The sequence below is a fragment of the Cynocephalus volans genome, chromosome 5 (assembly GCF_027409185.1).
Source record: "Cynocephalus volans isolate mCynVol1 chromosome 5, mCynVol1.pri, whole genome shotgun sequence".
Classification (NCBI taxonomy): Eukaryota; Metazoa; Chordata; class Mammalia; order Dermoptera; family Cynocephalidae; genus Cynocephalus; species Cynocephalus volans.
The window spans coordinates 82,558,378-82,846,735 of NC_084464.1; the positions used below are offsets into that span (position 1 = coordinate 82,558,378).

Here is a 288,358-nt window from a genome sequence, read left to right on the forward strand (position 1 = left end):
GTCTGGGCAAAAATTTTATGGAGAAGACTTCTAAAGCTGAGGCAACAAAAGCAAAAATAGACATGTGGGATTGTCCAAACTAAAAAGCTTCTGCACAGGAAAGTAAACAAGCAACAGAATGAAGAGGCAACTAACAAAATGGGAGAAAATACCTGCAATCTATTCATACAACAAGGGATTAATATCCAGAATATAAAAGGAACTTAAACATCTCAATAGCTAAAAAACAAATAATCCAATTAAAAAATGGGCAAATGAGCTGAATAGACATTTCTCAAAAGAAAACATACACATGGCCAAAATGTATGAATAAATGCTCAATATCACTAATCATCAGGGAAATGCAAATCAAAACCACAATGAGATATCACCTCACCCCAGTTAGAATGGCTATCATCAAAAAACAAAAAATACCAAATGATGGCAAGGATGGGGAGAAAAGGGAACACTTACACACTGTTTTTGGGAATGTAATTTAGCACAGCCATTACAAAAAACAGTATGGAGGTTCCTCAAAAAAATTGAAAGTAGAATTACTATGTGATCCAGTGATCCCACTGCTGGGTATTTATCCAGAGGAAAGGAAGTTAGTGTACTTGAAGAGATATCTGCAACCCTATGTTTATTGCAGCACTATTCACAATAGCTGAGATGTGGAATCAATGTAGATGTCCATGAACATATGAATGGATAAAGAAAATATTGTGTATATATACAGTGGAATACTACACAGCCATGAAGGAATGAAATCTTGTCATTTGCAGCAGCATGAATGAGCCTGGAAGACATTATATTAAGTGAAATAAGTCAGGCACAAAAAGATAAATACTGCGTGTTTTCACTCATATGTGGGAACTTAAAAAAAAAAAGTTGAACTTTTAGACGTAGAGAGTAGAATTGTGGTTGCTAGTGATTGGGAAGGGGAAGGGGGTCTGAAGGATAGGGAAAGGTTTATTAAGTGACACAAAATTACAGTTAGATCACAAAAATAAGTTTTATTGGTATACAGTAGTGCTAGGCATCTATAATTAACGGTAATTTATTTTATGTTAAAAATGGCTAGAAGATAGGAAATCAAATGTTCTCATCACAAAGAAATGATAAAGTTTTACAGTGATGAATATGCTAATTACCCTGATTTGATCATCACATGTTATATAGTTGTATTTAAATATAACTCTGTACCCCATAAATATGTACAATCAATACATTTCAATTAAAAAATAAATTACTTTAACAAAAAGAGGTAGAATCAGTGGTTCAGGTGATGTTGAGAAAAGGGAAAATCACCATGGGCTGAAATGGTTAGGGACGACGTCCTGGAAGAGGTGGACTTTGAGTTATGCAATCCATAAGGGTTGAGTAAACTTGTTGACACAACAATTTGTATCCTTTAATGTTTAGGTTTTGATAATAATTTTTAAAATAGGGCTTTATTTATATTTTAAGGAGTTTTGGGATACTTAAAAAAATAGTTCAAATATGTGTACACTTTTGATATTGTATTTCACTTCTGAAAACATATAATTTGTTGCGTATTCCTTTAAAAATGTGGAAGCAGATAATATTAAATATTAACTTATTAGCAATGTTTTCTGTATATACGTAGAAGAAACAGAGTTCTGAGGGCTGACTGGTTATCTCAGTTGATTAGAGCTTGGTGTAACACCAAGGTCAAGCATTTGGTTCCCCTTACTTGCCTACCATTTGCCAAAAACAAAACAAACAAAAAAATTCTGTGTGCTTGAAAAAAAAATTTGTATTCTGCATTCGCATGTATTATAAAGAAATTAATTGGGAAAAAATTTAAAATATAAATAATATTTTTAAAAAATGAAACAGTTCTGAGAACTATTTTAGGTAAAACTGAACGTAGTGTTCTGCTACAAGAGATAGAGCAATGTTTTAAAAAGATAACTTTCAGCATTTTTTGCTAACACAGTAAATGCTTGCTTTCTTTAGCAGTTGGTTTGGGCTTGACTATATTAATTACATGAATTCTTTATTTAAATTCCATATTTTGGTCCTTGTTTTTAAATCACACCTAAGATAATTCAATCATTCCAACATAAGTAAAGTATTTAAAATCCATCTATAATAAAATTTTAAGATATGCAAAAGAGCATAAAGAAATAATAGGACAAATATTGTGTACCCACTTCCCAGCTTAAAAAAAATAGATCTTTTTACGAGGCAGAAGAAACCTCTCCTCTTTCTGATTGTTACTCTTCCTTCCTCTGGAGGAAGAGGAATTAATTAATTAATCACAGTGCTGAATTTGAGATATATCACCCCATGCATATTTTCATACTTTTTCTACATATGAATATATTTCTAAGCAATATATAGTATTCTTTATATTAATTACATAAAATATACATTGTTAATAGCTTCCTTTTTCTTTTAACTATGAAATTCATTCATTTTGATGTGTGTAAGTCTAGTTAGGTCATTTTTCATTGCTTAATAGTAATTGTTTGCATAAATATGTTAAAATTTATCTGTTATTCTATTAGCAAATACTTAGATTATTTGTAATTTTTATTATAATGGAATTGTGAACAGTTTTGAACATGTCACTTTGTGTGTATTTGACAGTCTTTTCATACTTATGTACTACTTATCTTTTCTGTGAATTTCTTATTCATGTATGTTCCCCATTTTTAATGGATTATCTTTTCTTTATTGATTTACAGACATTCTGTAGATATTATGAATATTCACTTTTTATTGAATATATGTGTTGAAAATATCTTTGCTTAGGCTGTGGCTTACCTTTTTACTTTTTCAGGGTGTTTTATGATGAACAGAAGTTTTAAATTTTTAATGTAGTAAAATTTATCATTTTTCCCCTTTATCATCTAAATGTGTCTAATGTGCCATATGTGTCTAATTTAAGAAGTCTTCTATATTGCGAGATAAAATTTAATTTTAAAATGTTCATTAATGTATTCCAGATGCTAGAGATGACAATATCAAGCATGACTGTTCTTTTAAAAATTAAGTTAAAATTGGCTCACAGTTAAAATATCTTTTATCAATACCAGTTTACTCAAAGCAGAGCCGACTATCATACCACAACTACTGTAAATATACATTTTTTGCTCAAATTCAATACTTTCATTTATAAAGATGAGAGTTTAGGGAGGGGAAGCTGTTGATAAAATGCCAGTTTTCACAGAATTCTGATTATCTGTGGATTTATTAACAAAAAAATTTATAGAAAAGCATTCATTCATACGTGGACATTCCTTCCTGTGCAGAAGGCTCATGGTAACCATAAATAATTCAGATGGGCCATTGCTAACTATAAATGAAGGAAGAAGCAGAGGCTTTGGATACAATTTTAGCAAAGTGACCCTGAGGTGTTTCATCTTATGGCTGTTCTCATGGGCTTTTCAAGCTTCTCTGCTTACTCATCAGCATCTTTTTTGATAAGTTTGATCTTAGTTGCACAATGATTTTATAGTCTCAGTTACACAATCATGCTCTAGCCAGGCCAGAGAGGTTATCAACTGTGCAGCTTAGAAGCTGAACTGCCTTTGACAGCTTGGATGGCCAATGTCCAGAATTCTTGAAATCTTGTTCTACTTCCTACAACCATTTGTAAGGACTCATAAAAACCATTGGTTTATATCTTGGTGTCTCTTAATTTATCCATCATTATGGCTTCAATTATTTGTTTAATTTCCATTTTTATAATCAGTATTCATAAATTATAGTTACACTTTACTATCAAATTGTTGTAATTACTTACTATTAACAGTAAAAGTTAAATTACCACTGGATTTCAGAAGAGGATGGAAAACCCCAAGGATGTCTTCAGTAAGATTCCCAAGTGGAGTTTGCGTGCTTTGTACAGAAGCGGTGATGTGGATGGATGCTGGCTTCAAGCGTTCCAGACATTTTCTTTCTTAGAGACCCATTGAGCATGAGTGTAAGAGCCTCCCCCTCATAGGGGGCCTAGAGGTTAGGACAGTCCCATGAGTGTCATTCTTTGTACTCTGACTTTGATTTTTCTCTTATCAGATTGAATTACACTTACATTTTTTTTTTTTTTATCTCTTCTTGACATCTCCCCTCCTTGACTATAAACTTTAAAAAAAAAAAAAAAAAAGCAAGGAATATGCCTGATTCATCTTTTTTTCTGGTGAGATTCTAGTACAGTTTTGACCTCGAGTGTGGTATACTCTACCAAAATGTTTGTAGAATTAAACTGCTGTCATGGAGTCGCCCTACATCGCACAGAATGATTATTAGAATAATGAAGATAGGCTTAGTCTTTGTGGGTAAAAATATAAGGTTAATGGCCTATAGAGTGGCAAATTGATTGGGTTTATGATTAAGACGTTTACATTACTTCAGTCCTTTTACCTACCCTAGAAAAGTTCTATGAAAAATGTTATGAGTTTTATAATTACCTTTGATTTAAGATAACAATTGATGAACACCAGATTGTTTTAAAATATTTATCTTGACATTTTTCCTATTGAAGAAGTAAATTTATATTATTTTGTTTCAGTCTCTCTCATGACTTCAATCTCCACCTGCCTGTTTTCTTAATATTCATCTCTTTTCTGAGCTCCAGTACCATTTTCCCAACTGCCCATTATGTCTGTACCTTGCTGTAACACAGTTATTTCAAAAACATGCAGCATAAGAGGCTCTTCTGTTATGTCTCTTATATTTGTGCCTTCCTTTCCCCAGTTTATGTTATCACATCTAGAGAGTGTGTGAGCTAGAAGAACATCAGGGGTCATTTTTGATGTCTTCTATCCTCTAATCTAATGTGTATAATGGATCACAGAGTTCTTTTGATTCTACTCAAGTTATGCCTTTCTTGTGAATTTTTGTATGAGTTTGGTGATGTTTTTAGTTTTTAATAGATGTAAAATTCCTCAGAATTTTTGTTTTTTTTTTTTTATCAGTGTTGGTCAGTATATTTTTTCGAGAAACTTACTCATTTCATCTTATGTTGTCAAATTTATTTTCATGTTGTTCATAATTTTGGCTTGTTTTTTAATGGCTTTTTAAAGGACGTATAGTAAAATCCCTTCTATTATTCTTGATCTTAGTGTGACTTATGTTATTTGTCTTTTTACTTGATAAATCTTTCTAGACATTTATTAATTTTATTAATCTTTTTAAAGAATAATTTAAAAATTTTTCTATATTAGTTGTTTCCTTTTTAATTGCTTTCTGGTTTATCTTTATGATATCCATTCCCTATGATTTGAATGTACAATGCATTTTTTTAGTTTTCTGAAGTGGAAATTTGATTATTGAGTTTAAACTTCTCTCTTTTTTTTATAATAAACATTTAAAGCTATGAATTTTCTTTTACAAACTATTTTAGTTTCCTTCCTCAGATTTTGATATGTTTTCATTATCCTTTAGGTTGAAATATCTTCTAATTATACTTATGAGTTTTTCTCTGTCCCCAATTTTATTTAGAAATGTGTTGTTTACTTTGAGTCTCTTGAGTTTCTTCCTTCCCTTTCTTTTCTCAGTTTATGTTATTACATGCACAGAGTGCAAGCTAGAAGCTTAGGGGTCATTTTTATGTCTTCCCTCCCTAATATAATGTATTTAGATATTTATGATATTTCCTAGACATTTCTCGTTATTTTTCTTGTGGTTAGAAAACATTTTATAAGATTTCAGTTTTTGAAATTTATTGAGAATTATTTTGTCTCAGCATTTCATTTATCTTTTCAAAAGTCCCATGTGAACTTGATAAAAGTATATATATGCATTCTGCACTTATAATGTTTGGTGGTGTTTTTCAAATTTTCTGTATCAATGTCGTCATCGTCATCATCATCATCATTACTGTTTGAGGTCTAGATTTTCTATAAATTACTGAAAGAAGTATGTTAAAATCTTCACATATGATTGTGGATTTGTCTGTCTCTTCCTTAAGTTCTTTCAATTTTTGTTTCATGTATTTTGAAGTTCTTTTATTGCTGTTATGTGCATACATATTTAGGATTGTAGTTCTTCCTGATGATTTGATCTTTTTTATCATTATGGAATGTTTCTTTACACCTCTGGTAATATTTCCCTGTCATGAAGTTTTTTGTCTAATCTTAATATAGCCATTCCAGATTTCTTATGTTTTCTGCTTGCATTTTCAGTTTCTTTCAACTCAACTTTGTCTAAAAATAATCACCTTAGTCTCCATGTTTGCAATTTAGCCCGTTAGGTACAAATCCAATAATTCAAGTTGAACATCTTGGTAATAGTTTTCTTTTGAAATAACTTGCCATATATATGTGTAAATTAATGATTTTCCTCTATTTTCTCTATTAATGGGGTGAAATCCAACGCTTACAATTTTCTTGTAGTAATTGAAAGGACAAATAAATTTAGATGCAGCAGCCATAATGAGTTAAAGATCTGAGTTTCTATTACAGAATGAACTACTCTGAGAAATTCCTATGGTTTTAAACACATGACTTTAATTGATTACCCTGGAATTGAACTGAATCACTGATGTACCCAAGGCTAGTTCCTGTTGTTCAAGTATTCGATTGATTAGATGAAATAGCTAGATACTATTATCAATAAAAGACCTCTTTCATCATCACCAGATAGTATGACAAAAAAGATTCTAGAAATGCTTAATATGAATGACATTTCTTAAAAAAAGGTGCTCATACTGCTTCTGTTCTGCCTATACTTTCCATGGGAATCAAGGCTTAGTCTTGGCTGTGGTGTCACCATGAAGCCAATTCTTGACTGTCATGAATTTGTTTGGGTTGGTAATATCATATTGATCAGATCTAAATTTTAAGAAGGAAGGCAATATCTTATGGGTAGGTGAAGCATGGAATTTGGAAATTTTGGTATACTTCCCTGGGAAGAGGAGACAATAGTTGTTAGGCTGCAGGATTGCTGACTCTTTTGATCTTGAGTAGTTCCTGCTACAAGTACGTAGTGGTTACAGTGGTGAGGGGAAAGCCAGGGATTGATTCCTGTTCTGGATGCCATCTTCTGTTGCACATGGACATATACCTTAAGCTGCTTTGTGTTACCCTAGCGGACACTGTATTTTTGGAATGGCCTGTATAGTTTCTTCTGGTAATCCTTAGCTGGTTAGGGGTTGTAATGGTACTCAGTGGAGCAGGGGCATAGGTAGCATGGATCCTCTCAATTAATGGGTCCTTGGTGGAGAAAAGCAACTTCTACGATGTAAAAGTGGGTTGAATTTGTCACTGTCTGGTTTTGGAGGACACACAGCCACTGAACCAGGATAAGAGGCTGGGCAAGAGCAGGTGGGACATTTGCAGAGAGAAGATTGAGGACCAGTCCTTAGTGATGGTTTACCCACAACAAGAGCTATATTATCTCTGTGCGTTTGTTGTTGGAGCAATTTGAGGGTCTGAATTTTTTTTAAAAAGGCAAAGGACATCATTATAGATGTATAGAATCGAAGGGCTTGATATTTGTGAAACAATCCTTCTCTCTTAGTAGGCCCTTTTATGCTAGTGAAAGTAGAACTCTAATCTATTTTGTTTTTTAAAATGCAAATCCAAGTAGAAAATAAGAGAAGTATTAGATTTATTAGTAAGAAAAAGCCCTGGTGGAAGCTATGAAGCATTATCAGTTGCTGTCTGAAATTTGTGGTTTTCTCTTTGAGGAGATTTAAGTGAGTAAACCAGCAACCACAGTTTTACTCTCTGCTTCTATGAGTTTGACCTTTTTAGATTCTACATGTAAGTGAGATCATGAAGTATTTATCTTTCTGTGCCTGGCTTATTTCACTTAACATAACATCCTCCAGGTTTATCCATTTATTGCAAATGACAGGACTTTCTTCTTTTTAAAGGATGAATAGTATTCCATTGGTATCAAAACTTCTTTATCTATTCATCTGTTGATGAGCACTTAGGTTCATTCCATCTCTTGGCTATTGTGAATAATGCTACATTGAACATGGAAGTGCATGTTATCTCTTAGAGATATTGAGTTTGATTCCTTTGGAGATACATGCAGTACTGGGATTCCTAGATTATATAGTAGTTCTACTTTTAGTTTTTTAAGAACCCCCATACTATTTTCCATAATGGCTGTACTAATTTACATTCCTACCAACAGTGTAGAAGGGCTCCCTTTTACCCACATCCTTGCCAACACTTGTTATCTTTTATCTTTTTGATACTGTCCATTTTAACAGGTGTGAGGTAACATTCCATGTGGTTTTAATTGACATTTCCCTGATGATTAGTAATGTGGAGCATTTTTTCATGTATCTGTTGGCCATTTGTATGTTTCTTTTGAGAAATGTCTATTCAGGTCCTTTGCCCATTTTTTTTTTTTTTTTTTGGACTGGTAAGGGTATGGCAACCCTTGGCATGGTGTGGTCTGCACCATGCTCAGCCAGTGAGCGCACTGGCCAGTGAGCCCACTGGTCATCTCCATATAGGATCCGAACCCATGGCGTCGGTGCTCTCAGTGCTGCACTCACCTGAATGAGCCACAGGGCCGGCCCTTCTTTGCCCATTTTTAATTGGGTTATTTACTTTATTGCTATTGAGTTGAGTTCCGTATATATTTTGGATATTAATCTATTATCATATGTATGGTTTGCAAATACTTTCTCCCATTCTGTAGGTTATCCCTTCACTCTGTTGATTGTTTCCTTTGCTGTGAAGAAGCTTTTTAGTTTGAAGCAATCCCATTTGTTTATTTTTTTACTTTTGTTGCCCGTGCTTCTGGAGTCATATTCAAACAATCTTTACCAAGACCAGTGTCGAGCAACTTTTTCCCTTTGTTTTCTTCTACTAGTTTTGCAGTTTCAGGTCTTACATTTAAATACTTAATACATTTTGAGTTGATTTTTGTGTATAGGAAAAAATAAGGGTCTAGTTTTGTCCTTCTGCATGTATATAATTTCTATTTTGAAACTATAGGATAGGGTCTATTTATTAGTACTAAGATATGGGAACTTATAGAAAAGTATAAGAAAGAAAATATCATTCAAACTTCTTCAATTCATAGTCAGTGGTGGTTTTTATTTTGGTGAAATAAGTCTTCCTTTCTCCTCATTCTTTCTTTCACTCCTTTTCTTCTTTTTTTGCTCTGTCCTCTCTTTTCCTCTCCCCTTTTTATCTCTAAATCTCTCAATGTATCTATCAATGTCTATCTATCCATGTATTTTTTTTTCATATTTGCAACTTTACTCCATTTGCTATTTTATGTTTAACTCTGCACTTAATGTCACGTAGGAAATATTTTCCCATAATTTTAAGTATTTTTGAAAACATTTTCAATTCAATTGTATGCTACATCACAATTCAGTCTCTATTATTAGATGCTCAGTCTGGTGACAGAATTTTCTTTTCTAGTTATGAATAACTCTGTATATCATATATGTGTGTAAAATTTTGTATGCAGTTCCTATCATTTTTTTAATGATAAAATCTTAAAATTGCTATTGCTGGGACAAAGGGGAATAAATATTTTGAAGGTGATTGATACATATTAGGAAAAGATTTTTCTGAATGGTTATCTAATTCAAAATCCTGTTAGTCTTGTGTAGGAGTGATCTGGGGCTCTTTCCTTCAGAGAAGTTTGATCAGTGTCTTGGAGATGAATTAACTTTAGAGTTTCGGATTATAATTCAAAATACTTTTGACAGTTCGAAGAATTGGCTAGTTTGATAGGAAATTAAACTTCAATAGCAGAAAATAAGGGCAGGAAAATTAGGACAGGTAAAAATTGCCAAAATAATGTTTGCAGAGTAGCTGTTTTTGCATGCTTTGCCTGAAGGAGAATCTAGGAGTCATAGGGAATGTGAGTAGATTTTTCTGTAGCCCTGTGGGGGACTTATTATGGTAAGGACTGCTCCAACATGCAAAGAAAAACAAAGCCCATTTAAATTCTCTGTTCTAAAAAGACAGTTAAAATTTTATATTTTAAACTATTAAAAATTAAAAGATGCTAAATACCTTCTTGGAGAATATTGTATGCTCATTTTAATTATTTACTGTCATTATTTGAGCATAAATTGTATTTTAAAAGGCATTCTGGAAGGTACTACTTTCCTCATTTAAACAGAGAATATATTTAGGAAGCTGGGGTGTTTTCCAAAAGCAACAACCAATTCTCTGATTCTCTGGATACCGACTGGGTGTTGAACAATTCAGTTCAAATCTGACATTAACTACCTGAAGGTATCATTAGGATCCATATATTTAATGGATTAATTCCACAAGACTACCCTCAATTCATATGCCAGTTGCAAGTATGGGGTCCCCAGGTAATCTGCACTCTGTTTGACTTGCCTGCAAAGTCAGATGTTTCCACATTCCCCCTTCTCAGGTGTAAGAATTGGCTAGACCAACTAAGGAAAGTGGTCTACTTTTCACCAGTTTATTATAAAACACACAACTCAGGAAGAGCCAAATGGAAGAGATGTATAGGGCTATGTATGGGGCAGGGGAGTGGTGCACAGAGCTTCCAGGCCCTCACTGGGTGCCCTATCGTCATTGAACCTTGATGTGTTCACCAACCTGGCAGCTCTCTGAACCCTGTTGTTTAGGGGTTTTAAATAGAGGTTTCATTAGATAGGCATAATCCATTTTGAATTTAATTTCCAGTCCCTCTTCCCTTTCCTGAGGTTGGAGGGTGAGGTTGACAGTTCCAAACTTCTAATTATGGTTTGGTCTTTCTGGTACCCAACTCACATCCTGAAGTTGTCTAGGGGCCTGCAAAGAATTACATTATTAGACCAAAAGAATCTCCTACCACTCAGGAAGTTTTAAGGGATTTAGGAGTTTTGTATCAGGAACTGGGGACAGAGGCCAAATAAATATTTCTTGTTATGTACAGAAGCTCATTTTTTCTTCCATGAAATTTTAGGGGAAAAAGAATTATTTTTATCTTGAAAATGGCACTTTGAGGATAGGAATGCTATCCTAAAATTAAAAAGGCATATATTTATAAACACACACGAGGAAGGAGTTTAAGAAGCCTGGTTCTGGTTGGTTGTAAGTTGTAGTTTTGTGTGTGTTTTGAGTATAATTTGTACTCTACATGCCTGTGCTAAACATCTCTATTAGCAATCTTTTCTGTTCATTTTCAGGACAATTTTAATTAGTGTTCAGATAAGTGACTCTGAGATAGTTACAATCCAGAAGGACTTTATGATATGAATTTTTTCTGATGAGTGATATTCAGCATGGTTTTAAGACCATTCATAAATCACATACAATGGCTTAAAAATCAGAACCTTGAATTAATCAGATTGTTTAAATCATTTAATTAAATATCTCTGCAGGATTATATGGAGTGTGTTTATTTTCCAGAAAACTTTGTTCTCTTGTGCTAATATACTGCTTTTCTAGTTTTCCTTTTTAGCTTACATTCCTACCATTCATATTTGAATGTAAGATTCTTTTCTAACTGAAACACCTTGAAATATGAGACAATTTTATTTTATGTTTTGCTCAGCACTGTTATGTATAATAGCAGGCTTACTTTTCAAAGTAGAGTTCTCCATGAGTCTGTGCTCTGCACACAGGATGCTTCTCTGAGAGCACTGAGTGTCAGAGTCCACTGCTGCCATCACTGACAGGACAGATGGAGGATGAACTAGCAAGTGAAATTGTTGCTGCAAAAGCTAAAATAAGTGAAGCTATAATTCTAATTAGTTTGTCCATCCTAACAGTATGTCATACTTGGTATAGTCAACAACAGTGAATGATTAAAAAAATGGCAGCTGTTCTTTGATTTTGGAAATTTATTTTATTTATAATTTTTGAAATTATAATTTGAAGTATGTTAATTGCAGAAAATTAGAAAAATATAGCAAAACGAAAATAAGATAAATATCATCAATAATTCCACAGTTAGAGATAAATCGTATTTATATTTCTGTGTATTTTCTATTTTTATATAATTGGGATCCTTTTGTACATACAATTTCATGTCCTCATTTGTTTCATTCAGCATAACATTAATACTCTTTTGATGCTAATTAAAAATGTATGAAAATCTAGTTTTAACTTCTAAGTAATATTCATTTGTACAGTCATATCATTATTTACTTAATTACTTTTCAGTCCCAGTTTTCAATGATGAACACATTTTTGTGTTCATCACTGATTATAATAAAATAGCATTATGCTACCTGTTAGATTGTATATTTTCGGTGCTAAATTATAGGATATTAGATAGATGCACATTGTTATGAGTGGGAATAACCTGAGAAGATTTTATATGATTGACTATGAATTGTTCTTTAAAGGGTTTGCAGCCAGGGTTTGGCTGGGTCAAAACTTAGGAAAATTCATGAGCAGAGATGTGAACAGGAATGAGCCTGGGCTGTGTGTATCTGTTTGACTGATCCAACTAGACTGGAAGGATAGGTTGAAGAAAATAAAGTTTGAAATTTGGGGTGAGGAATTTGAAACTTTGTTACTAGGATAGGTATGGCAACCAAAAGACCTGAATCTTCGGGCAATTGTACTTTTAGCGATTCATTGCAAATTTTTATTTAGCACATTTTATGTGCAAAACCCCCATGACAGTCCAATAAAACATGGTAGAGGCTACAAGAGGCTTATACTTCAGTAGAGATGATAATATTAAACTAGTGAATTCAGTGGTCCATCATGTTGTCCCCACTCATATTGTAAGATGGTAACAGTGTTGGTTTGGAAAGGTATGCTCACGGTGGCAATTTGAAATCTTTGGAAGTGCAGAATCAGAACAGAGTCACAACTTAAATTGTGCAAATATTTAAAATATTGTTTTCCATATAGATTTGAGGGGGCTGGTGAAAGACAGGAATAGCAGGTAAAGGTTCATTAAAGAATGCAGGGTTTGGAAGCAGGGAATGGGTTGGAGAGGCCTTAAATCTAAATGGATGATTTAATCTAGTGGTTCTGATTGCTCAGTGGACTATTCAAAATATAAAACCTCAGTCCTATCCTTGATCTGCTGAATCAGAATTTTTGGAGGATGGGATCAGGCACATATATATATATTTAAAAAGCTCCCTCAGAGGATCTGATGTGTGTCTCTGATCAGAAACCACTAAATGAATTAATATGTGGTTTTTTTACCCCCCAAATTTGTCAAGTTGTTTAAATCTACTTTTTTTAACCTTAATATACTTAATATGCTCATGTATGCATTTTCCTTCTGTATGTTTTTCTCATACTGCTTTCAGTTCCTGAGATTTTTTTTTTCTGTTACTTGGTGCCAAGTTGTATCATAAACATTAATTAGTGTTTCTCTGCAAAATCAATTTTGAGCAAGTGCAATACACTGCAAAAGTTAAAAGAAATTTCTGAAACTTTTTTTTTTTTTTTTTAATGGTAGGGTCAAAAGCCAGGATGGATGTTCAAGCATGGTATTTGAGAACTTCAAAGCTGGCTCTGGCCTTGGCAATTATCCGCTCAAAACCAGCAGAAAAAAGTAGCAGAGAATACACAAAGTACCTTGCAATGTTAGTGTCTGAGCAGGATTCGAAGTGGAGATCAAAAGTCGAAGCCTTGGAAGCTGAAGTTCTGCAATTGCGTCAAAAACTTCTTCTAAGCAGGATTTGTTCAGGATCCTCTGAGAGTGGTGAGTGTATGAGATCACCTTTTGGTGATGTATCAAGCTGTTTTATTTTATTTCAACTGTACAATTATTTAGGAATTTATTTCAAAAACGTGAAATTATTTAGTTCCCTTTGAATTTAGTTACCTTTAAAATTATCATCTTTTACTTCTTGCCTTGTAAAGTTTTTTTTCTTTTTTAACTTCTAGTCATTCATTAAAAGTTTATTGTCACTTTCTAATGAATGGGGCCACATTAGACTTTGGGATGAAATTACAGAATGAAAATAGCCTAGATGCGAAGGCAATAATGTTTGAAGCTTACTGGAGAAATTTATTTTAAAATCTCATTGTTCAGCTTTATTATTTTGCTATGTATTTTATTTTGTTTTTGTATTAAATAATTCATCTAGCAGTCATATCAAGTACTAGCTCTAGACCAGGAATGTGGTGCATGGTAAGGACCCAGAAATTCATAAGTGGTGTTGACCCTTAAGTACCTACCTTACTAGCAGGGAAAACAGACTTATAAATTATATAAAAACCCAGTTGTGATAAATGCTTTAATAGAGAAATTGACAAAATGCAAAGAAGGAAGCCATTCATTCTGTCTGGTTTCTGGGAAGACTTCTTAGGTCTAGCCTTCAAGGGTCTGTCCACTTGTCAGTGACATGGTTATAGAGCATCTAGCAAGAGGCAGAAGCATGAGCAAAAGTATAGGAGTGAAGAATACATATCTGATTCAGAACACTTCCAACATTACGTTTCAGAGTGACCATTACATTTCTTTTTCATCACTTACTTGTAAGGTAGAGATGTGATGGAGGAGAAAGGAAGTGATGTTAGTTGGGACTAGGTACAGAAAGGTCTTGAATGTCACCTGATGGAATATTTTACTGTATTACATATCAGTAAGTTGATCATACAATTCATGGTCTCCACTGGAACCCTTGTGAGAGTGAAAGGGAGAGTCTATTAATAATTACACTAGGACAACAGAGGCAATCCAGGGCTCACTTGAGTAAACTGGAACATGTAGTCACCCCATTAATCAGGAACCATTGGACTTTTTTGAAGCAGAAGTCTGACATTCATATTGTGATTGGGAAACATAATTCTGGAAATTTTTAAAAACTGTAAATCAGATCGTGTTGCCCTTTTGCATAAAACTCCTCTTTGGCTTTAATTGTGCTTCGCATTAGATTCAGACTTCTGATCATGGCTTATAGTGCCATGGAAGGTTTCACCTCCACTCACCTCTCCCACCTCATGTCGTACACCCTCCCCTTTGTAAACTAGGCTCTAGTCTCCCTGGCCTTCTTTCCAGCCCTCAAAAGTTCTTTCTTGCCATGGACTTCTGTTATGGTCTTCTTTTTGACTCTTTTTGTGGCCTCTTCTCTTCCTACAGATCTGATTCTAAATGACACCTCAATGAGGTCTTTCCTGGCAACACTGTATATGTTTCATCCTCCACTAGTTATTCATTATTACAAGCATCCCATGGGGAATGTTTATTTGTTTATTTACCTTGTTGCTGTCTTATCTAATGAACTGGAGTCTAATTTCACTGAAGCGAGGTTTTTGATTTTCTTAGCACTCTTTAGTCAAGCCCAGCCCAAAGCCTGACACATAAAAGGTGCTCAGTAAATAAATATTTGTCAAATGGAAATGGAACATAGAGGATGTTTTGGCTATAGCAGTGACTGGGGGCAGGAAGATCAGTTTCAAAAGCTTCTAGTAAAGCCTATATGAAGAATGACAAGTTGAACTAGTTCTACGATAGTGAGAACTGAAAGGTGACACATTTAGGAATGATTTCATCTTTTCTTTTTTTATTTTATTTTTTGTTTCAGAATAGACACATTAGACATTTGTGAATGCTTTCTGAGTGGTTAAGGGAGATAGAGATGTTTAGGATAATTGAGGTTTCCAGCGTAGTTTATTAAATGGATTACGATACTTTGAATCCAGATAGTGAACACAGTAGTAAGTTTATAAGGTAAAAGATTGAGTTGAGGTTTACCTGTGTATGGGCTAATCCCTGGAGTATATAGGTATTACCCAGAAGGAATATGGAAGTATGGTCCTTTTAAAACTCAGAGGGGATGGGCAGGCTGGAACTATAGACACAGACTCAGGATTTGTTGGTATTTAAGTAACAGTTGAAGTTGTAGCTGTATCTGGGACTCATAGGGAGAATGGAGCTATAGGGGTTAGTATGGGAGGCCTGCAGATTCCAACATTCCAGGGGTGGGCAGAAGGAGAGGAGGCATTATTAGCACGTTGGGAGTATGCAGGTATAGTGCACACATGCATGCTGAGGGTAATAGGGGACACATTAACTTTGGTTTTGGGAATTATCAGGAAAAACTGATAACCTAATATCCATATGTTACTAAAATCTCATTCTTGCATGAGCAAAAATAGTGTTACCCTATAAATACCCACATTTTAATCTCTCTAGAGGCTTTCTTGGTAAATGGCTCTTTGAGTATGCCCAGTGAATGAATGGCAAACGTAATTAATTTTTCTTCATTTTTCTCTGCTGTAGTTATGCAATTAATATAATGGTGCAAATGTAAAATTTCCAGTAACCTTAGACTATGAGTATCATAAACATTCATGATTTTAAAACTGTTTACTATCAAAGGTATATTTATACACTGATACTGCATGCATATTATTTGTTTGTAACATGAGAGTGCCTAACAGTAAGAGCCTGAGTGATAAGTTGTTTTTATGTTGAACACTTTCGCTTACAGTGCCTGTGAGATAAATTTTCAAGAATCATATAATTAAAATCAGTTTTACTCACAGCAGGAGTTGCAGGTAAAGCATTTCAGCGCAGATGTTTGGAAGTAATCTGTCTCTCCATCCATTAACTTAAACTTCTAAAATGAAGAATAAATGGATAGATTCAGATAAATGGAGTAACTAAAAGGGAGAGGAAAAAATGTAAGAAAGGAGGGGTATTAGACCGATAGGAAAATAAAAATAAAGGAAGAGCATAGTAGTTTTTTAGAGATGTATAATTTGAAAGACTGATATGCCTTGCTCTAAGAAAATTTCATACCCGAACATCAAAACTATATTATAGATGTATTTGTATTATTAAATATTTCTTTCTGGAATTTTCAGGGTTGCTTTATGTGTGCAACTGTTCTTGAGTGTTTGGAGACAGCAGGCTCTCAATAAATGTTGAATTGAATGCTTCTTGACAGATTGAGAGGTTGCGGAACTTAATTTAGAGCATCAATTATCCATTGAAGCAACTGAGCAACCCAGAATTAAATAAAGCAGAGCTGAAATGGCAAAGTAAACAAATAAGGAAGTATGATATGGTTTATAAACCATTTCAGGAACTCAGCTATTTCTTTATTCTGGTTTATTTCTCTACAGCTTCTTAAAGAGGAAAATACCTGTTTATTATATTCATTAAAGGTCTAGACTGTACAGAGAAGGGATAAATAGAACTTTATTTTAGAATTATGGCTCATTTTTATTTGACTTAAATGCTTTATTAATAGTTGAAGGAAGGGAGGGAGGGAGGGAGGAAGAAAGGAAGGAAGGAAAGAAGGAAGGAAGGAAGGAAGGAAGGAAGGAAGGAAGGAAGGAAGGAAGGAAGGAAGGAAGGAAGGAAAGACGAAAGGTAGGTAGGAAGGAAGGAAGGAAGGAAGAGCAGCCCATATCCAGTGACACATTCCCCAAATATTTTTGGTGATGTGTGGCAGACATAGTTAGTTTCTACTCAATAGGCAACTCCCTTGTTACTGAAACACTCCTGTTTTGTTTGCGCAGAAAAGTGCTCAGGCCTAGTAGGTTAATCCATGAAGTCTTATACCTGTTTTGCTAGTATTGATCTAAGTTTGGCCAGGGATCTAATTCTGGTCAATGAAAGGTAAAAAAGAATCTTCTGAGCTTTTGATCAAGATTTGCCTGTTTGGGTGAAGAGATGGAGGACCATAAAATAGAGCAGTTTTGAAAATATTTTACCTCAACCCCTTATTTCCTGTATAGGGAACTGCCACATGAAGATATGCTGCCTGGAACTGTGGCAGCCATTTTGCAACTATGAGGCAATATTGAAAAATTAATTCCAACATACTAAGTATTGTGTGGTAGGAGGACGAGGGGAGCCTGGGTCCTTTGTCATTTCTGAGTAGCCAGAGCAACTCTAGGATTACTTTATTAGGAATTTTTTAAATGGTAAACCTTGGTTTAAGTTGTTGTTACCAGTTTTCCTGTTCCTTGCATCGGAGAACATCCTTATACAGTGGGGAAGGGATGGGGGTCATGAAAGAATCAGAGCACTGATTTCTCTCCCAAGAACTTTCCTGATCTATATAGGGGAGAAAATGAGAGAGAAAAACTTAATGTTCTTTAATATAGAGCAGCTTCCTGTTAAAGATGGCCTCTTAATGTTGGAAAGGATGCAGTTTAGGTCTGAGTAGGTGAGTTGGAGAGACTAAATGCACGGAGACTAGTCAGTAAGGTGTCAGTGTCTGTTCCTACATGTAGACTAGGGATTGAAGGGGATGTCGTGACAGGAGCAGGGCTTTGTTAGTGGGAAAATGGCATAAAACTTCAATGAGCAGAGTTAGGATTAAAATTTGAATGTGTGGTGGTTGGGGAGAGGGTAGGGGGAACCAGGACAATTGATGTTGAATGTAATTTGGCACTCACAAGTGGGAGCAGATGGGGGAAGTGCTAAGTCTGTGCTTTTTCCCCTACTTAATGTCTTCGTAAATGATAGATGGGCTATTGGATGACCAGTCGGCTAAAATGAAAAGAAAGTAAGAGAAAATCAAACCAAATTAATTCATTGATTTAAATGTTTATTGAGTACAGGGTGCTTGTGTAGAGTGCTTGGTGGTGGTGGGAGGGGCAATATGCAGAGTAGTTATGTTTGCACTTAGCCTTTGTAAGTTTTGTGTCCTGGGAAACAACCAACCCAACCAGAAGGCTTTGGGAGCTTCCAGACCCTTCTAGCTGACATTGGTTAAGTTTATCCCTCCACTTGCCTTTACTGCCTTATACCCTGAGGACTGAATTATCAATGCTCCATTGCCTCTTTAGTTCCTACTTCTCATCTTGTAGAAATCTGGACTCAGGAAAAGCTTTTAGCTAAACCAGTGGTGAGAAGGGGACAGAACAGGAGCTGGATATCATAGTAGCCTCCTGGGGACACTGCCAGACCCAGGGTGGAGCTTGCCTTAGTCTCCTGACTGCTGTTTTTCTGGTCCCAGCCCACTCAGACTCTGTCTCATCTCTTTGTTCTTCGTACCCCGTTCCAGACCACACACTGAGGAAGCATTGCAAATAACTGACTTACAGTCACAACTGTGGAGCTCAGCATTTATACGTTTGGGCATTCACTGTTTTACACATGCCGAAATAGCAAGGAAAATGAATGCGTAAGCATTTTCCTCTCAGTTTTCACATAAGCTCTCATAATATAAATTGTCAAGGATAATAATGATAGAAATTTGCTTAAAATTACAGTTGATTTAAAACATACGTGCATAATGTATATAAATATCAGAGAATGTGTACTTAATTTAATAGATTCTAATGAAAGGCTCTCCTATAATTTAAAGTAAATTTATAATTATACATTAGACATGTTTTTCTCAGTATATAAAGTTGAATTAATCTTCTGATATTAGAGACTGTCAACAGACAAAAAGATTAAAATTAAGGTTAAAAAGGCTCGGAATACCAAATGGCTTTAATAGTGACAATGCAATAATTCAGAACTGTAAACACCTTAATTATCATAATTGGAGCTGTCTCTCCTAGGAGTGGTGTACAGAGATAAGGAATTGGAAGGGCCAAAGAAGTACCACACAAGGGATGGGGGCTGAAAGAGGCAATGGAGCTTCAGAGGCTGGCCCTAAGTGTGGGCATTCTACATTGTGCAGCATTCCCAGTAGAAATCATCATTCCTTTCAAATCCCTTCCTAGTGCCTGGCTCTGAATCTCATGGCACGATATAGCCACCTTCTTTGTCTAAGCTGAGTTCCAGGAAGGTATGTTGGATGTCTAGGGGAATTCTCAAGTTAGGTGCACTCTACTTTCTATGTATCTCTAGAATATTTTCACTTCTCTCCATTCCTGATGCCATCTCCTTGGTCTTGCCTAATTTATACCAACTAGACTGCATGTTTTTAGTTGTAGCCGTGTCACTTTCCAGTCTAGAGGGCAGTCCCGTCTCTAGTCTTCTTATTTACTTTAGTATAAAGTCCAAAAGACTTTGACTGGACTATAAGCTTCTCCAGAATTTGGTGTTTGCTTACCTCTCCGGCATGAGGTCTCACCACTGTTTTTCACATTCTGTACCATGGCACTTCTCTCACTTACTTGAATCTACCTTGTTCTTGCTCAGCTCCAGAAGTTTACACATACTGTTTCTTTAGGATATGTTCTTCCCCTCCTTTTTGTCTGGCTGTTTCCTTTTCTTTTTTTCTGATGTAGTTTTAATATCCCTTCTGCTTTTGCTGACTACCTACCTCGACTAGATTAGATTCTCCTCCTATGGGTCCCTATAGTATTTTGTACTTTTCATAGCACATGTGAGCTAAATTACAATTGTTCAAGCAATCTGCCTTCCCCTAAACTTCATGCTTACAGAGATTATGCCTATTTTCATCATCACTTTATTTCTGTGGTTAGCGCAGTGCCTGTCATGAGGGTGGGGGGAAGAGGTGCTTGGTGAATATTTGTTAAATAAATAAGTTTAGACATAGTTATTTGAGTTGTTAACACTTGGAACAAAATGGCCTTGCTAATCTGTAATTTCTTGAGATCTGCCAAGCCCTTGCCACAGTGGAAATAGGATACAGAGAGGAAGATCCAGAGTCCTAGGCAAGGAGACCCACTAAGATGGGATGAGTATCAGGGCTCCTACCTTTGATGGAGCCATTTTTGCTTATAATTGTTTAATCTGAGTGGAATAAATGAAGATTGACAATGTTTGCTTCCCATCTATGGAACAAAAGCTAAAACTATTCAAAGTACTTTTGCATTCCTAGGTCTTTGCATAATATGATTTTTTTTTTAATGGTTTAACTGGTAGCAAATTTTAATCTAGTTCTTATATTTAGAATTATATTTATTTTTTGGCAGGCTTTGTCTGTGTTTTTTAAATTGTGCTGCTGTTTATCTGTTTTGAATTTTAAGGTTCTGTTAGAAATCTTGAATGTACCATGAGAATTCCGTACTTAATATTTGGATCCTAGACACCCTGAAATTTATTTTTTAGAATAAATTTAATGTGTAATGAATAAAATCCAGGTAGACAGATCTGAACTTCAGTTCAGGAAAATGTATAGTATAATATCAACCCCATTATCAAAGCAAGAAGGAAATCAGCTAACAGGGTTAATGGGGTAGGCCTGAGATTCTGCATTTCTGATAAGCTTCCAGGTGATGTTGATGCTGCTGGTCTAAGGACAAATATTTGACTAGCAAGGAACTGTTTTTTTGAAGGAATTTGTCTGTAAAGGTGTTGGGAAAATATAGGAAAATAGTCTGGGCCCCTCAGATGTTCAAAATCTTGCTGAGCATTTGATGTAAATATGCACTTGTGTCCAGGTATTCCTTGGTTATTGTCTAATATAATTGCACATGTGCACCCAGGTGTGCTGGGTCATGACTTAAGTATAAAGGACAAGTGGCTCTGATCCACAGGGCCCCCCACCCCTGGGATGCCCCAGGGGGGGGGAGGGCATGGGGAGGCTGCTGCTGCTGCTGCTGCTGAAGGCTGTTGCTGCAAGTTGTTGCTGCAAGTTGTTGCTGCCAGTGCCCCTGGGGCCCTCCAAGAGGCCACTGCCACACCTGTAAGCTGCTGGACCTGTAAGCTGCTGCTGCCATTGCTGAGGACTGACCTTGTGTCATCTGCCGTTGGCTCCCGGGATCTTTCCCAATTATCTAACGTGGACCTGCCTGTAGGGGTCTGGTGACCCAGTCTGTACAATGCGTTTGAAGGGTCGAAGCCTTAGCTCTGACAATATAAATGGAAACTTAGTAAAATAATGAAACATTTTGGCTTTAGTTATCATTTGCCTTACTCAACAACTGGTGTAGTCGTGTAGCTTTACAAAAGAGAAGAAAAAAAGATAGGTTCTTAGTTGGGGAGGGTGCAAGGTGGAGGGGACAGCATGTTGGTATTTTGATGGGAAAGAATTAGCAGAGAGGGAAAAGTGGAAGATTCGGAAGGGAAAAGGTAATGTAGGAATCATGGGTACCTTAGGGCCTTCAACCTAGAAGAAATAAAGAGCACAAGTGGAAAGGCTGGCTCTGGAACTCTAGAAGGGGCTGGGATTTCTTTTTCTGAGGCTCTTCTGAAGGTAGCAGTAGGCAGTTCTTTATTTGTGCTTGTACTGAGCTCATTTCTGGTAGCTCTTTAAGGAACTATCCTTTAGAGTTTGCTCTCTGCTCCTACTCCTCCCTCAGTGCCACTTATTCATAAATCTGTCTCTTGGTCCTATTGTTTCTTTTTTCCAACTGCCTTTGGATTCTCATTGTTGTATTTCCCTCCTGCTTCAATCTGGTCTGAGAAGTCATCGTTCCTCTTGCCTTGGTTATAGTTAAAGAAACAAGGAAAGCAGAGTCAAATAACTTATCTAAGGATAAATGAATAGTAAGTAGAGTGGTGACCCTGTAGAATTCTAGGACAATGCTTTTCTAGTACTTTAAGGTATTTCCTTAGATTAATGGTTCTCAAAGTGCCGTCCCTATAAGCTACATCAGCATCAGGTGGGAACTTGTTAGACATACAAATTCCCAGGTCCTACCTCTAAACTGAATCAGAAACTCTGGGCGGGGGCCCAGCAATCTGTGGCTTAACAGGCCCTCCAGCTGGTTCTGATGAATACAGAAGTTTGAGAACCATTGGTTTAAACAAATAAATGTGAAATATATGTTCAGGGAGCATAATAAAAAAATTGGCCAAAAAGGGGTCAGTAGAAACCTAATCATTCCCTATTCAAACATCTGAGTACAATACATTAAGAGGGATTTGTAGGCCAGCTTCTGAAAGATTTCTCAATACCTACTGACAACATTTGGCCCCATTCATCAAAGAATTGAGAGCGTTCATTTAGAGCCTGAATGAGCTGAGGCACATGGCAGAAATGAGAGCAAATGAGCAAGCAGGAAAAAAAATAGTAACATTAACATCGTCCTAGCAACTGTGTTTGGTACGGTTCTATACTGTTCAATGAAATATGTATCAAAACATAGTAGGAATCCAAGGACTGAGTATTGTTGATTCTTTATCTAGGAGAACTTTCCCTTTTCTTTCTCCTTCCAGTTCTCTCCATCCTTATTACCATCTTCCCTTCTTAATAAGTACTCATATGTTTTGTCATAGAGCATTCTGAAGATATGCTATATTTTCTGGCAAGATGTACAGTTGTGTAAGACAGCCTTTTTTTGAAGTGGAAAACATTCTTTATCTTAAATCAGTTTCAAGGAATTTTAAAGATGTCTTGTAAGGAAACCATTTTGGATAAGAAATTCAGTCAACTGTGTACTGGAAATCAGTAGAAAACCTTAAGTTGTGATTAAACTATACTAGTATAGCAATCCTTAAAAGAGCATATAGAGTAACAAATTTATTTCTATAAATGAATGCTAATATGTTGTAGGAAAAAAGACAAAACAAATTTACTTGTAAATGAAGTTTTATATCAGGCGTGTGAAACTGTAAACACACATTCTAGCATAATATTCTGGGTCATACTGAGACCTAAAATAGCTAACCTTGGTACAAAGTGAACTTGTGTGAATATCTAAATAGAATATTCAGACAAAGCACCTGTATCAGTAAAAGTGGTCCAACACCAGCAAAGAAGTAGAGAGTTTAGGAATGAATCTCTGTAGAGGGAGACCTGGGAAACACATCAAATCTGTGATTTGTGTGGTAGCGCTCATCACAAGGGGCAGTAAGATTTTTATACTCTTCTTATACTGCAGGTATATGGTGGTCTTCTCACTTGAATGTCCTGTTTTAGAAACATCACTTATGTGAACTTTTAAATTTAAATTGCTTGTTAGCATTTCTTAGCATTGGTGGGATAATTAAATACATCAGTACCTCTGTTGTGGGTTGTGTGTGCTGTGAAGATGCTAAGGTGTTGTGAGCTGCTCTCAGACATTATGCAGATCCATTGTTTCACATCATCAATTATTTTGTAGTAAATGTGTGATAATTTTCCTTGCTTTTGCTCTTCCATTTCTCTCGGATATGAGAGAAATATTGCTTATGTATCTTTAATACATTTCAAACTATGTCTGCCAAATTTTGTGCTTTAAAATACACAAGAAAAAGATTGTGTCCAGAGAAAGCTGGTTTTTATGTTTTCAGAAGCCTAGCTCTAAACATTCCTCATTTATTTTTTAAATTAATAAGTCACACGAAGAATAAACACTGAGTTGCTTTTGTGTTCTCTGTGGTGCTAGATTCAGAGACTTGTACACATTACTTTCTCAAAGATGTTTCTGGGTTTCCTATTTAAATTATAATCTTTATTAATCTTAATTATAAAGAAAATTATTTTCATGAGGTGAGGTACTTTTTCTATGTAAATTGTATTACGTTACCATTTTACATCAATTTGACAAATATCACTTGGTGAAAAAAACTGGTAAAAATTTAAATAATACTTCTGATTATTTTACATACTTTTTATAGTATTTGAAGTTTTCTAATTTTTCAATAAAACAATATGCAGAATTTAGGCATCTTCCTCCCGCCCATTCTTATTCTAATAACAAATATCTTTTCCCCTGGAAATTGGTATAATTTGTTCATTTCTTTCTGTAAAATAGTGCTTTTTGACAGAATGACCTTATTTTTTTCACCCAGTTCATAAAATTAGATGGCATTTTACATATTTTAATACCTAATTTTGTTAATAGTTATGCTTTTAATAACTCCAAAGTATTTCTACCTGGGTGTTTTTATGAAGTGTTTATCCTCATCTGACTATTTTTTCAACTGTGAACCACAAGGCATCTCATCATATCTGTAATTTACAAGCAGGAATCAGTTCAAAGTAGGCCAGGTCCATGCTGGTGGGCTGCTTTGTGTGGCTGTGCAGCTCTCTGATGTCTGACTAGGCCAGAGATGCAGCAGGATCTGGATGTGAATTGTGTGCCTCAGCAGTCTGTACTTTTCCAGTTCCTCTGAGATGTCTTTAAAGAAGTTCTGTGTCCACATACAGTTACCTGTGATAGTGAACACAGTGATGACAGACTTAGGTGCTCATTCACCTTTTTAACAGTAAATGCCATATGAATCCAAGCCTTTTGTACCTGTGTGTCTCTGTCATGGTGGGGAGTTCCTGTAGATATGAAGAAAAAAAAGTACCATTAATGAGATTTGCAACTTGACTTTAAAAATTTATTTTCATTTTTAAGACTTTCTGAAACTCTTTGCCTCTTTGGTGTTGTCTCTAGAGTGTTAGTTTAGACAGACATAAGGCTAGAGTTCCAGTGGCTCTCAACCCTGCCTGTACATTAAGATCACCTGGGGAGCTGTTGAAAGTCCTGATGCCCAGGTTGCACCCAGACCAATTACATCAGACTCTTTGGGGTTTGGACTGAGGTATCAGTATCTTTCACAATCCTTAGGTTATTCCAAAATACAGCCAATACTGTACAATACTGGTTTAAGGTGAAATTTTATTTTCTGTATTCAACCCAAATTCCAGTTTTTATTATTAATCCCACCTAATTTTACTGGAGTTAACTTTGAAGTACATTGCAGTTCTGTTAGAAAGAATGGAACCATCATTCTTCTCTCTGCTCCTATGAGTTCAGCATTTTTAGATTCCACATGTAAGTGAGATTATGTGGTGTTTGTCTTTCAGGGGCTGGGGGTTGGGGGAGAATGGGGAGATGCTGGTCACAGGGTACAAAGGGTCAGTTAATCAGAAAGAATAAGTTCTAGAGGTCTATTGTGCAGCATAGTAACTGTATTATTAATAATGAAATGTATCCGTGAAAATTGCTGAGAGTAGATCTTAAATGTTACCATAAAAAATACTAAATATATGAGACGATGGATATGCGAGTCAGCTTGACTTAATCATTTCACAATGTATACATATACCAAAAAATCACATTGTACTCTGTAAATATATACAATTTATATTTGTCAATTATACCTTAAAGAACTGGGGGGAGTGGTGAATAGAAGACACTGACATGGGTCCTTTGTGGAGATGCATCTGACTTGATTTTTCTGTACTATTTAAATCTAATTGTGAGATTTGATAGCATGGATGATGGCACTGGGAAGAGGGGTTAGTGGGTCTCTGGGCAGCTGGAGTTGCCTATGTTCACATGTGGATGTGCTGGTGGCATGGCTGGGTTTGGAGTACACACACACACACACACACACACACACAACTACATACTTTTTAGTTCAGATTACACTAAAATCTGTGGCAGCATTGTCTTAATTCACAGTTTTTATGGCATGAGTATCATGGGTTTATATGTTTACCAGAAAGTATCTTGAAGATAAATGGGAGTGATGTGATTGTAACCTCTATTCTAACAGGGTTGAATAGGGAAAAGTGCAATGCTTAGAACACCATGATTAATATAAAACACTCTAATATGCTAATGAATGGTCATCATCAAGGTTTACCACCCACTAGGTGTGTAGTGATCAAGGTGAACATGCCGGAATGAATGAAGAAAGAACCAGCAAAGGGAGATGAGGTATTATTGATGAAGGAGAAGGGTTGCTGAAGACAAATTCTGGAGGCAGAGTACTTATTGGAAAGAGCATGCGTTTTGGAGTTAGATGAATCTGGGCTGAATCTCCGCTCTACCAACATCACCTAAATATTTTGGGGCAAGTCCCTTACTATCCGTGATACCCACTCTCCTTGCAAAACATGGATGACAACGATAATGATAATGAGGGGCAATGGTGAGGTTTAATGAGGAATGCTTGACACAATGCTTCCTGCCACATAGACACAAATAAATACTAGTTTCCTTTCTCCTTGGCCTTGCTAGTGTGATGGAAATTGCCCTTGATTCCTTAGTAGCAGAGGAACCTAATGACTTTTTTTCAGGAATTGAGGAATTTTATTGTTTAGTTTTCTTGAAAGGACTGGATTTAGCTGTTTTAACAGATTATATTATTGGGAAAGGGAAGAACAAAGGTTTAAGGGTGTTGTGTGAGTTTTCTTCTTCCAGTAGTAGACCTGAATGATGGGCATCATTGTCACATTCGCAAGTTTCAGTTCAGTAGCAAAAGTGGAAGATTCTCAGTATTACAGGTCTGGTGGTTTGCTTCTCTTGGTAAATCGTTCAGAAAATTGTGTAGGAATTCAGCTATTACCCTGTTCAGTTATTTTGGGAGTTACATTAATGGCACCTAATTTTCATTTTCTATTTCATCTCTATATTGTTATAAAAAGTTCTAATTTGATTTCTATTCTTTTGTCCTGCTTTCTCAGTCATATACTTTTCAGCGTTCTTCCTTTTCCACAATTAGCCCCATAATTTCTATTGTCTGTGAAACATCAGCTCTCCTGGACTGCTTCAGGAGCCTAGGATAGGTCATCTGCCATTCCATTTTGCCTCTGTCAGATCTATTGCCTATGCCCCTGTCTCTGTGCCCTTGTTTGTGATCCTTCCTGTTATGAAAGACCTCCCTGTTGAAAGCTCTCTGATCTCTCAACACTCACACCATATCAAATCTTTCTGGCTTTTCCCTAGTTTGAACTAATTTCTTTGTGCCTCTATGACTTATCACCTATACCAGTGTTTGACGCTAATGCCTTTTGGCCTTGTAGTAGAGTCAATTGGGCTGTTTGTTTTCTGAGTTCCTTGATGGTAGGAGGCTATGCCTTATTTATTATTTGAGTTCTTTTAGCCCTTATTCTAGTGCCTTTACATTGTAACATCCAACATGGATTTAATGAATTAAATTGAGTACTTTATAAGCTATGTGAAATCATCTATTCTGGTGAGGCAGAATATATTTAGTTTGGTTTATTTTCTCCCTGAAAAATGTGTGTTAATTTTCTTTTTTAATGGTAAGAGATTATACTGCTCTTTTTGTCAAGTTTATTTCATTTCTTAGACCACAGTTTTTACAATGAGTGATGAATGAATGAACCGTAATACTAAAGCTATGCTGTACTAGTTCTTAACTTGGCCTTGAAGTTATGAAAATCAGAACCCTGAGAATGGACTTTATTTTCAGGACAATCACAATAGTAAAAATCAGTGGAAATGAGTTCTACTTGGTTTGCAATAAGGTGTCTGCAGAAAATTACTTTGAGCTCTTCTTTCTACAATATACAAGACTATGTTTTAGTCATAATTGACAGTGTAATGATTGACTACTAAGCTCTCATTGGCTGTGCCTCTTTTTCAGAATTAAGAATATTTTTATTTTTGTCTCCTTCTGCTGGAGAATAGACTCTGCAGAATCAGGCTTATGACTTTTGGCCATATCCCTAAAATTCTCACAGAGTTTTCATTTGGGGCTTTGCTGGTAGATAGACTGCACTTAAAAAGAATGTTAGCTATGGAAATGTGTATGTCTCCAGACTGCAGTGTGTGAATGATTCTGGTCTTCAAAACAAGCCTATAATTAGTTTATATACTTATGGCATATAACGAGCTGTTATGTCATCCTTCAAGTATTTTATTCCATGGTGAAATGAAAGGCATCTAATTCCTAGATTCAAAATTAGCCAGTTATAGTATTTTTCTATTTCTGGATTGTCAGTCAGTCTAGAGTATTATCAATATTTTCAAATAGTTTTGTAAGTTGTTAAAAAAGAGTAATTTATGTGATTTCACAATTTAATAGTCTTTTCACCTCTGAGCTTTTATAACACTTTTTTTTTTTTAATATTGTCATTATGGCATTCATTTGGTATCAATTGCTGAGCACCCACCTTATGCCTGGCACTATAGTAAGTGCTTAGGATAACTTTAACACTTAGGTTATAATGCTTTCTCTTTGGAGTTTACAGTTAAATGCAGAAGATAAATGGTTAACGTATAATAACAGGGTCTGTGGGAGCCCAGTGCAGGGCAATCTGATCTATCTGCAAGGTCAGAGAAGGTCTTGTTGAGGAAGAGCATTTAAATTAAAATTTGAAAATTGAATGGTAGTCAGGATAGATGAGTTTCAAAGGGGTGAGAGTATTCCAGATAAAATAAATAACACAAGGTGTGGAGGTGAATATGGCTAGAGGAGTGGTTTTCAATCTTGGAATTGCCTGAAGAGCTTGAAGAAAATTCACTGTTTAGACTCCACTTTGAGAGAGACTATAGATACTTGGAAAACCATCATTGAGGTATATTCAGCAGATGCATGACACAATAAGATTTGTAACTGAGAACGTTACCAAGTTCCAGCATAAGACAAATTGGCAAGGGATGAGGCCAAATGTGCAGAGACCAGTTGAGAGGTTGTTGCAGTGGGGTGGACAAGAGACAGGGGAGTAGCTTAGGCAAGGGTGATGCCAGTTGGAACTGTAAACAATGTTGAGAATAAAAGTTGGCAAAAGGAAAGGAGAAAAGGCTAATTAGGTAGGAGAATCCTGAGAAAAGTAGTATCACGTAAACCAAATGAAGAGACTATTTTAGAATAAGGAAATGCATGAGATGAGATGTCAGGCAAGATAGAAACAACTCATGACTGTCCATTGAACAAAGTAACCAGGAGGTCATTTGCTTACTGTCAACTTTGTTGAGAAAAATAGCAAATATATGGAACACCCAAACACGTGACCCAGGCAATAAGTTTCATAGAATATCATTGGAAAGGCAGCTGTGGGCATGTGGTTGGGAAAAGTTTCAGAAGAGAGAGAGCATGTGAGCAAGGCCTTGAGGGAAGCAGAGAACTTCAGTAAGCAGGGGCTTACACAACCCAGGAAGGGAAAAACATTCTGAGGTTTGGGTGTGGTATTTCCAGGGTAGAGGATATGATCATTTTTATGAAGATTGCACTTTATTATTCCTATAATGGGAGACATTAAAGAGTTATGGACTGGGGTTGGCATAAAATCCATCAATAGTTTGTTGGATATAGGAGAGGGAAAGAAACTAAAGGCAGGGAAGTCTGATAGGAGAAGATAGAAGCATTCTAAGCATGATGAGAAGAAAACAGATTAGTATGCCATCAAGGGGAATGAAAAAGTTCCAGCGTGGTGCATTTTGAAACAAATAGAAATAATGCAGCTTGTTGCATAACTGACTAGTTGTAGGTGAGAATTAAAAGAGAGTGCTCTAAGGAAATTCAAGATTTTTTTTTTTTTTTTTTTTTGTCGTTTTTTCGTGACCGGCACTCAGCCAGTGAGTGCACTGGTCATTCCTATATAGGATCCGAACCCGCGGCGGGAGCGTCGCCGCGCGCCCAGCGCAGCACGCTACCGAGTGCGCCACGGGCTCGGCCCAGGAAATTCAAGATTTTGAAATTGGTAGATAGAAGAAAGATCTTTTTACCTAACAGATATATATATATATATATATATATATATATGCTATTTAATACTTAGTTGTTTATGAGTTCTAAAAATATCACACATTTTGGTAGGGAGAGAAAACATGGATTTAATGAGCTAATATTTTATAATTTCTTTGGTACCTGCAAGATCCTTTGTCAGACTTCTCTTGGAATGACACCTCCATATCAAAGGAAGAGGAACTCTAAAATATGAGTGGTGATTCTGAGCCCTCCAGGGTCAGCGAGAGTCAGAGCAGAGTCCCCCACACCTGGGCCAACAGAATTTATGGGGACTCCCAACACCCTGAGGGAACAATGGGCAGAAACATCAAGACTCTGAAAGGCACTAATAGGATGACCGTTGTGTATTATGGCTTATGTTATAATCTTCAGCATTTGGGAGAAATACTCTCATTAGTCACCAGAAGTGAAGATTAGAGGGGATTTTATGAATGTTTTATGTATCCTAGGATTGCAAGATTATTTCCTTGGAGTAGCTTAAGTTATTTGAAGATGTATGTTTAGCAGTTACCTAGAGACAATCTGAACTGTTATTGATTCTGAAATAAATAAGAAGGGGTTATCAGAAGGTAGTATTACCCACTGTGATCATATTTTAAGCAGTACTAGCAAAATACAGTGATAACTGTGATTGTCTAAATTTTGTGTGCTCTTTTTCTCTGTTTCATAGAACACAGTTTCCTTGGTATCTGGGATTGTCAGTAAGGTTGTAGAAAAACAATTATTTGATTCTAGTCTTTCATAGTGCACTTTTTGATAGCTTTTTAAAAAAGCATACACTTCCTGGACTGGTTTTGACACATCAGATGTAAAAAAATAAAATAAAATCTTAAAACCAGAACCCATATACCATGAACTATATAAGGTGGGCTTTAAAAATGTTGTGGTCAATGTAAGGCCTTATCCCTAGAGTTGCAGCTCAGACTGGAGGTATCCCTGTAGGAGTTTCATGATTGAGATCTCTATCTGTTTGATCTAAACAGATGTACATCAGTTAGACAGAAGTGTGCTTGGCTCTGTATCCAACAAACCAGTGGCCACATGCAGGAAAAGCCTACTATCGTAGATTTACAAGTTGCATGGTACCTAATAAAACAAATGTGATTTAGAGAGTAGAATTGAAAGGTAAAAGAATTGTAAGGTGAGTTAGAATTGGAGACTTCTTGTTGTACTTGTTCAGGTGTTATATAATAAACATACAGATGTTTATGGGTTGGAGCATTATGGGTAACTGGAAGTTATTTTTTTAAAAATATTTTTCAATACAATACTGAAAATCTTCTAAAATAGCCAAAATAATCCAACAAGTACTTAAATGTATAATACTGTGCTTGCTTCTCAAGATTGGAAAAGAAGAAATATTTACTTAATTCCCACTAGGAGCTTATGGTCTGGTTACAGAGGCAAGAGCTCCTGAAACAATCACATGTAAAGATTCAATATGGAATGCATATAGTTTTGTCTTGGGTTATATTCATATTTATTCATCCATTAACTAACTTATTATTATTATTTTTTTTTAACAAAAACCTTGGTTTCTGGAGGTCTAGTGGTGAAAGGGCAAAAGTAAAAGAATTTATATTCTTATGGAGGAGATGGACATTATCAAGTAAACTGATAAGCAGGAAAAGTTCTGAGAGTGTCCAAGGCTGTGAAGAAAATAAATCAGGTTGAAGTGATAGAGCATCTGGAGATGGAGCAGGGCTGCTAACTCAGGCTGGGTGGTCAGTGAGCCCCCTCATGCAGGAGGGGGTGTTTGAGCTGAATCCTGAAGGAGCAGTCATCCACGTGTCTGTGAGGCAGGAATGTTCAGTGAGCAGAAACAGGCCAGTGTGGTTGTGGAGCAGAGTGAGTAAGGAATAGAGGATGAGGGATGAGGCCAGAGAGGAGGCAGGGATACAGCTCTGTAGGGCTTGTTCCAGTGGGAAGGACTTTCAGAACAATAGGAATCCTTTGGTGAGTGTTCACCAGCAGTTTTAAACTTCTTGCTCTGGCTGCTGTGTGGAGAATGGGTTTTTAGTGAGAGTGGAAACAGGACTGCTACATAGGAGTCTGAGGCTGTGGTCCATAAGGAAAGTGATAATGGCTTAGGATAAGGGGATAGGAGAGTTAGAATGTATAAGGCTCTACTCTTGCAGAATAGAAAATAAATGGCAAAAGTGAGCCTAAAAAGGGAGCGGAGCTCCAGCTAAACTTTAAAAGGTTAAACAGGAATTAACATGAACACATAGAGAGGAAACAGGAAGACATTTTGGAAGTCATGAAGGTGAGAGTAGAGATGGCATGAGTGAGGAACAGACCATTTCTCTGCTATCCAAAGCATAGCAGCATAAACATAAATTAATATAAGACAGTGGTTCTCACACTGAAATCACCTAAGAGTGTTAATAAATACTGACATCTAGGTTCCACACCGAGAGATTCTGATGTATTTGGCAAGGGGTGTGGGCTGATATTGGGTTTTTTTAAAAAACTAAAGTCACCCTAATATGTAGGTAACGTTGAAAACCACAGATGTAAGGTCTTTCAGTATAAGTTCTTATAACTTAGAGACCTTGATTCCAGCAAGAAACAGGGTAAAGCAGGAGTGCATGAGTTGGGAGTAAAGCGAAGCAGTGCTTCTGAGCTATATCAGGTAGGCTTTGAAAAATGTTCTGGTCAAGATAAGGCCTTATCCCTAGAGATGCAACTCAGACTTGAGACATCCCCATAGGAGTTTTCTGACTTCCTCAATTATTCATTCCCTTTTAGTTTAGTATCTATAGGGTAAAAACAGTGTAGAGGATACAGAGGAATAAGTGAATCCCCTGAAATGTTTATTTAAAATACAAGTTCCTGGAACCGTCCCCTGGAAACACAGAATGCCTATGCCTAGCAGTACTTAATTATATTCTCTTTATGATGATATAAGTTAGAGAAACATCGCACTGGGTAAAAGATCTCAGTGCACCTGATTTTAATAAAAAGAATGAAGAGGACTATCTGTTAGAAATGAATGTCAACCTCAGTTGCCTAGCAAAGGATGCTCAGAGGCCCAAGCCAACCTAAAGATAACATCCCAGGAGTATAGATGTGAGCAATTGGAACCCTGTAGGCAAGAGGTGAAGTCAAAGCAGTGGCTTCAGTGGTTTGGTGGGAAACAAAGTCAGGAAAATTCCCCTGGGAAGAGGCTTGATCAAGGAGAGAATAGAGCTCTGTGGGATCTCAGCAGGAAAGATAGTTAGGGCTAGATTGTGGAGAGAACTGTGTGGTTTGTCATTCACAGTTTGGGGGGTGGACACTGAATTTGGTATATTGCTGACTTCAGTAATTTTATTGTTTTTTACCAATTCCTCATGATGTTGATAGCATCCACACACTGAAGAAAGGAAGTTATGAAGGTGGATTCATTGGTTCACTTTGTAGTGGGTGGTAGCTTCATAGCTTTGACGTTGTTCTATAGGGTTGTGATATTGGCTTCATAGTATAAGTGTCTGCCTTCTCCCAACCTGACACTTCCTGTTTGTTAGGAAATGGATTTAGGACTATTCTTTTGACCTATACTGCACATCTTTGCCCTGTAATAATGAAATCCAAAGAGAGATGATTCTTCTTGTCAGCTCCTAGTTTTGCCCTACTAACTCTTTTCCTTTAGAGCAATTCTTTTATTCATTTACGTAGCCCCTTTTTATTCAGTATCTATAGGGTACAAACTAGAGAATACATAATGTGTGAGCTCTGCCCATAAGATCACACAACCTAATGGGAGCAAAGTCATATCACTAATTATACCTAATGAGACTCTGTGATACAGAGAAAGATACTGGTGTTCAGAGGAGAGAGGGAGAGTGGTTATTTTGTATTAGAGAACAGGACTTTAAGAAGTCTTTTTGGAGGAAGTTGCTTACCTTGAAGGATGAATAGGATTTAGAGAGCTATGAGGACTAGGGTATTTCAGGCAAGAGGAAACAGTGTAAAGTATAGATATAGGAATCTACTGGCAAATGGTTTAATTAGACTGTGGCATACAGAGCATGAAGGGGTGTTCTGGAAAACAGGATGAAAAACTACATTAGATCCTATTAAGAAGGGGGTTGACAGCCAGTAGAAAATATGCTTTATTCTGTAGGCAGCAAGGAGCCTATGGAGATTTTTCAGCAGGAAAATAGAAGGGAAACTTAACCTTTATTGGGTGTGTGCTATGCATGTTCCAGGCAGTATGTTTTCCATAAGTTATCCTTTAGGTGATCTGAGGGCTGAGGTTATTTAGGCAGGGTAATTGGGCAGCACTGCTTAGAGTTGTTTAGGAGAGAGAGGAGATTGGAGATGTCTCCCACAGACATCCTGCCACAGCCCAGGTTTTATATGTAATTATTTAGGGATAGAAATCAAAGAGTCGATAATAAAAAAAGGATTTTGTTTGAGTAAATATTTATTGAGCTCTTACTCAACATTACCGGTTCTGGTATGTGGCAATAAACCAGGAATGCCAGGTTTCTCATGCAGTGCACATTTTTGAGGGTGAGGAAGGAATATATGAGTAGGAAATGATCATACAGTGAGTGATAAGTGGTATTTATGTAATTAAAACAGGATGGTGTAACAAAGACTGACTTGGTGGCTTTTTAGATTGGGTGGTCAGGGAAAGCCTCTCTGAAGAAGTGAGTATTACAGAGACTCTTGAATGGTAATGAGAAACCAACCTTGAGAAAATCAGGGGGTGGAGGTGGCGAGAGTATCCCAGACAGAGGGAAGGTTTAATGCAAAGGCCCTTAGTTGAGAACAAACTTAGTGATTCCAAGGAACAAAAGGTGCGGTAGGATTAATATTATATTTCAGTGGAATTTATATGGGGGTCAAGGAAGATGTCAAAGTTGGCTCTTAGGTTTCAAACCTTAGAGACTGGAGGGTAGTAGCACTGTTATCAGGAAACTGTACCAAGTGTAAGTGAAGGTGGTGATTTCTTTTGGATATATGAGGTTTCAGGCGCTGATATCAAGTCATGTTGAAATAGTATCAAAGAAGGTGAGTGACTTGAGTTTGAGAGAGGAGTCAGGATTGGAGATAAAGATCAGAGAGTGATCTGCCTAAAGGAATTCTCTTAGGCTGTGGGAAAGATGCAGACATCGAGGAAACTGGAATAGGAGAAAGCTAAAGGCACAACAACGAGGAAGGTTTGCACTGGGATTGGGAGAGAAAGAGACAACCAGGAAAGTCCAAAGTTTGAGCACCTGAAGGCAGGAGGAATTGTACTGGCAAATAGTCTAGAACCAAGCTGACCCACAAATGCACTGTTTTGTTTTGTGAACCTCATACAGCGAAGACAATTCAGCTAAGGCAGATAATTCCCTTAGCTTATAATTTCATGCATTTTATATTGCTGTCTCTTTTGGTATGTTCAAAATTAGACTTGTGGTACAGGTTGATTGAGTAGGATTAAATGCAACTGAAGCCTTTTCTTTGTCAACGTTTCTGAAACATGCTTTGCAATATGCTAAAATATAGCCTTCTAGAGACAGAAGTCCTCAATTGCTTTCAAGTGGAACACTGTCATCATATCAAAAGATGAATTGTGAAGTATTTTAAAATAGCATTTCCTGTTTGACCACCAGGTGGCGGAAACATTACTTTGAAATTGTTCAATCCCTTATATTAATGCTAGGAAATTATAGTTGGTAGCGACAAATTATATACACCTGTGATGATATTTCAGTGCATTTGAAGAGATGGTATTTGATTTCACCTTTTGTTAACATATATATGTTCAATGAGTATTCAGACCACCAACTATAGGAGAACAGGCATGAAGCAACAGAAATTGGCACATAAGTAAACTCTGTGTCTGCCCTCAAGAATCTCTCCTTTTCAACAGGGAGTGACTAAATACATTTAAAACATGTTAATAAGTGTAGTAATAGAAATATGTGTAAGATACAGGTAGCCCAGACGGGGAGTGGTTTTTTCCACTTGGGGAGAGCAGGGAAAGTTTCACAGATGATTTAAAGCAGGGTTTGAAGAATCCGTACATCTCTGGGTTATAGTATAAGAACAGATCGGACATGGGAATGACGTGTGCAAATGCACAGTTGTTTGAATTTGGTGAACTGTAAGTGGTTTAGTATTGCTTACATGTGAATAAGGGTGAGGGTGGAGGTAGGGCTGGAGAAGCAGGTAGAGACCAAATAATGAAAGGATTTATGGGCCACGCTGAGGAACTTGGAGGACTCTATCCTGTAACGTAAGGGAAGCCTCTGGAAGATTTTAAGGACAGAAGTCCTGTAATTAAATTAGTATTTCAGCATGGTGACTCTCACACCAGACCAGAACGTTGACTAGAAGAGGACAGAACTGGACGCCGGTAGATCAGCCAGGTGATGGTACTATATTAATCAGTTCAAGAGATGATAATACTGTGAACTAAAGCATTGGAAGGGACTAGGGAGGGACAGATTCAGACACATGTATTGTGATAGTGAATTTTATGTGTTAACTTGAAGGGCCATGGAGTGCCCAGATAGTGGGTCAAACATCGTTCTGTGTATCTGTGAGGGTGTTTTTGTTTGAGATTATTTGAATTGGTAGACTAAGTAAAGCAGCTTGCCCTTCCGTTGGCCTCATCCATTCAGTTGAAGGTGTGAATGGAACTAAAAGGCTATTCCTCCCAAGTAAAATGGAGCTCTTCCCCCCTGACTGCCTTGATCCGGGTCATGGGTCTTTTCTTGCCATTAAGCTTGAACCGAAACCTCAGATCTTCTTGAGTCTTAAGCCTGCTGGTTTTCAAACTGGAGCTTATGCCATCAGCTTTCCAGGGTCTCCAGCTTGCTGACCGCAGGTCTTGGGACTTAGCCTCCATAATCACTTGAGCCAGTTTCTTATGATAAATCTCTATTGGTTCTGTTTCTTTGGAGAACCCTGACTAATACATGTACAGAAGATAGAATCAGCATAACATTATGTTTCACTGTATGTGGAGGCTAGAAGAAAGAAAGGAACCAAGGATAATCCCTCACCTTGCGCCTAGTGACAGGAGAGATAGTCACGGTAGCTGAGATAGGTGATATGCAGGACAAACATGAATTGTGTATTTGTGTGTGTGATGCATGAAGATGATTTGTTCAATTTTATTAACATAAAGTTCATGAGGCTTGCAGGAATACAGAAAAAAGATGCTTTTTAGAGAGGTGATTTTATAAGTTTCATTTTAGGAGTAAGGTAAGGACTGTAGAAATAAGTGAGAAAAGGCATCAGGAGTTATATGGATGTGGCTATATTTGAGGGCAGCTGAAAATATATTTACTGTTGATCAGGAGTGGGCACTTCTAGAGCAGGATGTGTAATGGGGGTACCAGCTCTATTTTTTGAGTGTACATGGGATGCACTCTGAAATGGTAAATGGGCTCAAGATGGACTTTTAAAACAGAAAGAAAATGGAAGGGCTCAGCAAAATGGAATAGGAAGTCCACGGGATCCAGTGCATGAGATACAGAATGTTGCAGACAGAATCTGTAGGGTTTTATTTCTTATAACTTTTAATTGATATCGTATTTTATGTACTTTTATATGTGATTTCACACTTTATCATACTTTAGATTTCTGATATCTATAATTATTTAGTAACAATACGTAATATTTATTGAGCACTTAAGTGTCACATTGTGCTTGATAAGTGTGGGTTTATGTGTGTGTGTGTCTTATCTCTATTAAATCTGATGACAAACATGTTAGATAAAAGAGAAGCTTCATTTGATTTCTGCTTCACTATAGTCCCTACAGGAAAAATAGAAATACAGAGTTGCAGTAGCATGGCTTTCTTTTCTTTTCTCTTCTCTCTTTTGGATATGATTCTTAGCCATGCTTCGAGATCTATGTTGAAAAATCATACGGACAAATGAGTAGACTCTGATTGTAGTTATGGAAGACTCATTTAAAAGGACAGGGATATGTTACTGTCTGTTTCCATACTATATATTATTCAAACAAGAATGGATATTTTAAAATCTTTTAAAAGATATTTATAAATAAATATCTTTTTGTGAATATTGTCAGAGATTGTAACCCATTAATAGTATCACTGAAAATGTTTAATTCCCTCTAAAAAAGCTTTCTTTTTCCTATTTATCTTTTCTATCTTATAAGGACATATACAATTTAAATAATCAGTGAAATAATCATATTCTTTCTGTTTATGTTTCTGTCTACCTACCTATCTCTCTATCTGATATCTGTAATTTATCAGTGTAATCGTTGAGGTCTGGTGTACACTGCCAAGGAGTTGATCTTGGCTCATTATAAGTATTAATATGAGAGATCTGTCAAAGCCAGTAACAAGTTGCAGCACCAAGCGTTTCTCTCAGTAAGGTATCTTCTGCAGATGATACTATTGTTCAGTCAAAGGATCACAGAGATGACAAGAGACAGGGCCTCTGCCCTTAAGCAGCTCATAAACAAATGGATGACATATAGAAATTGATAAATATTTTTATAGCAATGTACAGAAGCTGGTATGGAAGCACATAAGCCTCTCTGCTGTGGTTCAAAGATGATTGGGTTTGGAACTGAGGAACTGTTTTTACTTGCTCATTGTTTGGCTTTTCTCAGCTCTTTTAATGAAGTTGAGCCTGCATTTCCTTATTGGTAAATTGGAAATCATAACAACATATCTTTCAGGGTTGTGGTGAACATCAGTTGAATTATTCGATGAAGCTACTTTGTAAATATGAATATAAGATTCTTTTATTCAATTTGATTGTTTGAGTTTAATACTGTATGCCATATTGTGTAAAATCTTACCATGGGCCTCTGTTATGAAGTTGATGTGTTCATTTAGGGCACTGAGAGGAGATTCCTTTCTGTGTGTTTTTCCTTACTGGTATCCCTAACATCCCCTCATCACACTTTTCTGAGGGTGTAAAAACAAAGCAGCCAGGAAGAAGGGTGATCAGTGTTGTGTATTCCTGTCCCCACAGCACACTCACATGTAGAACTATTCCCTTCAAATGCGTGAAGGAGATGAGATGGAGCAGTTCTAACTTGCCAAAGGCACACTGGTAAGAAGTGAAAAGCAGAAACCAGAAATCAGCTGTTTGCCTTCAAGAGTATTAATAGAATTCATATTATGAGTCTTTCTTGAAATCATCACCCATGAAGTTCAGCTTACTTTGATGGAGATTTGAGCAAGTTAAAGAAATTGTTCACTTTCTTTGTGGAGAACGCTTTTGACTTCCATGAAAGAAAAGTGTAATTTGTTTAAAAAATATGATTTGATTAAAAAATGATTACTGTAGTCCCTCTCTCCCTTTATTTTTGTGAAGAATGATGGGTGTCTTTAGAAGAAATCATTTCAAATCCTTATCCTTGCTCATAAACAACAACAACAATAACAACAACAAAAACCTGTTTAAAATGATTAAGCTCTCTGGCTGTTAAATGCTTCGCTGATAGGCTATTGTTCTGGGTACCACCACATTTTTGAACTGTTTGCATTATCTCCCTAAGCTTGGAATACAGGTATTGTAGTGATCATAGCAAGCACATATCCACAGATTTGTAGTGGTACTGTAGTGGGCACTTATTTATGAACTCTAAATTAAAGCTCCATCCTCTGATTTTACCTCATCAGCTTCTAATTTTACCGAAGGACAAAGGAGCAACAAATTAGATAGATTTACAAGTAATATAGTGGAGAGGGCAGAAGATGTCACTTTCACCATTCTTATGTTCTATCCAAGGAGTGGCCCCCTGTATCCAACTTCAAAAAAATACTTACTGTCAAGGTAAGATCTCCTTGAAGTTCCTATGTTCCAGTGGTAGATTTCTACATCCTTATACATTCTCATCCTCTTTTCTTCAGCCTCAGAGGAAAAAGTTTACATCCATATTACTGGGCCCAACCCACCCACTAGGGTCCTTGGCTGAGTCTCCTACTTTCTCTAGGGCGAGGTCCCACCTGCCATTCTTATTTTCATTCATATTTTCAACCTCTGCTTCTCCATTGCTTCTTTCTTCTTTGTCTATGATTGCTCAATTTCTTCCAAATTGCCATGCCACATTTTCTGCAGTTACCACCTGTTTTATACTCCCCTAATCCAAGTCCTCAGAAGAGCTGGCCATTCTTTACTTTCTTCCCATTCACTCTTCAGTCCATTCACTCTACTGTCTGCCACCCTGAGTGACTGACCAAAGCTGCTGTGGATAATGCTGCTATAGATAAGACCACTGGTGATTTGCTACTTAGTAATTCCAACAGATTTTTTTTCAGTCCTTTATGTGATTGGACTTCACTACTGCATGTAATTCTTCTTGAAACTGTTTTCTTGACTTTCATTACATAATCATTTTTATTCTTTCTGTGCTTCTTTAATTTTTCCTTTTCTGTCTCCTTAATGACTGTTCTTTCTCCACCAGTCCTCAAATATTGATGCTACTCAGGGTCTGTCTTTGATCCTCTGTTTTACTCACTGCCCATACTCTTCCTGAGTGATCATAACCATTTTTGTAGTTTCATATACTACCTACACACTGAGGACTACTAAAACGTATTTTCAGTTTAGACCTTTTCCCCACTTTTAGGCTCATGTGGCCAATTTCTAGGTGAATATCTCTGCCTAGAATTTTCTCTGGCTGCTTTAGAGTTTACATGACCAAACCTGAACTTCTTCATATGATTCTCCTAAGCCAGTTCTTCTCTTTGTATTTTTACCATTTCAGCTGTTAGCACTGTCTACTCAATCACCTAAATAAATACCATGAGGTGCATCTATTCCTACTTTTACCTCATTGGCCATAACTAGTCAATAAACTGGCTTTCAGATATTTTTTTGATATTTTGTACTTATTTCCCTGGTCAATCACTTCCTTCCCCCTTCACTGCAGCTGTGTGGTTCATTTCTCTCATTACTTGATGTTAGGACTAATAGAGGTGACTTTTCATTGATCTCTCAGTGTGTCATTATGTTCTTCTCAGATATGCCCTTTCTGTAGCCAATGGAGTGATCTATCAAATGAAAATAAGACCATTTCACTTGCCTGCAGTACACCTTTTAGCACCTCATTCTGCTTACAGAAATTCTCATGCTAGGTTTCAAAGATATATGTATGTGCTTTAGAATGTTCAATGAGAATTTTTCAATTTCGTTTGTATATTTTACTGATAATTATTTTAAAAACAACCACCACCTTGTTTGTGTTCATGATGGCATATCTGTCAAAGAGTGACTTAAAGTTACTAAGTTTAGCTTTAAATGTATTATTTCTCAGTCTCTCTCTCTCTCTCTCTATGTGTATATATGTATATCTCACATACATACATATAGAGATAATAGTTATAGATAGTATCTCTCTATATTTATATTTGTATATCAGATATTTGTGTGAGTGTGTGTGTGTGTGTGTGTATAATTTTTCCAAAGCTGTCTTACATTATTCAAGTTGGAAATTCATTCTACATCCTACAGGACAAATTCCAAGGTTCTTAATATTTCTTATAAGATCTTTTATGATCTGGCCTCTACATATTTCTCCATCTTAATCTTTTGCCATATACTTTCTGTGAAAGCAACATGAAACTGCTTGTAGGTCCTCACGTATGCAATGCTATTATTTTCCTTGTTTTGTCTGTGCTTTTGCACTTATTCCTTTGGTGTATGGAATTCTCTTGCCTTTTTCCATTCCCCTAACTTTAACTTTGAACTCCTTATGCTTTATAAGAAGTTCCAGCATCACCTATTCCAGCATACACTGACCCGTCTGGCTTGTTCATTGATCCTTCTATTTTCATAGTTCCTATCTCTATTTCTGGATACACCTTATTTGTTTGTTGGAATCTGTAACATACTATGAACTTCTTCAGGTCTTATGGCTGTGTATCTTTCAAGCATGACCCATAGTTGAATGAGAGATGGGGAAATGAAAATATGTGGGTGAATAACCATTGCTTTCTACCTGTAAAGATAAAGATCTTTTCTATAGTCAGCCAAAGCAATTTCCTTCATAGTTTCTCTTCTACTCAGTTTTTACACTAGTGCTTGTTAAATGTTTAATACATATTTAGACACATTTAGTATTTAAGTTAGAGAAATCAATGTCTAGTTTTTATATAAATAAATTTTAGCTACAGGAACATAACCCTTCTATTCTTTTCTGTTTCAGGAAATGTATCTTTGCAGTTGCAGGCTCAGGAACCTGGAAGTTCTGAAAATACATTAACTCTGATGGAAGATTCTGGGTGTGATCTATTAAATGAGGAGAGAACTGAACCTTCAGAGCTGTCCCAGCATTCTGTGGAGAGCTGCACTCCCACACTCTTTCCACCACTGCCTCTTATGAAAAGACCTTGTGCTGTCGTGGAAAATCCTCTGTCTTCTCACATGCAATTCTTTCAACATCTGCTTGAACTGAAGAACTTGACGGAATCAGGTGATCTGAAAACAGACTTAACCCACTTTGAAAAAGACTTGTCTACAGTCTCTGATTCTGTTCTTCGGTTGCTTGATGGCCTGATCACTTTTTACCATAATCCTACACTTCCTTTTTCAAGCTTTTGGACAGAAGCTATTGGTACTTTAGCTAGACTGATCAGTGATTATAACTTATCTAATCATATTCTTAAAAACTGTTCCAAGAAGTTGGAAGAATTTGAGAAAACCCTACTACAGGTTATTTTAGGGAACCATCATATAAATCGGGTAAGTAATAAATCCCTCCTATTCATGAAATAAGGTGTCAGTAATTTTAGTAAACATCCCCTTTAGATAATGTCTATTGCTATCCCCTAGCCTTGTGACTCAGTCTCCAATTGGGCCTTCTTTTACAGCTGTCTGCAGTTCTTATCTGTTGTCAAGTCTCCATCTCTGTTCTCTGATAGCTACAGTGTAGTTCTCTCCATAGATGCCTCTGCTTCAAGCTTGTGTTGCTCTAAACTACCTTCCCTGTTTTTGTTTTTTTTCTTATCAGTATTCTTGGATTGGATTCTTCTCTTGTGTTTTCCCCTACTTTTATTTACTTCCTATTGCTCAAAAAGTCTCATACTTTTCAGAAAACCATTAACACAATTTCCTAAACTATGACTTCTAAGTATTAAATTCCCTGTGGTGGATTACCTGTACTGTATTGAATTTGCTCTTTTTCTGGCACTGACTAGCAAACGCCTTGAGGGCAAAGAATATTTTTCTCTTTTTTTGGACTTTTCCTTTTAAGTGTCATTATGTCCCATGGACCCTCTGCATATGTGGGTTAATTGAATAAATTGGCTGAGAAACATAAAATAAGGCTTTATTATGTTTTTCCCCTCACTTATTTAACATGGCTTAGAAAGGTTGACTCAGGGATGCTTTTTTTAACAAGTGACATTGAGGTAACCTGAAGATTTTTTGTTGTTTGGCTCTTGAGATATAGTGGAGAATTTCTTTTCCATATCACTTTTTATCTTCTTTACTATCTAATCCTTTGTTTGGGAAACTCCAAATGCCTTCATATTTTAATCCTTTTTAGTTGACTACTAAAAATATCACAGAGGAGACTGAAAGGTCTATCTAACTTATTCATTATGTTTCAGGGTCGAAAAAAAGTTGTTAGACCTTGTTTCTTTGTATACATCATTATTAAGTGTTTGTGCCCAGTGCCATGATCTAATGCTCAAAGTTTTTGTACAGTAGAAGCTTTATCAAAATTTTCAAACTATGGTAACATTTGAACTGATAAACTAATTTGTTGCACATATATCTGTTCTTTCCTTTTCAATTAACTTATGATTTGATCAATATTTTAGAAAACCTTATGATTAAGCCTTTGAAAGATAATAAATTTTCTGTCTGGTAAGCTGAAATATTTTTCTGCTGGATGTGGACAATCAGGAATTACATATCAGATTTTCTATAGTTGTGTCTGAGATATATAATCTGTTTCTTAACCATCAGTAAATATATAAAATACTTAATATCCCTTAACCATTTTTTGTATATTTTTGCTTTCTTCTTTTAAAACTACATTAAACAGGTTTTATGGGACTTGGAACTGTGCAGATACTGGCATTTATATTCCTTATCAGAATTACTGGATGATGCAAATATTTTTGCAATCTAAGACGTCTTTCCCTCACCTAAGGACTGGAAGTTGATATGACTTATACCTACAAAAAAGTAGCTTGGGAATTGTATGGAAGTTGGGTAATGTGTAGAAGCAGCTTGTAATGGTACCGGTGGATCTGAAGTGTGTGTTTTTCATACTGTTTGCCATTGTGTCAGCTGTTGCCAAATAGTCGGTCAGCACTATAAGAACAAGTGAATGAATGGCTTTGGTCCTTTCTTGGAGAGGTAATTGCTGCATTCAGAGAAAGGGAAATCATAAAATTGTTCACTGCATTTATAATTAGGATGATTCATTAATGAATTTTAATGGCATTCTCTCTAGGGATTTTTTTCCTACCCAGAAAAAAGCAGCTTAGACTAAATCAAGATTTTTGTTACTCTTGTCCCATCATAATTACTATTATTACTGTCATCATCATCATCCAGATATGTTCAGAAATCTTGATTTATTACTGGAAAAATTAACTAATGATTGCTCTTTATAAATGCTTTTCTGTCTTTTGCTTTCCTTGAATAAAAGCAAAGTCTCAAGAAAGAATATTTCTCAAATGAAATATAGGTTAACTACTATGACCACATTTTTTATTGGTACTAAACTTAATAGACTAAAACAAAATATCACAGTTTAGAGAAAAAAAAAGATTTCTTCAAAAAAACCTTGTTTCTATGGATTGGGAGGGTTTAATTATATTATATTGCTTAAAAACTTGAGCCCTGGTATTGATTTCATTAAAGTGAACTTATATTTGAGCAATGTGTTAGGGAAAGGTATAGAATGAATACTTTAATATTATGACAGAGGGATGTTATGTATTTATAATTCATGCATAGCCACAATGAAATCTTCAATGACATGTTCTCATTAGATTCAGTAGGAAAATTATTCTGATCATAACTTAATTTCTTTATAGTGATCAACAAGAACTTATCTTTTAAAATCTTTAAAAAATTTTTTTAAAATTTATTTACTTTTTTATTTTTTATTATATATACACGTGGGCTACAACATTGATTTTCAATAATTGTGTAGAATATGTGGTGGTTAGATCAGGATAGTTAGCTTATTCATCATTACAATATGCAATCATCCTTTGTGTCCATTGACCAATTCCTCATTAGCCCCTTTCTCCCTCCCCCGCCCCTCCCCTTTCCCACTTCTAGTTTTTAAAAGTTCAGTGTATTATTGTGATTGTCATTTCTTTCTTTCTCTTTGTATTTCTTTATTTTTCATTTGTTTATTTATGGATTCAGCTCCCAGTTATGAGTGAGAATATGTGGTATTTCTCTTACCATACCTGAGTTGTTTCACTTACGATAATTTTCTCCAGGCTCATCCATTTTGTTGCAAATTGTAGAATTTCATTCTTTTTTATGGCTGAGTAGTATTCCATTGTGTATATATACCACAATTTCCTTATCCAGGTTTATTTATATACTCCAATAATCAACTAACAGAAAAATAAATTGAGAAAGTAAGCCCAGTCACCAAAAAAAAAAAATACCCAGGAATCAGTTGAACTAAGGAGGTGATAGATCTCTACAACGATAACTACAAATCACTACTGAATGAAATGAAAGAAGATACAGAAAGGTGGAAAGACATTCCAAAGTCTTGGATTAGAAGAATCAACACTGTAAAAATGTCCATACTACTCAAAGTGATCTACAGATTCAATGCAATCCCCATCAAAATACCAATGACATTCTTCACAGAAATAGAAAAAATAATCCTAACATTCATATGGAACAACAAAAGACTGTGAGTAGCCAAAGCAATCCTGACCAGAAAAAAAAATAAATAAAAATTAAAGTTTGAAGCATAATACTACCTGACTTCAAATTATTCTACAAAGCTATAATAACCAAACTGCATGGTACTGGCATAAAAATAGACACTTGGACCAATGGAATAGAACAGAGAACCAGAAATCAACCAACAGACTGATGGTCAACTGATCTTTGAAAAAGGCAACATGAACATACAGTGGGGAAAAGCCTGTCTCTTCAATAAATGGTTCTGGGAAAATCGGACATCCATATGCAGAAGAATGAAACTAGACCTGCATGTCTCACTGTATACTGAAATCAACTCAAAATGGATTAAAGACATAAGTATAAGACCCAAAACTATAAAATTACTAAAGGAAAACATATGGGAAATACTTCAGGAAGTAGGACTGGGCACAGGCTATGTAAATATGATACCAAAGGCACAAGCAACAAAAGACAAAATCAATAAATGGGATTATATCAAACTACAAAGCTTCTACAAGCAAAGGAAACAATCAACCGAGTGAAAAGACAACCTATAGAATGAGAGAAAATATTTGCAAACTATATTTCTAACAAGGGATTAATATCCAGAATATAAAAGGAACTCAAGCAATTACTCAGTAAAAAAACCCAAATAACCCAATTAAAAAAATGGGCAAAGTAGCTGAATAGACATTTTTTCCCTGCCTCCCCTCCAGGCCTCCGGTAACCACCATTATTCTGCTCTCTACTTTTATGAGAACCACTTTTTTTTTTAGATTCCACATACAAATGAGATCACATGGTGTTTGTTTTTCTGTGATTGACTGACTTCACTGAACATGATTGTTTCAAGTTCCATTCATGTTGCTGCATATGATAGGATATCATTTCTTTTCATAGCTGAATAGTATTCTGTTGTGTATATATACTGCAGTTATTTTTATCCATTCATCCATTGATGGACATTTAGGTTGATTCCATCTGTTGGTTATTGTGAATAGTGCTGTGATGAACATGGGAAGCAGGTGTCTTTTTGATATATTGATTTCATTTTCTTCAGGTATATATCCAGTACTGGAATAGCTGCATTGTAGTGTAGATATATTTTTAGTTCTCTGAAGAACCTCCGTACTGTTTCCTACAGTAGCTGTACCAGTTTACATTCCCACCAACAATGTAGGAAGGTTCCCTTTTCTCCATATCCTTGCTAGCATTTGTTATTTTCTTTCTTGTTGATAATAGCTATCCTCAGTGGGGTGAGATTATATCTCATTGTGGTTTTAATTTGTATTTCCCTGATGATTAGTGATTTTGAGTGTTCTTTATGTGCTTATTGTTTTTTTTGAGAAATGTCTGTTCAGGTCCTTTGCCCATTTAATAATTGGGTAATTTGGTTTTTTGCTGTGGAATTGTTTTGAGTTCCTTATATATTTTAGAAATTAGCCCCTTGTCTGATGTGTAGTTTGCAAACAATTTCTTCTGTTCTGTAGGTTGTTTCTTCAGTTTGTTACTGTGCAGAAACTTTTCAGTTTGGTATAGTCCCATTTTTGTATTTTTGCTTGAGTGGCTTGTGCCTTTGAAGTCTAGCTCAAAAAAGCACTGTCCACTCCCATTTTGTATAGCATTTCCCCCTTTTTTTCTTCTAGTAGTTTCATAGTTTCAGGTCTTAAAATTAGGTCTGTAATCCACTTCGAGTTGATTTTTGTGTCTGGTGAGAGATAGGGATCTACTTTCAATCTTCTGCATGTGGGTATCCAGTTTTCCCAGCACCATTTGCTGAAGAGGCTGTCCTTTCCTCATTGTATATTTTTGGTACCTTTGTCAAAAATCAGTTGACTGTAAGTGTGTAGGTTTATTTCTGGGCTCTCTATTTTGTTCCCTAGATCTATTTGTCTATTTTTATGCCAGTACTGTGCTGTTTGGGTTAATATAGCTTTATAGTATATTTTGAAGTCAGGAAGTGTGATGTCTCAAACTTTGTTCTTTTTGTTCAATATTACTTTATTTATATGGGTTCTTCTGTAGTCCATACAAATTTTAAGATCATTTTTTCTATTTCTGTGAAGAATGTCGTTTGTATTTTGATAGGGACTGCATTGAATGTGTATATTGCTTTGGGTGATATGGACATTTTGATGTTAATTCTTCTAGCCCATGAACATGGGATATCTTTTCATTTATTTGTGTCCTTTTTTTTTCACTAATATTTTATAGTTTGCATTGTAAAAGTCTTTCAGCTCCTTGGTTAAATTTACTCCTAGGTACTTCATTTTTTTGGTAGTTATTGTGAATGGGATTACTTTCTTGATTTCTTCTTCAGCTATTTTGTTATTGGCCTATAGAAAGGCTATTGACTTTTGTGTATTGATTTTGTATACTGCCATTCTATTGAATTTATTTATTCTAGAAATTTTTTGGTGGAGTTTTTAGGGTTTTTTCTGTGTATGATTGTGTCATCTGCAAATAAGAATAATTTGACCACCTTTCTGATTTGGATGTTCTTTACTGCTTTCTCTTGCTTTATTATGCTGGCTAGATCTTCCAGTACTGTGTTGAATAAGAGTGTGGAATGTGGCATCCTTGTCTTGTTCTAGATCTTAGGGGAAAAGCCTCCCCCTTTTGTCTTTTCACTATGATATTAGCTGTGGGTTTGTCACATATGGCCTATATTGTTTTGTAATTCATTCCTTCTATTCCTAGTTTGTTGAGTGTTTTTTATCATGAAGTCATGTTGGATTTCATCAGATGCTTTTTCTGCATCAAATGAAATGATTGTATGTTTTTTATTTCTTTTTTCTTCATTCTGTTGTTGTGATGTATCACATTTACTGATTTGCATATGTTGAGCCATCCTTGCATCCCTGGGATGAATCCCACTTGATCATAGAGAGTGATCTTTTATTTAAACGTGTTGGATTCTGTTTGCTTGTATTTTATTGAGGTTCTTTGCATCTATGTTCATTAGAGTTATTGGACTGTAGTTTCTGTTGTTGTTGTGTCTTTTTCCAGGTTTGGTATAAAGTTAGTGTTCTCCTTACAGAATGAGTTTGGAAGTATTCCTTCCTCTTCAATTTTCTGGAAGAGTTTGAGAAGAATTATATTAGTTCTTCCTTAAATGTTCGGTGGAATTTGGCAGTGAAGCCATTTGGTCTTGGGGTTTTCTTTGTTGGGAGACAAAGATTGATTGCTTCGATCTTGTATGTTTAGGTTTTCTAGTTCTTCATGATTCAACTTTGGCAAGTTGTCTGTATCCAGGAATTTATCCATTTCTTCTAGGTTTTCCAGTTTGTTACCATATAGTTGTTCACAGTAGTCTTTTATGATCCTTTGTATTTCTGTGGTATCAGTTGTAATGTCTCCTCTTTCATTTCTGATTTTATTTATTTGAGTGTTCTCTTTTTTTCTTAGTGTAACTGAAGGTTTGTCAATTTTTTTTTTTTTTTTGTCGTTTTTTGTGACCGGCCGCCCAGTGAGTGCACCGGCCATCCCTATATAGGATCCAAACCTGTGGTGAGAGCGCTGCTGCGCTCCCAGCGCCACACTCTCCCAAGTGCGCCATGGGGTCGGCCCATGGGTTTGTCAATTTTATCTTTTTGAAAAACCAACTCTGTTTTATCAGTATTTTTCTTTAAATCTCTAATTCATTTATTTATGCCCTGATATTTGTTATTTCTCTCCTTTTACTAATTTTGGATTTGGTTTGTTTTTGTTTTTCCAGCTTCTTGAGGTGTAATGTTAAGTTTTCTATTTGAAGTCTTTCTTCTTTTTTGATGTAGGCATTTGTTCTATATACTTCTCTCTTAGAACTGCTATTGCTCTATGCCATATATTCTGGTATATTTTGTTTTTATTTTTGTTTTTCTACAGGAATTTTTTAAATATCCTTTTTGGTTTCTTCTTTGGCCCTTTCATTGTTTAGAAGCATGTTGTTTGATTTCCATGTATTTGTATGCTTTCTAATGTATCTTTTGTTGTTGATTTCTAGTTTCATTCCATTGTGGTGGGACAGAGTAGTTGATATGATTTCATTTATTTTTAATTTGTTGAGACTTGTTTTGTGTCCTAACATATAGTCTGTTCTAGAGAATGTTCCATGTGCTGCTGAGAAGAATGTGTATTCTGAAGTTGTTGGATGAAATGTTCTGTACATGTTCATTAGTTCCAATCAGCCTAAAGTAGAGATTAATTCTGGTATTTCCTGGTTAATTTTCTATTCGGATGATCTGCCCTTTGCTGAAATTGGGATGTTAAAGTCCCCAACTATTATTGTGTTGGAGTCTATTTCTCCATTACATCTAATAGTAGTTGCTTTACGTAACTGGGACCTCTGGAGTTGGGTGCATATATATTTAGGATTGTTATATCCTCTTGTTGAATTGATCCCTTTATCATTATATAATGATCTTCCGTATATTTTTTTTACTTTTCTTGGCTTGAAGTCTATTTTATCTGATAGCTGTTCCTGTTCCTTTTTGGTTTCCATTTGCATGAAATATCTTTTTCCATCCCTTCACTTTCAGATGGTATGTGTCTTTATAGGTGAAAATTTTCTTGTAGCCAGCATATTCTTCATTCTTCTTTTGTGAATCATTAAGCCACTCTGTTGGGGCATTTAACCCATTTAAAATTAGGGATATTATTGATATATAGAGACTTATTACTGCCATTTTTATTCCTTTTTTCCTGGTTGTTTTGTTGATCCTTTTTTCCAATCTTACTGTCTTCCTTTATAATTGAGTGGTTTTCTCTAGCACTGTATTTTGACTTCTTGCTTTATATTTTTAGTGTGTCTCTTATTAGTTTTTGTGTTATGGTTACCATGAGGCTTACAAAATAATATTACAGTTATATCAGATTATTTTAGACTAGTAAGAACTTAATTTGATATTTAAGAAAAAACCAAAGCCAACTCTACACTTTGGCATCCTTCCCCCCCACTTTCTGACAATTTGTTGTTTCAAGTTACATCTTTCAATATTGCTTATCTCTTATATGGTTGTTGTATATGTTAGTGTCTTATTATGTTTGTCCTTTAGTCTTTGTACTAAGTATGTAAGTGTTTTATTCACCACCCTTATGACACTGGAGTATTCTGAGGTTTTCCATGAACTTACTTTACTAATAAGTTACATACCTTCAAATATTTTCTTGCTGCTCCTTAGCATCATCTTTCAGATTGAAGAACTCACTTTAGCATTTCTTGTAATGCAGGTCTAGTGTTGATGAATTCCCTTAGCTTTTGTTTGTCTGGGAAAGACTTTATTTCTCCTTCATATTTGAAGGTTAGTTTTGCTGGATAGAGAATTCTTGGCTGCTAGTCTTTTTCTTTCAATACCCTTTATATAGCTTCCCATACTCCTCTGGCCTGTAGGGTTTCTACTGAGAAATCCACTGAGAGACATACTGGAGCTCCACTCAATGTTATGTTTCTTTTCTCTTGCTGCTTTCAGTATTCTTTTTTTTGTCTTTGGTTTTGATAATTTGATTGTAATGTGCCTTGGGGTGTTCCTCCTAAGATTGAATTTGATTGGTGATCTTTGAGCTTCCTGTACCTGGATGCTTTCATCTTTCTGCACACTTGGGAAATTTTCAGGAATTATTTTCTTGAATATGCTTTCTACATCTCTTCCTTTTTCCCCTCCTTTGGGGGTGCCAATTATGTGGAGGTTATTTCACTTGAGGGAGTCCCATATTCGTTGTATTTCTGTTCCATTTCTTTTTATTATTTTTTTCTTTTTGGTACTCTAATTTGATAATTTCAAATGTCCTACTTTGAGCTGACTGATTCTCTCCCATGTTTGACTCAGTCTGCTGTTGGAGCTTTCAATTGAGTTTTTAAGTTTAGATTATGTATTCTTTTTTTCCAGTATTTCTATTTGGTTGTTAAAAATTGATTCAATTCTTTTGTCAAGTTTCTCATTCTGCTCCTGGATTGTTTTCCAGATATCATTTAATTTTCTATCTGTATTTTCCTGTGATTGCTGAACATCCTTAAGAGCGTTATTCTGAATTTGGTTCCATTGCTTGTGTTTCATCTGTTTTCTTTGTTGGTGTCATATTTTTCTGCTCTTTCTTGATGTTTGTGTCTTTACATTGATGCTAGGGCATTTGAGGAGGCTGCTACCTCTTCCAGGTTTTATAGATATTCTTTGGTGGTGTTAGACCTTTACTGGTAATATCAGAACTTTGTCTCTGGTCTGTGGTTTTGGTTAATTTCAAAATTGGGGGAACTTCCTGTGGGGTCCAGCAAGTGAGCTGTGTGGTTGCCCTAAATTGCTGCTTTGGTGCTGATTCTCTGGGGAAGGCTTTTTGTTAGACAAGATTTTAGTCGTTGGCCTTTTAATCATCTTAGTTTATTCTTTTCAGTGGACTTCAGTACCTTGCTTACAATAATAGCGAGAACATTCGGACAGAAAACTCAGTAAAGTAACTGCTTTAAAGAACAGTAAAGTCTTGAACAACACTGTGAACCAAATTTAACTGACATATACAGAAGTTTCCACTCAACATCAGGAAAATACACATTCTTCTCAAGGCACACAGAATATTCTCCAGGACAGATAACATTTTAGGTCACAGAATGAGTCTTACCAATTTTAGAAGAGCAAAATTATACCAAGTATCTTTTTTGACCAAAATGGAATGAAACTAAAATTCAGTAACAACAAATAAAATGGTAAAATTCACAAATATGTGGAAACTAACACACTCTTGAACAACAATTGGGTCAAAGAGGAAATCAAAAGAGAATTTTAATAGACTGTCAAGACAAATGAAAATGTAAATAGAATTAACTAAAACCTGTGGGATGCAGCAAAAGCAGTAATAAGAAGAAAGTTTATAGGGATAGATGTCTACATTAACAAAGAAAAAAGATCTCAAATAAACAACTTTTAAACTATTTTTAGCACAGAAATTAATAGCTTAAGTTAGAATCCCAAAATTTTATCCACTAGCTGTGACCCTTGACAAGTTAACTAACCTCAAGTTCCACATGTGTAAAATGAAAATAATAAATGTGATTACCTCATAGGGCTATTAGGAATTTTCTATAATTTAATGCAAATGAAGTGCTTAGCATAATATGTGATATCATATAAGCACTAATAAAATGTTTTTTGTTGTTACTTTTCTTTTTAAGGAAGTGACCATTACCTATTTTTTCCACGGTGCCTGGCACAATGCTGAGTTCATAATAGCAGTACAGTGAGGTATTTTTTAAATTGAAAGTAAGACGGGCCGACCCCGTGGCTCACTCGGAGAGTGCGGCGCTGGGAGAGCAGCGGTGCTCCTGCCACAGGTTTGGATCCTATATAGGGATGGCCAGTGCACTCACTGGCTGAGCGTGGTGCAGGTGATACCAAGCCAAGGGTTGCGATCCCCTTACCGGTCACAAAAAAGACAAAAAATTAAAAATAAATAATAAATAAATAAATAAATTGAAAGTAAGATAATGAAAACAAGTGACAAGTTATATTTCATGTACCCCCACATGTTTAAATACCATCAACTGACTTCCTCAGTAGCAGCTCTTACTGATGATGTTCTGACATTCCTGAATCGCCTCCATGTATCACGTAGTTGGATATCATCTGTTGGTGTTACTAACTATCCTTCCATAGCCACAGCTTCCCGGTGACCAATAAGCTTAGGAGGCTGTCATGGATTTTTTTTCTGTTTTAATTATGGAAAAGCTACTATAAATTAACTAATTAAATGTAATGGTTTTACTCACTCTTTGCCCCAGCCCTTTCCTTAGAGGGTGTTAGGTTGCATCTCTGATCTAGGATTTTGTATTTGATGACTTCCTCCTAGATGGTCATTTTTGCTTAAATCATAATGATTTTTGCTTAGATTACCTTCAGGTACTTTATAGGTAAATCTGAAGACATGGTTCATGAGATCAGATGCATTTTTTTTTAAACAGATGTATATTCCTTAGTAGTGTCTTGAATTCTGTCCAGGTAGTAGCATTCGTTATGTTTCTCTGCTGTGAGTTAGGACATGATTTCAGTAGTAGCACAGGCTTTTATTCTTGTGGTGTCTTTCCAAAAAGCCTTATCTTCTGAAGTTTTTGTTTTTGTCATAGGTGTTCATCAGTTTCTTAAAGTTTGCCTCAAGGATTTTTAGGGCTACTCCCAGTCTGCGTTGTTATAGGATATTCCTGGGGAAATATAAGTGGAGTCTAAGGTTAATGTTCCATGCCTCATTTTCATTCTTGTGCAGAGCTGTATTAAGAACAAAAAAGAAAAATCTTGGCTAATGTTCCTGCAGTTTTACTTTAATTTGATAAGCATTTACTAAAACATTTATGTCATAAACTAAAATCTTAATACTGCTTTGATCACTGCGTTAGTGTACAATCAAACATATCTTGGATTTTCAAAGCAGTGTTTAGCTTTCAGTGTTAATGCAAAGGAAGGAGGAATAGATTGAACAAAATTTTGTTCAATTAAATTTCAAAATATGTGATATATTTCAATATCTCTTCCTAAGATAATTTAATAGCATTCTACATTCATATTATACTTTATAGTTTGTAAAGCACATTTGTATGGAGTTTATTATCTGTTTTGACAACTCTGTGTCATTGTGGAATATACTATAAAGCATATGTACTTCACAGAGCCTGGCTTTCCAAAGCCTTGCAGTTTCAAATATTGACCTTGCGGAGGACTGGAAATTTTCCCCAGGCTATTGAGTCTGTTGCAAGATAAGAATTGTGGCACAGCAAGGTTGCTGGCTCAAAGACAGATTAGTTACTGATTGATATCTAAGTTGCTGGAAAACTGCTAGAGGGAGAAGGAATGTTTGCTAAGGTCAAGGTTATATTGATAGGACCACTTAATTGTTTACTGGAATGTCATCTGACTTGTTTCACTGAAAGTTACCAGCCTATATGGTTAAACTATAACCCCACCTATGTTCTCTTCCTGTAACTTCCTGCTCTGAAAAATAAATGCAGGAAGAGAACCCCAGTTTGGGGTTAATTTCCCAAGGAAGGGCTTCCTCTTGCTGGAGGGTCCCAGGGAAGTTAACCACTTCGGGGCTTCTCACTGCTCAGAAGAAATGGGCTTTGAGTAATATTTTGCGTCTCCATCACCCAGGGGAAGTGGGATGACAAATCTGTGGAGGGCAAAGCAACACAAAGCAACAAAATGGTGCCCCATGTGAGGACGTTCTCCACGGATTGGAGACTGACTTGCCAAGCATTGGAGAGGAGTAGGACGTCCGATTCATCCCGGCAAGGGAGTCCCTAATAAGGGAGATGCATCCTGGTAAGGGAGTCACAGGTGGCTTTTGATTAGTGATTGCACGCCTGCGGCAGGTCAAAGTTAGGTCTTTTCAACCCCAGAGATATTTTTTTGTTCTATTCACTTTTAAAATATGTATAATTCGTTAATGAAAGGGAAGACTGAACATATATTACAACTCCAATGTCTCCTTAAAGCAGAAGGCTGTAAGTAACTGAGTTGTACCTTGTAATACTTAGTGAATGTTAAACAACCATGTCCTTGATACCTCAATGAAGTGAGCCTTAACATAAAAATTTGGGAACGGGGCTGGCCTGTGGCTTGCTCGGGAGAGTGCGGTGCTGCTAACACCAAGGCCACAGGTTCAGATCCCATATAGGGATGACCGGTTCGCTCACTGGCTGAGCGTGGTGCTGACAACACCAAGCCAAGGGTTAAGATCCCCTTACCGGTCATCTTTAAAAAAAAAAAAAAAAAAAAAAATTTGGGAACAAATTGGTCACTGGTTAATTATGCAATGGGTCTCATTAAGTCTTCCCACCTAACAACTAGGAATCTATGCCAAGTTGCTCTGAAACCTATCCAAGATCTTAACAAAAAACTAAGACATGTTTGTCACCAAAAAAGGATAAAACTTAATCTTTGCCAGTGACTGAAAAAACTTTAAATTGGACAATCTAAAGTAAATGAAGTTGATATTTCTTTACAGGGTTGGTACTGTTTGAGCATGCTTTTCTTTCTTATCTGTGCAATGCTTCTCTCCTCTCTTAAAAGCAGTGGTTCTTTTCTTGACTGCATGTGCTACTTTTTTTTGCTGAAGACTCTGGGATTTTATGAATAAAAGCAGCCATGGTGCCAACCAGACCCCTTTTGGGTCTACTGCTCTTCTCCTAAAAACCTCAAGAGTCAAACGGTTTCATTTCTGATTGGTGGCTCAGCTCTTGAGCTCAGTAACTCATTTTAGAAACAAAAACTAACCTAAAATCTACCCATTTAACTAGATGGTCTCAAATTTTCTGGCATCTTAAACAGACTTCTAAATTCTCTTCTGGTCTCATCTATGTATTTCTTCACAAAATTCTATGGTAGAATTCTCTGCTATTTTCTTAAAGAAAGAAAATCTTCTCTGCATCTTCTTGAAAAGGCCTGCATACTTTGCTTTACAATGTAAATTTGTTATCTTTCCTTCTTTTAGGCAAGGTAAGCCCTCACCAATAAGTCTTTTGGAAGTAACACAATCTAAACCTGACTGTCCTTTTTACTAGTGAGCTTTTCTATTATATTTTAAACAAAACCTATAAGATACTTATTTGTTCTTGTTGTTTATGTCTGCATATATGCATGTGTAAGCTGTATCTTATGTCTATATGTACATGTCTGTTGGTGTAATTGTTTTATGTGCAAGGTACCAAAGTAGCTTATAATTAATGTATGCTCATTAAATAAATAAGTATACTTTTCAAGTTCACATGACTGAAATCTAAAGTTTTGATAAATATATTTTCAAAATTTGATTCAAAACTTTTACCTAAATTTGTCTCTAGGTCAATATGTCTCCTTGTTATCTCAGCTCTGCCTCCTGGCCATGCTGGGAGAGACAATATCTTTTAGACATAGATAGTGAATACTGCCCTCCCCCTCTCTGGATTCCACATGGCTCCAAATGCCATGTGGACACCTGGGACCTGAAATATATAGTGAAAAGAAACCTATGCCAAATCACATAGGCCCTAGTTAGCATTAACTGATAAGGGTATAGATCTAATACACCAAGTTTTTGGCTGGAAAACCATAAATATGTATTTGGTAAATATAGCTAAAACTCAAACTGGGCTTTGTATAATTTGCTCTGAAATGGGTGCCTATTTACTAACCTGAATGTATAAAAATGTTCTTATCAACACACCTTGTTGCCTGGGTTTACTAATCAAACAGGACTACATTTGTCTTTGCTAGAGGCTTTTAAGTTGTAAACCCTCCCAAAACCAAAAAAAAAAACTAAATACAAAAAAAACCTTTTTTATATATAATTTTTAGACAAATTAGACCAATTTAACATTGATAAAAAAGAAACAAGTATGTAAAAAGGAGGTGATATAAAGAAGGCTATGGATGTGAGGATATGGTTATGGTTGGAGGGGCTAGAGAGAAAGAAAAATAATTTTTATGTAAGAAAGCATCTGGTACAGTGTATTTTTGTCCTAGAGTAAAATGACTGGCTATTTAGAAAGTAGGAAGTATAGGACAAAAACAGAATGTCTGAGTAAGTCTTGATAATGGTTTATGTAGATAAGTTTGTTAAGATGGTTTTATAGTAAAAGAAATTAACTGGATTTAAAAACAAATTATGTGCAAGTTTTTCTAAAAATTAATGTCAATAGTATTCTAATAAAGGGTTAGAATTTGCTCTCCTGCGATGGAACAAACAGATTTTCTAAAAAAACACTTGACTGCTCTTAATACAAAATTGCAAAAGGTTTTCTTTGTCCCTTAGATAACTGGTTTAAAAAACTTATTTCATCATAAGTTCCTGTGTTCTCTGCCTTTGAAGCCCTTTGTCACTTTGGTTTTACTTTTTGTAATTGTGATCTTATTCAACTAAATGTTTTAAGCCTTTTGTTTTTTAACAAAAGTTTCCAAAACCAAATTCTAAAAGCTCAACATTTTAACTTTAACTTTGAGGAATTCCAAGGGCACTGGAGTTTCTCAGAGGATATATAATAGATGTATCAAAACTAATTGGCTTATTTAATAAATTAGACTATATGGTAAAGCATTGTCAGTACTGAAGGTGTTATGGATATGTGTTCCAAAATCTTGTAAGTTCTTAAATATCTGTGGCTTGATATAAATGCTGCTGGTCATAATCTTGGTTTAATTATAATTTTAAAATGTTATGTCTTCAAGTTTTTCATGAAAAAACTCTGATAGGTACAGTTTCCAACAAACCTTGAGTTCGTAGCTTTAAACTGAAGTTCCAGAATTCTAATAAAGAAACTGATGAGTTTGTGAAATTGTTCAGTAAGGTGCAAACAACAAAAGTTAATTGGTGAATTAATTAAAAAGAATTATGGTTTTTACAATTTCCTTATTTTAAAACACTGCTGGTTCTCGGTTTCAAGATGGCGGTGGCTGCGGCGGTTGGTGCGGAGTAACTGAGGTGGAAAAGGCGGCCAATGGGCATCAGGCAGCCGGGTAACTTGTGGACCTTCCTCTTGCCATCTCTTAAGGGAGGACCGCTGCTGCTGGCCGGTCGTGGGGGGTGACCGCCACTTTGCCCCCCGGCAGGAGAGGCTGCCTCATTTACAGGCAACAGCTTTGAAGTGCGGAGCAGGAAAAGAACTGTTTCTTAGCTGCAAAAGCGAGTCTCGAATCAGGGAACACGGCGCCAGGGCTGCTGTGGATGCAGCCAGGATCCCGGAGGCCGGGGCCGCGCTGAAGGTGGCCAGCTGCCCTATTCAGGATTCGAGATTTCAGGCCGGCATTAAAGAAGATTCCTGGGAGCGCCCGAACCGCGCCGCGACTGAACAGCCTGAGGCGGCAGCAGCCGAGAACAGGGAAGACGACAAACCAGAGACAGAGAGTGAACACCTGACCTGGCACAACCCTGTGAGTGACCCTGGGCTCAGATCTGTTCAGGGGGATTACGCCCACCCAGCTCCCACCTGCACCACCAGGCCACTCACCGCCCCGGGGCTGCCGCCATTTTCCCAGGTGCGCGCAGCCCCGCCCGGCTCGGCCATCACTGAGCCCTCCCACTTGCTTCGCCTGGCGCGGGGCTTTCCGGAGCCTGCGGACCGGCCTCCCCTCCCACTCCCTCTGCGGTTCTCTGGCGGGGCTGGTGGCGGGGGGAGTCCCCAGCCAGTGTCGGGAGGGCAAGGAAGTACGGGCGGGCCAACTGTCACTCCACCACACCCTGGATTCCGGCCCCCAGTAAACTTCCTGTTACTGGGAGGCAGATACCATCTCTGCAGCCACCAGTTCGGAAAAAAGCCTAACCAATTTCTGGTTGGGAATAGCGTGGTAGGAGAGTTCCCAGGTCCACTTGAAACCTGCCGAAGAGCAGGCTGCAGGTGGGCGCTAGATTTGGTCTATGCTGGGGGGATACAAAGGTGAACAAGCCCCGAGAGAGATCTACACAGTGCTACAAAGGCACCCAGAGGGACCGGTCGTCTGTGCCTAGCAGAAACCTGGTAGACTTCCTGGGCGAGGCGGTGCCGAGCAGGGTCTTGAAGGCCCAGCTGATAGACGAGGGTTGCAGAAGACACGCCCCAGCCCAGCACAGTGCGCACAGAGTGGGGAGACGTGCGACCTGGGAGGCGGAGACTTGACAGAAACCACACACCCGGTGGGGGCGCCACTGCACGATCCAACAGCCTGGGCCAGAGCACAGGGAACAGGGAGAAGTCCTGCACAAGAAGTGAAAGCTCAACAGAGATCACACACCCTGTGGTACGTGATCCACCAGCCCAGCAGAGTCCAAGCTGACCAGAAAGGTGGCTCCCCGGAGAAGCCCAAGACCCGAGGAAACCACACACACAAGGCACTAGAGGCCAACTGAGCAGTCACGGAGGGAGCCATACGAAATTGGCAACCACAGCAACATCCTAGTTAGTCATCAGTCTCAAACCGGCGGTCTGTGAAACCCCCGGCCACAATGAATAAACATAAAAAAAAAGATACCAGAAATACAAAAAATCAAGAAAGTACACCACAAAAAGTTAATAAATCTCAAACTCCAGATCCTACAGAACAAGAAGCCCTTGAAATGACTGACAAGGAATTTCGAGTGATAATTCTAAGGAAACTGAATGAGATACAAGAAAACTCAGCTAGACATCATGATGAAATGAGGAAAAGTATACAGGATCTGAAAGAGGAAATGTACAAGGAAATCAATGTCCTGAAAAAAAATGTAGCAGAACTTGCTGAACTGAAGAAGTTATTCAGCGAAATAAAAAACACAACGGAGAGTTTAACCAGCAGGCTTGTCGAAGTTGAAGAGAGAACCTCTGAACTTGAAGATGGGCTGTTTGAAATAACACAAACAGACAAGAACAAAGAAAAAAGAATCAAGGACATTGAAGAAAATCTGAGAGAGATATCAGACAACCTCAAGCGCTCAAATATCCGAGTCATGGGTATTCCAGAAGGGGAGGAAAATGGAGATTCCATTGAAAACATATTCAACAAAATAGTGGCAGAAAACTTCCCAGGTATAGGAAAAATCACAGATCTTCAGATCCAGGAAGCTCAACGATATCCAAACGTATTCAACCCAAAAAGGCCTTCTCCAAGACATGTCATAGTCAAATTGGCAAAACTCAGAGACAAAGAGAGAATCTTAAAAGCTGCAAGAGAGAAGCGTCAAATCACCTATAAGGGAGCCCCAATCAGGCTAACATCAGACTTCTCATCACAAACCCTAAAAGCTAGAAAGGAATGGGATGATATTTTCAAAATACTAAAAGACAAAGATTGGCAGCCAAGAATACTCTACCCTGCAAGGCTATCCTTCCAAAATGAAGGGCAAATAGTATATTTCTCAGGCAAACAAAAACTGCGGGAGTTCACTACCACACGACCACCCTTACAAGAAATTCTCAAGGGAGTATTGGGTTTGGATTCTGAAAAATAACTACCCCTGCCATAAAAACCCAAGAAAAATCAATACCCACTAGTATAATAAAAATAGCATCCATGAAGAGAAAACAAGCAAACAAAAACACTATCTGCAACCTAAGGAACCAACAAACACAGAAACCAAACAGTAAATCAGAAAGCAAGGAACAAAAGACACCTAAGACAACCAAACAACCAATAAAAAGCTAGGAATAAATCAACACCTTTCAATAACAACTCTTAATGTAAAAGGCTTAAATTCCCCAATCACAAGACACAGATTGGCTGACTGGATCAAAGAGGAGGACCCAACTATATGCTGCCTACAAGAGACCCACCTCACCCATAAAGATTCACACAGACTAAGAGTGAAAGGGTGGAAAAAGATTTACCATGCAAACAGAAAAGAAAAACGAGCAGGAGTAGCTATTCTTATATCTGACAAAATAGACTTTAAACTAAAAACCATAAAAAGAGACAATGAGGGACACTACTTAATGATAAAAGGACTGATCCATCAAGAAGACATAACAATCATAAATATGTACGCACCCAATGTTGGAGCAGCCAGATTTATAAAACAAACGCTATTAGACCTGAAGAAGGAAATAGACACCAATACCATAATAGCAGGGGACCTAAACACCCCACTGTCAATATTAGACAGATCATCTAGGCAAAGAATCAGTAGAGACACACAAGATCTAAACAAGACTCTAGACCAATTGGAATTGGCAGATATCTACAGAACATTCCACCCAACAACCTGAGAATATTCATTCTTCTCATCAGCACATGGATCATTCTCCAGGATAGATCACATATTAGGTCACAAATCAAGTCTCAATAAATTCAAAAAAATTGGAATTATCCCATGTATCTTCTCAGACCACAATGGATTAAAACTAGAAATTAATATCAAACGAAACTCTGGAAACTATACAAACACATGGAAATTAAACAGCATTCTACTTAATGATATATGGGTCCAAGAAGAAATCAAGCAGGAAATCAAAAAATTTCTTGAAACTCTTGAAAACAATGATACATCATACTAAAACCTGTGGGATACTGGAAAAGCAGTATTGAGGGGGAAATTTATTGCATTAAACGCTCACTTCAGAAGAATGGAAAGATGGCAAGTGAACAACCTAACACTTCACCTTAAAGAACTAGAAAAACAAGAACAATCCAAACCTAAAGTTAGCAGATGGAAAGAAATCATTAAAATCAGAGCAGAACTGAATGAAATTGAAAACCAAAAACCAATTCAAAAGATCAATGAATCAAAAAGTTCGTTTATTGAAAAGATAAATAAAATAGACAAGCCATTAGCATGGCTAACAAAAAAAAGAAGAAAGAAGACTCAAATAACCAAAATTAGAAAAGAAAACGCGATATTACAACTGATTCATCTGAAATACAAGGAATCATTCGAGACTACTATAAACAATTATACGCCAAAAAATTTGAAAATCTGGAGGAAATGGATAAATTTCTGGACACACACAAGCTCCCAAAACAGAATCATGAAGACGTAGCAAATTTGAATAGACCAATAACAATAAAGGAGATTGAAGCTGTTATCAGAAGGCTCCCAACAAAGAAAAGCCCAGGATCAGATGGATTCACAGCAGAATTTTACCAAACATTCCAAGAGGAATTGACACTGATTCTTTACAAAGTATTCCAAAAGATTGAAACGGACGCTAGGCTCCCAAACTCATTCTATGAAGCAAACATCATCCTGATACCAAAACCAGGTAAAGATATAACCAAAAAAGAAAACTACAGGCCAATATCCTTGATGAATATAGATGCAAAAATCCTCACTAAAATACTAGCAAACAGAATACAGCAACACATACGAAAAATTATTCATCACGATCAAGTGGGATTCATCCCAGGGATGCAAGGTTGGTTCAACATACGCAAATCAATAAATGTGATACACCATATTAATAAACTCAAACACAAGGACCATATGATCATCTCTATAGATGCTGAAAAAGCATTTGATAAAGTTCAGCACTCATTCATGACAAAGACCCTCTATAAGTTAGGTATAGAGGGAAAGTATCTCAACATAATTAAAGCCATATATGCCAAACCCAGTGCCAATATCATCCTGAATGGGGAAAAGCTGAAAGCTTTTCCTTTAAGAACAGGAACTAGACAAGGATGCCCACTCTCACCACTCGTATTCAACATAGTGTTGGAAGTACTAGGCAGAGCAATCAGAGAAGAGAAGGCAATAAAGGGCATCCAGATTGGAAAAGATGAAGTCAAACTGTCCCTCTTTGCAGATGACATGATCCTATATATTGAACAGCCTAATACCTCTACAAAAAAACTGCTGGAATTGATAAATGATTTCAGCACAGTAGCAGGATACAAAATCAACACACAAAAATCAGTAGCATTTCTTTTCTCCAATAGTGAACATGCAGAAGGAGAAATCAAGAAAGCCTGCCCATTTACAATAGCCACCAAAAAAATAAAATACTTAGGAATTGAGTTAACCAAGGAGGTGAAAAATCTCTATAATGAGAATTACAAACCACTGCTGAGAGAAATTAGAGAGGATACAAGAAGATGGAAAGATATTCCATGCTCTTGGATTGGAAGAATCAACATAGTGAAAATGTCCATACTACCCAAAGTGATATACAAATTTAATGCAATCCCCATCAAAATTCCAAAGACATTTTTCTCAGAAATGGAAAAAACTATCCAGACATCTATATGGAACAATAAAAGACCACGCATAGCCAAAGCAATGCTGAGCAAAAAAAAATAAAGCTGGAGTCATAGCACTACCTGACTTTAAGCTATACTACAAAGCTATAATAACCAAAACAGTATGGTACTGGCATAAAAACAGACACACTGACCAATGGAATAGAATAGAGAATCCAGAAATCAACCCACACACTTACTGCCATCTGATCTTTGACAAAGGCACCAAGCCTATTCACTGGGGAAGGGACTGCCTCTTCAGCAAATGGTGCTGGGATAACTGGATATCCATATACAGGAGAATGAAACTAGATCCATACCTCTCACCGTATATTAAAATCAACTCAAAATGGATTAAGGATTTAAATATACACCCTGAAACAATAAAACTTCTTAAAGAAAACATAGGAGAAACACTTCAGGAAATAGGACTGGGCACAGACTTCCTGAATACGACCCCAAAAGCACGGGCAACTAAAGGAAAAATAAACAAATGGGATTATATCAAACTAAAAAGCTTCTGCACAGCAAAAGAAACAATTAACAGAGTTAAAAGACAACCAACAGAGTGGTAGAAAATATTTGCAAAATATATATCTGACAAAGGATTAATATCCAGAATATATAAGGAACTCAAACAACTTTACAAGAAGAAAACAAGCAACCCAATTAAAAAATGGGCAAAAGAGCTAAGTAGGCATTTCTCTAAGGAAGATATACAAATGGCCAACAGACATATGAAAAAATGCTCAGCATCACTCAGTATCCGGGAAATGCAAATCAAAACCACATTAAGATACCATCTAACCCCAGTTAGGATGGCTAAAATCCAAAAGACCCTGAACGATAAATGCTGGCGAGGTTGTGGAGAAAAAGGAACTCTCATACATTGTTGGTGGGACTGCAAAATGGTGCAGCCTCTATGGAAAATGGTATGGAGGTTCCTCAAACAATTGCAGATAGATCTACCATACGACCCAGCTATCCCACTGTTGGGAATATACCCAGAGGAATGGAAATCATGAAGTCGACAGTATACCTGTTCCCCAGTGTTCATCGCTGCACTCTTTACATTAGCCATGAGTTGGAATCAGCCCAAATGTCCATCATCAGATGAGTGGATACGGAAAATGTGGTACATCTACACAATGGAATACTACTCAGCTATAAAAATGAATGAAATACTGCCATTTGCAACAACATGGATGGACCTTGAGAGAATTATATTAAGTGAAACAAGCCAGGCACAGAAAGAGAAATACCACATGTTCTCACTGATTGGTGGGAGCTAAAAATTAATATATAAATTCACACACACACACACACACACACACACACACACACAAACCGGGGGGGGGGGAGAAGATATAACAACCACAACTACTTGAAGTTGATACGACAAGCAAACAGAAAGGACATTGTTGGGGGGGAGGGGGGAGGGAGAAGGGAGGGAGGTTTTGGTGATGGGGAGCAATAATCAGCCACAATGTGTATCGACAAAATCAAACTTGAAAGAAAAAAAAAAAAAAGGCAAATAAATAAATAAATAAATAAAACACTGCTGGTTCTCTTAATGTTTTATTTTCCAAATGTAAGAAAACTCTCTCTCTCTCTTCAGCTATCTATAACTAACAACAGTTTGGTAAAATGTCATTTAAAAGAAAGATAAAAGCATTTGTTTTCTCCTCATTTGATCCCCCCCAAAATTTATTAACTGTAAGTATCCTTATGATTATTATGGCAATGTGGCTATTTTTATAAGTTCAATGAAAATTAACTCTCTCTCTCTTTATAACAGGATATAATTTATAACTTTGGATATAAAATAGCATGTCTCATTTCCAAGTTGCTGATCTCTTTTTTATGTTGCCTGAATTTGGCCTGGTGCTGCTTCATCCTGCTATTCATCTTTCCCCCCAACGTGGGACATATCACTGAGAGAAAGTGAGCCGAGATGCTTCTTTCTATCATCACCTGGGAAAGAGCCTTCCCAACACCAAGAAATTTATGCAAAGAAAAGTAAGACCTTTTCAATGAAAATATTGATCATCAATGTTTTTATGAGGTATGCCTTGATCATAAAGGGGGAAATAACATCTTCTCTATAAAAACAGTTCTCTAAATTTACCTGGCCTCAAAGAGGGTGTTTGCAACTTGGATGAGACATCCTGTTCTTAAACAAAAGACTCGTAATTGATCAAAAATTTTACAAAAGATTACATGCTTTGAAAACAATAATGTTGTGGACAGGCGAACTAATAATAACAAATTCTCTGGACTCAGAATCAACTATTTTATGGAGCAGAATCCCATTGTGGAGTTTCAACAATTGGTAATTACACCCAATTCACAGCGCCTGTAATGATGCCGCTGCAGCCACCCTGAGATGACATCATCAGGCCTCACCTGAAGTAAATTGAAAGGACTTGCCATGCTAAATGATACTAACTTTGCTTTAACAAAATGCTTTTTGTCTTAGCTGTGCCAACCTGATCTATAGCTTTTGGTTTTTCTTTTAAATAAATAAAATGGGGGAGATTTGGAATATACTATAAAGCACCATGTACTTCACAGAGCCTGGCTTTCCAAAGCCTTGCAGTTTCAAATATTGACCTTGCGGAGGACTGGAAGTTTTCCCCAGGCTATTGAGTCTCTGTTGCAAGATAAGAATTGTGGCACAGCAAGGTTGCTGGCTCAAAGACAGATTAGTTACTGATTGATATCTAAGTTGCTGGAAAACTGCTAGAGGGAGAAGGAATGTTTGCTAAGGTCAAGGTTATATTGATAGGACCACTTAATTGTTTACTGGAATGTCATCTGACTTGTTTCACTGAAAGTTACCAGCCTATATGGTTAAACTATAACCCCACCTTTGTTCTCTTCCTGTAACTTCCTGCTCTGAAAAATAAATGCAGGAAGAGAACCCCAGTTTGGGGTTAATTTCCCAAGGAAGGGCTTCCTCTTGCTGGAGGGTCCCAGGGAAATAACCACTTTGGGGCTTCTCACTGCTCAGAAGAGATGGGCTTTGAGTAATCCTTTGCATCTCTGTCACCCAGGGGAAGTGGGGTGACAAATCCATGGGGGGAGAAGGAACACAAAGCAACATGTCATGGTTGTTATTATTGTCTTCAGTTTATAGATGAAATAAATTGAGATCAGGCAGGTTAATGGACTCACTGAAACTTCTTAATTAATTGGTAATAGAAGACCTGGGTCTCAAACCTAGGTATAAGACCACAAATTCTTTTTTCTTTATGCTATATCATATTTCCATTATTAATTTTTAAAATTATACATTTTTTTCTAAATGTTAAAGAAATAAACTGACCTCCTTATGGCTAGAAAAATATTTGTTGGATATCAAAGACCTTAGTAATATTTCTCTCAGTTTCATAAGGAGAATACTTACAGTTTGCTTGGATAAATTGCTGCATTTTGTTCTGTGCAATGATTTATGTTTATGAATAGCAAAAGAAGAAAAAAAAAGTTCTGCTCTGTGGTACAATATAGGATATAGGATCACCTGTTCCTTGTTTCTTCATTGGCTATAAATAGCAGTCCTTTGGAAACTTTGTAATTGCACATAGAGCTTTATAACCCTCCTTTCTAATTGAATATAAATTATGTGGTTTTGCTTATGTCACATAAAAATAAAAATATCTTCCTCTCTGTTTTAAAAAGTTTTGTGAAATACATTTTACATTTTTTAGAAGGCTTATAAATGAGATTTTGAAGCTATCCTCTTTTAGTTCATTTTTTACATTGAGTTCATAATCTGCTTAAAGTACCCCAGCCCCCAATAGTATTTACAGAGGTTGGAAAAACTTAATTCATAGCTATCAATTGTAATTTAGAAAAGTCAAACATTTCTGTGAACATGAAGCTGCTTCTCATTTACTTGTAGGCAATAATGCTTTTAAAGCAGAACGTTTTACTTCAGACATATAGCAGTTAATCCTTAACCCATTTACTTGTTTTTCCATGATTCTTTCCCAGTGTCTAACATGAAACATGGGACTCCTCTCATGTGCTAGTAACTGTCATAGACACCGGATATACTGTGGTAGACAAATCAGACAGAGTCCTTGCCAAAGGGAATCAATAATGTAGATAGCCATTGAATAAATGAACAAATAAACATAAAGTCACATACCAGGTATGAAAAAATAAATGAACAGGGTGCAATGAGAGAAATAAAAGGGAAGACCTAATTTATATTGTGGAGACCTGGAAAGCTTAATGTAGGAAGTGGCTTTAAAATAGGACGAGAGGGAGTTAGGTAGGTAAAGAGTTGAGTAAAAGAAGTTTCAAGGCTGTGGTCATAGTGTATGTCCCCGAGACAGGATGTATTTGAATACTTGAAAAGAGGCGGTGCACTAAAGTTGAGAGAGAAAAGGGTAGAGTGCTGCATAATGAACTTGGAAAAATATAGACTGGAATAGATTGGTAGGTTGCTTACTGTATTAATTTCCTATAGCTGCTATAACAAATTAGCACAAACTCGGTGGCTTAAAACAACAGAAATGTATTCTCTATAGTTCTTGGCCAGAAATCTGAAATATAGATGTAGACATAGCCACAAAGGGAGGTGCAAGGGGTGAATCTTTTCTTGCCTCTTACAGATTCTAGGGCTGCTGCCATTTCTTGGCTTGTGGCTGCATCTCTCTCTGCTCTGTCTTCACATAGTCTTCTCACTATGTATCTAATTTCTCTTTCTGTCTCTTATAAGGATATTTGTAATTGCATTGAGGTACTGTCTGTATAATTCAGGATTATCTCTTCATCAAAGATCCTTAACTTAAAACCCTTTTTAAAAATAGAGTGTTAACAATCACAAGTTCCAGGGACTATCTTTTGGGAGCCATTTTTCTGCCTACTATACACCTACTCAGTTTTCATTTTCACTCTTAGCTTTTGATTTTATTAAAATGCCCATCTATTTCTGAACACGGGCTATGCATGTATCTACATAGCTCCTTGTTCTAAGGATAATCTTAATTTTATCTCCCCTACCAGTAATAGAAATGGTGCATTTCAGACCAATGAAGACCCAGGTGAGGCTTCCTCTAGGCTTCTGGGAAAGTTTCTGCTCATTATCTGGGAGATTCTGAGAGGCAGTTTTCCATCTCTTCCTCTGGCTACTGCTGGAACTCTAACAGTCATCTTGCTTAGTGAATCTGAACATCCGAAGGGTTAAGCAGCCACGTAAAGAAGGATAACACTCAGAGAATCACAGTAAATCCAAGCCAGAGCTAGGTTAATTCAGCCCTGGAAGCCTGCTCAATCTGGATTTCCAGTCATGAATCAGTGCATTTTGTTAGCTTTTATGGTGGTGTGAGTTGGGTTTTCTGCAAGCTGCAGCACAAAATCTCTTAGCTAAATAGGTCATGGCAAGGAGTTTGGGTTTTATTTGATATGTGATGGGAAGTCATTGATAGTTTTAGGTTTCAAAACCTCATTTTAGATGGCATCAGGATAATTGATTAGAGAGGGAAAAGAGGTAGAAGTTGAGAAACCATTTAGGCTATATACCATTCTAGGTGAGAGTGGTTAGTGGCTTACTAGAGTGGTGTAAATAGAAATGGAGATAGCTGTACGTATCTAAAATATATACTGGGGGAAAAGTTTACAAGGGTACTTCAAAAAGTTCATGGGAGAATAGAATTAAAAGGAAATATGAATCTTTCCATGAACTTTTGAAGTACCCTTTTATACTGAAAGATCTTTCATAAAGGTGGGTAGATCAAAGACACATCTCATCTGACTCCTAACCTGATTAAAACAACAGTAAAGAACTTTTTTAAAAAGGCGTAAACATATGGGGAAAATGGGAGAATAGACAACAGCAACAAAATATTCAAAGTTAGAAAGGATTCTGACATTATGTAAATGCCTTAGCAGATCCAAGAAAACAGAATTATAAAGGAGAATTTGAGAAAGATATTAACCAACTTAATTTACACAGAATCTGTCAAAGATTCAGAAGGAAGAGAGAATGGAGGCCAGGTGCTAGAATATAAAATAAGGATCATTGGTCAGAAGTGTACTTTTGAAGCACTTAGAACACTGAAACCCCTCTCCTGCCTCATGTGGCAGGTAGGAATTCCCCTCCTATAAACAGAAAAAAGACTGGAGATTTATTCTCTGGAAATAATAATAAAAAAAAAAAGCTGTCTCATTGGGAACACTAGACAGAGTTGAGGGTGAAAGTACCATTTTTAAATAATGGGGATTAAGTAAATTGATATACAGTTGCTCATACTGTCCCAACTTAATTCCCCCATTTGGCTCCAGAATACTGACAACAAGACCTTTAGCTTCCAGATTATGGCAGGAAGTCTTTTCTGGAAAAACTGGTCACCCCAAGAGGAAAGTCATGAACACACTGGTATCAAAGGTTCCCTAAAAGAAATAGAGCAGCCAGGTGACCTTACACTAAAGCTTACGGCACATTAGCCCTACCCACAAAACAGGAGCTTCTAGTTAGTTTACAGTCCAGGATTATATAATCCAGGATTAGTAGATTTCTGAGGAAAGAACCTAATAATGAAAATCAGATTCTGAAAACAACATGAAGGAACCAGAGAGTAGGCAGAGATGCAAAAGTTAAATTTAGTATGTATATATGTGCGTGTATTTTAATATTCTAAGGAAGATTAGAGCATGTTTTGCAATCATGAAAAAAGAAATCTGTGCTTTAACATTTTTAGGGAGTTAACAATAAAGCCTTTTAAAATTAAAAAATATGATAGTGAGAGCACATAAATTAACTAAAGGTTGGGAAGGTTAGGTAGGAAAATCTCCCAGAAAGTCGACAACAAAGAAAATAGAAACTATGGAAGCAGAAGAAAGAAAATTAGAGGTCCAATTGTGGAGTACAACATTTGAATACTAGACATTCCAGAAAGAGGTAACAGAGAATACAGGAGGAAATCATTGAAGACATACTTTAAAAAATTTCCTCAAAATAAAAAACGTGCATTTCTAGATTAAAAGCCTACCAAGTGTCCAGTACTTGGATGAAAATAGACTTATACTAAGGCTATCACTGTGAAATTGGAGAATACTGCCACAAAGAAAAGATCTTATAAACTTCTTCAGAGAAGAAGGATAAAGTACTACGGTTATCAAGCAAGATAGCTGGAATACAAATACTACAGGTTTTTTGAAAGCCAGAGTGGAAGAACTGGAAGACAATAGAAACTTCCCAAATATTTTTCAAGAAACTATTAGTCAAGTGTAAGTGTAATTTGCATATATTTTCAGACATATTATGTCTCAAAATATACCTCTGATGCACCCTTTCTTAGGGTGCTACTGAATGATACTCTTCAACAAAATGAGCTAGTAAACCAAGAAAAAAGGCATGAGATATAGGAAACTGAAGAAACAACATATGAGAGAGAATGATGCTGAACGGAGATTTCAGGATGAAAACTGTGCACCAGGCCTAAAGAGCAGCCATTCTAGATTGGAGTAAGTCAGAAGAATCCAGATATTAAGAAAAGGAAATTGAGAGAATGCATATTGTTTATGAACATCTTGAAAGCAGATTAAGACAATTTGTAAAGTGATGGGGTATAAATTTTTAAGTGCATAAAAAATTAGGCCAATGAGTAAAACAAGGCAATTATTAACTACAGAAAAAAATGTGCAGAAAAGGAAAACAAATATATGAGGATACTTTAAAAAGTTCATGGAAGATTAGTATTATCTTTTAATTCTATTTTCCACAAGCTTTTTGAAGTACCCTCTTATAGTACTGTACCTAGCTTGGCTGTGTGTAGTATTCATATAGTTATAATAATATAAAAATTGAGTAGTGATCTAGCCAGAATTTTGGATGAAGTGTTTGTGTGTCTCTGTGTGTGTGTGTGTGTGTGTGAGAGAGAGAGAGAGAGAAGAAGGGAGGGAGGGAGGAATGGATGGTGGAAGGGAGAGGAAGAAGATCAGTACAGTGCAAAACAACAACAACAAAAAATTTGTAAGCATCCATGGTAGAAAATTAATATTTTTTTTAAAAGCATGTCATTTAGAATAATGCAGGTAAATACCCAATACTCAAAGAATCAGCTAGAACAGTTTCAAATGGGAATGATGGTGGAAAGGAAACAGCACCACTATCTTTGGAATAAATGTTGTAAAACTGTCTGACAGTATATGTATAAACATTTTTAATACAAATAAAACAAATAAGTATTAGGGGATGAATCTACAGGATTTAACTACGGATTTGGTATGGTGGTGAGGGAGAAGTAGACATCAACAGTATTTGTAGTTTCTGGTCATTAACAACTGAGTGAATGGAGGTGTCGTTTATAGGTACAAGGAGGCCTGGAGGAGGAATGAGCCGGGAGAAGGGAGGGAACCCAAGCTCCCTTTCAGACATACTGAGTTTTGTGATGATTGTAAGATGATGGTGAAGACATGTATGCAAAGCAAGGCAATTGGCTGTATCAAACTGGAGCTCAAAGGAGAGAACTGACCTGAAGATAAATTTAGTCCTTATCAGCATACAGAGGTTTTTTAAATTGGGAAAACAAATAACAAACAGAAAGAGATGGGGGCTTAGGACTGAGCCCTGAGGAGCACCTACATTTAGTGGTCAGATAGAGATGAAGTAGCCTGCAAAGAAGTTAAAGAATTGCAAGACTTAGCTGTGGGAGAAAAGTTAACAAAGTATTGTCATGGAAGCCAATAGAAGAGGGTATTTCAAAAAGAAGGGAACAGTCAACCTTACTGCTTGTGGCTCAGAGATTTAATATGGTGAGAACTGAAAGTTGTTCTAAGTCATAAACTTCTTATACTATTAATATGTAACTCTGAGACTAGATAATTTAGTACTATTACCATAAATTTGCTGAAAGTATTCTCAAACCTTAATGTGCTGGTGGTCATATGATTACTAGCACATAAACGGCTTAATTTTCTGAGTTAATGCTGTGCAAGTATAGTATAGATAATTCAAGATAATAATTTTAAATTATATGTTCTTTTAAAATATTTTATCATATTTGGATATAATTTTTGATGGGCTTACTGAAGACACATGAGCCTTTCGATTTCTTTTTCTGTTACTAGCGAGTGTGAAAAGATGTTATGTATGTCATTTTTCCCACAGCTGTCTTTTTGTTAATAATTTGCACCTTTCCCAGTTTTCCATCTCTTAGTTATCTCTGTCAAAATACTATTCATTTCTCCTTAGTTCTGTACTTTAGTCCTTTAGTTCTACACTTTATTTCAGAAACTTAGAAATAGCAGAAGAACATGGCATCGAGATGGCTATTGTTCATGTTCATATGGAGAATTCTTAGCACTAAAACATACTTTGTTCTGATGAAATTATTGTTGTTCATATGGAGAATTCTTAACACTTTAAAACATATTTTATTCTGATGAAAAAATCCTGTGGCTCTCTTGAGATGACACCATAGTTATCTGAAATTCTTGGGAGTGTGCAGGAGTCAGAATTTTAGTCAATAGTCGTCTAGTAGGAATGTACACTGGAAAAGAACAGGTATTCTAGCATGGTTGCACAGAACAGACTCCTTCAGATCCACTTAAGAAAAAGCAGGGCATCGCAAGGAGTCCTGCAGACTGGCTTGGCGGGCCAGCCTCAGGCAGCTGTGGGGACAGGCTATTCTCTGACCCTCTCGTGGTTTCTCTTTTCAAGTTATACAGGTGTTAATCTAGTGATTAATTGACTATTTTTTTCTTCTCTATATCATGACCTTTTGGTTTCTCCCTATAAAAATCTAAATAAAGGGCTTAGCATAGTCCTTAATGTATTATAGTCTAATTGAATTAAATAATTCTCATTCTAATATAGCCTCATTGAATCAAACAGTTGAATTGATGAGTGAACAGCTAGTATACTTTCTGTTAAAAATGTATGTCAGGATCATTATGCCAAAATCACCAAATATGCTCCAATGAGACACACATATGACGATTAATATTTATATGTAGAATTTACAAAATTTAGGTAAAAAATGGTAAAATTAATATGACATTAATACATTTACTTCTACTCAGAATGTGGTCCAGGGACCAGCCACACTGGTATCACCTGTGAGCTGGTTAGAAATGCAGAATCTCAAGCCTCATCCTGTATCTATGGAATCCAATTCTTCATTTTAGTAAGATCCTCAGGTAATTCATATACATATTAAATTTTGTGAAACACTGTATTACAAGACAGATTTTGATTCTAACTCCTCACTCATTATGGCCTACATTTATTAAATTCTTTCTAAATGCTTTGCATGAGTCATTCTATTTAATTATTATAATACCCCAGGAAAGGTATTTTATTATCTCTATTTTACAGGTGAGGAAACTGAGGCGTAAAGAGGTGAAATAACTTTCCAATGCACACAGCTAAGCAGATCCTTTATCTAACCCAGGCAGGCCTACTCAAGAGACTCTATTCTTTCTTTCTTTTTTAAAATTTTTTATTATTACAAATTGTGATTTTTCTTTATGCCCTTAGGAAAGTTGCTGCCTTCCCAAAACTGGTTTCTTTACTTCCAACCCCTGGTAGCCCAGGGCCCTGTACTCCGTCAGTGTATGTCCTCTAAGCTCAGATAATTTGTTCTTTCCCATACCCTAATACAAGAAGCTTTGAGGAGAATGTTAACCTTCTCTCTGCCCCCATCTCTGCTGTGGTTACCAACAAGGGTTTTAGGGCCACATGCATGGATTGTGTGCCAATTGTGTGACACCTCAGAGGAGGCACAGATGATTGGGACTCAGGATGGAGAGTGAGAGGTGAATGTTATGAATGCAGTCTGGCATTCAAAATTACTGTAGGAAATGTTGGTTAGGGATGAGATAAGGGAGGGATGAGAGAAGAAGAGAGAACCTGAGTCCTTTCTGGCTAGCCAATCTAAAATAAGGAAAGTAGATGAATCTTCACTATCAGCCTAAGATACCATGTGACATTAGACATAAGGAAAAGGATCTCTGTCTCTGAAAAATATCTTTTTTTTTATTCAAAATTTTTAAAGCAGTTTAATTGAGTTATTGTACAAAAAACTTCACATACTTAAAATACGGAATTTGATAATTTTTTATCTACTCGGTTTTGTCTGAAATTCTTTTAACAGTAGGCAAACACATTTATACCATAAAATATAAAAATTAAGGTATTTGGGAGAGTTTACACCAGTTATGATCGAGATTTTGTCCAGATCACCTTGAATCTTTTCATATTTTAAGGGAAGAGGTCTAGAAGAGGGAAGTCACAGGTTGCCTTCAAGGGGAAAGTGGGGTGCAGCTGAGATTGGAATAAGAAGATTGGGATCACTTCTCTCTAATTTCACAGTTTAATCTGTTTATTGTCACCTGTAAACAGATGAGTGTTTTACATAGCTATGATTGAACTGTAATCATAAGTAATCATAACTGTAATCATGCATAGCCATTGCTATGTTTTGCACATAAAAGTAACACAGTAAATGTGAGTTTTGAATGAATAACTTACTGAATATATGTAAAATTGCTTACTATTTTTAGTCAAAGAGCTAGCAATTTCAAATTCATCATAAACTATGGCTGAGTAAATATAACACATATAGGAATAGGCTACCATTTAAATTGACTTTATTTCTCCTTAGAGCTTTTGCCTGAAATTCAGAAGGGGTCATGATATTCCTTTGTAAATCTGTTGTTTTTTCTCACTTGTGTTTGTAGTCAACCGCAGCTTAGTTTAACCCTTTGCACTCTCAAGTAAAACCAGGGTGGACATTTGTTTGTGAAATAGAAGAATTTATGTTTTTCTACATATCTCAATGACCACTCTTTGAAAGATGGGGTCTTTCCTTCTCCTCTAGGGGTCTTCAAAAGTTCATGGAAAGATTCGTATTATCTTTTAATTCCACTTTCCATGAACTTTTTGAAGTACCTTTGTATATTTTAGCAATCACAAATCTAATGAATTTAGGCTTATTCAAGAGAAGGAAGTCAGTTGGGTAAATTGGGATGTGGGTGAACATATGTATAGTACTATATGTTAATTTTATTATCGGCACATATATCTACACTTCAAGATATAAAAGGGGAAAATGGCAAAATAACAAAATACACCTTCTTTCATGATAAACACCCTGTTTTACTTTCCAGATGTTTTTATTTTGTGTTCCTGGTTCTTAATAAAAAACATACAAAGTCAGATAAAGCTGATCTCTCTACATGACTATAATAATTTTAGATGCTAGGAACTATAGGAAATATAATAATAATATATATATTCCATTCTCGGCTTTGTAAATAATTGAAACTAGAACAGGCTCAGAAAGATCTCTTAGTTTCCTTTGTCAAGTGTTTTACTTTGTGTTGTTGAAGTGAGCTCTTCTGAAATCTAAGATAATTTCTTGTCCAAAGTAAATAGTTTGTTTCTCTTATTTTAGCCATTTTCATGAATATTTGTTTCTTCATGATAAACCATTTTTCATGAGAAAGAACATGAGGTTGAACAACATGCTAGGAATTAAATGCCACCTGTTTTACCTTATTTTCATCATTTCAGAGTAAAATCAAATCAAATCAGTATATTTAAACACTAATACATGCTACATTTAAACCAAAAGTTGTATGTGATTACTTATAAATATATGTTTAGTAATACTTACTTTTTATCTTATTCCAGGAGATGTGTTCCCTAGAAAATAATACTGAAACTCCTTTTTATAGCAAACTAATCTTAAATAACTGAGTTAAGAGAAATCAAATCAGACAGTTATAGAGAACTTTAGTGTAGAATTCGTCTTCAAATTATTTCTGCTAACTGACGTGAAATTAGCAGTGACCTGCTTTATTTACTTATTTTTAATAGTGAATGGATGAATCCCTGCCAGACCCATTGAATCTGAGTATCTAAAGTTTCTAAAAGTTTGGCAGGTGATTCTAATGCTCAGTGCTGATCGAGGACCATTGTGCAAGAGTGGCAGTATATTTAAAAATCAGAATACACACAGACACAGTCACAGAAACCACTTAGTAATTGGAAGGACAAGCTGCTTCTTCTTCTTCTTTTTTGAAATATGCTTTGGTGTGGGCAGCACAGAAGTTTTTAGATGCTGGAATGAGTACTGATTTCTGAGTACAGTGCTTGTGTGACCTCTAGTTTAAGCTGTTACTGAGGAGCTGAGCAGCCATCACATGCTGGCTGTTTTGGCAACTATTGGGTTGACATAACCTGACTCAGCAACCGGGAGAGACTTTATGCTCACTGACAAATGCTGTCAAAAAAAGATTAATGTATCTCCTTGATGCATTTCAAATCTATAAACATTAGGCTTCATTCTCCACAAATTAATTAAATAACAAGGGAATTAATACTGAAGAAATACAGTATATTCTTAGGTGCAAGAGTGTCAATTAAAGCTGGCAAAACAATTCAGTCACAGTGGTGATTAAGAAGCCCTTTTTAAATTTGCAGTCTGGTAAAGTAATGTAATAGCAAATGACTGGATGCTGATCATTGTTAAATGTAAATGTCAAATTATATTGACTTGCCCTTGGTTGATTTTTCAGAATACCATATTTGCTGGTATAATTTCTCCTTTTATACCCCATGATAACAGAAGAAAAGATATAATCAGCCACCTGGGTCCTGTTCAGTTGTCATCCTAGGCAACCATTATTAATCGTTTCTATTTGTCCTTCTTACTTTCTGAACAGCAACTTGTCTAGAGTTCCCAAGGAATCAGTTTCATAGCATATAGCACACTCAAGGATTGAGGCTTATTAGAAGCTGCCCATACCCGCTCCTGCAATCTCAATTGACATAACACACTGCCACTAAAAATTCCTCCCTCAGATAAACATTTGGGTTAGTAGAATTCATGAAAGCACTAGGGATTTGGATTAGGAAATAGGAGTTTTTCACTTACTGAAAGTCATATAACCTCTCTGAGACTACATTTTATCATTTGAAAATGGATTCAAGGAATATAAAATTATGTTTGTGGAGACACATTGTAAATTTGTGAAACTTTATGCAAATACTATTATTTACTATTACATGAAGCTCTGTCTAGAGATGATATGTAAAGGCCACATTCATCATTAAATCAATTCCCACCACTTGGGTATAACAAGCCCAATTTGGTATCTAGAGGTATCATATTTTTCATATTTGTGATAAATTCTTGGGAATGGAGGAAGATATAGCAAGAAGAGTGAGAGGGAGGACATAGTGGGAGGGAGACAGTAGGACACAGACTAGACATTTCTTATATTTCACTACTCTGCCCTTCATTCCTATCTGACTCTGCTACATGATTCTGTAAAGGAATTACCTAGAATGAAAAAGCAAAAGCAAGTCATGTAGGAGATTCTGTATGCATGTGCCACTGGGCATTTGCTAGTTTATTTTTGTGAGAATGTGGGAGAAATTACTAACATTGAATTTTGGGAAGAGGGAACTTAGTAGAGCTGTCAATTTACCTTTCTTCATAAGGCAGCCTTTGGCCCCAGAGCTAAGATTAACTTGCAAATACAATTTGGAGGATATTGAATTAGGAAAAAGTGGAGAAAGAAACAGCTAGATAGTAGGGAATTAAGTCTACGGCCATACCACCCTGAACGCGCCCAATCTCGTCTGATAGTAGGGAATTAAGCAAGGAGCTGTCGTTCTCCTTACTTAGTTGGATGTAAATAGTCATCAGTTTTGTCAGTTTCCCCAAAGTCCTCAGTCCTCACTAAATATTAGAATTACCCAGATAGCTCCAATCAGATTTACAGTATTACAGTCTTGGATGATACCTGGGGCATATTTAGTTTTAAGTGAATGCCATAAAAACATCTGAGGCACAACCAATGTTTAATCTTGCTTTTTTCCTTTAGCAGTCTTTGACTTAACATGCCTAAATATCTCTTCAGGTATTCACTATTTCTATTTAAAAGCAGAAAGAATGAAAAAGATGTGGTATGGGAATTATTTGGTGAAATTGTTTTCCTAACGTTATTTTTTAAAAGTTAGACCTCTGGAGGAAAATTGACTTAGGGGAAAAAAAAATAGTGAAGTGAAGAGATTTTTATCAGGAATATGTAAATTAACTAAATTTTGAGTGATGGTCATGGTGACAGCTGACACTGAGTGAGTTCATGTAAAATTACTTAATTATGAATAGAATCTCATTAAGAGGAAATTGTAAGCATAGTAACCTTGAATGTAGAATATATAAAGTTATATTTATTTAATAAATAATTAATTTCTTTAAAGAAATTCAAATGAGGGTTTTCTATGTTAATAAAAATTCTAACATTACTACAAATAGAGGTACTCTATAATCAATTGCAAGCATTTCCATTTTAAAGTAATAAATAGTATAGGGATGTAAAGTATTATTCCATTTGTACAGAATTTTACTGGAGGTGCTAAGTAATGTAATAAGATCAGAGGAAGAAATAAGTAATAAGGGTTAGAAGGTTAGAGAGAAAATTGTCCATACTAATATGATTAATGTATATTGTAAATATAAGAGCATCTACAAAAGCAATAATAGAACTTAACGAGTTTCTTAGATGTAAAGGAATTATTAAAATTCAAAGCTTTTTGTACCAGTAATGATCAGTAGGAAAATTGGACAGGAAAAATTTTCACTGACAGTACCAAAAAGCATACAATAGGAAAAAAAAAAAAAAAAAGCCTAGGAAATATAAGTAAGATCTCTGTGGAAAAAAATTAAGAACATTAACAAAGGATGTAAAAGAATTAAATGGAGAACTACACCATGTTAATGAATAGAAAAATGCGTATATATAAGAGCAGTTCAGTACAGGGACCTACCAGGAGACATGCCCTGTCTGTGACCCCAAGGTAAACTTGTTCCTCAGTCCCACAGCAGATCCTGAAATGGCCCATTAACTTAGCTCCAGCGCCTTCCAGCTGTGATCTGACAGCAGTCCTGCCTGCCCAGGGACCCTGAGGAAGACACACCTGCCTATACCCCCTGTAAGGAGGCCTGTCAGCCGGTCCCATTACAGATCTTGAAATAGCCCTGTTACTTGGCTCCAGCCCTTCTCAGATAGCTCCAGCTTTCTCAGCTGTGGACTGAGAATAGTGCTCACCCAGGAACCTGAAGGAAGACATACCTATCTGTGTTCCCAGAGGCAGACCTGCAGACTTTGGTCTCTTCTATGGACCCTGAAGCACCCTGTGACTCAGTTCTAGCTCCTCTCAGCCATTATCTGGGGCCAGTACTGCCTGTCAGGTACTACACAGCAGGAGCTATTCCAAGGACCCAGAGGAAGCCACACCTGTCTTTGTACCTGGTGCTCAAAAGACCCCAAATAGCCAAAGCAATCTTGAGAATGAAGAGCAAAGCTGTAGGCTTCACATGCCCTGATTTCAAACTATGTTATAAGGCTATGGTGATCAAAACAGTATGGTACTAGCATTAAAATAGATGTATTGATCAATGGAATGGAATAGAGAGCCCAGACATAAATTCACATATCTATAATCAACTCATCTTTAACAAAGATACCAAGAACATACAATGGGTAAAGGATGTTCTCTTCATAAACGATATTGGGAAAATTGAATATTTATATGCCAAAGAATGAAATTAGACCTTTATTTCACACTGTATACAAAAACTAATTCTAAGTGGATTACAGACTTAAATATAAGAACTGAAACTGTAAAACTCCCATAAGGAAACATAAGGAAAAATCTTCTTGATGTTGGTCTTGGTAATGACTCTTTGGATATAACACCAAAGATACAGGCAAGAAAAGCAAAAATAAGCAAGTGTGACTACATTAAACTAAAAAGCTCTGCCGAGCCATGGAAACAGTCCACAGAGTGAAAAGGCAACCTGTAGAATGGGAGAAAATATTTACAAACTTTATATCTGATAAGGGATATGTTTTATAAGGGATATATCTTATAATGAACCCACACAACTCAATAGCAAATAAAATAAAATAAAATAAAATAACCTAGATAAAAAAATGGGCTGAGGACCTAAACAGACATTTCTCAAAGGTAGACAAATGGCTAACAGACATGTAAAATGGTGCTCAACTTCACTAATCATCAGGGGAATGCAAATAAAAAGCAGAATGAGGTATCACCTAACACCTGTTAGAATTGCTGTTATCAAAAAAATGAGATAACAAGTGTTAGGGAGGATGGAGAGAAAAGGAAACACTTGTACACTGCTGGTGAGAATGAAAATTGGTATAGTCATTATGGAAAACAGTATGGACATTCCTCAGAAAATTAAAAATAGAACTCCAGTTAAATCCAATAACTCCATTTTGAGTGTATATCTAAAGGAAATGAAATCAGTATGCTGAAGAGATACATGTATTTCCATGTTCATTGCAGCCTTATTCACCATAGCCACGATATGGTAATAGCCTAAGTGTTCATCAGTGGGATGAGTGCATAGAGGATATGGGGTATACACATGGAATGGAATATTATTCAGCTATAAGAAAGGAAGAAATACTGCCATTTTCTACAACATGGATGAACCTGGAGGACGTTATGCCAAGTGAAATAGGCCAGACATGGAAATAAAGACAAATATTTTATCATTTCATATGTGGAATCTAAAAAAAGTTGAACTCAGAAAAGGTAGAAGGTTAGTGGTTGTCAGGGCCTGGGAGTGGGGGAAACAGGGAGATGTTGGTCAAAAGGTACAAACTTTCAGTTATAGATAAATTGTGGCGTTCTAATGTACAGCATGGTGACTATAGTTTACAATATTGCAGTGTTCATTTGAAATTTGATGAGACCAGTTTTTAGGTTTCCTTACTACACACACACACACACACACACACACACACACACACACACACACACACACACACACACACACACACACACACACACACACACACACACACACACACATTGGTAACTATAGTTGGTGATATACATGTTAATCAATTTAAATATTGTAATCAGTACCCTACCTATATATATATATCAAATCATGACATTGTATCATGAATATATGTAATTTTTATTTGTCAATTAAATATTGTGAAATAAGAAAAGAAAAAGAAACAAGCAATATGATATGCCGATTTTTCCAAATTTATCTGTAAATTCAATCAATCCAAGCAGAGTAACCTTTCCATTTTGGGAGGTGGGAGAGGAGGTTTGGACTTAGAAGTCTGATCTTAACATTTATATAGAAAAATAAATATCTGAGAATACTCAAGCAATTTTGAAGGACAAGGTGAGAAGATTTATACCACAAGATGGCAAGACTTGCTATAAAATTTTGTAATTAAGATAGGATCGTGTCTTCAACATTTTGGTATTTATTATTAAAGTAGAAATTCTTATATTTTGGTATCAAAACCTGTACATTATTGTATTTTCTCTCAAAATAACTCTGCTTCTCTGGCTTTTTGAAGTATAGATACATTGGTTTGAATTTTTTCTTTTTATGTATTTACTATGTTTGAGTTTTTCCCTTTGCTAAACTGATATATTAGTAGTAAAAGTATGAGATAGTTACTTGGGGTAACTAATTTGTAATTCATGACTTGCCATTTCAGTGAACTAAGAAAGTTGTGCGCAGAGTCAGATTCAGAGGTAGTTATGTTTTTGATGTTGTTTTATTCTTATTTTATAGCATTAATGATTATGCAAAAAAGTAAAATTTTCAGGATTAACAAAGGTTTTAAGTTTTTCATGACTTTGTTACCTACCTCTCTAAGTACCCCCAAATCTTTTTCATTGACATACCTATATATTGCTTTCCTATACAACCTTCCATGGCTTAAAGTGGCTCTCTTTTATTTGTCTTTGTTTTTTCGCTAATGTTTAGATACCAGCCCCTGAATGCCAAACCAGAGTCTTGGCCCTCCCATAATAGATCCAGTGTAAGGAAAAGCCTTTTTCCACCAGTAGATAGTAATATGCATTCTTGTCATATTAACAAATCTTTATTTATGACAGTTATTACTGTCAGAACTGTCACTCTTTTAATGGCTACTTCTAGAGTATTAACATTTTTACCAAACTTCTGAAAATTTGTTTTCTATGAGCCAAATTAGTAAGTTCATAAATGATACCAGTTGAAAAGTTGGAGTCAAAACCTACTCCTGGTAATGGTTGCTCAAGGTCAGGCCACTCCTCTCTGCAGGAAAAAAAAACCTTAATTTGATGAAAAAACATTAATTTTCACATTAAAGAAGATCCATGAATCCCAAAGAGGGTAAACATCGGTAGAGACACATCTAGGCACAAGAAAGTAAAACTAATGAAAGCAAAGTCAAAGAGAAAAAAATCTTTAAAACAGCAAGAGAAGAAATATACCATGATAAGGTGAACATCTGGCTTCTCATCAAAAACAGTTAAGACAAGAAGGTACTGGAGTGATATATTCAAAGTGTTGAAAGAAAAACAAAAAAGCTGACAACCAAAAATTCTATATTCAGCAGATCTACCTTTTAAAAATGAGAGCAAAATAAGGATATCTTCAGATGAAGAAAAATGGAAGGAATTTATTGTTAGCAGACTTGCACTTCAAGAAATAATAAAGGAAATTCTTCAGGCTGAAAGGAAGTGACTACTGATGGTAACTTGGATCCAAAGGAGGAATCAAGAGTGTTGGAAGTAGCAAATATATGAAGAAATATACATACATATTTTCTTCTATTCATTTCTTTAAAAAATTGCTCTGTAAAGTAAGAATCACACACACACACACACACACATATGTACAAAGCATTATATTGTTGGGTTTACAACAAAATAAGTACATATAATAATAATAATAGCTCAAAATGGGATAAGTGGAACTAAACTAGAATAAGTTTGCTGTAGTTTACTGACAATAAATCAGTAGCAATTTCGAGGGGATTATGGTTCAAGATTTATCCTGTAATACCCTGTGCAGCCACTAAAAACTGACTCAAATAAATAAAATGAAAAGGTCAACAGGAAAAGGTAAAAAGCATACATTTGTCTGACACAAAGAAGGGGGTAAAAAAGGAACAGTGGAACAAAAAAGAGATGAGAAAAATTTAAATAAAAAAGCAAAATTGTAGGCCTGAATCACAGCATATCAATAATTAATCAAATAATTAATTGAATATTTATCAGATTTTTATTATTTAATAAATACAATTTAATAAACATAATACAATAAATGTGAAGGACTAAACATTAAATTAAAAGATAGAGATTTTCAGATTGAATAAATAAGCAAGTTCTAACTATATGTTATCTATAAGTGAGGCACTATAAATTTAAAGACAAAAATATGTTTAAAATATAAAGGTTGGGAAAAGATACCACATGCAAACAGTAAGCAGAGGCTGGAATAGGTATGTTAATATGATGTAAAACAGACTTTAAAGAAGGAATGATATGACAGACAAAGGGGGACCTTTCATAATGATAAAAGTTCCAATATATCAGGAAGATATAACATTAATTATGTATATGCCCCTAATCACATAGCCACAAAACTGACAGAATTGAAAGGAATAGTGGATAATTTAATAATCCTTCTGCAATAAATAATAGAAAAAAGTAGGCAGACAAAGTAGGCAGTAAGGATGTCAGACTATCAACCAAATCAACCTACCTTACTTATATGTAAACAGCTGTATACATGTCCTTTTTAAAGTTACATGAAACATTCATGAAAATAGACCATATGATAGACAATGGAAGTACTCGTTTGTATATTTTCAATGCATTATTCATAGTAGACTCAAATTGGAAACAAATGTACATTAGCTTGGGAAATGAATAAGCAAATTGTGATATAGTCACATAATGAAATACTACTACTCAGCAATAAAATGGTACAAACTACTTATGTATGTTACAACATAGATGAATCTTAAAAATATCATGCTAAGTGAAAGGGATCAGACACAGAAGAGTGCATCTTGTATGATTCCATTTATATGAAATTTCTGGAAAAAGACAAAACTATATTAACAAATAGCACATGAGTGATTACCTGGGGCTGGTGGTAGGGATGTGAATTGATTGCTTTATGTCTTTACCAGAATTATTTGAAATAATTATTATCATATTGATACTAAGATAATAATGAATTTTCTTTAACAGTCATTATTTAACAGTCCAAATCAATGGCACCTAGTCTTCCTGATTTGCCCCAACCTCCTTCCCCATTCACCCCCATCTTAGACCAGTTTTTAAAAATTGGCTATGATTAGTTTGCCACATTCATGCCTTTTTATTTTCATTTTGGATCAGGTTTATACAAATATATCTTTAATACTTTAATGGTATTATTATGTTTTTATTTTTGTCATAGTTAATGATATGTTCGAAATTTGAAATAAGAAGACATGGCTAAATAGAAGACATTTCAGCTCAAAATGCACTTCTTAGATATCTCAGAAGAAATTAACAAGGAATAATAAAATTCACTTATCTTCCAACTTTCTTTTTACCACTCTGAATGTATAGCTTACATGCTATATTTCTTCATAATTTAGAATTATTCACTAGAGATCTGTAGATTTTTAAAATTTTATAATTGACATAATAATTGTACATATTTCTGGGGTACAGTGTGATGTTTCAATGCATGCATACACGGAATAATGATCAGATCAGGAAGATTAGCATATCCATCACTTTAAACATTTATCATTTCTTGCAGTGATAATATTCAAAAGTCCTGTCTTCTAGATATCTTGAAATATACACTACATCATTATTAACTATAATCAACTTACATTATAATGGAATACCAGAACTTATTCTTCCTAACTGTAACTTTGCACCTACTGACCAATTTCTTCCCATTTTCCTTTCCCCATACCCTCCACAACCTCTGGTTATCACTATTCTAGTCTCTATTTGTATGATATCAACTTTTATAGATTTCACATATTAGTGAGATTATGAAGTATTTGTCCTTCTGTGCCTTTTTTTTTTTTTTTTTTTTTTGTGACCGGTAAGGGGATCGTAACCCTTGGCTTAGTGTCGTCCGCACCGCGCTCAGCCAGTGAGTGCACTGGCCATCCCTATATAGGATCCGAACCTGTGGCCTTGGAGCTCCAGTGCCACTGCGCTCCCAGCACCGCACTCTGCTGAGAGAGCCATGGGGCTGGCCCTGTGCCTGACTTTTTTGGCTTAATATAATGTCCTCCAGGTTCATCCATGTTGCCATAAATGGCAGGATTTCATTCTGTTTTATTATTGAGTAGTATTTCACTGCATGTATATACCACATTTTCTTTATGCATTCATCTGTAAATGGGCACTTAGGTTGATTCCATATCTTGGCTACTGTGAATAGTGCTGCAATAAACATGGGTGTGCAGTTATTTCTTCAGTATACTGATTTTACTTTCTTTAGATATATAATCAGTAATGAGATTTCTGGAACCATATGGTAGTTCGATCTTTAAGTTTTTGAGGAACCTTCATACTATTTTCCATAATAGCTGTAATAATTTACATTCCCACCAACAGTGTGTGAGAGTTTCCCTTTCTCCTCACCCTCACCATCATGTGTTATTTTTTGTCTTTCTGATAATAGCCATTCTAACTGGGATCAGATGATATCTCATTGTGGTTTTCATTTGCATTGCCCTGGTGATTGGCGATGTTTAGCATTTATATTATATCTCTTGGCCATTTATGTCTTCTTTTGAGAAATGTTTGTTAAGGTCTTTTGCCCATTTTTTTAGTCAGATTGTTATTATTATTATTGTTGCTACTGAGTTGTTTGAGTTCCTTATGTACTCTAGATGTTAACTCCTTGTCAGATGCATAGTTTGCCTATACTTCCTCCCATTCTGTAGGTTGTCTCTTCACTCTATTCATTGTTTCTTTTGCTGTGCAAACTCTATTTAGTTTGATGTAATTTCATTTGTCTATTTTTCCTTGTGTTGTCTATACTTTTGAAGTCTTATCCAAAAAATTGTTGTCCAGTCCAGTTTCATGAAGCATTTTTTCTGTGTTTTCTTCTGATAGTTTCATAGTTTCGGGCCTTACATTTAAGTCTTTAATCCATTTAGAATTGATTTTTGTATATGGTAAGAGAAATTTTTGACACCAGATTTTATTCAGATCATCTTGTTTACTTGTTATTAATGACTTCAAGTTGATATATTAATATTGAAATAAAGTTGCTAAACATTATTTGGAATTTATTGCTTACACATTCTAGATATAAGAAATTTGGAGCTGGTAAAAGTTATATGTCATATTTATAAGGATTTCTGGCTGTGCATTTAGCTATAAACCAACTTGAAAGTGGGACATTAGTCTGTCATATGTTACTCATTTGCAGATTGTAAAAACAAAAAAATACCTGATTTTTAATGAGTAGTTGTCATTCAGGTTCTATTTCTAGCCTGGAACACTCTGGGAGGAATATGATGAGTACTGAAAGAACTGATAAATAAAATGACTGCTATTTCCTTGCTATTATTTTAGATATTGGCATTATTGTTTTTGCTTAAAGCTTCCCTACACCAGGAAGCTTTTATATATTTTTTCAGTGAAAAATTTAAGCAAAATTATGAGATGGTCAGTTTGGTTGCATTTTCTATCAGAAACGGTGCTGCTGAATTGGACTGTCATTTGGGCACAGTTCTCGGCACATCCACACCAAAAATCAGAAAATGATCATATGTGGGCCAGACATTTGACACATTTTGTATTTGTACTATGTTCTGATATGGTAACCAAAACTAAAAAATGAAGAAAATAAGTCTGGATATTCACATACATTTTGGAAAACTAATAGTACAGTAGAATATTACTGCCTGGTCATTAGAGCAGTTTTCCAGCACTGTCCAGTGGAACTTTCTGTGATGATGAAAATGTTCTGTATCTGGGCTGTCAATGTGACTGTTATTAGTGCAACTAGTGTATCAAAATTACAGTCATTCCAGCCCTATTAGACTAGTTGTTATATAATTATTATAAGTGTAATAACTGAGAACAGAAGAAGAAAAAACAACAAAAAACCCAATAAAGTAAGCTAGAGACAATTGACTTCTGGGAATGCTGAACCAAGGATAGACTAGTCTGGAGCATTGCATTTCAGCTTACAAGGCCCAGGGTGATTATGCATGTTGTATAGGCTATGAGTTGTAGAGTCAGATATAAATAGCAAAATTTGATGAAGTGGTCAAAACCACTGAGGCCAAATCTGTATTCAGAATGGAAAACTAGAATCCTTAGATTGTAGTTAATCTTTCTAGTATTGTTTAAGAAAATCTTCCTCTATGCACAGATCATACTGAAGGATGTGGCCATGTTTATACCTATTTCCTGCTTGATTACAGCTTATTTACCAGAGGAGGATGCTTCATTCAAGCAAGGACAGACAAATTTGTTCTTCTAGGAAACTAGAACTGGAACAAGAACCTGATTCAGCTGTTGGTGCACACTACGTACAGCTTTTGGGTTATGCAATCCAAGGGTTGAACAAAATGTTGGGTTGTGGGAAAATGGTACAATCCAACTTTTAGAGAGAAGAATGGAGTGAATAGAAGAGTAGAAACAATAAATCATTTTGTTCCCAAGGAACAGAGAAACTCACTGACAAGACAGTGAAACTATTCACTGACGACTTTTTATTTCTCATGAGTCTATCTATTCTTTCTGCACAATTTGCTCTTTTCCTGCCAACAAAATTCAATTTTTTGCTTGAGCTGGATAAGTGGGTTTTTCTTTCTTTAACCTGAACTTGCTCTTAGACAGGAGAGAGATATGTCAGTCTCAATGAATATAAAATCATTTATTTTTTTCTTCCTTTTTGATTCATCAGGGGTTCACATCCCTTGCTGTGTGTTAGAATCATTTGGCCAGCTATTAAACATACTGATGACCAGGACCCATTTCAGAAAAATTAAATCAAAATATCTGGGTGATGGGGTTCAGCTATCAATATTATTTTAAAAGCTTCTCAGGTAATTCTGAAGTATATCCAGGTTTGAGAGGCAACAATTTATACATGATAGTTATCTAGTCCTGCAAGACAAGAATCATTTGTTAATTTTATTTAGTAGAGTTTTAGTCACATGCATGCTTATAAATGTCATAATTTTGGTACAGTATGCCAATCAAATTTATTTTATGGGATATTGGGTTTTGTCATCAGGTTTTATCTGTACTTTCAATATCATTATTTGGCATATGCCATTTTAATCTAGAACATTTTGAAATCATATTGAGCAGTGTGTTGTTTGTAACTTTTGTTGTTGTACAATAAATACAATAAAATAATAGAAGGTTTGTTTATCTTGAATGAGAAAGGTAAGATTATTTTATTGAAGAGAAGATAGATATGTTTAGGTTGGAAAGGTAAATAATAGGTGAAGTATGATAAAACCTACACACAAATGAGAATTTCCTTCCTCCATGTCATCCCTTTAGCCTCCTGATTAAATTGTACAGTAGTGCTTTGAATATGAATGAAATAGTATTCTGTGAACTGTTGCCATTCGATGCTATGTTTTAGTATTCAAGATGACTCCTTAAAATTTCATGAGCTTTCCAGCCTCCCGCTTTAGATAATGCTATGATCATTTATTTGCAATTTGATATTATTGTATAAAAATGTATATTTGAAGAATCTTCTATGTAAGATCAGGTTAAAAAATTTTGTTGGGGGAACATTATTGCTCAGGATCTAAACAAAACAATAAGAGTTTAATTTTAAATACTATTATTTATTTCATTTAACTAATAATTAGAACTTTACATTTTTATAAAATGTACGGAAAGAAAGCCAGAACAAGCAACTATTTAGTTACTAATAGCTTATTTATTTGATAAATAAATATTTGGAATTAAATTTCAAACACCTTGCAGTTTGAAAACCAAGATTATTGCTTCAAGGAATAAAAATTCTAAAAAGATAATGGCACATAGGTTAGGGATAATTTCATAAACTTTTTAAACATATGCAGATCTCTTACACAGGTTATGTGTGCTGTCTTACGTCTCTCCTGAGAACAGGACAAGAAAAAACTCATTTTATTCTGTAGCATAAGAGACTTATATGAAGATTGTTTTCTGACAGCAAAATTTGTTAAGCATCAGTACAGATTACCAGAAGAGGTCATAAAATTTGTTTCTCGTAATGTCCCTAAAAGTAGAATCATTTCTCTCTTTCATGGGATGTTAAGTGTGTTTGTTTCTAAGAGAAGAGGGATGAAACTGACCTGACCTCTCACTGTCCCTTTCATCTGGTCAGTTTCAGGTTATTGTGCTAGAGGAGAAAATATGGCCAAAAACCTCATTACAGCCTTAGCAAAAAAAAAAAAAAAAAAAAAGCAAGGACTAAAGGAATAACTTTAGAACAAAACATGTGCATATAATGCATATGAAGCATGCTATTAATTTTTATAAAGTCTTATTTCTTCATATTTATTGCTTTGGACTAAAAGAAATAAGGTTCAGTTTTATTAGTATTGTTCAGTTGTCTTTTCTCAAAAGTCCAATATCTACTCTGATATACTGAAGTGTCAGTGTTCATGATATTATACTTACTGGTGTTTTGGAGCACCTAGACATGCCCTCAATATACTCTTTGATTACAGGTTAGCAGGGGCAGTGACGGTAGGGATATAGAACTTAGAGAATCTTTGGTATATAGTAAGTGCCTTCATAGCATTTTATATATATTTCTATGGGGTGGAGTTGACTCTACCAAGATTCAGGGTAGATATGGAATATAGGGAAGGTTTCACCTAGAAAGTGATGTTTGGGGTATTTCAGTATTACTAGGTTCTCAAGCAAAGATTTATCAGTGCTGTGGCAATGCAGAAAATATGGAGGAAGTTTTAGAGAATGGGGTTGTGCAGAAAATAAGGACATATGGTGGTTTGGGTCATATCCTTTAAGTACCTTGGATTGTTATTTTAAGGGAATTTTGTTGCTACGGACCTTAGATTACTGTTTTAAGAAATGTGGTTATTAACATAGATCAGGGGTTGGCAAACTATGCTAGTGGGTCAAATCTAGCCTGCCACCTGCTTTTGAAAATCAGGTTTTATTGGAACACAACCATGCCCATTTGTTTATATATTGTCTATGACCGCTTTTGCACTACAACAGCAGAGGTGGGTAGTTACAACAGAGACCTATGGCCTACAAGGCCTAATATATTTATTTAATCCTTTATAGAAAAATTTTGCCAGCCACTGTCATAGAAGATCATTTTGTTTTGCTTTGTTTTCTCTGGGGAATGGCCTGATCAGATTTATGACTTAGGAAACAAGCTTTGACAGCACTGAGAGGATTCTAGCTTCTTGACATACCCTTGTTCTTTAAATATAGATGTGCTTCATAAAGATATTTTTGAAGAATAAATGAATGAATGAATTAACAGATTCATTGGGGGATGTCAGGGTGAGTTAAGAAGTAAGTTCAAATTTCAGGTGAGAGATAATAAAGGCCTGAAATAAGGGTAGTAGCAGGAGGCATAGAGAGGAGAAGGTATAAATTAAAAGTTATTTGAGAAATAGAATTAGCTGGACTTTCTTTGTCATTTATTTATTTGGCTTTGATTTTGAAGCTTTTAGTTATGGAAATTTTTAAATATATGCAAAAGTAGGGATGAACAACCATGAAATGAATCCTCATTTTCAACAGTAAACATTTGACAATCATGTTTTATTTATCTCTGCTCCTTAAAAAAAAATGCTATTGTTGCTATAGTATTCTAAAGTAAAACCAAGAAATAATCTAAGGGTAATCAATATGGTTATGCCTGCTGATACTGTCACTGCACATAAGGGTATATAATAAATGTTAGTGTATTTGTTGATTTAACTTAAAAAGTGGCTGAAACAGTGCTTGTCATAGAATAGTGTAGTGGTCTCACTTGAGAAGGTTTTCTAGAATGTGCATGTCCAGGCCTATCCCCAGACAGTCTGATTTTGTGGTTCTGGAAAGTCCCATTGCCATGCATTTTGACAATATTCCAGATGTGATTTCAGTGAGCACCAAATACTGTGAAGCACCAGGTTAGTTAAACATCATGGCTCTATGATACATCTTTATGGGTTTTGACCATTATATCATTTTGCGACCCTAATCAGTACTAAGAGTGTGAACACTAGGCCATTAAAACTATGGATACGGATTCTATAACTTAATCAAGTTTGAAAACAGTTCAGTGGACACCTTATACACAGAGTGAACATATGTCTCTGATTGCCTGGGCCAGTTCTGGTTATTGCCTGCTGTCCTGGGGTAATTGTGAAGAGCACTCCATTTCACTCTCAAGAGGATCCCAGAATTTGTATAATTATGAATATGATTCAATATGAAAAGTGAATATTCATTAATATAAAAGTATTTAGCCTACTTTTAGATCATGGGAAATGATTTGAAGTTTTATCTAAAATAAAATGGAAAGTCACTAAAGCAGAAGAATAATGTGATTCAATTTGTGTTTTTAAAAGATCAGTGGCCATGAAGAATGGGTTGAAGGGCAGCAAAGGTATCCCTAATTCCAGATGATAGCATCAAGTGAAGATGCTGTTCAAATGAACTGTGGAATTCAGAAGAGTGGTGTGGACTAGAGATCAGTGTGGGAACCCTCAAGGTCAAGAGGTCTAGAAATGGCTGAGTTCAATTAAGAGAGAGAGTAAACAAAAAAAGGAAAGGACCAGGACTGGCTCTGGGTCAGTCTGGCATTTTAATGTTTGCAAGAGAAAAAAGGAGGGCAAACAAAGGATAAAAACCTTGAGAAGTTTGTTTCAAAGAGGAGTTCCATCTCTATTAAATGTTATTTTGAGAATGTCACAGGTCAAATTTCCTGGGAAGCAGATTCTGGGAAGAAGTGTAATGTGCAGGATATAAGCCCATCAGAATCTTGGCTGATGCCCTGGAGAGCACTAGAGCTAGAATGGTCCTTCAGAGCTGTCCCGAGTTGGGCTAGAATACCTCCCACATTGATCAGTGCTGTAATGTGGGCAGTCCTGAATAGAGGCATGACTCTGGGCGAGGTGGCTCTCTGCAGCTGACTCATTAACTGAAGAAGCTGACAGTTGAAGGCTGTCTGTGGACAGCACTCCTTGCAGCTGGGGCAGGAGTGCCTCATTGAATGGGGATCTGGGTGACACATCACAGGGATGAGGATAGATAAATGATCTTTGTTTATTTGCTTACTCAACATATTTGTTGAACATCAACATTGTGTAAGGCACTAAACTAAGTGCTGGTAGAAAAATATATAAAACAACTATTGCACATTGTAATAAGTGTAGTGAACCAAATGAACAGATTTAAGTAATGGAGAATATAGCATTGAGATCTACTTAGGTTATTTAAGGAGCTATTTGTGACCTTTACAATAATAGTTCAGTGGGGTGGTTTGGGAATAAACAGACTGGAGTAGTTTGAGCAATGAGTGCAGTAGTTTTATTTTCAAACAGATGGGTTATGATTTTTTTCTTTATAAAAATATAACGTGAATTTCCTTTATTAAAAACCTACTGATTATTAATGACTCATAGAGTTGTCTTATATTGTTTTTAGAATTCTTTTACTTCCATTCACTTATTTGATTCTCAACCTTATATGGTTGACCGGAAAATATCATTTTCCCAATTTTATAAGTAATGGTATACTGGAGTTCATAAAGGCTAGAGGCTATATCTATAGTCAGAGCCTGGTAGAAGGTGGAATGAGGCTGAGAACCCTGTCTTTTGATGTATTCTCCACTAGTCCATCAAGTCAAGTTGACCTAACTAGGTAATGTTAGGGAGGGCTTAAATATCTTTTATCAAATTAAGATAATCATAATATTGCATTTGGAGTTATCAGATGAAATACAATATTTGAGTCATGCTTATACTAAAAAATTATTCATTGTTTATCTGAAATTCAAATTAATCAGGTTTCTGTATTTTAATTTGCTAAATCTGGCAGCTCTAGTTGTATCAGTCAATTAGATTTTCAGCTTTCTTTACAGTCTGTGCTAAAAAAAAAAAAGAAAAAGAAAAAGAAAAAAGAATTCCTTAATAACCTGTGCAGTTAGCAGTGCTAAGACCTGCCAAATATAAGACCTATGTTGATGGGCATAACTAAATGAATGTAAGTTAAAGTGAGCTAAATTAGTGCATGATGAGCAAGTCTGGCTTGTATATGTTGCCCACCATCAGATGTGGAATCTCATTAATGTCCACCCAATCTTCCCAGGTGAGAAGAGACATGACAAGATAGTTTTAATGAGTGTAGAGGTGTACCTGGCAGATGGTCTAGGATTTTCTGGTGCCAAAAGCAAAAATCTGTAGTTAACACTTGAATGGATCTCCAAATATTCCTCTAGGCCACCTGTTGGGGACTCTGGAAGCCTGGCTTTGGCCTCAGGATGGTGACTATTCTGGAAAAAAGGGAATAGGAGCAATTTGTCGCAGTTTCCCATGATTAGACACTGATCTCTAGGCCAGCTGCTGTCTTGAGAAGGCATCTTTAAGAGTGTGATTATACAAGTAAAACTGTTTATGAGCTTCGTAAGAGATGAAGAAGGCATCTGCCTAGTTCAAAGAATAAAAGGTAAAGGCAATTTAGTCAATAAGGTTCACGAGCATTTTTTGGACATCAACGTGAATCTTAAATTTAAGCTAAACCGTAGGTGATTATTTTTATAACATGAAAACTAATTAAAACTCAGACTCTGGGGGGGATTTTTAATACCTAGCTATAATATTGCTATTAAAGGGAAAATACATGTTATAGACACCCTGAACTCTTGATAATAAAAGGTTAATACACAATTAGGTCACAAAATATAGAAGGAAATGTCCACAAATAAAATGCATTTTTTTCAGATATACAAGTGGCAATATGTATTCTTGTTTATATTTTGTACTTTGGGTGTTGTAATTGATTTCTTTTTATAATGTAAAGATCCATGTTCTGTCTTCAAATTAATGCATTTGAATCAATCTTCTTGATTAGATCTCTTGCTGTGAGCAGGAAGAGAAGGAAAAAAATCTGTTTAAAATCAGAACTGCTTATATTAAACTTGATTACATGATTGGATATTTAAGAGTATTTAATTAAAACTCAGTTGCAGTCTAATTTTCTTTTAACAATGATTAAAGCTGTGTCAATAGATATCAGAGACATCATTTCATTGTTTATAGACGCATCTCCAGTATTGGAAAACAAATTTGTTTAAGTGTACACATGTATTTAGTAGTTTGTCATGTAGTTAACATATACTCTAGTATCAGCTTGTCAAGTAGTCTGGGTTTGAGTCCTGGTTTCACCATTTACTTGCTGTGTTATCTTGGGAAAATCACTTTATCTCTCTGAACTTCAATTGTCTAAGCTTGTAAAAGAGGGAGAATAATCATAAGTCCTTAATAAGATGGTTGTGAGGATTAAAAAGGTTAATGTAGAAAGAATTAGAATGATGTCTAGTGTAATGAACTCTATAAAGTATGTTTTGATATTATTTGTTCATAAAATACTTTTTTATGATAAGGTTTATAGCTTCTGTAGAGGATGAGATAATTTCAAAATACAACATAAATGGACACTTGAAATAAGCCACCTTTGAAGTAAATCTTAACATATTTTAACATTTTGATATATAATATGTAAGTATTTTTGGCAAGAATGACTATGAGTGTTTTTAAAATAGTGTTTATATGCAAGCAAAGATATAATTAGCTGTTTTTTGCTAATTTTGCACATTCACAATAACTATATTCAATGTGTGTACTTGATTTCTAATATCTCTTTGCAGGCAATTCATAACTGTTATGAAGTAGATGCTCAGAAAGGAACCAAGGAAAAAATAATAATGTTTAGGCAGAGTCTTTATTAGCTGGCCAGCAACTGCCTCCTCAGGTCATCTGGTTGGAGAGCAGCCTCAAGCCTTGGTTTGGTGGAGTTTATAAAGGCAAAAACCACATCCCATTGGCACATGGGTTCGTGCAGGTGCAGAAAGTAAGCTACATTACAGAAGCCAAAGTGAACAGTTAAGGCAGTCAAGCATAAAAATTTCCACAGGATATAGTTCCTGTTCTATAAAAGGTCGGCAGTTTCTCACAGGAGGAGGAGTCTAGTAAAATGGAGTGCCTACCTAAGATGGCGTTGGTAATGTTCAGGGTTCTCTGTTATATTCCCCACTGGTTTTATCTATGAGTCAAATCCTAGACTCATTTGTGTTTAATCTGTTATAGTGGGTTCTTAAAACCATTAACTTTGCTGGTTGAACGTTTTGTTTGATATATTTATCAAAGGGCACAGGGGCCTATTGTGAAGAACAACAGGATTAGAAGTAAAGGACTGGCTAGGGTAGTGAGGAGAGTTGTTAACCAGGGGGACCAGGAGAATAAGTTTTCATACCAATTGTGGCCTTTGTTTTTTAATTCTTTTCTTTCTTTTAACCTCTTTCTGACTAGAGAGAGGCTGTCTCTTATCACTCCTGAATGATTAGTATAAAAACAACAGGTTTCCCCTAGAGCTACACATAATCCACCTTGTTTTAGGAACAGGAGATCTAGGCCCCATCTGTTTTGTAACACCACTTCAGCTAGGGAGTCTAAAAAGGTTTCTAGTTTGCTGACAGATTTTTCTAGTTCTCTTAGGTCCAGGTCAATTTGTTGGCTTAGAGCTTTGAAGCTTTGATCTCTTGTTATTAGAGCTGTTGGCCCAATAGCTGCAGATCCAGCTATGCCTAAACCTATGAGTAAGGGGATGAGGACTAGGGCAGCTCTTTGTTAGTAGGTGTTGTCTTCCTGCCTCTCCTTCATAGAAATAGATTTGGGGAATGATGTGGATGAGAACACAGAACTCAGTTTTGTTGGGTGTGAGGAAGAATTGGATGGCTACATGTGGAGTAAGTCCTGTTAAGCAAGCAAACCAAGTGTTGGGGGGGTAAGAAGGTAGTTGGAAGCTTGATGACCGTGGGTCGTACTATTTATGGTTATCGCATATGTGCACACTGCTCTATAGGGGGAACTCTGGAGATTATAGTTATTAGTTTTTATACAAAGTCCCTGAGCCTGTAAGCCACCAAGCATGAGTTTAGGTTTCCTTCCCCATGGATAGAGTTTGTTATTGGTGATTGTAATTAGATTTAGGGACCTAACAGTCTTGTTATTGATACCAAGAGAGCTGTACTCCTAGACCAACATTATATGGTGGTTCTGGATTTAAGCATAACCAGCAATCTGTTCTTATATTAGGGTTTGACTGGTTGATAAACTTGAAAACCGAATCCAAGGTTTTAAGGAGGGGATTGATGAAGGCATTTGCAGGTTTGGTTGAGGGACTGGGGCATTAGAGCTGGGAAGGTTGGGTTAGGGTTCGGGGTGCATGGAGGAAGGGGTCGGAGATCCTGGTTAGGGCCTATTGGGGTGTTTGGGTGAATTTTTCCTTTTAACTGGACAGTGAACTTGCCACTGGGGTCTCATCCACTTACATACAATCTTAGACCCCATGTTCTGCCTGCTTCCCACATGGTAGTAATAAATGGGTTCCAAAGCCTGATGGTAAGGTTTATAGGGTTGTATGTTCCTGGCTGGCTACAACCTGAAGGTGGCGGTTTTCTGTCAAGGTATATATAGGAGTCTGTGTGAATCCAGGAAGCCTTGGTTACACAACCCCAAGCGGTACAGTGATAGTTTCCCTGACACTGGTAGGAAGAGCTGTCTGCTGTGGGACAGGCATAATGGGGCTGCTGGAGGCCTTACTCATAATTGAGCTGGCCACATGAGTGCTGGGAGAATAACATGGGTCCTGCTCCAAAATAACCTACTGGAGTATAAGTGCGGGGCTTAGAACCCCCATTCATAAGTTCACAAAGGTCCACTAGAAAAACGGGGGCACTAGGAGTGTGGACAGAGCGAATGACCTCCCCAGTGACAGTATCCCTTAATTCCCATGTGTAATTTTTGAGTTGATGAGGGCTTCCTGACACAAGCACAGCTAAACATAGGATAATTGAGGGGGTGAGTGGGTGAGTCTTATCTTTAATGGGGTCCTCCTGGGAGCACTGAACAGTCCATCTTTCCTGGTGTTGACTTGGCTCTGATGACTCAAGTGTGAAGGCCCGCTTAAGTTGAGTATGATATAACCAATGGTGCTTTCCTGCCACCTCAATGGCTGTGGGGGTGGTAAAGATGACCGGGAATGGCTCTTGCCACCTGGGTTAAAGTGTGGAAGGGTGGTGGTGTTTCACCCATACGAGGTCTCCCGGCTGGTGTGGATGTGGTGTCAGGTCCTTTGTCAGTGGGTAAGCTTCTCTGACCAAGGGGTGAATCTGGCATAGTACCTGCTGGAGGACCTGGAGGGACTGAAGAAGGTTATGGTTAGTGATTTCAGCAAGTTTATCATCTCTGAGGTGGGGCAACAGAGGGGGCAGCCTTCCAGACATAATTTCATAAGGTGTAATTCCCTGTACATAGGGCTGCATCTAGCCCTTAGAAGGGCAAAGGGAAGGAGGCTCACCCAGTTTCCACCAGTCTCTAATTTTAATTTTGTAAGTGTCTCCTTTAAAGTCTGATTCATCCGTTCTACCTGTCCTGAACTTTGTGGCCTATAAATATAATGTAAATTACAATTTATTTTTAATGTTTTAGCTAATAATTGGGAGACCTGGGCTGTGAAAGCTGGGTCATTGTCAGACCCCAAGGTTATAGGCAGGCCGAATCTGGGGATAATTTCTTGCAATAATTTTTTGAATGTTATCTGAGCAGTTTTGGTTTTGGTAGGAAAATCTTCTACCCACCCAGAAAAAGTGTCTACAAACACCAAAAGGTAGCGATACCCATATTGTCCAGGTTTTACCTCGGTGAAGTCAATTTCCCAGTGTTCACCAGGGTTGGTTCTTCATGTTCTGGTTCCAATGGGCAGCCTTGATTTTGGTCCTCGATTTAATTGTGAACAAATTTCACATCTAGTAACAATGTCTTTTGTCATTTTGTCAAGATCTTGGATGTAATAATTTTTCCTTAAGAGTTCAGTTAATTGAGTGGATCCAAGGTGGGTCCCTTGATGTATTTGTTTAACCAACAGTCTGCCTAGAGCCTGGGGCAAATAAATCCTATGGTCTGGTAAAGTTTTCCAGTTCATGTCATTGTTGGAAGCTTTTAGGATCTTAGCATGTTCTACTTTTTTGATATGATGCGGGGTCGGTGGCAATTGGGGTGCTGGAATGACTGTTAAAGAGTCCGATGGCCCCACTGGTTTTAATGCAGTCTCTTTGGCAGCCAGATCTGCAGCAGCGTTGCCTTGGGCCTCAAGCATATTGTCCTTTTGGTGTCCCGGACAATGTATGATGGCCACTCATTTTGGATACCTTATGGCCTCAAGGTGGGCTAGTATTTCTGTTTTATTTTTTATTTCTTTTCCTCACAATGTTGATAGGCTTCTCTGTCTGTATAAGGCCCCGTGGACATGGGTGGTGGCAAAGGCTTATTTGCTGCCAGTATATATGTTAAGAGTCTTATCCTTTCCATGTTTTAAAGCCTGTGTTAGGGCTATGAGTTCAGCCTTTTGAGCAGATGTCCCTTGGCTTATGGCTTGAGCCAAGATGACCTGATCTAAAGTCACCATGGCTGCCCTGGCATACCTGATTCCATTGGAGATGGAACTGCTTCAATCAGTGAACAAATAGCACTTCATCAGGCTCAGTTCAGGGCCCATTAGTCAGGTCTGGCCAGAGGCCTTGGATGGTCTCAATTGTCTCAAGGCAGTCATGGACAGGCTCAGTTGGGTTGTCATCCAGGAGGAGGGTTGCTGGGTTTAGAGCTGTGGTCCTTAGGAATTTTATTCAGGGCTGATCTAGAAGTAAGGCTTGATACTGGGTGATGCAGGCATTGGTTAGCCAACAATCTGGTGCACTCCATAGGAGAGATGGAGGGTACAGAGTGAGGGGCTACCAAGTGCAGGTCTTGTCCTAGAGTTAGTTTGTCTGCCTCTTTCACCAGCAAAGCAGTTGCTGCTATGGCCTGGAGGCAACTCAGCCATCCTGCAGCTACATGGCCCAATCTTTTTGAGAGGTAAGTGATGGGCCTTTGCCATGGCCCTAGGGCCTGTGTAAGTGCCCGCTTAGCAATTCCCCTTGCTTCAGCAATGAGCAGTGTAAAGGGTTTGTTTACATCGGGCAATGCTAAGACAGGGGCCATGGTGAATGCCCGCTTTAAATCTTTAAAGGCTTATTGTTCATCCTCAGTCCAAATTAAAGGGCTGTTTCCTCCCCCAGTGCTAGAATATAGAGGTTTGGCTATCTCGACAAACCTGGCTATCCAAAGGCAGCAGTAACCTACTGCTTCCAGGAATTTGTGAACTTGTTTTTTCATTTTGGGGTCTGGGATTTTTAATATTGTCTCCGTTCTTCTGGAAGATAGAGTTCTTTTCCCTTCTCTTAATTTGCACCCCAGGTAAGTGGCTTTTGGGGTGCAAATTTGAGCCTTTTTAGTGAGACTCGATACCTCAGTGCTTGTAATTCTTTTAGTAAATCTCTTGTAGCCTCATTGCATGTGTCATAATCTTTTGTGGCCAGGAGGAGGTCATCTACATATTGTAATAGCGTGAACTTGGGGTGCTTCTGTCTATAAGGCTGGAGGTCTTGGCTTAGGGCTTCATCAAATAAGGTTGGGGAATTTTTAAATCCTTGGGGGAGGCGAGTCCAAGTTAATTGTCCAGAGTACCCTCCCCCAGGGTCAGTCCATTCAAAGGCAAAGAGAGGTTGGCTGACCTCAGCCAGCGGGAGGCTGAAGAAGGCATCCTTAAGATACAGAACGGTGTATATCTGATGAGACTGTGGCAGCAAGCTGAGGAGGGTGTAAGGATTTGGGACAGTTGGGTGCATGGTCTCCATCTGTTTATTTACCTTCTGTAAGTCTTGAACAAGTTGGAAGTCTGATGTACCCGGTTTTCAAACTGGGAGTAGGGGGGTATTCCAAACTGACTTACATGGCATTAGGATGTTAGCCTCTTTAAGTCTCTGGATATGGGTTGCTATTCCTCATATCACCTCTAGGGAGAGGGGGTATTGTTTTACCCTGATGGGCGAGGCATGGCTGGTGAGCTGAACCTCTATGGGTGGGTGATGAGTGGCCAATTCTGGCGGGTTTGTTTCCACCCATACTCCTGGGATTTCTTGTTGCAATTCTAACAGTTCAGGTGTTATATTAGTAGGAGAAGCCTCCGTGACTATTAAATATTCTTCGCTGATGGGGCATGTCAGCATCATTTTAATAGAGGGGTGTTGGTTCAGGGTTAATTTGGCTTCGTTTTCTTTAAAGGAGATAGTGGCTTGTAACTTTTGTAACAAATCTCTTTCCAATAATGGGTATGGACAGTCTGGCATGATGAGAAAGGAGTGGGTAATAGTGCCTTGTCCCAGGTTAGTGATCATAGCTTCTGTCCAGGGGTAAGGTTTGGGTTTTCCTCTAGCCCCCTGGATTAAGGTTTTCTTTGTAGATAAGGGCCCATCTGTCTCAGTTAGGACTGAGTAGGTGGCTCCAGTATCCATGAGAAAGTTCACAGGTTTGCCCCCTATTTGTAATGTTACCCTGGGCTCCTGGGGGCTCATCAGTATGGAGCCTGAGTCTCGTCAGTCCTCAGAATTGTCTAGGTGGAGAACTTGGGGGCCTTTTTCCCTCAGCAGTGTACATTCATTTTTCCAATGTTCTTTTTCCTGACAGTAAGCACATTGATCCCTTGGTAGTGAAAGCCTCTTTGCCCCTGTTGGGTAGCCCTTTTGCCCCTGTTGGGGTTTGTTTTGCCCCCTTCTATTAGGTTGAATGGATCTTTTCTTTGTTATCTGAGACTCTGTTAATGCTATTACCATTATTTTAGTCTTTTTTTTTGGTTTATCTCTCTTCTGGACTGTCTCTGCCATTAAAGACCTTTTGAGCAATTTCAACCAACTCATATAATAATTTCCCTTCAAATCCTTCCTGTCTTTGAAGTTTTCTCCTAATGTCTGGGGCTGACTGGGTAACAAAAGCAATATTTATTGCCTGCCAGTTTTCTGGGGCCTCAAGATCCACAGGAGTGTAGGTCCTGTAAGCCTCCATAAGGTGTTCCAGGAAAGCAGCAAGGGATTCATCTGGCCCCTGAATGGTTTCACTTACTTTTGATAGGTCAGTGGGCTTCCGGACTGCTGCATGGAGTCCCCAAAGGAGAGTCTGGCTATACATGTCAAGTTCCCCCTTACCTTGGTCCATGTTCAAGTCCCATTGGGCTCTGTTAGAGGCGAACACACATTTGAGACAAAGAGGGTCATCAGAGGGTTGGCCATTGTGACTAGTAACAATTTGTAGGGCCTCCCTCTGGATCCACTCATGTTCTTCTGATGTGAAGACAGTCTGAAGGAGCTGCTGACAACCATCCCATGTAGACTGGAGGGTAAAGAAAACAGTCTCCAGGAGGGGGATAAGGCCCTGAGGTTTTTCTGAGAAAGAAGGATTTTGATTTTTCCAGTTGTAAAAGTCACTAGTAGATAATGGAACATAAACCATGAAGGGAGCCTGATCTTGAGGAGTTCTGGGAGGCAATGGGGCCTGTCAGAGAGGAAGTTGAGGTATGGGAGTGAGAAAGGACAGAGAAGAGTCAGGGATCAGGGTCAGACTGATATGTAGTGCCACTCCGAGTGTGTAGAGGGCTGAGGAGGCTGGTTGAATCAGGTGAAGAAAGATAAGGTGGAGGAATGAGAGGGGGTTTTAGAGGAGTGGTGAGGAGAGGAGAAAAATTGGGGTCTTCAGGGGTGTCAGGGAGGATTGGAGGCACTGTGGGGACTGAAGGTTTCTTCAGGGAAGCGGGAAGAGAAGGCTTGGTTAGAAGGACAGTTAGCTCATTTATCTGGGGACAATTTTTAAGGCACTTCTTTAGCAATGATGGCTTGTCAGAGACTATATTAATCCAAACCTGCATGTAAGGCAGTTGATCAGGATGTCCGGGTCACCCAAGACAGACATTTTGGACCTGATAAGCTGTTGGGAGATCAGTAGTTCCATATGAGGGCCATCAAACATTGAAAGTTGGCCAGTCAAGTTCAGAGAATTTTCTGAGATCAAACAGGTTGACTGACACCCCATAATCTGCTACCCTCAATTGGAAGTACTTGAAATTAGAAATAATGCATTCAAGGGGGCCTGCTGCATGGACCAGCCAAGATGGAGCTTGCCCCATTTGGTTATATAGACAACAATGATGACAGACACACAGAAACAAACAACAGGCAGAACACTAAAAGCTGAGACAAGTGGCCACAACCAATTATCAGACCAAGGGACCTGGCGATGTCTCACTGAGATCCTGGACTTGGAAAGTAGTGCTGCTTCCAGCCTTCTACAAAGTCCCCAGATCAGAGCTCTAACAACAAATACTTAACCTCGGAGGTTCCAATTGGCAATTTTTGGTCATGTTAGGCTCTCGGGAGGTGAAGAAGGCTTGGGCAGAGGCTGAGTGAGCCCTGGGCCTGAGGAATGTCTTCTTGGTGGCCTCCCCTAGGGAGCATCCCTGCTCACCATGCCGCTCTCCCGGCCCAAGGTGGTGTGCTTGGTTCCCCTGAGCAGCGATCTCGCTGGGGCCTCCAAATGTTATGGGGTAGATGCTCAGAAGGGAACCAAGGAAAAAATAATAATGTTTAGGCAGAGTCTTTATTAGCTAGCTGGTGACTGTCTCCTCAGGTCATCTGGTTGGAGAGCAGCCTTGGTTTGGTGGAGTTTATAAAGGCAAAAACCACATCCCATTGGCACACGGAATCGTGCAGGTGCAGAAAGCAAGCTACATTACAGAAGCCAAAGCGAGCTGTTAAGGCAGTCAAGCATAAAAATTTCCACAGGATATAGTTTCTGTTCTATAAAAGGTGGGTGGTTTCTCACACAAGGGGGGGTGGCTAGTAAAATGGAGTGCCTACCTAAGATGGCATTGGTAATGTTCAGGGTTCTCTGTTACAATAACCTCTTATAGTACATGATGTATATAGTACATGAAGTCAGGTATTGTAGGATCCTGAGAGATGTGTGTGAAAATACATCTTACTCTTATTCAAAAGAAGATATAGATGCTCTTAAACTTAGGAAGGGGTTACATAAAATTACATATATAATGTATTTACCTATATTTACATATCCATGTATATTATATGCAACACATTTACATATGTATTATATGTAATACATAATGTATTACATATAAAATACATGTAATGCTGAAAAATTGTAAGGTAAACTATTAAAATATGTCGTCAGTGTAAAGGAGGCTCTTATATAAATTTAATCTGCAGCAGACAGGTCCTACTTGGTTTTCTAAAACGTTGATCAAGTTAATCAATATAATTAGAGCACTAGGCTTTAGTTATGTTTTAGACTATTTGAAATTTTAGTTAGTTTTTTTTTTGCTTTATTTTTAAATAAATTTTGAAAATTTATTTATTTTAATATTTATAGTAGACTCCTAGATTAATTTGACCATTATATATTATAACATTGTCACCTTGATCCTTACATAACCCCTGCATGTGGAGTCAAGGGAGATGATAAATCATCAAGTATTTGGAAGATACTTTTTTGGTTTTAGCTATTTTCATGGTGAGATGAAACCCTGTTTACTGATCATTAATACAGCAGCTATTTAAAAACCTATCTGGTTTCTTATAAATATATTAGATTGAGATAGTTAAAACTAATGTGTGTCCAAAAGGTAGTACCAAAATTAAAGAGATTCTCAGCAGACTGATACCTGACATTCACTGGTGATATATGGTTATTCTATTCAATAACTAGACATTCGTATTCCTGTTACTATTGCTGCTTAACAAATTACTCCAAAGGTTTGAAATTTAAAACAATGATCATTTCGTTATGTCTTGTACTTTCTGTGGGTAAAACATTTGGGAAGGGCTCAGCTGGACAATTACAGCTTGAGGGCTTCCATGAAGTTGAAGTCAGACAGGTAGTGATGTGGATCTAGATCAGCAGGATCTGGAGCAGCTGGGTACTGAATCTTCATGTAATCTCGATGCCTCTTTCTTCATGCAGACTTGACTTCTCCATATAGATTCTACACATAGCCTAGTTTGGCTTCCTCACAACATGGTGGCCTCAGGATAGTCAAAGTGGCACATGAAGGTTTCAAGTGTGACTATTCTACTGGGCAAGGCAGAAGCTGCATGGCCTTCTGTGACTTGTCCTTGGGATTCACTGAGCATCCCTCCCACTGTACCCTATTGATTGTTAGTCACAACTCACCCAGTTTCAAGAAGAAGTGGTATAGATTCTGCCTCTCAATGTGAGGAATGTTAGAGAATTTGGGGCCATGATTTTTAAACCATCACAATTATATGCTGTGATTGTTAAAGGATGTTTGTGGAATGGAGTATAGTGTAATGATTAACATGGGTTAATTCATTGAGAATTGGTAGAGACTCACACTTAGAATCTTCCCAGCTATAGATGGATAGAAAAATAAAGGCAATTCAGTAGCAGTCTTTTTATTATAATAAAGACTGCTACTGAATAATAATAAAAAGGCCATCTTTTTATTTTTCTCCATTATCCTCTTAGTTTAACTCTTAACTTATTTAGGACAGTGAAGTAGGCTAATACATCCACTTATGTTCTTTTTAGAAAACAGAGTTGATACCGGAAACCCTTGAAAAGTTAGTCTTTGCTGAAATTTACTTTTGAGTAATAATAGTTGAGTACAAATTTTGTACATCATTCTGGAAGATGTATATGAGTCTAAAAGCATTTGATGGATTAGTGTGTGTTTTGGTTGTCTTTGCTCAGCTACTTGCTTTATGTCAAAAGTTAGTACTACTAGTCAAAACACCAATAAGGTTTTAAAAGATAAGGTTAGGATGCTTCAACTTCTAATTGCATGCAGATTCTTGTCAGTAATTAGTTATTCGAGCATCTACAGGATTCCCAGTCTCCACTTGTATTATGATCTATATTGAAAACGAAAGGATGTAAAACAAACTAAGAAGACCATGTTAGTTCAGAAGTTCATCAATTCATGGTCATATAATTAAAGTTAGAATGCACTAAGTGTTCTACCACACACACACATTAATGGTAACTATATGAGATGATGGATATATTAATTGTGCTAATCACTTCATAAAGTTTATGTATATCAAAATATCATGTTGTATACCTTAGATATGTAAAATTTTTATTTATATAGTACATCTACATAAAACTGGAAAATAAAATTTGAGTGCAATCCTTAGTAAGTTAAAACAATAAAAATACACAGGAATATTGTATTCAAAATTACAGTAAGTTTACAGCTCAAAGCATCATTTAGAGAGTACATTTTTAAAAGATTTACTTTAAGTCAGCTTAGACTAATTATATAATTGGCAGTCCATCTTTGGCTTTTATTTTTTCTGAGGCTTAGACTTAGTGTTCCTGATAACAGACTCAATTCGGATTGTATTAGATTAGATATGGGTCAAACAATACTGAGATGGTAGATTTTAAGCACAAAAATTGCCAATAATATTTTAAATCTCTACTATTGATAATAATAATTTAAAATATCTATTGACAAGACAATAAATAAAAATCCAAAGTTGAATTAACAATGTATTCAAATATCTAGGCAAAATAGTATTTTAGCTTAATTAAGCTGCTTATATTCTTTAGAAGTTAAGTTGTATTTACAGATAAGTGCATATAGAAGGAAGAATTTCAGAACACATATTGCTATGTGTGGGTGAGGAGAAAAATCAAACTGAAGCTACTGAGATGAAGACAGCAAAACTGCTTACAGAACTGTTAAGAATGAAAAGGCATCGGCCGAGCCTGTGGCGCACTCAGTAGAGTGCGGCGCTGGGAGCGCGGCGACGCTCCCACCGCAGGTTTGGATCCTATATAGGAACGACTGGTGCACTCACTGGCTGAGTGCCCGTCACGAAAACGACAAAAAAAAAAAAAAAAAAAAAAAAAGAATGAAAAGGCATAAGTGATCATTTGTTAGTGTAGAATATGTAAAATCATGGGCAAAACAAAGCAACCTTCTACAAATGCAAAAAAAAAAAAAAAAAAAGAATTCAGTCTATAATCTCAGTAAGAAAAGAAGCAGTAACCCCTTTTTGTTAATAAAAATGTCTTGGTCCACACTTCAAGTGTGACATATAGGGTATTATGGAGTTGCCCTGGAGGTCTCTTTGCCCGTACATAGTGAGTGCACATTTGGAAATTAGTTTTGTCCTCTGGTGGACAATAAATCTGCCTCAGCTCAGTTGAAATCAACCCACAGACCAAAGGAAAGTGAAGACCCAGATGAGGTGAAACAAAATCAAATAAAGCCTCAGGAGTCACAGGAAATCATCTCTAGGCATTTCCACACTGCCTTACTGACACAGCCTCCCTAGGCCATTCTTCTGCTGGTTATCTTTGCATTGTGGAATCCTCTGACTCCAAAGTTGGACTTTGCTGCATCCTCGATATATAAAAAAAGTTACTGACACTTTAGACAAACAAATATCACCTTCTTTTCCTGTAATCACTATCATTTTTTTCTTTTGTTTTCTCATTTGAAGAAGGAAAAGGGACCAGGTACCGGTTGTATTGCTCAACAGACCGGTACTATCTTGAAAATCGCTAGATCTTGAACTAACTCCAAACAAATTCCAAGTTGTTAACTTTCTTCATGGGGTGGAGAAGGTGCAATGGAGTGTCTAAGTAAAACAGGATGCCTTCCAAAATTCTAGACAAACCAAGAGCAAAATTTGTTAGAAGTATCCAAAAGAAGTGCCTCTAAACTTCAGATTCGTTCTTGTCTTCTATACATATCTTTTCCATATGGTTTCCTTTTTGATTTTACTCCTAGACAAGATTCCTATTTTTATTTTGCTAATTAAAACAGTATCTCTTTATAGGAAAACCCATTGTTGAACTTGCTGAAGGCCTGAATCTTCTACCATACTTCTCAGTGGATTGCCCTCTTGATAGTGACCCCCATATTCCTGGGCTCAATGTCTGTCTTGTCCTCTTTTTTTTTTAATTTAAGTTTTAACTTCTCAATACACATTGTAGTTGATTTAGCGTCCCTTTACCCATTCCTCTTCCTCCCTTCCTCTCTCCCTTCACCCCCCCACTACCTCATATCTGCTCACTTGTCTTAAGTTCAAGGAATTGTTGAGATTGTTGTGTCTTCTTCACCCCACCATTTATTTGTTTGTATATTTATTTAGTTATTTGTCATGTCCTCTTGATTTTGCAAGAGTATGACGACTGCATTATTAATTTTTAGACCTCTTCATTGCAAAATTTAACTTATATATATAGAAAAGTGCTTTATGGCACACACACATAAAAACACATTTTAACAAGTGATTGGAAAGTGGATACCCATGTAACCACCACCCCCAGGTCAAGAAATGAAACATAGCCAACACTCCTCTCCCTTGCTCTCTATATACATTTTCTGACTTTTATTTTACTACTTTTCTTTTTTTTTTTTAATTTTATTATGTTGATATACATTGTGGCTGATTATTGTTGCCCCTCACCAAAACCTCCCTCCCTCTCCCCTCCCCCACTTCCCCCCAACAATGTCCTTTCTGTTTGCTTGTCGTATCAACTTCAAGTAATTGTGGTTGTTATATCTTCTTGGACCCCCCAGGTTTTTTTTTTTTTTTTTTTTTGTGTGTGTGTATGTGTGTGTGTGTGTGAATTATATATTAATTTTTAGCTCCCACCAATAAGTGAGGACATGTGGTATTTCTCTTTCTGTGCCTGACTTGTTTCACTTAATATAATTCTCTCAAGGTACATCCATGTTGTTGCAAATGGCAGTATTTCATTTGTTTTTATAGCTGAGTAGTATTCCATTGAGTAGATGTACCATATTTTCCATATCCACTCATCTGATGATGGACGTTTGGGCTGGTTCCAACTCTTGGCTATTGTAAGAGTGCTGCGATGAACATTGGGGAACAGGTATACCTTCGACTTGATGATTTCCATTCCTCTGGGTATATTCCCAACAGAGGGATAGCTGGGTCGTATGGTAGATCTGCAATTGTTTGAGGAACCTCCATACCATTTTCCATAGAGGCTGCACCATTTTGCAGTCCCACCAACAATGTATGAGAGTTCCTATGTGAATCCATCTGGTCCTGGGCTTTTCTTTGTTGGGAGCCTTCTGATAACAGCTTCAATCTCCTTCATTGTTATTGGTCTGTTCAAATTTTCTACGTCTTCATGGTTCAGTTTGGGGAGCTTGTGTGTGTCCAGAAATTTATCCATTTCCTCCAGATTTTCAAATTTATTGGCATGTAATTGTTTATAGTAGTCTCGAATGATTCCTTGTATTTCAGATGAATCAGTTGTAATATCGCCTTTTTCATTTCTAATTTTTGTTATTTGAGTCTTCTCTCTTCTTTTTTTTGTTAGCCATGCTAATGGTTTGTCAATTTTATTTATCTTTTCAAATAACCAACTTTTTGATTCATTGATCTTTTGAATTGTTTTTTTGGGATTCAATTTCATTCAGTTCTTCTCTGATCTTAATGATTTCTTTCCGTCTGCTAACTTTAGGTTTGGATTGTTCTTGTTTTTCTAGTTCTTTAAGGTGAAGTGTTAGGTTGTTCACTTGCCATCTTTCCATTCTTCTGAGGTGAGCATTTAATGCAATAAATTTCCCACTTAATACTGCTTTTGCAGTATCCCACAGGTTTTGGTATGATGTATCATTGTTTTCATTAGTTTCAATAAATTTTTTGATTTCCTGCTTGATTTCTTCTTGGACCCAATATGTCATTAAGTAGAATGCTGTTTAATTTCCATGTGTTTGTATAGTTTCCAGAGTTTCGTTTGTTATTGATTTCTAGTTTTAATCCATTATGGTCTGAGAAATATATGGGATAATTCCAATTTTTTTGAATTTATTGAGACTTGATTTGTGACCTAATATGTGATCTATCCTGGAGAATGATCCATGTGCTGATGAGAAGAATGAATATTCTGAGGTTGTTGGATGCAATGTTCTGTAGATATCTGCTAATTCCAATTGGTCTAGAGTCTTGTTTAGATCTTGTGTTTCTCTACTGATTCTTTGCCTAGATGATCTGTCTAATATTGACAGTGGGGTGTTCAGGTCCCCTGCTATTATGGTATTAGTGTCTATTTCCTTCTTTAGGTCTAATAGAGTTTGTTTTATAAATCTGGCTGCTCCAATATTGGGTGCGTACATATTTATGATTGTTATGTCTTCTTGATGGATCAGTCCTTTTATCATTAAGTAGTGTCCCTCATTGTCTCTTTTTATGGTTTTTAGTTTAAAGTCTATTTTGTCAGATATAAGAATAGCTACTCCAGCTTGTTTTTCTTTTCTGTTTGCATGGTAAATCTTTTTCCATCCTTTCACTCTTAGTCTATGTGAATCTTTATGGGTGAGGTGGGTCTCTTGTAGGCAGCATATAGTTGGGTCCTCCTTTTTGATCCAGTCAGCCAGTCTGTGTCTTTTGATTGGGGAATTGAAGCCTTTTACATTAAGAGTTGTTATTGAAAGGTGGTGATTTGTTCCTAGCATTTTATTGGTTGGTTGTCTTAGGTGTCTTTTGTTCCTTGCTTTCTGATTTACTGTTTGGTTTCTGTTTTTGTTGGTTCCTTAGGTTGTAGATAGCATTTTTGTTTGTTTGCTTTCTCTTCATGAATGCCATTTTTATTATACTAGTGGGTTTTGATTTTTCTTGGGTTTTTATGGCAGTGGTAGCTTTTTTTCAGGAACCAAACCCAGTACTCCCTTGAGGATTTCTTGTAAGGGTGGTCGTGTGGTAGTGAACTCCCGCAGTTTTTGTTTGTCTGAGAAATATACTATTTGCCCTTCATTTCAGAAGGAGAGCCTTGCAGGGTAGAGTATTCTTGGCTGGCAATCTTTGTCTTTTAGTATTTTGAATTTATCATCCCATTCCTTTCTAGCTTTTAGGGTTTGTGATGAAAAGTCTGATGTTAGCCTGATTGGGGCTCCCTTATAGGTGATTTCATGGTTCTCTCTTGCAGCTTTTAAGATTCTCTCTTTGTCTCTGAGTTTTGCCAATTTGACTATGACATGTCTTGGAGAAGGCCTTTTTGGGTTGAATACGTTTGGAGATCGTTGAGCTTCCTGGATCTGAAGATCTGTGATATTTCCTGTACCTGGGAAGTTTTCTGCCACTATTTTGTTGAATATGTTTTCAATGGAATCTCCATTTTCCTCCCCTTCTGGAATACCCATGACTCTGATATTTGAGCGCTTGAGGTTGTCTGATATCTCTCTCAGATTTTCATCAATGTCCTTGATTCTTTTTTCTTTCTTTTTGTCTCCTTGTGTTATTTCAAACAGCCCATCTTCAAGTTCAGAGGTTCTCTCTTCAACTTTGACAAGCCAAAACTCTCCATTGTGTTTTTTATTTCTCTGAATAACTTCTTTAGTTCAGTAAGTTCTGCTACATTTTTTTTCAGGACATCGATTTCCTTGTACATTTCCTCTTTCAGGTCCTGTATCCTTTTCCTCATTTCATCATGATGTCTAGCTGAGTTTTCTTGTATCTCATTCAGTTTCCTTAGAATTATCACTTGAAATTCCTTGTTAGTCCTTTCAAGGGCTTCTTGTTCTATAGGATCTAGAGTTTGAGATTTATTAACTTTTAGTGGTGTACGTTCTTGATTTTTTGTATTTCTGTTATCTTTTTTTTTTGATGTTTATTCATTGTGGCAGGGGGTTTCACAGTCCACCGGTTTGAGACTATTGACTAACTAAGATGTTGCTGTAGTTGCCAATTTGGTATGTCTACTTCTGTGACTGCTCAGTTGGCCTTTAGTGCCTTGTGTGTATGGTTGCCTTGGGTCTTGGGCCTCTCCAGGGAGCCACCTTTCTGGTCAGCTTGGACTCTGCTGGGCTGGTGGATCACATACCACAGGGTGTGTGATCTCTGTTGAGCTTTCACTTCCCGTGCAGGACTTGTCCCTGTTCCGTGTGCTCTGGCCAGGGCTGTTGGATCGTGCAGTGGCGACCCTACAGGGTGTGTAGTTTCTGTCGTGTCTCCGCCTCCACGGCCGCACGTCTCCCCGCCCTGTGCGCAGTGGGCTGGGCTGGGACGTGTCTTCTGCACCCCTCGTCTATCACCTGGGCCTTCAAGCCCCTGTTCGGCACCACCTTGCCACAGAGATTGGAATGTAGTGCCTTTGGGTAGACACTGGTTGATTTATGGCACAAGCTCTTATGTATATCCTTAGGTATGTTTTATGTAACTCTGAACAAGTTATTTATTCCCTCTCAAGTGTGAGTCTCTAGTATTTAGTGTTAGATTAAACTTCCTCGTATAGTTGCTGTGAGGATTAAAATATATAGTATACAACGGGACTCCAAAAAGTTTTGTGAAAACATGGAAATAAAAGCTAAAAATAAAAATATAAACTTTATTTCTCAACATAAGCTCCATCATGTTCAAGACACTTTGTAAGTGATGATACTAGCCACTTAGTTCATCCCTAAAAAACTGAGGGTCCTGGGAATTTAGCCATGTCAATGTAGTCTTGTTTACGTTATTAACTAAAGAAAAATGGGTAGCCTTCATAGATTTTTTTAAGGTTAAGAAACAAAAAGAAGCCAGAAGGAGCCAAATCGGTGCTGTAAGGTAGATGCCTAATGATTTCCCATAGAAATTCTTGCAAAATTGCTCTTGTTTGATGAGAGGAATGATGCAGGAACATTGTCATGGTATTGTAGGATTCTCTAGTGAAACTTTCCTGGGTGTTTTTCTGCTAAAGTTTTGGCTAACTTTCTTAAAATATTCTCGTAATAATAATAAGCAAATGTGATTGGTTTTTGCCTCTCCAGAAAGACAAAATGCCTTGAGAATCCCACAAAAACTATTGACATGATATTTGTTCTTGATTGGTCCACTTTTGCTTTGACTGGACAACTTTTCACCTCTTAGTAGCCATTGTACTGAATTGTGCTTTGTCTTCAGAGTAGTACTGGTAGGGCCATGTTTTATCTCCTGTTACGATTCTTTGAAGAAATGCTTCAGGATCTTAATCCCACTTGTTTCAGATTTCCATTGAGAAGCTCTGCTCTTGTATGCAACTGAACTGCAGAATGTTTGATCAACTGTAATTTTTTAAGTCCGAATTGTGCAAGCTAACTGATTGAGGTACCTGTGGTGTTGGCTATTGTTTTTGCTGTTAATCGTTGGCCTTCTTCAATTAGGGCACAAACAGTATTAATTTTTACCTTGCAAATTGATGTGAATGATCTGCTGCCATGGGCTTCATCAACATCATCTCGTCCCTTAAAATGAGTCACCCATTTGTAAACTGCTGATTTCTTTGGGGCATTGTCCCCATAAACTTTTCACAAAGGATCAATGATTTCACCATTCTTCCATCCAAGCATCACCATAAATTTGATGTTTGTTCTTGCTTTAATTTTAGCAGAATTTATGTTGCTTTGATAGGGGATCTCTAATAACAAATGTCTTATCTTAGTGCTACAAACTAGATCTTCTTCAGACATGTTGTAACAAGTTACTATGAGTTTATTTTGGTGCAAAACAATTTTACAACCTATGCACAGTTTTTTCATAATACACGTTCTTCATGAACATTTTGAAGACCCCTGTATAAATGCTAAGCACTGTACATAATACAAAATATATGCTTAATAAGTTGTAGTGGATTTATTTTGATACTATTATCTGTTACTCTCTTACCATATTATCCTATCTTTCTATTTTACTTTAATGGCAGCAAAAATAATAAGTGCTCAAGTAGAAAAAGATCTGGGTCCAGCACTGGATCCTCCCACTTACCATGTCACCTTAACATTTCTGACTTTAAAATTCTTCACTTTAAAAAAAGGGAGAGAGATATCATTATCAGAAATATCATTATTAGTGAGATACTTGATGGAGTATCCCAACTCTTTTGCCTAAATTCTTAAGCAAAAGAAACCACCATAGTCCCCATTGTTCCAATAGACATTCTTACTTGGTTTAACTTGGTTTCCTTCATCTCTAGAGTTATACGAATAGATGTTATAGAAATAGAAGGAATGGTTCAGCATTCTAACATATAACCATAGACATATAACCAAAAGCAATCACTTGTTCACTTATTCAGTAATAATTATGTGCCTTTGATCTCAACTGTTTTTTAAGATTTGTTTCGGGCTGGCCCCGTGGCACACTTGGGAGAGTGCAGCGCTTGGGAGCGCAGCGGTGCTCCCGCTGCGGGTTTGGATCCTATATAGGGATGGCCGGTGCGCTCACTGGTTGAGCGCGGTGCGGGCAACACCAAGCCAAGGGTTGCGATCCCCTTACCGGTCACAAAAAGGACAAAAAAAAAAAAAAAAGATTTGTTTCACAGAATTAAGTTGTGAAGTTATCAGCATTCACTTCTTTTTTATTGTTTTCTTGTGACATGTGATTTGATGTATCTGATATTAGCAATGCATATACATGTTTAAACAAATGTTATTGACTCAAGAATACAAAGTATTGGTAAACTGAGCAAGCATATGTTTTCTACAGCTCCCCTGCTGACATCCTTTAGAGCACATTAAATACTATGCTTTTATTATTATGTGCTTTTGACTTCTATTCAAATGTCACACAGTCTCAATGATAAGGAAATGGAATTTTTTTTTTTATTTATTTGTTACCTTTGAGACATTGGTCAGAAATAAACACAATCCATTCTGCATATTGGCAGGTGGCTGTTGTAAAGCTTGTTAGGACCCCGGAGCTTTCTAGATTCTCAGATAGAATCACATTGATTTGAATGGTCTTCTCCGAAATGACAAAGTCTAACAGAGATTACTGCTTGCCTCTTGTCCAAGCCCACATGAGATATCTTCTAGGAAATATGAGGACCTTTAGGAAGGTGCCACTGGTCCCTTCTTGAGGTTTTTGCATTCTTTTGGACGTTAATTGTCCTTAGTTCAAATCTAGATACATACTTAGCAGGTAGCAAATACTTTAAATACATATAATTTTGATTCTTGTTTTTAACAGTTTTATAGAAGTTTAAATAAACATAATTTTACATATATCCCTATTACATTTTACTTATTTGCGACTCATTTTTATAGTTTAGAGAGTTTATTTGAATCTTGATTCTGCTACCCATAGCACTATCTATCTCTCCCAATATTGTATAATATGAAATTCAATTTGTAAGTTTTTGTTCAAATTATTTACTAGAAACATGATAATAGAGTTAAGTACTGTTGTATATTAGAGGAGCCCCTGAAGTTACACCACATTCTCTTTAGATGCAGTTCATTCACCCAGCCTGAAACTCATATGGGAGAATGAGCATCATATATTGGCCACCGGTTTGGGGGACACATTTCCTGCTGTGGACCTTACGAGGAGGGGTGTCCTAGTTGGAAGTATAAATACCAACTGATCAAGCAACACTTACTTCTGCTTTTAATTCTTGCTTGTTCCCAATTTTGTACATAGTACAACTCCTTGGTGACTACTTGATGGAGTATTGTTGTACATACCTGACTTTATGTAACAGTTTAAATAAGTAGCTGTAGGTATATAGTCCTTGGTGTCCTACAGTCAGGTAGGCATTCAGTCTCTGGTAGTGCCAAATAGCATAAGCAAAGAGTTTGTGTTTGGATTTCTGTTTTTTATAAATAGTAGCATTTACTTGTATTAGTCCATTTTGTGTTGCTATAACAGAACACCTGAGACTGGGTAATAAATAAAGAACAGACGTTTATTTGGCTTACAATTCTAGGACGGTTGCATCTGGCACGGGCCTCAGGCTTCTTCTACTCATGGTGGAAAGCAGCAGGCAACCGGGGGGTACAAGCAGATCACATGGCGAGAGGAAGCAGGAGAGAGAGAGAAGGTGCCAGGGTCTTTTAAACAACCAGCTCTTGCAGGAATAGAGTGCGATCTCACTCAGGCCCCTCTCCCTCAGGGAGAGCATTTATCCATTCATGAGGGATCTGCCCCCATGACTCAAACCTCCTAACACTGCCATGTTGGGGATCAGATTTCCACATGAGTTTTAGCAGGGACAGCACTTCCAAACTCTATCACTTGTCAAGAAAGGCATGACTTTGTTCCAAACCCAAGGTAACTCCTTTGTGATTTTTCTTATTAGAGTGGGCTATAGGCTCCATACAGTATACTGATCTGCTCCAAGCACATTGGATTTTAGTGGACATGAGGTCCAAGTGGCAGAGCTTCTTGTTCTCCAGCTTAGACCAGCTTGAGATCTTTACATACTACTCTCAGCCCTTCTGAGAGTTTACAGCCTTATGATTTACTCAATCTTTGTGTCCAGGTGGTAAAACAAATGGATTTATGTTGCCCCAAATATCCAAAAATGCTTATCAAGTATTACATCTTTTCTTAAAAATAGGAAATACATGCTAAACCAACTTATACTTCTTTTTGCAGGGAGTATTCCAACATGCATCTAGAAACTTTCCAAATGTATCAGTCCCCTGAATTCTGGGATTTATCTCCTACTCTCTGGTATGCATGTATCTTACCAGGGCCTTCAAAACACCTGCTATATTGTCATAATAGCATCATTATAGTATACCAGCACGATGTCCTGTATAACATTTTGATGATTAGAATCCTCGTGAGTTAAATAATGGCACAGAGCCAGCAGGTTGCGTAGTCTTAAATAGGACAGAAAAAGTATACTACATTTTGTCTGCTTATTGGGATAGTGAAAAAAAGCAAAAAGAAGAAAAAGAAAAAAGAAAAAACAAACTCCGAGATCAAAACTTCCCAGATCAAAAAAGTACCAGGGGCAGTTTTGATACTTCTGGGAAAGGAACTACATCTGGAACAATAGCACTGTGTAATTGAAAATACCACCTGATTAAGTTTATGGTAATCCATGGCCATTCTCCAAGATCTTTCTATTTTCTGTACAGTTCATATAGACAAATTAATTGGACATTTGGTAGGAATTTCTACCCCTTCATATTTCAAGATTTTAATGTGACACTGAGCTCTGTTAATCCTCCAGGTAGACATGTCAATCAAAGCACCTTTGGAAAGGCTGAGTTTACCTAAAACCCTTGGGCCACTAGGGTAGCTGTTGTTTCTGCCATAATTAAGAATGTGCATAATTAGGTAGCCTCTGAACCAGTTGTGGGATAAGCCAGAACCATGCCATTCTGCCACAGTTTGTACCAACAAAATTCTCTGTGCCTACTTCTCTTCCTCCATAATGCTCTTCTAAATCAAAGGTTCAAATGACTACCTCTGATTGGCAGAGCTCAGTTCAAATCCAAAATCCTAACAGCAGAGGAATCTGGGAGAAATTATTTTGAGCTCTCCAGCCTCTGAAATACAGGGAAATGTGACAGAAAAAGATTGGCGTGGGTGTTGAGTGAGTGCTTCAATGTTTCCACCTCAGTGGCCTCACATATAATATTGTTGCCAGTCTTGGCCTCCATGTCAGCCTTTCTAAAAAGTTCCACTGTGTTTACAAAAGGGCAAGTGTCAATTAAAAGGTAAGGAAGCATAGATGATATTTTTATGATAATATTCATAGAATTTAAACCACGTTAATGGTTATATAGTCATTGTATGTACTTCAGTCTTATTGAAAAGACAGTAATAGTCCATACCTATACTATAGAATAGCTCTTTATGATGAAATCCTTTTCTCAGCAATATCCTCTAATAAGATTGTATTAACTCTAAAAAGTAGATTCTATTTATAGTTTGTAACTTTTCAAGGGTCAGTTATTTGAATTTATATCATAAAACCTTGAATGATTTTATGTTATCATCCTAAATAATATTCCATTATTGAGCACTTACTGGGTTCCTGGCACTGTGATATGCATTTTTACTGTCTAACTTATTATGCACAACAACAAAAAGCTGGTACTAATGCAATTGCTGTTTTGCAGATGTGGAAGATGATACATAAAAAGTTAAATTGCTCTTACAAGTTAGTAAGTAGTGGAGCTGGGATTTCACTCAGGCAGTTTTAGGCTCTGCAGACTTAACCCCATCACCACCATCAACATTTTATTCCCACTCTCTAAGGTCTCTTTTATTTTACTGTTAACTTTTTCTTAACCTTAAGTTCTCCCCTAAAGAATTATATATCGAGAAAGGAAGTAAGTACACAAAGCATTAGTAAAATACCCAACAGAAGTTTTTTAGATCTTAGATAACAGTACATTTTCTTTTAGGTAGAAACATAAAAATATTGTAAAAATCTGAAATGTAATAAGTTGTACTGGAGAGTTATGAAAGTTGTGAATCTTAGCCAATTACATTATTAAGAAATAATAGTAAATAAATAACTGTGATTTCCTATTGATGTGGTTTTAGCATTAAATTGATAAGTTGATTTATAATACCATTATTAAGAGCTAGTGTTATGCATGTCAAGATTTATAATAGATATTTCTCTTGAACTCTATAATCCATTCACTTTCACATTGATATTAACTTTTAAAATTAATGTATATTAAAATATTGATTTAAGAAATATGTGTATGTATGTGTTCATCCTAAAAGACACAGAGGTGACATTTCCTAGTTTCACATAGCATTATTTATTTAGCGTTGAAAGCAACATCTTGTCAGTATTATTTTAAGCTCGTATACAGCAATGGGAAAGTATATGACCCTTTCTGTGTTTTGAAATCCTGCTTGAAGATTCATTTCTCCTGGCTATGTTAAGGGATATAAATTTAATGAAATTCCAGTTATCAGTTATACACTGATAAATAATCAAATGGCCTCTCTCCTAATAACCATGGGATATAGTTTATTGTTTCCCACTGCCCTTTTAAATTTATTTAATGGTGAGTACTTTTGTTGTCTCTAGGTGAAAATTCAGTATCCCACATTTTTTCTCATCACTCTAAAGTTTCTCTTTTGACTTGTGGCAAATAGGGAAGTCCCTCCCACTTGTCTCTCTCCAGTATGGACATGGGACTCATAGAACACCAATAGCTCTCCTCAAAGACATCTTCAAACTTCTCCTCAACCTTTTGTATTTATCTGTCTATCTATCTTCTATCTATCTAGGTAAGGGCTTAAGTATCTTGTTTTATCTTCTTTATTTATTCTGTATATAGTATATCATGTAAAGTATTATATTATCTTTTGATACTTTAGCTAAAATTTCCATTTTAGCACCCCATCACACATTTCAAAATACTAACTGCTATACTGTTGTGAGGCTGCTGCATGGAAAAGGAACCAGAATACCCAATTGAGAATTTAAAAGGGGGTTTTATTGGCCAGCCAGTGACTGTCCCTCCAAGTAAGTCATGGAAGGAAGCAGCCCTGAATTGAAGTTTAGAGGGATTTTTAAAAGGTACATTTTTACATTAGTCACACAGTTAAAATTATCAAATAGCCACACACTTATAGTTATCATGTAGTCACACACATACGCACATACCCTCCTGGCATGAGGAGGGGGTTTGGGGAGGCCTAGCACAAGCTGATAGCAGAAGCTGAAAGAAGCCAGTTAATCACTCAGGGGCATGAGGAGGGGGTTTGGGGAAGCCTAGCACAAGCTGATAGCAGAAGCTGAAACAAGTCTGTTAATCGCTCAGGGGCAGATTGGGTGGGGAACATCAAACAAAATTCAAACTTCTCTAAGTGCAGGCTAATATTTAGCTTTTAACTTCTATCAAGGGGGGCTAAAGAGCTGAGGGGGATTTTTAAACAATAACATTTTTTTAAGCAATTCAAACACTATTTAAACTTAATTAATCTACTTTGTTATACAGCAAGCAGTTTCACAGAAGCAAATTCCGTATGTTATGAAAGTGGGGGTCACCCTATCTCAATACAAAATCTCAGTTCCTTATTGTAATTGTAATTTGTCTATTTTGCAGTTTAGCTTGAGACTGACTCAGAATTATGTTGACACTTTCTGTACTCCCCACACCATTAAGCTCAGTAATAAAGTCCTAGAAAATGTCCATTAAATACATTTTGATTTGACTTGACAGAAAATAGAAACATTCATTTTTATTTTTAGTTTCAGGTGCAGCATTATGTCTCTCAGAGTCTGGTAACCCTGGGAAGTTGCAACTTGTTGAGAAAATCCATTATCTCTCTGCTTCTATCAGAAGTAAACAGCTTTGCTGATGATCTGGGAGCCATCAGTCAGGTACACATAAATTGAAACTGTAATAACTCTCACTTATAGTTAATGTAGCTATAAGCTTTGCTTTTCCTTTCCTGTCTTCTCCCCTCTTTTCTTGCCAGGCTGATATTTTAGTTATTACCTTATCTCTAATGTAGATGAATACTATTACAGCCAACTGAAATTCCAGAAAGATATTTTAGAGAATAGTTTTCATATATACTCAATGGAATACTACTCTGCCATAAAAGAGAATAAAATTCTGTCATTTTCAGCAACATAGATGAACTTAGAGAAAATTATAAGTGAAATAATCTAGGCACAGAAAGAAATACCTCATGTACTCTCTCATAAGTGGGAGCTAAAATAAAGAAAAGAAAAAAAGATGGAAGGAAGCAACAAAGGAAGGAGAGAAAAAATAAAGAAAGAAAAGAAAGAAAGAGAGAGAGAGAAAGAAAGAGAAAGATAGAAAAAGTCATAATAATACATTAAACTTTCAAAAAAGAGAACAGAACTGTGGTTATTAGAGGTGGGAAAGGGGGGAGGAAAGGGAGAGGGGAAGGGGGTTGGCAAGAAACTAGTTAAGGATCACAAAGATTAATTACATTTTGTAAACATACCTATATAATTATTCTGATTTGATCACCACATATTGTACACATGTATTGATACTTGATTCTGCACCACACAAATATATATAATCAGTAAAAAAAAAATTCCAGTATAAAACCATCTTATCATTCTTACTTGTACTTATGTGCCAAAGGTGCCAATTGTGACAGCAAAAGGAATGTTTAGATGAATGGGCTTAAATCTCTCCAGCCAGGCAGCATGTTCCTAAAGCAAAGAAGTGAGAGAGAAATGAATATAGAAGATACTACATGGAGAATACCCTCTAACGAGTGGTTCTCATCTCTATTTGCTAATGAGAATCATCTGGCTAACTTTTAAACTTCTGTCTCCAAGCCATGTACCAATCCAATTAAATAGAGGTCTCTGGGTTTGGAATGCAGTGCCTGGTTTTGTTAAAGCTCTCCAGGTGATTACAATGTGCAGCCATATTTACATTTTCAGTCAAGGTTGAAAATCAGTGCTTTAAGCCCTTTCATCTGTGTAAAGTCCTAAAGCTGTGTAGAGGGAACATAAACCATTCTTATTTTAATATTGACACTGGTTTGTAATATGTGTTCACTTTGTCAGCTCATTTAATATTCTTACCATCTCTATCGTAGAGTTTAAAATTTCAATGAAAGGAAAATCAGAGACAAGTAGAAATGTTGATAAAGAAATTCAATAAGCAAAAAATATATATGTATGTAATTTAAAATAGCTTTTAACCAAGTACTTATATCTAAGTTCTCTATATTTAATGATGTATTCTAAAAAATATTATATAATCTGATTGAATTCAGTGTTACATGATATATCATCTAGTCAGCAAGTTTCCAAGTAACTAATAAATGTTAAACTCTCTTAAGAACTCTGGTAGATATTTTTTAAAAAATCATTGTCACTGATGTCAAGGAGAAAGAAATAAGCCACACTGACTAATTGGAAAAAAAATTGTTAAAATGTATGGTGTTGTTTGTAAGAGTTCCAAGATCATGGTAGATTGCACATCCCCAAAAAGACTTCATGGAAAAGGAGCAACTTGAAAAATGGATTTGAATTGAATAAGCAGAGTATAACAGACTGTAGAGGCATTGAGATGTTATTTAACTAGAGGTGTGCCGAGAATTCTGAGGACACAAGGTGTAGTCTTGGCATTTAAAACAGGATACAAGGTGGGAAATGAATTTGATTAAATTGGATTATTTGTTTGGAGAATAACAAAAGTATAGAAAAGAAAATTTTATTTACATATTCTCACTTAATTTTCACAATCGCTGCATGAAGTAGTTATACTTTTTACTTAGTTTATAGATAAGGAAACCAAACTTTAGAGTGGTGAAGCAACTTGACCAAGATTGCAGAAAGAACATAAGCTAAACTATAAACTGTTCTTTGATAGTAGACAACAGAATCCACTGTAGCCAATTCAAGCAGAAAAGGATTTATAAATAGCTGTGGAATTGCTGTGAGGTCTGAAGGATGAGTCTCCAGTCTGTTCTTTCATGAATGACTCCCACAGCCACACAGCAGAATTAGGCTACCAAAGGAGTTACTAATTTTGCCATCATGACCAAGAAGCTGCTTCCTGAATTAAGATTTCTGCCACGGTCTTGGAGTCCAGGAAAATAAACTCCTGTCTTGATGTACAACAACCAAATGTATGCCCTGTGCTCTACCTGTTTCACTATGTGACTTAATTTCAACTAAAAAAGGTTTTGTGAGTACATTTATTTAGCTAAACCAACAACATATTCAGGCCCTACCAGCAAGGGAATACAGAAAATCTGGTTTTATGCCTTTTCAGTTTTTTATTCTCAAAGGTTGATAGAATGATTATTACTGTAGTTAGTCTAAGGTGTCCATTACATCTAAGGCGTAGAGATTTGGTAACATGCTAGTAAGAGATGAGTCAGAATAGGAGGGGATATACAAAGTTATAGGACAAAAGGAATGAATACACGAGGCCATTTATTTGGGACTCTAAATGCAATAAATCTCCCACAAACAGGAGTAGAGATAACTACTGTATATGAGGTGCTAACCAAAGGATTCAAGGAATGATTTATTGTAAAGGAGAAAGGAGAATCAATAGTTTTTTTGCCAAAAGTTTTCCTTTATTTAGGTTCAGAGGATTCGCTGGTTAAAGAAACCACTTGTCACACTTGCCAGTTTATGATATTTATTGAGGTACAGTGATAAGCAAGTTAGCAAAGTAAGCAATAATGCAGAAATATGAAGAAAAGAATTTAAACTGTATATACATCACCAAATTGGGGAAACACATACATCCAGGTCCAAGCAGTGCTGGGAAGTTCTGTGAACAGCAGTCTGGAGTCCCAGTTGGAATTGTCCTAGGCAGTGCGTTCACTCAACAAGTGAGACTTCAGAGAGCGGTTTGGGGAAATTCTGCTTATATTACCCAACTGCAGATTGATAACATTAATCTGTGTGCAAACACGCAGCCATGGTTATTCTGTTAATGTTTTGATCTATACTTATAGTCTTCAGGAGGTTCTCTGGCCCTGGGAACAGGCCAGGTTCCCAAGGTCTAAGAAGCTCCAGGACTTACTTTCCTTCTTATCTAATGATTACTAAGCACCTATCCTTTATGCCTGCATGCAGGGTCATTCTTCAGTCAGAGACCTAGCAATGCCTCTGAAGCCTGAACAAGACTGTAAACCTTAATTTTCCCAATCAATAGTTAAATATATACTATAAAACTAAGAGATGAGAAAATGATATCGCTGAGAAGAATTAGGTAAAGAATGCTTATTTGTGGACAGCAGTAACTTGAGTTTTGATACATTGAATTTGTGGAAATATTGAGGTAATCTAAATATAGGTAGGTGGAAATATGAAACAATCCTTGAAAGGATTTGCAACTGATCTAACTGCCTATTGGAACAACATAATACAGAAACTCAATAACACGATATCATTAATGTCTAGCATCAATTCAGAAATTATTAGACATGTGAACAAGCAAGAATGTATAACCAATAGCCTTGAGGAAAAAATCAATTAATAGAAATAGAACCAGAAATGACGGAAATAATGGAATTAGCAGACAAGTATCATGACAGCTATTATAAATATGTTAAAAGATTTCAAATAAAGCAGGAATAATAAGGGGAAAATAGTATATTTCAACATAAAATAGAAATCAATATATATCTATAAAACTGTTAAAACCTAAGTATATATAAATAAGAAAAATATTTGCCAATAATTTCAATAATTTAGATTAAACATACACTTTTCTTGAAAGATGCCAATTACCAAAAGTAACTCAGGAAAAAATAGAAAACCTAAATTACTCTATGTCGATTAAACTATATTTACAGTTGTAAGCCTTATCACAAAAAAGTCCAGGGCCAAAATGAATTCTCTCATACATTTAAAGAAGAAATGATACTACTCTCACACAAACTCTTTAAAAGATGGAAGAGCGGAGAACATTTCCTAACTCATTTTATGAAGGCAGCATTTCCCCAGTTTCAAAATCAGACAAAGATGTGAAAAGTTAAAGAAACAAAACAAAACGAAAATAACCCAATAAACTCAAACCAATAATCTTGCATGAACATAGAAGTGAGAATTCTTACTAAATATTAGAAAATGAAATCCAGCAATATATAAAAAGAATAATACGTGATAATGATATGAGATTTGTCACAGGCATGCAATATTTTCACATTTATAAAACAATCAGTATAATTCACCATATTAACAGGCTTATAAAGAAAACCCATGTAAACTTAGTATATTCAGAAAAGTCAATTGGCAAAATTTACCACCCATCCATGATTTTTTAAAAAATGTACCAAAGTAGGAATAACTTTCTCAACATAATGAAGGGTATCTGTGAAGAACTTACAGACATCATACCCAGTGGTGAAAGATTAAGTGGCTTTCCCCCAACAACAAGGCAGGGATATTCTTTGTCATCATTTCTATTAAGCATGGTCCCAGCCATCGTAGTAAAACTACTGCACTTTCAGAAAGAAAGAAGTATGACTATCTTTATTTAGAGTCAATATGATCAGAAACACAGAAAATCCTGGAGAGCTTAACAAGAAGCTATCAAGCAGACAACTCTGAAATAGATCCACACACACGTATGGCCAATTGATTTTAGACAAGTTTTCAGGTAATTCAATTGGGAAAAAATAGATCAACAACTCCATATAAAAATGGGCAGAATACATAAAAAAGAATTAAATTCTGCCATTTTCAGCAACATGGATGAGCTTGGAGAAAATTATGTTAAGTGAGCTAAGCCAGGCACAGAGGGAAAAACGCCACATGATCTCACTTATAAGTGGGAGCTAAGAGGGAAAGCAGGAAGGAAAGTCCACAGTAGTGCACTTGACTTGCAGAGGAAGAGAATAGAACTAAGGTTGCGGGGGGTGGGGGGGTGGGGCAGAGAGTTTGGGTGGGGGACACGGAATAATTGCAATTTGAGGTGGTGGGCATGCTGATCGTATTGATCTGATCATCACATCTTGTGCATGGATGCTGATGGTCAGCTAGGTGCCCCATGAGTATGTATAATCAATAAAAATAAATAAAAAGAAAAAAGTGGGAAAATATTTTAACAGACCCTTCATAAAGGAAAATATATGAGTGGCCAATAAGGACGTGAATAATGCACGATATCAGGGAAATACACTGTGTAATTATCAGAAGGACTAAAATTAAAAGGACTAACAATATCAGATCTTGCTAGAGTTGTGGATCAACCTAAACTCATAAATTGCTGGTGGGAATATAAAACATACTGGCATTTTCTCAGAAAGTTAATTTCACTTTTACCAAGCAATTCTACAGCTATGTTGACGTAAAGAATTGTACAGGAATGTTCATAGTATCTTTAATCTTAAGAGTATCACTATGAAAATAAGCCATATTTCCACTGACAGGAGAATTAATAAATGGGTTATTGAGAATATCTGTAGTGGAATAGCACTCAGCCATGAAAGGTATTGAAGCAATGATACAACATCATGGGTGAATCTAAAAAAACAACACCATGCTGAGAAAAATAAGCCAGACGTAAAAAAAAACATGTATTCATATCATACGATTCCATTTCTGTGAAGTCCTAAAACAGGCAAAACTAATGTAATGTGAAAGACATCAGAACTGTGGATGACTCAGGGGAAGGGCTGTATGCAATTGTAAAAACTCACCAAAATGTGCACTTACAATTTGGACATCTCACTGTGTGTAAATGATACCTAAATTAAGGTATAAATGTTGAATCTAATATGTTTTTTGAAACTAAAATAAATAAAATTTTTCTCACCGCATTTATACTGAATTCTTTAGCTCACTTTAAAGACTTTCTTTGTTGATATATGAGTACTAAGATGTCACCAAGAACTGTCAGAAGAACAGTTTTAGTTTTAATGATGAAAAGTTTTCTGAGTAGTCACTAATTCAAAAAATGATTGTGTATATATATATATATGACATTTTACTATTATAAATCTAATTCAATTTCTAACGTATTTGTTTATCAGGCAGAGGAAAGGTCCTATTTAATAAACATTAATGGGAAATTCAATTATTCGAAATTATTTTCATAGATATTTATTGAGCAGGTTTATGTGTCAAACACTATTCAAAATATTTCATACTCCTCTAGCCTTTTACATAGTCTTTGTTTAAAATAGATAGCTATTAATTTAATTTTTTTAATGTTATTTAATCCTCCCAACCACACTGTTAATTGGTATTACTCTCATTTTACAAAAGAGGACAGTTAGGATCACAGCTTTTAAGTAGCCTGGCCATGTCATAGAAAGCACAGTACCAGGTTATTGAACCCAGGAACCCTGACTCTAGAATCTGGAAGATAAACTACACAATATTTTCTGTTACTGAAAAGTATCTCAGTTTTTTGTATTTCACTGATATTATTTTGTATTAGTTTGTCTTCTGCAGCTGCTATGTATGAAGGGTCTTCAGAAAGTTAAAGGAAAGATTCATATATATTATCTTTTAATTCTGTTTTTCCCACAGTTTTTGAAGTACCCTCATATATTATCCCACTTACTTTATAGCAGCAAAATTATAGTGGATAATATATTTGTATCAATTTCAGTATATTCTTTATATATGAAAGGTTGGTTTTTCTCCTCTTATCCTGGCATCCTTTAGCTGTGTTCATTTAAATGCTGTTTTCTTGGGTCTTGAAGAAATTGTTTATATGATGTTGATGGTAAACATTTCCTCATATCTTAGTAAACATGTATTTTGTATTCCTCTGTTTGGGGTCTTTATCAATTGATTAACCTTAAGAGTCTGTATGTGTCACTGTTTATGAAGTGACAGAATTTTCTCATCATGATTATTGTATATTTATCATCTTATGATGTAATCACCTTCATGTTCTATTAATTTTGAAAATAACTTTGAAAAAGAAGCTTCTGTAGGATTCCATATACTGCTGTCCATATTGACTTTCTAAGCGCCTGCATTGTTTGTTTAAAACTGAGAACAAAATCAAGATATTGACTTTAATTTCTCAGTTATTATGCCACTGTGACCTTGTGTTGGTAAATTTTGTGAGCAGCTTCTTCTTTGAATGACTTCCTTCCTTTTTTAGATAGAATCCAAGTAGCTGGCTCTAGGAAGAGCCAGTCAGTAAACAATATAGTTACAGAGCATTCACAGGGTAACTATCTCTGTAAAAAAAGCAATAACCATAGCTTTAGTAAGTTTTCTATTTCTATAGGAATTTTATTAATAAGTTTACATGTTTCTCTAGATATCTAGATGGCATGTGATTTTCACAGAATCAGTCTTCTGATCAGCCATTACTAAGAGTTTGTACTACTGAAACTGTGTCCCCACTTTCAAGGAGCCACGTCTCATAGATTCTGAGTTTATTTAGTATAATTAATTCTTTAGCCAGGAGCTTTCTGCTAGAGACATTCAGTACATAATAGATCCTCCTAATAGTGAATACCAGCAGATCCACTTGACAAGGAAGCAGGTGGGGTCATTGTCCTTCTTATCTTTCTCCTGGGCCAGCAGCTTTATCGTCCTCCCAACTTGCTATCAAGTTTCTGATGCCTCAATGTGCTAGAAGAATTGTTTATGAAACTGAATCAGCTTAGAAAGAAAATTATTTCAGTTATTGACATGGTAAATAGGTTTAAGGTATTTCCCTCAAAAAAAAAAAAAACTGTAGAATTTATAATAAATCAGAGATCAATGCTAATATACATATAATGAACTACGTACTACTAATAAAAAGATATAATAATAAAAAATAAGATAAATAAATAATAAAATAATAATAATAAACAATCCAATAGAAAAATGGACCTAAGGTTATAAAAAGGTACTTTAATAGAAGAGGAAACCCAAAAGGCAAATTAACATGAATGATGCTTAATCTTAGTGGTACCAGGGAAATGCAAATTACAAAAGATGTTTCATACTGACACATACTGATTATATTGACACAATGTTTTCAAAAATTAACTTGACAACAGTATCAGATTCTAGCTATTACGTGGGGAAATGGAATTCATCACTTGGTAAAATTAAAGATGCATATCCTCTAAAATATAGCAAGGAAGACTTGTACAAGGATGTTCATTTTAGCATCTTTGTAATAGCTTAAAATTGTTAATAACATAAGTGTCTATTTTAAAAAGATGGCTGGGTGTGGTATATCAAAATGGATATTCTATAACAGTTAAAATGAATAAATTAGATCTTCCTATATTAACACTGTTAGATTTTCAAAGCATTATATTGAGTTAAAAAGAAAAATGAAATATATAAGCAGGAGAGATACCTAAGTTTATCATATTTTAAATTAGATATCCAAAACATTTTTTATACATACACACATGGCATTTTTCTAGTATATCCATAGTTCTAAAAATTTCTTGAAAAATACAGAATCTGAAGTAAATATGGAAATATATTAATGTTTTGAGTTTATATATCGTGTATACTCAAGATCTGTTTTTCACATTGTAAAATATTTTTGTATTGAAAAGAAGATAACTTAGGGTATCAGAAGTATATTGATTTAAATTGAAATCTCAAGTTTTTAATTGCTTTTTCATAGGAATATTTTTCTCCTTTGATGCAGTTCATACCTCTATCTAATCAGTATGTTTCGGGGTACAGTAACAAAGCTATTAAAAATGAATAATGCTTTTGGAATATTGATAAGTATGGGTGAAATCTGAATTTAGAGTATTATATGCATACTCATGTTAAATATTTCAGAGCCTAATGTTTACAAAGTAGATGAAAATTGTACATGAAAATAGCTTTTAAAAATTGGAAAAAAAGTATGTTAGCATAAGAAAACTCAAAAGCTCTATAGTCTGTATCAGGCAGCATTTTTACTTTTCAGTTGCCTGTTTTCCTTGTTAAGTAAAAAAAAGCTAAGCAACTCATTAATAAAAATAGAAAATGCAAATTTAAGATTCTGAATCTGGAATAAGTTTATACATACTCTTACTTCTCTGAAATAAACTGATTTTCTATACCATTGCAAAATGTAGCAACAAAATAAGCATTTTTTAATAAAATAAAGAAGAAAATAATCACAGGTCTGAGCAAGAAACAGCTGACCTACTTCAATTGAGAGAGGAACCCTATTCTTTTCTGAAATTCTGCATATCTTGATCATATCTAAGGTCCAGGAAGCATGGCTCAGACAGCAATCAATCCATCAGGGAGAATAGAATTTGCATCAAACTGTGCTCAAGGGGACGAAATAGAGATTAGAGGCTTAGGCAAGGGCTTTTCTTTTTTTTAATTTTGGTTAGTTTAACAAGAACTTAAGAGGAGTTCCTGTTAATGAGCCCTATTTTTTTCGATTTGTGCAATTTTCTTCTTTACTGGTTATTTGTGACGCAAGTGATTATTAAGGTATGGATGAAAAAAGGCTTAAAATTCCCCCCAAATACACTATTGACCTAAAAATTTCCACATCACTGAATGCCTTTTTAAAACTGCTGCTTATTAAGAAAAACTTCCATCTTTGAGTTCAGCTGACAACAAAGATGAAAGTTAGCGAAGGCATTTGCCACTTATAGGCTAGATCTTTTAAGAAAAGTCTCCAAGGATAAACAAAGTCATGTGGCTAAGAGGGTGAGCTTTGGAATCAGATGCATAGTTAAATATAGTATGACCTCTGAAGTAGTCTTGTCAACAAATCAAACCTGAAAACTCTAGAATGAGTTGCAAATGTATAGGCAATACAGAAACAGAGGAACATGTTAAGTTAACCAGGAGGATGAAGTCAATAAAACCCAGGTAGTAAAGGAAGAACAATTCATTTTCTTCAACAAATAGATTGCATTATGATGACAACAGGCGGGGAGTAAGACCAAGAGGAAGGGGCCTATATTTTTAAAGAGACTGAGACATATTAAACTATAGCTATATATCAAGAGTGGATGAGCTGTGGTCCATCAGCCAAATCTGGTCTGCTACCTGCTTTTGTAAACCAAGTTTTATTGGAACACAGCCATACCCATTCCTTAAAGCCTTGTCTATGGCTGCTTTTGCACTAAAACAGCAGAGTTGAGTAGTTGCAACAGAGACCGTATGGTCCGCGCAGCATCAGATATTTACTATCTCGCTCTTTACAGAAAAGGTTCGCTAATTCCAGCTATATATGAATATTTATTTTTTTTATTTATTTAAACAAACCAAACAATATAATAGATGATGAGACAGTTAGAGAAATCTGAAAATGTGTATTATGATATCAAGGAATTCTTCATTTTTTTAGATGTGTTAATATTATTTTGATAATATTTTAAAAGGCTCTTATCTTTTAGAAATACATGTTTAAATATTCAAAGATTAAATAAAAAATAATTTTTTCAATCCCCAATTTTCCTATTCTTAAAATATTGACAGCAGTAGTACATATCTCATACAGTTTTTGTGGGTCTCGTGAGGTAATCCATATTCACATTTAGAAAACTTGACATAATATGTGCTCAGTTGCTGTTAGCTACTATTTTATTACTATTCAACAAGATCGAAACCTTAGAATCAAAACTCCACTAACATCACTACACATTTATAAAAATGAATGATTTTAGAGCCATTGTCAGGAGCAAGTTTTCACATATTATGCTTCACAACAGATGGTCTTGAAACCATCTTCTGTGGAAGACAAGTCTAGATAACCAGAAAGATTTTTGTTCTATTCTAGGTATATATACACATATTTATGGGCATAATTTTAACATATATATTTTTAAAAGTAAACTATAGAACTGATAAAGACAATACCTGAAATAAAATGTTCACTGGATAGGCCCAATAGCAGAATATAGATGACAGAGAAAGAAGTCAGTATACATGAAAGATAAGTCAGTTGATATTATCTAATCTTAAAAGAAAATGATACTAAAAAAAAAAAATTGAACAGAGTCTTAGGAATCAGTGAAACAATATCAAAAGGTACAACATTCATGCTATTGGAGTCCCTAAAGGAGAGGTGAAAAGGATTTGTGACAAGGGATATATTTGAAAATAATGGCCTGAAATTTCAAACATTTGTAAAAAAACATAATGTATTGATTTTCAGTGTACCATAAACATAATAAAGTCAAAGAAAACCTCACCTCAACACATTATAATCACCTTCTTGAAAATGAAAGATAATTCTTTCTCTTTTTAAACAATCCAGAGAAAAAATAGCATATTACATGTAGGGGAACAACATTTTAAATGACTGCATATTTCACATCAGAAACCATGGTTGCCCCAAGATTGTCGAACATTAAGTTGCTGAAAGAAAGAACTGTTCACTCAGAATTCTATATCTAATAAGAATATCCTTCAGAATGATAGATATGTCTTTCAAATTAAAGTAAGAAAATTCATTGTCATGGACCTTTTTGTGAGAGAAATGCTAAAGGAGTGGTTCAGACTTAAAGGGAATTAATATGGCAGAGAAACATTACTTTAGGAATGAAGGAACAGCAAAAGAAATGCTTGATATTTGGATAACTATAATAAACCATGTTACTTTTACTTCATTCTTTAAAATCTATATGGCTGATGAAGCAAAGGTTATAACATTATTTGGGGTATGTAGATGCAATTATATGAAAACTAAAATATAAGGGGCACAGGGTATCAGGGACTTGTGGTTGTATGGCTTCTAATTGAAGTCAAAAATAATTAACTATATGTGCACTGAGACAGATTATAAATGTGTATTTTAATATGTTGAACAAACTACTAAAATATTGACTTTTAACAAAAATATTAATTAAGTGGAAACTAAACATTATTAAAATTATTGAAATTATTAAAAATAAAAATTATAAGTGGGAAAGTTGTAAGTGGAAGCTATATTAGTATCAACAAAAATATATCTCTAAACAAGGAATATCAATACGGATAAAGAGGGACATTACATAATGAGGAAAGTGTTCATTCACTGAGAAGATATAACCCTAAAAGGGTGTCCACCTAAAAAATGCATGAAATGCCAAAACACATGAAGCAAAATTGATAAAACTGCCAGGAGGATTGGATAAATCAACAGTTGTACTTGAAAATTTTAATACTCCTCTCTCAGTAATTGATAATACAATTAAATAGAAAACCAGCAATGTTATAGATGAGCAGAACAAAGCTATCAACCAGCTTGACCTAAGTGTCATTTATGGAACACTCTACCCAAAAGTAGAATGCATTCTACTTTTACTATTTTCAACTGCACATGGAGTAGGCACTAAAATAGATCTTATTCTGGAATACACAACAGACCTTAACAAGATTTAAAGAACTGAAATCACATGTGGGATGTTCTCTAACCATCACATAATTTAACTAGTAATTAATAACATAAGAATATCTGGGAAAAACCCTCAACTGTTTGGAAATTAAACAGCATATTTCTAAATAATCCATGGATCAAAGCTAAAGTATCAAGGAAAATTAGAAAAAAATAATTGAACTATGTGAAAATATGATATCAGATGCACATAAAGCAATAATTAGTAGGGAAATTTATAGCTTTATTTATTTATTTATAGTTCCAACACACTAGTGTCATTAAATGTTTGGTAATTTTTATTTTCTGTTTCAATTAAAAGCCATAAGCATAATGAAAAAAACAACTGAAGAGAAAGCTGTCAATATGTAGGCAGACTTTTCTTAAAAAAATTTATTAAATAACAAATGGTTCAAAACAATCATATGAATCTCCAGCTAGTTCATCCCAGAGGGTGTAATCAGTGTATCACAGATAAAGACCAGGACGATTATAACAAACACCATATATCATTATATACGTGTATTATAATGGCCTCTATTTTTTATCTTAAGTAGCCATTTCCAGAGACAATTTACAATATGAAATTGTTATTTGTTCTTTCTTAAAAATGATGAGCTGACATTTTAAAATAATCATTAATTTTTATTGAAACATAGTTCATTTTATATATCTGGGATGCGTAGTTGAATATCAATACCTGTGTGCAAATGTGATGCTCAAATCAGAATAATTAACATATTCAACATTACACAATGTCTCTAATCCATTTTGAGTTGATTTGGGTATATGGTAAGAGGTAAATGGTTGATTTTGGTATATGGTACAGGTCCAGTTTCATTTTTCTGCATATGGATGTCCAATTTTCCCAACACCATTTATTGAAGAGGAAGTCTTTTCCCCAGTGAATGTTCTTGTTGCCTTTGTCATAGATCAGTTGGCTGTAAGTATATGGTTTGAATTCCAGGTTTTCTGTTCTATCCCATTGATCCACAAACGGTCTGTTTTTATGTTAGTTTTGTGCTATTTTGGTTACTATAGCTTTGTAGTATAATTTGAAGTCTGATAGTGTTATACCTCCAAATTTCTTTCTTTTTTTTTTTAATATAAAAGCTCAGGATTGCTTTGGCTATTTAGGGTCTTTTATTGTTCCATATGAATGTTAGGATTTTTATTTTCTATTTCTGTGAAGAATGCCATTGGTATTTGGATGGGGATTGCATTGAATCCATAGATTGCTTTGGGTAGTATGGATATTTTTGCATATTAATTCCTCTAATACAAGAGACTGGAAAGTCTTTCCATTTTTTTGTGTCCTCTTCAGTTTCTTTCACCAGTGATTTTTAGTTCTTGTGGTAGACATCTTTCACCACCTTGGTTAAATCGATTCTTAGGAATTTAATTTTTTTGTGATTATTGTAAATGGACTTGCTTTATTGATTTCACTTTCTGCTAGTTTGTTGTTGGAGTATAAAAACAATACTGATTTTTATGTATTGATTTTGTACCCTGCAACTTCGCTGAAATTGTTTATCAACTCCTACAGTTTTTTCATTGAGTCCTTGGGTTTTTCTATATGTAGGATCATGTCATCTCAAACAGCGACAATTTGAATTCATCTTTTCTGATCTGGATGCCCTTTATTTCTTTCTGTTGCCTGATTGCCCTGGCTAGTACTTCCAATACTGTGTTAAATAAGAGTGGTGAAAGTGAGCATCTTTGTTTTGTTCTTGTTCTTATCCTCATTCAGGATGATATTGTAGTGGGTTTGTCATGTATCGCTTTTATTGTGTTGAGGTACTTTTCTTCTATACTTAATTTCCTGAGTGTTTATCATGGGGGATGTCAAATCTTGTCAAATGCTTTTTCTGCATCAATTGAGATAATCATGTGGATTTTGTCCTTGATTTTTTTGATTTTGGTGTATCACATTTGTGACCCATGTATATTTAATGATTGCTGTATTCCTGGAACGAATCCCACTTGATTGTGGTGTATGTATGTCTGTGTGTATATATATGTGTGTGTATTGATATATATATATTGATATATATATCATATATATATATATTGATATATATATCATATATATATTTTGATATATATATATTTTTTTTGATGTGTTGCTGTATTCTGTTTGCTAATATTTTATTGAGTTTTTTTCTAAGTTTGTAAAAGATATTGGCCTGTAGTTTTCTTTACTTGTATCTTTGCTTTTGGTGTCATGATGCTGGCCTCATAGAATGAGTTTGGGAGTATGGCCTATGTTTCAATTTTGGGGGAATAGTTTGAAGAGAATTAGTGTTAATACCTCTTTAAAGGTTTGGTAGAATTCAGCAGTAAAGCCATCCAGTCCTGGGATTTTCTTTGTTGGGAGACTGCTGATTATTGCTTCAATCACATTGCTGTTGTTGATCTGTTCAGGTTTTCTGTTTCTTCTTGGTCCAGTCTTGGTAGTTTATATTTGTCAAGAAATTTATCCATTTCCTCCATGTTGTAAATTTGTTGGCATATAGTTGTTTATAATAGTCTCCAATTATTCTTTGTATTTCTGTGGTATCAATTGTAATGTCTCCTTTTTCATTTTCAATTTTTGTTATTTGAGTCTTCTCTCTTCTTTTTTTAGTTAGCTTAGCTCACAATTTGTCTATTTTGTCTTTTCAAAATACCAACTTTTTGTTACATTCATCTTTTGTATTGTTTTTTGCATCTCTATTTCATTAAGTTCTGCTCTGATCTTAATTATTTCTTTCCATCTACTACTTTGGGAATCAGATTGTTCTTGTTTTTTTAGTTCCTTGAGGTATAGCATTAGGTTGTTTGTTTGAAATATTTCTATTCTTTTGATGTAGTGTTCATTGTAATAACCCTCTCTCTTAGAACTGCTTTTGCAGTGTCCTACAGTTTTGTATGATATGTCTTTATTTTCATTAGTTTCAAGAATTTTTTTGGTTTCCTGTTTAATTTCTTCTTGGACCCATAGGTCATTCAGGAGTCTGTTGTTTAATTTCTAAGTGTTTGTATAGTGTCCACAGTTTTGTTTGTTAATTATTTTTAGTTTTAATCTATCATAGTCTGAAAAGATGCTTGGGATGATTTTGATTTTTTACATTTGTTGAGGCTTGATTTGGGACCAAACATGTGGTCTGTCCTGGAGAATGTTCAATGTGCTTAATTTGGGACCAAACATGTGGTCTGTCCTGGAGAATGTTCCATGTGCTGATGTATATTCTATAGTTGTTGATGAAACGTTCTGTAGATATCTGACAGATCTAATTGGTCTAACATGTAGCTTAAATCCTGTGTTTCTCTGTTGATTTGTTGCCTGGATGATCTGTCCAGTGCTGAGAGAGGGGTGTTCAGGTTCCACACTATTATCGTATTGGGGTCTCTTTCTTTTGGTCTAGTGGTGTTTGCTTTATGTTTCTGGGTGTTCTGGTGTTGGTTGCATATATATTTATGATTGCTATGTTTTCCTGCTGGATATATCCCTTTATCATTATATTATGGCCTTCTTTGTCTCTTTTTATGGTTTTTGGTTTAAAGAAAGAATAGCTGCCTCTGTTCATTTTTGGTTTCCATTTCCATCATATATCTTTTTTCATCTCTTCCCTATTAGTCTGTATGTATGTATAAAAGTGAGATAAGTCTTTTGTAGACAGCATACAGTTGGGTCCAGCTTTTTAATCCAATCAGCTAGTTTGTGTCTTCTGAGTGTGGAATTCAATAAATTTACATTTAGGGTTGTTACTGAAAGGTATTGTCATACTCCTGGCATTTTATCAATTTTCATCTGTGTGTTTTAAATATGTTTTGCTCCTTTCTTTCCCTTTTATTATTTGTCTTCAATGTTCGTTGGTTTTTTAAGGTTTTAGAATATAGTTTCTTTTTCTTTTTGTTTGCATTCTTGTGAGTTTTGTTCTTTCCAGTGAGTTTTGTTCTTTCTTGTGTATTCATGGGAGCGATTATTATTTTTTAGATTCCAGATGCACAACTCCCTTGAGGATTTCTTTTAGGTCTTGTCATATGTTGGTGAACTCCCACAATTATTATTATTATTTTTTTGCCTGTGATATGCACTATTTCTCCTTCATTTCTGAAGGATAGCTTTGCGGGTTAGAGTGTTCTTGGCTAGGAGATTTTTTATATTAGTATTTTGAATATATCATCCCATTCTCTTCTGGCCTGTAGAGTTTCTGTTGAGAATGTGCTGTTAGTCTGAAGGGGACTCTCTTCCAGGTAATGTGATGCTTTTCTCTTGCTGTTTTTAGGATTCTCTCTTTGTCTTTGAGTTTTGCCAGTTTGACTCTAATGTGTCTCAGACACAATGTTTTTGGATTGAATCTGTTTGGGGATCTTTGAAACTCCTGAATCTGAAGGTCTGTGTCTCTCCCTATACCTGAGGTGTTTTCTTCTATTACTTTATTGAATATGTTTTCAATGCCTTTTTCTTTCTCCTCCCCTCTGGAACACCCATAATTCAGATGTTTGTGTGCATAAGGTTGTCTGTTATCTCTTTTGCGAAAATGTCTGTACTACCCAGAGTGATCTACAGATTCAATGCAATTCCCATAAAAATACCAATGACATTCTTCACAGAAATGGAAAAAACAATCTTACCTTTCATATGGAAAAATAAAAGACCCCGAATAGCCAAAGCAATCCTGAACAAAAAAAACAAAGCTGGAGGCATAACTCTGCCTGACTTCAAATTATACTACAAAGCTGTTGTAACCAAAACAGCATGGTACTGGTATAAAAATAGACATTCAGACCAGTGGAGTTGAATAGAGAACCCAGAAATCATTCCTCAGGCTATAGACATCTGCTATTAGACAAAGGCAACAAAAATCTATACTGGGGAAAAGATTGCCTCTTCAACAAGTGGTGCTGGGAAAACTGGACATCTACATGCAGAAGAATGAAACTAGATATGCATCTCTCACCATACACAAGGGTGTGGAGAGAAGGGAACACTATTGCACTTTGGAAAACAATTTGAAGGTTTCTCAAACAACTACAGATAGATCTTCCATATGATCCAGCAATCCCTCTTCTGGGTATACATCCAGAGGAATGGAAATCATCATGTTGAAGAGATACCTGCAATCCCATATTTATTGCTGCTCTGTTTACAATAGCCAAGATATGGAACCAACCTAAATATCCATTAATAGATGATTGGATAAGGAAACTGTGGTATATATACACTATGGAATACTACTCTGCCATAAAAAGGAAAGAAATACTCCCATTTGCAACAACATGGATGAACCTGGAGAAACTCATGTTGAGTGAAATAAGCAAAGCACAGAAAGATAAATACCTTATGTGTACTCTCTTATGTGGGAGCTAAGAGAGAAAGGAAGGCAGGAAAGAAAGACCATAGTGGTCCCACGATCCAACAGAGGGAGGGAACATTCCTAGGGCTACAAATTGGAGATGAGGGGAGAGGGGGAAGGGGAGGGAGGTTGGGGGGTAATTGGAAGGGGACAAAGGGTACAAAAGCAATTTCTGGTAATGGGTATGTCCCCAATATGAATCTGGCCCCTACATTATGGGCAGGAGGGGGGACATCAAGCTTTGTATCTCATGAATATTTGAAATAAATAAATAGATAAATAGATAGATAGATAGATAAATATAACAATGCAACATCAGCACAAACCTGGGGGGAAGGAGAGGGAGAGAGACAAAGATTCATTTTTTAAAAATGTAAACTGTTAAAAATATGTAAATCTGAGTAAATGCTACACTGGAGTTGAATTATTGCTCTTGCAATTTTTGTGAAAATTTAAAAAAAATTTCAAAATAAAAAGTTAAAAAGAAAAAAAAGAAAAAAGAAAACTAAGTAAAAATAAAAATTCTTTTTTTTTTTTTTGTCTGCCTGTGTTTTTTCAAAAAGACTGTCTTCAAGATCAGAAATTCTTCTGTTTGTTCTAGCATGCTGCTTAAGCTCTCAGTTGTGTTTTCTATTTCATTGAATGACTCCTTCAGTTCCAGGAGTTCTGCTACCTTCTTTTTAAAGTTATTAATCTCTTGTAAATTTCCTCCTTCATATCCTGGGTAGTTTTGCTCAGTTCATTGTGTCTTGTAACTGTTTCATCTTGTATCTCATTGAGTTTTGTTAAGATGATTAGTTGGAATTCCTTTTCAGTCATTTCAAGAGTTTCCTGCTCTGCATGGTCTGATACTTGGGAGTTATTGTATTTCTTTGATGGACTTATATTTTCTTGCTTTTTTCATATTTCTAGTGTTTCTCCATTGATTTCTGGTCATCTGGTAGAGTAGTTGATTCTTCTATTACTCTTCAGTGGGCTGAGAGACTTCCTCCTCTAGATGTGTTTTATATTGACCATTGAGTAGGATGTTTTAGTATTGTAGTGAAGTTTCCATGTGAGCACTTAGGCCATATTCAATGTAGACTTCTGTTTGAGTGCTTCTGTGGCCTAGGCACTGGGGTACTTAGTGATTCCTTGCTGAGGTTATTGTCACTCTTTCTCCAGGCTTTGCTGTGACTGTACTTTGTCAATGTAGTTGAGTGGTCTTTGGGCCTCATATGTGGCTGCTGCTGTGGCAGCAAGCTGTCCTTGTGGCAGAAGTGGTTGTGGCAGTGGCTGTGGTGTACCACCTGTGTGGCAGTGGTGCCTGCAATAGTAATGGGGGCTGCCCACAGCTGCTGAGGTCCCCTTGCACACTTCCTTCCTGCTGCTAGTCTGATGCAGGCACATAATCATTAATTCACTCTTGATTTGATCATGGATGAAGACAGAGATTTAATAGAACTGGTAGAATGTATGGAAAGAGAAAAGAGTGTCAGAAGGAAGCCCTGGCTTATAAATTTAGCTCTATTGCTAAATTGTTTAGTGACTTTGGAAAATCCACTCCACTTAGCCTAATTTTGTAATCAACTGTAGTTGTTGTTTGGTGGTTAGGTATAGGTATTTTTTATCCTCATGTAGATGAATCAAAGCCTTCAGAGTGGCAGCCAATCCAATGTAAGGTTTATGGGTACTCCTCAAACAGATTGCATAATGATCACTTTTCTGTCCATTTTACCATTTTAGTTTGGAGAGTGTCTCAAGGGTTATATAGAACAGATGCCAACATAAAGCATAGCAACATTACTGAGCTTGTTAGAATGATTCATGGATCTGTTTGTGTTTGTCTTTCTCTTGACCCAATAACTATAGATAGCTTTATAAATACTGGTATTAATAATTCTTTAAGAATAGAGTTCCTGATCACAAAGCATGCCCTAAAATTTATATTTGAAATTTCTTGTTATTTTTATACCTGCAAAGAAAAGCTTCCTGTCTACATTGAAGGGTCATAATAAAACATCTTTTGAAGCCTTAAAAACGTAACAAAGGTCTCCAACAAAGCATGAATGAATTGTGGTTAATTTCAAACATCTTTTGAAGATCTACAACAATCTTTTCTCAGTTAATTGATTAAAACCTTCTTAGCTCTTAAAGTCTTTTCTTATCAATTCAGAAGTTTGTATTGCAAATTGAAATCTTTTATCAATAAATATTGAGGTTAACAGAAAACGCTAACTAAAAACACAGAAATCAGTAATTTGGTAAATGTTTTTTATTCTAAAATTTAAATTATGTAGTGAATATATCAGAGTATATTTATTGTTATATTCATAACACTGAGCATATATAGTGAATGCTCATAATTTTATGTTGCCTCACATCTATTTTTAAATATAAGTTTAACTTTTCATATAGAAGCAAAACTTAGTCACCCTTGACATAGTTTCCAACATTATACTCTACCTGAATGGCTCCAGCTGGTGACCAGAGACAAAGACTTAGAGGCATCTCTCCTGGCTAGCAGGTTAAGCTCCCTGCTTCCCACAGCTTCCTTTAAATGTACAATAAAGTGAACACCTCTCAGTCACAGTGTGACCTTCTAGAACTAGTACCTGCTTGCTTTTAAACCACCAATTAAAGCTCCCCACAGGAAAGATGTTTAGACATTGTCCTGGACCCAATAAAGGCATTTGCCCAGAGGTCCCCTCTCTCTCTCTGTCTGTGTTCCCTGACTCCCTTTGTATGTGGCCTCCTGGTGTGCTATGTACCCCCAGGGTTTGTAAGTACTAAAAACTCTTAAACTTTCACATGTGGTTGTCTCATTGAAGACTTGCCTGTAATCTAACCCCTGGATATGAGAAAGCCCCAAAGCACCCATGCAGGTAGGTCTCCTTCTGGACTTTGTCCCGGACTCCCAGCTGCTGGGGTCAGTAGTTACCAGCTAAGTTGGTAGAGTTTCATTCAAAACACTGTGCCTGAATCCATCCCTCAATTCTTGCCACATTTTGGGCAAAGAAGTTAAAGGCAGTGATTATATTGATAATATTAGAAGATGTTTGAGTTTTGGTTTTGCTTTTTTTTTTTTTTCCCCTAGTTCACATACTGGAAAGAAAGCTTCAGCTTTCTGTGAATGCCTCAGCTCCCAAATCCCACAATGTACAGGCAGCAGTCTTTGTCTTCTACCTTGTGTAGAGGTGGCCAAAAAAAACCCAAGATGTTCAAGATGGATTGGCAAATTCCCCTCATGGGATAGCTTCAGCACTGTCAGACAGATCATCTTTTTGTATTCAGTCTTTCCTCTTATTTCTCACTACCAAAGATGATTTTTATTTTCCAGATGGTTCAGAGAGTTTCCTTTCTTTCAATAATTTTAGGTCTGTGTGTCTCCATGAGTCTGTGAGGTGGAGTGTTTACTTTACATAATACTGTCTTTAGGTACTGTCTAGCAGGAGGGTTAATTCGTTCACCTGGTTTATTGATTACTGGGAATCTCTGTCAGTTTATGTCTTAATTGTCTACACTTAGTTATTTAATATATTTGGAAAATATATTGATGCATGGAGTGAGGTGAGACTAAGTGGAAAAAAAATTTAACTTCCCACTTATTTATTTGGTAATGCTAACTCTTTTTCCTTTGGATTGTTATATTTTCTTTATTATATACTTAGTTATAATGTATATAGTATTTGTTTATTGATCTACATGTCGGTTCTTACACTGATACCCCACAAATTTAGTTACTTTAGCTCTATTGCATATTTTAATACCTAGCTGTAATATAAATGCTTTTTATTAGACTTTCTTCCTGTTTATATTTCTAAATGGCATTTGAGAATAATAAAGTTCAAATGTAAAACTGCATAGATTTTGGTTGGGATTGTTTTTGTCCATTCGAGGAAAGAATTTTTAAGATTATGTCTTTGAAGAGACCAGTCATTGTGGTCTATAGCTCCCATTGTTTGTATTTATCATCTTTTCTCATGATTTTCATTTCTTTGTCCTTTCTCACTACATATCAAGTAAACTCAAGTTCTTCCTTCATCATTTACTTAGTTTTGTATAATGTTGATTATTGAGTTTATTATCTTCAACATGGATTTCAATTTTCCTTTTGGAAGTTTACTCTATCATTCTTTCTTCATTTAAATTTTTTAACTCCTTATATGCTTTTTATATATGTTTGTCTTTTTATCTTTTATTGGCTTTCAACTTTTCATGATGTACCTGTATCCTTTCATGCCACTGAACATGTCAAAATTATCTTCTATTTGTCTTTTTTTTTAGTAGGTCATTTTCAAGGTCTTGCTCTTACTCCTTGTGTTTAGGATACTATTCCTTTCCTTGTATCATTCAGTGTTTCTCATAAGATCTGTATTTTTATTTGTTAAATTGGCTTTTTTCTTCTCATTTGTAGTCTAATGGGAAAATTATCATTAGAACTGACTGGGGTTTTCCCACAGATGCCAGTGTGGATTGTTCCTGGCCTTGGTTGTTGGGTACTTGGGAATCAGTAAAAACTCCCTCTTCACACCTCCACTGGAGAGCAGGCTGTGCACTTGTGTTCAGTGCTTTCAGTTGACTCCAACATGAATACTGTACCTTGGCCATAGTGCTTTGATGAGTTTATCGGAGTGCTGTCATTTGAATGTCCCCCCAAGCTCATATTGGTCTTTTAAGATATTATTAGATCACAAGGACTATGATTTCATGAATGGATTAATCCATTCACTGAGTAATAGGTTATCACGGGTATGTACTGGTGACTTTATAAGGAGAGCACATGAAAGAGCTCTTGCCATCTTCACCATGTGATGGCCTATGTTGCCACAGGGTCCTGTAGAGATTTCCCACCCAGCAAAAGGCCCTCACCAGATGTACCCCCTTGACCATGGCCATCCCAGCCTCTAAAGTTGTAAGAAATAAAATTTTATTTCTTTATAAATTACCCAGTTTCTGGTATTCTGTTATGAGTGGCAGAAAATGGACTAATACATAGAACTGGTACTGAGAAGTGCGGTGTTGCTAAAAACAAATACCTGAAAATGAGGAAGCAGCTCTGGGTGATAGGCAGAGGCTGGGTGAATTGGACAAGCAGGTTAGAGAAAGCTTATATTCTGGTGACGGCTTAGAAGAGAATAAGATCAGGGAAAGTCTGGAACATTTTAGAGATTGAAAAGGTTATGGTGACCAGAATGCTGATAGTAAAATGGACAATAAAGGCCATTCTGAGGAGGTCTCAGATAAAATTGAGGAAGAGTTTATTGGAAAGTAGAACAAAAGTCACCCTTGTTGGACAGTTGCAAAGAACTTGACTGCATTGTGTTCATGCCCAAAAGCTTTAGGGAATGTGGAACTTTAGAGTGATGAACCAGGGTATTTGGCAGAAGAAATTTTTAAGTAGCAAAGCATTTAGGCAGCTTTGTGGATACTTCTGACAGCCTACACTGAGTTATAGCAGCAAAGGCATGAATGACATAAAGGCAGAATTTATCATTAAAAGGGAAGTGGAGTGTACAAAATTGGAGAACTCTCAGCCTGGCTGCAAGAAGAGTGAAAAAGACCCCAAGGGCATTTCAGAGATCTTCAAGACTGCCCTTTCCATCACAGGCCCAGAGTCCTAGGGAGATAGAATGATTGGGGGAAACAGGCCTGAGTTATCCTATACGGACTCACTTCCCAGGGCTACCTTGGGATGCTACTCCCATTACCTCAGCTTCTCCAGCTGCTCCTGCTGTTCTGACTTCCCACACTGTAGCTAAATTGGCCCCAGGTGCTGCTGAACCTGCTACTTTGGAAGATACAAGCTTGAAGCCTTGGCAGCATCCATGTGGTGTTAAGTCTACAGGCTCACAGAATGCAAGAGCTGTGGAGATATGGCAGCCCCTACCCAGATTTCAAGTGATGTATATAGAAGAGCCGGGGGACCCACGCAGAGATCTGTTACAGAGATGGAATCAATGCAGACAGCCTTCTCTAGAGCAGTGCTGAGTGGAAATGTGGGGTTTAGTTGCAGCAGAGAAACCCCACCAGGGCCATGCCTTTTGGTGCCGTGGGAGAGGGGCCCCCACTGAGACCCCAAAATTGTAGAGCTACCACTGTGCAACATCAGCCTAGGAGAGCTAAAGCATGGGCTGGGCCCAGGAAAGCCATAGGAGTGAGGCTATACAAGGACTTGGAGGCCTAACCCCCACACCAGTGTGGAAAGGATACCAGACATGGAATAAAGGTATATTATTTTCCAGCTTTAAGATTCAATGCCTGCCCTTCTGGATTTTGGACATGCTTAGGACCTGTTACCTGTTTCTTTTGGCTATTTCTTTCTTTTCCACTGGGAATATGTACCCTATGCTTGTCCCATCATTGTATCTTGGAAGTAGATAATTGATTTTGATTTCAAAGACTTGTAGATGAGACTGTGGACTGGGGCTTCTGAGTTGGTGTTGGAATGTGTTAAGACTTTTGGGGATGAGGATGAAATGAATGTATTTGCAGATGAGAACGTCATGAGTTTTAGGGGGTCGGGGCAGAATGCTGTGGTTTGAATGACCCCCAAGCCCATGTTGGAATTTAACCCACAATATAGTGGTGGAAAATGGGGCCTTTAAGAGGTGATTGGATGGTGAGGACTGTGCCCTTTTGAATGGATTAATTTGTTCATGGAGTAATGGGTTGATGGCTTAATGGGTTGTCATTGGTGTGGACCAGTAGCTTAATAATGAGAGCACATGAAAGAGCTCTTGCCATCTTTGTTATGTGATTTCCTGTGTCACTACAAGGCCCTGTGGGGAGTTCACACCCAAAAGAAGGCCCTCACCAGATGCACCCCTTAGACCATAGCCTTCCCAGCATCCAAAACTATAAGAAATAAATGTCATTCTTTATAAATTACCCAGTTTCAGGTATTCTGTTATAAGCAACAGAAAACAGACAGTGATACAGTAAAATCAGGATACTAAGTATTGACAATTTGAGGGCCTTTGTTACGTCTTGCTATATACACAACATTAGTGCCACTCAGTCCCCCACCCAGTTGTTGGACAAGTCTAGGAGAATTTTTTTTAGGCCATGGATTATGTTTTCCATCCAGCTCAGTCAGCCTCTTGCTTAGAGTTTCTTTTACCCTGATAGATTCCTCAGTGAAAAACTAGAGGACTATGTGTTGGGGAAATTATTTTCAACAGGAACCACTATCACTTTTAAGGGTCCTTTACTTTTACTAGAAGTTGAAAGGAATGAGGGAATATTATCATTTATATTTATTTTAGTGAATTAATGAAAATTGAAAAAAACGTGTTTAAATAAAAGAATCAGTGGCGCTTTCTTGGAAAGTTCTGAAATGGTGCAAGGAGTCATTATACACACACACACACACACAGACTCACAGAACAAACAGTTGTGGAAGAACCAGGTATACAGTTACTGTCAGAATAATTCTGTGTGTTGATTATAATTCAAGAGAAGTTTTGAGTAAACATAGAAAATAAAGCCAATTATTTCCTCTGTATTTGGCTGTGCTAGCAATAAAATGCCGGTTAAAAATGATGAACTCTCACTTTTTTTCATAAGCATTAGGATGCATTGCTGTAGTTTTTATGGCTGTCATGATGTCTTTCAATCCCCGAAAAGAAATCTTCAGAATCACTTTGCGACGAGAAAATTCCAAATGTATTTCAACAGTATACCTTTTTCTGTTTGTTTTTCTCTTGCTCCCTGTGGCAAGTAAAATCATATTTGTTCTGAATAATTTTCTGATGCAGTTAAAACCTAATGCCTTCTATGAAGCCTCTAATCACTATGGGCAGGAACATCTATCTCCTTTCTACTCCTGTCTTTGTAATATAGACATTAACACATATTATTGGAAACAATTATAATCTAGTATTGTTTACCTGTTTCTTTGAATGGGCTGAGGTTAGCAAAAATGTCTTATTCATTGTTCTGTTTCTTTAACTCACCTATGAAAAATAAATAAATAAATGTGTTGATGAAATGAGGATTTTTACTTTAAATAAAAAGATAATAATCCATAATCAGCAACTCTCACTGACCCTGAAACTCACACCACTTGCTTTCAAAGATGTGATTCACTCAGAATTAGAAAGGAAAAAGGACAGAAAAAAAAAAACATTGGAATTGGTATCTCCTTCTCACATTATGTATCTTTATGCAAGAATCCTTTCAGTTCCTCAGAAGAATGATTTCAGGCAAAAGACAATTTTGAGGCTCTATATTTTTTTCTGAGAATGTAGGAGATATATAGCACATATTTGATGCTTTAAACAGTGTTTATTGAAGGAATTGAAAGAAACTAAAAGGTATAGTGATAGAGGGGTTCTTGATGACCTTAGGGGTATCAAGTGACAAGTCCAGTGAAGAAAAGAAGCAGGAAGAAGGAAAGCTGCATTTTAAGTGTGGCAGTTTGGAGTTTAAGATTTTAGAACTGGAGCACTTCTAGCTGTTGGTGTGGAGTAGGTATGAAGTTATTGTAATTGACTAGGCCAAGAAATTGTTCATTGGAGGGCCTTAGGTGGTTCATCCATGGGGCATAGGAATCATTCACGTTGATGGCCACATGTGAAGCAGAAAGAAGGGGGGACTGAAAGATGGGTCCCCGACACTGTGCTCAGTGCCTCCGAGAGTGATGGGCATACCCTATCTCAATAAGCAAATGAAAATTAAAAAATGAAAATTTGAATAAAAAAGAAAGGGCAGTATGGGTGAATTATTAAAGTCCTTGCTGTGGTCCACAGGCTTGACTCTGCTGGGACCTCTGGTAAGGTGGCCTTGGTGGGTGTGATGCAGCACACCCAGATCTGATGCTATTTAGTCCCACTCCTTTCCCAACTAGATTGCCACCTTTAAAGCTCCTCTCTCAAGGAAACTCTGGAGTTGCCACAGTGAGTGCGGAGACAGGTTTCTCCAAGGTCAAGGAGGCAAAAGGTAGTCTCATCTCTAATTATTACTTGCAGTGTTAATTAGAATGCTATAGAATTCTGTTCTCGTTGATTAGCCATGTTATTTTGAATATGAACTATAGCTTGTTTCGAAATTACATTGTCCATTATAATTAATCTAATGATATTTATTGAGCTCTTACTATGAGGTGAGTGTGTTGCTGAATGTCCTGGGATAGGGCACATGGAACAGTTAGAGTTTAATTGTGAAGGGAAAATGTTTGCTGTAGCATCCAAATCGAAGCAAGTCATCAATAATTCTTTTGATTGAACACACTCATAAAATAATTGTTTTAGAAACAGGCCTGCATATCATTTAATATGTTTATATATAGAGAAAAAATGTTACTATTCTAATGTAGAAAGGAAGTCCAAAAATATTTAAGAGAAAAGAAAGTTTTTATCACGTCTGGGCATTCGCTTGATAACCCTTTAGGAAAGAAAGGATTGAAATCTCATAGGAGTGTGACTCACAGAAAGCATTTCAGGTGAGCTAAAGGTGCAGATGGCACAGCATGGTGTCTGGTGGGTGTGTGAGACAGGTGGATTGACATTGACAGGAGCAAAGCTGCATTCCTGTTCGCCTAGGGGAAAGCACATTCAGTGTTTTTGCTAATGCTTTACTTAGAGATACAATGTTAACTATAACCTATGGTTTATGGCTTTTTATATAGGCATTCATTTCTATTTTGTATATCTTCTTGAGAGTACTTAGATGCTCAAAGAATGCAAATAAGGAAAATGAGAACCCCAAAGAAGTTTTTGAAAAAAGTCCTCTCCTTTACACAGTTTTGGTTTTTATAGAGCTGTGGTGCATAGCACAGACTAGGTATTTGAGTAGACTAGGTATTTAGTGGTTCTTGCCAGAGTGATCATTTAATGTAATAATGGTACAGGAGAACCTCTTTGATTTAGTCAGTGGATGTTTATTCCTGAGAACATGACACTTCTTGGTGGAATTGCTGTTTTAAACAATATCATGTTAACATTTGAGGCAGTGTTTCCATAAACATTCATCCCTTGTAGCAAATTGATTTTAAGCCCTTACTGATGTGCACATCTATTATTAAAGTCTAAAAAGCAAGGGTAGAATTTGGTAAAAAGTAATAGCAATTTTATTTCTCCTTTCATCTTAAACATGTACAAAATGGCTAAGCATGTGAAAGAATAACTATATTATATAGAATATTATATAGTCTATTTCATTTAGTCTTTAATGAACTAGTTTATTGAAAAGTACTATAGAAGTTGAAAGCAGGGATTTGGAAGAGGAAAATAGTGACGGCTTTCTAAAAGACTGAACTTTTATTATTACTACCTGGTATCTGGTTAGTCCTTTAATGGCCCAGACATACATTCCAATTCAAATATAACTTAATTAGATTTTTTATAAATGAGCCTAGGAAGTCACTTAAAAAGTGAATTAAACTTCTATGTTCTTTACATAAATTGGCCAGATTAGGGATTCAGATATGTAAAAAGTTTCATTCTTAGAATTGTAATCAAAATCTCTCTTTTTAACTTGAATATTATACTATTTGGTTTCTTTTGTGTAGAAATATAAATGCCTTTTGAGCTTAGTAGTTTTGCTCTAAGAGTAAAAACATTTCTTTGTTAGAAAGCTGAGCCTTGGCCCTAAATCAGAAAATCTCAGAGGTTCATGAGACATGGAAAATGTTAAAACAACAGCAAGAGTAACACTTTGAAAATAAAAATACATAAATTAAATCTTATTTAACTCTTATATCTTACTTCAAGTGATGCTACAGTCATCCTAAGGATGCATTATTACCTAAAATATTCATACAATAAAACAGAAAGGAAATGTTTTAAGATACATTTTGACTCAAAAAAACTAACAAAGTACTTTCTACTTTTTGATAATAAACTAATATGAATAGTTTCATTTTAGAGACAAGTTTAGATTTGGCTTGTGGTATATTTGTCTTAGAACTTAATCTAAATCAAATATTTTTTAGTGCCTCCTATGTGCAATATTCTAAATTGGTTGTTTGAGATTCACAGAACAGAAAAAGACCCACTCACTGTAGTCAAGGAGTCAAAAAGTTCATTGCTATTTGCATTTGTAACAGGTATCATTAGTGTGTTTTGAAAATACTTGTGAATTATTCAGATATCTCTCATTTTTTCATATTTATATAGAAAAGAAGAGCAAACATTACTCATTCAATATGAGTCAACTAATTCATTTATAACTGGTATCATGTATAAGCGTATATGTTCGCAATTTTTAATGCTTTGATTCCTTTTTTAATCAAGATGGGATATAAATTAATGCTAAAACTTTTACAAAAAGACAACTAAGTAATTTTAAAACTTTATTTTCGACAGGAAGCCAAGTGATCAATTAAGCCAATGAGACAGGTTAATAACAGCAAAACAAGGTTTTCTAATACATTAATATAAGAGAGTACTCTTATATTGTCTAGAACATTATAGATCATAGAATCGTAGAGCTTCATGGAAGTTAAAGATCCTCCAGACTGACTCCTGCATTTTACTAATGAAGACAGAAGAACTCCAAGGAGATGCACTGACTTGGCCGAAGTTTCTCATTTTTACAAACACAAAACAAAAGTGCTCTTCTAGCTCTGCAATTTCAGGGTTTTGTGGCCTTAGGAAAGAAAACCAGTTAATATCTCTGACTCTCAGTTCCTTTGTTGTTATTCAAAGATAACAGTATTCATCCTATATAACTTAACGGGCTATGAAAAGCATATAAGACAATGTGCATCAGAGTGCTTTGAAAACTATACTGAAACTCTATGGTAGATCAAGGTCTGCAGAAATTTTATTCTCAGTGAAAATGCTGAAATTCAGTCTCTTCCAGAAGAGTTAACTCCAAAGCATGGCCTGAATCCTTGCATGTGTTCTGCATGAATATTTCTTTTCAGGACAGAAATTACATTCTGTTAGAAGAATAGGGAATGAAATAATGAGAGTCTTAGATAGTACAATCTAAAAGGTAACAATGTTAGAGAAGATCTGTTTTTGATGACTTTCATTCTTCAAAGACTTTACAGTATTCTATTGAAATATGCAAGTAATGGGCTATTGTGGTTAACTGGATTATATCTTTAAGAGTTAGTTTAATATAATTAAGTATTTTCAAGACAGTTATGAATTTTGAAGAGTGCGATGCTTGTTAATGTCAGTTCTCATTGAACTTTAGCTGAACTAAAGAGAGAGACAATGTTAATAGTGATTCTATGTGGCCATGAGCTTCTTTTTCAAAAATAAGTCCTGCTATTTTCTTATTTTTATTTTTATATTTTTCCTAAAAGCAAAATATAGGAAGAGGAAAAATAAGTTTTTAAGGGTTCTAAATCATTTGGATTCTGGTGGAGGTTTTTATTTTAGAATTTGTTCTATTAAAGATTTGCTATTAAATTTACCTTACATCTGAACAGGAGAGGGTATCACTCTTCCCAACAAATTTCTTCCTCGATGTTTGAGATTAAAGAGTTGACCAATGTGTTCAATGTAAGACTTTTGTCTGGAAATGCCTTTCTTTAAAAGAAATCAAAATCAGAAATGAATAGAAATGTTTGTTGTCCTGATTTTGGGGATGTTTCATGGTACATACATATCTCAAAAGTCATCAAATTGTACACTTTAAATACTAATCAATTACTGTATGTGATATATCTTAATAAAGCTATAGAAAGTTTTTTAAAAACTAAAAAGAGAAAGAAATAGAAAAAAATGACTAAAATAATATACAATGAAATGTTAATGTCTGCAAATAATTGTACAGTGGTGGATTATAGATGATTCGTATTCTTTATTTGCTAATCTAAATTCACTAAATTTTCATAATACTATGTATGTCCTTTTTAATAAGAAAAAAATAAATGTATTATTTTTCTTTAAAGACTAAAACAGATGGTTGAAAACAAAGATAAGAAGAAATGAAAGGAAGTAATTTTGTCCAAAATGTATATTTGCCCTAGTAATAGCCACATTTTGGTAGGTTGTTAGAAGAGCTTTCTACAGACAGTCATTTGTGGCTTTATGTTATACTTATGACTGAATAATTACAGGAGGAGTGGTAGTGGTGGTGGTCATAGTAGTGATAAACATGTCCTGAATGCAGGCACTGACCTAACTTTGAATTACATTGTCTCAGTTAATCCTCAAAACAACCCTCTGATATAGGTATCACTTCCCCTGTTTTATAGATGAGATGATAAATAACTTCCAAGATCAGAAACTGGTGTCTGAACTGGATGCAAACCTCACTGGTTTTAAAGCCCCACATTTTTATGTATCAACCTATGCTAACCCCAACATGATATAATAACAGCTGTGGGGTTTTTTGTTTTGTTTTGTTTTGTTTTTTTGAGCCCTTTCTGTGTGGGAACAGTGCTAGATACTAAAGGAAATGACTGTATTTAAATGTCACAACCTCCCCTGAAGCAGATAGACTATTTTTATGCTTACAGCTCAGGAATCAAGGTTCAGAGACGGGATGGAAAAACATGTCACATGGTTAGTAAGGCTCAGGTCTAACTGATTCCAAACTCTAAGTCTTTAATAATTATGCTTGGAAGAGGAATAAAACAGACAAAGTAAAATGACTTCCATGCTTTACTAAATGGGTTGGTTTTAGAGAATAAAGATTAAATTGGAAAAACTCTGCCATTCCTGAAAAGATAGTTCCAGGAAAATCTCCCCTCTACTCACTTGGAAACAAATCACATTATTAAGGAAACACAGCTGTGTAGTTTATTCATCTCTGCAGAATCAGGATATAGTAACTGAGATAGTCAGCTTAACTAGAACTTTAACAAAGTTATTTAACAAAGATAGAATTCAAAATACACACTATGCATTCTTGTGAGAAGAATCTGCTGTTTTTCTCCTAGTAAGTTTTCCTTCTTTTAGTTATTTTGCCCTGGAAATTATTTCTTCACCCAACTGCCAGAGGGCTCTGTCAAATATATTTCTCTCCTACTTGCGTCCCTTCTCTGGCACCTTAAAACCCAGGTTCCTTAGACCATGAACAAGCTCTCTGACCTGGCCCTTGTCTGCCTTTCCAGCTTCATCTTCCACTGTGTGCACTTTAGTGCAATATTCTCCTCCTTACATCCTTGCTGTGGGCAACTCTGCCCCCTGCCTAGAATGCCTAACCCAGCCTTTTTTCTCTTTGCTGCCTCCTTCCCATCCCTCAAACTCAACTCTGGTGCCTACCGAAACCCCAGACTCTGTTGGGTATCCCTGTCCTATGTTCCCATCAAACCATATCTATTTATGCTGTTGTGTACATGAAGGATTGCCCTAATTCATCAGTAAGGACAGGATTCATGAAATTAGTTTTGCTAGCAATTTGATTAATAGAGAAATGGGAAAGTAACAGACTAATGATAAGCCGTTTAGTGATATGAGCCCATGAGCATGCTGCAAGATTTTTGGAATGCCCTTTGATCTCCAACTGTGAATTCAGGTCGTCAGGGCTGTAGAGTGTAGAGTGCAAGACCATGCTGAAGCCTAGTATCTGGGTCCAGCTCCATCCCTCACAGCTACAAAGATTTGGGCAAACTAAACTGAGGCTATTTTTTTACAATGTAGGATGATATTAATGCACATATCTCATACATATGTTAAAATAATGTGTATGAAAGAACAACAGAACCCTATGGTATGATTCAAATGAATGGCATTAGGTATCAAAGAGAAAATATCCGTAAAATAATGAAAGTTTAGTAGGTGAATACATGCTTTACTTAATAATCAGCGCACATAGACTTGGAAAAAACTACCAATTTTCATGTTTTAGATATTTAAGAATACCTAAAAATTTAAATTTTAGCAATCGATTGGTAGACCACTATTGCTGCTTTTGTGAAGGTGATAACAGATGTTTCAAGCTGAATCCTAAGTGACATGCAGCCCTTGAGCACAGCTGATCTGCCATGCATCTGAAAGGCGGCATGAAGCTTTGTAGTACTCTTCCTATGTAAATCAGATTCTGTTTTGTTTTCTTTTAATATTTAATTTATTGATTGATTGATAACTTAATATTCTCTTCCTAGTGAACTTTAAAACCAACTTGGTGATATTATTAAAGCATCTTGTTTGAATTTTTATTCGCATTGCAATGATTCTTTAGTTTAATATATGGAAATTTTACACTTTTACAAGATTGAGTCTTTTTTCTAGGTATATGCTATTGTCTCTGTCTCTTTATTTCTAAAAGGTTGGAACTCGTGGGCATTGTTCCTATCCCTTTACTTTTAAATTCCAATTTAATTGCATTATGATCAAATATGGACTTTATGACTTACACTTTTTAGTGTGTTTTGAAATTTTCTTTGTGGCCTAATAGGTGACTTTTTAAAATATTCCATAGTTATCTCATAAGAATATATTCTGTCTTTGATAGGTAACAAGTTTTGTGTGTGTCTGTTATCTAGCTGTAGTGCTTATAGGCTTACTCATTTTTTGTCTACTTCATTTATCATTATCTTACAAATGTTAAATTATTCTAGTATGGTTGTGCACATACCTACTGCTTCTATTTTTGACAGTTTTTTTGGCTTGTTTATTTATTTGTTCATTTTTTGCAGCTATGTTGTTAGTTGGCTGCTACATCTTTATGGTAGGTTATAACTTTTCTTAATATGAAATAATACTTTATATCTTTCACCTTGACTTTTGTTTTGCCTATTATATGTTCATGTCTGCTTGGTTTTTATTAGCATTCACCCATTGTATCTGTGTCCGATACATTTATTTTGTACTTTTCTTTGTTATTTTATTTTAGGTTTATCTCAGATAAATAGCATATAGAATTATGCAAGTCACTAAGAATCAATTAGTGAATAAGAAGGTGATAATCGCTTCCCTCGTGGTGCTTCCAGACTAGTGGGGAGGGTTGGAGGAAGACCCTGAACACAAAATAAAATAAAATTGCCAATTTCAGTAAGTCTTATGAAGAAAGCAACTGGGGCCCTATTTGGAGCCCTGGTTAAATAAGGTGTTAGTGGTAAGTTTTCTTTTATCTTACATTTGATACTTATTCCTGCCATTTTTTTTTCTTTTTACCATGATAATTTTCTATTTATTTTTGTTTTCCCTTTCCTGTCTCTTTTATAGATAGAGGATATTTTCTCTTATATTAGTTTGAAATTATGCATTCTATTTATATACATACATCAAAATGTGTAGTTTTGGAGTTAATATCTAGAGTTAATGCACATCATGCTTGATTTTTTGCCCACTACAGATTTTAGTTCCATATTTTTAATACTTTTTGCATTACATATTAATAATTATTTGGACTGAACTCTGCATTATGCTGCTCTTTTTGCTCACCGCAGGTTTGGTTTGATTGGTTGGTTGTGTATATGAATGTCTGAGTGTGTGTGTGTATATGCACATGTGTGTTTGTGTATTCTATTTTTATATTCACAGATTTTTCTTTATAGAATCCAGTGTTTCATTTTTTGCAGTACTTCCCCCAGCAATTCTTTCAGAGGTGGTTTAAAAGAGGATATTTCATATTTGTATTGACAATTTGAACATCTGTATACTTATTTCCCATAGGCTACAAAAGTCATATTTCATTGAATCATATCATTTCCAGGACAAAATTTCTCATTTTGGTAATTACTGATTTCTAAAATGACTTACAGAAGAGAATATTTTTAAAATGTGAATCTAGTTTGAGTTGCTATTAAGCAAATAGTTGGAAGGTCTGTGAAGATTTTACTGATAAATTTATTAAAGAAAGAGCATTGTTCAAAGGAATAGGACACTGTCTTCATCACAAAGAATTATTTTTGTTGCTTTCTTCAGTCACACAGGCAATAATTTGAAGGTATGCCTAATGGAATAATGGAAGTGGCAATTTTAAAGATTCCATGCCACAATTTGCCACTTATTGTCTTTTTCCCCATTAAAGCAAAGCCACCAGTATATGAGTTGTGATGGAATACTCCCCTCCACATGAGTTACCTGATTATATCTGTTCATATGGCCCATCTGACCTTGTCACTTATGGTCGTTGGGGCTACTTTGATCACATTAACTGCATTAACCACATTAACCAGCTGCAGAGTTTACTATTCTGAATTGTATTAAGTTCTTTTTTGACAGCTTATAGAGTCAGTCTTTTTCTCCTCATAAAATAATGCTGCTAAATGAAGCTACTTTCTAAAATAATTTTGAAATCCAACTGTTGGTGGACATCTGTTCATTCTTGAATGTGAAATTCCTTCTGATAAAGCCATGTTTTTAGCCATATTTATTGAGGGAACACCTGTGCAGAGTGACGTTTAAGACATTACTGGTCAGATATCATCTACGTCACAGTTCCTACTGAGTAAATTAAGAAACATCAGCCTTCATATATGCGTATATATTTTAGTCATTTGTGTGATACAATAATTTCATATTTTTATGCTTATAAATAATGTGCAAATTTATAAAAGGAATCATTCAAGTATAATTTTTATTTGTCTTAACTACAGTGCATGAATGCTTCTGTCTAAAGTTACAATGTCTCTTCAGTTATCTAGCAGAAAGCAATTTTTTTAGGAATCTTTATTGTATTAACTGTAAAGAAGTGTCATTGGATAGCAAAGTAATATGACTTTGGTTTCCACTGGCACATTGTTTTTGAACAAAAGATTTGGACCTATGTTTTTTTTTTCTTTTTGTTTTTTACCATCAAAGCATATTGAGAGTAGGTATGAAACCTGATAAGTATGCTTAGTCTCAGACAGCATTTTAGTAATATTGTTTGACAAATAACTGTAGTGCCAAAAATGATCATGCATTAACTTATTTAACTTATGGGGTACAATATAACATTGAAAGCTGATTTAAAGCAATAGGTTATATATGCATATAGTAATTGGGAATTTTTTCTCATTCATTTAATTCATTATCCTGCTAGATTATATTTTTATGAACATGTATTGAGTAATTACAGTGTACAAAAATATCAGTTGCCTTTTAAAGACATTTAAGGTGGCTTTTCAAGGACTGTAGTCTTTTCAAGGCATGTTTACTTAATATGAGAATCTTCTAAAAAGTCTAATTTAGACCTCAGGAAGACATAACATCTTTGACCAGCTAGTAGGATTTGGTCTATGGAATGGTCTTCCTTTTAATTTGGTCTTCCTTTTAATTCCCTTCTATGTATTTCCAATGTAAGTTATTTTTATTGAGTTTCTATACAATCTAAGCAGGATGAGTTTTAAGTTTCTTGTAATCCCTTTTAGTCAGGTATTGTGAATTTTTAAACACCTCTACTGGGAAATAAGTAGGATTTTAGTAGAATTTTGTGAGAAAAGAATTTTTATTGGGGCTACTCACACAACAAATTCAATCATGGAAAAAAGGTATCTCCTGATTTTTAGCTGATTTACTGATCTCATGTAATCAAAGATCCATTTGAACTGCAAGATTCAGAAATTCCCACACTCGCATTTTAGAGATGAAGCCCTTGGGCCCACATGCTTCAGTAGCAGTACACTTCTGATCCACACTGATCATTATGTCATAAACCTGCCATTGGTCAGAGCTGGGTACAAATCCTGTAAACATTCTGAACTGTTTAGTCATCATTGACTTTTATTCCATTTTATTTTAGGGCATTATTACACTCATGTACTTCTAAGAAGTGTGCATTGTTACAGAATAACCAAACCTTACGTCTTAGTTTCCAAAATCCCTTTCACATCATTTAACTAGTCTGCTTTTCACAATAATACTACAACAAGCAGAACAGACATTGGGAATTGTCACTTTGCGGATGAATAAACTGAGACTCAGCATCCCTTGTTAAATAGCAGCAGGACGCTGATCTGCATTTTCTGATCCTATTTACAGGGAAAGTGAAGGAAAATTGTCAGGGCCCCTCAGGTGCTCAGAATCTTGCTGAGCATTTGATGTAAATATGCACAAGTACCCAGGTGTTCCTTGGTTATTGTCTAATGTAATTGTGCCTGTGCAACCAGGTGTCTTGGGTTATGGACTTAGTATAAAGGTCGAGTGGCTCTGATCCACAGGGCCACCTGTGCCCAGGATGCCCCTTGGGGGGCCATGAGGAGACTGTCACGGCCGAGGAAGCTGAGGACTGAGCTCATGTCATTTGCCAGTGGTTCCCGGGATCTTTCCCAATTAGCTAGAGTGTGAACCTGCATGTGAGAGGTCTGGTGACCCAGGCAGGCTTGTGAGGGGTCTGGTGACTCAGTCTGTACAATGGGTTTGAAGGGTTTGTGGGCCCTCACCCTTAGCCTGACAAGACAATTGGCTACGTGGGCAGGAGTCAGACAATAACCCTAGCCATACAATTGGTGTAGTCACTTAGCAATACAATTGCCTACATCAGCAGGATTCTGACAGTGGCCCTAACCCGACACTATTCCACTGTTCTGGCTATTATAATACATGCTTCTCTAAAAGTGATTGTGAAAAATCTATGAAATGAAATTTGAATGAGTTGGAAGGGGAGAATTGATAGCAGATGCTGTGTATTTAAGTCTGTTATTTGGCTGGTTTATGATTCCAGTGGAAAATAGAGCTATGATGCAGTTTAGAAAGATTCAGCAAGCATTCTGGTCAGTGTACTTTATTTGAAAACCTTCAGTTCACACTCATAGTGTTAACAGTGTTAACATAAAGATGGTTTGAAATGCTATAAAATGATTTTACTTCACAAAGAAGCATCTTTTCATTACTAGTAAGCCACATCTCTCATTCCAAGCTCAGAGTTTCTGATAATGCCTTTATTACATTTCAGAGCATTATATCAAACCACTTACAAAATGAGAGTTTTTACATTGTGTTTAATTATGTCTCCCTGACAATATTAAGAGTAAAATGAAAATGTACACATATATATTATATACATGTTATACATATAGTTTGAATATCAGCATCTCCGAAATACAATTCAAAACTTTCCACTTCTCAACGTTGCTCCTGTTACCATTATAACTCATGCCAACCTCTGTCACTGGAATTACTGAACTTGCCTCTCCAAAATGATCTCATGCCTCTCTCCCTCTTCCCTGTGAACACTTTTTTCTGTTCTTTCTGTTTCTTGAACATAGTGCTCACATTCCTGCCTCTGGGTGTTTTCCTTTCTGTTTTAAATGCTGTTTCCTCATATCATATGTCCAGCAGCTTCCTGTCTCTCACATCTTTACTCTGATAACAGTATCACCTTCTCAGAGAGGTTATTCTGGCAGTAGTATCTGTTAAACAAGTCTTCCCAACCCCGTCACCCTCATAGAACTTACCTGCAGTCATCTTTCCCATACAATAATGGCCATTTATTGGCTGCCTCTCCCCTCTGTAATGCAATGTCCATTTGTGTGTCTTTTGGGCATTTTTCCACAGCGTCCTTTCAATTTGTCACAAAGACTTATATGGTAAGGGAATTACCTGCCTCTTAAAGCTTGATAAAGTTTGCCTATAAAACTGTCTAGGACCGGTTCTTTCATTAAAAGTTTTCTTGTTTTGTTTTGTTTTTAAACAACGGCTTTCACTTTCTTCATAGTTTTTGGATTTTTAAATACGTCTTAAGTCAACTTGGGTCAATTATATTTTTTCTGGGAAAACCTAACTTTGTGCTCCCAAAATTCTTTTACTATTTTCTTATAAATTTTAATATTCTTCATGTCTTTTGTTGCATGTGCTTTCTCATTTCAAATTTTACATATGTTTGTTATCAGAGAGGCTGCATGTATAATCATACAAGTTTGTGTTCTGGGGTCAAGCAGACATGAATTGAAAACCTACTGCAGGCACATAGTAACTGTGTGACTCAGTTTCTCATTTGTAAAATGAGTATTATTGAAGTAGTTTTCATAAAGGTTGATTGAAAGGATTAATGATGTAGCACATATGAAGTGCTTAGCCCAGTGCCTGGCACTTAGTAAATACTGCATGACAGTTAGTTCTTGTTATTATCACTAGTAGAAGTAATATTGCTCATTGTCAATCTTTTATAATTAGATCAGATGCTTGTTTGTTATTATGATAGTTCCCTCCTCAAAAAATTCTAGAACAAAAAAGTCTAGATGAAACATCTTTTATCCAAACACTGTTTGGGAAATATCACTCTAGTACATTTTTTGTGGCCAGTGAGTATCAGAAGTCTCTGTAGATATGCAGGGAAAATTAAAAAATAAAAATAAACAAAGAAAAGAAAAAGGCCAATAGCAACAAAGATAAGCAATTAATGAGTAGAGACAGCATTTTTTCTGTTTGCAAATTTTATGCTGACTTCATTTTCACTCACTTGAAAATTATAAAAGTAAACATGGTAGTTTTAACATCTCAGATTATATAAGAAAATTCAGAATACAGAACATTCACTAGTTTGACTTTCTTTCCCTAGAGATGTATATGTTCAGACATTGATGTTATGTGCTTTCGAAGACAAGAATACAGGGCCTATGTGAGCAGATCAGCAATACATCTACTTAATGAAAGGAAAAACTTGGCTATGTTAAACCATTATGCACTAACAGTTATATACAGATAAATAAAATAAGTTTTCCATGCAAAAAAATATATATATATAACCAAATGCATCCATATTTTGACTTTGCAAAGTTAAATAAACAATCTCTTAGAACAGAAGAATCTGAAGAGCTGTGTAATAAATTTTTCTCTCAATCCACCCTTCTTTTTCAAATAAGTATTATATAATTTATGTGTTTTGAGAATAGAAGAATTATAGATGTTGAGTGTAATAAAAAAGAAAGGAAAATAAAAACATACCTTTAATGTTGTTGTCCTGTTCTTTAAGTAAAAAGACAGGCAAAGCTAATTAGGCAAAATTCACCAGACAATAAATCTAGGACTGGATAATAGTCTAAATATGGAGTAGGTATTTATTCACATTTATCCCTGATCCTGTGATCCTCTCTGAGATTTCAACGAGCAGTGCCTACAGGAAGCACAGCCTGGCTGCTAGAGTGGAAAAGAAGAGATTGGCGACTGAAAAAACAGCACCATGGTTCATGCAGCCATGTGCTTTTTAGTTGGGATGTGTTTCCTTCCTGGATGCATCTCCTGCCCAGTCCAGCTGAGCACCTTAAGCAGAGGAGGTATTCAAAAAAGTTACTCATTCAGTGTTTGTATAATGAATATCTACTCTGTGCTGGAGGCTGATTTACGTTGTGGGAATGTAGCAGTGAGCAAAACAAAGTACTTACTGGACCTTGCATTCCAGCGGAGAGAGCCAGAGAAAAAAGCAGAAACATATAAATTATATCAAATAACAAATTCTATGAAGAAAACTAAGTTGCAGTAAAGTAGAACATTGTATGGGTGTGTTATTAGGATCGTCAGTTATGAGCCAAATTGTATCCCCCACCCCCAAATTCTTATGTTGAAGCCCAAACCCCCAGTATCTCAGAATGTGTCAGTATTTGGAGATAGGATATGTAAAGAAGTGATTAAGTTGAAATTACACCTTTCGTGTGTGCCCTAATCCATTCTGACTGGTATCTGTATAAGAAGAGGAAATTTGGACACAGGAAGAGATGCCAGGGGTGCACGTACACAGAGGGATGACCATGTGAAGAGGCAGCAAGAAGGCAGCCCTCTGCAAGCCAAAGAAAGAGGCCTCAGAGGAAACCAACCCTGCTGGCACCTAGATCTTGGACTTCTAGCCCCTAGATCAGTGCAAAAATAAATTATCTGCTGTTTAAGACACCCAGCCTGTGGTATTTTATTATGGCAGCCCTATTAAGCTAATACAATCAGGATGGACCTCTCTGCAGAGATGATGTTTGAACACCAGATTGGATGAAGTGAGGGAAAGGACTGAATATTTGGAAAAGGATATCAGGAAGAAGGGGAAGCAAGAACAGAAGTCTTGAGGCTGTGGTATGCTTGAAATGAATGTTTGGTGATTTCAAGAGTAGCTAATTGGATGGGTAAAAATGGGCACTCAGTACAGACCTGTTAAATTGGGAGGGATAAGGATGAGCTAAGGGCAGACAATTCCCCACTGACCTGGACATGGCCCTCTTGTCAGAGCTCTGGAGGACTGGCCAGGCACAGATGTGGAACTGCTTTACAGGGAGGCTCCTCAGGGCTATCCCATCACCCACTTACTGAAGAGAGGAGGGGGGCAAGTACTACAATATGTACCTCAGTAGCAGGGGGAAGACATAGATAAACTTTTCCCCTTCAAATGTGAGCATATTAATTATATATGTTAAATCCATATTTAGGATGCCAAGGAGAATGAACAAAATAACCATCACTTAAGTTTAGATTTAACTTATGCAATACTGCTGAATGTCACTTTACTTCATAAAGCAGTATCTCCCAATTAAAGTTAAATGGATATATCTTTCATTGGACTTTCTGTAATTCTGGAATGCCTTTATGAGGCATTTAACAGAGAGGTTCAGCGACAGTACTAGGAGAGAACAGGTAATTACATGCCATTCAAACTGTTTACAAACGTGTTACAGAGCTTGCAAAACTGTAATTACATTCTGAATGAAGCTGTGATATGCTGATTTTCATCAGGTAGTTGCATCATTAAAAGTTCTTTTTTTTTTTTAACAGAAAAGAAGTATAGTTTCCAAAAGAAGCTTGTGTCCTTAAATTTGTGATGAATATCTGTTCATTATATTGCTTGTTGATAATAAATTATTAAAACTACTTTTTAAAATAACTACTATAGTACAATTGTTTTAGATTAAGTACCAGTGTAGATTTGGTTTGAAGGAGATTTCGTCAATTTTGAATTTTTTGGCAAATGCTTATGAATAATGTTTAAAGAGGACTTCTATAGTAATAATGATACATCTCATACATTTTTCATATTTCTATAGTTAGCACCATGAGTTGGATTCCTTAACATTCGGAAAGAGCCTCACCTTGTTTTTGATCATTGTAGAATTTTATAGCTGAAGGTGGCTTAGGGGATTTAAGTACCTCACAGCAAATCCCTCATTTACAAAAGAATCAGAACTCAAGGGAATGCCAGGAATTTGGCAGGGCATCAGAGTGAGTGGCAAAGCCAGGGATAGAACTGGAATCTTTTGTCTTCTCATGCCCTTTCTTCTTCTTTAAGATAAGAATAATAATAACTCCATTAGAAAAGATACTTGAGAAATTGTAATAATGTAGAATAAATTTATTTTAAATTCAATTTTAGATATTTTATTTTGTGGCTCTGCATGCAGATGTCATTGCATACCATAAAAAGTTGCTTTCTGGAGAAATGTTTATGTAGGAAGGCAAAATTGAAGAAGGCAGGCGGGTAGAAGACCTTGCCTGTTTTCAGTTTACTTACTTTTAAAGCTGAGGTGTCCTAGCAGTCTGCATGTGTACATAGATCTGGCTCACCTCATGTTGATCTCTCTGTCTGGAGTGCTGTGCCTGCTTCCTTTCACAAAGGTGGCTCTTCCCTAGCCCTTCTGCTCCCCCGAGGGCCCCGTCATCAGTAGGTCCCCCTCTCCTGTTTTGGTCTGTCTCAGCATTCCATTTGCTTTCTTCACAGTCCTCATCACTCTGTGTGTATGTGCATGTGTGTGTGCGTTCAGCTGTCTATTTTCTATCTTTACTAGACTAACTCCTACGAGTCACATTCTACATCTCTTAGGTTCACTACTACAGAGGATCTGTACTTTATGTAGTATATAGCAGGCCATTAGGAAATGTTATGCAAATGAAAGACTGTGTGAATAAATGACTGTGTGATAAGTGTGAAGAAATTTTCTGTGATCAAAGTGTGGTTTAACAACAGCTTTAGCTTTTCGCTGTATTTGACATGACTGTAAACGATGTAGGACCCTTCGAGGCACATTTTAATTCCCTGAAATTGTGAAACAAGCCTTTAAAAGGGTATGTGAACTAGACAGAGTGTAGATTTAGGCACTGTCAGTGATTTGTGGGGCTTGAAAAGATTGGAATCTTGGAAAGAGATTTTTATCTTTGACAAGCAGCAGTGAATACTGTTACGTATTGTTTTCTACTAAATGCAGGTCATTATATAGTCTTATGACACTGAATTTAACAAATTTTGAAAATGTAAAAAGAATTAAGAGTTTCAGTGAAATGCATATTTCATGATTAGATGCATATCATATAGCATGAAAGAGGTATATACCACTTAATCTGGGCACTTTGGGGGAGCTCTAGTCTATATGGAATTTATCAAACCACATTATTTAAGGGATTATCAAGTTGAAATCTTCACTTTTTGACAGAGAAAGTGTAATCCAGAGAGATTCATCTACTTCAAATCCTTTTTCTGGGAAGTGATGCTATAAATCAATACACAACTTACTTATCCAAGGTCACACCACCAGACAGTGGAACTTAGGATAAGAAAGAAAGGCTTTAGAGCCATAGAGACTTGATGAGAATTCCAGCTCTATTATGACCCAGGTCATCTTCACTGTTTCTTTATCTGTAAGTAGTGATCATTAGACTACCTAACCCATTGTGACTTAAATGAGAATTTATATGTCAAAAATCTAACACAATGCCTGACCACAATTGGTATTCAATAAATATTACTTTCTTCCTTCTTCCCTTAAATGTCACCTCTCCTGATATAATGTTCAGTAACAAGATCCCCGCCATGTTGCTGCCAAAGCAATCTGTTTATTGATTATTTAAAGCCATTAAAAATAGAGGACACCAAAAGATGGAAAGACATTCCTTGTTCGTGGATTAGAAGAATTAACACTGTGAAAATGTCTATACTACCCAAAGCGATCTACAGATTCAGTGCAATCCCCATCAAAATACCAATGACATTCTTCACAGAAATAGAAAAAACAATATTAACATTCATATGGAATAACAGAAGACCCTGAATAGCCAAAGCAATGTTGAACATAAAAAATAAAGCTGGAGACATTACACTACCTGATTTCAAACTGTACTACAAAGCTGTAGTGACCAAAACAGCTAGGTACTGGCATAAAAACAGACACATACCTCAATGGAACAGAACTGAGAACCCAGAAATGAACCCCTGTACTTACAGCCAATTGATCTTAGACAAAGGCACCAAGAACATACATTGGAGAAAGGACAGCCTCTTCAGTAAATGGTGCTGGGAAAACTGGATGTCCATGTTTGGAAGAATGAATGTCCATACACCTTGCCATATACCAAAATCAACTCAAAATGGATTAAAGACTTACATACGTATAAGACCTAAAACTACAAAACTCCTAGAGAGAACATAGGGGAAACACTTCAGAATGTAGGATTGGGCAAAGACTTCATGAATAAGACCCCAAAAGCACAGGGAACAAAAGGAAAAATAAACAAAAGAGCTTATATGAAACTAAAAGGTTTCTACACAGCATAGAAAACAGTCAACAGGATGAAAAGATAACCCAGAGAATGGGAGAAAATATTTGCAAACTATATATCTGACAAAGGATTAATATACAGAGTATATGAGGAACTCAAACAACAGTAAAAAAACAAATAATCCAATTTAAAAATTGGCAAAGTAGTCAAACATATTTTTCAAAGGAAGACATAAAAATGGCTAAAAGATACATGAAAAATGCTCAACATCACTGATTGTCAGGGAAATGCAAATCAAAACCACATTAAGATAACATCACACCCCAGTTAGACTGGCAGTTATCAAAATGACAGACAATAACAAATGCTGGTGAGGATGCAAAGAAAGGGGAACTCTTCTGCGCTGTTGGTGGAAAACTGTGTGGAACTTTCTCAAACAACTACAGATAGACCTACCATATGATCCATCAATCCCATTTCTGGGAATATACCCAAAGGAATGGAAATCATTATGTTGAAGGGATACCTGCACTCCCATGTTTATCAATAGCCAAAATGTGGAACCAGCCTAAATGTTCATACATGGATGACCAGTTAAGGAAAATGTGATATATATACACAATGGAATACTACTCAGCCATAAAAAAATAATGAAATTCTGCCATTTGCAGCAACATGGAAAAAATTATGTTGAGTGAAATAGGCCAGACACAGAAAGAAAAATACTGCATGTACTAACTCATAAGAGAGTGTAGAGGACTCATAAAGAAAATGTACTTCACAAGGCCTGGTTTTCCAAAGCTTTGCAGTTTCAAATATTGACCTTGCAGAGGACAGGGAATTTTCCTCAGGCTATAAAGTCTCTAGTGTAAGATAAAGATTTGTGGCAAAGCAAGGTTGCTGACTCAAGGACAGACTAGTTACTGATTGATATGTAAAGATACTGAGAAATTGCTGTAAGAAGGGAATGTTTGCTAAGATCAAGCTTTTGTTAATGGGTCACTTAATTGCCTTACTGGAATGTAATCTGTCTTGTTTCACTGAAAGTTACCAGCCTATATTGTTAAACTATAACCCCACCTAAGTTCTCTTCCTGTAACTTCCTGGTCTGGAAAATAAATGCAGGAACAGAATCCCAATTCAGGGTTAAATTCCCAAGGAAGGAATGCCTCTCCCTTGAGGGTTCCAGGGAAGTTAACCACTTCAGGGCTTCTCACTGCTCAGAAGAGATGGCCTTTGAGTAATCCTTTGTGGCTCCGTCACCCAGGGGAAGTGGGGTGACAAATCCATGGGGGGCAAAGCAACAAGTGAGAGCAAAGAAAGAAAGAGAGAGAGACTGAGAGAGAGAAGGAAGGAAGGGAGGGAGGGAGGGAGGAAGAGCAACCACAATAATGCATTGAACTTTCAGGAGAAAACAGAATTATGGCTACTAGAGGCAGGAAGGGGGCAGGGGGAAGGAGGTTAGAGAGAAATTAGGTAATAGACACAAAGAATAATTATGTTTTGTAATGATGAACATGTTAATAATACTGATTTGATCACATATTTTACATAAATACTGATAGTCAACTCTGTACCCCATAAATATGTACAATCAATTGTGTCAATAATATATATATATTATGTTTTAATAATGAAATGAATATATATATATATGTAAATATTTATGACTTGGAAAAATATGAGGCAAATTACTATAACAACTCCAGTGACAAAATTTTTCAGGCCTCTCAAATTAAGGAAGACAAATAGAGAGAAGGTGTGAAAGAAGGAGGTGAGGGAGGAAATGAAGCAGAGAAAGAAAGGAAAAAGGAAAAGCAGAGTGAAATTTTGAAATTTTAGGGTCATGCCTATTAGTAGAAGGCTCTGTTAATCTCTTTAGAATTGATTCTCCTTGTGAAACAGCCACCAGTTTAATACTAAAAGTAGAATGTGGAACATTTAAGAAAAAATTGGAGTTTTAAAATCCGTACTGGTAGAAATCCTAGAAAATACCCACTTTGAATCTAACTCTCTCTCTCGCTCTCTCTCTCTATATATATCTTATTTTCATCTGAAGAAAATAAGTGTAATCACACTTACCTCTTAGTGTTACTAGCTAGAAACAGAATATTTATATATTTATATATATTACGTGTATTTTATCTTTACTTCTAAATCTCTTATGATTCTTCCAAGTTGTGTTGATTTAAGCCCATTAACAGATGGCATTGCACAGATTTCCATGGCAAAATATTTCAGAAGATAATCTTTTGACATTTGAAATGCCAATTTACAGAAGGAAGAGACATTATGCCATTTTCCCCAAGTGTCATCCAGTTAATGGTGGCTGACAAGGGAAGATTTTTCTCACACTTTTAGATTTGCCAGCCTTTTGGTTCACATACATATCCAAGTAGATGGCTGATGGTTCAAACTTGAATAATTGTCTTAAACATTGATATTCAAAAGTGTCAGTTCTAACCATTTGCAGAATGAGTGCTTTGAAATTATCAGTTGCTGTGGCTGATGGAAACGTTGATGCCGTCTGTCCCCCTGATGGTTTTGTGTTGGAGAGAGTAAAATGCTGTGTTCCAGAAAGCAAGCAGTCAACCATCTGTTTTTGGAAAACTCACTGGGTCAGGAGCCCTGGAAAAGGCACTGGAAGATGCAGGAATGATTCTCCTTCCCCTCAAAAGTATTTTATTCTTATTGAGACACGATAAAAAATAAAATTATTTAAGAGAGAACAAAAGATTGCTTGGAAAAGATAATCTGTGGTATGACTATTCCAAAAACTGCATTAGAACTTTTCACCATGAAATAGAGATAACCAAATCATAATAGGTCGAGCCTGATGGAAATAAAAAGACAGAGAGTGTTTAATCTCAGTCTTTAATAGTTAAGATGTAATATAGCAAATTATTGATAAAAATGTGTCAGATTGTTTGTAGTGATCAGTTTTGAAAGATTGATTTGATCCCAGCTCTGAGTGGTAACGAAGGGTGGCATTTTGTCACTGTGGAAGGGCTGATCCCCTTGAGCTTCTGCATACAATTTTCTATTTGGGTGAGAAAATAATAATAATAATAATATAAATAAATAAATAAACTTCTGATCTTAGTGCTTGCCCACTTTTAGCTGGCAAATAGAAATGAATTAGTAAATTGAATACCATTGATTGTTAATATTGCAAACATGAAGCATTAAACCATAAGGATTTTTTCTGATACTATAAATGATTTGAGTGCAATTTTAGCTACAATGCACAATTAATACATTAAAAATGAGCTCTGAGTCTTCCAAAAAAAGTTAACACAATAATATAAAAATTATGGAGACATTGTGAAAACTTTAGATAACAATCATTAAAAAAATTAATTTCATGAAATTAGTTGCTGGCCATTAGCAATCTGGGGTCAAAAAATGTTAAAATTCTAATTTATAAATAGCCATTTTATTTTATACTGGCTGGTTTTTTTTTTTTTTTTTGACATCTTTTTTTTTTTTTTTTTAATTTTTATTTTGTCGATATACATTGTGGCTGATTATTGCTCCCCATCACCAAAACCTCCCTCCCTTCTCCCTCCCCCCTCCCCCCCAACAATGTCCTTTCTGTTTGCTTGTCGTATCAACTTCAAATAATTGTGGTTGTTATATCTTCTTCCCCCCCCCTGGTTGTGTTTGTGTGTGTGTGTGTGTGTGTGTGTGTGTGTGTGTGTGTGTGTGTGTGTGTGTGAATTTATATATTAATTTTTAGCTCCCACCAATAAGTGAGAACATGTGGTATTTCTCTTTCTGTGCCTGACTTGTTTCACTTAATATAATTCTCTCAAGGTCCATCCATGTTGTTGCAAATGGCAGTATTTCATTTGTTTTTATAGCTGAGTAGTATTCCACTGCGTAGATGTACCACATTTTCCGTATCCACTCATCTGATGATGGACATTTGGGCTGGTTCCAACTCTTGGCTATTGTAAAGAGTGCTGCGATGAACATTGGGGAACAGGTATACCTTCGACTTGATGATTTCCATTCCTCTGGGTATATTCCCAACAGTGGGATAGCTGGGTCGTATGGTAGATCTATCTGCAATTGTTTGAGGAACCTCGATACCATTTTCCATAGAGGCTGCACCATTTTGCAGTCCCACCAACAATGTATGAGAGTTCCTTTTTCTCCGCAACCTCGCCAGCATTTATCGTTCAGAGTCTTTTGGATTTTAGCCATCCTAACTGGGGTTAGATGGTATCTCAATGTGGTTTTGATTTGCATTTCCCGGATGCTGAGTGATGTTGAGCATTTTTTCATATGTCTGTTGGCCATTTGTATATCTTCCTTAGAGAAATGCCTACTTAGCTCTTTTGCCCATTTTTTAATTGGGTTGCTTGTTTTCTTGTTGTAAAGTTGTTTGAGTTCCTTATGTATTCTGGATATTAATCCTTTGTCAGATGTATATTTTGCAAATATTTTCTCCCACTCTGTTGTTTGTCTTTTAACTCTGTTAATTGTTTCTTTTGCTGTGCAGAAGCTTTTTAGTTTGATATAATCCCATTTGTTTATTTTTCCTTTAGTTGCCCGTGCTTTTGGGGTCGTATTCATGAAGTCTGTGCCCAGTCCTATTTCCTGAAGTGTTTCTCCTATGTTTTCTTTAAGAAGTTTTATTGTTTCAGGGTGTATATTTAAATCCTTAATCCATTTTGAGTTGATTTTAGTATACGGTGAGAGGTATGGATCTAGTTTCATTCTCCTGCATATGGATATCCAGTTATCCCAGCACCATTTGCTGAAGAGGCAGTCCCTTCCCCAGTGAATAGGTTTGGTGCCTTTGTCAAAGATCAGATGGCAGTAAGTGTGTGGGTTGATTTCTGGATTCTCTATTCTATTCCATTGATCAGTGTGTCTGTTTTTATGCCATTACCATACTGTTTTGGTTATTATAGCTTTGTAGTATAGCTTAAAGTCAGGTAGTGTTATGCCTCCAGCTTTATTTTTTTTGCTCAGCATTGCTTCGGCTATGCGTGGTCTTTTATTGTTCTATATAAATGTCTGGAGAGTTTTTTCCATTTCTGAGAAAAATATCTTTGGAATTTTGATGGGGATTGCATTGAATTTGTATATCACTTTGGGTAGTATGGACATTTTCACTATGTTGATTCTTCCAATCCAAGAGCATGGGATAACTTTCCATCTTCTTGTATCCTCTCTAATTTCTCTCAGCAGTGGTTTGTAGTTCTCATTATAGAGATTTTTCACCTCCTTGGTTAACTCAATTCCTAAGTATTTTATTTTTTTGGTGGCTATTGTAAATGGGCAGGCTTTCTTGATTTCTCGTTCTGCATGTTCACTATTGGAGAAAAGAAGTGCTACTGATTTTTGTGTGTTGATTTTGTATCCTGCTACTGTGCTGAAATCATTTATCAATTCCAAGAGTTTTTTTGTAGAGGTTTTAGGCTGTTCGATATATAGGATCATGTCATCTGCAAACAGGGACAGTTTGACTTCATCTTTTCCAATCTGGATGCCCTTTATTTCCTTTTCTTCTCTGATTGCTCTGGCTAGTATTTCCAACACTATGTTGAATAGGAGTGGGGAGAGTGGGCATCCTTCACCTTTGTATCCCCCCGGCATAAACTGAATCTGGCGCCCATCTGCAGCCAGCTCTCCGGCAGGTTCAAGTGGACCTGGGAACTCTCCTACCACACTATTCCAACCAGAAATTGGTTAGGCTTTTTCCAAACTGGTGGCCACAGAGATGGTATCTGCCTCCCAGTAACAGGAAGTTTACCGGGGGCCAGAGTCCAGGGTGTGGTGGAGTGACAGTCGGCCCGCCCGTACTTCCTTGCCCTCCCGACACTGGCCGGGGACGCCCCATGCCACCAGCCCCACCAGAGAACCACGGAGGGAGTGGGTGGGGAGGCCGGCCCGCAGGCTCCGGAAAGCCCCACGCCGGGCCAGGCAAGTGGAAAGGCTCAGTGACGGCCGAGCCGGGAGGAGCTACCAGCACCTGGGAAAATGGAGGCAGCCCCGGGGCAGTGAGTGAACTGGTGATGCAGGCGGGAGCCGGGTGGGCGTCAGCCCCCCGCTTAGGGCTGGGCTAGGGGTCACTCATAGGGCTGTGCCAGGTCGGGCGCTCACTCTCTGCCTCTGGTTTGTCGCCTTCCCCGTTTTCGGCCACTGCCTCCTCGGGCTGTTCAGTCGTGGCGCGGCTCAGGCGCTCCCAGGAGTCTTCTTTAATGCCGGCCTGAAACCTCGAATCCTGAATAGGGCAGCTGGCCACCTTCAGCACGGCCCCGGCCTCCAGGATCCTGTCTGCATCCACAGCAGCCCTGGCGCCGTGTTCCCTGTTTAGAGACTCGCTTTTGCAGCTAAGAAACAGTTCTTTTCCTGCTCCACACTTCAAAGCTGTTGCCTGTAAATAATGCAGCCTCTCCTGCCGGGGGCAAAGTGGCGGTCAGCCCCCACGACTGGCCAGCAGCAGCGGTCCTCCCTTAAGAGATGGCAAGAGGAAGGTCCACAAGTTTCCCGGCTGCCTGAGGCCCAGTGGCCGCCTTTTCCCCTGAGTCAAGCATTTAGAATTATAAAATGATACCATGAATTCTTCGAATTCTCTTATATATACGGAAAACATCATGCACATCAAGCACACTTAAAATGATAAACCAAAGGTCTTAAATTCAACCAAATTAGAAATTATTTATAAATTGTTTATTTCTCCCTTCAAATCCAGTTTTTAGGTATTCTGTAAGATTGTGCAAAAGGCTGAGTTTAGAATTTTTAGGCTATATATACCTCCACCTTTAATTTTACGACTATACTGTAGCTAACAGCACACTTTTCTCAATGTAAAGGTTGAGAAATCGCTCTCTACATGCTCCTGCATGGACCATTACTAGTTGAAGAGACAATTTGGAAGAAAGTTTTAAGTTAAGGAACAATTTTTGTATATAATGGCTTCTTGTATACTATGCTATTGTATGCAAGAATTGTTCCACATTGCACTTATGCTTTTAAAACAGCCCTGATAGCCTCTGTTACTTGAAGAGATTTGTTCACCATTAGGCCCTCATAGGTTAACTATTTATATATTTTTTACATCATCTATATCTGTTTAGTACAAATATCAACAGTTATTTGGTAGTAATGGATTAGTGTGCACTTTCTATTGCTGTTTTGTGAATGCTGTTGTCATAAGCGATATACATAAAATAACCAATAAATTAAAATACCAATAAAAAAAATTCCCCTGATACCAGTGACCTTTGTGGCCATCTGCAGTATAGACTTATGCTGCTGCTTCAGCAGTTGTGTGAGATGGTGTCTGTACAATTGAAAACATGCCATGTTAGGAAGGACTTGTCAATGAACACGAGACCAGTGTCCTTACAGGGTCTGCTTTTAAGAATGCCATTCCTTGAGTATTTGAGGCTTCACATTCTATCCTCAAAATCTATATTCATCCCCCAAGTGTCTGGAGCAAACCCAGAACAAAGGCAGTAGATGCTATTAGATATATTTAAATACGCTTATCCCCAAATAAGCTATTCTGGTGGACAGCTGTGCTTTAGAATGAGATAGATTTTATTATTGATGAAAAACAGAAAAGTCACTGAGAAGCAGTATGACAAGAAGACAGAAATAACTGTGAGAATGAGTACAGCTCTCTTAGAGAACTCTGCATTCCATCAAAAACACTTAACACAATTGGAACTGTACTAAGTTGCTCATTTAATGTCTATCTACATTGCTCGAGTATGATCCTTATGATGGCAAGTACTATTATTTGTCTCTCTTGGTGGTGTTATTGTGAGTATTTTAAAAATTACTTATAACACTTTGTATTTATGCCATTTTGCATAAAGAATATATAATTTTTAATTGTAAATTTTAGGGAAAAAATAATAAGGAAAACATTTCATCTTTCCCAAAGACTTATGTTAAACATAAAAGTATGCACAGAAAGAACAGAAAGTCACTTTCTTGCTTACTCTGAATCTGCAAAGAACTTAGCTAAGTGTTCTTGACCTCCTGAGTGACATTAGTTATAAAAGAAGACACCAGCCATCCTCCTGCTGCACATCAGAAACAGACTGCCTGTGGAGGAATGTAAATGTCTCTTTGAAACACAGGAAAAATGCTTGAAAGCTTACTAATGGATTTCTCTTCAACAAAACAATTCCAGGAAAATGGATAGAAATTTTCCTTTATGACTTGTTCACCTTACTGAAGTGTTTTCTAGCTCTGGATCTAAAAAAAAAAAAAAAAAAAATAGGTTCTGCACATAGAAAATAAGAAAAAAAAAACTATGTTTTTTAATTAAAATTTAAAATGCAACCCACAGTGATGATTTTTTATTTTTGTTGAATAAATGTTTTATTCATGTCAGATAAATATAATCCCACACATTTAAAAGTAACTAGATTTTTTCTTTTCTAGCTATGATTCCTTTTTTAAAAAATTTTATCAATATACAGTGTAATTGATTTTGGTATCCCTTTACCGATTCCTCCCTCTCCTCTCCCTCTCACCCCTCCCACCCATCAACATCATATCTGTTCATTTGTCTTAACAAGTTCAAGGAATTGTGATTGTTGTGTCTTCTTCCCCATCCCTGCTTCATTTGTGTATTTATTTATTTATTTTTAGCTCCCTAAAATAAGTGAGAACATGTGGTATTTCTCTTTCTGTGCCTTATTTCACTTAAAATAATTTTTTCTAAGTCCGTCCATGTTGCTGCAAATGGTAGTAATTCCTTCTTTTTTATAGCACAGTAGAATTCCATTATGTAGATATACCACATTTTCTGTATCCACTCATCTGCTGATGCACATTTGGGCTGCTTCCAACTCTTGACTATTGTAAATAGTACTGCAGTACACATTACAGTACAGTTATCCCTTCCACATCATGATTTCCATTCCTCTGGGTATATTCCCCCAGTTAAATAGCTGGGTCATATGGTAGATCTGTCTGTAATTGTTTGACGAACTCGCAAGCCATTTTCCATAAAGGCTGCACCATTTTGCATTCCCAACAACAGTGTAGCAGGGTTCCTTTTTCTCTGCAACCTTGTCATCATTTATCATTCTCACTCTTTTGGATGTTAGCCATCCTAACTGGAGTGAGATGGTGTCTCAGTGTGGTTTTGATTTGTATTTCACGAATTCTCAGTGATGTTGAGCATTTTTTCATGTGTCTACTGGCCATTCATATATCTTCCTTTGGGAAATGTCTATTCAGCTCCTTTGCCCGTTTTTTAATTGGGTTACTTGTTCTTTTGCTGTAAAGTTGTGTCTGTTCCTTGCATATTCTGATATTAATCCTTTGTCAGGTGTATATTTTACAAATATTTTCTCCCACTCCGTTCGTTGTTTTTTTAACTATGTTAATTGTTTCCTCTGCTATGCAGAAGCTTTTTAGTTTGATATAATCCCATTTGTTTATTTTTCCTTTGGTTGCCCATGCTTTTGAGGTCATATTCATGAAGTGTGTGCCCAATCCCACTTCTTAGAGTATTCACCCTATGTTTTCTTTCAGGAGTTTTATTGTTTCAGGGTGTATATTTAATTCTTTAATCCATTTTGAGTTGATTTTGGTATATGGTGAGAGGATTGGGTGTAGTTTCATTCTCTTGCATATGGATATCCAGTTTAACCAGCACCATGTGTTGAAGAGACAGTCTCTTCACCAATGTGTAGACTAGTTGCCTTTTCGAAGATGAGATGGCTGTAGGTGTGTGGGTTGATTTCTGGATTCTCTATTCTATTCCATTGATCTGTGTGTCTGTTTTTATGCCAGTACCATGCTGTTTTGGTTATTATAGCTTTGTAGTATAGTTTAAAGTCAGGTAGTGTTATGCCTCCAGCTTTATTTTTTTTGCTCAGAATTGCTTTGGTTATTCATGGTCTTTTGTTATTCCATATAAATGTCTGGATAGTTTTTTCCAATTCAGAAAAAAATGTCATTTGAGTTTTGATGGGGATTATATTTAATTTGTAGATCACTTTGGGTGGGATGGACATTTTCACAATGTTGATTCTTCCAATCCAAGAGCATGGGATATCTTTCCATCTTCTTGTGTCCTCTTTATTTTCTCTCAAAAGTGGTTTGTAGTTCTCATTATAGAGATATTTTACATCCTTGGTTAACTTTATTGCTAAGTATTTTATTTTTTTGGTGTCTACAGTAAATGGGCTAGCTTTTCTTGATTTCTTTTTCTGCATGTTCACTGCTGGAGTATAGAAATGCTACTGATTTTCGTGTGTTGATTTTGTACCCACCACTTTGCTGAAATCATTTATCAACTCTTAAGAGTTTTTCTGTATAGGCTTTAGGCTGTTCAATATATACGATCATGTTATCTGCAAACAGATGAAGCTTAACTTTATCTTTTACTATCTGGATACCCTTTATTTCCTTCTCTTCTCTAATTGCTTTGGCTTAGTACTTCCAACACTATGTTGAATAGGAGTGGTGAGAGTGGGCATCCTTGTCTAGTTCCTGTTCAGGATGATATTGGCAATGGCGTTTTCATTTATGGCTTTAATTGTGTTCAGACACTTTCCATCTATACCTAACTTGTAGAGAGTCTTTAGCATGAACAAATGTTAAATTTAGTCAAATGCTTTTTCATCATCTATAAAGATGATGATACGGTCTTTGTCTTTGATTTTATTGATGTGGTGTATCACATTTATTGATTTGCATATGTTGAACCAACCTTGCATCCCTGGGTTGAATCCCATTTGATCATGGTGTATAATTTTGTGTATGTGTTGCTGTATTCTGTTAGCTAGTATTTTATTGAGGATTTTTGCATCTATATTCATCAAGGGTATTGGCCTGTAGTTTTCTTTTTTTGTTGTATCTTTGTCCAGTTTGGTATCAGGGTGATGTTTGCCTCATAGAATGAGTTTGGGAGAATGGCCTATGTTTCAATCTTTTGGAATAGTTTGTAGAGAATTGGTATCAATTCCTCTTTGAAGATTTGGTAGAATTCTGCAGTGAACCCATCTGGTCCTGGGTTTTTCTTTGTTGGGAGCCTCTGATAAAAGCTTCAACCTCTTTTAGTGTTATTGGTCTGTTCAGGTTTTCTACATCTTCTTGGCTCAGTTTTGGTAGTTTGTGTGTGTCCAGAAATTTATCCATTTCTTCCAGATTTTCAAATTTCTTGGCATATAGTTGTTTATAACAGTCTCTAATGATTTCTCGTATTTCTGAGGTATCAGTTGTAATATCACCTTTTCATTTTTAATTTTTGTTATTTGGGTCTTCTCTCCTTTTCAAAACACTAACTTTTTGATTCATTGATCTTTTATATCATTTCTTGGGTTTCTATTTCATTGAATTCTGCTCTGATCTTAATTATTTCTTTCCATCTGCTAACTTTGGTTTTGGATTGTTTTTGTTTTTCTTGTTCTTTAAGGTGAAGTATTAGGTTGTTTACTTGCCATATTTCCATTCTTCTGAAGTAAGCATTTAATGCAGTGAATTTCCCCCTTAGTACTGCTTTGGCAGTATCCCACAGTTTTCGTATCATGTGTCATTATTTTCATTAATTTCAATAAATTTTTTGATTTCCTGTTTAATTTCTTCTTGGACCCATATGTCATTAAGTAGAAAGCTGTTTAATTTCCATCTGAGTGTATAATTTCCAGAGTTTTGTTTGTTAATGATTTCTAATTTTAATCCATTATGATCTGAAAAAGTACATGGAATAATTCCAATTTTTAAAAATTTGTTGGGACTTGATTTGAGACCTAACATGTGATCTATCATGGAAAATGTTCCGTGTGCTGATGAGAAGAATGCATATTCTGAACTTGTCGGATTGAATGCTCTGTAGATATCTGCCAAATCCAATTGGTCTCAAGTGTTGTTTAGATCTTGTGTTTCTGTTTTGACTCTTTGCCTAGATGATCTGTCCAATATCGAGAGTGGGGTGTTCAGGTCCCCTGCTATTATGGTATTAGTGTCTATCTCATTCCTTAGGTCTGGGTGCTTTATAAATCTGGCTGCTCCAATGCTGTCTGAATATGTATTTATGATTGTTATGTCTTCTTGATGGATAAATCCTTTTATCATTACATAGTGGCCTTCTTTATCTCTTGTTTTGGTTTTTGGTTTAACGTCTATTTTATCAGATATAAGAATAGCTATTCCAGCTTGTTTTTCATTTCTATTAGCACGGTATATATTTTTCCTTCCTTTCACTCTTAGTCTATGTGTGTCTTTACAGGTGAGGTGAATCTCTTGAAGACTGCATATAGCTGGGTCCACATTTGTAACCCAGTCAGTCAGTCTGTGTTTTTTGAGTGGGGAATTTAATCCTTTTACATTGAGTTGTTATTAAAAGGTGTTGATTTACTCCTAGCATTTTATTGATTTTTTTTTTTGGATGTCTTAAGTATCTTTTGTTCCTTTCTTAATGATTTACTGTCTGTCTTTTGTATTTGTTGGTTTCTTGGGGTGGAAGATAACCTTTTTTTCCTCTTTATTGTTACCATTTTTATCTTACTAGTGGGTTTTGTTTTTTCTTCAGTATTTATGGCAGTGGTGGTTGTTTTTCAGCTACTGAACCTAGTATTCTCTTGAGAATTTCTTGTAAGGCTGGTCATATGGTAGTGAACTCTCATAGTTTTTGTTTGTCTGAGAAATATACTATTGTTCCTTCATTTCAGAAGGATATCCTTGCTGGGTAAAGTATTCTTGGCTGGCAATCTTTGTGTTTCAGTATTTTGAATATGTCATCCCAATCTTTCGTTGCCTTTAGGGTTTCTCATGAAAAGTCCAGTGTTATTCTGATTGGTACTCCCTTATACCTATACTTGACGCTTCTCTCTTACAGCTTTTAAGATTCTCTCTTTGTCTTTGAGTTTTCCCAATTTGATTATAACATGTCTTGGAGAGGACTTTTTTGGGTGGAATATGTTTGGGGATCTTTGAGCCTCCTGAATCTGAAGATCTATGTCTTCCCCTGTACCTGGGAAGTTTTCTGCCATTATTTCATTGAATATGTTTTCAATGCCATTTCCTTTTTACTCCTCTTTTGAAATACCCATGATTAAGATATTTGAGCACCTAAGGTAGTCTTTTATCTCTTCAATGGTTTTAATTCTTTTTCTTTTTTTTTTTCTGCCTGTGTTATTTTATCAGCACCACAGTCTCGCGTTGCCTGTGTTATTTTAAACAGCCCATCATCAAGATCAGAAATTCTCTATTCTGCTTTTTATAGCCTGCTGGTTAAACTCTCTGTTATGTTTTTTATTTCACTGAAAGAATTCTTCAGCTCCACAAGCTCTGCTACATTCTTTTTCAGGGCATTTATTTCTTTGTACATTTCTTCTTTCAGGTCCTGTATACTTTTACTCATTTCATTGTGTTGTCTCACTGAGTTTTCTTGTATCTCATTTAGTTTCCTTAGAATTTTTGCTCAAAATTCTTTATCAGTCATTTCAAGGACTTCCTGTTCTATAGTATCTAGAGATTGAGAGTTATTATTACCCTTTGGTGGTGGTGTACTTTCTTGATTTTTCATATTTCCTGTATGTTTCCTTTGGTGTTTAGTCATCATGGCAGGGGATTTCATGGTCCACTCATTCGACCCTACTGTCTGGTTAGGATCCTGCAGGTACTGCCAATTTGGCATGGCTGCCTTGGTACCTTTGGGCAGAAGGCTTGAGCCTCTCTGAGCTGCAGTGACTGGCCTGGGCTAGGAGTCCCACAGCGGCACCTACCTGTTCCAACGTGGGTTACTCAGGGCCCTGTGGGCCTGGTGGCTTTAGGGCCTCTCTAGGTGGCGCACACTGCCTAGGCTATGAGTCCCATGGTTGCACCTACCTGGTGCAGCCCAGGTGCCTCAGGGCGCATGGGCCCAGCAGCTCTCAGGCCTCTCTGGGGGCCTCTCTCTGGGTGGAGCACACTGGTCTGGGCATGGAGTCCTGCAGCGGTACCTACCTTCTCCAGCGTAGATGCCTCAGGGTGCGTGGGCCTGACAGCTCTCGGGCCTCTCTGTATTTACTGTCTTTTAAAGCTCATGTTGGCCACTTTTTATCACTTATTAATCCCAACATTGTGTTCTTCAGAATGCTGCTTTTTCATGAATAATCAGAAAAGTATTCTATGCTCAAAATGTTGTATTAAACCAACTAATTTGCTGAAAGCTTCTCAAAATTTCAATTTAAATTATCAGATTCCAAGAGGGGAATTACAGTATCCACTCTTTTCTATCTTCTCCAACCACAGAACCCTTTTTTCTTTCTTTCTTTTTTTTTTTTTTTTGGAAGAAACTTCTGGATCTAATGTTTAGCCAAAAACATTCTGGACAAGTGCACTATTTTTATTTTTATTTTTATTTATTTTTTTTAATTTTATTTTGTCGATATACATTGTAGCTGATTATTGCTCCCCATCACCAAAACCTCCCTCCCTTCTCCCTCCCCCCCTCCCCCCCAACAATGTCCTTTCTGTTTGCTTGTTGTATCAACTTCAAATAATTGTGGTTGTTATATCTTCTTCCCCCCCCCCCCCCGGTTTGTGTGTGTGTGTGTGTATGTGTGTGTGTGAATTTATATATTAATTTTTAGCTCCCTCCAATAAGTGAGAACATGTGGTATTTCTCTTTCTGTAAGTGCACTATTTTTTAAAATTTTATTTTGTTATGTAAAATCATTACAAAAGAAGTTGAAGTTTTTCTTTCTAATGACTTCTGTCTGACTCATTGGATCTTTTGAATGACTGTCTTGATCAAATCTGTAGAAAACCATGACTACCAACCCATAGCAAGTTGGATTTCTACACATGGGGAGTTAGTTGCCACTGTTTTTGCACCTTGGTTTTAAGGGGGAAACAGAATAGAACTATTTAGATGTGGTCCTGATCTGCTGGTTATTTATGCCATTCCTCAGAAATCTGTTCGTTATAAATATTTACTTTTTGGACTGCTTATGCCATCTTCTGTTCTAATTGAAAGATTTTAAGCTGGAAGAAGTGAAAGGGTTTTAAATAGCAAGGGGCACCCAATTAAACTTATTATGTGAGGCCATTAAAGTGTGAAATATGAGGAGAAAGTCTTGTGAAATTAATTTCATATTCTTGTGACTTCCTTAGGTCATTTTCATACCTTCACCAATTTGCCTCAACTTCAGAATGTGATAGTGTACTCCAATTTAATTCAGTTCTGATGCTAACCACCTGGAGCTAACACAGGCAGCACAGGTTAAAGACACAGTTCCCGGAAAGACTGCCCTCACTTCAGAGGCCAACAGCAAGTTCAGGGATCTTCAGGCCATCTGCACTTCTAACTAAATGGGTACAAATGTGAGGGAGTTTCCACTATTTCCCCCAAGTTTAATAATCTGTTAGAATGATTTACAGAACTGGGAAAACACTATTTTATTATTTTTTATAATAAAGGATACAAATCAGGGTCAGCCAATTTAAGAGACAGATAGGGTGAGGTCTGGGAGAGTCCTCAACACAATACTTACATGCTCTCTCTCTGTGGAATCAGGATGCATCACCCTCCTGGTATGTCAATATGTTCATCAACCAGGAAGCTCCACCAAGCTTGGTTGTCCAGAGATTTTATTGGAGTTTCATTATGTAGACATGACTGATTGAATCAGCAACATGACTGCACCCAATCTCTCCATCATTTACACATTTTTCAGAATTGTCATCTGTATTTGAATTGTGTAGCATTAGAGTATATCTTTGGTGGCACATTCAAGCATGTCAAGATCTTTTCCTATCTTAAAATAACCCAGTATTTTCATGTCTGAGTTTTATGGCTTTTTCTACCTTCTGTTTTGCTCTTCATTCTTACTTCTATTAATTTTCTTTAGCAGCATTTCCCTCTCTGCCCTTCTTACCATCAGAATTGGCTCCTGATATGATTTGAGAGAATATGAGTGAAGACACAGTGACCTTTTCTGCAGAGGCACCTGTGCCGTTGGCCAGAAATGGTTTTGTGGGAGCTGTTTAGCTGTCTCAGGTGGAATTTGATAATTTCACTATCAAATTCCAGATGCTTGACATTTGCAAGCTAGACTTCCAGATTAGCCAACATTATTCCCAAGAAGTGGAACATTTTACAAGGAGCTGCATTTCCTTATATATGAAATATAATGAATTAAGTATAAAAATAATCTTCTGAATAAAATACTCTTTTTTTTTTTTTTTTTTTTTTTGCTTCTGAAGCCACTTCCTTGGAGTATTTGGAAGGTTTTTATTATGTTATTAAATATGTCATCTTACTTAAAGATTTTAATGTCATTGTTAAATTATATCCAAACAATATAGTTGGGTTTGAGTTTGAATATATCACTCTTAACAGTGTTAGCAGCATAATTTAGTTTCGAAGAAAGGTAAAATTTATTGAAATTTCAGACTAAAATTAAGAGACAAATGTAATTACATTTAAAATGTGGTCAGTGTTTATTTTAAACTTTTTTTTAACATTAACCAATGGTAGTCAACTTACTAGAAACATTATTTTTTTCTGAAAATAATTGTTTTTAAAGCATATATCCTAGTCCATACAGTAAAAGTTAAGTAAATTAATTGATCTGTCTTATAAATGTGGGTGTCTTCTCAGAATATGCTTTTAGTTTTGCAATATATATATCTGAAAAAAATGAGCAGCACTTTTTTACATGTGTATTAATATATACATCCTAAGATGTTCTCCTGCTTGCTTTATTTTTACTGCATTTAACATGTGAATTTCCCAAAATGTGTTTAATTTTGCTTGTAAATTTTTGCTAGTTTAGTTTTCCAAAATGGTAGCATTTAGAATCTTCCATTAAGATTATTTAGCATTTAGAATCCTTTATTAAGATTATTTGCTGAGTGCATTCTTCATGTTTCTTGACTATAACTCATTCCGTTGCAGTGCTACTATAATAACACTTTGGACATCACCCTCTTACAATATATGTCACATTGGATAGCAATTATTTGCATATGTAACTCCACCGTGAACTGTGAGGCTTAAAGGATATGAAGACATCCTTCTTGTTCATTATCGTGTAATTTCCATTTCAGCACTGTGCTTGGCATTAGCTACTGAGGAAATGCTATTCGGAGGAGAGAACTAAAGGAAGCATCAATGAGCCTAAGTCCTCCTCTGGTTCTACACTTTTTTTTTTTTTTTTTTTTTTTTTAATATTTGTAACCAGCTAGCAACACAAGTAAGCTTTCTCTGGGGCCAGTTGGCTTTTTGTAACAGATAAATTTTCCTAGCAGTGTCTCAGCATGAAGATAATGAAAATAGTTAAAGCAGAAAAACTATCCTGCAGTTTGAAGTTACTTCTTCTAAGCTTTTTGTATTACACCTGGGGTCTTTTAAAAATTTCTCTAAAGTATCTTCAGGAAACAAATCTGCAGTTAAGTGTGGAGAAGTATTTCATATAATGGAGTGAAAAGCAGACTTACTAAATAGTATGTAGATATTTTTTAAAAAATCACCCACAGACACTAATAAACATTTGAAATGTTAAATGATATCACGTTTGAAGTATCATCACTTTATGCTAAGATTATTTTCAATATTATGACATTTCCTTGTTCTTAAAAGTAATTTATCAAAATTAATAAAACTAAACATCTAAAAAAGGTGAATTTTACTGTATGTCAATTATACCTCCAAAAAACCTGATTAAAATAAGGACCAAAATCAACTCAAAATAGATTAAAGTCTTAAATGTAAGACCTGAAACCAGAAAATTACTAAAAGAAAACCAGGGGAAACACTCCAGAAAGTAGGACTGGGCAAAGACTTTATGAATAAAATCCCAAAAGCATAGGCAACAAAAAATAAATAAATAAACAAGTGGAATTATATCTAACTAAAAAGATTCTGCACAGCCGAGGAAGGAATCAACAGAGCAGAAAAACAGCCTATGGAGTGGGAGGAAATATTTGCAAACTATACATCCAACAAGGGATTAATATCCAGAGTTACAAGGCTCAACTTCACAGTAAAAAAAAAAATAATAATCCAATTAAAAAATGGGCAAAGGAGTTGAATAGACATTTTTCAAAGGAAGACATACAAATGGCCAACAGGTACATGAAAAATGCTCAGCATCACTAATCATTAGAGAAAAGCAAATCAAGACCACGTTGAGATATCATCTCACCCCAGTGAGACTGGCCATTAGTAAAAAGACTGAGAATAACAAATGCTGGCAAGGAAGCAGGGAAAGGGGAGCTCTTTTACACTGTTGGTGGGACTGCAAATTAGCACAGCCATTATGGAAAAAAGTATGGATGTTTTTCAACTACAGATAGATCTACCATATGATCCAGCAATCGCATTGCTGGGTATGTATCCAAAGGAATGGAAATCATCATGTCGAAGGGATACCTGCACTCCTGTGTTCATTGCAGCTCTATTTATAATAACCAAACTATGGAACCAACCTAAATGTACATTGATGGACAACTGGATAAGGAAAATGTGGTATATATATACAATGGAATACTCCTTAGCTATAAAACAGGAATGAAATTCTGCCATTTGTGGCAACATGGATGAGCTGGAGAAAATTATGTTAAATGAAATAAGTTAGACACAGAAAGAGAAATACCACATGTTTTCACTCATAAGTGGGTGCTAAGAAAGAAGGAAAGAAAGGAAGGAAAGAAGGGAAGGAGGGAGGGAGGAAAGAAAGACCACAATAGTGCATTGAACTTTCAGAAGGAGAGAACCACTGCCTTTTGACTGGTTGGGCAAGTTCTGATGCTGTCCTGGATAATCTTTATTTAGAATCTTACAGAAGACTATTTTTTTGTTGATTTTGCCCTCACTGGCTATTTGGGCATATGTTTTCCACCAATAATGGTCATATGGATCTTTGTTTCTAATATATAGGAGATACTTCACCAGCTTTGATTTCTTTTTCTCAATCTCTGTCTTAATAACATGGTGGGAATGGCTTAACTTCGTCAAGCAGTGCAAGAATATTGCTTTTGTCCTTCCTCTTGTCTCTGTGTTTTCCTTTAGGGAGATATGTCAAAAATTTAAGTGACTGTAGTCCTCATCAAACCAGTCACACTCCTTAAGATTTTTTAACAAATAAAACTGATTTGGCCCTTGACTGCACACACCAGTCAGTCTCATCTGGTTTCACCATCCTATAGAAGGTTGAAGTGTAAGGATTATGCTGAGTGAGTTGTTCAGAGATTGGTAATACCTCCTTCTACTCTCCTCTCCTTAAGCTCTCTACCTCGCCTCAGTGCCTTTTCACCAAACGGAGACAGATACTCCAATGGTAGTAGCCAAATAGATGTTTTACCTATGTTAACAATAATTTCCAAGTCATCTCTTCTGAATTATCTTGCCATACTATCTAGGAGAAATCGAACCTGTAGGATCATCATTCATGGCTAAACTCATTTCTTGCTTTTTAGCTTCTTTTCCCACCATATGACTTTATTTCCTTCAGAGTTCCTTTACAACTCATACCATGCACTCTACATTGCAATTATTAATTCACTTCTATGTCTCCCTAGATATATACTAGAAGCTCTTATAGGTAGGGACTTTGTCCTATTCACCTCTGTATCCCCAGCACCAGCCATAGCTATAGGCACATGAGGGTACCCAGTAAGTATTTTAACAGGACCAAGGGAAAGGAAGAGCAAAGCAGGCAGATGCATATATTTGTACATTGCTAAGTACCCCCAGCTGAGTTAGTCCTTAGACAGTTCAGCTGCTTTTATCTCAGTCCCTGAGCCCTGATGTTTTACTTAATAGATTGTTATACTAATAATCAAATCATCTCATTTGTATTTTGTCAAGAAATACTGTGATGGAAGTCCAGACTAATAATCTATTAGCTTCTCAAATTTACTTGAAAATTATTTCCAGCCTTAGATTATTGTAATATTATGGTATAAAGTGGGGAAATGATCCTGCGAGTAGAAGTGATGTCCCCATAATTCAGGGCACAGATTCTGAGAAGGCAGCGGGGATGTGGGGTAAAGCTATTTAAGGTTGACTGGGGAGATTCGCGAGAAAAGAGAAATACAAAGTCCGTGTATTAGGAACTCTCTACACTTTATGTGAAGAGATCTGAGAATTAAAATCAGTGTGGCATCAATCTTATCATATCCATCAATCTACTTAATCCGATGACCAAGAAAGCAATAAATAGTAGTCAAACCACAGGATGTTTCCCCAGAGATATGTGCAAATATAAAATTTTAAAGTACTTGAGACATCTGTGATGTTATTGAGTTAGGCACCAAAAGGGCACATAACATAGGGATTAGAAACTCATTTTTGCTGAATCATCTCTAGAATATACATGAATAAGTTCATCAAATCTCACATTACTCAGATAACCAGAGGATATAATGTTTAAAAAAAGTAGTTGTTAAATATCACATCTTTGTTAGGGTGTCAGAGGTAGGCACTGGGCTGAATGGGCCTTTTTTGCAGTTGTCTATATCCCATAATACTCTGTTTAACCCACACTTGCACCTTCTTCTAATATCAGAAATGTTTTAAACTCATATTTTCATATTTAGATTGCTTAGTACCAGTCTTCTATGTAAAAATGAATTATCTGCTAGGTTATTACTGTCTATGACTTTCTTGATAGGGGAAAGTAGATAATGATGCATTTTCAGGTTCCTTACACATCTCTAGATAAACAATTCACAGTGAACTTGAAATGCTTTCAATAACTGATCTCAATGTAGTACTTGAATAATACTAGTAGATTTCCTGTAGGTGCAAAGTACCTTAAGAGGGGTACTCTTATTATTATTTTTTTTTTACTTTGGGTAAAAACATAATATTGATGATAATAATAACAGTTAATACCAATTCGAAAATTTGTGTCCTGTGCTGTATTTAAATATCTAACCTAGTTTATTCCTCTCAGCAACCCAATTGAGGAGTTACTTTTATTATTTCCAAGTTTTAAATGAGGAAAATGGAATTTAGAGAGGTTAAATAACTTGCCTAGATCATGGAGCTTATAAATGACTGAGCTGGGATTTAATAAGCAATGAATATGAATTAAATTGATGGTATTCACTTACAAAGAACCTTGCTTGTAAGATTCTATTTTCTCAAAGATCTCAACCAACAAGGGCCTCTGCCACATATGTTGTGGCACATATGGGAGTCTAAGTCTATATTTTTGTCAGACAAATGCAAATCACCCTCACCCTTCTGTAATTCTTGTCCACATTACTTTTTGACTGTAGGCTTTCTCTTCCAGTTATTCATTTTGCTATTACCATGTTATATGAACTCAGCCTCAAGAAAGAGGCTTGAGAAAAGTAGGTAAAAGTGGTCAGTGAGAAAGTCATTATTTTTAAACAAGTCTCATAGATTGAACAAATAGATTTTTTGAATTTTTCTGTTACTTTTCTTTTTTTCATGAATATCTTTATGTGTACAACTTTGAGCACTTGCTGAATTATTTCCCATAAGAAAAAAGCAAAATATCAAGATACCCAATGTAACTAGTCTTAATAGTTTGGAATTTTTCATCCAAGGTACCCCACAAATGAGACATAAGCCCCTTAGAACTAGTCTCCAGGATTCAACATTTTAGGCAGATAACCATACCGTTATCTGTAGAAAGCAAAATAGATTAATAACCAGTGAGGTTTTTTAATTCTTTTTTGCCTGGCACTTGGATCAAATGATGATTCACCTATCTGTACCCCTCCATCTGTACCCGGGCTCACAGTTCATCTCTAGGAAATCTTTCCTAATAACCACACTCTGCTCTGACCAGAGCTTTATACTCCCTCAGAATGGGCCCAAAACCCCAGGTTGTGGGGAGAAGGAAAGAATATAACACAACTTTTGGAAGAGACAGTTTTAAATCAACATGTGCTTCTGTTGTAATCATAAGCTCGTTGATTTTATGTACATGTAAAGTCTGCATGTGATTCTTCTATTCTGTTCTTGAGCATTGTTGTGGGCGTGGTTGGGTGCTGCATTGCACTGGGCCCCTAGCTAAGCCCTGTTGACCTCAACAGCTCTTCCAGTGCTTTCTCCTGTGCTTGAGAATCTGCACGCTGCTTAGTAAATGCCTCAGCTTGACACTGAGTATGTAAAAATGACACCAAAAACTGGTGGATGAGTATTAGCCATCATCCTAATACCATTTATTTTAGTTTTCATTAGGCTTATGGCACTAATAGAAACAGTGTGTGAGCATGATTAAGCAGAGCAGGCAGCTGCGAGCATGATGAAATTTGGGAACTATAAGAAAGACCTCTCCCACAGTCATGCCATTTTGTTATCTTAAGAGCGAAGACTGCTAAGGCATGTTAAGAGCATACTGTCCCTAAAAAATGGAGTTAGTTTCAAATTAGTATTCTGTGAGCAGTTAATATCTTGGAGCAAAAGAGTTTACTCAGTTATTTATGAGAATAGGCATTTTAGGATAGAGGTGGAACTCAAGACAGATAAATTCTGGTAAGAGAAAAAAGTGAAGTCCAAAACAAACATAGAGAAATGGGACATTACAGTGGGAACCCCAGCCCACCACCTGGACACAGAACTAGACATGCCTAAAGTAGGATTCTCAGAGCAGATGGAAAGGTGCCAAAACACACTCTACCTTTACAACATTGCCCTAAACGTGGCCAGAATATTCTGGTCTTTATCAGGAGAGAGAACATATATTTATTTGTGATAGGTACAATTTGTGGTATTTTTTACTGTTTATGAAATGGTGTTATACATAAGAATCATGGTCAACTAGAAATTAATCTAAATAACTTTGAAAAAGAGTAATTTTTTTCCACAAAATCCCTATGCATTTTAAGGGCCCAATAGGGTAAATAGCAATATATAGCTAATAATATCGGTAGAAGCGAACCTTACAATTATTTGCACCACTCTGGCCTAGATTATCTTTATAAAGAACTGTATTCCTATTGTAGTTAAAGTTTTAAAGTGAATGAAATATTTTTGGTTTTTTCTATAGAATTCATGTTTTCCTCATCCATTTATCCATTGATGGATACAGAGGTTATTCCCTATCTTGACTATTGTGAATAATGCTGCAGTGAACCTGGGAGTCAGACATACTAGTTTTATATCCTTTAGGTATACATCTGATAGTGGGATTGCTGGATCATGTGCTAGTTATGTTTTTAATTTTTTGACGAACCTCCATACCATTTTCCATAATGGCTACACTAAGTTATAGTCCCAACAACAGCATGAGAAGGTTCCTCTTTCTCCGCATCCTTGCCATCATTTATTATTCTCTGTCTTTTTGATAATAGCCAGTCTAACTGGAGTGAGATGACATCTCAGTGTGGTTTCATTTACATTTCCTGGATGCTGAGTGATGGTGAACATTTTTCCATGTGTCTTTTGGCCATTCTTATATCTTCCTTTGAGAAATGCCTATTCAGCTCATTTGCCCATTTTTTAATCAGGTCATTTGTTTTTTTACTATTAGGTTGTTTGAGTTCCTTATATATTCTGAATATTAATTCTTTATCAGGTGCATAGTTTGCAAATATTTTCTCCCACTCTTTTTGCTCTGTTGTTTCTTTTGCTGTGCAGAAGCTTTTTAATTTGATATAATCCTACTTATTTATTTTTCCTTTTGTTGCCTGTGCTTTTGGGGTCTTATCTTTTTGGTGATAGCCATGCAACAGGTGTTAGGTGATGTCTCATGGTGGTTTTAATTTGCATTTCCCTGATGATTAATGATCTTGAGCATGTTTTCATATACCTGTTGGCCATTTTTATGTCTTCTTTTGAGAAATGTCTATTCAGGTCCTTTGCCCATTTTTATCATGCTATTTGTTTTCTTGCTACTGAGTTGTGTGAGTTTCTTGTATATTTTGGATATTAATACCTTATCAGGTGTATGGTTTGCAAATATATTCTCCTATTCCTTAGGTTGTCTCTTTACTCTGTTGATTGTTTCCTTGGCAATAAAGAAGCTTTTTAGTTTGATGTAATCCAATTTGACTGTTTTTGCTTTTCTGGCCTTTTCTTTTGGGGTCATGTGCAAAAAATCATTATTCAGTCCAATGTCATAGAGCTGTTCATCTATGTTTTCCTCTAGTAGTTTTATTGTTTCAGGTCTTATATTTAAGTTCTTTATCAATTTTGAGTTGATTTTTGTATATGGTGTATATGAACAGGGTGTAATTTGTATATGGGGCGGCAAGTCTAATTTCATTCTTCTACATGTAGGTATCCAGTTTTCCCAGCATCATTTATTGAGGAGACTTTCTTTACCCCCTTGTCTGTTCTTTGCACCTTTGTGGAAAATCTATTGACTGTAAATGTGTGGATTTATTCCTGAGTGTCTTATTCTGTTCCATTGGTCTATATGTCTGTTTTTATGGCAGTACCATGATGTTTTGATCACTATAACTTTGTAGTATATTTTGAAATCTAGTGGTGTGATGCCTCTGGCTTTGTTCTTTTTGTTCAAGATTGCTTTGGCTATTTGAGGTCTTTTGTAGTTCCCTACCAATCTCAGGATTTTAAAAATTATTTCTGCAAAAAAGTCATTGGAATTTTGATAGGGATTGTATTGAATCTTTACATTGCGTTAGATATGTATGAACATTTTAACAATATTGATACTTCCAATCCATTATCATGAGGTATATCTTTCCATTTATTTGTGTCTTTTTCAATTTCTTTCATCAATATTTTATAGTTTTCAGTTTTGCCTCCTTTGTTAAATTTATTCATAAGCATTTTGGGTTTTTTGTGGCTAATATTAGTGGATCGTTTTCTTTATCACTTTTTCAGCTAGTTCATTTTTAGTGTATAGAAGTGCTACTGATTTTAATACATTGATTTTGTATCCTTAAACTCTACTGAATATGTTTATCAGTTTTATTAGGTTTTTGGCAAGAGTGGACATCCTTGTCTTATTCCTGAGCTTAGAGAAAAAGCTTTCAGATTTTTACCATTGATTATGATGTTAACTGTGGGCTTGTCATACATGGCCTATATTGTGATAAGTTACATTCCTTTTATATCTAATTTGTTGAGAGTTTTTATCATGAAAGAATGTTGAATTGTGTCAATTTTTTTCTGCATCTATTCAAATGATCACAGGGTATTTGTCCTTCATTCTGTCAAAGTGGTATATCATATTTATTGATTTGTGGCATGTTGAATCATTCTTGCATCCCACAGATAAATCCCTCTGGATCACAGTAAATAATTCTTTTAATGTGCTGCTGACTTCAGTTTGCTAGTTTTTTACTGAAGATTTTTACATCTATATGAAGACATTGGCTAGTAATTTTCTTTGCTTATGGTGTCCTCATCCGGCTTGGTATAAGGGTAGTGCTGGTATGTAATATGAGTTTGGAAATATTTCCTCCTCTTCAATTTTTTGAAAGAGTTTAAGAAGGGTTGTTATTAGTTCTTCTTTAAATATCTGGTAGAATTCAGCAGTGAAGCCATCTGGTCCTGTGCTACACTTTGATGGGATACTTTTTATTATTAATTAAATCTCCTTACTTGTTATTACTCTGTTCAGATTTTCTATTTCTTTATGATTGTGTGTCTAGAAATTGATCATTTTCTTCCAGGTTGTCCAATTTGTTGGTGTATAATTGTTCATATACTCTCATAACTTTTTGTATTTTTATGGTATCAGTTGTAATATTTTCTCTTTCATTTCTTATTTTATTTATTTGAGTCTTCTCTCTTTTTTTCTTAGTGTACCCGAGGGGTTGTTGTTTATGTCTATCTTTTTAAAAAGCCAATTGTTAGTTTCACTGATCTTTTTTATTGTTTTTCTAGTGTTTATTTTATTTTTTTTTATTATTTTTTTTTCAAGTAGTTGAATACAATACTTTTATTTGTAGCAGAAATGTTTTGGGTACAAGTAACAAAAAACTTACTAAGGAGCTTGTTGGCAATGAAGTATGGCTAGTTACTCCAGGGATGGTTCAGTTTTATTTTATTTTATTTTTTTTATTTTTTAACATTTTATTTTATTTTATTTTATTTTATTTTTTAAATTTTTTGTTTTAAATTTTAATTTCTCGATATATATTGTGGCTGATTATTGCTCCCCATCACCAAAACCTCCCTCCCTTCTCCCTCCCCCCTCCCCCCCAACGATGTCCTTTCTGTTTGCTTGTCCTATCAACTTCAAGTAATTGTGGTTGTTATATCTTCTCCCCCCCCCCCCCCCGGTTTTCTCTGTGTGTGTGTGTGTGTGTGTGTGACTTTGTGTGTGTGTGTGTGTGTGTGTGTGTGTGTGAATTTATATATTAATTTTTAGCTCCCACCAATAAGTGAGAACATGTGGAATTTCTCTTTCTGTGCCTGACTTGTTTCACTTAATATAATTCTCTCAAGGTCCATCCATGTTGTTGCAAATGGCAGTATTTCATTCTTTTTTATAGCTGAGTAGTATTCCATTGTGTAGATGTACCACATTTTCCGTATCCACTCATCTGATGATGGACATTTGGGCTGGTTCCAACTCTTGGCTATTGTAAAGAGTGCTGCGATGAACATTGGGGAACAGGTATACCTTCGACTTGATGATTTCCATTCCTCTGGGTATATTCCCAACAGTGGGATAGCTGGGTCGTATGGTAGATCTATCTGCAATTGTTTGAGGAACCTTGATACCATTTTCCATAGAGGCTGCACCATTTTGCAGTCCCACCAACAATGTATGAGAGTTCCTTTTTCTCCGCAACCTCGCCAGCATTTATCGTTCAGAGTCTTTTGGATTTTAGCCATCCTAACTGCGGTTAGGTGGTATCTCAGTGTGGTTTTGATTTGCATTTCCCGGATGCTGAGTGATGTGGAGCATTTTTTCATATGTCTGTTGGCCATTTGTATATCTTCCTTAGAGAAATGCCTGCTTAGCTCTTTTGCCCATTTTTTAATTGGGTTGCTTGTTTTCTTCTTGTAAAGTTGTTTGAGTTCCTTGTATATTCTGGATATTAATCCTTTGTCAGATGTATATTTTGCAAATATTTTCTCCCACTCTGTTGCTTGTCTTTTAACTCTGTTAATTGTTTCTTTTGCTGTGCAGAAGCTTTTTAGTTTGGTATAATCCCATTTGTTTATTTTTCCTTTGGTTGCCCGTGCTTTTGGGGTCATGTTCATGAAGTCTGTGTCCAGTCCTATTTCCTGAAGTGTTTCTCCTATGTTTTCTTTAAGAAGTTTTATTGTTTCAGGGTGTATATTTAAATCCTTAATCCATTTTGAATTGATTTTAGTATACAGTGAGAGGTATGGATCTAGTTTCATGCTCCTGCATATGGATATCCAGTTATCCCAGCACCATTTGCTGAAGAGGCAGTCCCTTCCCCAGTGAATAGGCTTGGTGCCTTTGTCAAAGATCAGATGGCAGTAAGTGTGTGGGTTGATTTCTGGATTCTCTATTCTATTCCATTGGTCAGTGTGTCTGTTTTTATGCCAGTACCATACTGTTTTGGTTATTATAGCTTTGTAGTATAGCTTTAAGTCCGGTAGTGCTATGCCTCCAGCTTTATTTTTTTTGCTCAGCATTGCTTTGGCTATGCGTGGTCTTTTATTCTTCCATATAAATGTCGGGATAGTTTTTTCCATTTCTGAGAAAAATGTCTTTGGAATTTTGATGGGGATTGCATTGAATTTGTATATCACTTTGGGTAGTATGGACATTTTCACTATGTTGATTCTTCCAATCCAAGAGCATGGGATATCTTTCCATCTTCTTGTGTCCTCTTTAATTTCTCTCAGCAGTGGTTTGTAGTTCTCATTATAGAGATTTTTCACCTCCTTGGTTAACTCAATTCCTAAGTATTTTATTTTTTTGGTGGCTATTGTAAATGGGCAGGCTTTCTTGATTTCTCGTTCTGCATGTCCACTCTTGGAGAAAAGAAATGCTACTGATTTTTGTGTGTTGATTTTGTATCCTGCTACTGTGCTGAAATCATTTATCAATTCCAACAGTTTTTTTGTAGAGGCTTTAGGCTGTTCGATATATAGGATCATGTCATCTGCAAACAGGGACAGTTTGACTTCATCTTTTCCAATCTGGATGCCCTTTATTTCCTTCTCTTCTCTGATTGCTCTGGCTAGTACTTCCAACACTATGTTGAATAGGAGTGGTGAGAGTGGGCATCCTTGTCTAGTTCCTGTTCTTAAAGGAAAGGCTTTCAGCTTTTCCCCATTCAGGATGATATTGGCAGTGGGTTTGGCATATATGGCTTTAATTATGTTGAGATACTTTCCCTCTATACCTAACTTATAGAGGGTCTTTGTCAAGAATGAGTGCTGAACTTTATCAAATGCTTTTTCAGCATCTATAGAGATGATCATATGGTCCTTTTGTTTGAGTTTATTAATATGGTGTATCACATTTATTGATTTGCATATGTTGAACCAACCTTGCATCCCTGGGTTGAATCCCACTTGATCGTGATGAATAATTTTTGGTATGTGTTCCTGTATTCTGTTTGCTAGTATTTTAGTGAGGATTTTTGCATCTATATTCATCAAGGATATCGGCCTGTAGTTTTCTTTTTTGGTTATATCTTTACCTGCTTTTGGTATCAGGATGTTTGCTTCATAGAATGAGTTTGGGAGATTTGTGTCCGTTTCAATCTTTTGGAATAGTTTGTAAAGAATCGGTGTCAATTCCTGTTTGAATGTTTGGTAAAATTCTGCTGTGAATCCATCTGGTCCTGGGCTTTTCTTTGTTGGGAGCCTTCTGATAACAGCTTCAATCTCCTTTATTGTTATTGGTCTGTTCAAATTTTCTACGTCTTCATGGTTCAGTTTTGGGAGCTTGTGTGTGTCCAGAAATTTATCCATTTCCTCCAGATTTTCAAATGTGTTGGCGTACAGTTGTTTATAGTAGTCTCGAATGATTCCTTGTATTTCAGATGAATCAGTTGTAATATCGCCTTTTTCATTTCTAATTTTTGTTATTTGAGTCTTCTCTCTTCTTTTTTTTTTTGTTAGCCATGCTAATGGTTTGTCAATTTTATTTATCTTTTCAAAAAACCAACTTTTTGATTCATTGATCTTTTGAATTGCTTTTTGGTTTTCAATTTCATTCAGTTCTGCTCTGATCTTAATGATTTCTTTCCGTCTGCTAACTTTAGGTTTGGATTGTTCTTGTTTTTCTAGTTCTTTAAGGTGAAGTGTTAGGTTGTTCACTTGCCATCTTTCCATTCTTCTGAAGTGAGCATTTAATGCAATAAATTTCCCCCTCAATACTGCTTTTGCAGTATCCCACAGGTTTTGGTATGATGTATCATTGTTTTCATTAGTTTCAATAAATTTTTTGATTTCCTGCTTGATTTCTTCTTGGACCCATATGTCATTGAGTAGAATACTGTTTAATTTCCATGTGTTTGTATAGTTTCCAGAGTTTCGTTTGTTATTAATTTCTAGTTTTAATCCATTGTGGTCTAAGAAGATACATGGGATAATTGCAATTTTTTTGAATTTATTGAGACTTGATTTGTGACCTAATATGTGATCTATCCTGGAGAATGATCCATGTGCTGCTGAGAAGAATGAATATTCTGAGGTTGTTGGGTGGAATGTTCTGTAGATATCTGCCAATTCCAATTGGTCTAGAGTCTTGTTTAGATCTTGTGTGTCTCTACTGATTCTTTGCCTAGATGATCTGTCTAATATTGACAGTGGGGTGTTCAGGTCCCCTGCTATTATGGTATTAGTGTCTATTTCCTTCTTTAGGTCTAATAGAGTTTGTTTTATAAATCTGGCTGCTCCAACATTGGGTGCGTACATATTTATGATTGTTATGTCTTCTTGATGGATCAGACCTTTTATCATTAAGTAGTGTCCCTCATTGTCTCTTTTTATGGTTTTTAGTTTAAAGTCTATTTTGTCAGATATAAGAATAGCTACTCCAGCTCATTTTTCTTTTTTGTTTGCATGGTAAATCTTTTTCCATCCTTTCACTCTTAGTCTGTGTGAATCTTTATGGGTGAGGTGGGTCTCTTGTAGGCAGCATATAGTTAGGTCCTCCTTTTTGATCCAGTCAGCCAGTCTGTGTCTGTTGATTGGGGAATTTAAGCCTTTTACTTTAAGAGTTGTTATTGAAAGGTGTTGATTTATTCCTAGCATTTTGTTGGTTGTTTGGTTGTCTTAGGTGTCTTTTGTTCCTTGCTTTCTGATTTACTGTTTGGTTTCTGTGTTTGTTGGTTCCTTAGGTTGTAGATACTGTTTTTGTTTGCTTGTTTTCTCTTCATGAATGCCATTTTTATTATACTAGTGGTTTTTGATTTTTCTTGGATTTTTAGTGCAGTGGTAGTTATTTTTCAGGAACCAAATCCAGTACTCCCTTGAGGATTTCTTGTACGGGTGGTCATGTGGTAGTGAGCTCCCACAGTTTTTGTTTGTCTGAGAAATATACTATTTGCCCTTCATTTCGGAAGGATAGCCTTGCAGGGTAAAGTATTCTTGGCTGGCAATCTTTGTCTTTTAGTATTTTGAAAATATCATCCCATTCCTTTCTAGCTTTTAGGGTTTGTGATGAAAAGTCAGATGTTAGCCTGATTGGGGCTCCCTTATAGGTGGTTTGACGCTTCTCTCTTGCAGCTTTTAAGATTCTCTCTTTGTCTCTGAGTTTTGCCAATTTGACTATGACGTGTCTTGGAGAAGGCCTTTTTGGTTTGAATACGTTTGGAGATCGTTGAGCTTCCTGGATCTGAAGATCTGTGACTTTTCCTATACTTGGGAAGTTTTCTGCCACTATTTTGTTGAATATGTTTTCAATGGAATCTCCATTTTCCTCCCCTTGTGGAATACCCATGACTCGGATATTTGAGCGCTTAAGGTTGTCTGATATCTCTCTCAGATTTTCTTCCATGTCCTTGATTCTTTTTTCTTTCTTTTTTTCTACTTGTGTTATTTCAAACACCCCATCTTCCAGTTCAGAGGTTCTCTCTTCAACTTCGACAAGCCTGCTGGTTAAACTCTCCTTTGTGTTTTTTATTTCCTTGAATAACTTCTTCAGTTCAGCAAGTTCTGCTACATTTTTTTTCAGGACATTGATTTCTTTGTACATTTCCTCTTTCAGATCCTGTATACTTTTCCTCATTTCATCATGATGTCTAGCTGTGTTTTCTTGTATCTCATTCAGTTTCCTTAGAATTATCTCTCGACATTCCTTGTCAGTCATTTCAAGGGCTTCTTGTTCTATAGGATCTAGAGTTTGAGATTTATTAACTTTTGGTGATGTACTTTCTTGATTTTTTGTATTTCTGGTACCTTTTTTTTGATGTTTATTCATTGTGGCAGGGGGTTTCACAGTCCACCGGTTTGAGACTAATGAATAACTAGGATGTTGCTGTGGTTGCCTATTTCATATGGCTACCTCCATGACTGCTTAGTTGGCCTCTAGTGCCTTGTGTGTGTGGTTTCCTCGGGTCTTGGGCTTCTCCGGGGAGCCAGCTTTCTGGTCAGCTTGGACTCTGCTGGGCTGGTGGATCACGTACCACAGGGTGTGTGATCTCTGTTGAGCTTTCACTTCCTGTGCAGGACTTCTCCCTGTTCCGTGTGCTCTGGCCCAGGCTGTTGGATCATGCAGTGGCGACCCCACAGGGTGTGTGGTTTCTGTCGAGTCTCTGCCTCCCTGGCCACAGGTCTCCCCACTCTGTGCGCACTGTGCTGGGCTGGGGCGTGTCTTCTGCAACGCTCGTCTATCAGCTGGGCCTTCAAGACCCTGCTCGGCACCACCTCGCCCAGGAAGTCTACCAGGTTTCTGCTAGGCACAGACGACCGGTCACTCTGGGTGCCTTTGTAGCACTGTGTAGATCTTTCTCGGGACTTGTTCACCTTTGCATCCCCCTGGTATAAACCGAGTCTAGCGCCCACCTGTAGCCAGCTCTCCGTCAGGTTCAAGCGGACCTGGGAACTCTCCTCCCACACTATTCCCAACCAGAAATTGGTTAGGCTTTTTTCCAAACTGGTGGTCGCAGAGATGGTATCAGCCTCCCAGCAACAGGAAGTTTACCGGGGCCGGAGTCCAGGGTGCGGTGGAGTGACAGTTGGCCCTCCCGTACTTCCTTGCCCTCCCAACACTGGCCGGGGACGCCCCACGCCACCAACCCGCCAGAGAACCGCGGAGGGAGTGGGAGGGGAGTCCGGCCCGCAGGCTCTGGAAAGCCCCGCGCCGGGCCAAGCAAGTGGGAGGGCTCAGTGGCGGCCGAGCTGGGCGGAGCTGCCTGGACCTGGGAAAATGGAGGCAGCCCCGGGGCGGTGAGTGGCCTGGTGATGCAGGTGGGAGCCAGGTGGGTGTCTGCCGCCCACAGGACTGGTCCAGGGGTCACTCACAGGGTTGTGCCAGGTCAGGTGCTCACTTTCTGTCTCTGGTTTGCCGCCTTCCCCGTTCTCGGCTGCTGACGCCTCCGTGTTTATTTTATTTTTGCTGTGATATTTATTATTTCCTTCCTTTTACTAACTTTTGAGATAGTTTTTCTTTTTCCTCCCTAGGTCTTTGAGATATGAAGTGGGCTGTTTATTTGAGCTCTTTCTTCTTTTTGATTTAGGCGTTTTTGCTTTAAACTTTCCTCTTAGAACTGTGTCCCATAAGTTTTGTTATGTTGTGTTTCCATTTTTGTTTGTCTCAAGATACATTTTAATTTTCCTTTAATTTCTTCTTTAATCCATCTGTTGTTCACAAGCATGTTGTTTAACTTACATGTATTTGTGGATTTTTCAAAATTCTTCCTATTACTGATTTCTAATTTCACACCACTGTGTTGGAAAATATATTTTATGTGATTTTAATCTTCTTAAATGTGCTATGATTTGTTTTGTGACCTTACATATGGTCCATGTTGGAGAGTGTTCTGTGTGTGCTTGAGAAGAATGTGTATTCTGCTGCTGTTGGATTGAATGTTCTGTATATGTCTTTTTGGTCCATTTGGTCTAAATTATAGTTCAAGTTTAGTGTTTCTTTTATTCATTTTTTTGGTCTGGATAATCTATCCATTGTTGAAAGTGGGTTTTTGAAGTTCCCTGTTATTATTGTATTACAGTCTGTCTCCCTTTCCATATTTTGGTATTCTTTCTGGTAATACATTTCCTTTGTTTATCATGTTTCTTTTGGCTTTACATTGATGTCTACACATTTGGTGGTGCAGTCACCTCTTCCAGACTATACAGGCCAGTTTTTTGTGGGAAGATCTTCCCTTATGATGGGGAGGAAGTACAATGGTGCTTGCAGGGTGGGGTACAGTGGTTCTGGCACCAGTGAAGGTGCAGCTGTGCAGTCTCTGTGCAGCTCTGTCAGCTGAGGTTGATGTTGGTAAAGATTGCAGGGATCCGTATGATCCAACATTGTGAATGTCTGCAGTTACAGTGAACTTGGTTGGGTCTTTGGTGGCCGTGGCTGCTGAGGTGTTCCCAGTCTCTTTTTCCTCCCACTGGGGAAGTTGTGGCTGAGGCAATTCCTTTTGAAGTGGGATGGCACTGGTGTCTGGGGTCAGGGTAGTAATTGCACTGGTGCCATATGCCCAGGTGAACCCGTTGCAGCACTGTTAACAGTATGTAAGGTGTGGGTGCTTGTGAAACAGCCAGGAAGCCAAGTTCTCAGAGTTAGAATGGCCTCAAGGTCAGGGCGGAGCCTAGCAGTCAAGCTGGTGCACAGAGCACCAGTGCTCTGAGAATATGGCTCCAGGGCCTAGAGTATGAACAAGCTTGCTATGGTGATGGCTGCAGTGTCTGAGGTATAGGAAGTGCAATGCAGCCACAGAGCCCATATCTGGAGTGTGGACCCTCACCGGGTGGCTGCAGCTTGGGGTTTGTGACACACATGGGGTTGGGAGAGGTGACCCCTCAATTCCCAAAGTAGCACAAGAATGGCTGCCTCTTGAGGTGGGACAGGGTGTGCAGCCACGTCACAGAGAGGTAAGTGTTACCACAAGCTTTTAAAGAAAGTATTTATTTTCTGTTATCTGTACATATTTGACTCTCTTTATTGGACCACCTTGTTGAAAACTATATTCCTCCGGGCTCTAAAAGAAAGCACTTTCATTTAGATATTATTACAATGGGTAAATTTGCTAAACGTTTCCAACACATTTCTTTCTTTTTTTCCAGTGGTAATACTTTTTTAATGAACTTCAACAAAATGTGTATGTAAAAAAGTCCATGGTTAGAATGTGGAGATTTGGATTCTAATTACTTTACTTCTCAGAAGCTCAGTTTCCTTGCCTGTTAAATGGTGATGGGTTTTGCTTACCTCATAGGGCTTCTGACACATTTCTTAATTAATAAGCAAATGATAAAGCCAGATTCTACGTTTATACTGATTGAGCTTTTCTCTCACGTTAGGCTTGCCATTGTCCATTTCTTAGGATTTCCTTTGACTTGCCTCACAATTAGCCATTTAGGCCAAATCATAAGCTCTACAAGGCACACCTGCACTTTTCCTCATACCCACGTATCTGACTCCACAGAATCTAATGCCATCTCTGATTTGTGTAGGCTCGAAGTGAGATCACATCTGGTCACTTACAGGCCTACCTGCTCTACAAATTTTTTTATGTACAAACATGTTAAAAAATCCTCCCCCCAAAGATCCTTATGTTAGCATTGGCAGGAGTATTAGTATTGGAAATCTTTGGCAAAACATTGAATTCAGCACTCAACATTGGTACGTGTAAGACTCTTTGCCAAGTATTCTCAGATTCATCTGAGTAATGAATTATAGCAAGAGTGCAGAGAATGGATTTGGAAGGTTGTAACCCATCAAGAAAGAAAAGCAATTCACCAAGACTGTAAAGTCTTTGAAAAATAAAAAGGTAATGTTCTTCTTTGTTCTCGCTTCCATCAATCAAAGGGACAGGAAAATAGAATGTGTTAAATCAAATATTTTTATTTTGTCTGAACATTTAATCTCTTATTTGTCAGTTTTCTGAGCTTATCTCTACCCAATATTTTTTAAACGGAGTTTGTTCTTTATTTGTAGGTGCAAGCCAGTTATGATGTGACTCGCTATGAAAATATTTGCTCCCTGTTCTGGGTTCTGGAGCAGCTTCTCCAAAAGGAAACCAAGGAAGACAGCACTTCATGTATAGGGCATGATGACAAAGAAATCAAGAAATTTCTTCAGAAGCGTGATGAAACTATTTTCCAACTTTCTGATACATTTCCTTTATTTACTTTTTATTTATGGAGACTGGGAATTCTCTTGAACGCAGCAGAGATAGAAACTGTTGAAAATAACTCACTTTCTTAGCAATTTACAAAAAACCAGAATGTCTTGTGTTTATTTTCTAGAATATTTTTAAATAAGCATTCTAAAATTAATCTTTAAGCAATCATTAATTCAATTAGTTTTAAATTGTGTATAAAAGATTGAGTCAGATTTCTATACTAAAATCAGCCAGTTTCAGCTGAGAATGCCCTCCATATTCCCATGTAACTATATCTTATTCTAATATGTGATTCAATATAGTCTAGCTCTATTACTCCCTACAATGGACCAGTAATTGTCTATCTCATAAAAGATATTTGAATTGTGAGACTGTCACTTAATAGATGCTAAATGGTAATGAAAGAAATCTTAAAAGTTTTGTTGCTCTATCAACACAAAGTGTTTAAAATAAGTGGTCATAAATACAATTTTTTAAAACTTTTATTTTCTTACATAGTTGCACTTATTTCATTTTCTGCCATCTTAGAGGGGACTCATCTAGAAGGGGAAAAGTTTTTAAGATTTGGGAACATAATGGCCTTTAATTTCATATAGCCAACATATTTGACAAGTCCTTTTCAAAGTACTAATTAGCTGTTTAAAATGTTCTATGTTTGTTTTTCAATAAATGTTTGTTTTGATTCTGTTAAATATGTTGTAATATTTCTATGATTGTTAAAATGTAGTTGTCGTTTATAATTAAGTCATTAGGTTTACTTTTATAAATTCTGACATCGATCCAGAAATACACTTCATGCTTATTAAAAGTAGTAGTTGAATTTTCCAGTTTTACAGTTTTTATTGATTTCATTTCAATCATTAAAATTAAAAACCAACAAGCTTAATGAGCACACATTATATACTTTCCTGTAGTGCAGTTTAGGGCACACCAAATATAAATTTGCTTTATTAATTGTGTGTGATATTGTTTCATAAGTTAATTATCATTTGTAAATACCATGGTTATTAAAAAAACTTGCTGATTCCATCTACAATGTATATAAAATTATATCATCTACTACACTTATTTTTGTTTTTTTTTATTTTTTTATTTTTTATTTTTTATTTTTTTTAGATTTTACATATGTCTTTTTTTTTTTTTTAATTTTATTTTGTCGATATACATTGTGGTTGATTATTGTTGCCACTTACCAAAACCTCCCTCCCTCCTCCCTCTCCTCCCTCCCCCCCCAACAATGTCCTTTCTGTTTGCTTGTCATATCAACTTCAAGTAATTGTGGTTGTTATATCTTCTCCCCCACCCCATTTTGTGTGTGTGTGTGTGTTTGTGTGTGTGTGTCTGTGTGTGTGTGTGTGAGTTTATATATTAATTTTTAGTTCCCACCAATAAGTGAGAACATGTGGTATTTCTCTTTCTGTGTCTGACTTGTTTCACTTAATATAATTCTCTCAAGGTCCATCCATGTTGTTGCAAATGGCAGTATTTCATTCGTTTTTATAGCTGAGTAGTATTCCACTGTGTAGATGTACCACACTTTCCGTATCCACTCATCCGATGATGGACATTTGGGCTGGTTCCAACTCTTGGCTATTGTAAAGAGTGCTGCAATGAACATTGGGGAACAGGTATACCTTTGACTTGATGATTTCCATTCCTCTGGGTATATTCCCAGCAGTGGGATAGCTGGGTCATATGGTAGATCATTCTGCAATTGTTTGAGGAACCTCCATACCATTTTCCATAGAGGCTGCACCATTTTGCAGTCCCACCAACAATGTATGAGAGTTCCTTTTTCTCCCCAACCTCGCCAGCATTTATCATTCAGAGTCTTTTGGATTTTAGCCATCCTAACTGGGGTGAGATGGTATCTCAGTGTGGTTTTGATTTGCATTTCCCGGATGCTGAGTGATGTTGAGCATTTTTTCATATGTCTGCTGGCCATTTGTATATCTTCCTTAGAGAAATGCCTACTTAGCTCTTTTGCCCATTTTTTAATTGGGTTGCTTGTTTTTTTCTTGTAAAGTTGTTTGAGTTCCTTATATATTCTGGATATTAATCCTTTGTCGGATGTATATTTTGCAAATATTTTCTCCCACTCTGTTGGTTGTCTTTTAACTCTTTTAATTGTTTCTTTTGCTGTGCAGAAGCTTTTTAGTTTGATATAATCCCATTTGTTTATTTTTCCTTTGGTTGCCCGTGCTTTTGGGGTCATAGTCATGAAGTCTGTGTCCAGTCCTATTTCCTGAAGTACTACACTTATTTTTGGAATTATTTCTAGTTTTCTTGAAAAGATAAAGCCTTTTTTATAATACTGAAACTCAATGTATGGCAGTCAGCTATTGCTATGTAACAAATAACACAAAATTTCAGTGGCATACAAAAATAAATATTTATGTCTCAGATATCTGCAGGTCATTTGGGGATCAGCTGATCTGGACTGGGCTCTGCTGACAGGCTCTACTCAGGATAAAGATCCTCCTGGGCTAGGCTCCTTGCTACAAGTCAGGCTTTGGTCTCTTCCACATGTGCTTATTCTGGGACCCAGGCTGAGGGGGAAGCAGCTACTCAGGAGAAACTTTTCTCATGGCAATGGCAGTTGAGCAAGATAGAGCTAGGCTGAGAAATGTCATACTATCACTTTCATCCACATATATTGGCCAGAGTACATCAAACGGTCAAGACCAAAGAAAAGAGACAGGTGAAGCACACTCCACCTTGAGTGGTAGAACTTCCCAAGTTACATGGGAAAGGGCATGGATACAGGAGAAGGTGGAGAATAGGGCCAGTAATTTACTACACCACAAGTACCAGTTGAACACAAGAAGGATATGGTAGATCCTGACTTAGAAGGCATATTGCTAATGTTTGATTCCTGCAAATACCTGTGAAGGTTTGTATAAATTGTTTCAATTGATGACATTACACAAATTCACTTCCCATGACATCTCCATTTTCTCTTTTCCATAATAATTAAACAGAGTTGGTAAATATACAAGCATCAGCAAGGGCCTTTTTTCCACTGCAGCTAGCCAACATAATCATTAGCTAAAAAGCTTTTATAACTAGAACCAATTTCTTAATTCAAGTAGTCTTCAAGGCTTCAAAGTCTGAAAATTAGCCTAAGAAATTTAGTTATTATAGATGAAAAACACAAGATATTAGGATCATTGTTAATGAACAAAATAGAGGAAAACTTTATTTCCACTGTTTTTATGTAAACACTTAACTTCAGCTAAGTATGTAATACCTAACCTTTTATTATTCGGTATTTCAATCTGTAGCAAAGTTAACTGTGCAGTAAATTTAGTATCAAGGTCTAAATCTGCTGGTGAAAAAGAAGATAAAATGAGGCATTTGTATCTCTGTTTCAATAAAGCAGTGAAAAAATTAATAAATGGATGATTTAAACTAGATTAACAATATTTATGAATACTATAGCAATTTAGATTTGGTTAATGTCTAACTTTAGTTAAGATTTTGGGGATAAGAATAACAGGAGTAGAAATTAGGTAGCATTGAAAGTGGATATAGGATAGGATGGGAAATAAAGAGGACATTAGAATGATCCTAAAAATGGAGAAAATAATAAAAATGGTAATAATTGTGAACACTCATATAGTACTTATTACATATGATATGTTGTTATATTATAATAAATATACATGAAATATTAATATACTATATATAAATAATAATATATATTATTTTTATATATTAACATATATGATAAACATTGCCAGGCACTGGTCTAGGCATTTTACATATATTAACTAATTTGATTCTCCCAATAACTCTGTGAGATAGATACAATTATTATCTCCATTTTAGAGATGAAGAACTTAGGCAAAGGAATATATAACAACTTGCCCAAGTTCACTCAACCAGGAAGTGGTAGAGTTAGGTTTCATGCCCAGAAATTCTGTCTTCCTAGTCCGCACTCCTACTGTTCTACACTAACTGTTAAGTGCAAACTGTCCTGGCACTTCGTGAAACTTTCACAAATACAACTTCCATGCAGTTGTCATCAAAGCTTTATATACCCTTACCTATGAATCTTATGCCACGGTAGTTGAAATTACTAGCTTATTATTGAGTTCTTCAACCACTGAAGACCAGCTGTCTTATCTACCACTATATGGGAGAAACAGCATCTTTGACATTTTCTGGGTTGTAGCATCTTGTTAGTCAAGACTCTAGTAAAGCTACAGATAGTCTTCAAACCATAATGTTCTTAAAGGTACAAAGCTCCCTCTATAGGTGGAGTAGGTAGCCTATAAGGCTGCAGTGCTCAGCGAAATGGAGAGAGAAAACAAATCTGATTGTTCTGTTTTTGTGTCTGTAAATAGATACAAGTATTTCACAAGAAGTTGTACTTTTCAATGATATTTATTGGTATCTTATACGTCAGGGCAGTATATTCCTAGGCAGGCAGGGGAAAAAAAGCCATTCACATTCCCAAATTTTCACGTTCATTTGTAGATTTTCTGAAGGTCACATTGTGAGGGAAATATTGATGGCTCTGGTGTATGATAACCTAATTTTATTTATTCATCAAATATTATGCACCAGTTTTGTGTGCAAACCAATTATTTGCACAAATAAAAACATACTAAAGTTTATCTTTGTCAGATTTGTAAAGCAGCTTTCTTTTAGCAGTCAATATAATGACATACCTGCATCAATATTTGCTGAAGGAGATAATATGGAAATAATGTTTACCTAATATTGAAAAAAAAGTAAAGAATTTTTATTATTGTTGAAAGTTAATTTATTATTTTCTAGTTACTTATAGAATTGGAAAATGTTAGATTTATCTGGTCAATGAATGGGCTGCTCTTTTAAGAACTTTCTAAATAATAGAGTCTGACCAACACATAGGAAGTGACCTAAGCCTCTCTTTTGTTTTTCATTTAATATGAAAGTTCTCTGTTTTTCATTTAATATGAAAAGAGTTTTAGGGATCTATTACTAGCAGGAAGTAAAGCTCACAAAAAGAAAATAATGGCCTAACATTTAATATATTAAAATAATTCAATTTTATAATTCATAGATATATAGTCTGAATTTGTCATATTTTCTTCTGATATTTTAATCTTGGTTTTGCTATAGCTGCTCAAATGGTTGGTGAACTTTTCTTGTATTTACAGTCAGTAGTTGTAAGTGTCCCATAATCGGTCTAATAGGGCAGCAAGATTTACAGGTGATAACATTAATCTTAGTTGTCTCTGATCTGTATATAAAAGATTGGTTCTCAATTATGGTTCACAGGCCAGTTGTATCAACATCACTTGGGAACTTGTGAGAAGTACAAATTCTAAGCCTCCACCCCAAACCCACTACAGAATTGGAAACCCTGAGAGTATAGCCCAGCAATTCTGTGTTTTATAAAGTCCTCCAGGTGATTCCGATGTCCACCAATATTTAAGAACCACTGCTATAATCATTGTTTTTACTGAACAGGAATATTTAGTGCGTGTAAAATCATTAGAAAATAGAACTTCAATTATCCCAAATTACTTAATTGAATTTTTTAACTTTTCCTGTGTGTGCCTTAAAATTCCAAAGGAAGTTTTTAAACATATCATTTGACTTGAATAGCACTTTTGAAATCAGCATCTTTCTACTTAGCTTTTAGTTCCTTTACTAAAATATATTATTATTCCTCATTGGTCATACTTTGAAAATTATTATAATCAGGGTTTAAGATATATAAATTGTAGCTTTTTGCATTAGTCCTGGTATAGAGTGATGAACATGTAGAGATATGCAGACATAATGTACTTTACCCTTAAATTGAGATATTATGTCCCCCAAATAATATCAGAATATTTCTCTGGATCTTTTTTTATACATATGGTAAATATAACTTAGTTATAAACATATTATTCTATTTCTGAACTCTAGAGATGAGTCCTAGCTGTGTCAGATTCTTCTGGAACATGTTGAGATATAAATAAATAATGGTGCTTAATTTAATTTGACTCTTGTGCTTAATTTAATTCTACCACTTTGGGTCTTGATCATGTTACTGTGAGCTCCAGAGTTGCCTGAGGACAGCACCCTTGACACATGATGAGGGAACAGAACTGTCGCTGCTGTTAGCTTTAACAGCTTAACTACTAAGACATTATCATGAATGATTAATCATTTCAGGAACACTTGAAATGCCAGACACTCAACCATCAGGGAAAAGAATATCTGTTCTTATTTCTCCTCAAATACACACTCAAATTCAACATTCATTTTGTAAAAAGAGATCCAAACTTCCTGAAACTAATTCTGAAGTTTGAAAAAAAAAAAAAGTCTCTTTTCTTATATTTTACCTCCTGGTTTTTAAGGGATGCCAACCCAAGCAGTGACAGCACCATTGGTGCCTTTGTGCCCTAACTTGTGTGAAGGACATGGAGCAAGCCCTGGGATTGCCCTGGCATGACCCTTCCCTCTACAGGAGCTCCAGAGTCGCATCATTCCCCTGAGAGAAGTGACCACGGACCTTTAAAATGTGTGGCTTGTCCCCTTCCACCGTGGCCTATGACGAAGAAATGGAGTTTGCCACAGCTGATTAGGCATTTTATCTTACAACTTGATAAAATCTAGAAAAGAACTTGAGAAACCAGGCTGAAAGAATGCAGCCATTCCAATTATAAAAGAGGGGAAAAAAAAAAACAAGCGCTAGAAGTGACTTTATGCAAATGTGAGGATGTCTCCAACTGCAAATGAATATACTGAAGTGAAAACCTAGAAAAAATAGTGATTTCTAAGGCTAGTATGACCCCGGCTTAGGTGGTATTTCATAGAGATACCAGAATCCATGTGCCTTTGCACCAATCACCATGTTAAGGCAAGTACTCCACTAAGTTCTTTGTATTTATCATTGTGCTCAATACTTTTCAGAACCCTTTGAGGTAAGTATATTATTATCCCCAATTACATGAGGAGGCAAGCACAGCATTTAAGTACTTTGCCCAAGGTCACAGAGCTGGAAAACAAATCAGAGCCAGGTTTCGAACAGGCAGCAGGCACCTGAGTCAACATGTAGCCTGCACTCTTGGCACTCAGCTGCCAATAGCTGCCATGTCTAACTCTGCAGGAGTAGAAACCAAGTGTAGAGAGTGAAGTTATCCTAACAGCAAACTCAAGTTCCACTCTTTAAAAAGACATATACGGCATGTGCTTGTGCTAATTATAGTGGTGGGAAGTTCACACTATATTAAGTAAAACTGGATTACTGAAATATTCCTTTATATTTGGGGGGGAAAAAATGCAGCCAGATACCAGAAATCTCCAATTGGTGGCATTTATTTAAGCAAAATAGATGTAAATTCTACTCTGGTATCTGATTGTTTTTTAAGTCAGTATGAATAACACTTTCAGAGGATAAAGAAAGTTAAATCTTTCAAAATACAAGGATCAAGATCAGACATCCATGCGTGGATTAGAGTTAATTCCTAAGTCTTAAACAGGGAAATAAATAATACATTTAAAGCATACTGTCTCTGTACTGCCTCCAAAATCATACTTTTTTGTTTATGTATAAAGAAAATATCTCTGTTTCATGATTAGAATTATCAATATATTCCTGTTCAGAGTGTTTGGTTTTTCTAAACCATCTCATGAAGTAGAAAATGTCTCTATTACACTTTACATCAAAAGGGAAAAACATATGAAGAATTAATTAATTTAAAACATCTCTGCCATATGTTCCCATAAAAGCTTTATTTAGGCAGCCCTTGTTTACTCACTTTCTTAGATCTGGAGAAAGAGAGGCAAGCACGTTTACCTGAGCTCTGCCTTGTCAATTGGCACCACATTACAGTTTCATTTGAAAATGGGCCTTTTTGTTTTCACCTTATGCCAACAATGAAGACCAGGAGGAACATGTCGTAGAAAGTACAAATGGAAATGTGGAGGTGTACGGTGTGGGGGCAGGGGTGGAAGAACAGAGGGCCATTATGGGCTAAGTCATCTCATGACTTAGGACAACTAACGTAATACCCATATCGTCTCATTATAATAGAGATCATCTGTGTTTAAAGTGTAAAAAACAAAGACTGTCCATATTTCTGCTAGGGGAATGTGTTCCTTTTGTATGCACACATGATTAGACTAAAATTGTGAAATGTAATTACCCATCAGTATTAAATGTTATTACACAACATTGGAAGTTTTGCTCTTTTTTTCTCTCTCTCCTAAGTTCTAGTAGAAGAATGCAATACTTGGAGTTAAAACGTAAGGATATCACTCTATCCCTTTTATATAAATAAAACCTCCACTTCTTCATCGTTAAAAATTTAAAAAGGATAATCTCACCACACAATTGTTTGTGTTAATGAAATGAAGTGATATATGTAAAAAGTACTTTGTAAACTCTAAAGTAAAAATAACATTAAGAAGAAGATCACGAGGCATGTTCCAAGCACGTTACAAGTATTGCTTCTTTCAGTCCTCATAAAAACCCTAAGCAATGGGAAATATTATTATTTATATTAGTTCCGTTTTACAGATGAGGAAACAGGTACAGAGAAGTGATTTGTCCAGAGTCACAGAGATAGTGACAGAAACAGTATTAAATTTTATTTATATCTCCTTCGATTCTAACCATTCTACAATAATTCTAAGTGGATTCATAGCTAAAGCATAATGAAATCCAATCTCTGCCTGAATCTCTTCCCATTCAACTTATGTTTAATGGGAAGTATGACGATTATGATGATCAGTAAATGTTAGTCATAATTTCAGTGTTCTTTAAACCATGAAAAATTCTTATTATATCATTTAACTTGCTGACATGCCATAGATCAATCAGTCCTTCAAACACCTTGAGTCAGTGAGATCTGGAATCAGTGGTGCAGTAGGAGACCCCTTTCCCACCAGTCAGGAGCTGAGGAATAAACTTCAGGTGCCCACACCCTCGGCAGCCAACCCTTTGTGCAGAGTTCACATGCCAGGCTACCTGCCCTGGCTTCTGATTGCCAATCTAGTTCCCCAATGAATGTAGATCCTGGCCATGGCTCTGGCTGAAGATAGTGGACATTTTTTATTTTCTTTTGGAAATAGCATCCTAATTTAAAAAAAAATTTCCTTGCCTCATTGTGCACAGTCTTTTTAAGACTGGAAAATCAAGATGCTCTTTTTTCCTAGTTGAGAGGTGTTCACGTGACACGAGCTGTACCATTTAGAAACTCCTTCTCTGGAATTTGAATCCTGTGCAAAACTACTGAAATCAGTGGGAGCTCACTCATTATGGCAGCACCAGAATGAGAAGACTGTTGAGCAGTTCTTGCCACTAAACCACCAGAGCTGCCTGCTTTATGTCTTTTTCTAAACCTGACCCTCCAGCTTTTCAATTGTTCTTTAAATGATGACATAACTTTTCTGCCTATTTTAACCAGAGACAATTTCTGTAACTTAGAACCATTGTTGCCTAGCTAATATGTCTATTGAACTGTGTTCCTATAAGTGCCTTCCATAACATGGCTAGAACATAATCCCAGTATTCTCTTCCTCCGGTTCTCCCAACATTCAGTGACACTCCAGCCACTAGCTGACAACTGCATCAATCAAAATAAATCTCCTGTGGACCATAACTTTGTTAGTCACCATGCACTAAAGTCCACTACTCCTTGAAGCATAAGCTACCATTCACTCACAATCTGATTTGCCTGGACTGAACTCGAATTCTGCACGTCCCTTGGATCTTGTGATTTCAAATACGGACAACGTCATTGGCACTGACCTCCTCCTGTTGGCAGATGTCAGATGTACCTACTCCTACCCTTGGATCTTGTGATTCAAGAACATATACAAACTCATGACAGAAATACACCATTTGCACTGCTGAGTCATCATCCGTACTCTCTTGTTTGTGTATTTTAAAATATCCAAAAAAATTTTAACTGAAAATCTTTGGTACCATCTAGTTCATTGCCTTCGTTTTATAGATGATGAAACAGATGGATGCCAGAAAGAATAAGTGGTGGGCCCAAGTCGCATATTTAGATGATTGGCTGAGCTAGAGCTACTTTAAAAAACAAATTATTGTAGGTGGACTTCATTATTGATCACCCACTTGGAAAACTTGGAAAGAGTTGAGCACAGGTAAGTGCTATGTTCCTGGCACATAGTAAGTGATCAATAACTGTTCACTACATTACTGCATTAGTTTATAAACATATTATTTGTTTTCTCATTCTCTCACACACATAGGAGTTAGGTTGGAGCATATTCTGCAGTGGTGATTAGTTTCCCAAATTGTGAATGATCTGCACACAAGTTGGTGGGTGAATATGTCTGAAGCACTCACTACCACTTCCAACCTAGGCAATCCTCTAATCCTTTCCTTCACAAAGTTGATAACTGTATACAAATGTACATATCTAGAAATATAGCTAGATGTATTCTTTCATGTAGCTATCTTATTACTAGATATTGTTGCCTAGGTGGAGAATGGGCTAAAATCTGGAAAGTATTTTTGCTTAGGAAAAAAAAAATGTTACCAATTGTCGCTAGTTATAAGTCAAATAATAGTACAAGGTACATTAGAATCATCATAAATTAAGCTTTGTGTCTGATGAAAAACCTCAACTCCACATATAAAATGGTTTTCATGGTAAAATATATTCCATTTTCTATGTATCCTCCTTACAAATGAATGTATCCCAACTCATTTGTAATATAGACTGTCAATAGAAACTTCAAAACTTTTAACTCTTGACAACCATCACTTGGTACAGTTTTTAGCTAGATTGCTAAACAGTTTTGTATCAAGAGTTATACAGCTATCAGTGACAAAAGTGTCCTATATTTCTTTTCCTTTAGTATCTAAAAGAAAATAGAAAAAAGAATGTCTTGAGGTTATGTGTACTGCTTAGACATAGTGGAAAGAAGGACATAGGATTTTCATATTGGGCATATATAATTTCAATTGACTATTGAATAAATGAATGAATAAAAATGTTGTGGTTTTATTTATCACTTCTTGTGAGGTGTGTTTAGTGGTAAAAAACAAGGGCCAGGCAGCTGATGCAGCCTGATACTGATTGCTGTATTATTCTACACACGTGGAACTACATTATGTCCTCACCTCTATTTCTCGCCAGCTCAAGAGAATTTAGAAGGGGGTTTCCAAAATGGGGAAGAGCACCAGCATATGAGCATAAGTAGTAAGAAATAAGGGCTTAGTTTATTTTTGCTTCACTTTTCACAGTGCCTGTTTACTTACAGTGGCTGCCTCAAACCTTTTATCACTCAAAGAACAGGTAAGCTCTTTTCTCTTCATGGAAACTTCTGCTTACAGTACAGAGGTAATTCATAGCAAATTTTCATATGTATTCAAAGGGATTATATGCAAATATATCTTAGCTATGTTTTCTCCTTAAAGTGGGGGCAAAAGAAGCATAGAAGTAAAAATGATTAATTGCAACGTGATTAATGGCAAACTGATGGCAGAATTTATTAATAGTCTGAAGGACTATCATCAAGTAAAGCTGCTCCTCAGAGGGATGGAAAACCCATTAAAATGTCAGAAAGCATATATTGTAAATGTTTACAAGCAGAGTACACTTCTGGATAGGCAATTACATAACAAGAAGTAGACTTGATCCCTGCTGCCAGAAAATGTAACATGATCTGACTTTCACCAACTTCATTTTTGGAAATATAATTACTGGCATCCTAGCAATTATGAAAGTGAAAAAGTGGGTAGAGATAATGCAAAAACATTGAGTACGACACATTGTAGAAAATATTGAAAATCTAAAGAAGTTAAAATACATATTAATAAAGCAAGAAGTGACATACAGCAAATCTTTGAACGACATGGGTTTGAATTGTGCAGGTCCACTTATACAAGGTGGGTTTGTTCCAATCAAGTGCAGACCGAACATATATTCCCATGTATAGCAAGGGTGGGTTTGTTCCAATCAAGTGCAGACCGAACATATATTCCCATGTATAGCAAGGGCCAATCCCACATGTAAGGAGGGCTGACTTTTCATGCGAGTTCCGCAGGCAGGACTGACTAGATTTGTGGATTCCACTGCGGGGATTGGGGGAAGAGTTGGTGCCACTAACCCCAGTGTTATTCAAGGGTCAGTTTTAGTTATAAATACAGAGGTCTTCTTCCCTGAAAGTTATTCTTTATAACATAGTAAACACTTTCAATATTTCCAAATATAATTTACTTTTATCCATTTCTTTGTAGCATCATATACCTGCCAAATATTGGGCTATAACTGTGTCAGTGTGACACATGCTTTACAATTAAAATTATTTACTTCTCAGTAAGTACAAGAAAACGAAGAACATCATGAAAAAATGAGATTCTCCTGGCCTTCACATCTTGGGCACGAGGGGTGACAATCAGATCTGTATCTCATGAATATTCATAACCAATTAAAAAAATGAGATTCTCAAAGTACAAGCAAGCCCATACATAAGTAATTTTTCTACATTCATTATTTACTATTGAACTCTTTCAAACCAAAAATAGATCATGTTACATTCAAAATGCTATTGAAGAGGAAAACTTTCTCCTACTCTTTTTTCTTTCTTATTTTAGGTTAGTTTTAAAGCAGGAAAACTAAAGCCTGACAAATATTCATAGCAAATATAAATGAGTATCACATGATTCAGTAATTGCCTTTCTAAGTATATACCCAGAAGAACCCCCTGCATATATGTGCAAGAGGGAACATTTATTATTTAAAGAATGTTCCAGCACTGTTTGTTACAGCAAAATCTGAAAGGCTCGCAGATTAGAGAGTGGGGAATAAACTGCACTATCTTCACCAGATGGGATGTTACCAGTAGTTAAAACAAAAGAATTACAGTGATGCACAGCAATATGGATCAAAAGTGCATAAAATAAATACCAAAAGATTACATATAGCATGGAGCCCATTTCATAGAATTAAAAATGATGAAAACAAATATATATGCATTTATGGATGCACATAGATGTGATCAACTCTATAAAAGGGAAATCTAGGAAATAAGGAAGCAAATACAGGATGATGTTAATTCCAAGTTAGCTGAAGACAGGGGAACAGATTAGCCACAATAAACCACATAATTAGATGTAAGTTATTATCTAGGATTTCCTAGGTTTTGTTTTGGATTCATGAATGGTTATTTTATTATAAAAAAGACTAATAAAATGAAGAATAGAGGAAAGGAAAGAAGGAAGGGAGGGAGGGAGGGAGAAAAGAAGGCTGTGCATGGATCAACAATGAGAGTGTATCATGACCCAAGGATTGTGATTAATATAACACTAGGTGCATCTGCAGAACAAAAGCAAACATACGAAAGCAACAATAGTAGAACCAAAGTGCAAAATCTCAGTAAACCACAGGGCTGTTTTCCTGTTAAAAGACACTGAACCCATGTCTTTACCTTCTGCAAATGATACATCAGGATAAGCCTGAGTTGTACTAACCCTAATTAAGCCTGATTTGATCATTAATACTAAGAAACAGGCAGCCAGATACTTCGGTCACAGTTCAGGACCATTAGCTGACTTATAAAGTGGTCACAACCATTCTGACCCTACCCTAAATAAGTGAGCAAAGGATTTGTTTGAAGATGCAAGGAGGTAAAAATGCCTTCCATCAGAATCTCAAGTGGGAGCTAACTGGGGATAAATAAATACACCTTTCAGTTAATATAGAATAAATACAAAGTATGCTGTAAAGCAGTTTTATAAAGCAAACTCAAATTCCCTTATAACTTCCGTTTTGAAGTAGGTGGTGTTTTCTCCTTGCGGAGAAATATTAACCCAATATGCAATCAGATAATATTTGGAAAGTCAACAAATCTTTTAATTTATTACAAAGAAAAACAATCACTGCCTACATTTTGGCACTTGGGGAAATTTATTCATTCAAAAATTTGCTCTGCCTGAGTATTTAAAATTCTGCCTAAAATAAGAGTGTAATGAAAGATTTTTTAAAAAGTTCATTAACTTTCTGATAAAACACTCATAAGTATTTCCTAAATACTAACAATAAAAGTGGTCTATTCTTGCTGTTCAAAAAAAGGTGTGACATACAGAATACATAAGTGACAACACAGATGGAAACAGATATGAGTTCTCAGCCTCTGACTATTTGAGCAAATTTAACTTAGTATCCATAGAAGATTATATTGCTTTCCCTGTGTTACCTCGATCATTTTATAGATCCCTTTACAAACACCATAACTGATACCCTTTATTATAGTGTCTTTAGATAACAGGAAACATCATATAAAAGTAAAATACTGATGTGATCAGCGCTAACCCAGCATTAGAAAGTAAAATCCCAGCCTGTGAGAAATGTAGTTTTTGTATTCTCATTTATTTTTTGTTTTGTCTTGTTTTGTTTGCATCCGTCTACAGTTAAATGCTGGTTGATTGGTTTGTTTATTCAATTGATGGCTATATCTGCCTCAGGCTCTATTAGCAGCACAGTAAAATTGATCATATAAAGATGCTGGCTATTGTTTGATATTACTAGAGGCCTAAATGTGTCTGTAATGTCTTAAGTAAGTCAGCCTAGACTCTTCAGTTGATTCAGGTATCATTGACAAGATGGCAATACAAGATACTTAAATGAATTGAATTAAATTTGCAACTTCAGCTTAATATTTATTTTGTAAATTACTTATGAGCCATTTCCCTACATTATTCAGAATGCACAGAGAGTGGATTATCAAAATCAAGACATTTTCACATGGCTTTGCCTTTGTCCTGAGTACTTCTCCACCTCACATATACCCAGTCCTCATATCTTCTATGCACTCAATTAAGAAGCACCTTTGGTATGAAATAGTACCCTGTTAATGTTAATGGCTTCCTTGCCCACATTTTGCCCCCTGCTAATTTTTATCATAGTGTGTGTGCGTGTCTATGGTTCACTGGCAAAGACAGTGGCAAGTATCTTATATCTCCAGTTCTCTAACTCAGGATGAGTATACTGATAAGTCTTCTGCATCCTAAATCCAATTGATGAGCATTCCTGGAGCAAATCACATAGGAATGCTGAATTGTACCATCATGCATCCGTTGTTACCAATTTCAAATTAGCCTCAACACTGAACCTCTTCTGTTCTTCTCATGACCTTCCTCTCATCTCTGAGGTCTGAACCTCTCCTGTTCTCATGACCTTCCTCTCTTCTCTGCAAGACCTCTCTCAAACCACCTCTTCTTTCCTCAGACCTTTGACCTGTCCTCTCTTCCTCTCACTTTCAGCCAATAACCATTCCCTGAAATTAGAACAAACAGGGATTCTCTTAACTTCCTGCTACCAGACATAATCCTGTCCACCATCTGCAACCATTTTTCCTTTATCAAATTTACAATAAAAAAGACGTGTCTGCCTATCAAAGGTGATGAAAGTACCTACATTTTGGATCACATCCTGTGTGAGAACATCCGCATCCATGTTCACAAGAAACATGGCCTATCCACATCTCTTTTTATCTTTAAACTTTCCCAACTTTCCATTTTTCAGACAAACACAAGCTTCCCTGAGCCCCATATCTTCCTCCAGGTAACATTCTGTTTCTCATGACAATTAAAAGTTGTCTCAGTGTCTACTATTATTTCCCTACAACTCCCATTCTCCTTAATTCACAGTGGCAATACGTAAATATTAGCTCTCTGATAGGGTTCTTGTGATGATGAAGTAATCAGGTAAATATCACAATTGAAGATAATTATTGTTATTCACAACTTGCTCCTACAGGAGCATTCAACCGATTGACCACTCTCTGCTTGAAACACTTTCTCTTTTGGAAACCACGATCCATGCTCTTTGGACCATTTCCCTACCTCTCCGACACCTCTTTATCCTTCTCTTGTTAACTTCACCTGCTCCACCTGATGATTCATCATGAAGTTCCTCAGGGGTCTGATCTCAGGCCTTCATACTCTCTCTCTATGTGAAATAATTTATTCCTGTGGTTTCAGTACCATAATTTTGTTGTATCGTTCAGAGTACCCAGTTGCAAACAACTGTACACAAACTAACTTAAGCAAAATAGGAATTCATTTGGAATATTCTCAAGGAAAGGCAAAGAACCAGGCTGGAAAGTTGATCCTAGAAACAGTGTCTCACGGGGAAAAGTGAAGTTACTAGTGTCACCTTGGAAGAACGGGAGGCCTCTACCACTACGCTTCCCCACTACAGAGCAGTTTCTCACTCTTCTCACTTACGCATTCAAGTCTGAGAGTTGTGTCTGATTATAGGAACTTAGGTCACATCTGTCTTTATTCAAACTGCAAAGAAGTCAACAAAATATGTTTCTGAATTCTATCCGGGGAAGACAGGACTCATAGTGTGGGAGATTACAGAACACAGGAAGAGTACTCCGAGATATTAGGTGACAAGAAATGGCAAAGATCCACAAAAGTCCATCTCTTAGCTGCCTGACATTAATGTGTATCCTTCCTTCAAACTTAATCTTCCAAACAGCAGCATGCTCACAACTATCCTAATGAAACTATCTACAGCATATATATATTCACCATCTCTAAAAGGAAGGAAAAATGTCAACATAGTGTGCATGATAGGATCAGTGTATTTCATGACAGTTGAAGTAGAGTTCGGTTCACACTGGACCCTCTTCCCTCTTGCAGTAGTGTATTGCTGATTAAAATCTATCATTACAACTTCAATGTCTGACTTTATCTTTGACAGAAGCATCTGCTTATGCAACTTATTTGTGTGATAGGACCTCCTTGAAGTCAAACCTGTGTCCATACCATTTCTAATTGATGATCATTGCTGGTCCCAACCAATGATAGAGCTTGGAGTATTAGGTAACACCAAGTTCATGAGCATAAGCTCAGGTCATTTGGTGCTCTGTTGTCAGTGTTCAATGCCTAACATTCTAGTTTCTGCCAGAAAACTAGAAACTATTAATCAAAAGGAAAATAGTTACTTGCCAAGAGTTTACAGCTTTGTTCTAACACCTTAGGTACCTACAATATGATTCTCCTAGTAAGGTTAAATGAAGGATTTATACAGTATTTCCCTCTGCTACAGACACTTTGGACGTGATTAGATTTGCTGTCATACAGTACTTTGCAGAGTTGCTTTTATGGGGTGTGGTCCAGCAGGAAGGCGTTCTCTTGCTGAGGTACCATTTAAAAATGGCATCCTTTCAAGCCATTTGGCAAATCAATCAGAGTAGCCAACTAAATTGTGATGGTAATCTTCTCCAATATTCAAAGAAACTCACCGTACCTCTCAGTGATTTACAGGGCAAAGTACAGCAACTTGTTTTTCACTTTGAACAGTATTTCCTACCATGTTCTATACTACAAATTACTCAGAAACTTCTTCAAGGTTTCAGACCCCTGTAAGAAGCAGGTTCCCTGTGCACTGGTCATTAGCTTGTCTGAGTCCAGTTAAAGAGAACACATTCAACACAAGTTATATGAAGCAGATTTATTAAGTATAGATAGGCAACAAGGGACAACAGAAGCCTAGGATTCATTGTGAGCTGGTCCCCAAGGCTCAGAAAGCTACCTGGGGCAGATGGAGTCTCTACTGTACATGCCCTACCTGCACCACAGATGAGAGAACCAACAAGCAGCCTGCCCTGGGTGTTATACCCCAGGATAATGTGATACACTGGGCTAAAGTACTGAAGGATATCCTACTTCTGCGGGGGACTGGAACAGATCCAGGCTGTTCTGCCCAGCCCCTCCCTATCTCAGGATATTATATTCCAGCACATTATACAGTAATTCTTAAAAACAAGTGAGAAATGGGGGCAGAACTGGGTAAGTCTAAGGCCACCCAGAGAACTGTCCTGTACCCTATATTTTGGTGGGCTCTATCGCCAAAACATTAGCATGCATACATGAATTAGCAAAAAAAAAAAAAAAAAAAAAAATCTAGAGTACCTTCTCTCCAATTCCCTACCTCATGATGTTATCAACATAGTGAACCTGGATGACGCTCTGTGATATTGTGAGAAGATCAAGGTCCCTCTATAACATACTTTGGCATAGAGTAATATATTTAATACAGTTCTGAAACAAGATAGTAAAGGCATACCTCTGTTTGTACCATGTGAAAGCAAACTATTTTTGTTATTCTCTGGTTATTAGAGTAGGAAAAAGACATGTACCACATAAATACTTTTGACACAGGCACAGTAAGATCCTGACTCTCTGACTGCGCCATAGCTTCACTTTAGGTGCTATGCTAAGGCCGTGTAGACTTCCTCTAGAAATGAGACTGAAACTAGAAGAGTAGTTGAAATTAGAGTTAACAATTAAATGTAGGCAAGCCTACTGTCATTCTCCAAGGCCTGTCTCTACTGTTCAGGTGATACTGCTAGCTGAGTGAGGAAGGGAAAGGCAGTGCCATCCCTTTTGTGGGAACAAAAATCCCTGTTATTTCACCTGAGATATGTAACAGCTTTGGTTTGTAATTTTAAAGCAGAAGAAAAGGTCTACAAATGTCTACTTAGCCTACCAAAATAGTGTTTGCTCCATGGGTTATAAAACCAATCTGGAACCGTGCCAGTTACTATTTATAACTACTACAACTATCGCTCAGGAATTAGAAAAATAACAACAGTATGTATTTAGAAACTCACGGGGCCTACTTTGAATACACTCAGGACAAATGCCCATTAGTCAGTTGACCTCCATTAACCTCAGTATTGCTAGTGAATTACAGCAGTGGTTTAGGTTTAGCCAGGAGTGTTAACTTGAAATTGGTGTCCAATACTCAGTGAAATGTCTGGGTATTTTTCTTTCTTTAGCATACAGCTGCCTTCATAAGTAGCGTAGGCCCCTAATGACATGAGTAACAATAGCTAAGGTTTATTGATTGCTTGTTTAAGTGCTTTATAAATACTTATTTAATCCCCTTCTCCAATGTTTCTAATTGAAGTCAGGGAGCTCACTCCAAAGACAATCTTAAAAGTTTTCAAAAGCCTGCCATCATGCTTTTTAATAACCCTGAGACTTTCCTTCCCAATGTATTTCTATCAATATAGCTGCATTCCAATTTTCTGAGTTTTTTTAGGGAACCAATTTAGGGGTTAGAGTCACCCATGATAAATTTGCTCTGGAAATTTCCATAACTTATTGGATTTATCTTCTTTAGCTCAAGAAATTTTATGGCATATTTACTTCATTAAGCGTAGGCCATCACTGTGTGTTTTAGCTAACTACCTGAGCAAACAATTAAAATATCTGACTGATTCTAGCTATAGGACTATAGGCAATAAGGGGTGATGGAGAGAGAGGTAAGGAACATTTGCTTCCCTTGCAAAGTACTTATTTTGGGTATATTGAAGCCAGGCATTAATGGCCTGAATAGACTGGGAAAGAGGTGTGATTTTTCAGGCAAGACACTCCATGAGGTTTGGGTGTATTGGGTTTTCTCAAATTCCTCTCTTGATTCCAGTGCCCTACTCTTTTCTATTCAATCTGTTGTTACTAAGAAATCTAACAAAGATGTGAATTCAACTTCAGCTGAAACTCAGCAACCCAGAGCACCGACAGAATGTTTTGTTCTTGGCCATGTCAATCTTGCTATTGCAACAAAAATACTTTTGACACGGGTACATAAGATTCTGATTCTCTGACTACTCCTTGAGCCAGTGGTTTAAAACTTTATCTTACCATTTTCTGTCATTAAGCTCTTCAGTGCAGCTGGAAACAGCCAGCCTTCCTGCTTTTCCTTGTAATCTTGAGTACTTCCTACTCGTTCTGTATCAACATCACATGTTTTCCCCAAGTCTTCACTTTAATAGCCGTTTAAGGATAATTTAAGTAACTGTTTCGCATGCTATGTCATTAACCACCAGAGTTCCCAGTTCTGTGTCAACATTCTTCAGTGTCTTCAAGCCCAACCAGCATAAATAACCCTTTCACTGATCTATATTTCCTTGAGGGTCTGTTGCTTCTCCTGTGGCCAAATACTATACTGGTCAGGATGCTTTGTTACAAACATTAGGAAATATTCTGGCTTATGTTTGAAAAAAATGAATTTTTAAATGTTGCTTTGCCCCCCACAGATTTGTCACCCCACTTCCCCTGGGTGACAGAGCCACAAAGGGTTTCTCAAAGCCCATCTCTTCTGAGCAGTGAGAAGCCCCAAAGTGGTTAATCTACCCCGGAACCCTCAAGCGAGACACATTCCTTCCTTGGGAAATTAACCCCCAATTGGGGTTCTCTTCCTGCATTTATTTTCCAGACCAGGAAGTTATGGGAAGAGAACACAGGTGGGGTTATAGTTTAACAATATAGGCTGGTAACTTTCAGTGAAACAAGACAGATGACATTCCAGTAAGGCAATTAAGTGGTCCTATCAACAAAAGCTTGATCTTAGCAAACATTCCTTCATACATCAATTTCTCAGTATCTTTACATAACAATCAGTAACTAGTCTGTCCTTGAGCCAGCAACCTTGCTGTGCCACAAATCTTTATCTTACACTAGAGACTGTATAGCCTGAGGGAAATTTCTTGTCCTCGGCAAGGTCAATATTTGAAACTGGAAGCCTTTGGAAAACCAGGCTCTGTGAAGTACATTTGCTTTAAGAATCCTCTATATTTAGTGATATTATGGGGCTTATATAAACTAGGGAAGGGCTAGAGGGTAAGACTCTGAAGCTACTCTGCCAGGAGCAACAATTCCACACCACGGGGGCTGCTCTAGAAGAGACACCATGGTCATGTCACCTAGAACTGATTGCCCTTAGGACCAGATGCTTGATGTTCTACTCTCGACCTCCCTCACCACCCACCCCACACATATACTGGGAAAAAAACAATATCTCCGTTATTACATGTGCCAGAATAGTGTATTCCCCACTTCATGTTCACCTTTCATAATGCTAACTTTCTAATGCAAATCTCATATGGGTTCAACTGATTGGAGAATTTTAAGTCACATTCCTACATCTAAAAGGGAGTCTGGCACATAAACACATTGGCCTTTGCCTTGGGAAGATGACTAATAATGTGAGAAATTGCCAAAGTGTAGGAGCTGCAGATTGAATGACCTCCAAACTCATTGAACTTAATCCCCTCTGTGACAGTGTTAAGAGAGTGTGAAATTTTATAATGGTAATTGTAGGGAAAGTGAAGGAAAATGGTCAAGGCCCCACAGATGTTCAGAGTCTTGCCGAGCATTTGATGTAAATAGGCTCATGTACCCAGGTGTTCCTTGGTTATTATCTAATGTAATTGCACATGTGCACCCATGTGTCCTGGGTTATGACTCAAGAATAAAGGACAAGTGGCTCTAATCCACGGCATCCCCTGCCCCCAGAGTGCCCCCGGGCTTGGGGGAGGTCATGGCAAGGCTGCTACTGCTGCTGGAGACTTGTTGCAAGCTGTTGCTGCCAGTGCCCCCAGGATGCCCTGAGAAGGCCACTGCCACTACTGCTTCTGCTGTTACTGATGCTACTGAGAACTGAGCTCATGTCATCTGCCAATGGCTCCTGGGATCTTTCCCAATTACCTAGAGCTTGTGGACCTTCATGTGAGGGATCTGGTGACACAGCCCGGCACGTGAGGGGTCTGTACAATGGGTTTGAAGGGTTTGAGCCCTAGCCCTGACAATACAAATAGAAACTTGGTATAACTAAAATAATGAAACATTTTGGCTTTAGTTATGAAATGCCCTAGCCATAAAATTAGCATAGCTATTTCCTCAATCAGACAACTGGCACAGTCGTATAGGTTTACAGTAATTAAAAAGCGAGACCTTTAGGAGGTGACTGGATTGTGAGGACCATGTCTAGTGAATGGATTGATCCATCACTGAGTAATAAGTTGATGGTTTAATGCTGATCATGGGCATGGTTCTGACGGCTTTAAAGGTAGAGCCAGTGCAGAGTCTCTCTCGGCTTCTGCCATCAGCCATGTATCACCCTGCTTTGTTGTGAAGAGACACTATCCACCAACAAAGCTCTCACCAGATGTGTTGCCCGGATTTTGGACTTCTCAGCCTCTGAAGCTGTAAGCAGTAAATACTGTTTCTTACAAATTACCCAGTTTCAGGTAATTCTGTTATAAGCTGCAGAAATGGACTAATACAATAGGGAAAGCATTAGTCCACTACAAGTGACAAATGTCCATCACATAAACTATATGTTAAGAACACCTAAATTGATATCATCGACCCTGTGATAGACATTACTAGCACTCACCAGTATTTCTGGATCTCTTCCTTTTCCTAGATAATGATGAGAAACTACACTTAGCCTTCTTCTAGAAGTCAGCAGAGGTCACATAACTTGCCTTGGCTGATGGAGTGTAAAATAAAAATGACAAGTGTCACCTCAGGGCAGAAATATCTTTGAACAGATATGCCTTTCCACATGCTCTCTTTCCCTGCTGTGGTAAACTCTGAAGCCCCTTCCTAACATGGGAAGGCTTCCATCAGCCCAGGAGCCTGAATGAATAACCTGGAAAAGCTTCCCCTCTGACCTGTAATGGACATATTGCAGGAACAAGAAATAAGTCTTATGGTTATAACTCCTTGAGATTTTGCTGTGATGTAATTTAGCCTGTGCTATCTATCAGAAGCCCAGACCTCTCTTCTGACTGTACATTTTATATTACACATACCTAACAGCTTGCAAGCCATGACATTGGGCTGTTATACAAGAATTCCAGACTCAGTATGTCCAAAACTGCACTCATGAACTTCTCAAACTATTCTTTCTCCAGTGTTTCCTGATTCAGCAAATCAGCCAACAGTCTGCTCAATGTAGAAAAAATAAGGATCTGTTCTGATTCTTCCCATTTTTTTTAACTACACATATGCTCTCAATTTCCAAGTGTTATAGAGTTCTTTTTTGTTGTTGTTGTTTTCCTATTGCTGTAGTCCTGGTCTTTTTCCTTCCAACAGCCTAGTCCAAAAAAAAAAAAAAAACACATTTCTTACATGATTTAATAAAGTAGTATCATACCTAGTTACCACATTTATCCCTGCATTCCAATCCAGCCTCTACACTACAGCAGCATGGTTCTTTTGTTTGTTTGTTTTTAAATATAGATTTGATTACATAACTCTCTTCATTAAAAACCACCAATGGCCTTCTCATTTCTCTTAGTGTAACGTTGAAATTCCGGATGGAACTCTTTAAGGTTCTGCACAGTCTAGTCTTTTGCTCATCTTATCTTCGCTCTCATCTCCAAGAATTGATGAGCATTCAGTTCTTAGGACATCCCGTCCTCCTTCCCACCTCAGAGTCTGTGCTCCTGCTGTTATTTCCTCTGCCTGAAGACTCTCTCCAACCACCTCACAACATCCGCTACTACCACCCCCACCTCTACCTTGCTACATCCACCCACTCTCCTTTCTATTGTCCATGCATTCTTTATGTCTCTGCTTAATGTTATTGTCTCAAGAAACATGCCTTAAGCCCTTGATCCTCCACACCTGTTACAGTTTCCCAAAGTAGTTCACACTTAATGTCCACTCGTACCCTCTTCCAATAACTCATATGCGGTTTGTCTTCCCAGAATAGTATTTAAATTCCATGATGAAGAAAGCATTGGCTTCTTTGTCATGGTTTCTTCAATCCTAGCACATAATAGACCATCAGTAATATTTTTTTTTAATGAGGATTTGAAGTTGAATAAATGAATGAATGACTCCTAGAAGACGTTTTTACATCCTTACCATATTTCAGGTTCTTTTTTAGTTGCTCTGCCAACTTACATCTATGTTCCGTGTTTTTTTTTTTTAACTTAGTAGACATAAAAATTATCCTGTTTGTTGTTTAAATCATGTTATCTGCTCATCTGTTCTTGATTTTGTTTCATTTGTTCTGCTTATAGCCAGCTTACTGCTTGCATGGAATTGTTTTAGTGTCAATCTTTTTAATTGTTTGGAAACCAAGGGTTTGTTTGTTTATTTCTCATACCCTGTGCTGGCACAGAATACTGACATTTTTTGGATTCAAGCATTTGCACAAACTATTAAATGTGTTCCACATCTGGGAAGGTAGAGAAAAAAGCCCAGAAAATTCTGACTTGATTTTTTTTCTTCCAAATTGAAAGAAATTCTATATGTGAATATTCTTATTCTTATATTTAGACAGCATTTGAGTAAACCACTCAAATATTAGAACATAGATTTTAAATAACAACTTTTTGAAAATTGTTTTTAGTGTTTAATATGACTGGTAATATCTTCTTAACAAACCTTCTATTGCTTAAGTAGATTCCAGCTATAAAATCTTGTTACAAAAGACTCCAAGTAATGAACTAGAATGTAGAACAGAAAAATGTTTGTATAGATTAAGTCCAGTGCAAATGTATCTGAAACAAAATTCATTGGTGGGATATAAGAGAGGATGTTTTAAAGCCCATTCAATTGAAAACCAAAAAACAATTCAAAAGATCAACGAATCAAAAAGTTGGTTTTTTGAAAAGATAAATAAAATTGACAAACCATTAGCATGGCTAACAAAAAAAAGAAGAGAGAAGACTCAAATAACAAAAATTAGAAATGAAAAAGGCGATATTACAACTGATTCATCTGAAATACAAGGAATCATTCGAGACTACTATAAACAACTTATACGCCAACAAATTTGAAAATCTGCAGGAAATGGATAAATTTCTGGACACACACAAGCTCCCAAAACTGAACTGTGAAGACGTAGAAAGTTTGAACAGACCAATAACAATAAAGGAGATTGAAGCTGTTATCAGAAGGCTCCCAACAAAGAAAAGCCCAGGACCAGATGGATTCACAGCAGAATTTTACCAAACATTCAAAGAGGAATTGACACCAATTCTTTACAAACTATTCCAAAAGATTGAAACGGACGCAAATCTCCCAAACTCATTCTATGAAGCAAACATCATCCTGATACCAAAAGCAGGTAAAGATATAACCAAAAAAGAAAACTACAGGCCGATATCCTTGATGAATATAGATGCAAAAATCCTCACTAAAATACTAGCAAACAGAATACAGCAACACATACGAAAAATTATTCATCACGATCAAGTGGGATTCATCCCAGGGATGCAAGGTTGGTTCAACATACACAAATCAATAAATGTGATACACCATATTAATAAACTCAAACACAAGGACCATATGATCATCTCTATAGATGCTGAAAAAGCATTTGATAAAGTTCAGCACTCATTCATGACAAAGACCCTCTATAAGTTAGGTATAGAGGGAAAGTATCTCAACATAATTAAAGCCATATATCCCAAACCCACTGCCAATATCATCCTGAATGGGGAAAAGCTGAAAGCTTTTCCTTTAAGAACAGGAACTAGACAAGGATGCCCACTCTCACCACTCCTATTCAACATAGTGTTGGAAGTACTAGCCAGAGCAATCAGAGAAGAGAAGGAAATAAAGGGCATCCAGATTGGAAAAGATGAAGTCAAACTGTCCCTGTTTGCAGATGACATGATCCTATATATCGAACAGCCTAAAACCTGTACAAAAAAACTCTTGGAATTGATAAATGATTTCAGCACAGTAGCAGGATACAAAATCAACACACAAAAATCAGTAGCATTTCTTTTCTCCAATAGTGAACATGCAGAACGAGAAATCAAGAAAGCCTTCCCATTTACAATAGCCACCAAAAAAATAAAATACTTAGGAATTGAGTTAACCAAGGAGGTGAAAAATCTCTATCATGAGAACTACAAACCACTGCTGAGAGAAATTAGAGAGGATACAAGAAGATGGAAAGATATTCCATGCTCTTGGATTGGAAGAATCAACATAGTGAAAATGTCCATACTACCCAAAGTGATATACAAATTCAATGCAATCCCCATCAAAATTCCAAAGACATTTTTCTCAGAAATGGAAAAAACTATTCAGACATTTATATGGAATAATAAAAGACCACACATAGCCAAAGCAATGCTCAGCAAAAAAAATAAAGCTGGAGGCATAACACTACCTGACTTTAAGCTATACTACAAAGCTATAATAACCAAAACAGTATGGTACTGGCATAAAAACAGACACACTGACCAATGGAATAGAATAGAGAATCCAGAAATCAACCCACACACCTACAGCCATCTGATCTTTGACAAAGGCACCAAGCCTATTCACTGGGGAAGGGACTGCCTCTTCAGGAAATGGTGCTGGGATAACTGGATATCCATATGCAGGAGAATGAAACTAGATCCACACCTCTCACCGTGTACTAAAATCAACTCAAAATGGATTAAGGATTTAAATATACACCCTGAGACAATAAAACTTCTTAAAGAAAACATAGGAGAAACACTTCAGGAAATAGGACTGGGCACAGACTTCATGAATACGACCCCAAAAGCAAGGGCAACCAAAGGAAAAATAAACAAATGGGATTATATCAAACTAAAAAGCTTCTGCACAGCAAAAGAAACAATTAAAAGAGTTAAAAGACAACCAACAGAGTGGGAGAAAATATTTGCAAAATATACATCTGACAAAGGATTAATATCCAGAATATATAAGGAACTCAAACAACTTTACAAGAAGAAAACAAGCAACCCAATTAAAAAATGGGCAAAAGAGCTAAGTAGGCATTTCTCTAAGGAAGATATACAAATGGCCAACAGACATATGAAAAAATGCTCAATATCACTCAGCATCCGGGAAATGCAAATCAAAACCACATTGAGATACCATCTAACCCCAGTTAGGATGGCTAAAATCCAAAAGACTCTGAACGATAAATGCTGGCTAGGATGCGGAGAAAAAGGAACTCTCATACATTGTTGGTGGGACTGCAAAATGGTGCAGCCTCTATGGAAAATGGTATGGAGATTCCTGAAACAATTGCAGCTAGATCTACCATACGACCCAGCTATCCCACTGTTGGGAATATACCCAGAGGAATGGAAATCATCAAGTCGAAGATATACCTGTTCCCCAATGTTCATCACAGCACTCTTTACAATAGCCAAGAGTTGGAACCAGCCCAAATGCCCATCATCAGATGAGTGGATACAGAAAATGTGGTACATCTACACAATGGAATACTACTCAGCTATAAAAAAGAATGAAATACTGCCATTTGCAAGAACATGGATGGACCTTGAGAGAATTATATTAAGTGAAACAAGCCAGGCACAGAAAGAGAAATTCCACATGTTCTCACTTATTGGTGGGAGCTAAAAATTGATATATAAATTCACACACACACACACACACACACACACACACACACACACACACACACACACACACACACACACACATACACGCACACAAAAACTGGGGGGGGGGAGAAGATATAACAACCACAATTATTTGAAGTTGATATGACAAGCAAACAGAAAGGACATTGTTGGGGGGAGGGGGGGAGGGATAAGGGAGGGAGGTTTTGGTGATGGGGAGCAATAATCAGCTACAATGTATGTCGACAAAATAAAATTTAAAAAAAAAAAAAGAAAAAAAAAAAAAAGCCCTTTCAAAAAGCAACTTATAATTCTTCCAGGATATTTTGTCTCAAATCAATAAATCATGAGCCAGTGGGGTTTCTTCCGGAGCACCTTTTTCAATTGCTACATATTACCAATTTGGCAGGTCCCACGGGTGACTTTAAAAGTGAATCAAAATTCTCCACAGATCTCTTCTATCTCCCATTACAGTGTTTCCTTGAAGTGTGCATAGGAAACAGTCATCATGTGTTCTACAATACCATGTTGAAGAATTGAGGAAACTGCTATAAAAATGCAAATTGGGGGGAATTAACGGATTTTTCTCCTGAAGCTGCCTGAATATTGTTCAGAGATATCAAGAATTTGTGGTAAACAGCAAGGAGGAGGCCTTAAAAATCAGTTGCAGTGTGCTCTTCTGCACATTTTTTAAGAGCAACTATTTTCTCCCACTGTGTAAGTTGTCATTTCATTCTGTTGATTGTTTCCTTTGCTGTGCAGAAAATTTTTAGTTTGATATAATCCCATTTGTTTATTTTTTCTTTTGATGCTTTGTTTTTTGGGTCTTTTCATAAAGTCTTCGTTCACTCCTACATCTTGAAGTGTTTCCCCTATGTTTTCATCTAGGAATTTTATAGTTTCAATTCTTATGCATAAATCTTTAATCAATTTTGAGTTGATTTTGGTATATGGCAAGAGGTATGGATCTAGTTTCAGTCTTTTACACATATTTATCCAATTTTCCCAGCACTATTTACTGAAGAGGCTGTCCTTCCCCCAATGTATATTCTTAGTACCTTTATCGAAGATCTGTTGGCTGGGTTGATTTCTCGGTCCTCTATTCCATTCCATTGGTCCATGTGCCTGTTTTTATGGCAGTACCATGCTGTTTTGGTTACTGTAGCTTTGCAGTATGCCAGTTGTTGGTCTGACCCAATCTCCTTTTACTCTCCTCCTCATTTGCTCGGCTGCAGCCACTCTGTCCTTGTTACTTGGGAGGTTCCAGACATACTCTTGCCTTACGTCTTCTCTAATTATTTTTTCCTATACCTGAAACATTCTCCTCCTAAAAATACGTCTGTATCCAAGCAACTTAAAGTGGCTGGAGAAAAACATCAAATCTCACATTCTTGAGGCCTTTTTTCTAATGCTATATTCTTTGTCTGAGATCTGTTCAAGTCATCCTATACCACCTGACTTAAATTATGCTACAAAGCTATAGTAACCAAAACAGCATGGTACTAGCATAAAAACAGATACAGGGACTAATGAATTAGAGTAGAGAATGCAGAAATCAATACACATACTTACAGCCAACTGATTTTCAACAAAGGGACCAAGGACATGCATTGGGAAAAAGATGGCCTCTTCCATTAATGGTGCTGGGAAAACTGGACATCCATGTGTGGAAGAATGAAACTAGACCTGTACCTCTTGCCATATACCCAAATCAACTCAAAATGGATTAAAGACTTATATATAAGATGTGAAACCACAAAACTCCTATAAGAAAACAGGGCAAACACTTCAGGATGTAGGACTGGGCAAAGACTTTATGAATAAGGCTTCAAAAGCACAGGCAACAAAAGAAAAAATAAACAAATGGGGTTATATCAAACTAAAAATCTTTTGCACAGCAAAGAAAACAATCAACAGAGTGAAAAGACAATTTAAAGAATGGAAGAAAATATTTGCAGCTACATATCCAAGAAAAGAGTAATATCCAGGATATACAAGGAACTCAAACAACTTAACAGTGAAAAAACAAATAATCCAATTGAAATGGGCAAAAGAGCTGAATGGACATTTCTCAAAGGAAGACATAAAAATGGCCAAGAGATACATGAAAAAATGCTCAACATCACTAAGCATCAGGGAAATGCAAATCAAAACCACACTGAAATATCATCTCACCCAAGTTGGATGGACTATTATCAAAAAGACAGGATAACAAATGCTTCCAGGGATGCTGAGAAAGGGGAACTCTACTATACTGTTGGTGGGACTGTAAATTAGCACAGCCATTATGGAAAATAGCATAGAGATTCCTCAAACAACTACAGATACTACTGCCATATGATCCAGCAATCCCACTACTGGGAGTGTACCCAGAGGAATGGAAATCATCATGTCAGAGGGATACATGCACTGTCATCTCTATCGTAACTCAATTTACAATAGCTAAGATATGGAACCAACTTAAATGTCCATTGATGGATGACTGAATAAGGAAAATGTGATACACATACACATATACAATACTACTACTCAGCCATAAGAAAGAATGAAATTCTGCCATTTGCAGCAGCATGGATGAGCTTGGAGAAAATTATATTAAGTGAAATAAGCCAGGCACAGAAAGAAACATACCATATGTCCTCATTTATAAGTGTGAGCTAAAAAAGGAAGGAAGGAAGGAAGGAAAGAAAGAAAGAAAGAACAATCACAATGATACTTTGAATTTTCAAAAGAAGAGAACAGAACAGTGGTTACTAGAAGTGGGAAAGGGGGAGGGGGAGGGGGAGTGAGAAATTGGTAAAGACTTACAAAGAATGATTATATTTTGTAATGATGAATATACTAATTATCCTGATTTGATCATCATATGTTCTACACAGATGTTGATATTCAACTGTGTACCACACAAATACGTATAATCAATTATGTTTCAATAAAAAAAACAATAAATAAATAAATTAGAAAAACATCCTATGTTAACTTGCAAGCTCCCTTTGACAAACATCATCAACTTTCTTCCCTGCTTTATTGTCCTTAACATTTATCAACTTCTTGCATACCACGTATATTATTTATTTGTTTAGTTTCTACCTATTCCCATTAGAATGTAAGATACTTAGAGTAAGGGTTTTAGTCCCTTTGTTCTTTATCTTATACCCCATGTAAAGCACACTAAATGGTGACTGACTTATATAGGCTGCAGGAGTGTATGTTAATTGAATAGATGAAAGACATTGTGGTAGGTGCTGGAGATACCGTTGAGTGGCTATTCCCATCTTTCAGTAACTCCAAATATGGGGGAGAGATGGTGGCAGCACAAATGTTTCAATTACTCCTATATCTATAACACACATGTGTAAACCTAAGTTGTTAGAAGAATGCAAGGTGAGTTGTACCAATGTAGTGGTTCTGATAACTCCTATGGCTCCAAGACTTCAGTGAAATGTCACTATCCTTCAGAACCCCTCTCTTGGTCACTGAGGGATGGCAAAGATGTATGTATTACAAACATGGTGACTGGGCGTTCTGACCAGTCAGTTCCCACTCAATTTTAAACAGTCAAGGCAGTTGAAAATTCATATGAATAAATAAAAGACGGTGCTGTAGACTGGATGCCTACCCCCAAAACTCACTGCGGCTTAATCCGCACTGTAAACTGTTGAGGGTGGGAAAGCCTATGATGGCAAGTGAAAGGTGGGGTCTTGAAGAGGTGATTAGATTATAGAACCATGTTATAGTGAATGGATTGAAAGTGGTGGTCATGGGTGTGGTTTGGAGGGTTTTAAAAGGGGAGTAGGAAGAGTCTATCTTTCTCTCTGCTCCATTTCTGAAATGTGATATTCTGCCATCACTATTGCCACCACCAAGGTTCTCATCAGATGTGTTCCCTGGACTTTGGACTTCCCAGCCTCAGAAACTGTAGGCAACAAATTTTGTTTTCTTTATAAAATACCCAGTTCAGTGTATTTTATTATAAGCAACAGAAATAGACTAATATAGACAGTTATTCTTTTTATAAAATTCTGCAGATCATCTCTAAGTAGTGCTCCTGATTCATTTAAAATATTTGGATTAGAAATAAAATATTTAAAACTCTTGATCTACTGATAATACACTGACCTCTTAACCATATGTCAGGCAGTGTGCTCGGAGCAGGGAGAGATTAAAGGATAAAGGGGACAATCTCAAATTTGATAGTACTCCTGTCTGGTCACAAATAATTTTAATAATGGAATGACAAAAGGCCTTATTTCTTAAAACCACTTAATTATCATAAACTCACTAAAATTAAATGCAAATTATTCATGGAGATTTTTGCCACCAATAAGAAATTTAGGAGAAAGTACTGATTGTTTTAAAACATAGCATTAATATGCTTTGGAATCTCTCTTGGTTTTCCCCTTTGCTTAGCCTCACAGAAACCCCCTCACAGAAACCCCCTCACAGAAACCAGCTCTCTTTGCTACCTTTTAGGTATACTGAACTTCTTAATTTCCCCCAAGCACATCATGCCCTGGGATAATTTAATTCATCATATTATTGGGTAAACCTTGCACACATGCATCTTTTATGAAATTCCCTTTCTCTCCTTCCATAACAATCAGATTCACCCTCATCTTTTAACATCCTTTCACATATTAACTCATTGAATTATTTCCTGAATTCCCCTGCTCTTCAGTTACTCAGCTTGCCCATCTGTGCTTTCATATTTTGTGAAATCATTTAACTGGCATTCGTTGAGTACTTCTGTGCAAGGCTCACTCCTAGAAGCTGGGAATGCAAATGTAAATAAAATAAAAGCTTATTTTAAAAAAAGAGGCAGGGAAGGAAGAAAGCAAGGAAAGAAAAAGGGAGGAAAAGAGGGATGGGTTATTGAATGAATAAATAATGGGCTTTAAGATTCTTGAATCTCATGAAAAAAAATTCAGATGGGAAAGCATATCTCTTCCCAAACAATGAAGGAGAAGAGGAGAAGGAGGAGAGAGAAGACAGCGATGGTGACGGTGGTGGCTGTATTAGTTTTTCAGTGACAGGTACAAACATATTCTTCTATATAAAAATTGAAAATATTGGAACCTACTCATGTGCCAGCCCTACATGAACGTGCAACCATGAAGAAGACTTCAATGACCAATTCGTTTTAAGGGTTTTAGGTAACAGGAAGGAAGAATGGCTTACATTTACAGGAAGTGGGTGATGTCCTTAAAAAGGGAAAAAGTAATTATCCCTGTCTTCTCTCTAAGTGGATGGCACTGTGCTCTTTTGGGCTTATAGAAAATCAAGATCATTAAGCAGACAGTTTATTATTGGGGTAGAATAAAACAAAATAAATCTCTCAGCTGAAATCAGTTTTATTTGGGAAAAGAATTTTTTACTTTCACAGATGTACTTGAAGTTGGCACGAAAATGAGAACATGTTGAATTTGAATCAATTGCTCTGGTTCCTTATGTTTTCTGTTCACTGTTAGTGAAATGTTCTTCTGCTGTATTTGGCAAAATAACAGTAAAGAATAAACTTTAATACTATCATCTAAGAAGCATTAGGAACAAAATTGTGTTTGGGACTTCATTTAACAACCACAATTCTTGCTGTGCCACAGAAATTTAACATTTGAACAAACAGTTTCACTCACAGACCAATGCTTTTGGTAGGAAAATCAGGAAAAATGGGCAAGTGTCAGTGTGTCTAATTCACCTGACTACACCGTGAAAGTAAAAAAACAATCAAACCATGTAATCCACTTTGCTGAGAAGGATAATAAAGCTGTCCTGATGAGAAATTCCAGATGGCTGTAATATCTCTCAGAAGTTGGGGCTAAAAACATAGTCACATTCAGAGATAGGTTTAAATTGTCCATTCAATGATGTCTGAGCATGTGACAAACATTAGAGAAACTTCTGCTTGGAACATCCTTAATTCCTGCACCCTATATCACAGTTTTATTCTTACAGAGTCTGTGGGATCTGTTTTAATCTTGGGGTATTCATTGGTAAATGGCAGTTTCATTTCTTGAGTTGTTCAGATGACAAGCATTGGGGGTCTCCTTGATTTCTATTTATCTGGCATACTCCATATCTAATTTATCAATAAATCCTGTCAGCCCCACCTCTAAAATATAAGTGTACTTCAAAAAGATCATGGAAATATTTGTATCATCTGTTAGTTCTGTTTTTCCACAAACTTTTGGAAGTCTGTCATAAATTCTAAATCTTCCTACTTCCTACCACTGCCATCATCGTTGCTCTCCTGGATAACTGCATATGCTCTCTAACTGAACCCCTGCTTCTACCCTAGAGCTCCCTCGGCAGCCACAAGGCTGGCTTATAATACAAAATAAGTCCAATTACATCTCTCCTCTCCTCAAATTCCCTCAACAGTTTTCTATTAAAGTAAAAATCAAAGTCAACAGAATGTAAGTCCTATGTGACCTGTGTCCTCTTCTTCATTTCTTTCTGATCTCATCTCCTGTGACTTTTTCTTTTATTCACTCTGCACCAGGCATACGGACCTTTTTGCTGTCTCTGGCAGAAAAGATACATTCTTGCCTCAGGACCTTTACACTTGCTGTTTACCCTGTCTGGAGTACTTGTCTCCAGGTATTTGCACAGCCTATTTCTTTATTCTTTCAAAATTTTATTGAAATGTGAAGACATCCTCTCTAAAATTGTAATACTACATCACACCTACCTATATTCTTCCCCTGCTTTATTTCTTCTCCTAGTACTCATTCTAACAAAATAGACTGTATATTTTACATACACATCTTACTTGTCTTTTCCGTGCACTAAAATAGAAGCTCTGAGAAGGCAACAATTTTGTGTATGTTCATTGCTGTATCCCCCAGCAACTAGAACAAGGCCTGGCACACACTAAGGTCTCAATAAATATTTGATTGAATTCATCACTAATTTATTATTTTGAATTTTCCCTACCTAAATACATTCTATATACAGACACACACACACACAAATATTTTTTACATATGTTTTATATATTTTTTGTATTTTAATATCAATGAGAGCTTAAATTGCAGCTTTGGCCAGATAAGGCATTTTTGAAGATCTGTGGCCCTTTTGCTTCAGTCATAAAATGAAAGTAATCATATACTCTGAATATGAAAAGTGAGCCATTTAGCATTGGAATGAGGAAACATAATATGTAGGCAAATTGCTAAACGAAGAAGCCTGTGTTCCATCAGCCTTTATTGTAATTTAGGTACACTCAACAGAAGTAAGAAGTAAGTTTCCCTCCCACATCTCTGCTTCTTCTACATGTTAGGCAATTGACTCAAGCTTTGTGAGCATCAGTTTCTTCATCTGCAGTGAAGGAGTTGAAGTAGTTGACCTAGTAAGACCTGTTTCTTTGCTGTGCAGAACATTTGTAGTTTGATAAAATCCCATTTATTTTTTTCTTTTATTGCTTGTGCTTTTGAGGTCTTATTCATAAATTCTTTTCCCAGTCCTTCCTGAAATGTTTCCTCTCTATTTTCCCTTAGTAATTTTATGTTTGGGGTCTTATATTTAAATCTTTACTCCATTCTGAATTGATTTGGATATATGGTGAGAGGTACAGGTCCAGTTTCATTCTTCTGCATATGGATGTCCAATTTTCCCAGCATCATTTATTGAAGAGGCAATCTTTTCCCCAATGTATGCTCTCATTACCTTTGTCAAAGATCAGTTGGCTGTAAGTATGTGGGTTGATACCCAGGTTTTCTATTCTGTTCCATTGATCTGAATGTCTGTTTTTATGCCAGTACCATGCTGTTTTGGTTACAATAGCTTTGTAATATAATTTGAAGTCAGGTAGTGTTATGTCTCTGACTTTTTTTTTTTGCTCAGGATTGCTTTGGCTACTTGGGATCTTTTATTGCTCCATATGAACATTAGGCAGCTTTTTCTATTGCTGTGAAGAATGTCATTGGTATTTTGATGGGGATTACATTGAACCTGTAGATGGCTTTGGGCAGAATGGGTATTTTCAAAATGTTAATCATTCCAATCCAATCAACAGAGTGGGAAGACAACCTACAGAATGGGAGAAAATATTTGCAAACTATACATCCAACAAGGGATTAATATCCAGAATATATAAAGAACTAAAACAACTATACAGTAAAAAATTAAATAATTCAATTAAAAATGGGCAAAGGAGATGAATAGATATTTTTCAAAGGAAGACATACAAATGGCCAACAGGTACATAAAAAAATGCTCAGCATCACTAATCATCAGAGAAATGCAAATCAAAACCACATTGAGATATTTCACTCCAGTTAGACTGGCCATTATTAAAAAGACTGAGAATAGCAAGTACTGGTGAGCATACAGGGAAAAGAGAACTCTTCTGTATTGTTGGTGGGACTGTAAATTAGCACAGCCATTATGCAAAACAGTATGAAGGTACCTCGAACAACCAAAGATAGAACTACCATATGATCCAGCAATCCCACTACTGGGTATACATCCAGAGGAATGGAAATCATCATGTTGAAAGGATACCTTCACTCTCATGTTCATTGCAGCCCTATTTATAATAGCTGATATATGGAACTAAGCAAAGTGTCCACCATTGATGACTAGATAAGGAAAATGTGTCATATGTACACAATGGAATGCTACTCAGCCATGAAAAAGAATGAAATCCTGCTATTTGTAGGAATATGGATGAGTCCGAGAAAATTATGTTAAGTGAAATAAGCCAGACAAGTAAAGAGAAATACCACATGTTCTCACTCATAACTGGGTGCTAAGAAAAAAGGAAAGAAAGAAGGAAGAAAAGAAATAAAGAAAGGAAGAAAGAAAAGACCACAACAGTACATTGAATTTGCAGAAGGAAAGAACAAACCTAAGTATGCTAGAGATGGGGGGGAGGGAGGGAGGGAGTTTGGGGTGACATAGGTCAGGTAAAGGGCATAAAGAAAAATTATGATTTGTAACTATGAACACGCTAATAATAAAAAATTAAAAATAAAAAAAGACTTGTGTCTAGGTTCTACTGTCATGATTCCTTTTAGTAAAGACTTTTGTGTACAGTAATAGAAGCAACATAAGGAAGCTTCAACATTAAGGGTAATTTCCTATAAGGATACTAGGTATTTTTTAGAATTTTTAAAATATTAAATAAACAACTTGAGAAAGGATGGGATGAGGTCTGAGGGTCTTAGCTTCAACAGTGTGTGTGCCTTCCACTAGAGCCCTGCCATTAAAGTGACTCAGCATTCAAGGACAAACCCATATGTCCTTCAGTTCACATTCTTGAAGGATAGTAAGATTGCCCAAGTGTGAATCACATGCCCGCTCCCGTCCAGTAAGATATTTCCAGGGAGCCAGGGTGATGGGGTAGAACTATGGTCCCTAAGGGCCCACATTTACGAATAGGTAGACTGTTCCCAAGGAAAAAACCAAGCAAGACTCCTCCAAAGTGTCTACTGAAATTCTGAATCTCAGAAGGTCTAAAATGGCGGGATGTTGGCATTAGGAAAGTTATGACATTACACAAGGGATATCATTCTAGTAGATGATTAGTTTTTGACTCTGTCAATATTAAAGTCACTAATTTTTGCTTGAATTCAAATGGCAGGTTAGTTACTGACATAATCTGAATCTTAAAAACACTATACCATCTGTTTAGTCAATGTTGATCTCAGTAACTTTTACAGCTTATTTTTATAAATCATAAAAATCAGTTTATATGCTTTCTCCATCTCCCATGCAACCCAGACCCCATAATAAACAGAAGTTTTTTCCAGTTCATCTACCTTGTATAAAACAACCAAGACAAAATTTCCTAAACATAAGAAATTACTTATTTTAATTTTTTTATTTATATTCGATAATGATAATTCTTCGTGACTAGTTATTTTAAGATAAATTTATGAGAACATTATTGTGATTCTTTAATCACCTTTGCCTCTACATCCAGCCATTGCCTAAAAGTTTGATTGCAGGGCTGGACTGAAAAATAATTAAAATATATTTCTGAGTGCATGTATGTATGCTCACATGTCGGAATGCTTATTTGCCTACTCATCCGAAACCTGACACAAGTATGGTAAGTTAAAACAGTCATTTATTTGACATCTTAAAATATTATATACTCTTTATTTTAGGATCAGCTTCTTCACCCCTTCGTCATGCTGAGCTTGCCAAGCTTACATCTTTGTTGACTTTGGAGCAGATTTTGAATACCCCAACAGCTACGCATTCTTGTCAAACTTCTGCCAAATTAAGTTTAATTTGTAAATAAAGGCAAAATAGTTATGCAAGGTTATTGTGAGAGAAATATTTTTACCCTGATTTCCCGAAACCAGAATTTTTGGAGTCGCTGAAGGCTTAATGCTTATTCTCATTTCTAAGTTTTTCTATTGATGGTATAGGATATTTTTTCCACATGACATTTGTAGAAATTGGATGGTTTATTGCTTTTGGGAAAATTTTACTCTTTGCTCAATACTTTAAATTGAAGGTAGTTTTCCCCTCCTTACTTTACTTCCATTTGACAAGCTTCAGGCAGAATTTAAACCAGGAATCCAATATACCTAAAAATTACAGTAATAAGTTAGAAATGGGCTTTCTACAGAATCTTTCTTTGAAACATTGCTCAGTAGTGCCCTCTCTTATCTCGATAAGTCTTATAAAAAGTTTAAGTAGTGTCTTCTCAACAGAAGACTTCAAAAAATTATAAAAATTTCTAGAATAAGTTTTGGGGAACCAGGGAATGATAGCAGAATGTAAACTAAAGACCAATTGATAATCACTGCTTCAAAAAATAGTGAAATGTTAAACACTCAAAGAATGTTTTGACACAGAGATACTAGGTAAGAATTGTTAATAAATTTTGCTATTATAATTAAAGTAGTGCCTCTTTTTATTCAAACTTTTGTCTTTCACCTTTCAAGAGATTTAAAGTTGTAAGAAGTTCACATGAGAATTACAAAAATAATGAAAAGGATGGGAAGTCTTCCAAGAGGCAAGGTAAAAGGCACTGGTTTGATTTAGCTCAGAGAAGAGTCTGAGGAATTGATTTACTTTCAAACATTTGGAGATCTGTTCTAGGATGTCAGTTGACCAGCTGTCATTCATTGCCACAAAGGGCAAAACTAGAGATGGTGGACTAAAATTCCAACTAAAACATGGGAACACATGTCTAAGGGGTTCACAGCCCTAAGTTTACATTACTTAACCTGAGAGATTTAAAAATTATTAATTCCCAGAGCAATTAAATCAGTTTGAGCTTTTGTATGTTTTAAAAGCTTCCAAGGTGCTGTTAAATACATAGCCACGGCTGAGAGTCACTGGTATGAGGCAAGAAGATTCTATGAAATAAACTTCATTGGAACATATTAAGCATTGAGTAAAGAAGGGATGGACATTTAAAAAAACATGTCTTCCTTTCTCTAAAGATGTTTGTTTTCAACCTCTTATCCCTAATGTTTTTGTATTTGTGATTTTAGAAGAATAGAAATGCTGTTTGGGTTCAGAACTTAGACTGGAGTTGAGGTAGTGTTCCCTGATTTCTATAGGGAGTTACTAATTATAAAACCAAATCCAGCCTCCTAAAATTAACAGAAACAGAAGAATCTTTAGCTAAATAAGCAGCTCTTACTCTGCCATTGACCTGTTCCTTCGAGTCATCTCAACTTGATTACAGTGCCAACACCATCTGGCTGGGCCCCAGAGGGCACTGCCTTCACCCCACCTCCATCACTTTGGCTCACATCTGTGTCCTTTCTCTTTGGAAGTGAGCTGCAACTCTCAGAAGTAAGAACAACGAGACAGTAAGAGATAATTAAAAGATAATAAACTCATACATGTCGGCAAAATTCAAAATTCTATTTATGCCATAGACAGCTTACTTGCCAAGCTTGTGTCAATCTACCCCACTGCCTAGAGACATGTATAATCCAGCCCGCCAATACAGGCCAAGTCTCAAGCATCTGGCTAGATTTTTTTTTTGTTTTTGTTTTCCAGCTGATTTCACTCTATCTCCGTATGGCAACTGCATGGTCTTGCCATAAAGTTATCTCTTCCTATTCTGGTTTATAGCTCTCTGATTAAATCTCAGGTAAGAAGAATCTGCCTTTTAGTTTACAGAGGAAGAAGAAAGAACAGAAGGAGGAGGAGAAGGTAGAGAAGAAATAAAAGGCTTAATTTATCAATACTGTGTTTTAGCTGCTTTATATATATATAGTATGTCTGTATATTATTATGATCTTCAAAACAACCATGAATTTTGAGTATTATTTACCAGATGATGAGACCATATCTTGAGGAGATGAAATAACTCTCCCAAGTATGCACAGATAGAATAGCCAGGCTGAGATTCGTATGCAAGCCTATTCTACTACATAGTTATGATCTTTCCATTTTCTTTGCTTTTCTTTCTAAGTTTCTTGGCAAAAAGAATCATATGTCCCCAGAGTTACCACTCTGGGTTATGCCAATCAATTCCAGGGCATGCCAATCCCACAGCAGTTCATGTAAATGACACCTGCAATAATTGTGCAATGCACAGTTTCCATAGGCCTGTCTCTTTTCAATGATTTAGTCCATAAGTAACCTACTCTTCAGATAAGATCTATCCCCTCCAACCCAGTTGTAGTAATTACAATACTAACCGTAATAGCAGCTAATATCCATTAAGCAATTATTAAGAGGTAGGCACTGGTCTGAACCATATTTTGTGAATTAACAAATTTAATCTTTACAACTTTCTACCAGTTAAGTACTATAATTATTTTCATTTTACAGATGATAAAACTGAAACAAACAGAAGTTGCAGAAGGTCACATAGTGACAATTTACAGAACAGAAATTTGATCCTAGCCAACAACATCATAATTCAGCAAGACAACAATTACATTGGTGAAATAAGAATTACAAATGCAGCCAAAAGCTGTTTCCTCACACTTGTCATCTGCCTATCTGTGGAAGGAATGATCTAGATGATTAGAGGTAGAGAAAGTACCACCTTGAAATTTCAAGAGAGAGACTCGGAAACAAATTTGAATGTAAGAGAAGTGGATGGGTGAATGCTTCAGTAAATTTAATATTGAATCTCTTTTAAAAGGATTTGAGAAATGAGAACTAAGATTGTAATTTCTTTGTTATTTTTCTGCCTTTTCAATTGAACATGACTTAAACTGAACACTTAGTTCTATGTTTGGTGGGTTAAAGCAAATTTGAACCATTCCTTCCTTCTAATTTTGAAAATGGAGTATTTGGTTCCAGGGAGAAAAAATCAGTTCCTCACATGGTTGAAGAGGCCTGCCTGAAGTCTTAAAATAGGGAAAAAAAAAAAATGAGATGTTAGTTTATTCAGTTCTAGAATCCTACAAATAGAGTATTATGAATAGAATGCTTGTACAATATTTTGAGTAGAAAAAAACCTCTAAACATCACCCTTTGAATTAATTGTCCATTCTCACTTATTACTCTTTCCATGGAAACTTTGTGTTTCAATTTTCTAGTTCACAAAACATACCCTGGCTTTCATTATTCATTGACATCACTGAAACTGTAAATTTTATGTATTTCAGAGTATCTAAAAATGTCCCATAAGTACTAAGAAGTTTTAGGAAATTGGAAAATAGCAAAGTAAGAAGGAACACCCTTAATATAACTAAATTATCAGGATTGGAGAGGAGGGGAGAAGATCGTGGGAATAAAAGGAGAAAAGAAGCTAATTTAGAAAATAAATTTATGATATTATTTTTTAGGAATTATATAATATCTACTAGCCTTAAAATTTTGCAGAAATGATCAACTTAGTTATTTTGTTGCTTTGAGAACTGATTTCCATTCAATACTGTGCAGGCAGAAAATTGGTGCAAACAGTTCCCTCATAGGATGATTTATTTTTGTTAGAAGAGGAGTGCTAATTCAAATAGTTAAGTGTCAGAAGTATCCAAACTGTTTTCCCTATATTCTACAGATGAATCTTAAGATCACTAGAAAGATGAGAGAAAAACTTTGCAAGCAAAGACTGAGATTTAATTGGAAGATTGTAGAACTCTCCCCCTTGATCACAATTTATTATCACACCAAAACAGCTCTAGTAAAATAATAGTAAAGTACAGCAGAAAGGTCTGCAGGACACATACCCTCCCACAGGAGGAATGCATAGGGAAGCCCATAGTCAAGAGAGGAGACAAAAACAAAGATACAAGATGAATTTAAAGCCGCCTTTACAATACCTACAGCAAACATTACATACTGTCCAACTCCTAGCCAGATTAACATAAATCTCCACACCAAAGGCCGACAGCAATCTCTTCTTATCTGAAATTTTGCTTTCTGTGATTTCAGTTACCTGTGGTCAACTGCAGTCCAACAATATTAGGTGGAAAATTCCAGAACAATTCATGTTTTAAATTGTGCACCATTCTGAGTAACATGATGAAATCTCATACTATCTTGCCATCCCACCCAGACTGTGAATCATCCCTTCGCCCCTCATATCTATACCATATCCACTACCTGCCCATTAGTCACGAGTAGCCAACTCAGTTATCAATCAGATCAATGGCCATTGTGGTGCTTGTGTTCAGGTAATCGTTATTTCACTTGATAATGGCCCCAAAGTGCAAGAGTAATGATGCTGGCAATTTGGATATACCAAAAAGAAGCCATAATCTGCTTCTTTTAAATCAAAAGGTGAAAGTTTCTTGACTTAACAAGGAAAGAAAAAATATTGTATGGTGAGGTTGCTAAGATCTATGGCAAAATTGTGAAGAAGAAAAAAGAAATTCAGGCTAGTTTTGCTGTCTCATCTCAAACTGCAAGTTATGGCCCCACTGTGTGGTAAGTACTCAGTTAAAATGAAAAAGGCATTAAATTTGTGGGTGGAAGATATGAATAAAAACGTGTTCCAACTAATGGCATTCAGGTTAGGGACCATTCAAAGTTTCTGGCATCCACTGGGGGTCTTGGAAGGTATCCCCTGAGGATAAGGGGGGACTGCTGTATTTACCTCAGAACCTATTATCCAATACATTGTGTTTGGTTTTAAACAAAAAATTATCAGGCATGTCAAAATGTGAGAAAAAAAAAAAAAAACACTAAAGAAAAGGTAATAATCAGAACCAGATTCAGATATCACATAGATATTAGAATTATATAATAGGGATTTCAAAATAACCATGATTAATATATTAAAGGTTCTAGTAGAAAGCGTAGACATGAAAGAACAGATTGGTAATGTAAGCAGAAAGATGGAAATTCTAGGGAAGTATCAAAAGGAAATCCTAAAATTAAAAACCACAGTAACAGAAATACAGAATGCCTTCAGTGGACGTATCAGTAGACTTGACACAAAGGAGGAAAGAATCAGTGAACTTAAAGACATGTCAATACAAACTTCCCAAATTATAATGCAAAGTGGAAAAAAAAAAAAAGGACTAATAAAAGAAAAACTAAGAGCCAAACATCAAAGAATTGGAGGACAATACTAAAGGCTGTAACACACACTTTATTGAAGTACTTCAAACCTTCACAAAATTAATGACTGGCACTCCATCACAAATTCAGAAAGCTCAGAGAACACTAAGCAATATAAATATCAAAAAATCAATGTTTAGCCATTATACTCAAACTGTACGAAGCCCAAGAGAAAGAAAATCTTGAAAGAAGAGAGAGAAAAAAAGTCATTTATTAAGCAATATAGATAAGAATTACAGTGAACTTCTCACCAGAGATTGTGACAGAAAAAGAATGAATTTAAAGTGTGGAAACTAAAAATAAATAAATAAACAAGCAAACAAACATATAAGCAAACAAACCTAGAATTATGTATTCATCAAAATTATTCTTCAAAAGTGAAGCAAAAAATAAAGGAAAAAACATGAGGGAATAATTCATTACCAGCCAACGTGCAAGAAATGTTAAAAGAAGCTCTTCAGAGAGAAAGAAAATGATAAAGGTCAGAAATTTGGATCTTCGTACAGAAAAGAAAAGCACTGGAGAAGTAATAGATGTGGGTAAAATAAAATATTTTGATAATTCTTATTAATCTAAAAAGATAACTTTTTAAAACAATAATAGTAACAATGTATTGGGTAATTATGAATGGGTGAAATGAGAGACAGCAATGTCCAGGGAGAAGGAAAAAGAAACTGGGAATAATTTCTTAAAAGATACCTGCAGTACATATCAATCAATATAGTGTTATTTGAAGGCAGACTTAAAAGACATAAAAATGTAAATTAGGAACTCCAAGGCAACCAATACCTTTAAAAAAATATTATAATCGATAAGCTAAAATAATAGATAAAAGGAAGTAATATAAAATGCTCAATCCAAACCAGAGAAGTCAAAATGGGGGGTGGGGCAGAAATAATTTAATGAATAAAAAAGAGTTTTAAATATGGTAGATATTAATCCAACTATTCCAATAATCACTTAAAATATGAATAATCTAAATAAACCAATTAAAAGAGAATGGTTGTTAGAATGGATTAAAAACAATGTGATCTTACTATAGGTTGTCTGTAAAAACCTAAGCAGAAGGTTGGAGAAAAATATAGCATACTGACACTAATCAAAAGAAAGCTATAGCAATATTAATTTTAAACAAAAAGAACTCCAGGACAAGGAAAAGCTTTAGAGATAAGCAGGGGCATTATTTAATGATTATGAACTCTCCAAGAAGACACAGTAATCTTAAATAGGTATGCAACTACAAAAGAGCACAAAAGTACATGAGGCAAAGACTGATAGAACTGAATGGGGAAATAGACAAATTCATTCTTAACTGGAGACTTTAACACCTCTTTCAGTAATTGATAGATCAAGCAGGCAGAAGTCAGTCCGGACATGGTGGACCTGAATGGCACTATCAATCAATTTGATCTAATTGACATGTACAGAATACTATACTTGGAAACAGCAGAATATACATTCTTCTCAAGATTACATGGTACATTAAAAAAAAAAAAAAAGACCACAATCCAGACCATGAAACACATCTTAAATTTTAAAAAGAAAATAGAAATCACACACGCATATTCTCAGACCATAATGGTAGTAAAGTATAAATAAATCATAGAGAGATAGCTGGAAAATCTCCAAATATTTGGAAATTAAATAGCACACTTTTAAATAAACTATGAGTGAAAGAAGAAGTTTGAAGAGAACTTTAAATATATTTTGAACCAAGTAAAATATAAATATAACATCAAAATCTGTGGGATACATCAAAAGCAACGAATACTGGAAATATATAGTATTCAATGCTTGTATTAGAAAATAAGAAGATATAAATCGACTTAAGATTTTACTTTCGAAAACTAAAGAAAAAAGAAAAATCCAAGCTTTAGCAACAGAGAAAAAAATAAAATACAAATTAGAGTAGAAATTAATGACATTGAAAATAGGAAACCAATAGGAAAGATGGTTTAAAAAATATGGTTCTTTGAAAAGATCAGAAAAATTGATAAACTTCTAACCATGCCAACCATGAAAAAATGAGAGAAGACACAAATTACCAATATCAGAAATGAAAAGGGATCAATACTGCTGATAGGAAGGTAATACTACAAAAACTCTATTCTAATAAATTTGATAATGTAAATGAACCAGTTCCTTAAAAGACAGAAACTTCTAGAATCCACACAAGGAGAAATAGATTACCTGAATAGCTCTTTACCTGTTATAGAAATTGAATCAGTATTTTAAAACCTAAAAAGAAATTACCAGGACTAGATATTTTTACTGGTGAATTTCACCAAATATTTAAGGAAGAAATAATGCAAATTCTCCAGTCTCTTCAAGAAAATAGAAGCAGAGAGAACACTTTCTAATTTATTCTCTGAAACTAAAATTACCTTAATATGTAAACTAGATGAAGAGTTTACACAGAAATAAAACAGTAGAACAAGATCTTTCATGAACATAGATGCAAAAACATTCAACAAAATATCAACAGATAGAATCTGACAACGTGTAAAAAGAATTACATTCCAGGAAGTGGAATTTGCTCCAGGTATCTAAAGCTAGTTCAGTTCTTGAAAATAATGTACCCCATCACATAAACCGGCAAAAGAAGAAAAATCAGATGGTAATATCAACTGATGCTGAAAAAGCATTTATTTCAATCCAGTGTCCACTTATGATAAAAACTTTCAATGCTCTGGAATAGACAGGAATTTCCTCAACTTGATATATATATATATATATATATATCAACAGCTAACATTATAGTTAATAATAGAAGACTGGATGCTTCACCCTTTAAACTGAAAAAAAGGAAAAGTAATCTTATCACTCCTGCTAAACATCATACTGAAAGTCCTAACCAGTGTAATGAAACAAGTAAAGGAGATATAGCTTACACAGATTGGAGGGAAGACATAAACTTTCAATATGAAAAAATCAATATACAAAACTCAATTGTTTTCCCGTATTAAAATGATGAATAATTAGAATTTGAAATTAAAAAATACTATTTACAATAGCATCAAAAATGAAGTATTTAGATATAAATGTAACAATGGATGTACAGAATCTGTATGCAGAAAACTACAAACTACTGATAAAAAACCAAGTATGTCTAAATAAATAGATATTCCATGTCTTGAAATGGATGATGCAATATTCTTAAGATGTCAATTTGTCTCAACTTGACCTGCTCATTCAACACAATCACCAGTCAAAATCTCAGCAATCGGCTTTATATCAACAAACAGATCCTGAAATTTATATGGAAAGGCGAAGTATATAGAAGGGTCAACAAACTACTGAAGTACAACAAAACTGGAGGACTCACAGGATCCAATTTTAAGGCTTATTATGAGGCTACACTAATCAAGAGAGTGTAAAGGAACGGCAGATGTTAGGGGCCAGGAATAAGAGGTGACAGACAAGCAAAGGAGAAGTGTAAAATGATCCATGTAGTAATAAATTAGAATTGGAGACATCAGTATGGATTCAAGTTTAGCTTAATAAAATATTGATAGTTATACACATATTAGTATACACACATATATTTTCATGTTTGGTTTAATAAAATGTAGATGGCTGTACACATGTTAGTATCCACAGTATATTTTCTTTCTCTGTCAGCTGAGAGGGCCTAGAAGAACCGACTCTCCAGTAGCAATAACATAACTTGCCTACACACCTTGAATTCTAATACCATACTCCAGCAAAAGAAAGTAAGGCTCTTTGGAGAAATGGCTGATTGTAGGGCTGTGTCAGGAGATATGCAAGATGTAGTTGGAGCATCTTGTAGTACTGTAAAGCATAGTAATTAGCAAATTAGCAAATTAGCAATTACAAATAGCATAGTAAAACCAAAACAAGAAAACAAACAAAGACACCTCTCAATGATGCTGCTATGGCAAAGGGCTACAAGAGCTAACCAAAAGAGCTCCCAATGGCCAAAGCTGGAACAATTTGAGCAACAACAGAAATCAAGCTGTATTGGATAATAATTCAAAATACAAAATAAATATTTATATAAAATACACACACACACACACACACACACACACACACACACACACACACACACACCACATTTTCCTTATCCAGTCACCTGTTGATGGACAGTTAGGTTGGTTCCATACCTTGGCTATTGTAAATAGAGCTTCAGTGAACATGGGAGTGCAGGTATCTCTTCTACATGATGATTTCCATTTCTTTGGGTATATATCTAGAAGTGGGATTGCTGGATTGTATGGTACATCTAACTGTAGATGTTTGAGAAACCTCCACACTGTTTTTCATAATGGCTGTACTAATTTACAGTCACATCAACAGTGTGGATGAGTTCTCCTTTCCCTGCACCCTTGCCAGCATTTGTTATTCTTGTTCTTTTTAATAATGGCTAGTCTAACTGGGGTGAGATGACATCTCAGTGTGGTTTTGATATGCATTTCTCTGATGATTAGTGATGCTGAGCAATTTTTCATGATGCTGTCATCCATTTGTATTTCTTCCTTCGAAAAATGTCTATTCAGCCCTTTTGCCTATATACTTATCACTTTTCTTTCCTTTAAACCACATCTTAGAGACATCTGTGACAAAACAAAAGGAGGATGAGCTTATCAAGGCAGAGTGTGGTATTTTTGAGTTGAGTGAAGTCTGCCTCTTGCTGTGTCACAGCAGCAGTGAGTGGAAAGTCATACTGAGGGATAGAGAAGCTCTCTTGCCTGCTGCAACAGACTCACATTCTCTATTCATACTTGAAATTTCCTCTGTTCCTTCAAGACTGAAATTGCAGTGAATAACAACAACAAAAAGTGAAAAACAACAAGACGTCAAAGGATTTTGACAATAACTTTGGGACTGAATAAAGTAGCCTATGAAGGATGAGAGCAAAGGAATGTTCTTTGATATTGTTTTCACATGTAAAACAACATTTTGAAAGTAGATTCTGTTCTATCTACAAAGTAGATGTTGTGTATCAACATCTGTTGAAAAACTCAAACTGCCCATTTTCTTTTTGGAAAGAAATTTTTATTCTTAAGGATTATTTTGTTGGTGATATTCATTCATCCATAGCTCAATAAAGCTGCTAGATACCTATGCATGAACTAGCCCACAGAGAGAAGCAACCAGAAGACTTAGCAGGCAGGCTGTGGAGATTTCATATATGCATAAGACTTCACATTCTATGTATTTGTATATATATTATATGTGTATATATTATGTATACATATATATAATACATACATATATGTATATATATACAATGTGTGCATATACATGTTTTATGACAGAAAAAAGGTGGATTTTGAAAAAAGTGATTTAATTTAGACAGTAAGCTGTGAAAGAGCAAATATCAACACTGATATATAGAGATGAGTAAGTTGATCATCAGTATATTATTGATTTAGTCAGTTCTCATAACCCTTAGATGTCTCTTATAGGACATAAGAGAGAAAAGGAGCATGTAAACCACAGTAAGTAGTGACATTGGTGCATCAAATTGATCATTATTCCCCTTTATGGAAGCTAAGCTTGGAGGTTAGAGCATTCATTTTGAGGGCAAAGGCTATAGGAATCACATCCTGGCTCCGTCATTCCTTACCCATGGAACTGTGAGAAGATCAGGTAATCTCTGTTCGTTATCTCTTTGTCTATGACCTGATAAATGTGTGCAGCACAAAATAAAAGCTTAGTAAAGGTTAATAATCATTATGCCTCCATTTCCACAACCTGAAATGTTCTTTCCTCCATGTTTCTACCTGTTTTTATACTTAGCCCATCCCAAATAAAAAAAGAATAATCACAATGGCAGTTAGAAATTTCTCTGAGTTTCACTCCACTTTGCACAGAACTAATTGCACATCTCTTGTGGAGTACACTATAAAGCAAATATATTTCACAGGGCCTAGTTTCTTGTACTTTCAGGTTTAGTCTAACTTCTTAAAAGTAGATATAAAATGCTGACCTTGCAAAAACCAGGAAATTTTCCCCAGGCTCTGTCTCTGTTGTAAGATAAAGAATTGTAACACAGCAAGGCTGCTGGTTCAAAGACAGACAGTTTACTGATTGATATGTAAAGACAGTGGGAAACTGTGTAGGGAGAAGAAATGTTTGCTAAGATCAGGCTTTTGTTGGTGGATCACTTAATTTGCCTTACAGAATGTTACTTTGCTTGTTTTACTGAATGTTACCAGCCTATATTGTTAAACTATAATCCCACCTATGTTCTCTTCCTGTAACTTCCTGTTGCAGGAATAAATGTGGGAAGAGAACCTCAATTAGTGGTTAATTTCCCAAATGAAAGGAATGCCTCTCTCTTGAGGGTTCCGGGAGATTAACCACTTCAGGGCTTCTCACTGCTCAGAAGAGATGGGCTTTGAGTAACCTTTTTTTTTTTTTTTGTCTTTTTTTTTGTGACCGGTAAGGGGATCACAACCCTTGGCTTGGTGTCGCCCGAACCACGCTCAGCCAGTGAGCACACCGGCCATTCCTATATAGGATCCGAACCCGTGGCGGGAGCGCCGCTGCACTCCCAAGCACTGCACTCTCCCGAGTGCGCCACGGGGCTGGCCCTTTGAGTAATCTTTTGAGGCACCATCACCCAGGGGAAGAGAGGTGACACATCTGTGGGAGGCAAAGCAACAAAATGGTGGCCCATGTTAGGAATTCTCCATGGATCAGAGACTGACCTGCCAAGTATTGGAGAGAAAAAGGACGTCTGATGCATCCCTGCAAGGGAGTCCCTAGTAAGGGAGATGCATCCCGGTAAGGGAATTACAGACAGCTTTCAGTTAGCAATTGCATGCCTGTGGCAGTGTCGAATTTGGGCTTCACCTGGAGATTTTACTCTCTCTCTCTTTCAATGTTCTATCTATTCTTCCAGCTATGGGTAACTCGCTGTCTAAAAAGGAAGTTCAATATAGGGCACAACTTCGATGTCTCCTTATGGCAGCAGGGTATAAGGTAACTAAGCATCAACTAACTGAATTATTATTGGTTATTAGACAACAATGCCCTCAGTACCTTAAAGAAGGGAATCTTGATATTGAGGGTTGAGAACTAATTGATCAATGGTTAAAAAATACAACAAGTCCAGTTAAGGCTTCTCATCTAATGGTTTGGAATTTATGTCAAGTTGCTTTGAGACCTATTCTAGACCTTAACAAAAAACAAAGACATGTTTATGTCACTGAAAAAGGATAAAACTTAATCTTTGCCAGTAACTGAAAAAACTTATTAGACAAACTAAATAAAATTCTTATTGTTTCTGTTTATGTCTACATGTATATGTATGTAAATGTATGTTATGTCTACATGTTCATGTCTATATGTGTTTGCATTGTCTGTGTGGTACCAAATTGGCTTATAAATAATGCACACTCATTAAATAAACAAGTATACTTTTCAAGTTCGTGTGACTTTAATTTTCTAAAATTGCTGATAAAATGATTTTCAAAATTTGATTTAAACCTTTTGCCTAAATTTGTCTTTAGGTCAACACATTTTGTGGTATGTTTAATGCTTGTTTAATTAGTTTAAGGACTAAACGTTGTAAGAAATCTGTCTCCTGGGCTTCTCCCAAAGCCTTGCACATATCTTGTTATTGACTTGTTTTTGGTTTTAAGCCTCTAAATATACCAAGATTTTGGCTAGGAAACCATAAACATCTATTTGGTAGAAAATAGTTGAGACTCAAACTGGGCTTTATATAATCCGCTATGACAAATGGTCCCCCATTTACTAACCTAAGTGTATAAAAATGTTCTTATCAACACACATTGTTGCCTGGGTTTACTAATCAAACAGGACTACATTTGTCTTTGCTAAGAGCTTTTAAGTTGTAAACCCTGCCAAAACAAAACAAAAAACCCCCCACCTTTCCATATATAATTTTTAAACAAATTAGGCCAATTTAACATTGATTTAAAAAAATTATGTAAAAAAGAGGTGATTTGAAGAAGGCTATGGATGTGGGGATGTGGTTATGTAAGTTGGAGGGACTAGAAAAAAGAAAAAATAATTGTTTTGTGAGAAAGCTTCTGGTACGGTGTATTTTTGTCCTAAAGTAAAATGACTGGCTAGTTAAAAAGTAGAAAGTATAGGACAAAAACAGAATGTCTAAGTAAATCATGATAATGGTTTATGTAGATAAGTTTGTTAAAAGAGTCTGGCAGTAGAAAGATTATCTGGATTTAAAAACAAATTATGTATGAGTTTTTCTGAAAATTAATGTCAAAGGTATTCTGATGCAGGGTTAGAGTTTGCTCTCCTGTGATGGAACAACCAGATTTTCTAAAAGCACTTAACTGCTCTTAATAAAAAATTATAAGAGGTTTTCTTTATCTTTTAGATAACTGGCCTAGGCATGATCATTTCTTGTGCTCTCTGCCTTTGAAATCTTTTGTCATTGTGGTTTTATTTTTATAATGATTTATAATCTTATCTAATTAAGTGTTTCAAACCTTTATTTCACAAATTTTCCAAACCCAAATTCTAAAATCTCAACATTTTAACTTAAACTAACTTTGAGAAGTTCCAAGGGTCCTGAAGCTTCTCAAAGGATATATGTATATAAAAGATATATCAAAACTAATTGGCTTATTTAATAAATTAAACTGTATGGGAAAACATTGTCAGTACTAAAATGTTATAAGTATATGTTTCAAAATTATGTAAGATTCTTAAAAATCTATATCTTATAAAATGCTATCAATCATAATATTAGTTCATTATAAAAAGTATTATGTCTTCAAAAAATTTCATGAAAAAAACTGACAGGTACAATTTCCTGACAAACTTTGAGTTCATACCTTTAAACTAAATTTTCAAAATCCTAATAAAAAGACTGATGGGTTTGTAAAATTACTCACCAAGGTCAAAACAACAAAAGTTAATTACATAAAACGAATGAACTGATTAAAAAGAATTATGAGTTTTTACAATTTCTTTTTTAGAAACACTGCTAGTTCTCTTAATGTTTTGTTTTCCAGATTTAAAAAAATATTTTAAGATATAACAGCTTGCTGAGGTATATGTTTATGAACAAGAATTGAAACATTTACTTTTCTCTCTACTTAATCCCTCCAAGATTTTAAAACTATTCACAAGTGTTGTCATTTTATAACAATATAGTTATTAACATAGGTTCAATAAAAATCTGTTCTTATAACAGGACACAATAAAAACACTGGTTATTTTACCTAGGATTTGACTGGAATGTTATACTTTCAGATATGACCAAACTGCCCTACCACTGCCTACCAATAAAACCACAATAGTTAAAACCTATTAAATTGTTAATATGGGGAAGAGGGTCTTCTGTTCTTTCTCCTACAGACACTTTGGATACCAACAAAGGCTGTTTGCCCCTATCATGTGACACCACGCAAGAACAAATCCAATTTCAGAACTCCAGAATCACATACCTGTAAATTCCTAAGGACCAGAGGTAACATGCCTGTTTCATAACATAAGGGCTTTTCCTTTTTGTTCAGCCTTCCATAAGTAATAATATTTATTGGACCCATTTTTTTTTTTTTTTGTCGTTTTTTCGTGACCAGCACTCAGCCAGTGAGTGCACCAGTCATTCTTATATAGGATCCAAACCCGCGGCGGGAGCGTTGCCACGCTCCCTGCGCAGCACTCTACCAAGTGCGCCACGGGCTCGGCCCTGGACCCATGTTTTAAATCCTCCAGTTTTTAAACTACTTACTTGGGATGATTCAGAGCCTCCTCTTTCATCTAATGATACTGCTGACACTGGAGGTCTCCTGGTCCATTACAAGTTTACAAAATCAATTGTAATACTAATTTTACTGCTAGCAACTTTTACATTCCCTTTCAACTACAGTGATATATAAATCATATTTTTACAGCTTTTAATTGTACTATAGCTCTAAAACATCAAATATTTATTCGAACTACTGGAGTTAATAAAAATTCTAAATAAAAGAACAATCATCCTAAACCCAGTATGCCTGCTTGTTCTCACCCCTGGATTGCTATTGGAAATGGCCAGGACTTTAATTGGGCCTCTCGCCATTCAAATAATTTTACAAAAAATAAGTTATGTTAAATAACTAATGTTACCATTGGCTAAGTTTTAATCCATATATATTTGCCATCTCCCCTACACTTTAATATCTCTAATCTTAATATTTCTCTTATGTTTTATAGTGATACAGGATATTGCTCCATGTATATAACTTCTTTTCCTTTTAATTCCTTCGCTGTATGGAAAGACGTACAAAAACTTTCACATGGATGGAGCTTTTCATTCTGATTTACATGGAGACATTCAAAACTCCATAATCAAACTTCAACAACAAATGACACAACTTCAGAAAAAAGCTCAAAAGATTACCATTAATCATTTAAATGATTTGGCCCATTGGCTTAATCTGACCCATTGGTTTTCTGGTTTAAATATAAAGAATTTGGATTATTGCTGGAATTAGCGTCTTATGTATCTTATGTTTTCTTATAGTGATTAAACTGTTATGTTCCATGTTCCAATGGACTTGTCAAGCTGAAGTAATGCTGCTGACTGTTCTTCATCAGAACACCTTCGACTCTGACTCCCTCATCGCTTCCAATTTTTATAATAATAATAAGGGGGGAAATGTAGTGGGTTAGAAATCTTGATTCTCCTTTGATCTTAGAATAGGATTTTTAGGTAATGCGTGAATGAGCCAAAAGGCTCTTGAGAAGGGGATAAAAGTCCACAGATAAGTTTGGCAAAAGCCATCTAATCAATTCTAATCACTGTTTAGAGATGGGATCGTGTACTTTGACTGTTTTAGGTTGCAGGTTTGATTCCGGCTTGAATGACTATTAACTATTTAACCTACTGATTTTTCTCTAGATATGTTAAGGAAACTGCTTGAATGCTGTTTAAATATGCTAAAGAAATCACTGTAGGAAGTTTGTAAAAAAGAATATGTTTACTAAGGACCAGCTGTTTGTTGGTGAATTGACCTAACTTTTTACAAATTACATTCTGGAATGTCAGATTGTTAATTTACTGCTCTTACTAGTTTTACACTGCCTGTTTTTATGTCCTTCTTTGATGATTGAATCCACTGATTTTTCTTGTGAAATTTCCTTGTCTTGTCAATAAAAAGAAAGGCTGATTTTGAATCGAGGCTGCTACTCCCCTGATGGGCGGCAGTCCCTCCAGGCCTCATCGATGGTACTTTGAATGAATTCTTTCTTTCTCTCTTTTCCATCTCAGTTACACAGAGGAAGGTGTAACAATCTCTGTTCTCCTGGAACACCTTGTTGAAAACATCATAGAGTGGTTATAAGCAAGTGAGGAGCCCAGGTAAGTTGGAGTATATTGAAAGGACCCAAGCCCTGGAAAGCTTTTTCACATGAACCCCAAACCCCTCCAATTTTTTGCTTAGTCTCAGATTGGGTTGGGGAAGGAGAAAATCTGAGCTTTTGATATCCTTTCTTTTTTTTTTTTTCACTTCCTTTTTCTTTTCTTTATAAAATTGATTATACATATCTGTAGGATACAGAATCAATTAGCAATACATGTGTACAATATGTGGTGATCAAATCAGGATAATTGGTATACTCATGTTTATGAAACATGATCAATCTGTTACCCTTAACTAATTTCTCACCAACACCCCTCCTCCTCTCCCATCTCTAATAACCACAGTTCTGTTCTCTTTTTTTTTTGAAAGTTTAATGTATTATTGTGACTTTCTTCCTTTTTCTTTCTTTCCTTCCTTCTTTCTTTCTTTCTTTCTTTCTTTCTTTCTTTCTTTCTTTCTTTCTTTCTTTCTTTCTTCTTTCTTTCTTTCTTTCTTTCTTTTTTCTTTCTTTTTTCTTTCTTTCTTTCTTTCTTTCTTTCTTTCTTTCTTTCTTTCTTTCTTTCTTTTTTCTTTCTTTCTTTCTTTCTCTCTCTCTTTCCTTCTTTCTCTCTCTCTTTCTCCTTCCTTCCTTTTCTTTCTTCTTTATCTTAGCTCTCACTTATGAGTGAGGACATGTGGTGTTTCTCTTTCTGTGCCTGGCTTATTTCACTTACCATGATTTTCTCTAAGTTCATCCACGTTGCTACTAATGACAGAATTACATTATTGTTTTATGGCTGGATATAGGACTGCACAAAGACTTTATGAATATGAGCCTGAAAGCACAGGCAACAAAAGAAAAAATAAACAAATGGAATTATATCAAACTAAAAAGCTGCTGCACAGCAAAAGAAACAATTAACAAATGAAAAGACATCGTATAGAATGGGAGAAAATATTTGCAAACTGTGTATCTGACAAAGGATTAATATCCAGAATACACAAAGAACTAAAACAACTCAACAGCAAGAAAACAAGTAATTCAATTAAAAACTGGGCAAAGGAGCTGAATAGACATTTCTCATGTGAAGATATACAAATGGTCAACAGACACATAAAAAAATGCTCAGCATCACTCAGCATCAGGGAAATGCAAATCAAAACCGCACTCAGATATCATCTCACCCCATCTGGACTGGCTATTACCAAAAAGCCAGAGAGTAACAAATGCTGGTACGGCTGCGGAGAAAGGGGAACCCTCCTCACTGTTGGGGGGACTGTAAATTAGTGCAGCCATTATGAAAAACAGTATGGAGTTTTCTCAAAATACTACAGATAGAACTACCCTATGATCCAGCAATCCCTCTTCTGGGTATATACCCAAAGGAATGGAAATCATCATGTTGAAGGGACACCTGCACTCCCATGTTTATAGCAGCTCTATTTACAATAACCCAGAGTTGGAATCAACCTAAATGACTGGATGAGCTTTGGTTATCTTGATAAGGATCCTCTTCAAAATTTATAAGACCTCCTTTTGTCAAACTTTGTACAGCTCCACTAATGTATCTCATTGTATTAAAAGACAGAAGAATGATTTACCCATTTTCCCATCCTTAGCTCTAACACATTGCAAGTATTCAATAGATGTTTACTGACTAACTAAATGAAAAATAGCCTTTGTTCTGTCCCCCAGGAAAAATTTTCTAACTGAAAGTAAACAGATTTGCAGGAGGTAGGTAGGGGGAGCTCCTTTTTTAGATTTAGGAACTAGTATCAGTGTCAGCCTGTCTCAACTCTCAAAAGTCTGGTTTACTATGGGGAGAAATATGTACATCAATATAGACATACATATAGATATAGTGCTGCACTTTGAAACTTTCTGTTTTGTTCTGGCTTGCCTTAACTTTTGTAAAAATGTTCTCTAAAAATAAAATAGTTTAAGAATTTACAACATCATTTCCAAATTAATATATTAGTCCAATGATTTAACGTATTTAGTTAACTCTAATTTCTCCTTCGTTTTTTTTTCTTCGTAATGTTTTGAATATTTGAAAATTCCTATGAAGAGCACATATTATATATACAAGACAGTCTGATAACTAGATTTTCATAGTGTAGGGAAAATATTACAAACTATTTAATTTAAATTTGATTAAAACAACAGGTTTAGGTATATGGTGATAACCACTATTTGGTTCAGGAATAAGAATCAAAAGAAAAGAGGAGGCAAGAAGTTAAGAAAGATGGGAGGAAGAATCACACAGGGAAAAAAGGAATGAGAAGGTTGGAAGGAAAAAAAGGTTTGTTTTCTCCATTCTGCATTGAATCTGTTTACTTGGGGTATGTCAGTACCATGAGACGGGTTTTCAGAAAGTGTTAAAGAATTTAATACCATTAAGAAGCAGTTCAGGCCAAGTATTTTTAATAACCTGGTGAAAACACTGATCCCTGCATTTTTGTAAACCCTTACAAAGACAGCCATTACAAGATCGCTAGCAAACAAATTTTTAATTATTCAAGAGACAGCATATGTTTTGAGATTCAGGAATGTAAAACATGAACTTGTTTTGTTGAATACATTAGAGAGTAAATTAGGCTGAGGCTGACAATTAAAGCCTATTTCTAATTGTAAGGCACACTGAGAGACCACTGACTGGTAGTTTAGTAATTAAATTCCTCATGGAAACACTTCTATCATCTGTACAATTAGGATACTTTCATTTGCAAGTGTCAGAAATCCAATTCCAGCTTAAGAAATGGAATTTAATGACTTATGTAATTGAGAAATCCTATAGGTGATGCTGGCTTAAGGCACAGTTGGTTTCAGGAGCTTAATGATATTTTTTCCCCTGCTTTCTCTTTCTTTCCCTTCCCTTGCTTTCTCTTTGCTTCTATTTTTTTTTCCTGCTTCTCTTCTCTTTCCTTCTCTTTTCTTCTTTTCTCCTATTTCTCTTCTCTCTCTCTTCATTGTTCCTTCCATTTCTTGGCTTTAATTTTCTTGTGTTGGCTTCATCCTTAGGCAGGTTCTCTCTATATAGTAAAAAAAAAAAAAAAAAAAAAAAAAAAGGTCATTAGGAGTATGGAACCTAATTCTGAAAGCTAAGCAACCTTAATAGAAAGAAAGTTGCTTTTCATGACCCTGGCAAAAGTTTCATGGGAAATGTTGGTTTGCATGGGCTGGGTCACTTAATCATCCCTGAGCCAATCAAGGAGGCCTTCAGGCTGTGATGCTCCAATTGGCCGAGGCTGGGTCACATGCCACCTTTATGATGCAAGGAGAAAACAGAATCAATTGCTCCCAAATTAAGGATCTTGTTAGGCACTAGTAAGTAGTGGTACAGTGGTAGCAGTGCTTCTCAAACTTTTATGTAAATTGATTCAGACTGGAGACTTTGTTAAAAATGCATATACTGATTCAGTAAGTCAGGGGTGGAATGAGAAACTCTGAACTTCGACAAGCTCCCAGTTGATGCTGATGCTGGTGGTTTGAGAACCATACTTTGAAAATCACTACTGCTTGCTAAGGGATATCAGGTAGGCAAGAGAGACAGACAACAGGTAGCAATTAAATCACCAAAACAGGTTTAAACAAATTCCATTTATAATTTTAGAAACATATTCTTGATAAAATTTAAATTTCTAATATAAACGAAAGCACTCCTTTGCAAGTCCACAAATAATAAAGAAAACCTTTAAAAGAGTAAAGTAAAGAAAGACTAGCATGATTTAGGTCTGGGTTTGCACTGAGGAATATGTTACTTTATAAACACTGTAGATTATGAAATGTCCTGTGTATTCTACTGTGGTTGCAAATAACTTTTATGTGGAAAGTATAGCTTTAGTCTATCAACATATATTTTTACATGCCACTAGATAATATGGATACTACACTTATAGTTCAAAGTCTGCTGAAATATTTGCATACATAGCAATCAGCCATTTTTCCAATGTGCTTAAAAATACCCACTAATAGTCCTGCATACTAAATTAGCTATGTGTTCTTTTCTGAAATTCACGAGAATAAAGTATGAGCCTGGAGAAAGAAAGTGGCTGGTATAAGACATTCCTCAATGCTGATTCTGTCACCCATTTACTCAGTTACTTATCTTCTCAGCTATAAAATGGATAATATGTGCTTACAATACATATTGCATAGAATTATTTGAAGATCCAGTGGACTAACATTGTATAAATCACCTTCTGGTCCAGTATCTGACTTCAAATGATAGAAACTATTACTATCACATCAGCTTGCATGTGCCAATGGCTTCCTGAAATAATTTTTCTTCTTTTTGTGACTTTAAAATTTACGTTTTTGATAGATTTTGTTGAAAATCAAGAAAAGAAACAAACAATAAAAATGTTTTCTAAAAGAATCCATCATTCCTATTAATTTTTACAGCCGATGGCACTCTAATTCATTGTAGCCTATGATACAGAGACTCAGAAGCAGCCACAGAGTAAACCCATGGTATTCCACCACAGCAGCCCCAAACATCCTTAACCTTGCTAGAATATCATCTGGATTCAGAAAAATCACAAGGCTGGAAGATCTGAGTTTCAGTTTTTATTTTGCAATGGGTGGAATCATCATAGAGAACTTGACCTCCACAGCTTTTGGTTTGCCTACCTGTAAAACATGATGGACTTAATAGGTGGTTAATAACTACATGTTTTGAGAGCTAAATTATGCTTTTTCTTTTCCATATATACTCTACTTCCCTTTTCTTCCTAGAGCATGTACATTAGCTTACTTTCTGAAAAAATAATTGATGACTAGAAAGGATATTTTTTAGAATTACTATTCTTTAGAGGAGGAAACATTATGTAAACAAGTTTAGTGATACATATTTACTTTATAGGCTTCCAATTATGCTTACAGTAGGTGGAGTTGCATAAAAGTACTATCACATAATATTTTGTGCAGATCGCTCCATAGTGATTACATGATTATAACTAGCATTAAGTCTGCATAATTTTACATTACTTTTCTTGTAGTATAATGAATAAATGTTTCCACATAGCTAAAGAACATTTTTCAGGCTCATTCACAATATTTCATAAGAATAAAATGAGTGCATTATTAAAATATTGATAGGCCTATAAAGATGAATTGTAGAGTAATTGCTTTGAGTGGGGAATGAGGCAGGAATAGCTAGATGGCCACCAAATACTCATGGCCCCCTTCAATAGGCCTCAAATAATTTATCTTTAAGAAGTGACTACCCAGTCATGGGCTAAACTTGCAGTCATCCTTGTATCTCAGCAGAGCATGTGACCAATTCCTGTTAATGGAATAGGGGCAGAGTAAAATGTATCACTTTTCGAGCAATGTGTTTTTGAAGTGGGTTCTTTCTATTGCTCACTCCATGAAATGCATATCAACCCTAGATTACCTTGGAAAATATTTGTTGACAGTGGCATAACCTCCATCATCCTGGGTTCCTAAATTGCTGTATGGAGTAGAACGCTATACCCACCAACCACGAGCACCTGCGTAGGACTCAATTTCAGTGAAAAATAAGCCTTTATTGTCTTAGGGCACTAAAGTTTGGGAGTTGGTTTGTTATAACAGCAAGCAATACACTACCTAACACAGAAAAGATGCTCGACTCAAAGCTTCAGAAAAAGAAGAGACTGTTTGACAAATCGAGGAATAATCTGAGGATGCAGAGAATAGGAAAAACTTGAACGTTGGCCTTTATTAAAAGAGTTAAGTCAACCCATGCAAACAAATGCCAGATAAACCTGTTGTCTTGGTTACAAATTAACAGCACGCAAAGAAAACATTAAGTTACTACAGAATTTTCCTGAATGTATTAAATGTTTGTTTCCTGGAGCTAAATAGATATATGTGTATTAGGAGGTGGGACACCATCAAGATGGCCTGTATAATTCACAACATCTTACCTGCACACAAGTAACCAATTTACAACTACTTAACAGCAAAGACTGCCAAATTGGAACTGCTGGAGCTGGGGGAAGAGGAAGAGAGACCTACAGAGTTCATGAAAGGATGAGAGACAATGGTGAGAGGGTGTAGGGATGGCACCTATTGTTCTGAGCAAGCCAGGTATGGAGGCAGGGACTAGCCGTTGCACAAAGATCAAAGCCAGAAAAAAGCCATGACACCCTTCCCACAAACCTGTTTGGAGTCTGCAGGAGAGAGTAGGGCTTCAGAGTGCACCATACCAGCCCACAGGCCATAAAGACCACAAACAGGATTCCCCCAGGCCAGCATAAGAACAAGCAGACAAGACCCACTGGAGAGAAAAGAGCTTTGCAGTGGTTGGTGAGTTATCAAGAGGGATACATACATGGCCTGCCACATGGGAAGTGGTTGAAGTAGAGGAGAAAGGCTGGCCTTCCAGTGAAACATTGGGTGCAGCATTGGCAACTCATCTCAGTGGAAATAGATCAGGGCAATAGAACTCCAGGGGGCTCAATCTGCAGAAAAGACTTTGCCATGGACTAGAGTTTCCACATAGCCCAGACCTGAAAATGATTAACAATAAACACAAAAAGCCTACCCCAGAGAATCAGCAGCAAATAGTAGTCTTCTCAAATGCCTAAGTATGAACATAAAGACACAAAGATCAAGAAACCTAATGAAACAAACAAATACCGGCAATGGATGCACAGGAACAGAAGATCTATGAAATGTCTGACAGAGAATTTGGAATAATCCTCTTAAGGATGTTCAGAGAGTCACAAGAAAATACAGATAGAAGATTAAATGATACCTAGAAAGTAATTCAGGAGCACAATGAGAAACTTAACAAAGGAATAGAATGATTTTTTAAAAAAATAAATAGAAATGCAAGAAATAAAAAATACATTATCTGAAGTGGAAAATTAGAAAGCTGCAGCTCTATTTATAATAGCCAAGATATGGAACCAACCTAAATATCCATCGACAGATGATTGGATAAGGAAAGTGTGGTATATATATACCATGGAATACTACTCTGCCATAAAAAAGTATGAAATACTCCCATTTGCAACAACATGGATGAACCTTGAGAAACTTATGTTGAGTGAAATAAGCAAAGCAGAGGGATAAATACCACATGTGCTTCCTCAAATTTGGGAGCTAAGAGAGAAAGGAAGGCAGGAAAGAATGACCACAGTAGGGAACATTCCTAGGGCTGCAAAGCAGAGTGGGGGAGAGAGGGGGAGGGGGATGGAGGTTGTGGGACAACTGGGTGTGGACACAGAGTATAAAAGCAATTTCTGGTAATTTATATCTCATGAATATTCAGAATAATAAAAAATAAAATAAATTTACAAAAAAGAAAGCTCCAATGGCAGACTTAATCAAACAGAGGAAAGAATCAATGAGCTCAAACATAAAACACATGAAATTATCCAGATGAGCAAAAAGGAAAAAAAAAAATGAAACAGAAATACAGGAAAAATGGGACTCCATACAGTAAAATAATTTCTGCATAATTGGCATGCCTGAAGGAGAAGAAAAAGGAAAAGATATAGAAAGCATATTCAAGAAAATAATGGCTGACAATTTCCAAAGTATGAAGAATGATCACAGCATCTAGGTACAGGAAGCTCAGAGGTTGCCAATCAAATTTAATCCAAGGAGGAACACCTCATGGCACATCATAATCAAATTATCAAAAACCAAAGACAAAAAAAAAGAATACTGAAAGGCACGAGAGAAAAGAAGCACATAACATTCAATGGAGCCCCAATACATCTCAGCAGATGTCTCAGTAGAAGCCCTACAGGCCAGAAAAGAAAGGGATGACCTATTTAGCGTGCTGAAGGAAAAAGACTGTCATCCAAGAATTCTCTATCCAGCAAAACTGACCTTCAAATATGAAGTAAGTCTTTCTCAGACAAACAAAAGCTAAGAGAATTCATCAGTACTAGACCTACCTTAAAAGAAATGCTAAAGAGTTCTTCAGTCTGAAAGAAGATGTCATTAAGGAGCAGCAAGAAAACATTTGAAGGTACATAACTCATTAGTAAAGGAAACTGACAGAAAACCTCATAATACTCCTATGTTGTAAGAGTGGTGAATAACCACTTACATCCTGTGGGAAAATAATCTAAGTGATTCATTTTCAGAAATGACTTATCTGAGGGTATTTTATTAAGATGGTAATTAACTACCAGCTTCTTTTGTCTCCCAGAGGGTCACTGAACAGATAAGGCTCTCCTTGAGATGGTAATTAGTTGCTAGCCCCCTTTGTTTTCTTTATTCCCTGGTGTTTCTCCCTTCACAGGGCTGTGGGCATTTTTTGTGGGCTTGTCCTGAGCCCCAGACAAAGGAATTCCTTGCAAGGGGCTAATAAATCTTAGGCATTGTTTGGGAAGATTGTGCATCCTGTAATACTCAGCCAATGAGGAATTGGGAGGAGGGACTTGCACACTAGGGAATAAATTGCTCAATCTAACAATTTCATGTGTGCCTGCCCAATCTTGCAAGACTGCCTTTGAAGTCATGCTTCACTATACCTCGTTTCTCCATGTCCATCCTTTGGCATTGGACAGGTGAGGACATTTCTAACAACATCCATAGTAAAAAGACACTAATGTATACAACAAACATATGAGAGATAGGCAATATTTAAAAATGTAACCTGAACCAACAAGCTCTTAAAAAGTGGAGGGGAAGGATGCCAAAGCATAGAGTTGGCTTTGGTTTCTTCTTTTTTCTTATATATCAAAGTTTAGTTGTTATTATTCTAAAATAATTTGTTATAACTATAACGTAAGTCTCATGGTAATAATAACACAAAAGCTTATGCTAAAAACAGATAGTGAGAAAGTAAAATGTGAAGCTAGAGAAAAACCACTCAACTACAAAGGAAGACAGTAAGACCAGAAAAAGGAAAAAAGGATCCACAAAACAACCAGAAAAAAAAAATAACAAAATGGCAGTAAGAATAATCCCTATATATCAATAATATATATCAATAATAACCCTAAATTAAACAGATTAAATGCCCCAATTTAAAGGAACAAAGTGGCTAAATAGATTATAAAATAAGAACCAGCAATATGCTGCTTACAAGAAACTGACTTCACATATAAAGACACATACCAGATGAAAGTGAAGGGGTGGAAAAAGAGATTTCATGCAAATGGAAACCAAAAATGTGCAGGAGTAGCTGTAATTATAGATAAATTTATAGACATAATTATGAGATAAAATAGATTTCAAGCCAAAGAAAGTAAAAAAAGATGAGAAAGGTCATTGTATAATGATAAAGGGATCAATCCAACAACAGGATATAACAATTCTAAATACATATGCTCCCAACTCTGAAGTACCCAGCTATATAAAGCAATTACTATTGGACCTTATGGGAGAAATTGGCTGCAATACAATAATAGTTAGGGAATTTAATACCCCACTTTCAGTAAAGGATAGGTCATTTAGACAGAAAATTTTATTTATTTATTTGTTTGTTATTAGAACATAGTTGATTGTACATATCTGTGAAGCACAGCACTGGATATCAATACCTGTGTGCAATATATGATGATCAAATCAGGTTAATTAGTATATTCTTTATTATACAATGCAATAAATTTTTGTGGCCCTTTACCAATTCTTCCCTTTCCCCGAATGTCTTTCCCCTTTCTCACCTCTGGTAACCTCAGTTCTGTTTTCTTCTCTTAAAAATTCAATGTATTATTGTGATTATTGTATCTTTCTTTCTTTTTTTATTTACTTCTTTATTTATTGTTATTAGCTCCCACATATAAGTGAGGACATGTTTGTATTTCTCTTTCTGTGCCTGGCTTATTTCACTTAACACAATTTTCTGTAAGTTCATCCATGTTGCTGCATATGGCAGTATTTTATTAGTTTTACAGCAAGGTAGTATTCCATTGTATAAATACACCACATTTTCCTTATTCAGTTGTCCAGTGATGGACATTTATCTTGGTTCCAACTCTTGGCTATTGTACTTAACACAGGAGTACAAGGGCCCCTTTGACATGATGATTTCCTTTCCTTTGGATTTATACCCAGCAGTGGGATTGCTGGGTCATATGGCATCTCCATTGTAGTTGCTTGAAGAACCTCCACACTATTTTCCATAATGGCTGCACCAATTTATAGTCCCACCAATAGTGTAGGAGGGTTCCCCTTTCTCCACATCCTCACCAACATTTATTATTTTCTAGACAGAAATTTAACCAGGAACCATCAGAATTAATCACTAAAACAGGCTGATATGACCTAATGAACATTTATTGAATGTTTATCCAATAGCTACAGAATACACACTTTTCTCAGAAGCACATGGAACATTTTCTAGAATAGACCATATATTAGAACACAAAACAAGTCTCAACAAATTTTAAAAGATCAAAATCATATCAACTACCTTATCCAACCACAGTGGAATGAAACTAGAAATAAACAACAAAAGGTACACTAGAAACCATACAAATGTATGGAAATCAAAAAAACATGCTTCTAAACAATGAATAGGTCAAAGAAGAAATCAAAAGAGAAATTTAAAAAATCATGGAGATAAATGAAAACGAAAACTTGATATACCCAGAACCTATGGCATGCAACAGAAGCAGTTCTAAGAGGGAACTTTATAGCAATAAATGCCTATATCAAAAAAGAAAGACTTCAAATAAACAACCTAACTTTACATGTCAACAAGCTGGAAAAACAAGAACAAACTAAACCCAAAATTAGTAGAAGGAGAGGAATAACAAATATCAGAGCATAAATAAGTGAATTAGATATTTTAAAAAATTACAAAAGATTTATAAAACAAAGAGTTGGTTTTTCAAAAAGATAAAATTGATAAACCTTCAGTTACACTAGAAAGAAAGAAAGAACACTCAAATAAATAAAATCAGAAATGAAAAAGGAGACATTACAACTGATACCACAGAAATACAAGGGATTGTAAGAGACTATTGTGAACAACTATATGGTAACTAACTGGAAAACCTAGAGGAAATGAATAAATTCCTGGACACAGACAGCTTACCATGGTTGAATCATGAAGAACTAGAAAAACTAAATACACCATATTGAAGTAGTAATAAAAAGTCTCCCAACAAAGAAAACCCCAGGACCAGATGGTTTCACTGCTAAATTCTACCAGACATTTAAGGATGAACTAATGCCAATTCTTCTCAAAATCTTCCAAAAAATTGAAGAGGAGGGAATACTTCGAAACTCATTCTATAAGGCCAACACTAACCTCATGCCAAAACTGGAAAAAGACACAACAACAACAACAAAACACTGCAGACTAATATCACTAATGAACACAGATGCAAAGATCGTAAATAAAATACTAGCAAACAGGATCCAGCAACACATTAAAAAGATCACTCACCGTAATCAAGTCGGATTCATCCCAGGGATGCGAGGATGGTTCAATATACGCACATCAATAGACGTGATACATCACATCAACAGAAAGAAGGAAAAAAAACATATGAACATTTTATTTGATGCAGAAAAAGCATTTAATGAAATCCAACACCACTTCATGATAAAAACACTCAACAAATTAGGAATAAAAAGAATGCATTTCAACACAATAAAGGCCATATGCAACAAATCCACAGTTAATATCATACTGAATGGACAAAAATTGAAGGCTTTTACTCTAAGATTTGGAACATGACAAGGTTGACCACTTTATCCCCACTCTTATTTAACGAAGTTCTAGCCAGAGCAATAAAGCAACAGAAAGCAATAAAAGGCATCCAAATAGAAAACGAGGAAGTCAAACTATCCCTATTTGCAGATGTCATGATCCCATACATAGAAAAATCCTAAAAACCCCACCAAAAATTATTAGAAGTAAAAAATGAATTCAGTAAAGTGGCAAGATACAAAAGCAACACATAAAAATCAATAGCCTTCCTATACATTAACAATGAACTAGCCAAAGAAGAAGTCAAGAAAGCAATCCCATTCACAATAGTTACCAAAAAATGAAATGCATAGGAGTAAATTTAGCCAAGGAGCTGAAAGAGCTCTACAATGAAAGCTATAAAACACTGGTGAAAAAAATTGAAGAGGACACAAATTAATGGAAAGATATCCCACGTTCATGAGTCAGAAAAATTAACATCATCAAAATGTTCATATTACCCAAAGAAATCTACACATTCAATGCAATCCGTACCAAAATATTAAGGTCAATCCTCAAGAACTAGAAAAAAATGATCTTACAGTTTGTATGGAACCACAAAAGATCCTGTGTAGTGAAAGCAATCTTGAACAAAAAGAACAGAGTTGGAGGCATCACACTTCCTCACTACAAAATATACTGTAAACCTGCAGTAACCAAGACAGAATGGTATTGATATAAAAACAGACAAATTGACCAATGGAATAGAATAGAGAGCCCTGAAATAAACCCACGCATTTACAGCCAACTAATTTTTGATAAAGGTGCCAAAAATATAGAATGGGGAAAGGACAGCCTCTTTACCAAATGGTGCTGTGAAAACTGGATATCCGCAAGCAGCAGTTTGAAACTAGACCCCTATCTCTCACCATCCACAAAAATCAATTCAAAATGGATAAAAGGCCTGTATTTAATACAGCAAACTATGAAACTACCAGAAGAAAACATAGAGAGAATGCTACACAAAATGGGAATGGGCAGTGCTTTTTTGAGTGAGACTGCGAAGTCACAGGCAGCTAAAGCAAAACTACACAAATGAGACTACATCAAACTGAAAAGCTTCTGCACACCCAGGGACACTGTCAACAAAGTGAAGAGACAAGCTGCAGAATGGGAGAACGTGTTTGACAACCACACATCAGACAAGGGACTAATATCCAGAATATGTGAGGAGCTTAAATGACTCAACAGCAAAAAATCAAAAAAACCAATTAAAAAATGGACAAAGGACCTGAACAGACATTTTTCAAAAGACATACATGGCCAACCGTTCCACGAAAAAATGCTCAAATCTCTAATCATTAGGGAAATGCTAATTAAAACCCCGATGAGATATCATCTCCAGTTATAATGGCTATTATCAATAAGACGAGAAATAACAAATGCTGGTGAGAATGCAGAAAAAAAGGAATTCTCCTCCATTGCTGGTGGGAGTATAAATTGGTACAGCCACTGTGGAAAACAGTATGGAGGTTCCTCAAGAATTAAAAGTATATCTACCCAATGATCCAGCTATCTCACTACTGGGTATATACCCAAAGGAAATTAAATCAATATATCAAAAAGGCATGTGTACTCCCACGTTCATTGCAATGCTATTCACAATAGTCAAGTGATGGAGTCAACCTAAATGTCCGTCAGTGGACGAATGGATAAGAATACTGTGGTGCATATACACGATGGAATACCATTCAGACATTGCAAAAAATGATATCTTATCATTTACAGCAACATGAATGGAACTGTAAACCATCATGCTAAGTGAAGTAAGTCAGTCACAGAAAGACAAATACTGCATGATTCACTGGTAAGTGGAATCTATGGAATCTAAAAAAAAAAAAAAAAAAAGAAGTGGTTTTCATAGAATAATTGTTACCAGAGGTGGGGTGGGGGGGGGGAGAAGTAGGAGGAAGAATGGTGTTGAGTACAAAACTATGTGAATAACTGTGCAGTACACACATGTATTGAAACAACACACTGTACCCCACAAAAATGTACAAAAATGTTTAAATATTTTTTAAATATGTATATTTAGCATTAACTATCAATATCACCATCCTTCTTAGTCATAGCAATGTTCTGATGCTAGTAAAATAATATTGACACAATCATACAATACCTTTGTTCTTATAAATATACTTATAAACCTAAAAAAGTGCAATTGTTAGTAATATCATTTTCTAATGTATTGGGGATTATGCTAGGAATGATTTAAGAAGATCTATTTCATTTGCCATTTAAAGGGAGTAGCATTTATTTCCTGGTTTCAAGGGAACTGCTATCTTTCAACAGAACTGCTCTTTTAAAGAGCTGTTTTTCTATCACCAAATTACATCTGTGCTGTCAGCTTATGCTTTATGGGAAAATATTTCTGACCCTAGTAGAGAAAGAATGAGGGATAGGTTGGGTTTTCAGAGGAACATGGGTCTTGTTGGCAGGTTATTTAACCCCAAATGCTCAGAGAGCATGTGATACAGAGTAAGACAGCCAATACAGAGTCACAAGGTCCATGCTTGTGTATCTGTTCGACCAAGCTGTCATTTCTTGAACCCTTTGTTTGTTATATTCCTTTTTCATGTTCCCCACCATTTGCGCATTCCACTGTTTGACAGAAACTTTTTTAAAAAGAGTTAAATCTGTCAATAAGTAAATTTTGCTACTTTTTGAATGTTGAGAAAGATCAGAAAAGACACAAAATATCTGTTTGTTAGAATGCAGGAAAAGAACCTATGCAGGGTGGGAGATTTTACTTTACCTGTAAGCTAAGAAATTAGCCTGAGACAGTTTCCTGGATGCTGGCAGAAGACACAAGACTCCTGGGTCAGAAACAAAGGAACTGATTACTGAACTAAACAGCAGTAACCAGAGTATCAACATTTATTATTTTTCTTCTTCAAACCTAATTTTCACAGTAATGTGGAGAGAATCAATTACAAGAGAGGAACCCTAAGCTTAGGGAACCTGAATCTTTTATAATGAACAGCTAGCATGCCATCCCTTCACTGTGGAATATAACACTGTCTCTATTTTCCAAGGCTGTAAGCAGACCACTCTTTGCTGTAGACAAAGATACTGTCTCTGTCTTCCAAGGCTGTTTACAAACATCCTTGAAAAAAGAGTAGTTCAAAATACAGAGTCTCACTCACAAGACCTGCAGAAACGCAAAGGACCCACAGAGATGAGAATTCAATCTCTCTTTTTCTGTCTCCCTCCCTAGTGTGTGTGTGTTTGTGTGTGTGTATAGTGTGTATATTATATAATATATAATACATAATATATTATCTACTTTGTGTGTGTGTGTATGTGTATATATATATACATATATATGAGGGTTGTACATCTGTGAATTCAACAAACTACAGATTGAAAATATTTGAAAAAAATAAAAAAATACTGCACATACAAAAACAATATAGTATAATAAGTATTTACATATTATTAGCATTTTATTAGGTGTCATAAGTAATCTAGAAATGATATAAGGTATATGGGAGGACATGCATAAATTATAAGCAAATACTATGCTATTTTATGTAAGGGACTTGAGTATCCCAAGATTTTGGTATCTGTGGCGGGTCCTGGAACCATTTCTCATGGATACCAAAGGATGACTGCATACATACCTATACTCTATAATATATTAAATATATATTCTGTATTATATATTTATATATTGTGTATTAACATATGCTATATATCATATATTTTATATATTTATTATATATTAAATATGTATTAACTCTCTGGTCTGTAAATAGTTAATTCAACCAACTAATAAGTATTAAGCCCTATTCTAAATAGTTCAGTTCACTGTGTCTTTGTTTTCTCACCTGTAAGGCAACTAAAACTAAGATAATAACAGTACCCACTATTTGCATTATTTTGAAGTTTACATGAGACAATGCATGCAAAGCATCCAAAATTGTAATTGTTTGTTATGTCAGTTCAAAAAAAATGTTAGCTCATTATTTTATTATTAATGCTTATATTTTATCATGTTTTCAAAAACATGGGTGAACCTGGAGAAACTTATGTTAAGTGAAACAAGCAAAGCTCGGAGGGATAAATACCGCATGTGCTCAGGCATATGTGGGAGCTGAGAGAGAAAGGAAGGCAGGAAAGAAAGACCACAGTAGTGCTGTGATCCAACAGAGGGAGACAACATTCCTAGGGCTACAAATTGAAGTTGAGGGGAGAGGAGGAGGGGGAGGGAGGTTGGGGGATAATTGGGTGGAGGCAAGGTGTACAAAAATAATTTCTGGTAATGAGTATGCCCCCAGTATGAATCTGGCCCTCACATCATGGTTATGAGGGGTGACAATTAGCTTTGTATCTCATGAATATTCTTAATAAAATTTTAAAAAATCATCTGCTGGTTTCTGCTTATGTTCCTAGGCAATTATTAATAGCTATCTATCTATCTAGATGTATGTGTGTGTGTATATATATAATGCTTTGTTCAAGTAGACTAAAGTTGAAGTGTAGAATCAAATTTAAAAAGAGAAAAGAGACTAGACTATGACATTTCCCCCCAGAAATGGTTCCTGAAGCAGCATCATAGTTCCTTTCATTTTTAAAGATAGATTCCTTTTAATAAGCTGAGATCCATCAGGATATGGAAAAAGAAACAGACACAGTCTGGAAAGAAAACTGAAGAAAGGACTTTTATTAAAAAGTATTATGATTTTTCCCTTCAAAAAGTATTCGTAGAGAGGCTGTTTAAAGAGAGTGAAATTTGTTCCTCCTGTGGGAGAACACATTAGAGGAAGGATTCTTTTTCTTTATTTTTTAGACTTGCATCTGACAAGGAGCCCCTTTTTAACAGCAGGATTAGGTCTGCTGCCAAATATATGCTGTTAGAAATGGCATTTGCCAGTTTCTCAGTGGCTTCTAATCATCTTTCATTTCCCAGGGAATGAAAGCTCAGGGAGGAAGGAAAACTCAGGTAATAGTGAATTGACCCTATTAGTACTTTGTATATAGGGTGGGGGGAGGGGCAGGCAAGAGTAAATTAGAGACGGAGACAGCAGTTGGATTTATTCTTATGTTAAATATTCTGCAAGAAATTTTTCTCTCCTTGTCTTTAAAATCACTCTCAGTAATTTAAGCCTCAATTGAAATTAAACAGTAAAACTAACTTGCTGAATTTTTTTAGGCAAAGTCAGAGTGGTTACTAATTCTCTGAGGTTATTTACCCTCTTTTGGTAAAAATAGCACTGGACAATGAAAGTAAACATGTTTTCAACTGCCTGTTTATAATGAAGAGCATACCACCACTCTTGCTTACTATTTACCATCTTAGGAGTTTAATTAAGACTAATTATTTATTTTAGTACTATATTGCCTTAATTCTCCTGCAAAAGAGGTCAATGCATAGGTATAGTCCATGGTAGGTCAGTCATTCACCTCCTCCTGAAACATATCATTTTAAATAATTATATATATTTTAGGTGTATAATATGATGTTTTGAAATACATAGTAAAATGGTTACTGCAGTCAAGTAAATTAACATATTCATCATTTCATACACTTACATTTTTCTTGAAAGAGCACCTAAAATTTACTCTTTTAGCAAACTTCCAGTGTGCAGTACAATACTAACTATAGCATTTATGTTGTACATTAAATATCTAGACTTATTCATCCTGCATAACAACATCTTTGTACTCTTTGACCTGCAGCTCCCCATTCCCTGCCCCTAATAACCACCATTCTACTCTCATTGTCTATGTATTCAACTTTTTTTTTTTTCAGATTTTACACATAAGTGAGATCATGCAGTATTTTTCATTTGTTTGTTTCTGGCTTATTTCGCTTAGCATAATGTCCTCTCTTTTCATCCATGTTGTCACAAAAGGCAGGATCTTCTTTTTTTTAAAGACTGAATAACATTTCATTGTTATGGTAGTATATGTGTTTATATATTTTCTTCATGCGTTCATCATTCATCTATCAATGGACTCAGGTTGTTTCCACGTGTTGGCTATTGTGAATAACGCTGCGATGAATATGTGAGCACAAATATCTCTACGATGTGCTGATTTCATCATTGGGGGCTATATGCCCAGAAGAGGGATTGCTAGATTATATGGTAGTCTATTTTTAATTTTTTGAGAAATGTTCTTATTGTTTTCCAGTAAGAAAGCTGCACAAAGTGTCCACCAGCAGTGTACAAGTCCTCTCTTCTTTACATCCTCACTAACACTTGTTATCATTTGTCTTTTTGATAATATACCATCCTAACAGGTGTAAGGTGATAATTCATTGTGGTTTTGATATGCATTTCCCTGATGATTAGTGATGTTGAGCACTTTTTAATGTACCTGTTGGCCATTTGTATGTCTGTTCAGGTCCTTTGCCCATTTTTTAATAGGGTAGTTTTTTTGTTTGTTTTTTGCTATTGAGCTTTGTGACCTCTTTATATATTTTGGATAGTAACCTCTTATCAGATATATGATTCACAAACATCTTCTCCTAGTCCATAGGCAGACTTTTCATTTTTTTGATGTTTCCTTTGCTGTACATTAGCTTTTTAGTTTGATGTAGTCCCACTTGTCATTTTTGCTTTTTTTTTTTGCTGAGCTTTATTTGTGATATCCAAAAAATTATTGCTAAGGCTATTGTTAAGAACCTTTCCCCCTATGTTTTTTCTTCTAGATGTTTTATGGTGGTAGGTCTTATATGTAGTTCTTTAATCTATTTTTAGTTGATTTTGTGTGTATTGTAAGATAAGGGTCCAATTTTATTTTTTTGTAATGGATGTCCAGTTTTCCCAACACCATTTATTTAAGAGACTATTCTTTCTTCACTATATCTTCTTGGTACTCTTGTAAAAAAATTAATTGGCTATATATGCTTGGGTTTCCTTCTGGGGTGTTTTGAATGACTTTCAATGTACACATCATGAATTTACTAATGTAGTTTCTTATCACTTTTCAGATGTAATATTTTTGATGGGATAAAGTTCTCATGTCTCCCAATTGTTCCATTTTGTTCTCATTTAAACATATAAAAGATTTTTCAAGATGACACTTATTTGTACAATTGAAAGCATTGAAATATGCAGGTAAATATAGTTTACTGTTCCCTCCCATGTTTAATTCATGGCTTAGTTTATGTGATTCAAGAAGATAATGACTGTTTTCTGATATTCACACAAAAAAGGAAAATTCTGCAACAGATGTTACCTGCTGAGATTATAGTGAAAATCTACATTACTCCAGTCCTTCTAATACATAATAAGAAGGAAAAAAAATTAGAGGGCACTAGGAGAAAGCAGAAATCAAAAAAATAGTTTCCTCCCCCGTATCACTGTGATTCTGATTCACAATGTCCACATGGAGTAGCAGGGGATATCCTTAAAACTGGCATATCTCTCCATATAATATAAATTAAAGCAGTGGTAAATTGTCTATGTGGTAATTTATTTAACAGTGTTAAATTGGTCTATAGGAGTGATGGACTTCCTTGCTTATAGACCAGGCTATTTTTCTTCTTGGTTGAGAGAATTCCTTGCAACACATCTCCCATGATTGATCTTGACAGGAGAGGACATATGGATCCCACTTGCCTATTTCTAGCCAGTGGAGGTTACCAATATTTACAGAAAACCCACCAAAAAAACCTGTGTGGCAAGTAGTTATCACAACCTTGATGCATATGTGCAATCTGAAGCCCCACAAGGTCTTAGGGTTGAAGGTTTTTCTAGTAAATATTAGTAATCTCCACTAACTAGAGGTAGGTAGGAGGCCACGTGTCTCTTTCCTGCATAGTATATCACTAATAGGTGATGTTTTAATGCACATATGCAAATTATTAAAGAAGGAGATCAGTCATTTAGGTGGTCCATGGGATTTCAGAACAATGGTTATAGTATATAATCCTCATATAATCTCATGAAAAAGAGACAATTTGTATGACTAAGCAGGGCACTGGTGATTTTTCAAAGTTCATCTCATTTTACTAAAATAGGTTTACCAAAATAAAAATAATCCACATTAGTTTAAATTTTGGTTTTGCAAAACAAAAATCTAGCCATACAAGATAATGAGGTTACTGTGTATCATTTGTAAGTATCTGGAATAAAATATTTGATACCAAGCATTAATTATTTCCAGGATTTTTCATACAACTTTAATTGTGTAAAAAACAATTAACAATTAAATTCTCTACAAAGACAACTACAAAACACTGACAACAGAAATTAAAGAGGGCACAAAAAGATGGAAAGACATTCCTTGTTCATGGATTGGAAGAACTAATGTGAAAATGTCCATACTACCCAAAGCTATTTATAGATTCAATGAAATCCCTATCAAAATACCAATGACATTCTTCACAGAAATAGAAAAAAAAATATCCTAAAATTCATATGGAACAACAAATAACCACAGATAGCCAAAGCAATCCTGGGTAAAAATAAAATAAAATAATAAAACAGGAGGCACTACACTACCTGACTTCAAATGATACTGCTACACTATAGTAACAAAAACGAGTATTGGATTGGCATAAGGACAGACATATGTACCAATAGAACAAAATTCAGAAACCAGAAATCAACCCAGGTACTTACAGCCAACTGATCTTTGGCAAAGGTACCAAGAACATACATTAGGGAAAGGACAGCTTCCAGTAAATGGTGCTGGAAAAACTGGATATCCATGTGTAGAAGGATGAAACTAGACCCATACCTCTTGCCATATACCAAAATCAACTCAATATGAAATAAAGACTTAAGTATAAGACCTGAAACTATAAAACTCCTAGAAGAAAACATAGGAGAAACACTTCAGGACATAGTATTGGGCAAAGACTTTATGAATAAAACCCCCAAAGCACAAGCAATAAAAGAAAAAATAAACAAACAGGATTTTATCAAACTAAAAACTTTCTGCACAGCAAAGGAAAAAATAAACATAGTAAAAAGACAACATACAGAATGAGGGAAAATATTTGTAAACAATACATCCAACAAGCAGTAAATATCCAGAAAATACAAGGAACCCAAACAACTTTACAGTAAAAAACCCAGTAATCCAATTAAAAAGTGGGCAAAGGAGCTGAATAGATATTTTTCAAAGGAAGTCATACAAATGTATGTACATGACAACAAGTACATGAAAAAATGCTAAACATCACTAATCATCAGGGAAATGCAAATCAAAACCACCTTGAGATATCATCTCATGCCAGTTAGACTGGCCATGATTAAAAAGACCGAGAATAACAAATGCTGGTGAGGATGTGGAGAAAGGGGAACTATTCTACACTGTTGATGGGACTGTAAATTAGTGCAGCCATTATTAAAAATAGTATGGAGGTTTCTCAAACAACTACAGATAGATCTACCATATGATCCAGCAATCCCTCTTCTGGGTATATACTCAAAGGAATGGAAATCATCATGTTGAAGGGATACCTGCACTCCCATGTTCACTGCAGCTCTGTTTACAATAGCCAGGATATGGAGCCAACTTAAATGTCCCTTGATGGATGGCTGGATAAGGAAAATTTGGTACATATACACATTTGGAATACTACTCAGCCTTAAAAAAAATAATGAAATTCTGTCATTTGTGGCAACATGGATGAGCTTGGAGAGAATTATGTTAAGTGAAATAAGCCAGGCAGAGAAAGAGAAATGCCACATGTCCTCACTCATAAGTGGGAGCTAAAAGTGAAAGAAAGAAAGACCACAATAGAACGCTGAACTTCCAGAAGAAGAGAACAGACCAATAGTTACTAGAGTTGGGAAAGGCGGAGGGAGAGGATGGTTAGGGAGTAATTGGATAAGGGACACAAAAAGTAATTATGATTTGTAATGATGAACATGGTAATAATATTGATTTAACCATCACATTGTGTATACAAATGCTGATAGTCAATTCTGTATCCCATAAATATGTATAATTACAAATAAATAAATATTTTAGAAAAAAATAAATATTTAGGTATTTGACGTTTTACTTCAAATACTCCCCTTTTTCTAACAGATATTTCTTACTATGTAAGTGTCTCTTTAGGGAAATTACTGGCTAAATTACAGAATATTTCAAATGTGTTAATGTGATTTTTCAAGTCTAAATGTTTCTGAGTTTTCAGTAGTACAAACTGTTCACACACACACACAAACAGTAACATGTGCATCAAAAAGCATAAAAAAACACAATTTTTAAAAAGCCAAAATTAACTGATGCCTGCCCATGTTGTAGCATTTGATTTCGTTTTACATCTGTTAGAGATTGCTTCAGTTAATCTCAAACAACTTAAATATATTAGATATATTAGGATAAGCATATATACTGCGGTAATTTTCAGTCATGTAAAGTCCACTGTAGTTTGCAGAACTCTCCAAGGTGCTGAACTCAGTTCAATGGCTCGGTTATTCAGGATGTTTCAAACCTGTAGCGCTGCCATTAACAACGTGTTATCTTAATTCTCATCCTCAGGAGTAAGAGCAGAACTGACGAATCATGAGGGGGCTTTTCTCTGCCTCATGCAGGAGATAACACTCATTGCTTTAGCTCACATTTCATCTGACAGAATTAATCACATGTTCTCTTCTCACTGCAGAGACTGGAAAACGTGGAGGGACAGATGAAATGTTTGGCGAGCATCACTGTCTTTGTTGAATAAGATTATAAGCATTTTTAAAGCAAGATCTTAGAAAGAGCACAAGGTTCCCAACATTCTCTTTGTTAAAGATTATTTCCCTGAATTTACATGCAAAAATTTCTGTGAGGTAGGATAAGATTTTGATTATGTGGATCTTTAATTTTAGGTGTAGAAACAGAAAAAAAAAAAAGAATTTTAAAACAGTCTTATTAAATTAGGCTTACCCATGAAACATTCTAGTCTTTTCTGCCCTCTTCACTTTTAGGTAATTCTTCCTCCTGGGTGAGGTATTTCCTTCCAGACCAGAAGAGGAGAAGCAACTCTGTCTCTCTGTCTTTGTCTCTCTCCTCTATCCTTCCTTTCTCTCTCCCCCATCTCTGACTCCCTCCCTCATTTTTTTCCCTCTTTCCCCTCCTTCTTACCTGCACACTCCATGTTTTCTTAAACACAAAAATAGTACAGAGTGCTTTTCTCATTTCTGTTACTCTTATTTAAAATTCTCTTCTGCCTCCTACTTGGGAAATACAAAAACAGAATCCTCCAATTAAGGTGAACATTTTTATTTTATGCTACAGAATAATTTCAATTGTTTTAGATTTCCCTAGTTGTATTTCACATTTACAGGTCATTGATCTCATGAGGAACACAATTGACCAAACCCAAGTGGGAACAATACAATAACATTTTATTATAATAGTAATAACAAGACAGCTACAGCCAGTATGAAAGTATTAAACTAAATTATTTCATAAAAGTGCCTCTGACATTTTCAGACCTTGCTTTTATTTCTAGGGTACAAGATTACTCTTTTTCATACTGGTACATGAACCCAATTTTGATGTATAAACCACAAAGAGAGGCTTAAAGGTGAAGTAGCAATTTGGTGTAAAACAAAATCTGCTTCGTGCTAATTAAATTGTATTTACTTTTGCTGTGACTGGACTAAACTTAAGATGTAAATGTCTTCTTTAATTAAATATCATAGCTTAATAGCTTTTTGTATTTTTAATTATGATATTGAAAGGGTATAGTATAATCTTCCTCACTGATAGATTTTCAAGTATATGAAAAATCCTTTTCTGCTATCCATAGATCAATCTCTAGAGTGGATTGAATAGTCGCCCCAAAAGATATATCCACCAAGTATCTGTGAATGTGGCCTTATTTGGAAAAAAGGTTGTTGCAGATGTAATTAAATTAAGGATCTAAAGATGAGATCATCCTGGATTAGGGTAGGCCTTATATACAATGCTGGGTGCATTTATAAGAAGAAGAGAGGACATGGAGACAAGCACAGAGGAAAAGATCATGTGAAGAAGAAGGCAGAGATAGAGATTATTCTGTCACAAGCCAAGGAAAGCTTGGAGCCCCCAGAAGCCGGAAGAAGCAAGGAAATGTTCTCCCCTAGAGTCTTTAGATGGAGCACAGCCCTGCTGACACCTTGATTTCAGGCTTCTCACTTCCAGAACTCTGAGAGAATAAATTTCTTTTATTTTAATCCACAGAGTTCGTGGTAATTTGTTATGACAGCTGTAGGAAACTGATAGAGTCTTCTAGAAGTTCTTCCCTCTAGGTTAAGTCTTTAAAGTTAGGTGTGTAGAAAAGCTGTCCTGTGTTAGAATTACATATTCTGGAAGGCTTGGCCAGAGTCTGGGAGCTAAGGAACACCAGCTTCTAGCCCTGGTACTTACTTGCTAAATGATTTTTAAATTTTTTTCTGTTATATATTTTTTATTTGAAAGGTGATGACATTTTAAAAAATTTCATGCTAGAATCCTTCTTTTCTCCTTACTAAAGAAATGAGTTCTTTTTGGAAAAATAAAGAAAAGTTTCATCACAACAATGGTTCAAAAATAATTTGATTTATAAATGATTCAAAAATCCAACAGTGGGTACATGCAAATAGAAGAAGGGACGGCCAGGAATCACTTTCCCTATGATTTGGGGTCTACTTGATGAAAAACTACACAAAGAAAATTCTTCACATTATGGCAAATGTTATTGCATCACATTCTAATCTTTCCATGTATCTTTAAAGCCTTTTTAAAATTATGAGAGGAAACAAACCATGAACTCCTCTTAGAGAAGTTTCTTTCTCACTCTTTGAAAAAAATCAAACATTAAAATAGGACCTATTCTTAACTGATAAAGAAAATTGACATTAGCTCATGTTCTCAAACTCACATCAGCCAAATAGAATGGATTTTCCAGGATAGCCCGGGCTCCATGTACCCTGGTTGTTTGGAGGAGCAGCTGTACTGCAGGTCTCCAAAACTCCTGCAGTGGCTCCTGGGGCTCCAAGGTAGGGAGAGGCTGCATGCCTAATTTCAGGATGAGGCCCACCACTAACATTGGCAATGGCCCAGGGTAGTAATCTAGTTGGGAGCTCACAGACCTTATGTCTAACTACTTTAAAGATGTAAATCAAATTAACAAACTTAATTTGAATTCTCCTTCCAGTAGTTTCTCTTTGGTGCATTTCGAAGAGTTCATAGGGTCCAGACTTGCCACAGTCTTTTGATCTTCCTGTGGTCCCTTTCTTCTCATCTGAGAATTTGAGCTTGCAAAATCCCTTCCCACCTTCCACTTCTGTTAATAAATTGCCAATCTAACTTTCTGTCAGTGGGACAAATTTGCTTTTAAAAAATTTTTTTCTTATTATTTTTATGTGTGTGTCTTACTTTTTTTCTGCAATCTGATACACGTCACTGATGTCATATGCATCCAGTTGGTCCCCTCTCATTTACGTTTTGGAGTTCATGGAAATTTCTTGATACCTTGTTTTGTAGTACTTGTTGTTCATGGGCTTTTTGCTTGTTTGATTGTTTGCTTGTTTGTTTACCTATACAGTTGCTCTATCAGGTTTTTTTGGTGGGGGGTGGGAGAAGAGTCAGAAATATTAGAAGACTCCACCCAAGATTCTCCCTTATTTGAGCCTCATTTTACCTCATCTGTAAAATAAGGGTAAAAATAATGTCTATCTTATAGGATTGAGATAAGAATCAAATAACATGAGGCATATACATTTTTAAGCACTGTCTCAAAATTAGAGCTTGAAATTATTAGCTCTTATTTTTAGTCATTAGGTTCAAGCTAACTCAGAACTTTCTAGGTTCTTATTTATCACGAAATTCAAAAGAAACTTTTCTTATGTGTTTTCAGAACACATAGGAGATGAGAAATAGCAAACTAACAGGTGGGAGGAGGTGTCATTACTCACAATTGCAATTACACCAGAAAAGTTCTTGATGGCCTGCTATTTGAGGGAAGGCATAGAACTAAAAAACAATAAGAAATTTTATTACTCTCCAGTAAAATAATGGAAGCTTATACTTTTCACATAGAGAGTACAGTTTTGTTAGGTAATAGCTTGAAAATGTTTAAAGTATCTAATGAAAAACCCAGAAGTTAACTCCATTAAAAGTTTCAAAAGAGGGCCGAGCCCATGGCGCACTCGGGAGAGTGCGGCGCTGGGAGTGTCGCGCTGGGAGCGTGGCGATGCTCCCGCCGCGGGTTCAGATCCTATATAGGAATGGCCGGTGCACTCACTGGCTGAGTGCCGGTCACGAAAAAAGACAAAAAAAAAAAAAAAAAAAAAAAAAAAGTTTCAAAAGAAAAAAGAAACTTGCCCATAATGCATATTTTATTAGGAACATAGTTACCTTGTCATCCTTCCTTAGGTTAAATAAATGTGTGTGTGTGTGTGTGTGTGTGTGTGTGTGTGTGTGTGTGTGTATGAAGGTACTTCTAAAAATTAGTGGAAAAATAGAATTAAAAGATAATACAAAACTTTCCATGAACTTTTTGAAGTACCCGCATATATATTGGGTATATGTGTGTGTATGTGTGTGTGTGTGTAATTAAAAAAAAAAAAAAACTAAAGAAAAGTTCCATTAAAATTCCATTGTTATTCAGAGTTAGAGTGGAAGACAAATTACGTGCCATTAGTCATATAAGACATCTCACCCACTATAGTGCAGAAAATTCATTGTAATGTGTGATATTTTTTCATCTATCCTCTAGTAGCATTATTTTTAGAGAGTGTAAGCTCTGTTTCAAGTTTCAGTTATTCACAACATTGAGTGGTTTGGTGGTAGCATCATATTATCCCCAAATGAAGAAACTGATACTAACAGATACAGTAAAGCCCAATGAAAGTACATTTTCATTCCCATACTACAACATAATGGCACTTTAGGATCTCTTAGTGTAATCTTGGGGCTGTTTGTCTTTTGACCTTTTAATAATTTTCCCAGAGTATAAATAACCAAAGGTAGATTCCAATGGCTGAGTCCTGGTTATGAGTGGAGCAGGTACACTGGAGGTTGACGCCTCACAGTAAAACATCAGTAAAATTTACCTAGTGCCCAATTTTCTGGCTGCATTTCTGTTTTGGGTCATTTCTCATAGTGCGTGTCTCAGTGTTCCCATTAGTAAATAGTGACTATCTCACCCCATAGAAAGCTCTTAAGACTCTCATCACAACATGGATGTGTAGTGAATTCTTAAAGTTACATGTTGCCTCAGCATCCATTTTGAATACAAATTTAACTTTCTTACACCAGAAGATGGGATCAGTCACCCTTGACATAGTTTGCAGTTCTACATCACACCCAAATACTTCAAGGTGGTGGCCAGAGATAAGAATTTAGAGGCATTTCTCACACCTTAGCAGACTGGGTTCCCTGTGTTCCTGCTGCTTCCTTTAAATGGCCCATTCAGACAATTGCCCATGAGCCTACAGTGACCCACACTGTATTCCCTTATACCTACATAAACTGCTGGTTGCCATGCACACGCTCTCTCTATTTCTGCTTTGTGTGACTCTGAGATGGAAAACTGTCCTTTTGACTCATTGCACCCTCCCTGCTTAGAATCTGTAAGCAAAAATCTTTGAATTTCTTTCCTATTTCAGTGGCATATTGAATCTGTGCCTTCCATCCAAAGAACCAGGGGCTGCCTCAGGCCTGGTTTTTGATGGTGACAAAAGGTTGGCTTCCACTGCTAGAGTGATGGTCAGGCAGGGAGAAACTGGACATAAGTCAGACAAGAACCACAAGGGCATCTGCCAATATAATAAGATTCCCATTTGAAGGATCTCCTGGTCATGAGTTGGATGACTAGGTATCAGGCCATTCACAAGGTAAAAGTAGTATCCATAAAAGGCACACTGTGAACACCCATGTCGAGATCCCCTTCATTTGCTGTTAGGGCAGGGTTGCTAGCTGCCCTGGTACTGGAACCCCAGTTTAGCTGGGGGCTTTCAAAACAGGGTGGCACTTGTGAGGAAAGCAGATAAGCAAAGGGATCCAAGAGGCTGCCAGAGAGAAGAATTGGCCCCTTGATAGTTGTATGTAGTTTGAAGGTCTAGAAAGCTATAACTTGATAAAAAATAAGAATTAAGAAAGGAAAGAGAAGGATGTCAGTTGAGTCTTCATGGTCTTTGGGCTCTCAGTAGCATTTAATACTTTAAAAAACATTGCTTACTCATGCAATGTTCCTCTTCCTCTTCTGAGACACCGTGCAACCTCCACTTTCCTCCTGTCCTTTTGAACTATGCCTTTTCTACATTACGTACTTTTTTTCTTTAGCTCTTTACCCTCTTTTGTTTTCTCTCTGCCCTCTCTTTCTCTCTTATGAACTCACCACTCATTATGGTACTTTTATATGATCATTTAAAAAGCTGAAGCAATGTATTAATGCTTATTTGTTTTTAAATATATTAACATTTCCATTTTAACTGAGCTGTTTCACAGGAACAACATATCATTAGCCATTTTAATAAAGAGATAAATGACAACACTGATAAACTTGAACACAATAAACAAAGAACTTCTTTTCACCAAATGATGCCATAAAAGATAATGAAAAGACAAGCCACAAAGTAGAGCAACTACTATTCATTAACTATTAAAATTCTTACAAATCAATAAAACAAAAAGAGACAATATATTAAAAACAGAAAAGGACCTAGAAAGGCCCTTCAAAAAGATAAAATTCCAATGTCTAATAAGCACAAGAAAAGTCACTAAAGCTCATTAACAATCAGGTAAAGTCAAATTAAAATAATTCTGAAATAGCAGTACCCATCCATCAGATTAGTAAACATTAAAATATTTAATATACCGAGTGTTGATAGGACATGGTGCAATGAGAACTCACATATCTTGCATATTGGCGTGTTAAGTGAACTACTTTGGAAAGCAGTTTGACTTGTCTAAGAAAGTTTAAGATTTTCATTCCTGATGCCCATCAGTTCCACTTCTAAATATAAAGAGAAACTATTGCAAATCTACATAAGAAGTTATGTCCAAAAGTGTTTATAACTACAACATGTGTAATAGCCCTAAAGTGAACACAACCCAATGTTAGTCTAAATTAGAATGGGTCTATAAATCTTAATGTATTCATACAATGGCATCTGTACAGCAATGTAAATGAACAGTGTCTACATGCAATAACATTATGATTACAAAAATAATGTCGAGCAAGCCTCAAGAGAATGCATGAGTATAATTTCACTTATAAAAAGTTCAAAACTAAGAAAAACTATACTATATTGCCTTGAGATGTGCTCATAGATGATAAATCTCTAAAGAGAAGTAAACAATGATTATCACAAAAGTCAGGATAGTGGTTACCTTTAGTAGGGTGAAAGATCATTGTAATCAGGAAGGATGCAAAAGTGGGAGTGGAGATGAGGGTGAAGGGTGTTTTTACAGGGTTGCCCATGTTGTTTCTTCATCTAAGTGTTGTTTCATGAGTAAATATTCACTTTATGATTATTCTTTAAACTTCTCACAATTTCAAAAAAATAAATAAAAACAACCAAAAATAAGTGGGTGAAAAAGGAGTATGGTAGCTGGCTTCCAACAATGACTTCCCAATGAATCATTAGGTAGCCCCCTCTTCTTGAATCTGGGCTGCCTTTGGTCTCCAGAATATGGTGAAAGTGATTCTGCATGCCTTCTCATCTAGGTCATCAGAAACCACGAAGCTTGCTCTCTTGGAATGTTCACCTGGGGAAAGCCAACCACCATGTAAGTAGCCAACCAAAGTCTGACTACCCTGAGGCCTCCATGCTACAGGGAAGAACAAGCTAGTCATGTGGAGGAACTTCATGGAGAGAGATATTCATCCAGCCTGCAACTATCCCAGCCATCCCAACCCAAGAGCCAGACATGTGAGTGAAGAGGTCTTCATGTGACTCTAGAACCGTAGTCTGATCACAGCTGTATGATAGACTTCAAGCAGTAGCCATCCAGCTGAGCCTGATTACCCTCCTCCCCACCCCAGCTCCCCATGCAAAACTGCGAGAGATAATAATAATAAGCCTATATTTTAGGCCACTAATTTTGGGAGTGATTTGCTATGCAGCAATAGATAACTGCAACAGAAGGGGAGCAAAATAAGCAGAAAAAGTAAAATGGAAAATGTATTTGATAATTAATTAATATAAAGAAAGAACAGGATCTGGTACATTTAGATAATAACAATTCAGCATTTCTAAGAAGATGGCTCATCATTTATTTCAAAAAACATCCTCTTTACTGACAGTCAAACTCACAATTTCAACTGTCTGCTAGACACCTTTACCTATGCATTCTGCTGTTTTTTTTTTTTAACACAATCTATCCAAAATGAAAACATCCCTTTCCCCTAAAATTGGCTCTTTCTTCTAAATAAATATTTCTCCTAGTGTCAGACTAAGCCAGACATCTTATATTTATATTCTCACTTAGTTATATTCATTTAATAAGATAAATTCTATTTTTGTCTATTAATTTATCCAGTCATTCATGAATGTCTTCAATAAATATTCAGTTCCTGCTAAGTTCCAGGCACTAAACTAACTTCTGAGCTACAGAGATGAACAAACCAGTCATACTTCCTGCCATCATGGGACTTACTACAATATTCTTTCAATAGCCTCACCCATTTCATTTCCACTATTTCCATTTTTCCTCTAGATTTTATTTATTTTCACTTGAACTACAGGTCAGTTTCTCTAATCAGAGATCATATTTTTCTGCCTCCTGTTTTTACTGGTCTGGCTTAGCCATGCCACCAGATTGATCTCCCGTTCTGACTGCTGTATCTTTGGCAAAGAGTGATTTACCAATATAATACTGATCTGCTTCCTCCTCCCAGAACTCTAGTGCAACATCCCTACTTATTGATCGCTACTCATCATTCAAGACACATCTCAAATCTTACCTCTTCCATTAAACTGTGCTGCGATGAGATATCCTTTTGTTCATTTTGAAGCCAGCTTATTAGGTGGGGGTCACTATATATTTTGCCTTGTATTACAGTTATTTGAAATGAATAATAATAACTTCTCTTTCAAAGACATGGATTTACTCATGTCTCTTCCACCTGAAATATGCTTTCTCTCAATCATTTAACTTATCTGATGCTAATTCAACAGAGCTCATTTTCATAGTCTCCTTTCAATTCAATAGGGTTTACAACTGGTAAATGCATTTCATCAAAGTTGTAATTCTGTCTTTAAAAGATAACAATTGCAATTGCAATGAATAGAGAAATGAAAAGAATCATGTCTGAGAAATTTCTCTGTGAGTTTATATTAATGATTCTGCAAATTGGTAAAGAAGATGAAAGCTAATTCAAATAATCATTTTTTCATATAAGTACCGCGCGCTAACCGATTGCACAGCCTCTATGGAAAATGGTATGGAGGTTCCTCAAACAATTGCAGATAGATCTACCATACGACCCAGCTATCCCACTGTTGGGAATATACCCAGAGGAATGGAAATCATCAAGTCGAAGGTATACCTGTTTCCCAATGTTTATCGCAGCACTCTTTACAATAGCCAAGAGTTGGAACCAGCCCAAATGCCCATCATCAGATGAGTGGATACGGAAAATGTGGTACATCTACACAATGGAATACTACTCAGCTATAAAAACGAATGAAATACTGCCATTTGCAACAACATGGATGGACCTTGAGAGAATTATATTAAGTGAAACAAGTCAGGCACAGAAAGAGAAATACCACATGTTCTCACTGATTGGTGGGAGCTAAAAATTAATATATAAATTCACACACACACACACACACACACAAACCCGGGGAGGGGGGGGAAGAAGATATAACAACCACAATTATTTGAAGTTGATACGACAAGCAAACAGAAAGGACATTGTTGGGGGGAGGGGGGGAGGGAGAAGGGAGGGAGGTTTTGGTGATGGGGAGCAATAATCAGCCACAATGTATATCAACAAAATAAAATTAAAAAAAAAATAATAATCATTTTTTCGATTTGATCTTACAAAAAGATGACAAAGCTAAAGAACATGGTCCTTCCTGCCTCACAAATATGCAGAAGGATATACCATTTTTTAAAAAAAATTAAGCTACTTGTAGCTCTGGAAACTTTTTCTTCAAATATTTTTCACAAAAACAGTTTAATGGACTATTATTTAATTACAGAATTTTCCCCAGTATTTTATTTTTAACATTAAAAGCTGTCAATATTTTTAAGCAAGACCAATTCTTATTGTCAGGATATGTTTTGTTTAAACTCTCATATATAATGATGCCTTAAACAAATTCCCAGACAGCCAGTAGGAATGCAGGGACCACAGGAGCTCACGGCAGACCCCACCAACAGCCATCAGAAGCATAAGGACCTCAGGAGCCAAGAGGAGCACCTGTCTACAGCTGGCAGTAGCACAGAACCTCAGTAGCAGAGGGAGGACCCCCACCAACAAACAGCAAGAATGTAAGGCACCACTGCTTCAGACACCAATGTCATGCAGGTGGTCCACCACAGCCACCACCATCATAGAGGGAGCCTACTGCATTGACACCAGGAGGGTCACAAGCAGAGCCCAAGGGAAGAGGTGAGTGAGCATGGACCTGCAACCCAGTGGCCTAACCCACAGGAGAAATTACCCTGCCCTCTGCGGTAGTGCACCTGGGGGGGGGGGTGGGAGTTACATGTGTAGCCCATGAGACTGCCTTGATCCAGAGAAAGACACTTTCGGAAACCACTGAGAGTGCAGAAACCCAGGATAACCAAAGAGAGTAAGGAAGAAAATTCCTCATCACCACCAGCCCATCTCCCAATTAGTGGAAGCCATGTCCCCTGTAGGAAAGAGGAAAGAGAAACTCCACCTAGGGACACCTATTCAAACTGAGGAGCTCCAGTACAGCCCAGTGCATCCATCAGGGTCATAGGATGCTAGTCAGCATATGAACAAGAACACCCAGGGCTACCAACCCCAGTCAAAGGGCTACAGGTCACCCTGGAACTTCTCTCAAAACTCAAGAGCTCACCCACATCCTCAACAACCCAACATAGTATCACTGACCTCAGCAAGGAATCACTAAGTGACCCAGTGCATAGGCCATGGAGGCATCACATGCAACTTCAACACTGACTATGGCCAAAGTACCCACACAGGGACTACACTACCACATCTACACAGATCAAGACTAAAACACCCTACTCAACAGTCAATATAAAAGACATGTACCGGAGTAAGTTTCTCTCCTCATAGCCCACTCCAGAGTGATAGAAGTGACTACTCTACTAGATGACCAGACATCAATGTAAAGATACTAGAAATATGAAAAAAACAAGAAAATATGACACCATCAAAGGAATGCAATAATTCTCAAGTACCAGACTCCATAGAGCAGGAAATCTTTGAAAAAACTGAAACAGAATTCCAAGCAGCAATCTTAAGGAAACACAATGTCATACAAGAAGATTCAGTTAGATAACACAAAGAAATGAGAAAAAGTATCCAGCATATGAAGGAGGAAATTTACCAAGACATCAATACCTTAAAAAAGAATGTAGCAGAACCCTTGGAACTGAAGGACTCATTTGGCAAGATATAAACACAACCAAGAGCTTAAGCAGTAGGCTAGAGCAAGCAGAAGAATTTCTGATCTTGAAGAAGGTCTTTTCAAAATAACACAAGAGAGCAAAAAGAAACTGAAAAAAGAATTTAAAAAGGGAGAAAATTTAAAATAGCTAGCAGACAACCTTAAGCACATAAACACCCAAGTCATGAATATTCCAGAAGAGGAAGAGAAAGGAAAAGGCATTGAAAACCTATTCGACAAAATAATAGCAAAGAACTTCCCAGGTTTGGGGAGAGACATGGACCTTCAGATCTAGAATTCAAACAGATTCAATTCAAAAAGGTCCTATCTGAGACACATTGTGGTCAAACTTGCAAAGATGAAGAGAGAATTCTAAAAAGAGCAAAAGAAAAGTGTAAAGTCACCTATAAGGGAGTCACCATCAGACTAACAGCAGACTTACCAACAAAAACTCTACAGGCCAGAAGAGGATGGGATGACATATTCAAAGTACTAAAAGAAAAAAAGAAAAAAAAAAAAAAAGCCAGCCCAGAACACTGTACCCAGCAAAACTATTGTTCAGAAATAAGGGAGAAATAGTGAATTTCCCCCCAAATAACAAAAACTGTGAGAGTTCACCACCACGCAACCAACCCTATAAGAAATCCTCAAGGGAGTCCTGTATCTGGAATTCAAAAAATGATACTCACTAACATGTATACAAAAGAAAGAACAAAAACCACTACTAGAACAAAAATGCAAATAGGAAGAGAAAGAAACTGTCTTACGACATCAAAATACCACCAAATACCAAAGACAAACAAAAAAATAGAAAGAAAGGAATAAAAATCAGATAAAATATCCAAACAAAAATTGATAAAATGCCAGGAGTAAGACAATACCTTTCAATAACAACCTTAATTGTAAATGAATTGAATTCCCAACTCAAAAAAACACAGACTGGCTGATTGGGTTAAAAAGCTAGACCCAGCTATATGCTGTCTGCAAGAGACTCACCTCACTTGTAAAAATCCACACAGACTAATAAAGAAGGGATGGAAAATGATATACCATGCAAATGGAAACCAACAACAAGCAGGAGTAGCTATTCTTTTGTTGGATAAAATAGACTTTAAACCAAAAACCATAAAAAGAGACAAAGAAGGCCACTATATAATGATAAAGGGATATATCCAGTAAGAAGACTTAGCAATCATAAATATAGATGCACATGACACCAGAGCACCCAGATATATGAAACAAACACTATCTCAAGAAAGCAATATATCCTGATAGTATATATGTCCTGATAATAATAGCTGGGGACCTGAACACCCCTCTCTCATCATTCGACAGAAAATCTTGGCAACAAATAAACAGAGAAACATGGGATGTCAATTACACTTTAGACCAATTGTACTTGGCAGATATCTACAAAATATTTCATCCAAAAGCCACAGAATATACATTCTTCTCATCAGCACCTGGAATATTTTCCAAGATAGACCACGTGTTAGGTCACGAATCAAGTCTTAAAAAAAGTTTTAAAGATTGAAATCCTGTCAAGTATCTTTTTAAACCATGACAGATTAAAACTAGAAATAAATAAAAAATGAAACTTTGGAAACTATACAAATTACACGTAAATTAAACAAGATGCTCCTGAACAATCTATGGATCTGAGAAAAAACTAAATAGGAAATCAAAAAAATTTTTGAAACCAACAAAAATAAAAACACATCATGTCAAAACTTGTGAGATACTGCAAAAGCAATTCTAGGAGGGAAGTTTATTGCAATAAATGCTTACTTCAAAAGAATAGAGAGATTTCAAATAAACAACCTAAAGCTATACCTCAAAGAATTGGAAAAAATAAGAACAACCTAATCCCAAAATTAGCAGACAGAAAGAAATAAATAAGATCATAGCACAACTAAATGAAATAGAGAAACCAAAAATGATGAAAAAGATCAATGAAACAGAGTTGGTTTTTTAAGATAAATAAAATAGACAAACCATTAAATTGGCTAACTAAAAAAAGGGAGAAGACCCAAATAATAAAAATAAAAAATAAAAAAAGAGATGTTACCACCGATACCACATAAATACAAAAAATCATTAGAGAATAGTATAATCAGCTATTTGCCAATAATTTTGAAAACACGGAGGAAATGGGTACATTTTTGGCTGCATACAAACTACCAACACTCAACCAAGAAGAAACAGAGAACCTGAACAGACCAATAAGAAGCAATAAGATTGAAGCAGTAATAAGCAAACAAATAAAAGCCCAGAACCAAATGGTTTCACTGCTGAATTCTACCAAACATTTAAAGAGGAATTAATACCAACTCTCTTCAGAATATTCCAAAAATTGAAACAGAGGCCATTCTCCTAAACTCAGTCTCTAAGGCCACCATCATCCTGATACCAAAACCAGACAAAGATACAATAAAAAAAAGAAAACTACAGACCAGTATCTCTGATAAACATAGACACAAAAATCCTCCGCAAAATATTAGCAAACAGAATACAGCAATTTATCAAAAAAAAAAAAAAATGTCCTCTATGATCTGTGGCGTATGCATAAAGCAAATGTACTTCACAGTGCCTGGTTTTCCAAAGCTTTGCAGTTTCAAATATTGACTTTGCAAAGGACCAGAAATTTTCCCCAGGCTATAGTCTCTGTTGTAAGATAAAGAATTGTAACACAGCAAGGTTGCTGGCTCAAAGACAGACTGGTTACTGATTGTATGTAAAGTTACCGGGAAATTGC

At 36.1% G+C, this 288,358-nt stretch overlaps 1 protein-coding gene across 1 annotated transcript; it reads left to right on the forward strand.

Moving 5' to 3' along the window:
• Window positions 1-13,346: 13,346 nt before the first annotated feature.
• MEI4 (meiotic double-stranded break formation protein 4) lies at window positions 13,347-198,683 on the forward strand. The gene is made up of 4 exons (XM_063098333.1): window positions 13,347-13,578; window positions 42,196-42,731; window positions 119,426-119,557; window positions 198,414-198,683. Exons 1-4 carry the CDS (start codon window positions 13,347-13,349, stop codon window positions 198,681-198,683), a joined length of 1,170 nt encoding a protein of 389 aa, XP_062954403.1.
• The last annotated feature ends 89,675 nt before the right edge of the window (window positions 198,684-288,358 follow it).

Coding starts and splice junctions, on each gene's coding strand:
- MEI4 (XM_063098333.1), top strand. CDS start 13,347: ATGGATGTTCAAGCATGGTATTTGAGAACTTCAAAGCTGGCTCTGGCC. Junction 13,579..42,195: donor TTCAGGATCCTCTGAGAGTG/GTGAGTGTATGA, acceptor TTTCTGTTTCAG/GAAATGTATCTTTGCAGTTG. Junction 42,732..119,425: donor GGAACCATCATATAAATCGG/GTAAGTAATAAA, acceptor TTTTATTTTTAG/TTTCAGGTGCAGCATTATGT.